Raw genomic sequence first — 271,141 nt, 5'->3', positions numbered from 1 at the left:
GATTCTTGTGGGGAAATACATAAATTAAAAATAAGCTAGTAAATAAATACACAATTTGTGCCACATACTGTTATGAGACTGGGGATACAATTTTGTGAACAAGTTAGTTAGATATGGTCCTCGTCCTGGAGGTGGACGACAGGCAAACAGGTGAAGTCGATACCATCATTGATGCTGTGGAAGGGGAAATGGGCATGCTGTGGGGATGAAAGGAGGGGGTGTCTGACCTGATCGTGGGGGATCAGGGAAAGCTTCCTGTGGAAGGAAGTTCAAGCTGACAGCTGAAGGTCGAGGTGGGAGTTAGCTGGAATAAAGGGGAGCTTTCCAGAAAGAAGCCATCGCAGGCTGGAAAGCCTCAAGGAGGAGGGGTGGTGGGTGAACCGACAGACGCAGCGGCTGGATGACCGACTGAGTCATTCTAAGAACCGGGTCTGGAGAGTCTGGTGCTTAGAGTTTGAGTGTAGGCATAGCAATGAGAGGAGAGAAATTGGAGAAGTAAACAGGGGCAGACCGTGAAACCATGTTAAGGACTGTTTGCACTTGACCCTAAGTGACCTCTCAAAGATCAAGAATAATTCAAGGGATCAATAAATGGGCTAGCCCGAGTATGTTCCTGTTTAGGAGGAAAACATTTTTAAAATAATGATGTTGTTAAAATCAATTTCTGAAGAATATTTAACCACAAGGGAGTATGTTTAGTCTGTGCAGTATTTTTTTTTTTTAAGTAGGCTACAAAACAAAGTATAGCATTATGGAAAAAAATATTTTTTGTTTTCCTGTCTTTCTGCTTTTCTGTATTACCCAAAATTTCTGCAAGGAATGTGTATCATTTTTATGATCAGAAAAAAATATTTAAATTCATAAGAAGTGTGGTTTGGAGATAGACGGCAGTATCTTAAGGGTCAGAGGTCTCCCAGCATCCTAATGATGTGAAAGGGGCAGAGGCAGTGGGAAAAACTCAGATTCAATACTGAGACCTGCATGGGACTCAAAGGCCCGTGAAATTTTACTTTAATTTTTTTTTATAACAATTTAAATTGACTCTGAGCAGCACTGAAGGAAGCTCTGTTTATCTTTTGACAATACTACATGAATTTCTCTATTGGCAGATAAATTTCACCTATACAACTACTGTATATGCACATATTTTTTTTGCATGGCTAATAATGTCATTTGTATATAATTTAAAACCATAAGTCATGTTTGTAAGAATTCTGAGCCACACACTGGTTGTTCTCAACAAGAAAGGCTGAAGGGGCAAAACCCACAAAGGGACCAGCAAGACCTTCCATTGCCTTCTTGCTTTTGCGCTTCTGTAAAACGGCTCGCTTCTAGGAAAACACTGATTCACTCTGTGTCAACTGGAGAAAAACGCACAACCTGAAAGTTGCGAGGTGAGTTTTATTTGGAGATTCTGCTGAGGACTAGAGCCCAGGAGACAGCCTCTCGGATAGCTTTGAGGATCTGTTCTGAGGAGATAAGGGAGGAGACAGTACATATAGGAATTTTTGCTAAAAAAAAAAAAAAAAAAAGTTTAACATCAAAAGATGATTGCTAATCACAAAAAAACAGACATCTCAGATTTAATGATTTTCATGCTTTTCTGTGTGTGGGAAGATGCAGGAGTCTGGCTCACTGAAATTATTCGTCAGATATGCATCTGAACTACTTAGGGCCAATATCTGCCACCGAACGTTTCCTGGTTTCCTGTTTTTTCTCCATCTTGAATTCCCCTGGGTGGGGGTGGGGGGCACCGTCGGCGGGGGTGGGGGTGGGCAGCTGCGGTGGCTGATGGCTTGGTGACCCGCCACATTCCTTGTTCACTGGAATAGCAGGCAACATTCCATTTCCACATCTGTCAGCTTCCATGACCACCACAAGCTGAAGAAAGCTTCCAGCCCTCCATCTGCACTCCTGCTGCACAGCTGCTTGTAAAAACAAATCTTCAAGTACAAGATCATGGGATTATTCTGCGAGCTAGAACTTTCTTTGGTTATTCATGAAACTATGTGAGTAAATGCCTTTTGTGTGTGATGACTGGAAGTGTAACATTAGCTACTGATACAAGATTTCCTCCCAGGGAGAGCGCGCCTTCATTAGGAAAATGCCCTTCTCGCCTGAAATAAAAGCTGACTCTGCAATGGTGGTTTTTTTTTTTTTTTTTTGTCTTTTTCTTCCACAAGGAGCTCCTGGGTGACTCTGGGAGACGGGTGAGGGGAGGAAGAGAGGAAAAAGGACAGAGACAAATTGAGAGGGGAGATGTTGGGTGCTGTGTCATGACTTGGGGTCCCCTGAATCTTCAGAAGATTTAAAAAAAAGAAAACCTCACAGAGATCTTGGTGTGATTGCATTTCTCGTGGAAACCCTTAGCGGGACTGGGGAGCCCACCAGCCCGCGCCCAGGGGGTCGCAGGGAGAAGAGGCCCTGCTGCTTGGGGGACCGGGTGGGGGCGGACAGAATCTGAGGTTCTGCAGCGCGAGTCCTCGGGAAGTGAGCTGAGGTGCTTAGTGAGAAGGTACATACAGAAGAGAAAAGGAATTGTCATGATGTTGAGGGAAGGCTTGAGGGAGAGAGCTGGTCCTGTCCAGCAGGGACACGGGGCCCAGTCCCTAAAGGAAAAAGAACCATCTGCCCAAGGCCTGTTCTGGAGCAGAATGCGTGCGTTCCCGGAAGCGGCCTCATCAGGTGGACTGCCACAGAACAGAGCCTCTTTCCCCCCTAGGGAAATTGTTATAGCAGAGTAGCTTCCTGACCAAGAAGTCGGCATTGCATAACCCATAAATACAGCCAACCACGTGTCAGGAAGGCAAAGATACGGATGAACTTACATAATCACTTAAAACTCTAATATTTTTCTTGAGTTCTTTCGAACAGGCACAAATGTAATATACACATAATTTTATAAGCGACTCCAATATGCTATTAAGCTTATGGCTGTAAAAAAACAACCAGTGTAACCAGTTTGACATGAATTATGTTCGTTATAATAAAAATTAAACAGTTAATAATGTTGTGTTTGCCTTCTTGGCCCTTATATGTAGCTTTATGCGATGGTGAGTATGAGCCTTGAAGGGGTTATTAAAGAAAGTTTGAGCTACTGCCTTCTTTTCTCTTGTTAAATGTCCCTGAATTAAGCACTACTGCTGGCAGTCAGTTAATCAGAAGTTCCTTGAGGAACATAGTCGACGCAGTGATTTTGTCTGGAAGGCTGTGTGTGTGCACCCAAGTGGCAGACTTGGGAAGGACCCTGGAATCCATGTGGTCTGTGCTTTTTCGGAGGCAGGTCGCCCCGTCTGCATCCCAGACTGCTGCCGTAAGGCGTATGTGTAGGAAGACCCGACTGACGGGGAGCCACGATTATTCAGGCAGCTCTAAAATTATACGAAAGCTCTTCCCTCTCTTGAGCTGAAATCCACTGTTTCATAGCTTCCTTTCACTGATTCTAGCTCAGTGGTTGGGAGTTTTATGGGTGTTAACTTCACCTTCCATGGGATAAATGTTTGAAGAAAGCCACTATGGTCCTGATTTATCTTTTTTCAGTTCCTTCTGTTATGCATCCTGGGGCATCTCTAGATCCTTCATCATCCTGCTCATCACCCTCCAAATGAAATCCAATTTGTCAAGGATCCTAGGAACCAGGTAACTTCAGAACCGGACACCATTCTATGAATAGGATATGAGTGGCTCACAGTAGGGCTACTTCCTCCTTTATTCTGGGTACTCAGTTAAAGTGGCCTTAACTTGCGTTAACAACCTCATCCCAGTGTTCCATCTTGAGCTTGTTGGTCAGTGGAAGCCGTGACTCTCCCCGGAGCACAGTCATTTGGCCGGGTCATGTTCTCGCATCTGCAGCCAGTCACCTCAGGTGTACACAGAAGCATTCAAGTAAGTGGACATGCCACACCAGCTTGCTCTGTGGCTGTCAAAACAAGAACTCAGTCTCAGCGAGGTGCATTCATTGTGCAGTTTCCTGTTCCAGGCACCGTGCCAGCAACTTTATGTCTGTAATTTCCTTCTATCTGAACAAAGATCCTCTGGGAACAGTCATCATCGAGTTTTACAAATGAAGAGCAGGCTTACAGATGCTGAAGAGTCTGCTTTCGATCACACACAAAGGAAACAGAGAAGCGGGGAATTCAGATCCAGGTCTCAGAATTCAAAGCCTTTGCTCTTAGCTCCAATTCTGTTCTGCCTCTTTATGCTAAGCACACAGAAAACCAGAAAAGGATTTAAACGGTGGCTCTTCCTGCAGTTTTACAATAACCAATGAGAGAAAGGGAGGCAGAATAAGAGAATGGGGCTGAAGCTCTGGTTTGGTTAGTGTCTAACAAAGACCCTCTGGTCGTAAGATCTCATAGCCCTTTACCCTCTGGGGGTCAGAGTGAAAGTCGTATACAGAGTTAAAGAAGTACTGAAAATGTCAGTTTAATGAGTGTCCCTAGCACCTGGCCTTGCTGTGCTCATATGATACAAAGTAGCTGAAAAGGATACATAGAATGACACCCCAAAATTGATTAAACTGTTGGGAATCAAAATTCATGCAAGCATTGGCTACAATTATTCAGAGCCGGTTTGAGAAAGGTTCAACAGTGACGTAAGGGGAATAATAGCTTTTTTTTTTTTTTCCTGCTTTATCAGTTCTGTCCTTCAGCTCTGCACAACCAGAGTGGCTGCAAAAGGAAGCTGCCAACGTGAAACGCGATCAGAGTAATAGCTGACCTCCCCCAAGGAGGGCTGGCCGTTGGTTTTGGCTTTGTGTTCTGAGCTTGGTCTCTCCCTCTTCTAGGTAACGATCCTCTGAAATTGTGTGTAATGATGGCTTTGAGAAAGGCTCCAGAAAATGAGAAATGTTCAGGGGATGGAACCACATTTAGCTGGCTAAGACAAAACAAAAAACAAAACAAAACAAAACAAACAAACAAAAACACAACCCCCCCCCCAAATCTTGCTCTGGTTGCTGCAATGAGGAAGCACAAAAATATGAAGTAGATGGAATCCAGAACTTAGCTTTTTGTTTCTGTTTTTTTGTTTTTTGGGTTTTTTTGTTTTGTTTTGTTTTTTGTTTTTTTGCTTTGAAACTATATGCTTGAAGGGGAGTTCTCTCAGTCAGGTGAAGATTTTGTGGGATTATTTTTTTTCTGCTTCCATCACTTAAAAGAATAAATGTAAGGTACACACTAGAAAAGTAAGAGCATAACTATTAAAAAGGACAAGTATTGTGTAAACAAAAAATAGGGAGAAACACACCCACGTGTAAAGACACATACACGTGGAAAACCATCTCGTGTAATCTTGCTTAATACACTCTTAAAGTAAAAGGAACTCTAAGAAAATCTAAGAGAATAAAGTTCACTGTTTTTGAAACTAGATTGCCTTTTGCTGAAGGTTGAAAGTTGCCACATTAAGATATATAACACAGAGTATTAACATACAATATAGCGAGCCACGTTTCACAGCAGGATGCACCACATATCACGGCATATGAGGAAAACAGCAGTGGCATCCCATTTAGGGTGTTTATAAACGAGGCACTGCATACTCTGGATAGCGGTTTGATTTTTTTTTAAACATTTAAATATAAAAATGTATTTTATTAAAATAAAAGGTGAAGATTCCATAATCATTAGATTTTTAATTAGTTTTTCCCCCCTAAGGCATGTCATGTTTTGTGATTTTCTCCCTTTTATTTCTATTTTTAGCATTCGATTCCCAAACCCGGGTTTACAAAAACCTCAGCATCACGTATAGAGTGTTCTCCACCAGCTGAGATGCACTAACGGGAGGGACATGAGAAGCGAGGAGCTGTGACAAGGTCGCGAAGCGTGTGCGGGGCGAGGCAGAGCGGGCCCCCGGCCCTGCAGTCGGGGAGCGCCCCGCGCGGGGAAGCGGTGCGGAGAGCGCTGCGTGCGCTCTACCGCCACCTGCTGTCCCCGTGGCGTCACCACACAGAGCAAAGTCGTCAGGTCTTCACAGCTTTGAGACACTTAGGAAACAGTCTTGTTTATTAAGATACATCCCCTCACTTTATATAGTAAACAGAGTATGAAAGGTCATTTGCTCCACTTCCTTACCCGCAGTAGGTACTTTAAGGTTTTAAATTTTAGCCATTTCGGTGGTTTGGTCGTCAGGGGTATCTCGGTTTTATTTTGCTTTCTCATGGTGACTAAGGTTGAGCACCTGTCACACGTGATTACTGGGAGCTTGGACACCCTCTTGTGAGAGGTGCATACTTCAGTTTTTGCCCTACTTCCGTTTTTCCTGTTGGGCTGTCTTCTCTTTTTCTTACTGATTTGATGAGTCCTTTATTCTGGATGGAAGTTCTTTGTCAGCTACACGTTTTAAAATACTTGTTCTCATACTGAAGTCTGTCTTTTCATTCTTATAATGGTAGGTTTAAATGAACAGGGCTCCTAATTTCAATGTAAATTGCAAATTTACACTTACTCTAAAATACGCACAATTGTACATTTAATGTAAATTGTAAAGTCAAGCTGACCAATGTTTTCCTTTATGGTTGGCCTTTTCTTGGGTCTTAAGAAATCTTGGCCTACACCAACGTTAGGAACATGTTCTCCAGTGTTACCTTCAGAGGCTTTATCATTTAACCTTTCATATTTAGATCTACCTGAAACTGATTTTTCTGTTAAGTGTGACATAGGGGTAAAGATTCTTTTATTTTTTCCGTCGTGATATTCACATTGACCACTGAAAAACCACTCTTTCCTCACTGCACGTCACCCTTGTCATAAATCACGTGACTCAGTATCTGTGGCTCTGTTTCTAGTCTCCATTCCACTGGCCATGCGTTTCTTCTGCAATAATAACTATAACAGAAGCAGTTACTGTTTTAAAGCCCACAGGGCCTTTTGTCTACTGTTACTTCTAGCATTCCTAGCAATGTGACAGCGTCTTCAAAAAAAAATCCTCTTTTTAAAAAAATTATTTTTATTTATTTATTTTGGGGGGTGGTTAATTAAGTTTATTTATTTATTTAAATAGCGGTACTGGGGTTTGAACCCAGGACCTCCTGCTTGCTAAGTGTGCACTCTGCCACTGAGCTATACCTACCCCTGACAGCATCTTAATACAGGTTTCTGAGGGGCCAATCTGGGTCTTTCTTCCACAATTAAATATTAATGGGACTTACTATTACTACCACCACCACCACCAGCTAGCTGACACCCACGTAGGACTTTCTATGTGTCAGGTACTCTTCTAAGCACCATACACACAGTAACTCATTTAATCTTCCCGATAACTCAGTGAAATAGGTACTATTATTTCCTTTTATGGATGAGGAAGACACAGCAACTGACCCAGCTAAGTGGGGGCGCCAGGACGCGGATCCAGGCCGCCTGGTTCCAGAGTCTGCGTTCTCAGCCACTACCCTTTCCTGCCTCACTGCCTCTCTTATAGGCAATGTACTTCCTTGTGAACCATGACACGCGGCCGGGCAACAGGGGGCAGGAGCACGTCTCCTAGCCCGCAGGCCATCAGTCACAGCAGGGCAGTTTGACTGTGGAAGGTCCCCTCTGTTCATTCACTCGCTCTTTGGGGCACTGAGTACTCCTTTGAAGACAGGCTGGGAAACCTAGGTTGCTTAAACTCTCCCTACACTGGGGCTGGATGTAAAACCTTTGATGAAATGGCTCCTGTTTTCCTTTCCAACCATCTCCCTCCAAACCCCTCTAATACACTGTTCTGTGTTCTTTACGGGATAGTCAGTCAGGTTTGGCCACAAGAGGAGACACAGGAGAGGCTCAGGAAAACAAAGTTTATTATCCTCCTGGGTCTGAGAAACAGGAGGCACCCATGCCACACAGAGCCACCTCGGGGAGCACCGGTGCTGGTCAGGAGGCAAAGGGACAGGAACCAGGGGAGAGCCTAGACCTGGCCTTTATTAGATTCCGCATTTCTGCAGGAAAGGCAGGCAGGGCGAGGTACAGCTTAGGACTGGCTAGCTTAAACAATTACAGCGGGCTCCAAGCTACAGGAGTGCTCCCTGGTTGCCTGGTACCTGGTCCTCGCATGATTAAGGCAGAGGAATACTGTCCCCTGAGAAGCAGGGGCCAGATCATACAGATACGGCTCCAGACTGGTGAGTCTGCACGCGAGGCCGGCTCCTGGGTAACAGCTGGGTAGTCTTAGCAGGGCAGTCTCTCCCCAGCCAGAAAAAATTTCACGTTAAGACATCGTAATAGATAGAAAATCTTAAAGAACATAAACAATACATGTGTTCTGTATTGAAACTATGTGTAGTACCCAAAGGCCATGTGCTTCATCTCAGCATATATTGTTCCCTGCTTGGATGGCACTTGTCTTGTTTCTCTTTAAATCTTGGATCAAATACCACTTTTCTCAGGTCAAAGCCCTCATGACCACAGATGCGCAGCTAAGAGCTTTCCCCACATCACACCCTGGTGGCTGTCGCACTTTCCAGACCACTGTAATTACTGGTTAAGTTACTGTTCCCTCTACTATTGCAAGACCCTTCTGAGGGACTCGGGAGTGGAAAGAGGTAGAAATGCAGTTTGAATGAAAGTATAAATGAAGGAGCAAATGAAAGAAACTCTCCCTTCCGGAGACAACATTCCACTCTTGACTCCTTTTTTCCTCATCTGTACCATGAACCACATACACAACATGGTGTCACAGCTCCTTCTTTCACTAAAGGCTGTGACATCTACCGAGAGTTCTTCCCTGTGTGAGGCTGGGGTGGCTGAGGCAGGAGGAAGGCCCAGGGTTTTTATCGGTTAGTGATTGAAATCAGTAATCTCAGTGTTAATATCAGGAAATGAATTAGCAAAATAGAAAATACATTTGAAGGCACATATTTCCAACTAAAATATATAAAAATTCCAATGTTCAAAGTTTACTCACTATTGTAAGTCTATCTTCTTAATGAATTAATCCTTACAACGAGTGGTAAACAAAGGGTATTATTTCCATTGTAAGGATGTGGAATGAAGCTCAGAGATGCCAAATGACTTGGTGAAAAGTCCCAAAGCTAGTAAGTGAAAAAGGTAAAATTCTAATTCAAATCTATGGCTTCTGTTACTAAATTTGGAGCACTTTCCATTAGGCCCTTACTTACTGCTCTTCAACTTACATTTATTTCCCCTCACCTTTTCTTGCCAATATTGTAAAGAACTTCTTATAAATATTATAAAGGACTTCTAGGTAAACCTAGAGTGGTTTCATTATGAAATGATGAAACATTTATCAAATATTTCTAGGTAAAATTAGGGACATAAGATACAAAGTACAATGAGTCAGTCTTACAGAAATGGACAAAAGATTATGGGTCCAGTAGAAAATTAGGTACCTGATCACAAAGTTTAATTCGTGGCGGTATAAACATAGGAGTCAACAGCGTATGAAAACTTGAAAACATTTTTATGAACCTAACCAAAATAAAAATAATGTACAAGCCTAGTTTAAAATGGTTTTTTCAAACGTCTTTTCTCTGTCTTAATTTATCAGCAGGTGAGCAACCTGACCCTATTTAAAAAATTTCCATTTAAAAACATTCACATAAATATTAACATCTCATACGTGGTAAGAGAGCTGTATTTCTTTCATAAGCTTCTGAATAGGTGGTTTAAAAACCCCCCTGGTACACTTACTTACCTCTGCGGCTTACATTTATAAAGGCATTTCTGTCCTGGGACCCTTAAGAAACTGGAGTTTAAAGTAATGGACATATTAGCCTTCCCTCCTCCTCCTCAGCCATCCTCAAGATTCAGGGAAATGTAAAGGAGTCAACTCTGACAATGGCTGGGGAACCTGGCCCCAGCAGTGTTATTTTCCTAAATGTTATTTTATGAAATAAACATTAATCCAACAGGAAAGAGAAACATCAAGTGTTTTATTCCATATTTTCAATTCAGAAATATAAACAATATCTACATAGAATTACATTTAGGTATTTATACAGCATTAACATAGAAGAAAGTAAGAAATGTAGGTTTGGGGGTTAATGACCATTACACTTGAAACAAGGTGACTTTCAAGTTCATGGTACACAACAAAAGGGATTATTAAAGAGTATATTGAAGAAAAAGAATTTCATAAAAAATTGTTAGCCACATGGCTCAGGATTTACATTAATTATATTTTGACTCCTAATATTTCTTATTAAAAAAAATACAAGCCTATTTACTAACTATGAAGCCTAAATTTGCTTTCAATAAACCTTGTTAGCATAACATGATATTTTACAGTTTATTTTTTATAAAGTCTAAACATAATTGAAGAGCAAAACTTTGGGAGTGCTCTAAAAATGTTAAGTAATAAAAAGGTATATTGAAAATTATATTGGGGAAAATGTCACACATTACAGTTTAATAAATGTAAATGATATCAGAGACATGAATGTACTTCACGGAAGAGTGTATTGGCCTGATAATACGGGCACACAAAGGAATGGACATGCACCACTGCACGGGATGCCTCTTAATCTAACAGGACAGTCTACTGCCAAGCAGGGTGAGCAGCTAGAATGAGACAAAGTGAGCTGGCCCAAATACAATTTCAAATTGCTAAGTAAACTTGAAAATAACTTCAACATTTATTTAACTATAAAATACATAAAACAAGAAAATACTGAATTGAAAACTAGGCTCAAAGTTGGAATCAAAAATTTTTTTCAATTGAGAAAACGTAGGCAAACCTAGTTTATGAAATAATCTACAGAGACAAATGATGGGTATTGTTTTGATTATCATTAAAAAAGTGTTTTGCTGAAAGCAACATTCATGTTTTCCATTATATCACATTACACAGCCACAAAGCAAGTTACATATCCACAAGTTATAAAAATAAATCTTTCTGTAGATTAAAGAACAAAAATAGAATAATTTGTATTACAAAATTTTAAAAAATATGGCAAACTAATCTGATAATCATGACTTTTTTTGCCATGATTATAATTGAGTCTTTATCTAGTCAATAAATTAAATCAGAAATCTCTGATCCACCAATGTTTTGGATGCCAAATTCTTCTGTCCTACTGTATTACGGATAAATCTAAAAATCTAAAAAAGAGGTAAAACAATTCAGAATAAAAAATATATAAATGAAATTAAATACACACATCAATTAAAATATGTAAATTAAACTAGCTAATAACTCAATTATTTATTTTCATGTATTTGACATCTGAATTCCATGATGATATATAAAATTATTTCAAGACTATTGTCATCTTTCATAATATTGAAACACTGTATGTCCTTACTTAGAATATATTTTTATAAATAATAATACAAATCCTCTCATGTTCACAGGAATATACTTTTAAATATTTGGCAAGGCAAGTTTCTTCTAGCTCTAAAAATTATGGAAATAGCAAAAGACCTGTTAGGAACAGAATTTCTTCATATTCCTAGGTCTCTATCAGGAACTAATAAAATTTATCTTATTACCTCATGTACTTCCTTGACATAGTGGAGAATATTTGGGTGATATTAATACTAACATTTCTAGAACAAATTTGGCTTTTCTTGAAGTCTCCATTTCAGGCTCCACACCCATCCACACAGTTGTTTTTCACCCAAGCAGGAAGGGAACATGTGACAGTGACGAGGTAAAGTGGCTGACCCTGAGCTAGATCTCCAGTGTTCGCCTTTTTGTTACATTAACCTCTGGTGCAGAGGGTGAATGGGACTTTAACTACTGCTCACTTCTGGCCTCTAGGAGACTGGCAATTTAAATGTCTTCCTGCTGGATTCCTTTCACATTTGCTCAAGCAACTTATGCCCTCCACAGGAGCCCAGTATTTCACTGACCCTGAAGGACAGCGTAGAACGAACTTGGTTGAAATGTTTTTGTGTTTTTTTGGCAGGGTTAATCATATTCTAAATGTTTATAAACTCCTAGTAAAAGTAGACATTTACTCTCTGCTATAAAAATAAACAGTTACTTCTAACATATTTCTTTTAAAAGAAATCCAGAAAAAATTTTAACATTTACCTCTTGTTGTAGGTATGTAAGGCAGGCTGCTAAAATAAAATTTTGGCAAGCCAAATCCACAACACAGAAGAACAGCAGATCATAAATAAGAAGAGTGGCTTCATTTCCATAATACAGAACACTGCTGAAAGAATAGCCTTCATCTATTAAAAAAAAGCAATTTATAAGATATAAATTAAAAATTTTAAATAAAATAAACTTGTGATAAAGTTCTGGTGATAAAGTTTGGATATTTAAAAACAGCACAATAGAATCTAGTTACTGTAATACTTCATGGCTATTGTATGTCAGTTATAGGAGTTACATTTGAGACAAAGAGATTCTAACATCATTCAAGGTTCCCACCTCCTCTAGGTTCTACCTTCTGCACAAATGTCTTTGCCTGTCTTTCTTGGACCCTCCTGCTTGGCAACAGCAACTTATTTTTAAGACCCAGTTCAAACTTTTCAGTGTGGCCTGTATGGCTTCACCCTGGGTCTGGTTAATTTTCTACGTTCCTTCCTGCACCCAGTGTAACCTGTGTCTGCACGGATTTCTATCCCAGCATCACTCCAGTCTCCCATCACACGCCTACTTCCATAGTCTACTAAGCAAGATGCCCAAGGGAGGGACCGCTGGCTGTGCATCCCAGGACTGGAACAGCTTGTGGCACTCAGTAACACACGGGCGAGTGACATCAGTTAGAGCATTTCCACTCTTCCCAAGCCACACAAGAGGTTACACCGGTCACACTGAAAGTGACACACATAGTGCCTTTTTACTGACAAAGTGCCAGCTTGGTCACTATTCCTGTCACAGATATTTGCAACTTTTAAGAATCTGGATAAAGTGAAACATTAAATGTTAAAGCCAAATCGCAAACATTATTCTCTTTACGTGTCTCCTATGTGTGCCACCGAAGGAACATTCCAATAAAAGCTAAACTTCACGTATTTGTTTTACTCTCTCCTATGTGTACGACTGATTTTAAAATTCAGCTCTTTTACTTTCTTGTAGAAAAATTATCTTTTACATATTTGTTTTTTGCTACATGAATAATAAAATGGGACACAGAAAACTACTGTTAATTCCTTGAAATTAGCTAAAGTCATTAGGTTTCCTATATACATTTATAAAATCAAGACAATGACCACAAGAGCATTTTTTTTCAAACTTGGAAAATAATTATCAAGTTCAGCAAAGGCATTCAAAAGATACCATTGTAAAAGATGCTTTTTTCCATTGGTTCCATGAATTCCATTCCAAGAATTCTTTCAAGAAGCAATTTATCTTTTATAAAGTAGTCCATTTCCTTATGAACCTAAAACAAAAAGCAAAAGTCATTTCAAAAACAGCAGTGAAACAAAGCATCCCAATTTGTATAAAATCAGAAGGAGAGAAAAAGAAAAATGAACAGTACACAAAGGAAACCTGTTCTTCAAAAAGACAATTCACTGCACCAGGTTTTATAACAAAGTTCTCTCTGGGAACGTTTTAAAATTTAAATGCCCTTAGTAATATTTAGGGTTAGATATACTGAAAATTAATTTATAACAAGCTTTTCAGGAATAGAACCATGGTAAAACATGTTTCTATAATAAATAATATAACATTTTGGAAACTAACAAAATTCCAGTATTGCCATATTTTGAAGTAATCATCTTCTAAGAGACATGTAAAAAATCTCATTTTACTTTTATATAAGCTAACTCTAAGCCACAGTATTAATTTTTAAAGCAAAAACAAACAAACAAAAACCCCACAAGGGTTCTAAGTCCACCGACTTGGTTTACTGAAGAAATAATTGACATTCCTGGTTAACTTTTAAAAAATTGCTGATTCTAGCTTAGAAATAAATGCTGACATACATACATGATCGATGAAAGAGCCAAGAAATTTATTCATAGTATGATATGCTTTTATACTCTGCTCAAAAGTACTTGCTGGTGAACTCAACAGCCTAGCAGGGCCATTTCTCTGATGTGAAAAAGAGACAAGGATAAATGTAGCATGCCTTACATTCCTGGTATTTAAATAACATGAAATACTGACAAAATATACCTGAATTGAACTTTATACAAACCCTTGTTAGTGTCTCATGAATTCTGTCATAGTGTTGTCTCATCTGGCTAGAAATTGCAATCTGAAAAGTCTGACCATCTGTATTGGGTACCAAACCTCTCTGGCTACACAGATTTTCCTGGAAAGTTAAATAAGTTTAAATTAAAATCAAGATTATGAAAATTGTGACTATCTGAAAAAGAAAATGTAATATTTAATATTATAAGATTCGAAAGCCAATTGAAATTGTCCTAGAACTATATTCGAGGACAAAGAGACTCTAATATTATCCAAAGTTCCCACCTGCCCCTCTAGGTTCCACTAATTTCTACTTTGTCATACCCCCTTGCAGGTCTTTATAGCATCTCCTTCACTCTGCCCTACTTTAAAGAAACCTCATACTAAGTTCACTGTATACGGACATTCCTAGTGTTCTTTATGATTAATTTATTGCTCTTCTAATGCATGCCAGAAAGTCTAGTCTTAGAACTAACTACTTTTATAAATGGTCTTTCTCATTTTCTAAACACTTTAAAAACACTTCCTTAATTAGTTCCAATAAAAAGGCAGCAATACTTGACCCAGTGGTTAATGTTATGGACCAGATATCTATCTATTTCAAGTCTCTTTGGCACGACTTGAATGCTGAGAACCACATACGGGTAACATTTTGCACTGCACCCCACCTGGCCAGCTCTCATAGATGCAGCAAGGTTCAGCTCAGGTATTCTTGCTTCCATCCTCTTGACTTTGCCTACTCTAGAGCTTAACATTCTTCTCCTTTGTCTAAACCTTATCTGCAGATAGAACAGTTGGTTTGCCACTTTCTACTTAAAAGCAGTCTATGTGTAGTGAACTTCTCTATTTAAAAAATTTTCCCCCAGATTGAAAAAACACACACTACTATAAAGAATTTATAAAATATGGAGAGATACAAAAAAGAAAAAAAAAACCACCTATAATCTCAACAGCAAGAGATACAGGTACTTTAAGATAATTCATTTCCAGTCACTGTCTAGGTACATACATAAAGATGGCATTAGCTGGGATCACACTGATTTCTCTTGCACTTAGTGTTATATCCTGAGCAACTCTCCACACAATTCAATGTTCGATAAAACATGATTTTTAATGTCTACCTAAGATTTCACTGTATAGGTAAACCAATTTACTTAATATTCTCATTTTTCCATATTTTTTCCCTTATAAATAACCCCCCTGAAGAAAATTCTGAATCTAATTAGTTATCCAAGTTGCTAATTACTTCCTTGAGTTAGATTCACAGAATTAGGGAGTCAAAGATAGTGAACTCTTAAAAAGCTCTTGGTATATACATATCACCAAACGCTTTCCAGCAGGTTTGTAAAATTCACCCTGAGACCAGCAGTTTAATGGCTGCCCATTTCACCATGTCCTTGATGTTACGAAGTGTTAGTTTTTTTTTTTAAAGTTTGGTAATTTGAAGGGAGCAAAAATGTTATTTTTACATTTATTTATTTCATGATTTATGAGCTGAATATTTTTAGAAGTTTATTAGTCTCTTCTATTTATTTACATATTACAAAATTTTGTCATTTTTCCATTGAGGTTTTAACCTAGTGTTTGCTTATGGATTTATATGACTTTGAATATTGTTATCAACATCTTTGCCATATTTACCACAAGAATTTTACCCTGTGCCTTTTATTTATATAATTGTTGGATATATAAATGTCCTACATTAATAAAGTAAAATTAGTAAATATTCCTTTTTTTGATGCTTTCTATTTTTTATGCTTAGATTGTCACCTCTCAGTCTGAAATAGTCTTTTCTAAGTTTTTATAGTTTCATTTTTCAACATTTAACTTTTCATTCCAGGTGTAATTTCTAATATTAACCAACTAATCCAACTCAATGTATCAAATAAATTGTTCCTTTCTGAGATGTTATTATCATGTATTAGATTCCTACAAGTCCGAGTTACAGTCCCTTAACCAACAAATCCCCTTGGTTTTTCCTCTTAAGCATATAGTTTTCTTTTTAAATTTTCTTATGGAAGTTTTCTAATGTGTATAGTAGAGAGAACAGTAAACTGTCCATCACCCAACTTCAACAATCACCAGCATTTTACCAATTTTGTTTCATCTGTCCTCCCAACTTTTTTCTTTCTAAAAAACCCCCAGATACTAGGTCATTTCATCTGTAAATACTTCTTAAGTATTTGTAACCAGTAAGATCTTTTTAAAAAAATGCCATTTTCACACCTAATAAAATTAATCTTTCTTTAATGTAATTTAATATTTAGCCTATTGAATCTCCTAGATTTTTTCCAAAGATTTATTTTTTTATAGTCCATTTGTTTGAATCAGCATCCAAAGCCCACACATTGTATTCGACTGTTATTTTCTTTAATTTCTCTATCTCACCACCACCACCACCACCACCTCTCTTTTTCTTTCTGTGCCTTGGATTTGCTGGAGACACTAGGTCATCTGTCCCGTAAGATATCCCCCATCCTGGATCTGGCTAACTGCTTCCTGTGGTATCACTTATTGTCCCTCTATTCCCCTCTATTTCCTGTAAACTGGTGGTTCGATCTAGAAGCTTCATCATATTTGGCTTTAACTTTCTTAGGCAAGAATACCTCATGGGTGATATTCTGTACTTCCTTACTGCATCGTAACAGGAAGTGCATAATGGCAGTTTTCTTAATTGTTACTTGTAGTAGGATTGAGCCAGTGTGTTCAGATTATGTCAACCTGATTCCTCATTAGAAAGTTCCCTGTCATCCTTCATTTATTTGTTTTAGCAAGCACTGATGATTGTGGCCTGTATGCATTAATCCATCAGTCATTACAAAATGGTGATTTTCTAACTTAGAATCCCTTTTACTGTCTATCTTCCATCAGGAGGAATTTCCTCATGAATTATTTCATTTCTTTGAAATACAGTTCATAAAGGAACTGCAGGATGAAATTTGATTCATCCTCTTTCAATATTCAGGGTAATGAGTTGCTTTCCAAAGTAATCAATGAGGATTTAAAAAAATATTACAAATCCTAGATTAAGAGAACCCATCTCTAAACTTAAAAAACAAAAAGATGTAAAATACATTCATACCGCTTCTCTCTTAAGATTCATATTCATTTCTTCCATATTAGTGTCGGCGTGCCCGTGTACTGATCTACCATGGATGTAATACCCAAAACATTTGTGGGATAACAGAAACACTGATATCTATCAAAAGAGAAGGAGGAGCAATTAGCAACTCATCTGCAAAGCAATAAAAATTAAGTTTTTCTTAAAATTGCTTCCTTTCCCTGAAAATAATAAGCGCTAAATTCTTGGAAAACATACAAAGAGGATAATAAGGTAATAAAGGATAATGAGGTTATTTACAAAAGTAGATGGAAAAGAGACTGAAGATACGTCCACGGAAGGAAGAAACAGGGTTGATATACGAAAACTTTTCAGGGACTTTGGGCTGAGTCAACTATTTGGTAACATAAGGAATTCATAATTAAGAAACTGCAAATAAAGAAGGAAAAATGAAGGCAGTAAATATTAGCTTGCAGCTCATTATAGCCATCTCTGGAATTAACCACCAATGGAAATTAGACTAAAAATCCAATCACAGCAAATCACTTTTAAAGCTTCTCTGAACATACTCATGACCTTTAAAAAGGGAAAAATAACAGGTGCAAGAGAAAGTCAGAAAGTACTTACATTACTCATGCAGCATAAATCAACAAACTGTCGAATTTTATCTTCTATAAATCTCTCATAAAAGACAACAAAGAACACGATCTGAAACATTAAGCCAAGTTCATGATGATTAGCGTTTAGGATTTAATTTGCTTTTATAGCCACAGTGTAGTATCTTAAGAAAAAAGAAGTTCCAACCAAGAACACAGTGGCCAATAACGGTTCCTGTGGGATAAAATCCTACTTATCATTTCTGATTCTTCCATCAAAAGAATGTTTTGGAATGTGCTAAGATTCATTGAGGGGGCTTATTCTGAATTTAAAAACCTTTCCTGTGTCATTAAAATAAGACAGGACAAACACAGGGGGAGGAAGTAAGGGGCTTTAAAAACTGTAGGACAAACCAATGCATTAAATGGCCAGATCTACATTTGGTTCTGCGATTCTGCTCATCTCCTAAATTCCAAAATCCGTTAAAAAAGGATTTTGCTGTTTTTCAAATTAATCTTCTCTGATAGAGCAGCACTTGAAAAGCAGATGTTAAGTATTCTGTTTCAGCTACAGATAAGGTGTTAAATATTCAAGTGGAATGGTTTCAAAGGTTTTCTTACATAGATTTAATAACAGTACTACAAAGGGAAGCTTTATAAATCAAAAGAGAAAAGTATGCATTGTAGATCTTCTTAGATATGCTTCAGAGAAGGATAACATTTCCTTGCCACCCAGTGTAAAGCTGGCCCCCGCTGTCCCCACTGCTAACTTCCACTCCCCTTCCCTCCATGTGCTCGCTATCTCATCTCCCCACATGCACCCTGCAGAGCACTGGTCACAGTCTGTCCCTTGTTCTTGTTACCTTGTATCTGAGTTCAGCACAGAGCCTAGTACATAAAATGTTCTCAGATATGGGAGGGAATAAAGAAAGGAGTCTACAGCTGCTGAATGCTGAGAACACTTTCCTAAATATTCTGTGTACGTATTTTAAAAACTCCTCTAAAGGACATGAAAAACAGCAACACTAAAGTCTAAAAACTAAAGGCTACCATTTAAAAATTGAAGAAGCTGGGTTTAGAGAAATATAAGGAGTGAACAAGAAAGCCTAACATGAGAATCAAGAAGAGTTTGTAAAAATAGATAAACAACAAGTTTTTTCTGTATAGCAGAGGGAATTATATTCAATATCTTGTAGTAACCCATGATGAAAAAGAATATAAAAATGAATATATGTATGACTGAAACACTATGCCATATAAAAAAAAAAAAGAAGAGTTTGTAGAGACAAATTTATGGAACTGTAACAGACTACAGGAACTCTTAAGGATACCTGAGGAAGCAACACTGATAATCTGAGAATGTGATCGTGTAGAGAAATACTTTCTTATCAAATGACAGAGTGAGAAACAAAGAACGAGGTTAGATGGTGACGCCCGAGAGGTTAGATGGTGACGCCCGAGATGGCCAGCTGTGTCTCAACAATCCTTCCCCCTTCTCCTTAGTGACAGGCCCCCCACCCCTTCTCTGAGAGGGAACACTGCTGCCCAGCTGAGAGATGCCAGTGCAGGAGGTGTGGCCATGTGACCAGGTTCTGGCAAAGGCGATGTGGAAGATACTTCTCAAAAGACTCGCAGAAGAGGAGAGGGTGAGCCGCCATCGTACTCCCCCCCCTTGGCAGGCCTACCAATCTGCACGCAGGACCAGGCCCGGCCCCTTGGTCCCTGAGTTGGGGCCGCTCTTTCCCTGCGGGCCCCCTCCTGTCAGTCATGCCGGAGCATCTGGGCTCGCTGCCCACACAAGTGCATTACAGTGACCAGAGCAAGCTGAACAGACGTTTCAGGGCATTATTCTTTTCTCTGCAATGCTTGGATCCATCTGTGGGTATGTGGCTAAACAGCTCGGGTGGACTGTCTACAGGGTGAAGGCCAGATTTGCTTTTTTGTGTTTGCTGACACTTCCTGCATGGCTCATTATTGCCAGCACCCCCTCAAGCAGTCACCTGCTCAAGACTCCAGCACACAAGACAAGAAACCAGGGGAAAGAAAAATTAAGAGGCATGCTAACAACAACTGACTGGGGTTTTCATGATTCAGCTCTAGTGCTGCCCCTGCTTTTGTTTCATGTGAGATGAGACAAACTGTTTCATGCTTCGTACCTAAAACATGAGCTAAACACCACCTGTGCTAAGCTGTAGGTAGATTTTGTTCTCTTTATATTTTACTTCTCTTTGCTGGGTTTTGATTTATAAAAATTTTAGCCTTTCTCTTCATAATCTTCCTCCAAAATGGAGAACAGAAAACACAAGTGTGCAGAGTGTCTTGCGGGTCTACAAAATCATGAAGAATGCCTCATAAATGATAATATGACTTAACTATTAAAGTTTTGTAATTCATTATGCGTAGATTACCGTACACCAGAAAGTACCACAACACTGTAAATCAACTATACTTCAATCAAAAAGAAAAACAAACAAACAAAAAATTCACAGTGGGAAAGAAAAGAAGAGGAGAGGGTGGAGCCTTCTTCCCCGGCCGCCCCTGCAACTCCATCAGCCACTAAGGACCATGAGGTGACCTCAGAGATGAAGTCCTGAGGGGCAGAGCAGAAACAAGCCTCTGGGCCTGACGGCAGCCCCCGTGCTGGCCTGCGCTGCCCCATCTGCTCTTCTCTCCCGTGGCAGGGAGACAACAGTCCCCCCATTTCAGCCACTGCTATTTGGCTCTTTGCTGTTGTTGAACTCAACCAAATATGAAAAGCTCCAGATGGTCTTCCTTTCAGTTCTCTACATCCAGGTGAATCTGATCTATCCACAAAAAGTTACATTGGTATATGTACAAAATAAGTATTTTCTTACTATTATACTGATGATAAACATCAAACCCCACAGTACGGTGACAGCCAGTAGCCAGACTTATCATGGTGATCATTTTGAAATGTACAGAAACATCAAATCACTCTGCTGTGTTTCAGGAACTAGTATCAAATCACTATGAAGGTCAGTTATACTCCAAAAAGACAGATAAACGAACAAATACTTAGAAAAAGCGATCAGATTTCTGGTTACCAGAGGTGGACGCTGGAGGCAGAGGTGGAAGGAATTAGATGAAGGCAGTCTAAAGGCACGCATTTCCAGTTATAAGATAAATAAGTACTAGAGATGTAATGCGCACCATGATAAATATAACACTGCTGTATGTTATACGTGAAAACTGTTAAGAGACTAAATCCTAAGAGTCCTCATCACAAGGTAAAAATATGTTTCTTTTTATTTCTTTAATTTTGTATCTATATGAGATGATAGATGTTCACTACACTTATCATGGTAATCACTTCCCGGTGTTACGCAAGTCAAATCATTATGCTATACACCTTATGCTTATACAGTGCTACGTGTCAATTAGAGCTCAATAAAACTGGAAGAGAAAAAAAATCAAGCCCCGTATCGTTTTGATCCTATCTTATTTCAAATTCTAATTTCTGTTTGTCTATCTTTCTGTCAAAGTATCCCTCATTAGCTCTATCCTATAGCTTCAAGTTTGAACAAGTCTCACCAATCTAAAATAAATGCAATTTTAAAGCCCATTCTTAGGTTACAGGATGACTCCTGGATTGAATTCTGTAGGAATTTCGGGATTTCAATCCCAAAAGATCTTTTAAAACAGCCTTTAAGGCAAATATTTGCTCGCCAGGTTACAGTAAGTTTCACCTTTCTTTCTAGAGGTCTCACCTTCATTTGTTTATTTAAAAGTTAAAGAAATTTTAATCAAAAAAGGCTCTTTCCACTCATGGGAGTGTCTGTAAACAAGAGAAAGAAAATAGAAATGCAGATACTAGAGCTAAGCGCTTTAGCTGTTGCTTCTTTCTTTTCTTCCTTTCATTCTTTTTTTTAAACTTTAATAAGATAAGGGAAGCAAGCATAGAAAAGATCCTCTGCTAAAGCCATGGGACCTGAGAAGATATATTTTAGTTTCAGGTATTTCAATAAATATTTCCAAAAAAAATTCCAGAAGGAGTAACTGGCAATTTGAGTGAGATTTGATGATACATAAATAAATGTAAGTAAGTTGCATTTCAAAAAAGAAAAAAATATCAAGGGTGGCTTAGCAATTCCTAGCGTTACATATAAACTAAACAAGGAGCCCTTCCCATGACAGGAAAGCTGCAGACTCTGAGAGACCCTTCAGGCCCCACTGCTGATAAAAAATGAACTCTGGAATCAAATTCCAGTTCTGCCATTTTCTCACTGCATGACTTTAGGCAAATATTTAACCTTTCTGTGCCTCAGCGTAAAATGAGGACACTAAAAGAATCTCCGGGGGCTACTATAAACATTAAGTAAGTTGTAACACAATTCTTTAACACAGAGCCTAGACTGTAACACTACATAAGAATTAGCTATTAGCTAGTATTATTGTTGCTCTTGTTACCTTCTTTATGCTACAGAAATCAGGTTGTGGTCAATATCTGAGGATAACTGGCAGGTAAACAGAGTTGAAATACAGAGGGGTGACGCTGCTTAAGTACAACCTGTCATTACCTGCATAAGGGCAATGACTAGCCATGCAGCAGCAGATACCGCGTATCTCAGAATACGGCTGTAAGGGGCTATGTAGCTAGACTGGCTTCTGGAGAGACTGGAGGATGAGTCCATTAATGCTAAGTTCTTGAATCCCACAACCTGAAATAAAAAGAAAAAGAAACAATTTAAACAGACATGGATAAAGAAAACTCTAGTCTGAAAATGAAACACCACTCCCTACTCCTTACCTTGAAAAACTAAAACATATAAGTTTGTACAAATGGTAGAAAATCTAGATAAAAATAATCATCCAGTATTTTAACTGCAAAGCATTTAATACAAATATTTAGCTATTTCATTTGGTATTCTCTTCAATACGACTAAAGGCCAAATGCAACCTTATTATTACATATATTGACAAAGCTCAAAAATTCCTGTCAAAAGAATAAAGCTTTCTTCAGTAAACTACCAATGAATAACCAGCACTTCATGAGTTTTTAACATATGCCAAGCCCTGTGCAAAATACTTCTTATACTTTAAAACAGTATTTTCCAAAATGTCTTTTGAGGAAGATACATTCTTTGATAAAAGAAAGCCATGGTTAAATGAGTTTAGTCTGTATATTACACGCACCTCCATGTCTTCCACCCTCGTAGAATAAAAGCTCTGGGAAGTTTTACGGCAAAGGAAGCCACACAACTTCACTGAATCAAGTGTTTTCCAAACTTAACCTGACTAAACAACTTTCTTCTCATGCAGCACCTTTTAAAGCTTTAAGCAGCTAATTCTTGAGAAAACCTGTTACTCATATAGTTTCTGTATTTCAGTCTCATATGCAGTACCGAATACTTCCTCTGATAATTCTACACAGACCCATGAAATAACTGTAAAGGGATCATCAGCATGTGCCCATTCAGTGTCTCTTGTCCAGCTGGCACCCCAGCTCTTGACACAGAGCACAGTTCACGGTAGGTGTTCAATGATAATTTGTTAGAAAATTCCAACCTTTTATTGGCGGGTCTAATACAGGAGTGAGAGTACGTATGAATCATGAGAGGGGGTCCTTCCTGAAATACAGACACCTGGGCTCACCTCAGGGCCACCAAATCAAACCTAACCTCTAGGGGTGAGGTGCGGGGAGGCACAGGTATTTTGCAAAAGCTCCCCAGGGGAGTCTGCTACAAACCAGTGGTTTAAAAGCCACTCCTTACCTAGAGTAGTCAAATTCAAACAGACAGAAAGTAGAATGGTGGTCGCCAGGGGCTGCAGAGAGGGGAGGAGAGGGACTTGCTGTTTAATGGGCACACAGTTTCAGTTTTGTAAGATGGAAAGAGTTCTGGGGATTGGCTGCACAACAATGGGAATGTACTTAACAGCGCTGAACTGCACGCTTCAAAATGGTTAAGATGGTAAATTTCATGGTATGTGTATTTTTTAACGGCTTGATAACCATATGTTAACTTTAAGAGAACTCTTCCACTGATATGAAAACTCAGCTGGAATTATGTTAAATGACCATGTAAGAGATACTCATAAGTTGCATACAATTACATCAGTTTATACCTCCAAAAAGAAGAGGACAGTAAGTACTTGAAAGAGTGGGTTAATCTTTCTCACAGTCTGAATTTCGTTCCATTCATTTGCTACAAAATATGTTCTCCATATGCTGACGGGAACGGTAGCATTCCGGACGCCACCCTCACCTGGTTGGGGAGACAAAGTGAGTAAAACAGTTTCACTTTCTCTGCTCTGCAAGGGTGGCAAAAAACTCTTGGTACAAATGGTTATTTGCATTACCTTCAACAGCTTTAAGAACCTTTCCTTTGGGCCGCTCCCAATCGATAAAGAATATGTCTATGGTAATCTGGGAGATGAGCTTATGCAAAAATTGAAGAGCCTGAGAATGACAAGCAAAACACCTGAAAGTATCTGCATCAAGCCTGCTTATGAAATCAACACTAATTCTTTAAGAAACAAACATACTGTGATCACAAGAATATATAACTTTCACAAGTGACAAAGGTGCACAGCATGAGGGGAGCACCAGAAGCTCATCGAGTAACATGGAATCATCACATTCACAGAAAGTTTACACACACATTAACCCGCCTTCCCTTCTGCCTTTCATCAAAATAGGGATACGAAAGGGGACGTACCACCTCCTCCTGACACTCTTGCATAAATGACTCTTCCTCAAGGTTCCCCAAAGCGTATTTCATTCTCTAGATCATGCAACTTCTTTATAAGTAAAGGCATTTTCAACTGTAATTTGCTTATACTAATTAAAGTTTTAAAATGCTCTCACTTTTTTCTCTATTTCTGGCACTGAGATTTCAGATTAAAAAAATATTTTTCATTTACAGAATATGTTTAAATGAAGGCATCTTCCTAGTAGGTGCATTATTGATCAAACAAAGGATAAAAATCTAAGTATGGGGTGATGCCTGTCTTCACGGAGCTCACAGATCAGTGGGAACAGCAGACCCTTAATAACCCCAACAAGTGGGATGAGATCTACCCCAGAGGCATGTAAAGAGCTTCCCGTCCACGCAGAGGACAACGAAGCAGGGGGCAGGGCTGCCACCGGACGAGGGGGAAAGGAACATGGAGGCAGAGGGAACAAATGCTAAGAGTTCAGCACTTTATCCACTTTAATTGGTGCCTTTTACTCTAAATTAACAGATTAAATTAAAAATTATTTAAGGTGGATTTTTAGAATGAAATGTCTCTCACAAATAACAGGAGACTTCCTAGTAAAATAGAATAATTCATGCATTCTTCCAAAATTGAACTAAATTGTACATCGAAGAATTTGAAAGCAATGTCATTTTAAAGACTTACACGTTTATTAGCAGGTCTTTTAAATTCAGTAACCTGTGCTCTGAAACTTACCTTCAGAGCAAAAGCACATCCCACAAAAGTAACAAAACGTTCTTCCTGGGCCGGCACTGGTAGCAAAACAGAGACAGACTTCTGTGCCTGTGATAAAAGTATGCCCTTAAATATGACAACACGAGGTGTTTACTAAACACAAGGTAAAACTGAAGGAAAGCATGAAAGAAGAAGGTGGTGATGCACTCAGTCAACACAGCACACTCAGAGAATGGCGAGCTTAGGACTTGCCTCAACGTTCTTGATCAGAAATACCGTCAATAAAAGCAGTTCCTTTATAAAGACCGCTGACCAGTCACTCAGGCATTGGCATCTAGGCTGACTCAGAAGTCACTTACTTTGAAGAAAATAAGCCAGTAAAGACCCGTCCCCACGGTGATGATAAAGAAAACATTGGCCAGGTCGCCAGCATAGTACACCAAGAACTTCACAACTGTCTGCAATTTAAAGAGAGAATTACAGCTGTTACAGACTCAGTCTATTTATACTTTTACTTTAAAAAACACTGTCTGCTCAGTTTCTCAGGCTTGAAGCCTTCGTTCACGTGCCCGTGGATCAGCAAGAAAGACCAGCTGCGGCCACTTCCCAGGTGTCTTTTGGGTTCTAACGTTTTGATTTATTCTCAACAGCCTGTCTTCTTCAACACTTTTCATCTTTCACCATCCAAGAAATTCAGAACTGCTTCCTGCTTCCTAATTCTCTTCTAGTCCGGACCCCTTCTCTTCAGGCTATCCTCCATACTACCACCAGAGCTGGCTCTCTAAGATGTAAATTAAACTGTGTCCCTCTCCTTCTTGAATGTGTAGTTGACTCCTCACTAAAGTATAGACTCCTGACCCACAAGGCCCCTCACAACCTAGACCAAAATTAAATTTTCAGCCTCATGTGCCAGTTCCAACCACTCACTCAATAATTAACCACTCCACACTTTCATCCCAAATGTTTTGGGGAATGAAATGGGCATTGTTTCATCAAATACTCTTCCCTTCTCTCTGGCAAACTCTCGTGAGCTCTGAGGGCAGAGACCACGCCTGCCTTTGCTCAGCAACACCCCCCCAACCCCTGCGCCTGGCAGAGGGCCCAGCGCTCGGGGAGCAGGCCCTCAGGGACTGTTTGTGAAGCGCAGATAACCCGCTTACAGTCCACTCCTCTGGGAAGCCTCTCCTGACTCTGCTGAACAGTGACTCGAGCCCTGCTCCTCTTGGCACACTGGCTTTGGAGTCAGGAAGACATTCCGGCCAAACAAGTTCATCACGTTGCCTTTCTCACGTTCTTAATCAGCTAAATAGAAATACCACCTAAGACTTAGTTGCTATAAAAATGAAATGAATAGGAAATTTTTTTAACCTCTGCCACAATTTCATCATGTATAAAGTGAGAGTGATAATAACACCTAATTTCACAGAGCTATTGTGAGGACTAAATGAATTTCACATGTAAAACTTAGAAAGCTTTTAAGCTTTTATCTAAATGACAGATAAAAATAAAAGAAAAACAAAAATATAAAAACAGATTAAATGAAGTGAAACTATGAAGTTAATAGAATAAAACATGGGAGAATATCTTTTTGATCTTGAGATAGGGGAGGCTTTCCCAAACAAGATCCTAAAAGCACACGCCGTAATAGGAAAACCTATTCAGATGTGACAGCATCAAAACCAAGAGTTTCTGTTAAACAAAGGAACACACAGATAAAATAACAGGTGGGTCACCCTCAGAGTGGAAACTTCAACGTCAAAAACCAAAAGGGGATTCGTATTGAGAAAATAAAAAGAACTCCTTTAAATAAATAAAATACAAAAAATTTGCTTAAATAAACAAGAAAAACTGGAAACTTAACAGAAAAGTGGGCAACGAATATAAACAGGAAGTTCACAGAAGGGGAAACACGATTAATAAAGCATAGGAAGAGTAATCAGAGAAATGAAAATTAAATCAACAGTCACACCACTCTTCCTACCAGATTGGCAAAAATGGAAAGGCTGGGAGGACAGCAAGCGCTGGCGAGGACGTGGGGAAACAAGACCAGCACTGCCGTGGTGCGGAATGGCCCACAGCAACGTGGGGGCGAGCACACCCCTCTCCTAGTTACACACCCCGGAGAACCCAAGGCAACTTTTTACTCACCCTCTGGTTGTGTCTTACTAGAAGAATATAAAACAATCAAAAGATAAAAATATACTTAAAAAATTCCTGAGATCATACCTGCAAATCAATCATGGGACTGCCAACGCGCCTCTTCCAACCCGCTGTCTTCAAAAGAGACGATAAAACCGCTAGTCCACCCAACACACCCAAAGCAATCTAAATGGAACAAAGAACATTTTGGAGTTTATGTTAATTTCCCTCATCAGTGTTCAAAGATACTGTAAACAGAAAGTAAGGAAATACTCAAAAAACGGTGGTGGAAGGTATGCTAAGAGGACATAGAAGCCAAACTGAAGGTGCTCCCAATGGCCAAATCTGGGAAAATTTGAGCAAGAAAGTAGATAGTAATGAATCAAAATTGCTAGGATAAATAAATATTCATGATTTAAATAAATAATTGAATAAATAAACCAATGTGGACAAAGGGATAGCTCCTCCGTACAGTTAACAAACGTAGAAGAAATGACAGAAGTACAAAATCACCCTCAGACAAATATCACCATAGTACTTTTTATCAGCAAGAATTATCAATGGATGCTTTCTAATTAGAGGGCAAAAGAATAACGAGAAGCAGGATGCATAATCTCAAGTAACTCCCCACAATAAACTTGTTAATTATAAGTGGAAAAATACAGTGGACAACTCTGCACACACCATCTTAGCCACATGATCAAAGCTGACATCAGTGTCACTAAGTCATGCTGACACCAAGTATCTTCTGATACGAGTCACTGAGAAAGGGACCACATCTTTCCTGGGGCATTTGTGCTAAAACCACATCTAATCATGGGAAAATGCCAGATAACCCCAACTGAGGGCCAAAATACTAGAGTCAGAGTCAGTCATGAAAGACATAGAACGACTGAGGAAATGTCACAGATCTAAGGGGACCAGAAGCCATCTGCGACCCTGGACTGGGTCCTGAAACAGAAAAAGGACAGTGAAAACTCTGTAAAACCCAAAGAGTGTTCAGATTACTTCTAGGAGTACACAAGTATTAATTCCCTGATTATCATCACTGTTCTATGGTCATGTAAGATGTTCACGTTAGGGGAGGCTGGCTAACGGATATATGGCAAATCTTTTATTTCAACAACTTCCCTGTACATATAAAAATTTTTTTTAAAAAATTTAAAAATATACTGTAAATATTAACAGTTCAAAATAAACTCACATCTGTCTGGACGTGTGCTTCACCTTGATCCATTTCATATCTGACTGAGAAAGAAACCTGATATTTAAAAGAAAGCAAATTAGCCACACTGAAATTAAATAACACAAACCTACTTTTACTATAAGAATACATCTGTAGCTGGATTTTATGATAAATGCCATACTTTTAAATTATCAGTATTACTTGAGTTGACCTTTATTTATACATAAATGGATACACTTTGGGGAATTATTCATGTTGCTTTATTTTTAATTGTATTATTTATTTTATCTTGGCAAGGGACAGGTAATTAGGTTTATTTATGTTTAGAGGAGGTACTGGGGATTGAACCCGGGAGCTCATGCATGCTAAGCACGCACTCTACCGTTTGAGCTATATGCCCTTACCCCTATTCATGTTGCTTTAAACGTCCCTTTTGAACACATATTAAAGGAGGAGGGGTTCATCAGGAGGTAGGTTAGGTTAGCTAGGTTAACAGCAGTCAAGCCAAACCAATCATACATTTTTTTCTGATAGGTTTCTGTAACTGAAGAATGTGACTGATATTATGCACCAAGAATTAGCAAATGGCTAAACAATCACACCTTAAGGAGGCAGATTAACAACAGTTTTAGGGACATGACTGTATTGAGACAGGAGGAAGAGAAACCAGTAAAGGGTTAAGAGAAGCAGGGGCATGAGACGTAGGAGAGGAAAGACACCTAAGTCTTCCCAAGGTCACAGAACAGGGGGTTTTAAGAAGGACGAGGTCAACAGTGTAGTCAAATGTTGTACAGCTCAACCCCTTGAATAACTCAGGGGTTTGGGGTGCTCAACCCCGGGCAGCTGAAAATCCAGACAGAACTTTACAGTTGGCTCCCTGCATCTGTGATTCAACCAACTTCGCACAGCGCTGCGGAATGTATTTAATTAAAAAATCCAGGTCTAGGCGGACCAGTGCTGCTCAAACCCGTGTTGTTCCAGAGTCAACTGGGTAAATGTCAAGTTAAAGAAATAAAGCCAGTGAATGCGGAATTCATTGCTAACTTCATGAAAGAGGTTTCCAGAGAAGCAAAATGGGAAAAGCCAGACTGCAAATGATGGAAGAGGAGATGGCTGGGAAGTCAAGGCAAGATGCAGGAGAGCAAGCGGAAGAGCTGGCAGAACTGAGGGGAGATTTTATTGTTTGGCTGTTTTCGCTGATTTTTAAGATGGGACAACCCAAAGGGTGTTATAAGCAAAGGAAGGGGCCGGCAGAGAAGCTGCCCGAAGAGAGGGTTTGGGGGTGAGACAGGATATTGGAGAAGTACCATCAGTAAGTACAGGCTGAAGATTTGCTTAACAAAGGGTGAAGGGTCCTTATTTCTTAGAAATAAGAACAAGAGCCGGAAAAGATAAGGAACACAGGTCCTGAAGTATTAAAGGGAAATCTGAGGGAATTCATACTGGATGGTTTTGAGCTGCTAAGCACAATAGGAAAGGCAGGTTATTTGCGACTGGTAGAGAGCAGAGATAGAGCTGGATGCTTAAAATTAATATAGAACTTTTGCAATAGCTGCCATGAGAAATTAAGAAATGGTAAAAGAACTGTACATTCTGCAACTAGAATGAATTTGAGGTGGGCTTCATCTGTATAGTTTAATGATTCAACTCTTTTTCTATCATTTTCCAATTTGTCAAGACTTTTAGCTTAGAATATTTTGGACAAGAAAAATATTCAAAGAGAGCACCCAGAAGTGTTTTATATTAAAATAAATATACCCTTGGTTACTCAAGAACGATCATTCCAAGAATATTTAAACCAGGCAGTCTTCTGTTGTTACTAAGTGTGTTCCTGGATTTTCTTCTCTCATTACAGAGGATACAAGTTCAGGCAACAGGAACTAACTTCAACATCAGATCAGGCAATACAAATGAGGATGTGAAATCTTTCAGGGAAGAGTTATGTTATGTGCCTATTTTCTGCTTAATGAAAGCCTGAATCCAACAGTAGCTGAGTACAAGTCCAAGGAGAATAGAGAGGCCAGAGCACTGGCTGAAGAACCAGAACAGCAAAATCCAGAAAAGTAAAACAGTAGAAATTAAAAGCTATTAGTGAGTCCTGGAGGTAAGTGAGGAACACTCCCCCTGGCAATTCTCATGTTTCTGGGGAGGGAAGGGAGCAAGGAAAAAGCATAGGAGGATTAGTTCTGGTTTTATCTTAAGCCTCTCATTTACCCCTCCTCAAAGCAGGATGCTTCAGCTGCCTGGGGGGGCTGTCTGTAAATGGTTCAGCCTTTCCCAGGTTCATTCTCTTTGGTGTAGCCTGTTTTCAGCATGTATATGGTCCTGCTTCCATATACAGGCCCTTCCAGGCAGAGGAGGACTTCAGTTTCGTGGTTCAGTTTAGTTGAGTCGGGGAAACAGTCAGAAGACTAATTAGCTGCAGGTCCAAACCATGTTCTCTAGTTCCTTTAGTGCTCTTAGTTATAAAGCTTATAGTAATCTGCCTGTTGAAGTGTGTCTCCATCAAGTGGGCAAGGCGGGCGAGAAGACGGACACTCATGCCCATTTAGTTGGAGTTCCTGTTTAGTTGGGCAAGGAGACAAAAGCTTAACAGAAGGCAGATGACCACAGAGGAGGGGAACAGACACTGCATGACTCACTGCACCCCAGGGTCCTGAACAGGGATGCCCAGGCGCTGGTGACACTGTCTACTCCAACACTTCATTCTTGTTTTTTTACACTCATAATCCATAAGAACTCACCTCTTACCATTGTTAGTAAAAAAAAAAAAAAAAAAAAAAAATTAAGTCCTGACTACATAAAGTGCAGTGTTTATTTAAAACTTTAAAAAGGACTAATTGTCCTTTGACCATAACACAAACTGTATCAGTATTATATGAACACACAGAGGGGCACTGATCAGGGCGGGACTCACCTCCACAGACTGGCTGGTGGGGTCTCTGACGTCAACGTCACTATAGGCAATGGTAATTAGGGGAGGGTAGATGTTTCCATTCTTTGTGTTGGGTACAAGGTGGATGCTGTTGAAAAGAAAATTCATTTCTAGTTATAAATACATCTAGGCCCTTAAACAGACATTAAACTCATCGTTTTTTTCTGAATTTGATATGGATAGTCTTGGTGATCCAGAACCAACCGGTTACTAAAAACCAGGGAAGGTCAGACATAAACCAATGGTAACAAGGCAGGCTATCTGAAGTGGTCAAAATTTTGTATTCAAATATACCCTTTGAGACAAATTAGAAACTTTTCTTTTTCTAGATCGTATGAAGTTTACAAATGAAGTCACTGAAGTAATGTGAACCACTTTTGGGGACTGCTCAAAAGAGGTGTTACATGAAGCCTAGAGAAAGACAAATACTAGCCTGATTTTCAAAAAAGGTGAATTCTTAACAAAATAAGACGTGCCATATCTAGTACTGCTTACAGCACATAGTGGGGTACATTTTGGTGAATTCAATGCATTAGTAATGTACACTTTGTCAACTCACAAAGGGCAAGTGCCAAGCCCAGTGGCCAGCATGGTTTCAGCAAGATCAGGTCAGGCCTGACTAGTTTCAATTTTGTTTTCACTAGGGTTAGATGCTACATTAGCAGACTGAGGGGATGCTGAAAACAGTACTGCTGGATTTCAGCAAGGTATGTGACAAGGCTTCTGTCTACTGCCTATCTCATAAGATTATTATGAAAATCAAAACGAAAAGACAGTGAAAAAATAACGTCTGTTTGAGCACCAGAAAGATGATGGTGTTGACTTGCATCAGTGTATTCAAGGGGCACATCATAAAATACTGGAGTGGGAACACCAATGAAGGTCTTAGAGACAGGATTCTCACACTGTAAAAGACACACAAGGGCTGCCGGGCCCTAAGGTAGGGTCATCAGTAAGTGTCCTGGAAGAGGGAGGCGTTGGTAACAGACGAGGGCCAACACGGAAGAGCAGCTGTTAAAGGCGAGGGAGCCAGAGGAGGCCTGCCTGCTGCGATGGCCTGGCAGGCTCTTTCTAACACACCCATTTCAGCCCAAGATCTCCCCCTTCCATCTCCACCGTTCTAATTCAGTAGGTCTAGAGTCGGGCCTAAATGTGAATTTTGGCAAAACTCCTCAAGCTCTTCTGACATAACTCTCCCCTCAGCTCCTCCCCTCTAGTAACATACACCAACCTACACGGACAGTTAAGGACACATTGTGTATCGGCCCAGTTCGGGGGCTCTTACTGTTTTCATCTGATAATTACTAGTAAACGCTTTTACTACAACATTTTCCCACATACTCCAAGCCTCATTTGGTACACCTGGACGTCTGTTTACCTCAGTGATATTTGGGTAGCAACTCGAACTAATCTTGGCTGACTTTCTAAGTCATTTTCTCGTCCACTTAGTGTGTCCACCAAGAAAATGCGCCGAGTCAGAAGCCACTTGCCAGAGCTACTGTCTTTTATCATTAAAAAAAAAAAAAAAAAAAGATGGCATTTAAAAAAATACCTTCAATTGTTCAAGATGGCTCTCAAGAGGTTTACTGAACAAATTTAAAACATAAAATTAGTACATTTTGTTTTAGGTAAAATGGTTGCAAAAACAGCTACTGCTGTAAGAAATCCCTGGCAACAGCCCTCCCCACCTCACTTGAATGTCTTCTGATTGTTTGGACTGATCAGTTTGGAAGGATTTTCCTGGCAAATTATCTAAATAAACAGGATTTTACAAGAAACAACAAAAATAATAAAAGATGCTAATTTGTCCAAAAAGCAGCTCAAGGACAGCTTTAAGAAGCCCCGATTTGACAGTTCTACTAATTTTTCTCACAATACACTTTTAGCAATCATACAATTTCTTAACAATAAGTCTGACACATTCAGCAAAAATTTCTAAATATGCCAGCAACCTTACTGTTTTACTTTTTGGCATGCTATATAAAACCTTATAACCTATGGCTTATTAAATTATTATGTTGGTTGACTTATTTATTAGTTTCACCTCAGAGCAAGTGTAGTGTGAATGGATGTCTTACCTTGGTTCACAAATATTTTATTGTGCTGAAGGTTTAAGTTTAACACAGGCACGGCCCAAATATATCGGTGCTGATTTTCATCAGTATATTCAAGGTACACATCATAAAATATAGGGGTGGGAAAGTCAGTTAAGAGCTTAGAGACAGGAATCTCACACTGAAAAATAAATAAATAAATAAATAAATAAATAAATAAATAAATAAATAAATAAATAGTATCCCAATTGAAAATGTAAAGATTTAAGAGTGTTTTTAATTATAAAATATCTTCAAGCTATCTTGTTTATATACATTTCCATGTGCCTTTCAAAACATGCATACTATAAATATGATCTGTTTATAAGAGAAAAAAAACCCAGCAGTAAAGAACCGCTTGGGTCTCGTCCTGCAACCCAGCTGGAGAGGGGATGCATTCATTCTCAACAGTAAGTACAACACAGTGAAGAGGTTTAAAAACGCTTACCCTACAGGCTGAGGCCCTAACTCTTCCTCGTGGGGTGCAGCGCCGTTTATGATTTCGCTCCCCTTAGCAGAGCTGGGCTTGTCTCCCACTGCGTCCTGCCCGTCTCTGGCCCTTTCACACTCACCTGCCTGCAGTCTGTAAACATGCTCTGCTACTGCATCTGTCTCTCTGACACTCCAAATGTTGCTTCTGCCTGACCTTCCCCTTCGCCACTGTGCTTGCCTGGCAAACTCACGTTCACTGTACAAGCCCAGGTATCACTCTGTGAAGCCCTTCTGTGTTCCCCCACGAGCTGCTGATGCCCCTTCTTTGTACCAACATGGCACCTTGTTCACACCTACAGAGCAACACATCACATTCTTTGCAATCTTTTGTGTTATATGGTTGTTTTCTCTACTAGGCTGTGAACTATTTGAGAGGCAACCAGAGGAAAAACTACGGTTTTTAAGCCTAATTGAACATTTACTTGATGCAAGACCTTGAGTAAGTTATGTAATCTTACTGAGCACCATTTTTTAATCTGTAAAACACAAATAATATGTATTTCACATAAGTTATTTCACAGATCAGATGAGATAAAAATGATAAAATGCTGAGCACACGGCAGTGGACATTTAACAAGTGCTGATTCTCCTGGCCCAAGATAGACACACAATAACATTTTTTTAAATAATGTATAAGACAATTCTGATAATAAAAGAAAATTCACATTCATGATAGAAAATTTGGAAAAAAAAAAAAAAAAAAGAAAATGCATGCAATCCCACTAGCCAGAGATACACACTGTTACAAATGTTTATCTTCTTCCAATCTGTTTTCCATGATGGTCTTTTTCATTGTGGTTTTAACAAAACTGGGATCACAGAAAAATTTGTTCTGTGGTGTGTGTACATGCATTTTATCAAGAAGTATTTTTGTAGACTAGCGAATTTCTTTCAAATGTTTAATGACTCATAGTATTCCTTTGTACCATACTATAGTTTTAATATGCCTTAACGAAGGAAGGAAGGTCAGGGAGAGAGGGAGGGAAGTATGGAGGGAGAGAAAAAGAAGCATTTTAATTTGTTACTGGAGGGTAGAGGGAGCAGGTAGTAAAGGCACTTTACTAGTCACTAAAAATAAAGTAATATTTTTACCTTATTCTAAAATGCTCAGAGGTAGACATTATTTTTAAGATCTATATGCCTAGAAGCAAACAGTTGATTATAATATTTAAGACTCTATAGATGACAAGGTACTTTTTTCATGCTGATTAAATTAATAAGAATTCTATCAGTGAAATTATTCATTACTACAAAAGATTTCCAGTTGCAAAAATTCAAAGGTTATTCCAATTATTGCTGATGTGAAAAATGAGGCTAAAATACAGACTGTCTAAAATAGCTCAGACTTACACTCTGTTGATAGGTTGTTCCAAAAGAATACGCAGCATTGAGTCTGGTCTCTGTGTCGGGACAAAGCTACGGCAAAAGAGCACAACCGGTAAGGATCTCACACATGTCTTCTTTGCTCATAGTCAAGCGTTCTCAACACCCAACACGGACACATGCTGTTTATAATACTTCTTTAATGTATCAAGGGTATGAAAAGTTAAGGGAGCATCTTTAAGTCATAACAGTTTTAAGAAATTCTAACTTAAAGCACAAAAAGAAAACAACTCTAGCAAGCGACTGATGCTCTATTCAAGCGATGATCTAGTCTTGGCCTCACCTCTGCCTCAGTCAAAGGTAAGGCAAGCTAGTCATTCTCTAGTTAGAACCATACTCACCTGCAAAACACCTCCTTCTAAAGTTTGCCACTTGAGAAAGTTTCCTCTTACATCATAGGAGGCAGCAACAAACTTCAGTTTTGTGTTCTGATGAAAGGAAAGCAAGAATGAAGCGATCCCACATGCTGAGAGTCTACCAACACTTTAATGTACTCTATAGAATAGTCTATAACAACCTTCAGAGGACAGACCTCCAGAGTGTACAGCTAGTCTACCACAATGTTTTCCTTGTTGACTGACCTTTCTTTTTCTGGAGATCATATACTGAATTCAACTAACTCTACTTGGTAGCAAAATTAATCTAAGTATCTCTCAGATTAAACACACCTAACTAAATGGACTGGATTTTTGCACAAAAGCTATTATTTCAGAATTGAGAGGCAGTGCTAGTGACATAACCTCCTCTCAAACCTGGCTACTGTGTGTGCGTGTGGACGGGGCTGAGCAGGGGAGAGAATAATCTATTCTTTCATTGTAAAATGGCAAAAAGTTGAAGGTCAGAATTTGGACCTGTGAAGTCCTGAGGAAAGGCACAGAATCCCAGCCAGTCTTTGGAAGCCCTTCTTAAAAATGCAGGGACTGCTCTGCATCCGCTGATGGGAACCAGCCCTCCCAGCCCCACAAGTGTACTACTTGCTGCCACAGCCAGAACCCAGAGGTTTCCGCGTACTCAGGTACGACAGCTAACCTCTATGGTGTTCAGTTCCTCAGCAGCTGATTTAATTTGGTAATTAAAAAATTTAAAAACCAGTAATTATGACTAGTAACATTCTTGTTAGCTTTTTAATTAAAAAAAATCTTTTTGATTTACAATGTTGTGCTAACTTCCGGTGTAAGAACAAAGTGATTCAGTTATACATATATATATATATATTCGTGTTACGCTTTAAAATTATAAATCATAATGTAGTTTTCTTTCGGTAATATAGTGACTTGTACCTGGTTTTGCCCTTTAAAACTGAAATTTGTAGGAAGAGGTGTAGTACTGAGTACTTGAGGTGCTAATCCCAGCTGGTCTCCATAGAACAGCCATGGAAGATTCTGTCTCCTATAAACAATTACGATTGTTTAATAATAGTGAACAGTTCTTAGTATGTATTTGTGAAAGTAATTGCACTGAATTAGGTCAAAATGACGGTTCTGTAGTTAGACTATCCTTACCAAAATGAAAAAGAATGAACAGTGCGCAGTCCAGCAGTGTTTTCAAAGATAAACTGAAACAGTCGACACGCATCAAAAGTGGAAGACTCGTAAGAATTCATGTTCATCACACACATATTTCCGAGAGCTTGGCAAGATGTTAGGTTGGCATAAACCTACATGAGAACAATGGCAAAGAAACAGAACGTGGACTTTAATACCCTAAGCAAAAGGTGATAGAAAAATGATGCTTGGTTTTAACTTGACCTATTCTATGAATTCTCTTTGGGGGTATTCCTGTGCTCTAATTTAAATAGAAAAGCACTTTCCACATGTGTATGATTTTAATTGTAAATTTTATGTGAGAATATAAAGACAAACAATTGAAAGAAGACTAAAAACCTACAGCATGACTTTAAAAAAACAATTAAGTGGAATAATTATATTTGAAAAGAATAATAATTTGTTCCTATAGTAGATATTTTATATATATATATAACTCTAATCAATTTTGTTTAAATAATTTGTTTTATGAACAACAAAATAAGATCATTTGTTGAGTTTGCCCCTCAAACTTCTTTCTCAGTTTTCGCTATAAGGAAAAGGCCACTCTGTTTTTACAGTTATTCAAATAAAAAACGTTGCAGTAAACATCTTTCGCTCCCTTCCCGTATCTAAGTCATCAGTACATCCTGTTGGCTCAATCTTCAAAGCATATCCAGAAGCTAAACACATCTCTCATTTCCATGGCACCACCCTTGTCTGCGGGTCCACTTTTTCCCACCTGGATTACTCTAATACTCTCGTGACAATTGGTCCCCCTGCCTCCGTCCTTGCCCAAACAAAATCTGCTCTCCATGTCAGAGTGATCCTTTCAAAACCTGAAGCTCGACCACGTCCTCCTTTGCACAAAATCTGTCCACATCCCTTACTGTAAACTCCAGGTCCTTATCATGGTCATTCCCCTCATCCCTGGACTCACCTTGCACCTGCCCTGCTCACTCTGCTCTAGCCACTCCGGCCTCCCTCTGGTTTCCTAAGCACGAGCACGCCAGAGAACCCCTGCTTCGGGACCTCTGAACTTGCTGGGGTCTCTGCTTAGAATACTCTTTCCCCAAATATTTACATGGCTCACTTCCACTTCTGAAGGTCTTTGCTCAGATGTCAGCCTCTCAGAATGGCCTGTCTTGACCGCCCTCTATAAACCTGCACTGCCTTCCGCTCTCCATGCTCTTTATTCTGATTTGTCTTCAGAGCACTTAGCACCACCTGACGTTTACTTAGAATATAATTCCATGAGAGACTTTTCTCTGTCTTTTCCTGAAAAAGGTGACTTGATTTGAGAACAGGGCCTGGCACATCGTAGATCATCAATAAACACTTACTAAATGTCAGTATGAATCAGTTTTCCCTGACACTCAGTCTCAGCTGAGTAAGTCTGGACACGTTCAATCTGTGTAAAATGAAATGTGAAATGAATAACGTTTTCTTTAGTATTCTCTTTTAGTCCACTAGAAAGGGTTTGATTTTCTTACAGCATAAGACCAAGGAGATATCTCTACATAGAAAAGTTTTATTAACTGGGGGAAAAAATTGTAGGACAATTCTTCAAAATGAAATGAAATAAAATTATTTTCTCAAAATTCAAACATACCCAACAAGCAGCTGCTGATGACTGCAAATACTTTGCAAACCATTCTGAGGTTAAAGACACGCCCTGGAAACAAAAAGATGAATTTTAGTTTTAAGCTCAAATAGATAGAAATTCTTAAACTTTACACTGTTAAGAAGACACTAATATGCATCTTGTTGAATGGGAAGAAACATTACTCTGTTATCAGAAAAATAGATTCTAAAGGGAATATAAGAATTAATTCTAACCAATGTCAGTAATTACAAATAGGACTACATTACAAAGTCACACCACTCAGGCAAAAGATATAAGGAAATAAAGTATATCTGTAATACAAAAAACTATTTGTTCATTTCACTCAAAAAAAAAAACAAAAATCAAAGTGGCAAAAAAAAAAAAAAAGAAAAACTAGATCCTGACTTAGTACTGGTTAACATTCGCTTATTTAGGGTTATTATACTTTATTAAATTGGCAAGTAATAAAAAAGGAATATTTGTGAATTATTTTTAAGCAACAGGAGACTGTGGATACGCAGAATAATTAACATTTAAAATCCTCCAAATGGTGATTCTCAAAAAATGATGGGTGTCAGAATCAACTGTGGAACTTCCTAAATACAGAAAATGTCTGGCTTCATTCCAAACCAAATGAATCAGAATCTCCAGGATGAGACCAAGGCATACGTGTGCTTTAAAAGCTGCAGACACAAGCCTCTGGCTAAGAACCACTGCTGTAAGGCTTATCTGCATATCTTGCTAAAAAAATGAGGCATTGTGGAGCACCATTCGGAGTGAAATTCTCTGGATACAGACAAAGGAAATAAATCCAAATTTATATGAAATGTGGCACCACAGCTGCCAAGAAAATCCAAAATAAAATTATGAACCACTATTTTCATCTCCTGCACGAGCAAAAATGTTCATTTTGTAAGAAATATACATATGCATAGACAGTTGAATAACACACCAAAAAACTAATAAAAATGGAAAGCAATGACACCAGTGTGGTAAATAAAAGCAAAATGAAGCCACAGACAATGCCAGTGACGGTGTTAAAGTTGCACGATCCTTTATAAAACAGTATCCACACACTTTAACCCAGGAATTTGAAAATGCTTAGGAAATCTGTCTTAAGGCAATTATCTCCCCAAAAGGAAAAACACACCTGTGGTTGACAGCAGTACTATCATTTTGGGGGGGGGAAGGTAATTAGATTCATTTATTTATTTTTAGAGGAGGTACTGGGGATTGAACCCAGGACCTTGTGCATGCTAAGCATGCGCTGTACCACTTGAGCTATACCCTCCCTGCCTTGATAGCAATACTATTAATAACAGAAAATCTAAATATTCAATGGATGTACAATTATATAAATTTCAGTGAATAAACTAGTGTATTATGTGACAATTTAAAAGTTATAATTTACATAGTCTCAAAGTAAAATCTCAGCCTAACTTATTAGTCATGGTACCTTTACAATGGAGAGAAGTGGCAGACAGCACCATGACCAGGCAATCATATTTAGTATCACCAATAACTGGAAATCCTGACATTATGTGCTCCTTGTTATTGCAATGGGCTGTACACAACACCTATATCATATTCTTGCAAAAAGATGTTTCACTGAGTCTAGCCATGAGAAACAATGAGAAAAATCCAGATTGTGGGCCACTACAAGGAAGCTGGACTCGACTCTGCAAAAGTCAATGCCATAAAAGCCAAAAAAGCAAAAACAGAAAAACCACAAAAGCAAAACAGAGCAAGGGCCTCTGTTCTAAACTAAAGGAGACTAAAAGATTAGTTGCAATGTGTGAGTAGTCAGGAGTGAAATGTATGTTTACAACTTACTTTCAAGTGGCTCAGAAAAAAAAAAATTAGTGTGCATGTGCGTGTATGTATGCGTTTACATATGCAGACCAAAATACGGCAAATGTGGCCAAACATTAATGACTGCTTAACCTAGTAAAATACAGACACACAGTCATTGTCTTACTTTTCCAACTTTTCTGCAACTTTGAAAATTTTCCAAATTAAAGTTGGGAAAAATAAAAAAGATGTGAGATCATAATCTTTAGGGAATGGGAAGACACTGACCCATATATCTAGAAATTCTTTATTGATTGTCAGGTATATTCCTAGACAAGAACTGGATGCTTTTCTTATAAAACCACACAAAACTAATTACATTTTCAATTGTGCATCACCCAAGAAAATATGATCTGTGATTTTCTAAGTACACTTTTTAGTTAGGAATAGTGTATGTTATCGGGTCAATTCAAGTATTTTAGTCTAGTTGGCAATTACAGTCTCAACATAAACTAATGAATACGCATTCTGGTTTATTAATCTTAATCTCTTGTGAGTTTAAATACTTTGAACTGGTCCCTTAGATCCTGACTGACCTACAAATGCCCTGATAAAACTGAGTTCTTATATCTTCCAAGCTGAGGACTGGGCCAAGATACACCATCTTAACTACATCTTGTTGACATGTTTCATACCCTGGCTACACACAAGCAGTCTGAACACCAGTTATAAAATGACTTAAAAGTCAGGGATTCCAAACTTTACCTCAGGAAAGCATCAGTGTTAAGACTGGAATGTTTAAATGAAATACATTAACTGAATCAGATTAACTTTAACCTTTCCCTGCCTACCTTCCCCTCCCTGCAGAGAAGCCTGCAATGGATCTATTCCATAGCAGTATGGAGGGAGGGAGGATGTGGAGGTGGTGTGGAAGACAGCTGCGTTACACTGAGCAGGTGAGTAAGTTGAGGACAAGATCCAGATTTCTCCCTATTAGAGAAGAAACTGTCGAGAAAGGAAGGACTAAAACGAACTGAGGTATTGCTTTGGAATTGAAAGTATCAGTATCAACTCACTGATTTTAATACACATAAAAATAAATACAGAAATAGTTATAGATGTATGTATGTGTGCATATATTTTCTAGCTATGTCTGCTAAGCATGATAACCTTGGTTTCTAAATATTATCCTCAAGAGCTTCTTAGAGAAATGGCTGATTCCAGGGCTGGGGCAGAAAAAGGACAAGATGAGCCTGGAAATCTTGTTTTGTCTGAAAGTAAGGAAATGCTCAAAGAATGATTGAGATATGTCAAAAAGACATAGCAACCAACTTGAAGGGGCTTCTAATGGCCAAATCTAGGACACTTTGAGCATCAAAACAAATAATACACATACTGGATTATAAAAATTGAATAAAATAGGAACCCACAAATCCATACTGTCCTTAATGAACAAATAAACATACAAATGAGAAGGGAAAATTCTTATTACAGTAGAATGTTAATAATGTGGCAGGAATGATGGAAACCTTTGGCAACCATCACAGTAGTGGCTGATAAAGGCAAGTATCATCAGTGGAGACTAAAGCTATTTAGTCAAGATTTAGTGAAGAAGAAAAAGTGTAATACTGGAAATCCTCTGCAGAAATACTAGCCAAAGGGAAAATGGTAGCTTTAAAGCAGACATGGTGAGTTCATGGCAGGTCACCAAGGTTAACATCACCACTGGTGAACAGTGGACATCCTGTGCCCTGGCGTGACGCAATGCACTGAGAACACAACATCTCTCTTTGGGTTTCCTGACAAGCATGTCCTGATTGTGAAGGAAGACTGGATAGGCCAAGATTAGGGGTCACCCTCTGGATTGTAAGGCCTGTAATCTTCAAAACTGCCAAGTCCAAGAAAGGCAGGAGAAGACTGAGGACCTGTTCCAGACTGGAGGACACTGAAAGCAACACGACCTCTAAATGACTGGTAATCTGAGACTAAGTATGACAAAGAGACATCACTGGAATTTTTAGCAAAAAAACTTATTTTGAAAAGGAAAAAATGAAAATTACTTCAAAAAGACACTTGCACCCCAATGTTCATAGCAGCACTAGACACGGAAACAGCCTGAATGTCCATCAACAGGTGACTGGACTAAGAGGTGGTATATTTATACAATGGAATACTATTCAGCCATAAAAATGACAACATAACGCCATTTGCAGCAACATGGATGTTCCTGGAGAATGTCATTCTAAGTGAAGTAAGCCAGAAAGAGAAAGAAAAATACCATATGAGATCGCTCATATGTGGAATCTAAAAAAAAAACAAAAAACAAAAAAAAGAACATAAATACAAAACAGAAACAGACTCATAGACATAGAATACAAACTTGTGGTTGCCAAGGGGGTGGGGAAGGGATAGACTGGGAGTTCAAAATCTGTAGATACTGACAGGCATATGCAGAAGAGATAAACAAGATTATACTGTCTAGAACAGGGAAATATATACAAGACCTTGTGGTAGCTCACAGCAAAAAAAAAATGTGACAATGAATATATGTATGTTCATGTATAACTGAAAAATTGTGCTCTACACTGAAATTTGACACAACATTGTAAAATGACTACAACTCAATAAAACAATGTTTAAAAAGATGAAAATCAAAGGCCTGCAAATTTGACAATGGTATACAGAAGTTCACTATAATCTAAGACTGGAGAAGAATCCCCAGAAGACATGCATATTATTACAAATGAGCCAATTTCTGGATGATCTTAAGCTCCCTATGTATACCCCTATTTTTAGCATTTATTTTATTGTTTCACAAATATTTATTACTTGCCTGTCACCCCGCAAGACTAGAGGAGAGGAATTTTTGCTTTATTCACTAGGATCCCTTATCATGGTTACTTTTATAGCCCTCCTAGTCATCCTATTAATTCAATGAAGGTTGTAGCAACCAGTCCTAGCCTGTGCACCCAAGCTCTGCTCATTAACTAACTCCTAGTTAGTCATCGACCTCCCATCCTGTTGGGTTGGTGACCTCTTCAGTTCCAATTCATCCACTTCCCATTTTACATCCCAAACCTTGTCATCACCAGCTTCTGTGGCAAAAGCTCTATGTCATCATGTTCTCACCTATAAATAAGGAACTTGGATACAAATAATCCTGAAATCTCGGTGACTACCACATATACGCACTGCGATGGCGGTGTCATCATGCCCAATTTAGAGACAGTTAAGACTGAAGTTTAGAAGGTCCAAACATATAAAAGTAATGACTGGTAAATTCAGGCTTCAACTTTAGAATCTCTGGTGCACTTATCTATACTATACTGCATTCTTTATAGGATCTATAAAGGACCTTTCCAGTTTAAACATTCTGAAATTCACAGAAAAAGAAACAAGCTAAGGTAAAAAAGAGAGTAACTGTACTTATAAATTATAATGCTGAGTTGTTAGTCTAATGTTTCTTATTGACTGATAATTTCTGTTTTAAAGCGATTTACATATAAATGTTTCTCATTTTAGCCCCAAATTAATTACTGAAGGAAGAAATGTGGAAAGATCCTTAACAATGGAACAAAAAAACTGAACCATACTCACAAGCTCTCCGTAGCGTGCAGCTGAAGTCATACGTGGAGGAAAATTCCCTGTGCTGCTGAAACATAATCCCCCTGTCTTCATAAACAAATAAGGACAAAAAAAGTTTATGGAAGAATATAAGGAATTTAATTAAAAGATATATACATTATCAATTTGATTAGTCTTACTAAAATGTTAGGTTCAGAACATGTACAGGACCTGCTGGTATTAATGAATGTTGGTTCACATCGGACACACCTGTCAACACAACAAAAATAATTTTTAAAATGTTAATGAATTATACAAACCCTAATTTAATTGAGAACTGCTTCTTAAACACTGGATTAGAATAGATTCAGTCAGCTAAGCAAGTACTTGTAATAAAGTGTTATATTAAAAATATTAACACTAATTTGAATAGTTTTATACTACTCTTTGTATTACAAGGCAAGGTATAAATAGATAAAATTAACCAAAAACAGGAGAATATCCTTTTGAAATCCCATGTAATATAAAACAAATAATATTGAATAGCAAAGATGGTTAAGTCACTCAATTAACAAGGAAGCCCAACAAACTCATATAAATAAAACTCAATCTTTTTTTGTAAGTAGTTATATCGAATATACCTTCCTTATTTTTCTACCATAAAGCAAAAAGGTAATATATGCTCATCAAACCTACAACCAAAACTTTTTTTTTTTGAGTGAAGGTAGATTTATTCAGAGAGATACATTGAAAGACAAGAGGAAGGCCACCAGGTGTGGGGGCTGGGTGCTCAGATTAAAAGTAGGTTCACACTCCATAGACAGAGCGCGGGCCATCTTCGAAGAGGGAGAGAGGGGCGGCCGCCTCGCCATGTTGCTGGTTTTTATGGGCTTGGTGGCTTCATATGCTAATAAGTAGAAGGACCAGTGTAAGGGGAAGTGGCTGGGATTCCCAGAAAGTTGGCCATTTCCCACTCTTTGACCTTTCGTGGCTAGCCTTGGGACTGCTATGGTGCCCAACCAACACTTTTAAAGTCTTTCCATCATCTCTGCTTATTTTAGGAAAACCCTTTATATTTTTCATTAATGAATGATATAGGAGGGAGGGAGGGCACTGGACCAGTGGGGACTCTGATGCGTCTATATGGCTACTCATTACTTGCAAGACAGAACAGGTAGGAGGAGGAGCTGGGGCATGGGACACAACTCAACCTAGGTGTGGGGAGGCCCGGGAGGGGAGCAACAGGGGATCAGCCCCGCACTCTGCATTCGGATGCCACAACCTAGGTCAGCCTGAGAGAAATGATGATCTAACACTAAGGATCCCGAGAAGCTGTTCAAGGATTTTCTACCTTAAACTTGGGAACTGGAAAGGAAACTGTGTTTAGAGGGAAGTCAGCATGTAGGCCTCTAAAAAAATTGAGGAAGCTGGAATAGGGATAATTGAGTTAGAGAGAGAGGGTGTGTGGGGGGGTGCAGGTATGCACGCATAAAGGGGGAACAGGGAATGACAGAGAATAGGGCTATAAAGCAGGGACACTGGGTTACAATTATCATTACATTTATTAATATATTTATATGTAATATAATACATAAAGATAGTGCCCGGTAGACAATAAGCATGCTGCAAATAAACGTTACTATTATATATCATAGATTATGTACAAATTACATAACACCATACAAAAATAGCTACCTTTTACTGAGCACTAACTCTGTAGAACTCTACATATTTATTTCTGAGCTGTAAAAACAGCCTATGAAGTGGGTGGTGTACCCCCATGCTAAAGAAAAGGAGACTGACTTACTGAGCTTTTGAAGGTCCAACAACTAAAAAGAGACTGAAACAAGATTTAAACCCTAATCTGTCTCATTCTCTGGGCCTCAGCTTCTTCACTGGTTAATATCTGCCTTCCTTGGGTCATTTGTGAGAAGCAAGTAACATGATAGGGAAATACTTTGAAAAGGCACAGATTCAACATAAATATAAGACGATATTAATGAAGTCAGCACCCAGCACACTGCTTACCTGTTTCCTAAAGCATTTGCTACCATAAAAGAGTTTTCACTTCCATCACAGAGTTTACAAGTTGCTTGAGACAACAAGGTTCCATTAACATCTCTTTCCACTAAATAATTTAGAAACAATTAAGATGTAACTCATAGTCAACATATAAGCTTCTATACACTTAGTAAAATCCACTTATAATTATTATTGTAATAATTCTCAAAACACCTTATTTGCAAAAAAGGCATGTCAAGCACTTCTATAATAAAAGTACTGAAAAGTAATACTTAGTCCCAAACAAAAAATACAGAAGAAACTAATTTCCAAATCATCATCATCATCATCCTCATGATAAATTATTATATTTTCCTCAAAAATTTTCTTATCTCTTACCTGTATGTTCCTGTTATGCTGGGTATGGGGAACAAGTATTTTCATAGACTGCTGGTAAGTTTCTGGGCTTTTGGTGATAACTATTAAAATTGTAAATTCACATATTCTACAATACCACAATTTCATTTCCAGAAACCTAACCTACAGAAACACTTGTTACCTGTGTATAAGAATATTTATCAAAGTAATATTTGTTAGAAAACAATCTGAATATTTAAAATAACAAAATGCTACGAAATATTATGGAGTGGATTAAAAAGAACGAGGTAGGTCTGTCTAATGGATCACACTATTAACTAAAAAAAGTACATTGTAGAATAGTATTTTTGGTATGAAACATTTACCACTTGCATTTCCTGGGGCATATCTGTATGTCAAAAACAGGTTAAAAAAAAGATGCTAGAAGCTCAGACACAGACATCAAAATGGCAGCAATTACTTTGGGGCTGAGGGAGTAACAGAGAATCAGCACTGGGGAAAAATGGCTCAAGACCATTAGTCTCAATCATAACATTATTCAAAGTATTTTATCCACGTGATCTAAGCTTTTCCAAGGTGATAAAAATAATTTTAACAAAAGTAAAATTGAACAACTTGTTCTTCCTACAGCCTATAGCCCTATGAATTGTTATTTTTAATGATATGTACTTTCTGGGTTAATAATTTTTAAAAACTTATCTACCTGACTACCTGCGCATTTCCTTCTTATATCAGAAATGGGGGAGTGGTATAGCTCAGGTGGTAGAGCAATGCTTAGCATGCAGGAGGTCCTGGGTTCAATCCCCAGTATCTCTACTTAGAAAAGAAGAGAAATAGGAAGAGTTGGGAGGAGCTGTGCAAGAAGTAAAATGTACCCTCCTCTGTCCACTCTCCCATCCTTCCCAATCCTTACTGCAAACCCACAGAAAAAATTAACAGCAAAAGTTCAGGGTGGTGCTAAGGAACTCATACCATGAAGGATTTTAAATATGTAACAGTAGCCTCTAAAACAGTGAAATACTATTTTCACAGCTGCCACCCAACCTGAAGGGATCACAAGTGCCAGAGTCACTGTTTGGGCCCCCTAGCATCTAGCCTTCACTCTCAGCAACTTTAGCACCAGGGATTTCAGACTGTCAAAAGTAATCTCAGTAACTCAGCCCACACTCAGCTCTCCACAGCATTTAAATCTATGTATCATCATTGCTTTCACCCCACTTAGAAATCCCAGAGACAGTTCTGACTTTTCTCTTTTCCTCATTCCCATGTTCCTTCACTCACCTAGGTCTATCATCAACCTTTTAATGCTTCTACCATCTACTCCTTTGTGTACGATTTACCCTAATTTTGGTTCAGGTCCTCATATCCTCATGCGTACAGCACTGCAATAGCCTCATCACCGTTCTACTTCTGGTCTTCTGTAGCTTAAATGTAAACTTTAGGAAGGCAGGGACTTTGTCCCTGTTCACTGTGTTCACTGCCTTACTCTTCATGCCCCTGGACAATGCCCAGCACACAGGAGTTTAATAAATATTTGCTGAATGAACAAATGCAACAGATGGCTGCCAGATTAATCTTAATCACGCCCCTGTTCAAAACTTTCAAGAAATGCCTATGCCCACGGAACATCCTATCATATCAGTCAAGGCTTTCCACAGCCTGGACCAACGCACCTTTAAACTCAACAAACTGTTATTCTCATAATCCCTTCACACTCAAATCTGGATGTTTACACTTGTAATGATACCTTTGCGCACACTGTTCCTTCTGCCTGGACTGTTTTCTTTCTCGCTACCTTCTGAAATCCCATTACTCCTTCACGGTCCACCTGTTTCACTGCTCCCCACGGCAGCTTTCCCAAACAGCCCTGGTAGAAGTGGGTTCTTCCTCCTAGAGCATTGACTGCCCATAGTGATCATTTGATGATTTAATATATGTGCCCCTTGTGAAAATATTTTATTGCTATCTTGCTCTGCAAACTACTGTTCCATATGCATCTCCTACCTTCTAATTAGATTTTAAATAAATTGATGGCAGGGATTTTCATCCCTCTAAAAAATTATTTTTGAATAGGTAATGCATAAATATAAATATAAAAACAAAAGGCACAGAAGAATTTAAAGTGAAAATTAAGTCTCTTTTCTACCCCTTTCCTTCAGACACCCAGTTTTCCACCTTGGAGGCAACACTGTTACCAGTTTCTTTTGAATTCTTCCAGAAATAGGCTATGCATATACAAGCATATATGCACATATAATCTTTTTTAGAAACCATACATGGTAGCATACCAAATACACAAAACAGTGCTGATCAAATAGCAGGTAATCAATAAAAATTTGCTGATTAAAAAAAAAATCAACATTTCTATACTTTGCTATTTTACTTATTATATGTTGGATTTCCTTCCACAGCAATACTTATACAACTGTATTATTTTTCTATAGCTAAACCCTATACCATTGTATGGATATATCAGAGTTTATGTGACCAATACTCTCTTGACAGATTTTACACTGTTTATAAGCTTTTGTCTCAGGAATGTTACAATAAAAAACTATGCATACACTTCTTCAGACATATTTACCTGTACTGGGGCAAGAAATTCCTACATGGGGGCTGCTGGACAATGATCTACATTTTCAAAATGCTGTCAAGTTGCTCTCCAGAGAGGTTGTACTAATTTATACTCCTCCAATAATATGTGAACAACTGTCTCCCTGTATCCTTATAAATACACTGTCCAAGTTCAAAAAGGTTGGTAATATAATCTGGTAGGTTAAAAACAAAATTTATGTCTAAATTAAAATTTTAGTATTATTCTTACTGGGAAGGTTGAATATTTTTTTAATATTTAAATATTTTTTCTCTGTGAACTATGTTCATGATTTTTGGCCATTTAAAAAAGTTATTCATCTTGCTCTTATTTATTTGTGGAAGCTTTACATATTTTGTAGAATTTAGCTCTCTGTTGCATGCATTATAAACTTTTCTCGAGTTTGTAGTGTTTTTTCTGGTACTATTTTTATGTAGTCAAATTTACCAATTTTTCTTCTATAGCTTGTGTTTTTTCTCATACTTAGAAAGGCCTATTCCACACCAAGACTATTAAATTTTTTTTCCTAATTTTTAATTTACATTCATAGATTCATACTTAATATTTAAATATTTGACTGACCTGAAACAACTTATTTTTTAAGGAATAAGGTAAAAACCCAACTTAGTATTTTCCCAGTTTCCCCAACACCAATTTATTAATCAGTCTTTTCTCCCCTAATATGAAATGCCACTTTTAGCACATACCACATCACTACTTGAATTGAATCTACTTTAATTGTTTTAAGTTCCATCCATCAGCCTGTGTTACCCACTTGCCAGCCATACATGTTATTACAGTAGCTATAAAATGTGCATAGTATCTGATGGGGAAGTTTCCTCTTTCTTTTTTCAGAATTTTCTTGGCCTTTCACATACTGTTTCAGATAAACTTTAGAATTAAAGAATTAGTTTGGATAGTCCCTAAAACACAAACAAAATCCTAGTTGAGTTTATTAGAGTTCCTTTAAATGTAGAGATATTATTGGGAGAGCTGACATCTTAGTATAATATTTAAATTTTCTCATCCAAGAACAACGTATGTATTTCATTTATTAAAGCCTATCTTTGTGTCTCTCAGCAGCATTCTAAGGTTTCTTCAATTAATTTACATTGTTCATTTTTTCTAAAGTTTATGCCTAGGATTTTTTTCTTTCTTTTTTGTTGCTATGCAGATGAGATCTTTTCTTTCTTCACATTTGCTAAAAGATTGTTCTTTCGATAGAGGGTGGCTACTAACTGATTCTTACTTTCTCCTATTTAATTACTATACAACCTATTTCTTTCACTTACCTAAGTGAGCTTTATCCAGGTACTAACGTTAGTAAGAATGCTTAAAAATTTTCCCTATTAAGCATCATTTTGGCTTTTGAGTTGAAACACATATTTTATCATGTTACGTTAAGGAAGTATCTATCTAATTCTACAGTATTAACAATTTTTTATTTTTAGATCAGGTAGGGCTTTTTATTCTCTTCCCAATTCCTGCTGCTGTATTAAACATCACTGAATTTTGGACAACAGTAATACAAAAAAATTCTATTAAGAAATCACCAAGCTATTTCAATTAATGTCTTTATCAAAAACAAACACAAATGAAGATTCATCACTATTATTTTGCAAAGAATCTACTTCTTACCTAAAATATGGCCAGTGGGACAGTGGCATTTTCCTTCTGCAGTTAAACCAGCAGGGCAAGAAATACAGTTCCAGCCATCTTCAGTAACACCTTTCTTAAAAAAAAAAAAGAAAAAAAAAGAAAAAAATTATTTTCCCTTTCTTAATTAACTTTCTTCTTCTTAACTGGTCATGTAGTTCAAAAAGCCACAACAGTATATAACTTGCAGTCAATATTCAAATAAATTATATACATATCAACTGCATAAAAATTTCCTGGATCGCCAATTTGTGCTTATATTAAAAAATGAACCTATACATTATTACTATGTATTGACTATTATTAATTTTTGGCAATAGTTCTTTCTTCTTCATGATTTCCAGTTCAAATGAGTTCTTTCATAATTAATACTGTCATTCAGTTTTTCCATTTACAAACATAAAACAATAAAATTCAACAGGATTTAATCAACAGATAGCCAACTAACAGTTTAGTCTTACCTGTCCTAAAATAATTATTCTAATTTTTAAAAATTCAAATATATTAGCTTTTAAAAATTAAGTTATGATTCAGAATGGGTGAATTTTATGGTTCAAAAATACTTCAAGTTGTTTAAATTATAAGGATATTTCCTTCCATCCATTAATAGTTTGTACTAGTAAAGGTTTCTGATAAAATATGGTATCATCCAAAATTGGGCTTGTAATATTATATGGTTTAGGAAAAACCTGGGGTAAAAATACAGTAATTTTCTTACAAACATGGATGTAATGAAAATTAACAGAGAACAATGGTAATAACAAAGTAATACCACAGATTATTGCAAATTTTAGCTGAAAAGACTGGCTATACGAGAAATGCTCCTATATTTATCAGTACATTTATACATATAGGACTATTTAAAAATTATGATAGCTTAGTAATATCACTGAAAAATAAATCTGCTTTGGTACCATTTCCTATCAGCAGCTTTTAATCACTGATAATTCAGGTAGGATCAATGTTTCTAAAAATATGAAGTATCAAAATGATCATCAAACGTTTAAGTACCAGCCATCAACTAGGATAACTGTTAAAAGACTATTAAATTCCCAAATTCAACTGTTTTTTTAATACAGATAATGAGAAGAAACATTACGATAAAAGTCAGAACTGTCACACTAAGACTCTTAATTATCCAAAATGACTGAAAGATGTATTTCTGTTAATTAAGAATTGTCACATGTAGTTAATATTAATTTACTAATTTTTCAAAAATTATGATATAATGAAATTAACAAAACAGCAACAGATATTATTTAACCTATCTAGTGATGAATTAGCATTTCATGAACTTACTTACACCTTAGATATCATTATGAACATGAATTATATAAAACTGTTGACACAATAAGCCTAAGATGCTGAGCTCAATCTGCACCACAGGAGACACATATTCCAAACTTCGCTATGTATGTATCACTCATCTATTTTCCTTTATAACTCAGTTACTCTATGAGGAAAAATAAAGACACACAAATTTTCACAGCTTTGTGATGTTTTTGGATTCCAGATTTTAAAATTTTAAAATTTAAAAAGCAATACCTTTCTGTTTTTTCCAAGTTTACGAAATTTCACTGATCTTCCAAAATTTACTCTAGTAAAAACAAAGTTAACTTAACAATTTTAAAGTCTGTGGGAAAATTATTAGAGTACAGCATTATATTGTAGTTTAAAAAATAAAGACATTTATTATTTTCTACAGTAATTTTTTTTTTAAATAAACACTCCATACCATGTTTTCTGGGCACTTTTTACAAATGATATTAGGTCCTCCATTATTAGAGATCATCTGAAATCCTGGTAGACACACACATGAAGTTCCTAGAAAGAAAAGAGCCAATTTTGACCTTGGAAAACAAAAGCAAAACTCAGAGATACGAAAACTTTAATAATTCTTAAGATATTGAGAAGCAGTAGCCCAGAGCAAGACAGTGGTGCCAGTCCTGCCTAGGTTCTAACCTTGATTTGCTACTTAAGTCCTGGGACCCTGAGCAAGGCACTGAATTGCTCTGTGCCTTGGCTTCTAATTCTGTAAAATGGGGGCAACAGTATCTACCTCTTGGAGTTAACTGAGTATTAAATTAGTTATTATATGTAAAGGTCTTAGAATGTGTCTTGTGCACAGTGGATATTGTCTGTTACCATTTTAAGTGTGAGAATAAATAAACTATTAACTTATAACTATTAAACTAATAATCAAACTGTTGATTAACTGCTATGGGAAATTTTACATTTCTGTTTCACCTAACCATATGCATATATTCAACGAATTCATATTTACCTTTCAAAGCAAAACCCTATTAGGAAAGTTAACCTTGATTAAAAAAAAAAACTGTTTTCCTCTGGAAAGACAGCAAACATTACAAGACAATCACTAGCCAACTTGCTGAATAGGTAAGGACAGCATTCTCTAAGAAGGCATTAAGTGGACAGAGCACCCATAGGAATCCATGTAGTAGGATATCAGGGTTCATAACTATAAAACTAACACCTTACACTTCAGAGTCTGTGAGATGCTTTCTCATTCATATTTCCTCACCTGAGAAGCCTGACCTGCCCTATACGATGATTTAAATAAGGATACATCAGATTTGAAGATGGAAGAAATTTAAAACAATGGGTGACCAAATCGAGATTAAGAAATCCGAGACTTCAAAATATGGGAAGTATCTTATTCTGAGCAGTTTCAGTGAGGAGAACTAGGACCAAGTGATGAACGTTTCAAGAAAAAAAGTTAATTTTAATTTAAAGGGATTTTAAGGGCAATTAGTAATATTCAACAATAAAAGGGCTGAGTCCTAAGGAAATCTATATTACGGACATACAATATAGTGGGAATACACAGGTGGAGACTGAGGGCAAAGAGACAGCAGTTCTTCTAGTCTCCAATTTAGGCGACAAATAAGACATTACGACCTCATCTCGGCTTCCGTTTCCTCACCTGTAAAACGAGAAGACTAGACCTGATTATGGTTAAGGTCCCTTCCAGCTCTAAATTTCTGGGATTTGAAAAGCAAGATAACAAGTTTACAAGCGTTAACCTGCATTCCCTCCCCAAGCCGTCCTGTCACCTGCTCCTCTGCACCTCAGATCATTTCTCTATTTTTCCTTACTTCGGTAGTCAGCTTTCCAGGTACCTCCCTAAAGAGCCCCCAGATGAAGACCGGGGGGCTGGAGCCGAGAAACTGATTATGGCGACGGCCTACGGGGTAGCAGACTCAGGTTTTCCCTAACCTCATGTGTTGTGTGCAAGCTGAGTTCTCCAAGAAAACCCCACTCTCAGGCGTGGGCGGTTAACCGTTCAGAAGCATTCTTTCCGCAAAAGAAAAGGTGTTTCAGCGATGCCGGGGTCTGGCAGCCTCAAAGCCAGAATATTACTTTGGTCAGGGCCCAACCCGAACCGTCTCACCTCGGGCATCCTGCCTCTGGTTGGCCCCACACGGGACACAGGAGAGCGCGGAGATATCGAAGTACTCGTTGTGGCCACACGTCTCCGGCTGCCGGAAGGGGAAGAAGAAGACCTGAGCCTGTGAAACTCGAGAGAGGACCAACAGGAGGAATACAGTCGCAGTCGCGATGGAGAAAGCGAACCAAGCCGCCATTGCTACCCACGCCCCGCGGCAGCCAGTCACCATGGTGCAGACGCCAGCGGGCACGCAGTCTCCAGCGCCCCATCAGCCTCCGCGGGGAACCTGCAGAGCTGATTGGACACCGGCGGGCCAGGGTTCCGGAAGTGTCGGCCTGCGCTACCTGGTTGCTAGGTTACTAAAGCCGCGGGAAGCTGGCTGGTCAAGGCCAGGGTGCGTTAGGCCCGAGCTAACTGGATCGTGGCAGCCGCGACCGGCTATTTAAACATTTGCATCTACTCTGGGACACGACCCATTAGCGGGACGTGAAATCAGTTTAAAAGGTCGCGAAATAGAATACTACAGAGAAAAAATTACCTGATTTTATCATCCAAATCAAGAGTAAGTATTGTTTCATTGAACTGTTAAATATTTACATCAGAATTTTTGTAGACTCGGTCATTTTCGTGTTAAAGGAGACATCTCAAAAATGTATTTGTCAAGATACATTGGTTTAAAAAAGAAGAAAAAACACTGATTTGAAATATGCAATTTTAGAAGATTGGCTCAAGCACTAAAAAAGGATCTTTCCTGGCAGACTTTTCTTTGTGTTTCTATGTTCTTCGTTTTGAGCATAGGAAATCTTGGATATAAACTGAGATCGTCTTTATCCCAGTTGTGAGTAAAACAGAAACCTATTTTTAAGTCAAATTTACACATATAGAACGTTGTCTCTCAAAATATGCACCCTTGGAGGCTATTAGTCCCGAAACATTTTAGAATTACCTTCAAAGCCAGTTTCTGGGTCATAAAAGAAAAAAATTATTTCTTAATAGTTAAATTTCACTTTGCTTTTGTTGCATTTTATTTGTTTTATTGTTATATTTTTTTCCTCCTCCTGCCCCCCAAAAAATCTGGCATATTTTGAAGCCACCTTATTCATCACTGGTAGCTTTAAATGACTTTTGGCTTTCTCAAAAAAGCACAAACTTTGTAAGAAAAATGATGATTTATCACTATTAAGGAAAAACCACACACATATAATATTCTCAATATGTGTGGAAAAATGCATCTAAGGAAGTTAGATAACTTTATTAGCCACCATTAGACCTAGTATTTGTCATGTGACCATCCCCAAAAGACCAGCATTCACTCTGTCACTAATATCTATGACAAAGAAGGTCATGTGTATGTTCTGAGAAAACTTCCTTAAAGAGGAATTCTAAAAAATATTTTTGAGTAATTACCATATTGTTGGAGTGTCTAATTTGAAGTAGAAATCACTTATCTGAATATCATTTTTGAAAAACATATGACTGTATAAATATTAATGGGGTCTCAAAAAGGGTATGGACAGAATAGTTGAGATTAATCTGCAAAAGCTTCCTATGGATGAATTTTAACTCTAGTCTTCCTTAACAAAGTACATACTGTTATATGCTCTGTGAGAGGGATCAGGGCAATAATATTTACTCGTTGTCTACTGTGTAATAGCAATAAAAGAGCAGATTTTTTGTGTTCCACACTGTGCACTGTGCTAGGCACTTGATAGCATTAACCTTAACTCTTCATAACAGTCCTTTGAGGGAACACTATCTCTTTTTTGGTATCCTTTTACAAAAAAAGAAACTGAGGATCAAAAAAGTTACACTTTAGGAAGTGGTGAAGCTAGAATTTATCTCCATCTCTTTTCCTTTCAGAGGATGGCAAAAGAAAGGACTGAGCTAAAATAATTTTATTTTTTAGGATAAGGAGAATATGTCTATAAGTGGAGAGGAAAAAAATAAAGAGAGGAATAACTGACTCTCTCCTGAGCTCCTGGGAAGGGGTCAAGGACTAGGTTGTAAGAGTGGGAGAAGGACCATCTAAGGGGAGGAGAGTCATTCTTTCTCAGGTTGGAAGAAGAAAGAAAGATGATTTAAGCCATCAAGAAATCCTGGGCTGGGGAGCAGAGAAGTTGAGCAAAATCAGTATTCTAACAGTAAAAAACACAGGTAAAAGTAAGAAATCTTTTGAAAAAGGTAGAGTGGATAACTGGGTAAGAGAAATCATTAGGGTTGACAACTGGCAGCAAGTCTAGATCTTGCCTGCAGGGCTAGATCTTGGTGGAGTGGGAGCAGGTATAGGATAGGCTAGCGAAGACCTAGGGTCAAGGTGAGCAGTGTGTGGAGAAGATGAGTATAGCTTGGTTATGCTGAGCATGAACTGCCTACACAGGTAGAGAGGTATAGCAGAAAGGGATGTGCATGTTGAGGACTTGGCCAAGAGGTTGGACTTGGAAATGGGAATCACCTTGAGTGCTCCAAAGACTATTGTGATTTTGAATCCCTAAACTGAGTTAAGAGAGCATGATCACCAGGAAGGAGAGTCCTAGGTGAGAAGTCAGAAGATAGCTCTTCTTTGGTGGGGAGTTCAACGATTTTTCAAACATTTATTGAGCACTTCTGTGAGTAGACACTTGTTAGGGACAAGAATCCATCCCTGGTGCTTTCCCTCAGGGGCCTCATAATCTAGTAGAGAAGAAGACATAGAAACAAATTATTAACATATTTTGAGAGAACTGCTCTCATTGAGACTGTGGAACCTGAAGATGGGATTAACCCTCCCTTGGTGGAAGGGAGGGAGATCAATGAAGAAATCACAGAGGAGGAGACACTGTAGGACAGGATAGGTAGAGGGACCAGCAGAACAGACCCAGAGGCATGAGTGAGTGAGCAGGCACACTGGAGAATGACATGTATCTCAGTATCCCTGAGGTGTATGATATGTATGGTCAGTGGCAGGAGATGAGGTTAAAAAAGTAGGAAGAAATAAAAAATGAAGGTTCTTGCATGCCTGTATTTGCCTCCTATTGTTTTAAGCTTTTTGAGGCTTTAAGCTAGGGAGTAACATGATCAGATTTGCATTTTAGAAAAAGTCTTAGGAAAGAGGTATATGGAAACCCTCTAGAGGGAGAGATCACTTGGGAGGCTAAAGCAGAAATCCAGGATCTAAACTGGGGCAAAGGAAGAAGGGAGAGGCAGGAGAGATGAATGAAAAGCCTGTTTAGGAGGAAGAATTGTGAGAATTTTATGACTTGGACAGAAGAAGTAAAGAAGCAGAAACAAGGTTCACTTTCAGGTTTCTGATTTGGGTGACTGGGTGGACTGTGACATTAAAGGAACATAAAAATACTGGGGGGCAATAAAGCCTTCTTATTGAATAGAGAAAAAAAAGTAAAGGTAGAAATTAAACTTACAGGAATTATCTAATATGTTGGCGGGAGTTAGGACCATGGATAAAACTGGAAATAATTGATACTAATTGCTTGCTTTCAATGTGTCAGGCATTGCAGTACCTCATTTGATCCTAAATTGGGACCTAAATTATCATCACCTTTACTTTACAGATGAGAAAACCAAGGCTTAGAAAGCACATATGACTTTCTAGGGTCACACTCAGATCATGATTTTCACCCTAGAATTTGACACAAGAGCCCATACTTTTATCTCCAATTCATTACTGCTGTTCCTGAATCCCTGGGTGTGCCTTCCTGGGCATTAATAAAGAAAAGGGGAAGGCAAGTGAGTCCGTGAGGGGATTAATGAATTAAAACATCACACAGAATGTGAAGGACAAATTCAGAGTGCGGAAGTGGAGGTTGTGGTCAGAAGGGGAATTAATGAGATCAAGGTCTTACAGTTGGGGCACTTTGTGTGGTGAGCCTTGCACTCTTTCCCAGACTCCAGGCTCGTAGTGCCAGTACCTTTTAGTATAAACAACTGCCACATCGTATTCGGTATGTTCCAAATTGAACTTGGTTTCCGTAATGGAACACTCTTCTGGTTTTCCTTCAGGTTATTCCTGCTCTCTGTCCTTTGTAGGCTCAGCCTCCTTTACTTGGCTATTAAATGTGGAGTCCCTGAGGGACTTCTGTGCTAGACTTCTGTCTTCCCTTTCTTTGGTTTTCCTCCTAGGTGATGTCAACCATGTCCATGACCTTCAATGACCACTTTTGCTGGATGACTCACACAATTACATATATCCAGGCCAAATAACTTTTCTGAGCTCTGAATCAGCATTTCTGCTGTTTTCTTGAAAACTCCATTTAGGTGGAATGAAGCATCTTTAAGTCCAGGTGTCCAAAAACAGGGGATCTCGATCCCTTCCCCCACCCCCAAACTTGTTCTCTTCTAGCGTCCTCTGTCTTAGTTAATGGCAACATCATCCAACCTGTAATATAGGCTAGAAATCTAGGAGTCACTTTTGATGCTTTCCTCTCCTTCATCTTCCCATTTTAGTCCATTGGCAAGACTTCTTGATTTTTATCTTGTAAATATCTCTTGAATTTATTGCCCAAATATCCCTTTAATTCTCTTTAATTCTTTTACTTTTCTTAACCTCTACCATCACAACCATCCTAAAATAGAACCTCTCCCCATCTAAATTACTGCAATGGCCTCTTTTAAACTTAATTTTTCAGCTTTAGGCATTATCAATTGACTGCCTGCTATGGAAGATGAAGATTTGCTTTCTACCACATTCTCTGAACCCCTACATCTTTCTAATATATTTATTTAAAATTTCAATTAGAGTAGTAATCACTTTTACATTATTATGACTACTTAAATGCTGTTCACACTGGAGTCATATACCATACCACAATTTTTATCTTTCTTAAGTGCTTTCTTGCTTCTTTAGTTACCATGTGCTATCATTAAAAAAATCCTCAATTCTTCCTCGGAACTGTAAATCTCCTTTCAATATGTTTAATATATTTACTGTGTGCCAGGCTTTCCTCCAAGTGGTTTTAATCCTTATAATAGCCCTTTGAAGTAGGTACTGTTATCCCCAATTGATAGACGAGAAAATTTAGGAAAAGAGAGATCTAATAAGAACTGGTATTAGGATCCAGGCATCTATGTTCTTTTTCTTTTTTAAGGAAAATATTTTATTTTATTTACTTCTTTTTATTGAAGTGTAATTGACATGTAACATTATATTAGTTTCAGGTGTACAACATGATTCAACATTTGTATATATTTTAAAATGATCACCACAGTAAGTCTAGTTATCATCTGTTACCACACATAGTTACAAATTTTTTTTTCTTGTGATGAAAACTTTTAAGATCTCTCTTAGGAACTTTCAGATATACAGTATACTGTACACAATGCTGTACCTTCCATCCCCATGACTTATTTATAACTGGAAGTTGGTAGCTTTTGACCCCCTTCACCCATTTTACCCACCCCCTGCCCCTGGCAACCACCAGTCTGTTCTCTGTATCTACGAGCTTGTTTTGTTTTATTTTGTTTAGATCGCACATACAAGTGAAATGATGATCATATGTATTTGTCTTTCTCTGTCTGAATTATCACTTAGCCTAATGCCCTAAAAGTCCATCCATGTTACTGCAAATGGCAAGATTTCATTCTTTTTTGGTGGCTAAATAATATACCTATATATATGTATATCATATATTATCATTATATTATATAGATATATGTATCTCTCTCACACCTTTATCCATTCATCCATTGATGGACACTTAGGTTGTTTTTCCATCTTGGCTATTGTAAATAATGCTACAGTGAACATGGAGGTGCATACATCTTTTTGAGTTTGTGTTTCATTTTCTTCAGATAAATACCCAGAAGTGAAATTGCTGGATTATATGGTAGTTCGATTTTTAATTTTTTAGGAACTTCCATACTGTTTTCCATTCCATTGGTGGCTCACCAATTCACATTCCCACCAACAGTGCATAAGCGTTCCCTTTTCTCCATGTGCTGGCTAACACTTATTCCTTGCCTTTTTGAGAATAACCATTGTAACACGTGTGAGGTGTTATCTCACTGTGGTTTTGATTTGCATTTCCTGAGTGGTTAGCGATGTTGAGCTCCTTTCCACGTGCTTCTTGGTCATCTGTATGTCTTCTCTGGAAAAATGTCTATTCAGATTTTATGCCCATTTTTAAATCAGATTATTTGGTTTGTTTTGCAGTTGAACTGTATGAATTGTTTATATAGCTCAGATAGTTTCCTCTTATCAGATACATGATTTGCAAATATTTTCTCCCATTTGGTAGGTTGCCTTTTCATTTTATTGATGATTTCCTTTGCTGTGCAGAAGACTTTTTAGTTTGATGTAGTCCCAATGGTTTATTTTTGCTTTTGATGCCTCAGGCATCTATGTTCTTAACCACTGTGTTATGTGATCTCTCCTCGAGGCAGTAAGCCAAGACTGAAGATAATACGCAATCTGTTAAGCTGGGAGAGGAAGACAGGGTTGTGTTAAGGAGAGATCTCAGGCTTAATGGATTGTATATCCTCCTCTTTTCTTGGTTTACTTCTTTGTGTGGGTAGAACGCATAGTTTAGCAGCTTTCTGAAAGGGTGCATAAGATGTAAATTTTTGAGACCTTGTGTATCTGAAAATGCCTTTATTCTTCCCTCACACTTACTCAGTGGTTTACTTGGGTATGTGATTCCTAGTTTGGAAATAAGTTCCCCTCAGAATTTTGAAGACACTGCTCCTTTTCCTTTTGGTTTCTAACACTGCTGTTGAACAATCTGCTGCCATTTTGATTCTTAATCTTTTGTGTGTAATTTGTTTTTTACCCTTTGGAAGGCTTTAGGCTGTCCCTCTGTCCTCATTTTTCTTAATTTTACAGTGATGTGTCTCGGGGTGTTTCATAGTCTTCTTTTGTGTTGAGCACTTCGTGGACCTTACTTATTCTTTTGAAGACCTCTTCTCCTTTTCTCCTATTCTCTCTTACTGGGATACCCAATTTTTTTAGATATTAGACCTGCTGGACTGTTTCTCTAACTTTCTTATATTATCTCTTCCATTTTACATTTTATTTTGTTTTGCACCATTTTCTGTGAGATTGTCTAAGTTTTCCCTGTCAGATATCCCCTTGAAATTTTCATTTCTACTATTATTAATTCAATTTCTAGGAGATCTTTTTTGCTGATTACATCTTATTTATAACATCCTAGTATTCTTTCATGGATGCAATATTTTATCTCTTTGAGGACATCACTGATAGTGTTTTAAAGGTTTCTTTTGCCTAATTTCTTCAAAATTATGTTTTGTGTTAGAGGATTTCCTTAGAAACCTGGTGGCCCTTGGCTGCCGATGTATATTGTATGTAGATGTGTAATATCTATGTAACGTGTGGAGTACACCAGAAAGCTCCTTGGTGGGGCTTCTCGACTGGGCTGCACGGGGTAGCTGATTTGCCCGGGCTGAACCACATAGCATCCCCCCATGCTGGTATTTTTCTCCCTAGCCCTCTACGTTGTGCTGATCAGATTCCCCAGAAATAATCTTCTCCCTGAAGGATTTAAGCCTGGCTGCCAGGTTCAGTTGGGAGAGAGAATTTCATCATTCAGTTTCATCACTGACATAATGCTCATCTTTTATAGATAGAGCCCCTGATCTCATATGTACCCCTCGTCCCCTAGTCACACTCTCTCCAGAGAACAAACTTCCAGTCTTCTGCTGTAACTGGGGAGAGACAGGTTTCTTGTCCTGGAAGGAAGGAGTCTTGAGTGCATGTCCTCAGGGCTTTATAAATCGATGTTCAACTAACTCTGTTTTCACCTTCTTCCCCAGCAGATGATACTGAGGCCTCCTAAGCCTTTGTGGATCTATTTGGTGCATATCAGGTTGCTTCTTAGCTTTTTCCACTGTCAATGTAGAATTTCGCCCTCTTGGGTTCATAGAAGAAATAATCTGTCTCCTGCTTGCAAAGTTTTATGGCCAATGCCTCCTACTTTATCATTTTCATTCTTGCCGGTGTTTGCTTTTTCTGAAAATTCCTTTTCTGATATTTTATTAGGATTTCTGAAAGGAATGGAAGTAAATACAGTTCAAACTGTCACCTTAAACTGGAAGTCACAATAACCTGGTAACCTGCCTTCATGTGCGTACTCTTGCCGCCCTCTAATCCATTCTCCATGCCTCAGCTGGAGTCATCTTTTGAACTGTGAGTCTAATAGGTCACCTCTCTGCTTAAAACAGCTCAGTGGTTTTCCAGGGGAAAGCTCAAAGTCTTTAACGCGAACCGTAACCCCAGCAGGGTCTGACTTCTTCCTGTGGCCTCTCATTGTCCCGCGCACTCCTGTGCACTCTGCTCACACTGGTCTTCTTTCAGTTCTCTAAATGCCACTGAGCCTGGCACTTCTCTGCCTGGACCACCCTTCCTTCCTCCCCTTCCCAGCAATTTCCCCTTACCTTATTAACTCTTCCCTTCCTTCCAGCTCCTCCATCATTTCTCTTCCTGTCTTTCATGACCAGGCCAGGCCTCCTATGAAATACTCTCTGGGCAACATGCATTTCCCTTTACAACTCGTATCTTTGTTGTAAATTTACATTTAACTGAACAGTTCTTTCTATTAATATTTCTCTCCTCTCCTGGACTGCAAGCTTCAAGGGAACAAAGACCATGTCTGTTTTTGTTCACCATTATCTTCTTAGCACCTGGAGTTGTGTGTAATACATTATAAGTGTTTAATACACATTTGTTGCAATGGGAAAGAATAAATCAAAACTTGCTCCATTCCCTCATTCTCCAGTTTATTGTCATCTTTCAACTCTAAGGGGAGCTCAATGCTGTCTCCCCTCACCTCACCCCTGGGAAGTAGGTAAAGGACCAATGGATTACGAGGCCTCTGGCCGTAGTCCTTAGGGACAGAAATTTTTTGTGTCCACGTGGCATGGTGTCAAGCACTGGTTACTGAAACCGGGGGAATACTCCAAACACTTTTGCCCATCATGTCTTGGTGCTGGAGTTGCAAAAAAAAAAACAAAGACAAAAACAAAACAAAAAAATACCCCCCAAAACAAAAACAAAAACAAAACACAGTCAAGCACTGGATAGGATAACACTTTACTTACACAGAGAAGAGACAAAGCAAGATCAGCTTCAGTAGTAGGCAACGGTCCCCCATAGCCATTGGGTCTCGCCCTGCTGCTGACAGAAGGTAATTGGCTCAGGCACTGCACCCCATTCATGCCGCAGAAAGGAACCTTGTCCCCTCCCCTTAGAGGACAGATACAACAATGGGGTTGGTCAGGTGCCATACAATGCACGTGCTTTAAGCAGAGACAAAAGAGTGCTCGTTGAGCCTGAAACAAGGAAAGATACCCCCACAGAAGTGTGGGCTTTAGCCCTCGCCAAGGAAATATTCCAGATGCAGGGCCCGTTCTCATGTGGCCGAGTAAGGGCTGCATGAGACTGCCTTTCCCAATGCAAGTCTTCTGGATTCTCTTTGTTTTCTCTGTATGGTCTCTCTTTGGAATGTCTCTGTAGATCCTTAGGTCGTCGTCTTCTTCCTTTTGTTATACGTGCCTGGGACCGGATGGAACCCAAGGAAAGGAAGCCTTAACAGAAGGAGACACCCTGTTTCACCAGGATCCTGCCTGTTCACTAGAAACAGGTCCTGCAGTGAGGTTTGGGGGCAGAACTTCATCGGTGAAACTCAGGGCTTTGATCCAGTCCCTTTTCTGCTGCCTCCTTTTCAGTAACCTATAGCATCCATAGAATGTTCAGGATCTCAGTCTCCTCCATATTTCGTCATGGAGACAAGACTCTCATCTACACCAGGCAAGAGGTTATCCAAGTTAGAATGCTGGGGTCCTGTTCAGTTCTGATTTACCACACATCATTCACTTGCTGATTCTGTTAAGTCTCTTAGATCTGACTTCTTTCACACACAACTGAACAAACTCCTTTATTTAATCAGTAGTGTCCAGATAGTGCTCTACTGATTCATAGAGCTTTTGTACATGTGCCCCTGAGGACCACTGCAGGGGATAAAAATTGGAAAGAAGCATGCAGGCCACCAGAGCAGCATGTAAGATTTCATGTTATATGCTCTCCTGGTGCTTTACTATGTGCCTTTAATGTTTATATATATAATATCATTCTATCTACACAACAACTCTACTATTGTCATCTTCATTTGATGGATGAAGAAACTGAGGCAGAGAGGTTCAGCAGCTGACGTGGATACAGCTAGCAGGTGGCAGAGTTTGGGTTGGAAGTATAGTGTTCTGATTTCTGAGCCTGCCTTCTTGATTTCTAAGTCATACACTTGGCCCTTTGTATCCATGGGTCCCACATGCATGAATTCAACCAACTGTGGATTGAAAATATTTGGGAAAAAATTCCAGAAAGTCCTGAAAAGCAAAACTAGAATTTGCCACATACTGGCAACAATTTACATGGCATTTATACTGTATTAGGTATCATAAGAGATCTAGAGATGATTTAAAGTGTACAGGAGGATGTACATAGGTTACATGCAAATACTACACCATTTTATATAAGGAATTTGAATATCCCTCTATTTTGGTATCTGAAGAAGTCCTGGAAATAATTGCCTGAGGTTACTGAGGGACAACTGTATTGGAGTTTAATGTGTGTTAGGGACTGTTCTAAGTGCTTTATATGCATCATTTCATTTAGTCCTCATAATGGCCCACCATGCAGTGTCACCTTCACTCTACAAATGGAGAAGTTGAAGGACAAGGAATTTGTCCCTTGTCATGAAGTGGCAGAGCTGGGATTTATACTTGGATCTGCTCTGCCTGATCTGAGAGCCCACTGTCTTAATCCCTGTGCTCTACACGTCCTCTTGTATGTGATGACTGGCTGCATGTGTGCGCTGTAGTGTGAGTTTCTTGAGGAAAGAGGACTGTGAGTTCTTCACCTTTGTCTTTCAGGAGCTTTAGCAAGGTTCTCGACACACAGTTCATGCTCAGTAAATATCAGCTGAATTGAATGGAAGTCAGGGTGTGCAAGAAGGTCCTTGGAGTTGAGAAGATCGAGGGAGTCTGAGACCAAGTGATGAAAGGCTGTTTTTGTGGATGTTGAAGAGCTAGGAAGGGCAGCTGAAAACTGTCTGATGCCAAAATCATTCAGGAGGGGAGGCTGTGCTGGAGTTGTGGTAACATGCTTAGCAAGGCTGACTAATTGCCCAGGCAGAGTCACAGAGTGGCCATGGCTCCGTGTGGTTACCGTGTTTCCTAGTACAGTCTTCTGTTTTGCTGTTCTGGAAATCTTCTCTCTGTTCTCTAAAGTAATTAGGTTTTCATATTGACACACTCAAGGCTCAAGAAGCTATTCAGTACCCAGAATACCATATAGATAAATCCAGTTACCTTGACTGGAATTTTCTGTTTTTGATCGTAATGCTATAGTCATCAGAACAAGGCAGAAGGCAAACTAGAAAAGGCAGGTGTTCATTGTTCTGTTGTTTGGAGAAAATCTGTGTGAACAGAATGAGGATGGTCATCTCTGAACAACAAAGGTGACTGGCAATACCTGTCTAGACGTGTCCAAGGAAGGGAGTTTGATCTAAGCATTCTTGTTCAGATGAACTTTATAGTAAGTGCTTATTAAATGATAGCTGTTATTTTTGTTAAGACCGGTAAAATGGGGTTCTCAGGTACCCTTAACTGAAAAACACTTTTTGAGATTAGGTGACTCCTCATGTTCTGTTTTCATGCTTAGCAAACAACTCTCTCATCATTTGACTTCATATGGAGTGTTTACAGCCAATGAAGTATTGGTCAGCTTGAGCTGATCTTAGGTTTACTTTACTAGTGTTTCTTCTTGTAATTAATATTGACAATATCGCCATTTTTGGAGCATTGCTTCTGGGTACTCGTTTAAAGGGAGGCTGCCTCAGAAGACAGAATCCTCTCCCCGTGTACTACAAAGGAGTGTCCTGGAAGCAAAACACTAGGGTTCAATTCCTGGCTGGTACTATCTCTGTCATCTTGAGCATGCTATGCAATCCTTTATGCCTCAGTTTCTCTTACTTGTAAAATAGGAATAATAACAGTACCTACCTCCAAAAGTAGTTCTAAGAATGAAACGAAATAATGCACAGGGACTGGTACATAATTAACCCTCAATAAATGTTAGCGTTTAAGTTCTAGCTCTTGAGCTTGCTAGGCCAGGATCAAACCCTGAAGTGCGGGGAATCATCAAGGTAAATGCTACCTAGTCACTGAGCCTGGCTCCCCACAGTGACATATTCTGCTTGTGTATAGAATCACTTTGACATTCGAAACAAGTCACTATTACTTATATAGCCTCATACATTTACTCATTCAAATTTCCCACAACCCTAAGAGGCAGGTACTAATATTATCCCTATTTTACAGATGAGGAAACGGAGGCATAGACAGGCTAAGTAGCTTGCGTAAGTGAATAAATGGTGGCTGTCACTTAGGGAACCACTTTTTATTTACTCGTTAAACCACCTCTTCTTTCTCAAAGAGAATGGGTATTTTTCAGTGAGAGTTTGAAAACTCATTTAGTTCCTCTCATCTGTAACAATGTTTTAAAGATACAGTTTCCGTTTTCTTAGTGAGCTTTGAATCCACCCATAAATGCATTATGTAGTTATACAACTGGGCTGCTTTGTTACTTGCGAATAAAATAAAACAAAACACAAAGTTGTTCGCCACCTTTTACATAGCAGGCACCACAGAACACGCCTATAATTGTGTTTTTCTCTCAAGATTGGCCTGTGTTTTCATGTTTCATAAAAAGCCAGAAGGTAGGAACAACAGTTGTATAACGGCACTTTCTTCATACATTTTTATAAAGTTGAATAAACATGCACTTGTTAAGCTCCTTGGGTGTTGATAATGTACCTGGAACATCTAAAGCATTAACGCATTTGTCAGGCCTTTCAGTGTTTACAAATAGCCTTTCATAAGATGCTTACAACATATATATATATTATATACATATATCTGCGGCGCTTAAAAGAATTCTCAAACATTTCTCTGCTTTTGCATCTCTTAACTTCTGGGAATCACGAACGTTTGTCCAGTGTACTTCCGCTGTTAGTTCCTGAAGCTTCTCATCACAGCAGCGGGTTGATCCCGAACTTTGTCTCAGACCCTGTCTGGTCCCTGGTGGAGACTCCGGGCTTGGCTGGAGTCTGAGCATGCGCAGGAGTGCGCCATCCCCAGCGCGAGCTCGCGCGCTCGCGGGCGCCACCTCCCTGACGACAGGAAGCGGGTGAGCGTCGGGGCGCGTGCGCAGACGTGGGCCGGGCGCCGGGGCGGTGGGTGACGCCTGGAGAGCGCATGGGCAGACAAACTGTACGTCCGTTTGTCCGGAGCAGAGGGGAGAGTGGGCGCCATCTTCTAGGCTCTCTGAGAGCTCTACCTGTGCTGGGGAGGCTGCTGCGACGAGGAGCGCCCCCCGCCCCAGCCTCGCGGCTCCGACTCCGCAGCAGTGGTGTGTGTTTATTGCCAAGTGCGAAGCAGTTACCCTGGGGGCGTCGGGGGCGGGGGGGGGGGGGCTTGGCGACCGGGACGGAAGAACAGGGAAAGGCGGGGACGCGCCAGGAACTAGCGTAGCTTCTGCCGTTAGTGCACCTCTTTCCCTGCTAAGCACCGACTCCCCCGTCAGCCTCCATGCGGTGTCGTGTGTGCACTTTCCCAGTCTGCTTGAGAGTGAAGATCTCGAGGGATTTCATAGGTATTTTTTTCTTTGCTATGTCATCGTAGTCAGTGGTGGCAGAAAAGCGCTGAAGGCCCGGCTCGTTAGGCTTGAGAGGGGCCAAAGTGTTTCATTTAGATTTGGGGGCAGTTCACCCTGTGGCGAGTTAGGGTGAAATGTTTGCCCTTGGGACGGTGTAACGGAAAGGCACGGAGGTTGGGCGGTCCAGGTTAATTTGAAGGCTGATTTTGGCTGAAGGTCTGGCGACAGCATCGGATCCCACGTAGCAACTTTGGCCTGACGCGAAAGAAGGAAGCTCTGACCCCTGGGAGGATGGACAAAGGCTTTGGGTATAGAAGCGATGCCTTCGGATGATCCCCGTTTGAGGATGGATGGATGGATGTTATGGGAAATCCTGTGCCATGTGGATTCGTCTTCATTTACGGTTCCTACTGGGGACTTTGGCTCTGTGCCGTCATTGCTTTGGTTTTTATTTTAATCACCTGCATCAGAAAAGGATAAAAGGCACATCGTCATAAAGAATCCTTGTGGACTGGGGTAGATTATTTTCTTCAGGGAAAGACATGCGTTTAGAATTTGAATGTGCTTCATCAAAACTTTAGGTTTTTAAGAAATAGTCGCAGTGTTCTGTCCCTCAGTACGTCTGGCAAATGACTTACTGTTCTCTAGTTAAAATAGATGGATCTGAGATAATAACTATTTAAATTTAGCCTTCCTCCCATTTCCCTTTCAGGCTTGATTAGAAGATGCACATTACGTGTTGTTTTGTGATACTGTGATCAGCTGGGATTCAGTTGCATAAAATCACAATTATTTAAAATGAGCTTGCTAATTTAAGTTACTTCCCCTTAAATGAGCTTTTATAACCCACTTCCTTCTTTTCATAGGTTAGAAGTTCTAACAGATCACTGTCTTTAAATCAGCAATAGTCACAAAAATACTTTTGTTGCTGTCATAAGAAAAATTTTAAGTGCAGAGTACTTTAGAGTATTTTTGTGTTTTGCTTTTTGTGTAACGTTTTAAGAATAGACTTTCTGAGGAATTTGAGGAAATAACATGGAAACCGCAGGAAAGGTGCTCATTTTGAGAGCTGGTCTCTTAGAGGTGGTCTTCTAGGTGTGTTTTTGTAGGAGGACAAATGGTACATTACCCTACTATCTCAAGGGCAAAAAAGTTTAAGCAGTAGTTTTATTTCGCTGTGGCAAATAAGAAGAAAAATTTTATATAATCTACTTGAATTGGAATTCATAAATTTGTACTCGTGGAACTACTTAGCTAAAATATTGTTTTTAAATTAGGGAGGATAAATTACATCACATTTTTTGAATTTAACAATAATTACTCCTTGAAATGTCAGCGTTTCTTGTAGATTTATTTATGTTACCTTTTAAAGTTTTAGAAAAAGTTTAGGAGGGACAAAATAATGTTTATTACATTGCTTTCTAAAGTATTTTAAAAGTGAAAAATAGGCTAAGTCATTTTGCAAAGGAAGGAGTCTTGGAACGTTAATTTGGGTAACTATTCCAGAAGCCATTTACAGTGTTTGTTAAAATGTTGATGTGGGTGTTGGTTTGTTGAGGAAACTAAACTTACACTCTTTTTTTGGTACTGTGCAGATTTTCAAATAGACTGTTTTTTAGAACAGTATTTTAGGGTCACAGTAATACTGAGTGGAAGGTACAGAGATTTCCCATTTGCCCCCTGCCCCCACCCATACCATGCAAATATTTTAATAGTAACCCTCATTAATATTTTTAATATCAGTTTGGCATGGATAATTTAGATGTGTAAAATGTGCCAATTAATTTCTTGATATGTTTGTTAGTGTAGCTTGTAGTTTAAAAAGTTTAATCTGTGGACCTTTTTCAAAGGAAGATAAACTTTGCAGTGTTCAAAGAACATGTCTTCTGACACCACTTTGTAGAAGAGAGGGACTTTAAGTGTAAGTACTGAATTAGAACATTTATTTGCACATTAAAAGCATAAATTTATAACTAAGTTAAATCATTAACTTAGCAGACCTTAAAAACTTATTTCATAAGACTGCATTAAATATTTGAGTATCTCTAAAAGTATGAGATGTAAATTTCCTTAAGGAAATACTAAGTTGAGATTTTTCAGTAGTTAATACTGATATCCCCAAACATTTCAGATTAAGGTATTTTTTATTATATTTTTACCTTCCTACATTGTCATTTGGGTTTCCTCAGTAAAATGTAGAGTTGTTTGAAATGGAATAAATGGATTAGCATAAGATTCTGTGTTTATCTGAACATTTTCTATTTGGCTTAAGATGAATTTTAACTGTAATTGTTTTAGGAGTTTAGGATAAGGAGTAGTAGTTGAGATTTTTGATTTTAGGGATATTTTACTACTTGTCTTCATTATAGTGGAGTCGGGAATTTAGTTCCATCTTTGGAAGTGTGAGCTCCATATGTAGAACTTAAAATTGTATTCAAATGGTAGCCATTGGTTTGGATTTATTGCTTTAAAAATGGTTTTTGAATTTGAAACATGTGTTTTGTTCAATCGTATCATTAATTTGATTTGGTCTTATATTTTTGAAAGGGAAGAGATTTGCAGGAGAGTTGGACATAATGAGCTAGATGTTTGGTGTTCTCATGGGTAGAAGTGAGAAGTTTTTTTGAAAATTTTTGGTGTTCTTAAATTGTCATTTTTACTTGTAGAACAGTTGTCTTTTTTTTTTTTAAGTGGATATAAAATTTATGTACAGTGAAATGCACAGACCTTAAGGATGGAATTCATTTAGCCTTGATAAATGTATATACCATTGTAACCAACACTCTAATCAAAACATACAACATTTCTGTCACCTTTTTCCTTTGCCACTTCCAATCAAGGACTGATTTGCAGATATCTACTTGGAATTTGCACCTCTTTTTTTTTTTTGCTGAAGTATGATTAATTTCCCCTTGGAACAAAGATGACCATTTTGTGATGGTTTTAGTTTTGGTTCCTTATATTGCTTCACTTTTAATAAGTAATTCTGCCATGAATATCCTAATCTGGCGTTGTTTAAAGTCAATTGCAGGGTCCAAGGATTAATTATATTTCATTTTCTTTCCACAGTTAAGTTGCTTTTACAGAATTAACAGGTCTCCAAGAAATAAAAAAAAAAGGTAAGATATACAGAGTCTAAGGCTTTTCACAGAGGCTTGACAAAATAATGTAAAATAGAATAGTACATCTAGGTGCACATGACTTCTGTACTTTATGTCTGGCCAGTGATGCACTGGTGGTAGGCAATTTATTATCATGAGCAGAAATTATATACTGACCATAGATGGCTTTTCTAAGTATGTAAAATTCATTGTGGTTGGTAAAATTCTTTAATCCACAAAGCTCTCTCTTGATGTTTCAGTAGAAGATATGTCTGACAATAGTTTGGTCTTGTTGTGAAGTAGCACTTGGCTGACTTACAAAGAAGATTTGATATTTTTGATGCTCATACTGTATAGGATAGGTGATAGGAAATGTTTCTTCAGAGTAGCTGGTTTATTTGTATGTTTAGCTGGGAGGAAGTTTATTCCTTGTTTTTCTTTTTTTAAAGAATTAGATACAATCAATATCTTTGTGAACTCATATCTTGTTTTCATTTATAAATGCTCAGAAGGTAGGAACCAAATAATTACTAAGCTTAGTTTGGGATAAGGTACTTCAAAAGTAAGACTTGCTATTATGTGTACCTTTCTGTCTGCAGGTCATTATTGCTGTGGTTTGAGCTCAGCATGGCTGTAGTCATCCGTTTACTGGGGCTTCCTTTTATTGCGGGGCCTGTGGATATTCGTCACTTCTTCACGGGATTGACTATTCCTGATGGAGGAGTGCATATAATTGGAGGGGAAGTTGGGGAGGCTTTTATTATTTTTGCAACAGATGAAGATGCAAGACGTGCCATAAGTCGTTCAGGAGGGCTTATCAAGGATTCATCTGTAGAGCTGTTTCTTAGTAGTAAGGCAGAAATGCAGAAGACTATAGAAATGAAAAGAACTGATCGCATGGGAAGAGAGCGACCAGGATCTGGGGCATCAGGGGTTGGCAGCTTATCTAATTTTGTTGAGGCTGTTAAAGAAGAAGCAAGTAATTCTGGATATGGCTCTCCAATTAATCAAGACGCTGGGTTTCATACTAATGGTACAGGACATGGTGATTTAAGGCCAAGAAAGACACGGCCATTGAAGGCTGAGAATCCTTACTTGTTTCTGCGAGGTTTGCCTTACTTAGTAAACGAAGATGATGTACGTGTTTTTTTCTCTGGTTTGTGTGTGGATGGAGTAATTTTCTTAAAGCATCATGATGGCCGAAATAATGGTGATGCCATAGTAAAATTTGCTTCATGTATTGATGCTTCAGGAGGTCTTAAATGTCATAGAAGTTTTATGGGCTCAAGATTTATAGAAGTAATGCAAGGCTCAGAACAACAGTGGATTGAGTTTGGAGGTAATGCAATTAAGGAGGGTGACATTCCTATGAGGACTGAAGAACATTCTCCACCAAGGGGAATTAATGATAGACATTTTTGGAAACGATCGCATTCAAAATCTCCCAGAAGAACACGCTCTCGTTCTCCTCTTGGATTTTATGTTCACTTAAAAAATCTGTCCCTAAGTATTAACAAAAGAGATTTAAGGAATTTCTTTAGAGATACTGATCTGACTAATGAACAGATTAGGTTTTTATATAAAGATGAAAGAAGAACAAGATACGCCTTTGTGATGTTCAAGACTCTGAAAGACTATAACACTGCTCTGGGTTTGCATAAGACTGTTTTACAGTACCGTCCAGTTCATGTTGATCCAGTTTCTAGAAAACAAATGCTGAAGTTCATTGAATGTTACGAAAAGAAAAGACCAGCATCAGCAGAGAAAGAAAGGCTTGTACACGTTTCACAAAAACACTCTCAAGAAGGCTACTCTGGCCAGAAACTGTGCATATATATAAGAAATTTTCCATTTGATGTTACGAAAGTTGAAGTGCAGAAGTTCTTTGCAGACTTTAATCTTGCTGAGGATGACATTTACTTGCTTTATGATGACAAAGGAGTTGGTCTGGGAGAAGCATTGGTGAAATTCAAATCAGAAGAACAGGCCATGAAAGCTGAACGTTTAAACCGGCGAAGATTCTTGGGGACAGAGGTATTGTTGAGGCTCATATCTGAGGTACAAATGCAGGAGTTTGGTGTAAATTTTTCTTCAATGTCCAGTGAGAGAATGCATGACCATACACAGTCATGTGATAGAGATGATTATCCTCATTTATTTGACTCAGATGATCTACCAGTATACTCAGCTGGCCCTTCTGAAAACTTTAGGCATCAGCAAGAGGACTTGAGGCAACTGGACAATTTTAAGCATCTCCAGGGAGATTTCCGACCGCCTGATAGGCGGCCTCCTGAAGATTTTAGGCATTCCCCGGAGGACTTCAGGCGCTCCCCGGAAGACTTCAGGCACCTTCGGGAGGAACACTTCAGGGGGCCTCCTGAGGAGGACTTAAGGCGCCCTTGGGAAGAGGAGGATTTCAGGTACCCTCGGGAGGAGGACTGGAGGCGGCCACCTGAAGATGATTTCAGGCGGCCTCCCAAGGAAGACTTCAGGAGACCCCCCGAGGAGGACTGGCGAAGGCCCCCAGAGGGAGACTTCCGGCGGCCACCAGAGGAGGATTGGAGGCGGCTTCCTGAGGAGGACTTCAGACGGCTTCCCCCTGGGGAATGGAGGCGACCACCTGAGGAAGGCTTCAGGCGGCCCCATGAGGAGGACTTCAGGCGACTTCCAGAGGAAGACTTCCAGCGACCACCTGAAGAGGACTTAAGGCGGCCCCACGAGGAGGACTTCAGGCATTCTCCTGAGGAGGATTTCAGGCGTTCTCCTGAGGAGGACTTTAGGAGGCCACCCCCGGAGCACTTTCGGCGGCCACCCCCGGAGCACTTCCGGCGGCCACCCCCGGAGCATTTCCGGCGGCCTCCCTCGGAGCACTTCCGGCGGCCACCCCCGGAGCATTTCCGTCGGCCGCCCCAGGAACATTTCCGTCGGCCGCCCCAGGAACACTTCCGGCGGCCGCCTCAGGAGCATTTCAGGCGGCCTCCCCAGGAGCATTTCAGGCGCCCACGAGAGGAAGATTTTAGGCATTCGCTGGATGAAGATTTCAGGGGCCCTCCGGATGAAGAGTTTAGGCACCCTCCTGATGAGGACTTCAGGAGTCCTCAGGAGGATGATTTCCGATGCCCTTCTGATGAGGACTTCAGGCGGCTCCCAGAGGAAGACCTCAGGGAAGCTCCGGAGGAGGACCCTAGACTTCCTGACAATTTTAGACTTCCTGGTGAGGAGTTGAGGAGCCCCCCTGATGATTTTAGAGGTCATCGCCCTTTTGTGAATTTTGGTCGCCCAGAAGGAGGCAAGTTTGATTTTGGAAAGCGTAATATGGGAAGTTTTCCTGAGGGGAGATTTATGCCTGATCCAAAATTAAATTGTAATTCAGGTAGAGTAACACCTATTAAAATAATGAATCTTCCATTTAAGGCTAATGTTAATGAAATTCTAGACTTTTTCCATGGTTATAGAATCATACCTGAATCCGTTTCAATACAGTATAATGATCAAGGATTACCTACAGGGGAAGCCATTGTTGCCATGATAAACTATAACGAAGCTATGGCTGCTATTAAAGATCTGAACGATAGACCAGTTGGCCCCCGCAAAGTTAAGTTAATTTTGCTCTAGAGAGCATTTCTACCTTCAGTTACCTCCCCACAGTATTGATGCAGTAAAATGCAATTTTTAAGTGTTTATTTTTAATTATCTAATGAAAAACATTTTAATTTTGATCTGTGAATAGAACAAATGTAAATACTAGACTGTGAATCTGGTTTTCTTTTGCTTGCAAATTGCCGTTCATTTTTTCTAATTTAAAATCATATGGTTTTTTGTTTTTTGGTTTTTTTTGACTGGAGGAGAGAACTATTTCTCTGAGTGCATTTCTGTTGATGTCATGGGTAAACCTCAAGACTTGTATAAAGTAGAACTGTATTTGGGGAAGGTAAATTTTATATTCACTTTTGTTTCCATTTTGTAGTCTGCATCATTTTACTCAGACTGTGTAAGGAAATGGTCAGTGACTGATTGTTCAGGGTTAGCATGTTCATTGCTAACTGCCTGCATAATTAATGCCCTCTTCCTTGTCTTGAGTTATTACTGTGTTAAGCCTCCCATTAATCATAAGTAGTTCAAAATGGACAGACTGTGAACTTGAAGTTTACTTATGTAAAAAGTTTAGGAGATTCTTAAAGTTTCCATGTTCAATACTTTCAAAGTTTTATAAAAATAAAAAAATTGCAACCAAATAGACCAACTAATTAACTTGTATTTGTATGTAAAGAAAAAAATTACAGCTGCTTTTGTGAAGGTTTCCAGTAGCTACATTCAACAATATGATAGGAGGGACCAAACATTATGTGATAATAGTGTAGAGTGCTATGTATAGTTCTGTGGTTTCTTCCAACATCTCATCAACCAAACTAATAAGATTTACTGAAAATACTTAAAAGATGAAAGTAATTATAGGTACAAGGGGCCTTTCAGGCTTATGCTGGGAAGAATCTGATAAATGGATATATTGTGTTTCTAGGAGAATTTATTGATGATTCATATAACTTGTATTTTTAATGAGGTTCTTAATTTCAAAACTTTTTATCCAAAGACTCAGTAACTAAATATAATAACTTGTGAGATTGAATTTTGACTTCTTTGATATTCAGCATTTATTGTAGACATTTTACAAAATACTGGTTTGATTTTTCTATACCATGCTGATAGTAACGCTAACATTGGGCATTTATTATGTGCTAGGCAGTAGAAGTGTTTTACATGCATAATCTCAATCTTAGTATTCCCTAAGAAGCATAGACTATTTACCTTTATTTTACAAATGAGATAATGAAATATATATAGTTTTAAGTAACATCCCTAAAGTCATGGCTAGTAAATCGGAGCCAGTTTCAACCCAGAGAGACTACTGACTCTTCTTAATACTTTTGCCTACTAACTTTGTTAAATGGTATTTTAAATTTTAGTAAAACCATGTTAAAAATACTTTCAAGAGTAAAGGATATTTTCTTACCTCCATTGTTGCTTTAAAAATAGCATTAAAAATATAAAATCAGTATGCTTACATTGTTACTAAAAGACAAAGTAACTTTTAAAAGTTCTCATATATCCAGGTTTCTCTGGGATACTAACATTATATATTGGCTTCTAATTTGAAAGTTCATTTTATCAAACATGATTTGACTTTGGTTGGCCTTTTATAGTTTACATAAAACAAAGTTAATTTTCCTCAGTTCTGTGATTTAGGTATTTCCCACACTGAGCAAATAAAAAAAAAAGTTGAGTTTATATAGTTTAGTCATTTAATGTAGTAATAGGGTCTTGCAGAGGTGGAATACTTTGTTAGTACTTAGCCAGTTTGTACAGTAAGTATTTTGGAATAATCTCCAGTGATTTAAAGAAGTCTAAAAAAAGCCACCTGAAGTTTCTGTGTTTGTTTTTAATTATATCCTGCTTGCTAGTAGAATGAATAAACTGGTAAATTTGGTTTAAAAAAACACATCATTATGGCTCTTGAAACTAGTAAGCTTATAAGCAGCTAGGGGAATGAGAAATTCTTAACATCTGAACGAAGCGCAAGGAACAAAACAGGAAGAAATTATATTTTAAAATGCTCAGAAATTATATAGATGGTTTATTTGATTAGTTTTCTTAAGGAATGTGTTGGAAGACAAAAACGCTTCTCAAATACATATCAATAAAAGCTAACATGAAGCTTATAGTGTATCAGTTAATACGGAACTACTCAGTTTAGGCTGGGGTGGGAATGGTGGTGGTAGATAAGAGGCTAACACAATAGTAAACACAGGACACAGGCTTTGTATTCTGATTGTAAAATTAATGGATTGATATGAATAGTTAATTTTACTCCATAATCTTCAGTTTAATATATATTTTAAAACTTTTTTTAAAATAAAAAGTTTATTATAGAACTCTGGCTTCCACTAGTTGGGAACCATTTTTGCACATCTCTTGCCAACTCTGCCTGCAGTGGTATGTTGATGACTTAAACTGGACATGGTAGGAGTATTTATACCATGAAAATTGGTAAATACAGCAAATCCAGGCATTTTCCACCTCAGAAAGCCAGTTTACCAGCACACCACCAGTCTCCAACACATAAAAGAAAATGATGTACTAAATCCTTACATACCCATCGCCCAACTTCCAACAATTGTCATCTCGGCCAGATTGGTTTCTTACTAGATATGCTGGGTATTCTAGTGGCATATTGGTTCTCCAGTTTAAAACCCAGTGGCATTTTAATTCTCTTAAAGCCAAACATTTTTGTCTCACAGGTATCTGAAAAATAGAGATTATGTATAGAAAGTAAACTTAATCCCACAATCAAGAGATAGATAAGCATCATATTAGGAGTGCAGAGTTTATCACTTACTGAGAACATGCTCAAGAGCAGTGGCTCTTGGTACATATATCACCTATTAAGCAGTGACCCTCTCACCTCCATCTTTGTATTATTAGCTAATGTTTATTGAACTTTAATAGATCCTGTATGTTTATGATCTGTAATCGTATATAAACTAACTATATCATTTAGTCCCAATAACCGTAATAAACCTATTCTGGAGATAAGGAATGGAGGCAGTTAACTAGAGAGTCAAATAACTAGTCAAGTGGGTTGCCTTTTTTTTTTTTTTAAACAAGGAAGCTAAAAGAGGTTTTTACATTTTTAAAGATTACATAAGTAACTAATAGCTTTGATTGTCTCGACTCAAATTGTAAAAATGTTGACTGTAACCCTTTAAAAAGTGTGCCAACCTATGTCTGATCTAAAAGAAACAATTTTACACTGAAAGTATTACATATAATATTCTCGTCTTAGAATTTTTTTGACGTATGCAGACTGTACATTGTATATCAGAATTAATCTGCTGATTGCTTTATATATCAGGCACTGTTTTAACTTTACAATAGGGCAACTGATGCTCAAGAGAAGTTGAATTGTGATTGTAAGCAGCAAGAGAAATTACTGTAACCCTGTTTTTTTTCCCAGCAACAACACTAAGTTTAAATACTGCGAAAAGAACAATGCAGTGATATCCTCAGTTTCTTAAGAATACCAGCTTATTTACAGTTTTAAAATGTTACGAATTTCTTACTTAAAAAGTACTAAAGTATTTTACCACTTAGAACTATTTTTAGGAAGCAGTGCTTTAAGAACAGAACCACGAATAACAAAGTCATAAAAGCTTTCTAGAAAGTCTTTATTTTTCTGTTATGAATAATTGCTTTTTGTGGTTATCCCAAATAATTTTATAAATTTCCTAACTTTTATATGCCTCACTGGGATCCATAAAATAACAAAAGTACAGTTCCCCATCCCAAAGAAGTAAAAGCATCAGATGTGCTGAAAGGCTCTGATTAAATGTTCTATATTTTCAGGAGTAAGAGTGACTATATACTCTTCTGTTGACTAGATGGTAGTTTGGTAAAATTTGTATAGAATTTTTACTGATTTATGATTTTCCATGATGTTTTTTAGGGCAACAGTCCACCAGATTACAGCTTTCCAAAAGTTGTACTACCATGTATAATGCGTTAGTGCGACGACGGTTCGTTTTAAAACCAGAATCAGGCTGAATGTAGCTTTTTAAAGCTAAAATTTATGCTTTGAGCGTGTGTGTGTGTTAAACACTGACATCCTAGTGTCCCGTTACTGTTATTCAAGAGTGATTACACTTTTGTCGAAAAGTAAATTTACGTATCAAATAATGAAAATTTAGGTTGTAGTAAAAGTGACAAGAAAGGTGAAAAAAAAAAGGAAACTTGTCTTTTTGATTAAAGCTTTATGGAATAGAATTTGTATTTAATCAGAACAACTGTCTAGGACCCTTTTCTGGTGATGAAAGCATGGTGTCAACCTAAAAGGAACAAGTGGAATTGTTAGACCTTTTGTTTTTTTAATCTACCTAACTATTGCAACCTCAACTAGGTAGAGTGTATTAATAAATAATTTTTAAATACATAACATTTTTTTTAATGAAACCTATACAAAAAGATCACATGCTGCTAGACAGTATGTTGAAATGACTGTAATGTTTTTAAAAAACCTTCATTTTTGGTCAGCATAAATTTCCTTTAATTATTTTTCCATTTCCAGTAGGATTTCATTTTGAGGTTAAATGTATCAAGCCAGTATAAAGTTTTACAGTTTAGTAATTCTGGATTCCGTATCATTTAAGATGAAAATGGAAATGCAAAGTTTACTTAAGAAAATTAATTTTCTTCTTCTGTAACATCTAAGTCTTCATCCTCTTCATCATCATCATCTGTTTGTTGATCCCTCCTTAGTCGACAGGTGGATACCTGTTAAAAGTTAACATATTTTAAAAAAATACTAACTTAAAAATATTTTTACATGTTTGGTATCTTTTTAATATGCCCTGATAGAGAAGGGCATATACAACAAATAGTTCAGAAAAATGTCCATAAATAATAATTTTTAGTAATGAAAATTCCTGATGAATTTAAGGTTTGAAATAGTCACAAAGTTTTTTGCATTTATTTATCATGTTATTTTTTTGAATAAAAACGTGAAATTAGCCACTTGATCCAGTTAGTCATTTGGATACCAGTAACATAAAATACTTTCTGAGAAAAGTATATTCTAAGTATATTATGAAGGTCAAAAATATTTGAGGTTAAACAATTCTTAGTTCACAAAAAAAAGAATTTGGGAATCATGAAAAAAGGATGGCAAAGACACGAGAATATTTCAACTAGGCAGCTGAAATACTAAACTTTAAAAATAGTATGATTTAAATGGAATGAATTGTGAATCTGAATTCAACACTTGGCTTTAAGTCTTGACTGCTGCCACTGCTGAAAAGTCTTCAAACTTTTACCTCCTAGGGCACATTTGGCAGTGTTTGGAGATGCTGTTGATTGTCACAGCTGGGTGTGTGTGTGTTTGTTACTGGCATCCTGTGAGTAGACGCTAGGGTTGCAGCTGAATATCTTTACTGTGCACAGAACGGTACTACTGCTCCCCACATCCTCCCTTGCCAAATCATCTGTCTCAAAGTCAAAAGTGCTGAGGTCAAGAAGCCCTGGGATTATGTGTTCTAAAATGCTACATAGATCTTGGCTAACTTAGGTGACATTATTAGCTCTAAACAGTCAATTTTTTACGTGCTTTATTTAATACACAAATTTGTGGAATTTATGTGCAAGGCACTTAGTGCTAGAATAATAAAAATGTAATTTGGTTAGAGAGAGAGATGCATAAATAAAAAGCAGCAAATAAATGTTTAGAGGAGAATCAAATGAAAATAGAAGGTATTGGGTCAAATTTACCTAAAAGTTGTATTTGGAAAATACTTTGCTCAATTTTAAATTCTGAAGGCTAGATACGAAAAAGGCCATAGCTCTCTGAAGCAGGAATTGGCAAGCTATAGCCCAGTTTGTCTCCTGTTTTTGGAAATAAAATTTTATTACAACCCACTTTGATTTGTTACTGTTTTGTTTATGGCTGCTCTTAGTTGGGGCAGACACCAACTGGCCCGCAAAACCTGGTATTTTCTCTGGCCCCTTAAAAAGGTGGTTGACCCCTCCCTGTTCTAGATAGCAGGTAACTCAGGCTTTCTGGATATGGAAGAAAAGAGAAAATTGACTCTTTATCTAAAGATATGTGCTTCTGGATCTATGATAGTGTTCAGCAAAAGATAATTTCTAGTAAGCTGTGATTGGGGGATTTAAACGCAAAGTGGTTTGATTTTAGAATCTGTGCTCTTTATATTATACCAGAGGACAAATCTTGATTAGCATTCTGTCCTTTCCACCTCTGCTCCCAAATGTTCTGCTTTAGAGAGTAGTATTTGCTACAGATAATACAAGAAATAACAGATCCGCAGCTACTGTAATCTGTTCTTTTACACGAGAGGGTAAGTTATATGAAGTCGTATGGCTTAAGGGAAACACTCTTAGTACGGAACAGTTCCAAAGGCAACAGCTCAAATTCCTTTAAATTACGGTTTCTAGCTCACCTGTCCTGTTCCAGATACACACTTAGCGGACAGTGATCTCTGAAGAGGTGACTTTGAATTTGCTCTCACAATATCTAAACGAGATGAATAATCTGGTGGATACAGAGAATTTCGGAAAACCTGTTGCAATGATACAACAACATTATAAAATGGATACTAAACAATGGAAATCTGGACAGTTCCCCTTATTTAAGAATTTTTTAAAGCAACCCCCTGACAAAGTTTTACTTAATTGTAAATTTAGAACAAATCAAACAAATACAAAAATGTTTTAAGTTGAAAGATGAAAGTTAAGAAGTTCTGTTAAGCCAGGTAGGATGATGACGGGTCTTGGAACAATCACTTGAGAGCTTTTGTTGGGGAAACATCAAAAGTTCCTGCCTTCAAAGAGTAACCCAATGCGGAGACTAAGTCACACCTTTGATTCTTTCTGTTCTGCCTAGCCTCAGCTCTTTTTTATCAGTTTAACTTCATTGCAGTACTTTCACAGAACATCACAGGAGAGTAAACTGGTGCCACTATAATTTATTGGATTCCAGTCTCAGAATCTAGAATGCCATTGCTGGTCAGTTTCCTCTTTTGAGCAGTAGTTCTGAATCTTAGCACGCTCTTCACCTTCCCTGTCTGTGTCTTTCCCTGTCCCACCATTTATGTAACACACAGACTAGAAGGTAAGTCTGTCAGGTGTGAATTTCTTCACATTCCCTCCCTTTTTCCTCAGTTCTTCATGGCATTCTTTTCCTTTTTTAAAGCAAATGTCATTACTCTCTCCAAGGTGCATTTTCCCTTTAGCCAAAACTTCAACGAACAAATTTTCTTCCTCCACAGATTTTCTCCTCCAGAAAACTAGCTCAAGATCCATTAAAAAAAAAAACCTACTTCAAGGTATAACTTTACTTTTTAAGAAACTTCTCAAGCACTCCGCTTCATCTCATTTGTCAGCAAACCACTATTAGGCTTTCCCCTGCCACCGAAATTGCTCTTGCCATAAACCACCGAAGTCATCTTTTTGTCTTCATTGTAACTGACCTCGTCCTGAAACTTCTTCCCCTTGCGCGCCATCACTCAACTCTTTGCACGTCCTAGCTGCCCTTTTTCTTCACAGCTCCTTTTCTACTTACACCTGAAACATGTTTAAAGGGTTTCCCTTAGGCCGCTCTCCCATTTTTGACACCCTTCCCTCAAGATCTCTCTATCTTATCACAGTGTTTAATGGCTCCCCTTACACCAATTCCCTGTCGACTCTGACAGCAATGTGCATGCTCCCCACTACCTTCTGTTCAAGACCTGCACTATCCAGTATAATTATTTTGAGATGGTGGAAATGCTCGCTGTTCTGTGCTGTCCAAAAAGGCCACATGTGGCTACTGGGCCCTTGAAATGTGGTTTATATGACTGAAGAACCACATTTTTAATTACAGTTTAACCTTAAATAGTCACATGTTTCTAGTGGCTACTGTATTGGATGGTGTAGCTCCAGATCCACCTTCACAATGAAAGACATCACCACACACTTGGACCCAGCTAGAAGCCTGGTCTCCAGTCAGTGCCTCCGTCTGTTCATACTCCCAGTACAGCTTTTATCTCACTGTTCCGTAACTGCGTATCTGTCTCCACAACTAGTTTTAAGTTCCTCTAGAGCAAGGAGCCTTGTTTTATCTTTGCAACTCCTTCCAGCTTAAGACAGTGATCTGGTAAATGAATGATGTTAACATGACCTTAATCCTGGTGTTTTGAGAAAAGGAGACCCAAACGAGGGGATGTCTACACATTTCTTTAAACCTTAATGAAATGCAGGACACAGAAGGAATCAAGGGATGAAGTGTAACACAAGAGGTGAGGCTTGTGTTTTAGGGCAAGTCAGGCATGCCAGTCAGGTCTTAATAGGTTACTGAGGACCCGATTATATTCTGGCGCAGACGTGGAGCCTGGCTTACTGGTACGATGCCAAGACTGGGTGACTCAGTTCACTGGTATCTGGAAGAAATATATGTTCGTTGGAACGAGGTTTGTTTTTTAGCTTTTCTAGCAAAGATAGAGTGGGAAATGTAAAATGATATATGAGCCTTGGGATAAAAGTCTAAACCAGTTAAAATTAATCTCTTATTGCCAAATTATAGGCTTACAGGAATATTCGTTTATTGGCAATAATGCATTTTCCAATATGGTCCAAGATCTCTTCTAGGAGTGAGTCTCAAGATCTGAATACGCTCTGAAGTGAATGCACAGAGGTGATTTTTTGAAGGGTAAAGTGGGCTTGACAATACTTTTTATGTGAAGAACAAATCAGGTAAGATGGATGGTTTCCTGATATAACTAGATGCACACAGTCAGCTGCCGCCAAAATTATCAGCTCTCAGAGAGCAAGGGCTGCTCCCTAAGAACAGCAAGCTATTTCTCTGTCTTCTGCATATTTGCTCTACTTGTTTCCAAGGAACTTAAAGGATCCTTCCTCTTCTTGGTACCTGTTTGATGTAATCACACCCTGCTGGTCGTGTACAGCTCTCCCCAGGCTGCTCTCCTCTCCTTTTCACAGTTTCTGTGTAGCATCACAGTGATAGCTTCTGCCTGCAGTTCACTTGGGCCTCAGGACCTTTGTATAATCTATTTATTTATCTGCATTTTCTGCCTGAAAGTTGTTGCCAGGTATCCTACTCATCCCTCAGACTTCTGATTAAGAAATCTTTCTCTGATTCCCCAGGCTGCTGAGAACCCTCCATCACATACACTCACAGCACACGTTTTTTCTATATGGGACTGGTCGCATTATAAAATCTAAAGGGTTACACAGTATTTTTCTTTTTCTCTTAATGTCTGAACTCCTTTTAGGTTTCTGCTTTTTGACAACTTGGACCAATTCTTAACATATAATGCTAAATCCTCAGCGCTTACAGTGGTCCCTGGCATGTAACAAGTGCTCAACAAACAGCTGCTAAATGTACATTTTATGAGGTAAACACCGTTAAGTCTCTTCATTTTAGAGATGAGGAAGCTGAAGCATGAAGAAGGTAACTTGCTCAACTGCCCCATTAGAAAGTGCCCCATCAAAAACCCACCTCCCACACCGCCCTGATACCTTGTGTTTTTAATGAATCCTACAAGCTGCCTAGCTAGCTGATGAAGAACGGTGGTAAGAGAAGTGATAAAGGAAGTGGGGTGACAAAAAGGATATCTAGGACCTCTGGAATGAGACGGAAAATCTTGGGGTCCAAAGGGCTTGAAGGAACTTTTAGTGAGAAATGTACTGGGTCAAGGGTATTAGGAAAAGGAGAATTAAAATACTTGTAAAGGGGACTCCAGTCTTGCACAAAAGTGGGGGCTCAGTTTTGAACCTGCCATTCAATGAAGTGTTGTTTTTTGCAGGAAACAGTTCATGGCACTCACCCAGAACCCGACGTCTGGCAGTGCAGTGTAAAGAGGGCAGAAACACTATGTCTCTGGTCAGACTTCGGGGTGTGGCTCCCAGCTGTTACCTATCGGCCATGGGATCCTCTGGGAAGTGCCTTAGCCTTACTGTGCCTCAGTTTTCTCATCCATAGAAATGAGGGCAGTAAGTACTTTTATTAAAAAGTTGATGGGAGGATTAAAATAATAGAATTAAAATGCATAGATCAGCAGGTGGTTCAAAGCAATCACAATATAAACATTTGCTATTTTATTTTACAAATGACCAATAGAAACCCTTGATAATCTATATTTTTAAAAAATAAGGTATAGAAAGGAGTGAAAATTAAGAAACCTGAGCTTTAGTATTTCAAGGGAATAGACACATAGGAAGCCATCTACTGACAAACAGTAAATAGAAATGATCCTGTATGTGTAACGGATGTAAAACTGAGACCTGATTTTGGTACAGGAAAACATACCCACACACCAAAAGATGTACCTCCCTTCACTGTAGCCAAGCTATAATCTGGTTTTACTGAATTCAAGTTTCTTGGAACCAGTGGAGTAGTGGGAAGAGAATGCCCAGGGGATCTCTTTATAGATATTTAAGTTAGTTAAAAAAAAAATAAAGCAAAAGAAAAGCCGGGAGAGTCTTCAAAATTATCAAATGACAGACACTCAAATTCAAGTATCGTGAGTACATGTCCTTTCTCACTCCTAGAGATACATGTAGAGATAAATGGACAAAATACGTCTTGAATATTTTATCTGTTTCAGCAAAAACACTTTGCCTTTCTTTCTGTCTTTTCGGAGGTGAGACTGTAGGACATTTACCCTTCAGATGAGCTCACTGAAGCCAGTCTTTGATATTTAATTGCTCTAATGTTAGTTGGCCAGTCAGATTTGTTTGCATTTAACTATCAGCATGACACAGGCTTACTTACCAACCTACATTTATTTCATCACTTGCTGATTAAGTCACACAAAACTAATTAGAAGCCAGATTCTGCTATTTACTAGCTAAGTGGCCGTGGGCAAGTTAAGTTTCTAAAAGCCTTTAAACCTGTAAAAGGAGAGTAACAGTACCTACCTCACAGGACTGTGCAGGGGTGAGTGAGAAAATGCATGCAGAGCCCTGGGTACTGTGCACGGCATAAACACTCAGATGTTCGCTCAAATCAATTAATGTTATTTTTAGCACCTTAAGTAACTTAGATCACTAGTCAAGATGATACATTATTTTGTGTAATGACTTTATTTCTCTTATATTTTACTAACTATTAATAAATTAACTGTTGGAACTTTACCATGGTTAATTTGAAAACTTAAATAGAAAATCATAAAATTTCAGCTATTTGGAACTGTATACAATAACATATAAACCACTGTAGTGTTCTAATTTAAAATATTTTTACCCAAACTCTAATGCTTTTTTAAACATTTCCATATCAGTAGAAGAACTGAGCTTAGACACACATAGTCCTACCTCTAAATCTTCTTCTTCATCAATCTTTTGTATATTTTGGTAGGCAGCAGTGTAGACCTCTAAAGCTTTGCCGTGAAATAACATCTCGATAGTGATAAATTCTGAAAATATAGTCTAAAAAAGTAAAGATTTGAATTTAAACAATCATATAAACAGCTTTGTGAATTTAGTGAATTTATTCCTTACTGTAGCCATCACATTTTATGAAATACAGAGGTATCTGTTTTTCCACAGGGCAAATGACGTACAAAAGATTAACTAGAATAAAAATAGTTGCAAAGATTTTTTGCAACAAAACCTTCAAGAGACACAAAATACTTCCTATTTCACCATTTACTTCCCTCTTATTTTTAGTCTCTTCTATCAGATATTTGTGATATAAAAAAATCTAAAATGAACGTCATTACGTATTGTTGCCGAGTACCTGTATTAGATAAAGCAAGCAGTTCAGTGCTGGAGCTGTCATTTTAGCAACTCCAAATGATGTTTAAAAGAACATTTTTAGACAAAAATTGTATTCCATCATATTTCTGCCTGTGTGTTACCTGTACTCTCCAATAACCACAAAGGGATCACTTGGTGGTAATGACACACCTACTGCTGATACCGGCACCTTCCATTTGCACAGAGCTTCCAGCTTACAGATAGATGCCGTGCCCACTGCTGCGGGCCGCTGGAATGCCAGGACTCGGGTCCGGTTCGGCAGGCTCACAGCGCTTACTCATGGGCCTGTGCTGCTCTTGCTGGAGCCAGCCGTCTCCTTCACAGACACACAGCGCAGGCAAACTGTGACCATGATGACAACCCATACAAGGAAGCCCATAAACAAAGAGAATGATCTAAGCAGGGGTGAGATCATTGGCAGGAAGGGGAAGTATACAAACCAGAGAAGTTGTTGATAAAATAGGATCTTATTCTTTTGTTAATTATCTTGTCCCTTATCAAGATAAAAAAACAAAACAAAACAAAACAAAAAAAAAAACCCAGAGCATTAATGTAGAGAGAAGCGGGCAGAATAAGAATAGGACAGAAAATACTCAAGCATTGTTCTTAAAGGGGGAAGACAGAAGACGTGGGTTAGGTGAGAAGGCGACAGTCAAATACCCATTTCCCTTCACTCCTGCTCTCCTGTGTTTAGCCACCCAGATAGGAGCGGTCCTGCACCTTGAAGATTGCTATACAGATATCCCTCAGTGTCCTGTGATCTTTTTTTCCCCTCTCTGATCTCTATTCTTAAGGATTAAAAAACACTTAAGGGAATACTGACAGGCTTCTGACTGCTACTCAATGGAAACAGATCTACAGTTGAAAGTATCCGTTCTGAGCTGCCAAGCACATACATCAGTCTAACTGCAAAACTGGTCTCTGGGATAAGAGACTTTTAACTGTGACTGACAGTGACCTTTACTGTCACTTCATACAGGTCACAGAGGGCTCTGGTATACTGGACTGGCAACTGACTTGTAACTCTGGACTTCTAACTTCTAATTCTCACCAAGAATCTCCAGATACCCAGAAACACCTTAGAGGTAGAATGGCTTCTGACTGGGGCTGGGACTTCTCTTACTTGTCATTGTCAGCCTTCCTAAGATAGCTGGGCTAGCCAGAAAGTGAGGGATTAAACTTAAATAACTTGAATGAGTTGGGTATTATTCCTATTTTTAAGTAATTTTACAAATGGACTTTCTAAATCTTTAATAGACTGTCACATTATTTATAACTAGTGAAATCCAAACATTTACAGCCTTATTATACCTAGATCAGTAGGTTTAGGCTTAATTCAAATCTATTCCACTGTGGTAAATTTGAGGAATATGCAAAAAAACTCAAAATAATTTAAAATATTTTTCAAAAATTTGAATATAGTTATTCCTGATGGCCAAAATCTCTGAATGTGATGTTATTCCTGAACTAACATAATTTTTAAGTGGCATTTGTAGGAGTTACATTCCCTTTAGCTCATAAGTAAGCCCTGAAAAACATGTAGATGCCTGTCACTGAAGAACAATGTATTATTTCTGCTTATCCACATTCTGTGATAAGAGAATCTACTGTGCTCTTACTTCAAAAGACAGTGATCAACCTTAAGTCTGTTAGCATTTTCTAGGCTCACAGTTCAGTTTCAATTAATGATAAAAAGCATTTTATGAAGTATCTTTAATGAATAAATGGCTACTATTTACTATTTGGAAGGTGAGGGGAAATCACTCTCAAGCTTTGTGATACTTTGGTTTAATCCTTTATGGTCTGACCTTGTATTTCTTGACAAAACCTATATTATACACCTGTATAAGATGGGAAAGGCCTTGTTAACTTTTTATACTGTTGATCACAGTGATGGAAAATCAGTGGCATTGCTAAGCTAGTATCCTAGACTTGGAATTTTTGACTCAAGAGCCTGCAGATTATTACAGAGGAGTGTTATATCCCTGAATATAGTGACGAGGGAAAACTATCAGTTATATTCTTTTTTTTTCCCAGTAGAATTTCATAAAACATTGGAAAATAGGCAAAAAGGAAGATAGCAAGGAACAGAAGAGTTAGATGACAAGTGGTATAAGAAAGAACATGAAAAGCATATGTTTTTGAAATAAAATAGTTTCAGTGAGTCACCAGAGGGTGGTAGAACTTTCTAGGACCCAATCATGTTTAGAAATAATTTTTCTCAAATAAATACAGCTTTCAATGATCTCATGTAATCTTATCTGAAATGAGTCAGTTTGGTCATGAACAGAGGCATCAATGAGTTACTTTTTATTTCCCCTTTTCAATTTTATTTTGTGTGACCAGAAGGCCATTTGGGTGCATACTTAATTTTTACTGGTGAGGGGTGGAGGAGCTAACGTGAAATCCTCTACCATCCGCAAGTGTTCTGCAAAGCAGGACAGCACAGTCGTTAAGAATATGGGCTCTGGATTAAGGTAAACCTGGGTTCACATCATGAGTGAAACAAATAAACTGTGTAATATTAAGCAGTTTATCTGTTCTTTCCCCTTATTTTCCTCATCTGTACAATGGGGAAGACAACAGTATCAACGTCATGAATTTCAGGATTAAATGCAATCCAAGAAAGCTATATAGCATGGTCACTGACTGGCTTAAGTAACTGCTCAACCCAAGTTAGCTGTTTTTACTGTTCAAGAAGTAAACCAGCTAAGTTAGAAATTGCTCCTATCCCAACGTTAAAGCCTCCATCTGGTTTAATTAGCAAGCAGGATATATAACAAAGTCATAAAAGGTCTTGTTAACATTTCTGGCAAATAAAGGGGAAATGACAGCTCTCCGGAGTAGTGGCTATTCCATAAATGATGTAGGAGAACTTTCTATCCATTTGAAAACAGTAGTTATTATCTTTAGACATCTACCTCATCCCATATGCAAAATACAACTGCATAAAAGAACATATTTAACATATTTTAAAAAGTCATATAAATACTGGAAGAAAATACAAGCAAACAATTATATAATCTTGGGGATGAAAACACCTTCCTAAGCATGACACCAAGGCAGAGATCAAAACGGAGAAGACCAACAGACCTGGCAGCAAAAATGAGTCTTTAAAGTGGCAAAAATTTTGGTAATAAGCAACAAAATGGGAAAATACATTTGTAACATTTTTCCTTCAGTATAATGGGTTAACTTTTCTCAGTATAAAGAACTTTTACAAATTAATAAGAAAAATGCCAATAGTTAATAAAAATGTAGGCTAAGGACAAGTGTAATTTAGTAAAGAAATAAAATGTGTCAGTAAATATGTAACAAAGCACTCTGCCTCGACAGGAGTAATTGCAAATTAAGATGATACTGAATTTTTTACCTGTCAGATTTGCTATTATGAAAAATACTGCTACTTATCATTGTTACATGGGGGTGCTCATGTTAAGGCTTTGTAGAAATAAACTGTTAAAGTTTTGTGGGCAGAAGTTTAAAAACAGCTATCCAAATTTGAAGTGCGTAAGTTCTTTGAATCAGAAATGCCACTTCTAGTAATTTATCCCCAAAGAAAAACTGGACCAGCAAAAAGGCTGATGTTTAATGATTCAATGAAATCTGTAATTGAAAAATAATCTAGATGTCCATCAATAAGGGCTGGTTAAATAAACTAATATATTTATATAGCAAAATACTATGAGGATAGCAAACAGGACAACATGTATCTTTGTTTTTTAGCACAAATATGTCCATGATATATTAAATTTTGGAAAGAGATGCTAAATATAGTATCCCATTTAAACATAACTGTATAGGGGTAATAACATACTACCTTTCTCAGGATGTTGTGAGGAGGAAATGAGTTAATCCATATAAAATGTTTAGAATGTGTAACACAGTTAATGTCTAAGAAATACTTGTTGTTATTACCATATATCTTGTGTACATTTCATAGAGAAAAGTAGGAGGATACAAAACAAAACGCTAATTATTTCTGAATAGTGGCATTACTACATTTTCCTCAATTTTATGAAAAAAATTCATGATGATTTTATATTTATTTATAAGAAAAATAAAGCTCTAAAAATTAAGTTTTGGAAATGTTTCTTGCTCATGGCAGCTTTGCCACCACTACTGAATTCCTGTTCCTGTTTGTCTCAGGAATGACCTCTGGTTATGGTCCTTTTCTTAAGTCTAGAATTCCCTTGATGCCGTGTAACTGGTAACTTTTCCTATTACACGGGAAACAAATAGGACTGTGATTTTTTTCTTCCACGTTCTATACAATAAGTTCATACCAACCTTCCTCAGAAAGACAAATTCTTTGCCTATGAAATCTATGGAGACTTGAAAAGTCTCTTCCTGACAACTGTGCTGCCTTGCTAATTAAAGCTGCTGCCAAAATTCAGATGGACTTGTTGATCAAACCCCACCTTGAACACAATTACTACAGCGCCGAGCAGTACTCACTACTGCTTATCATGTCTGCCCGCAGGGAGGTGAGAGGAGGAGCCTGGGGTCTAACCTTATCTGAAGCAGTAGCGATAGCAGGTGACAATGAGAATGTTCTATGTCTGTTTCTCCCACAATCTGAGTGGCATCAATAATTTTGACTTTCTAAGAATTTGTTTACTTTGAAAATTAAACATGGCAATATCTGAATATTGTTTTTATTAGAAATAAGGGGGCAGTAATGTAACCCTTTTTGATTGATTTTTGAGGCTTTTGGTATGGGATTTATGCCTGTCTCTTAAACAAAAGATCTCAAGTAAGGCCTAACTTGGAAGAGGAACAATTTGACGGTAAGGAGAAAAGACATACAGAATGGAGAGTCAGAACCCTAACAGATTCTGGTGCTGATCTCTGGAACTCATATTACTGGGAGTTCGCTAGACTTGTGTGCATCTGTATTAAAAATGCACATTTTCACAGATGATATGATCTTGTATGTAGAAAATCTTAAGGAATCTGCAAAAAACTATCAGAGCTAATAAATGAATTCTGCAAGGTTGCAAGACAGAAGATCAGTATGTAAAAATCAATTACATTTCTGTGCTTTTGCAATGAACAATCTGAGATGAAATTAAATAAACAATTTCATTTACGATAGCATCAATAATTATAAAATACTTAGCAAAACTTATTCTCTGAAAATTACAAACATTGTCAAAAGAAATTAAGGATGATTTAAGTAAACGGAAAAACATCCCATGTTCATGGATTGGAAGAATAATCTTAAGATGGCATTACTCCCCAAACTGATCTATAGATTTGATGCAATCCCTATCAGAGTCCCAGCTGACTTACAGAAACTAACAAGTTGGTTCTAAAATCTGTACTGAATTGAAACAGTGACAATAGCCAAAACAGTCTAAAAAAAGAACAAAGTAGAACGCTCACACCCTGATTTTAAAACTTAACTACAAAGCACTCTTAATTAATTGAGACAGCCTGGTACTGGCATCAGGTTAGACATATAGATCAGTAAAAGAGAAGCAAAACCATGTTAACTGATTTTCAACAAGGGTGTGAAGAATATGGGGAAAGAACAATCCTTTCCACAAACGGTGCTGGAACAACTGGGTAGTCACATGCAAAAGAGTGAAGTTTAACCTTCAGTTAACATGATAACACAAAAATTAAATGGAACTATAAAAGTATCACTGTGAGAAGAGAACAATGATAAACCTTTATGATCTCAGATTTGGCAATGGATTCTTAGATATGACACTAAAAGCACAAACAATGGAAGAAAAAATAAACTTGACATCATCAAAATTAAAAAGTTTTGTGCCTCAAGGGACACCATCAAAATAGTGAAAAGAACTCACAGAATATAAGAAAATAACTGCAAAACATGTATCTGATAAGGGATTTGTATCCAGACTATATAAAGAACTCTTATAACACCAATAAGAAAAAGACAACCCAATTGAAGTAAAAGCTGAGGATCTGAACAGACATTTTTTCAAGGAAGATAAACATATGGCCAATAAGCACCAGCAGGGAAATGCAAATCAAAACAACAGTGATACCACTCTACACCCACTAAGATGGGTCTGATGAAAAAGTCTGATGAACAAGTATTGGTGAGGGTGCAGAGAAACTGGAACCCTCATATACTGCTGGTGGGAATGCACAATGGTGCAGCCACTTGGAAAACAGTCTGGCAGTTTCTCACATAATTAAAGATAGAGTTACTGTATGAACCAGCAGTTCAACTAGGTATACGGTTGAACTGAAATTAAAAGAAATATCCAAGAGAATTGAAAATATATCTATGCAAAAACTTACATGAATATTTACATTAATCATAATAGCCAAAAGGTAGAAACGGTCCCAAAGTCCATCAACTGATGAAAAGATAAAATGTGTTACTATCCATACAATGGGACATTATTCAGCCACAAAAAGGAGTGAGATACCGATACATCCTGCAATAGATAAACCTTGAAAGCATGCTAAGTGAAATAAGCCAGTTACAAAACAACATGTATTTGATGATTCCATTCATGTGAAATGTATGTTCAGAACAGCCAAATTCAGAGACATGAGTTTAGTGATACTTGTTTAGGCCTGGGGTGTGGGCTGGGGAGCAGGGAGACAAAAGTTAACGTGTACAAGGGCTCACTCTGATGTCATAAAAGTGTTCTAAAATCGACTGATGATGGCTGCACATACCTGAACACACAAAAAACCACTGATCTGTACATTTTAAAAGGATGAATTGTACGGTATATGAATTATCTTTCTCCATTTTTTAAAAAGTAGGTTTTTTCTTGTCTCCCTTTTTTGGTGTCACCACAGAACTTCCCTCTTCCAGGGGCATGATACAGTGGGCAAAGAGGAAAGCTTGGAAGCCCTTTCGTCTCTGTGCACCGTGCAGTCCCTTCCTTCATGTCCTACTGCTTCAGGAAATCCCAGGTAGCAGGAATCGCAGCTGGGAATTCTACACTCACCGTCTCTGCCCCAGTTTTGTAACTGGTGATGCTCATGGCAGAGTTGGCCAGCATGCAGGTGGAACACTGAACTGAGCCCAAAGATCAGAGATATGGATTGCCACGTGAAAAAGAGGAGACCGCAGGCATGAGGAATGGTGGTAGAGCAAGGACTCAGACCCCTAGTCACTAAAGAAGCAATGAATCGGGCATCCCCCACAAGTCTACAATCTCATTTTTCAGATTAAAGCTAATGATCTAAATCTTCCTTTCTCCCGCAGTTTAAGAGAGGATGTCAGCAACTGTAACACATGATGCTGTCCCACCTCAGTAGAAGGGTTTGTCTCAGGGCAGCCTCCTGAGGAGCGCTGTGTGTAGCGATCTACCACTACACAGCAGAGTGCGGACTGAATTGAGAGGCTTAACATTTTTTTTGATCTTCAGGACCAAACTAGACCTTTGAGCCTGGCTGTCAGAAAAATCAAAAGTTCTGAAGTCCTTTGAAATTATGATAGGAAATTTTAAAAAAAAGGGCAAATGAAGGCTGTTTCATGGATTACAGAGAGGAATGATTAAGTGGCAGAAAATGCTTATTTTACTGATAAGAACCTAACTTTTGAAAGCAGGATGTTTTCTTTGTTACTAGTTGTAAAGTGACAAAAAAGTTTTCTTTAAAGGTTGTTCCAGGAAAATTTGCAGTGGGCCAAAAAGGCACCTTAGGGGACTTGTATTAAAGAATACAACATGGTCACAAGCAATCTTCCAAATCTTTCCAGGATGCCTAGGTCACTGAAGACCTGCTCAAGGGCCTGATTCTGAGGTTTCAGATGTACTGATATGTTGCAATAAGGCAGTTCTCCTTGTGACACTGCATCGTGGTGGCTGCAAGTTTATGTGGTCAGCTACTCTTACACTGTTCATTTATTTGATAATATGTAGGTATTAGAAAGTTTTATGATATAAAATTAATGATAGTGTATTATGACGGAAAACACAGATTTTTAAAATACATAATTGGTTCACTGTTCAGACTTTGGGCTATGACACTTAAGGTAAGTTACTTAATATCTCTGTTTAACTTTTTTACGTAATATATGGATACCACCACCTCGCTTTCATGGGACTAAAAGATAATTTACGTAAAGTGACTAGAACGGTGCCTGCTACATAAAAACATAATAAATGTTAATTTCCTTCAATTAAATAATATTTGTGATGACATTTGAGTATCTGGCCTCTGGTTGGGGATGTAGCCCCTTTCATATCCCATTGTTTCCGTAAGAAAATAACATATATTTTTGTTTATATCTTTTTCAAACAAACTATGGCCCCCCAAAATCAGTAATTTAAATTGTCATAAATTTAAATTAAAAAAAATTAGAAAATATATTTTGAACCTTAACAGTTACTTTGTTACCTTTATATCCTTTATTTTCTGCTTTTCAAAATTGTCAATCGTTTCCTCTAGATGCCGGGTCGTTCGGGTAGCATCCATCGTAGCTCTCTGTAATTCGGTTTCTGCCTATAAAAGTATCCCCCAACCAAAGATACAAAACAAATCAAGTCAGAATCCATTCAACTGAGTACAATGGTAATGTTACCAGTGCAGTATTGGCTTTCTGCCATAAATCACTCAAAAATATATTTTACCACATAAAATAATATGATCTATATGATAAGCACATGCAGAATAAAGAACTTAAAATCTATTTGGTGACATGATTCATGATCTCAAACAAAAGAAAACAAAATTCCTTCCCTTTCTTCATACAAAACCATTTTTTCCCCTATATCACCCTTGGATGATTTAGTGTAAAACAGTTTTCTGTATTTTCCACTGCTTTCACCTGTTTCACTGTCTCTGCCATTTATTATACTCTGCTTTTCCTTCTCACTGTCTCGTTCCCCTTTAACCCTTTCTCCCCCAAAAGACCTGTGACTTAAGTATTTTCAGTGTTCTAGTTCTTCAAATGCATGAAATGTTTCTAGTTCTGTAATATTCTAATCATGTAGAATATATACTATGAATGTTTATTTCAGCATGGGGTTTCTATTTGTGTATTATTCTTACAAGTTAACAATATTATAGTGTTACTATTTCGTTAGTCCTTATTACAAAAAATAAATATACATATATACAGATAACTAGTAAGTTAGATGACAGGTCTAATGCTTTCCTTCAAAGTACTCATACTATCTAGATCTGTCAGCAATGACTGCCACTATCCACATGTAGCTATCTGCATTTAAATTAATTAAAATTAAATGAAAATTTAAAAACTGGTTACTCTAGTTGCATTTCAAGAGCTCAACAGCCATGTATATAGCTAGCGGCTCCCGAACTTAAAGTGCAGAACACTTCCAGTCTAATCATGTATTTCTCTTTAAAAAAGCATCTCTTAAGGACAACAGTTGCCCAAAAATATTTTTAAATGTTTTGTTAAACAGTAACGAAGACATTTTAAAAAACATGGCCCAATTTTCTAATTAAATTATTTCTAATAATTTTTTATTTCCTACGCTTGTATTATGTTTCCTCAAAAGTGTCACATCATCATTTAGTTAATCCATGGGAAAAATCTGCAGCGGTAACCAAAGTTTTGTCGCGCATAATGTTATGACATTTAAGCCCTTGCTATCCTTTTCAAGAAAATGCATAAATTGAAAATAAGTAAAAGGGTTTTACTATAGGGATCCATCTCTTGACACATCACTTTATTACCCACCTGTGACTGAAGTTTTTCATAAAGGAAAAAATACATTTCAAAGAGAATAATTTCCTCCAATAAATTAAAATCATATGCTCTTATAGAGTTCTATACTTGCAATTATATTGTACTTTTATTATAACTATATTGAGTATAATATAGAGTAAATATAATATAGAGTAAATAACTCTTACAACTAGGTTATTTCAGATACACAGTCTCAAGAAACTCAGCATTTAAAACCTTCACATACACCTCTGTGTGTGTATATCTGCTACATACACTGTACAGTTTTTTAAAAACCATGCAAACTTAACTTTTAATCATAACCAGTAATCAAAAATAATTCTCTATATTACTGGTATTGGGATTTTTAAAAGTGCAGCTTCATCACAGGAAATTCTAAAGTAAAACAGAGCTCCTCTGAAAGTTTATTAGTATGAAAACATTTCCAGCAGTTATTTGATGTGCGTTAACCTTTTTCTAATGAGAATTGTCATGCAAACTGTTTTTCTAATATTGTTTATTACATATGACTCATGAAATTCTTTACTGTAACTACTTACTTTTGACTCCTGTCTTTTCCCTCCCCATTTATTGACAGTTTCATTTTAAAATGTAGAAGGATAGGTTGAGTTGGCCAAGCTAGGAAAGAGTAGGGAGGCAGAAGTCACAGCTGGGACGTGAGCCTCTTCATCTACCACCCGCCAGCAAGTACTGTTCGTTTCTTAAAGTCTCAAATCCTTTCACTCCGCATAGCAATTTCCCCTCTGTGAGCACACAGACCTACTTCATCTGTGGTATAAGACTGCCTCCTCCACAGCAGAGCATCGAAGTCAGAAACATCTCTGTCTTAGGAACAGATTCATTTCTGCTTCGAGAGTCCATACTAATACCCCTGAATCAATTGTACCAACCGCTCAGGACTGCAGATGTGACATTTTTTTCTGCCTTTATGTACTCTACTCTTCCAAACAAAACAAAACAAAATTTTGACCTCTGGCTTGATTCTGAAAAACTGATGCTATCCCCTAGCCCCTGCCTCGGTCCACGGCTGTCAGTTTTCCAGCATTCTCTGGTCTGTCCGACCTGCTTAAAACCCAGACTCTCTCACCTCCAGTTTGTAGACCTTAGGCTTCAACTACTGTCCAGATGTTCTGTCCCAGCCTCTGGTGGGCAGTCCCAGCCCTGTGGCTGTCCATTTTTGTTACAAGGTTGGGCATATGTACCTTTGGTACAGAGGAAGGAGGACCAGGCTACTGGCATAGCCCCAAATCACTGCTCAAGAGATTCCCCTCAGAAATGGTGGTGGTCTGGAACCTCACATGTCCCCAAAGAGCCACTCCCATGTGGTTTCTGGCCAAGGTGGGTAGGAAAAACCTTAAGGAAGTAGGAAGGAGACATTCAAGAAGGAATAAGAAAAAGAGGCAGCGGGCTAAGTTACACAATTGCACCCATCCCAGTTGCCGGCAATCAGCCAGGCAGTATTTTCTATTCTTTTGTTTAGTTATGAACAAAGCACATTCTAGTTTAAGAAATGATCATTCTTAATAGAAGAACCTTGTTACAGCAGACACTCCTATCTAGATCTCTTTATGTCTAGCTGTTGACCCAAATTATACCCTTGAATCTCCTGGAGAACTTTGGCTGGAAGTGTTGCTGAAGATGAAAGGAATTTTACCAGGGAAAAAAATTATTTTTCCTTCTTTTTATTAAACGCAGGGCTGACAGGGCATTGATATATTAGGATTAATGATAGATCTTTAATTTTATAATTAATATTTAGCTATCATGTGAAAAATCTTAGAATTTTGTATGTATTGTTTATAAAAACATCTGCATTTGTGAATTTTATTTTTTGAATATCTATCATGGAAAACAACATAAGGCCTGAATTAGGCTGTGTATGCTCTTTAAAATGAGCTAATTTCCATTGTAAGAAGTTGTAAATGCATGTGCTTCTTTTCAAGCTTTCTATTCACATTCTTTGCACATTTAAAAGCAGAAATGCATAATTTCTATGCATATTTATTTTTATACTGCATACCCTACAACATATTTTTTAAAGACCAAAACTCAAAGGATACAATAACGTGCCGATCAGATGGGTTTCGCTGACGTGTTCTTTCTAACTGAGTTAACTGTTTTGCTTCTCGATTCCTTGCTGTTAATGTTGCTTTGAGGTCATCCTGCAAAGAGGCATTTTTTTTTTGTTAGTGAAAATCTCTGATTTAAGAGATAAAACACATACTTCTCTGTTTTAAGAATGGAAGAATGCTCCTTGTTTGATCCAGACATCACTACCACAGGAACATGACTACTGCATGATCAGCGTGTTTGTGTCCTAGACTGTGTAAGTGTGTGTGTTTAGTATTCTTTTAAATAATGACACAATTTCAGTGGAAAACTATAAATAAATACACACACAGCTTTGATTGTGGTGGTAGTTACATGTGCACATACCTTTGTTAAAACTCAATGAACTCAGTGAAAAAATTCAAATGAAAACAAGAATTTCATTACATGTAAATTATACCTCAATAAAGTTGATTTAAAACACAGAATTTTGGTAACATAATGTACACCATGCTGACTAGAATTAGTAACACTACTGCATTCTGGAAGTTGCTGCAAGAGTAGACCTTAAAAGTTCTCATCACAAGAAAAACATTTTTGTGACTATGTATTATGACAGATGTTAATCAGACTTACTGTGATCATTTCACAATATTTACAAATAATTGAAGTTATGTTGTACACGTGAAGCTAATATAATGTTATGTCAATTATACCTCAAAAGAATGAAATTTTGTCACACTTATTTTATTGCCCGCTTTAAAACAAAAGTACACTTACATTAAGTTAGTAAAATAATTTGTGTCCATGACTATAAATATTAAATATTTTAAAGTTTCCATAATAAACCAAATGATGCTTTATGATGCTACAGTAGTATACTTAGTAAGTGCAATAAAAATACTTCATTATTCTCAAAGTTCTAAGAAGTAACACTTTAGAGCATGTAAAAAGCATGACTAAACACAATTCTGTAGCTTTTATTAAAAGGATAGTTACTGGAAACCTCGTATGTTTTGCCAGAATAGCTAATAATAGTAGGGAAAAAAAAGAATTTACTTACTCGTTTCATTCTTACAATGGTTCCATAAGCTTTCAAAGGTTCAACTACTTTGGCTTCAAGTCTTTCAACCTATTGAAAATTATTATAAAATATAACTGAAAAGAAACACAGACATATCAAAGTTTAAATTCTGAAATAAAACTTGTGCTTTCTAACTTGAACATAGTGCACAGATTACTATATAGATTAACATTTAAAAATTTTTAAATTAAAATGTCACAGTTACCTTTATAAATGAAGGAATAGTCACCAGAGATTGATGACCCAGAATCTGAACTCAAACAGTAAAAACTGTTAAGCTGTCCAGTAACAATAAAAGCTTTTGGGCAAGTTTTAAGACATCTCAGATTTTATTACAACTACCACTTTCAGTGTGTTTAGCAGAGTGATGGGTGTTTTACACGCATTATATCTGAAATGTAACAGCCCAACTTTCCAGGTAAGAAAATTGAAGCTGAAAAATATAGCATACTGGAAACATTTAAAGCAATACAATCCTCAAAAGCAAAAAGGCCTAGAGACTACCACGGTATTAGCTGCATTTCTTTTTTTTTTTTTATGGGAAGCCATTTGTAAATTATCAAATCTTAGAGAACAAGATAAATGATCTCAGTGTTGCTGAGCTGTCACACTGTATGGTTGATCTCTCTTTTATTTAGAATTAAAATCTTAAGCATTGCAATTTTTATCACATTTTGAGTAATTCGTCCTTTTCTTACAGCATTAGCAGAAGGCACTAAAGAAATGGATTTTTTTAAAGGCGAGTATATAAACACAGCATAAGAGAAATGACTGCTGGACATTAAAATTGTCTTTTTCAGGGTAGGTAATACAAGATGACATGTATTTAATTGTTTAAAATGAACATGTGTTACTTTCATAACAGGGAAAAGGCTTCTGCTGACGATTCATGTCTATACAATGAGTGAGTATGTATCACTTCATACTGATTTTTGTTTAGTTTCAATAAACAAATATGAGGGTTTCATTTTTAAAGATTTTAGGAAAATGAAGATCAAGTTCTCATTGAGCATTTAAATATCAGGAATCCTGAAATCAAAACCATGAATATTCAGGGTAATTTATACCATTTCAAATAATCCATACAGTGATTACTCAGTGTAAGGATTATCCAAGTCTTTTTTTCTGTTCTCCTGTTTGGAGCCTACCTTCTTGTTCACTGTTCATTACCACCTCCACCATTTGGTAAGCAAGGGAAATAAAAAGGAGGACAATTGTAAATCAGTTCACTTTGCTATTTGATAAATAGCATAAAGGTATTCTAGAAAAGGGCACTGAAATCATTACCTAATGTGAGATTTTAGGATTATCTGTGAGTATAAATTATTTTTGAAACAGTAAGTTCCCAGTTGTGTATAACTGATAGACTGCTTGTTCATTATAGAAGAAACATCATATGACAAGAACTCAACATTTCCCCCTCAAAGCACCCCTAAATGTAATTACTATGCAAATTTCTGTATGATCAGCAGTTACAGGTTCAAAAAGATCATTATCTTCTTTTTGTTTTTGAGGGTTCTTTTTTTTTTTTTGGATAACTGAAATTTATGTTTTAAGGCTTTTAAAAAAAGACCAAAAGCACTGATGAGGAAAGTACAGGGGAAGCAATGCAGCTCTAACTTGGCAATTTCTGACAAGTTAAACCTGCGTTTTGAATCCTAATAATATAATAAATATATAATAATAAATATAAGTGAAAGTGCTTATGACGTATTAAAGTAAATGGGTTTTCAGCGGGAGAACAATCACACCACCTTCTTCCCTCCCCGGCCTCAAAACAAAAAACTACAAAATTTCACTACTAGTTTGATGCATAATATAAATCAGTGCTCTTTTTTTTCCCCCTTTCAATGAAACACTGGCCAACCTTCCAGAGCATGAAAGCTGTAGCAAAGCTCTCTTGTCCATTTATTACTTATTCACTCGCTTACCACTCCCAACATCTTCCATCTCCAGACATACTTTAAAATATTCTTACCTGCGCACGAGACACAAGTCATGTTCCTTTTCTTCCCAAGGTTACTAGTTTACTATGCCCTGTAAATAGCCACCCCTTGGCCAAAAGTTGGCAAATGAAGTGGGGAAATTCAGGACTTCAAGACTCCCTAGAGTTTAGTTTGAAAACAGCAAAATCACAGGAAGCTTCCCTTTAATAGACTCACAGAAACGTTACCGACATGAAAATGTACGTTTATGTGTGTTCGCCGCTGCAGCTGGGCAGATTACACGTCTTCACGGCTCCTTCATCCACTACGTCAGGGCCCATTCCTAACAACGACGCGGACCTCACTCCCTACCTCTGCTTGGCGGTAATCCTGAAGTTTGGCAAACTCGTCAGCAAAGTTTTTCAGGCCCTGCTTTAAATGTGGGGTCTCTGTGGAGGCATACACGTTGATTTCATTCACCAGGAGGTCTGCTTTGTCTCGCAGTCTGGCAGTTTTCCGCACATAAGCAGCAAAGATTTGGCACAGCTCTCCAAAATGCTTCTCCACGTTTGTGACAGCATCTTGCAGTTGTCTGGTTTGAGCGTCCCTAGAGAAAAAGGTGACACAAAAAGCAAATCATTCTCCTCTGGGATGTGATGGCTTCATCTTTTCGTTCATTTGGTATGCCAACATTCCCGGCCACTTCTCCAGCTTTGAAGGCGCAACCCTTCAAAGATCCCGCCACCTCCCAAGGCGGATGCCCCTGCTCTAGGTCCCCATTCCCGGCCTGGCCCCTGCATCCCACGGTGCAGGCGCATGAAGAGGCCCGTCTCTGGCCCGCGGTGGCGCTGCGCTGGGGCTGCTGGGGGCTGCGCGGCCTGGACGCCCGGCTGCCCCCAGGAGTCTGCGCCGCCCGCGGCAGGGCGGCGGCCGGAGCCCGGGCAGCGTGGAGGGGCGGCCTCTGGGGTCCGCCGCAGCCCATGGGGTGGGCCCCAGAGCGCGGCGGGGCCGGTGCAGGCCCCCGGCCCAGGGCCGGAATTCGGCGCAGAGGCCCCACGGAGAGAGGCTCCACAACCCCCCGCCGGGGCCCCGGAACTGTTACCGGTTTTCCAAGCTGCGCCTCAACATCTTGCCTCGCGCGCGGCCGGAGACCCCTGGGCAGAGGCCCAACGAGGGGGGCTCCGAGGCGCCCTGGCGAGCGCTGGGGGCGCGAGCCGCCGCCGGGAGCCCGAGCGCCCGAGAGCCCGCCCCGCGCGCCGCCGCGCAGGCCCCGGCGTTTCCACGGCAACGCGGCGCGCGCCCCCGCGCTCGGGGCCCGCGTCCGGGAGCGCGGCGAGGGCGCGGCGGCGAGGGCGAGCAGGGGGACCCCGGCGCCGACCCGCTGGGGGTCCAGCCGTGCGCCGCCGCCCGCTGCGAGGGTCTGGAGAGTGGCGGAGGCGGGGCCGCTGCGGGGCCTTCCCTTCCGCCGCAGAGCCCCGCTCCCAAAGTCCTGTGCCCGGCCTCACACACCGGACGGCGAGCAAAGCGGGGAAAGCCAGTAGGCCAGCAACTGGGAGGGAAACTAAGCCGGGCGCCGGCGGGCTCCAGCCTCTGCTTCTGCCGCGGTGAGTCCTGGCGCACATGCCCAGCCTCTGTGTTGAGTCTGAGAATGTGGGCTCTTGGAAGAGCAGTGCTTTCTGCCTCATTTGTAGCTTTTCACTTATTCAGCAAATACCGAATCTCCCTTTGTGGAAAAGATAATGTTAGACACTGAGAATGATGCAAAGATAAACACCCACCACCCCCTACCACCCTCAGAGTGGAGGGCCTTAGAGTTTGATGCGGCGACAGGCACTGAAGACGGAAGGGCATACCCCGAGATCAATAACAAACAGGAGACTGCGCTTCGTTTGCCTCTGAAAACCCACGTCATTGGCCTTTGCTTGTGCTCCTCTTACAAGTAAACACCATTAGGGCTACATCTACGCTTTATTCCTCTCAAGCACCCTCTTGTAAAAGGGAACCCTCCTACCCTGTTCGTGGGAATCTAATTTGGTGCAGCCACTATGGAAAACAGTATGGAGGTTCCTTTAAAAACTAAACAGGGTTTCTCTATGACCCAGCAATCCCACTCCTGCACATACATCTGGAGAAAGCTCTAATTCAAAAAGATACATGCACCCAATGTTCATAGCAGCACTGCTTACAATATCCAAGACAAGGAAGCAACCTAAATGTCCATCAACAGATGAGTGGATAAAGAAGATGTGGAATGGAATACTACTCAGCCATTAAAAAGAATGAAATAATGCCTTTTGCAGCAACCTGGCTTCACCCAGAGATTACTATACTAAGTTAAGTAAATCAAACAGAGAAAGACAAATATCATATGATATCACTTACATGAGGAATATTAACAAAATGATACAAATGAACTTATTTACAAAACAAAAATAGGCCAGCTGACATAGAAAACAAATTTATGGTTACCAAAGAAGAAAGGGGGTTGGGGTGGGATAAATTAGGAGTTTGGGATGAACAGATGGACAGTACTATATATAAAACAGATAAACAACAAGGACCTACTGTATAGCACAGGGAACTATATTCAATATCTTGTAATAACCTATGACGTGTAATGGAAAAGAATCTATATATATATATACACACGTATAAAACAGAATCACTTTGCTGTACAACTGAAACTAATACAACATTGTGAATCAACTATACCAATAAAAAAGAACCCTCTCGTGACAACTTCTACACTCCCCCCTTCCATACAGCTGTTAGAGCCCCTTCCTCTGTAGTATATTCTGTTAATTTTGTACTGTCTCCTGTAGGCTAGACTTTGAGCCCTTGGACACAGAGGAAATGTAGTTTTATCAGTACAAGCGGCTGTATCCCTCAGCCCCTTGTACTGATAAAAGTTTGTTTGGACCAATGGATGTCCCCAGTCCTTCGTTACCTCTCCTGCAGACCTCTAATACTTCCATGTTGCAATGTATACCTCTCTCCTCCCCTCACATTCATTCAGCACGTTATCTATTGAATGTCCGGTGTCTGGTGAGAGCACAGGTCTCCTCTGAGGGATAGACACTAGTGAGACAAATGCATGTTGAATTGCTACTGAAGTAGGTGTTACTGTATCAGTTTTCGCTGATACACAAACCACACAAAACCTAGTGGCTTACTACACTCCTTTAGCTAACTCAGGATTCTGTTAAGTGGGCTGGGTGATTTTTCTGCTCTGGGTCTGCTCAGTGGGAACCTTTCATACCTTTCTGGTCAGCTGACAGGTCTGCTGGTGGCGGAATGAGCTAGGGTGATCTCACTCACAAGTCTAGGGGTGGGAAGGCGGTCAGCAGGGGCAACATGTGAGTGGCCACTTTTGCAACGTAACGCAAGTACTAAGGAAAAGCACATATTGAAAACAGAAGTTTGGTTTGACTAGTTTGTCAGGGGACTTCATTGCAAAAGAGACATTTGAGCTGAGATCCAAAGATTGGGAAAAGGTTAACTAGGTGAAGGGGAAGGGAAAAACAGCCCAGAGAGAGGGACAATATAGGCAAATTGCTCTCTCCTCAAACCCAGTCCCATCTCTACCCTAGCTTCCATGTCTCAGGAAATGGTATCACCCTCCAGCTGATTGTTCAAGTCAGAACCCAGCAGTTACCGTGTCTTTTCCCCAGGCACACTAGCAGTTCCCATCTGTTCTACCTCCAAAACATATCTGAATCTTTCCTTCTTTGGTTCTTCTACATCACCATAATCCAGGCTACTACCATCATTCACCTTTACGGCAAAGCCTCCTTACTGGTCTCTCTATGTCCGTAGTTACACACTGCAATGCAAAATCAAAAATGTGGATCAGATCATGCCAATCTTGCAAAGCCTAGATGGGTCAGAATGTTTGTGTCTCCCCAGAATTCATCTGTTGAACTGCCCCGTCAGGTGATGGTATTAGGGGGTGGGGCCTTCGGTAGGTGCTAGGGCATGTGGGCTCTGCCCTCGTGAATGGGATTTGTGCTCTTATAAGAGACCCCGGAGATCTCCCCAGCTCCTTGTGCCGTGCTACACTGAGAAGACAGCTGAGACACTGAGAAGGAAGAGACTCTCACCAGCACCTAACCTGCCGGTGCCTAGATCTTGGTCATCTCAGCCTCTAGAATTGTGAGAAAGAAATTTCTGCTTTTTATATGCTACCCAGCTTGTGCTGTTTTTGTCATAGCAGCTCAAATGGACTAAAAGGGATTCCCCATGTGCTTAAAATAAAATTGTCAATCCTTACTCTAGCTACTAAGACTGCATCTCCTTCTTGCCTGTCCATCCACCGTCCCTAACTGCCCCAACTGATCTATCACTGCAGTATCTGTCTCTGCTCCTAGAACACATCCATTTCAGAGTCAGTTTTGTGTTTGCTCTTTTCTCTGGTTAGAACACACCTTCCTCAGATCTTCACGTGGCCGGCCTCTTTTCATCATATGGAATTCTACTTCCAGGGCGCCCACAGAGCGAGGCTTTCTCTGATCACCGAATTATCACCATGTCGCCCTGTTTCATTTCCTTTGAAGCGCATGTCACACTCTGAAATTAACCTGTTTTTTTATATGCTATTTGTCTCCAGGACTAGAATGTATTCTCCATGAAACTAGGCACTTTGGTAGCGTGTTTATATTTATCATGTTCATATTATATACAGTATATATTATATTTCCCATACCACCACAGTTCTTGACTCATAGTAGGAACTCAATAATTAGTTGAGTTTATTGATGAATAAATAAGTGAGTGAGTGAAAACCCCACGACAGAGGAAACAATGTGTGTTGAGGAGATGGAAGAAAACCAGTGAGTCTGGAGTAGAGGAGGTGGACGTGATGATATATATGAGTTGGATTTAGAGGGATGGGTAGGGGCCAGGTCCTGTAGGCATTTTGACCATGCTAAGGGGTTTGGTCCTTGTATTAGGCAGGGTTCTCCACAGAAAACCATATATATGGTTTTATTATAAAGAATGGGCTCATGTGACTGTGGAAGCTAAGTCCCAAGCCACGCAGTCAGCAAGCTGGGGACCCAGGAGAGCTGATGGTATAATTTCCAGTCCGAGAGCTGGCAGGCTCAAGATCCAAGAAAGGCTGATGTTTCTGGAAAAGCCACAGATCCTAGCTGGAACAGTCAGGCAGGAGGAATCCCCTCTTCGGCGGCCTTTTTGCCCTAGTCTGCTCTTTGATTGGATGAGGACCATCTGTATTAGAGGGTGCAGTCTGTTTAACTCAGTCCACTGACTCAAGTGTTAATCCCATCCAGAAACACCATTACAGACACACCTAGAGGAATGTTTGGCCACATGTCTGGGCAGCCTGTGGCCTGGTCCAGGTGACACAAATTAACCACCACAAACTTTGTTTCGGTGTCCATGTGAAGGTGCTGATGGGCCACAGCCAGCACCCTCTCTTATTACCCTGTAACCCTTCAGTCTGTTAGCAGGTGCCACGCAGATACTGTAGTAACTGTTGAACAAGTGTACACTGACTTGCCCTCTTTCAGTCTCCACCCAATATAGGGGATGAATGTGTTCTAGGAACGCTTCTCCCAAGATACCTGTTTTTTTTTTTATCTTACTCTCCCATCAACAGACTTTTCAAAACATGCGTCAGCACAATTGCTCTCGTCTTTTCACTTTCTTGCTTGTAGGCCACACTTTCTCCTCAATCCCGTCTCATAGCAGAGGAGCTGGGGACCTGGGGAGGCCAAGTGCTTCGGCCAAGATCACGTAATGAGGCAGCAGGAGCTGGAGTGAAGCCCTTCGTCTTCCCTCCCTCTCAAATGTTCTTTCCCCTGTACCAGGATCTCTCCTCCATCCCCAACTCCATTTTGCATTTTTTTTTTTACAAAGTTCTTAAACAAATGTAAACATACATAGATTACTGGGGGTAGTCAATGGATGTCATTTCATATTTGGAGTGAGGAGAGTGTGTGTCAGTGATCAGTCCATCATTGGTTTCAAAGTCTCTCGGGATTATTGCTACAGGTTACAGGCAGTATAATCTGACTTTTCAGTGGCTTCTCTTAAACTACTACAGGATTATTTGTATACTTACTGTGAAAACAGCACAATCTTATTTCGTGTAACATCAAATGAACTCCAATTTAGGATAGTTTAAGAAAGTTCCAGTGGAGGCAAAGAGTTACATTAACTTCATCCACTCATTTATTCAGCACTAATTGCTGAGAATTTATTGTGTGCCAAGTGCTAGACTCACCAATCTTTAACCCAAGTGCTCTGAGTAATGTTAAAAGACACAGCTGTACACATAACTGGGTCTTAAAAATTTTTTTTCCAGTCTTATTTTTTTGAACTTTAGAGATGATAATATAGTTTCAGTTCGATTATTTTATTTAAATTATGGTAGTATTTTATAATGTTAGTGTCACTCTCTACCCATTTGTCTCATTTTAGAAATGGAGAAAAAAGTTAAGTACCCAACTATGGTCTATTGTATTTAATTGCTAGTGTTTATGCCCAACAGTATAACTTCGAATACAGTTGTTCCATGTTAAGAAGCTGAAGCAAATTGTTTTAATGCTGATACACAGAAATAAAACCTCTCTCCGGGTAAAATTTTAGTTTCCTTGTTTGTTTTAAGAATGTTCATAGCAGCTTTATCCATCATAACCAAACACGGGAAACAACCCAAATGTCCATCAACAGAGGAATGTATAAACAGAGTGTTTATACAGCCATACTGTTTGTTTGGTTTTGTTTATTTTTGCTTTAAAGATTCAGTATTTGAGGGGATACAGGACGCCCTCTAGTGGTGAATTTAGTACTTAAAATTACTTGGTCAAGCGCTAAAAGCCAAAGGGACAGAATGAAACTAAACCAGAATCCTATCTCATTTGAGACCAGATTTTAAGTAGAAATCAGCTATAACTGGTTTTATTCTTAGTGTATTAAAGAGGGAGTATTATTAAGAAGGAAAGCACATGGGCTTTGATGTGCTCTGAGGTCTCACTGGCACGGAATTCTGGTTCCATCATTCTCTCGAGGGTTAGCATGCCTGAGAATCAGCCGCTTCCGAGGCCCCACCCTAGAGTTTCTGATTCTGGTTTTTGAAGGGAAAAAAAAAGTGAATGAAGGGCTGCAAATGGCAAAATATCCCTCTTTTATGGGTGAGTTGTATTCCATTACATACATACGCTTGCTGCATCTTCTTTATCCATTCATCTACTGCTGTGCACTTGGGATGCTTCCATATCTTGGCAATTACAAATAATGTTTCTGTTAATAGCAGGGTGTGTGTATCTTTTTGAATTAATTCTTATTTTGTTGTTGCCTTTATTCCTTTGATAACTATGTAAGTTTAAAAAGCTATATCTCTAAACGTTCTTAGAAACAATGAACAGTACGTATATGTAAATTAAAAAATACATGTGCAGTAAAAAAAAATGAGCTATCAAGCCACAAAAGGCATGGAAGAAACTTAAAAGACATATTATTAAATGAAAGAAGCCAGTCTGAAAAGGCTACAAACTGTATGATTCCAACCAAATGACATTCTGGAAAAGGCACAGCTACAGAAACAATAAAAAGATTGTGGTTTCCAGGGGTTTGGGGAGAGGGAGGGAGGGAGGAATGAACAGATGGAGCACAAGGGATTTTTAGGGCAGTGAAATTACTCTGTATGGTACTATAGTGGTGGCTACATGTCATTATGCATTTGTCAAAACCCATAGAATGTACAACATCAAGAGTGAACCCTAATGTGAACTATGGACTTTGGTTGATAATCATGTGCCCGTGTTGGTTCATTGATTGTATTAAATGTGCCACACTGATGAGGGATGTTGAGGGTAGGGGAGTCTATATGTGTGGGTGGGGAGGGCTCTGTGCAAACTGTCTGTATTTCTGCTCAGTTCTGCTGTGAACCTGAAACTGCTCTAAAAAAGTTAAGTCTATTAATAAAATAAATAAATAAATAGAAGAAAAGAGAAAAGAAAAACAATCAATGTTTTATGAGAAAATGTTCTGTTACTATTAGGTGAACTCTTTTCTAGATTGATCGGTCTGATAAGCAGTGGCGCATACATATATACACACACACATATAGACAGATGTGCATAGTAGGCACAAAGACAAGCAGTCTTATAAAAGTAGGGTCTTTGTGTGCATTTTAAAATTTTGGACATTATTTGATTAAAAAATTGTTATGAAATAGATCAAACATACAGAAAATAATTAACTGACCCCTATAGTATATTTACTGGGCAGATTTTACTGTATTTGCCTAAGTTATTTTAAATGGGCAAAAGTTCCAGAGACGTTGAAGCCCTGCCCCTTCACCTTGTCCCCTCCGTCCCTCTTTCCTCGTAATAATCACTGCCTTCAAGGTAGTGTGTGATCTTTCCATTCCTGTTTGTGTATTTCTCCATCACCTGTATGTATTCATTAATGCTGTGGTATTTTTATGTTTTTAAACTTTGTATAACTCATATTATATTTTACATACTTTTTTGAAATGCACTTTTTAACACAGTATTCTATTTTAGACATTTATCCATGTTGTTACGTTTAGTGTTGCAGAGAGTTCTACCGTAGCAATAAATGATGGTGTTTGCATTCTTCTGGTAAATATCAATTGTTTCCAATGTTTCCTACTTACAAAATATGCTGCAGTGTGTATGCACTTTATTTTCTCTAGAGTAGCTATCCATATAGAAGTGGCTTGTCTTTTCACGTTTGTTTTAACTTTGGCAGAGCAGAAGTTTTTAATATTAGGTCTTTAGTTGGAATTTATTTTTGTATATATTCTGGGATAAGGATCTAATTTTATCTTCTTTCTTGTGGATAACCACTTATGCCAGATTAATTTATTGAATTATTCATTCATCAACCTCCCCTCCCCCACCACATCCCAACTGACTTTTTTTTACTAATTCTTTCATATGCCAAGTTACCATCAATAGGTTAGCCCGTGTCTAGGCAGTCTATTCTGTTGGTCTGTTTGTTTATAGCTGGGCCAATTCTAAACCATTTGAGTTATGGATATTCTGCATGGATCTAATCACGTGAAACAAGAGAAACTTGTTTGTAGATTTGTAAGATAAATCAAGTTGGCCTTAAGGTGAAAAAAACCTTTTTAATGGATGTAATCACAATTTGTTTTCCTAATTTACTTTTTTGGGATATAATTTGAGATATAACTTACATACCACACAGTTCAATTATTTAATGTGTGCAATTCAATCATTTTTAGTGTATTCACAGAAGTGTACAACCATCACCGCAATCCATTTTAGAACATTTTTATCACCCCAGAAAGAAACTCCACACACATTAGCAGTCACTCTTTATTTCTCCTCAATCCTCCCAGCCCTAGGAAATCAGTCATCTGCTTTCTGTCTCTATAGTTTGCCTGTTTGGGACATTTCATATAAGTGAAATCATATAATATGTGCTCTTTTGTGATTGACCTTTTTCATTTAACATGTTTTTTTTTTTAACATAATGTTTTGAGGGTTCATTCATCTTGTAGTACGTATTAGAACTTTGTTCTGTTTATTGCTGGGTAATATTTCATTGTATGGATGCATCAATTTGACTTATCCATACATCTGTTGATAGGCATTTGGGATATTTCCACTTTTTGGCTACTACAAATAATGCTGCTATGAACATTTGTGTACAACTTTTTGTGTGGACATATGTTTGCATCTCTCTTGAGTATATACCAAGGAGTAGAATTGCCAGGTCATTTAATAATGCTATGTTTAAGCTTTGAGGAACTTACCCACAGTCTTGCAAGTGGCTGAACCATTTTACATTTCCACTAGCCTCGCATGAGAGTTCAGGTTTCTCCATATCCTCATCAACACTTGTTATTTTCTGACTTTATTAGTTCTAGCCATCCTAGTGGGTATGAAGTGATATCTCACTGTGGTTTTGATTTCCATTTTCTTGACAGCTATATTGTTGAACATCTTTTCATGTTCTTATTGGCTATTTGTATATCTTCTTTGGAGAAGTGTCTATTTAGATCTTTTACCTATTGTTAAAATGGGTTATTTGTCTTTTTTGATACTTTCTTATAAGTGTTCTTTATGTATTCTAGATACTTTTCCTTCCCTTGCCTGAGGAGACTGATCCAAAAAATATTGCTAAGACAGAAGCCAAAGAGTGTTCTTATGCATTCTTCTGGAAGTTTTATGTGCTCAGGTCTAACATTTAAGTCTTTAATCACTTTGAGTTTATTTTTGTGCATGATGTGAGACAACAGCCCAGTTTGATTCTTTTGGGCTCTATTCTGTTCCATGATCCATGTATCTGTTTTTGTGTCAATACCATACTGTTTTGATTACTGTGGTTTGCAGTATAGTTTGAAACCAGAGAGCACGATACCTCCAGCTTTGTTCTTTTTTTCTTAAGATTGTTTTGACTATTTGGTGTTATTTGTGTTTCCATACACATTTTAAAATTGTTTGTTTCAGTTCAGTGAAAAATGCCTTTGATATTTTGATAGTGATTATATTAAATCTATAGATTGCCTTGGGTGATATGGTTATTTTAACAATATTAATTCTTCCTATCCATAAGCATGGTGTATCTTTCCATCTGTTTGTGTTGTCCTCAATTTCTTTCATCAGTGTCTTATAGTTTTTCAAGTATAGTTCTTTTACATCCCTAGGTAGGTTTATTTCTAAATATGTTATTCTTTTTGGTATAATTGTAAATGAGTTTGTTTCCTTAATTTCTCTTTCTGGTAGTTCATTGTTATTGTATAGAAATGCAACAGATTTCTGCATATTAATTTTGTATCCTGCAACTTTACTGAATTCATTTATTAGTTCTAATAGTTTTGTGTGTGTGTGTGTGAGACTTTGGGGTTTCCTATGTATAGTATTATGTCATCTGCAAACAGTGACAGTTTTACTTCTTCCTTTCCAATTTAGATTCCTTTTATTTTTTTTCTTGTTTGATTTCTGTGGCTAGGACTTCCAATATTTTGTTGAATAAAAGTGGCAATAGTGAGCCTCCTTGTCTTGTTCCTGATCTTAGAGGAAATGCTTGCAACTTTTCACTGTTGAGTGTGATGTTAGCTGTGGATTTGCCATCTATGGCTTTGTTATGTTCAGGTATGTCCCCTCTGTGCCTACTTTGTTTTCATCATGACCGAGTGTTGAGTTTTGTCAAGAGCTTTTTCACTGAGATGATCATGTGATTTTTATCCTTCCTTTTGTTAGTGTGGTGTATCGCATTGATTGATTTGTGAATATTGAACCATCCTTACATCCATGAAATAAAGCCAACTTAATCATGGGGTGTGAACTTCTTTATATGTTGTTGAATTTAGTTTGCTAATATTTTGTTGAGAATTTTTGCATTTATATTCATTAGGAGTATTGGTCTGTAATTTTCTTTTTTGTAGTGTCTTTGTCTGGTTTTGATACCAGAGTAAATGTGGTCTCATAGGATGAATTTGGGAGTTTTCCCTCTTCTTCAGTTTTTTTAGAATAGTTTGAGAAGAGTAGGTATTAACTATTCTTTACATCTTTGGTAGAATTCCCCTATGAAGCTGTTTGGTTCTGAATTTGTATTTTTGGGGAGTTTTTGTATTACTGATTCAGTTTCAATACTATTAAGTGATCTTTTCAGATTTATCTATTTCTTCCTGCTTTAGTCTTGGGAGATTATATATTTCTAGGAATTTATCCATTTCTTCTAGTTCGTCCAGTTTGTTGACATACAATTTTCATAGTATTCTCTTATGATTATTTGTATTTCTGTGATAGCAATTGTAACTTCTCCTTTTTTATTTGTTATTTTATTTATTTGGGTCCTTTCTCTTGTTTTTCTTAATGAGCCTGGCTAATATCTTATCAAGTTTATTTATCTTTTCAAAAAACCAGCTCTTGGTTTCATTTTTTTCTTTTCTTTCTTTCTTTCCTTCTTTTCTTTTCTTTTTTTTTTGATCTCTAGTTTATTTATTTCCTCTCTGATCTTTATTATTTCTTTTCTTCTGCTGACTTTGGTCTTTGTTTGCTCTTCTTTTTCTGACACCTTTAGATGTAAGGTCATGTTGTTTGAGATTTTTCTTGTTTCTTGGCCTAAACTGGCATGAACTTCTCTGTTAGAACTAGTCTTGAGGTACCCATAGATTTTGGAAGGTTATGTTTTAATTTTAATTGGTTTCAAAGTATTTTCTGATTTCTTCATTGACCCATTGATTTTTTAAATTAGCATATTGTTTAGTCTCCTTGTGATTGTGTTTTTCCCATTTTTCTCCTGTAATTGCTGTTTAGTTTCATACCATTTTGGTCTAAAAGATGCTTGATATAATTTCTATCTTTTAAAATGTGTTAAAAAAAAAGAAATATATATATTCTCTTAATACAAAACAAAAATGACATAAATTTTATTTTTTTAATGGGATTGTATTATATAGGCTGTTTTGTACATTGTTTAAAAATATTGACAATTTACTTGGAAATCTTCCTGTTACAGAAGATACATCTATCTCATTCTATTTTGTTGCTATGTAGTACTCCATAGTATGAATGTTTCATTGTGTATTAACCATTAACCTACTGTTGAATATTTAGGTTATCTACTGTTTTTTGCTGTTATAAACAATACTGAAGTGACCATCTTATCCATATGTACAAGTGTGTGCAACCTTTAGGAAAAATCCCAGAAGGTGAGCTTCTGGGTTAAAAGATTTAAAGTGTAGATTGATAGTGCCAAGCTGTCCTCTAAAAATGATTTGTCAATTTCTATTCCCTTCAACAGTGTGTGAGAAAAGTATTAGTTTCTCTAAACCCACACTTTTACTAAATGTTGTCTATCCTTTACATTTTTACCAGTAGTGAATAATGATCTCTCATTGTTTCAATTTGCATTTCTTTGAAGAGTAGTGAACTTGAGCACCTTTTAATATTTGTATATATTTTGTCCTTTTAAAAACGTTTCATTTGGAAATGAGTTCAAGACTGCAAATATAAAAATAGCACAAGGAACATACGCACACACCCTTTACCCAATTCATCTATTGCTAACATTTGACCCCATTTGCTTTATCATTTTCTCTCTTTGCACATGTTTACATGGGTGTGCATGTGTGCATGTGTGTGTGTGTGCATAATTTTTTACTGACCTATTTGAAGGTTGCATATATAATTTTTTAACTTTACTTTTAAATATCTTTATGTATATTTCCTAAAAATAGAAATACTTTTTTACATAATCATAGTCAAGTTATCAAATTCATAAATTAATAATGATATAGTCTATCATTCATATCCAAGTTTTTTCCATTGACCTAATACTGTCCTTGATAGCAATTTTTCCACTTCAGTAAAAGATCCAGTCTAGGGTGAGGTATTGCATTTAATTGTCATGTCCCTTCAGCCTTCTTTAAGATGGAACATTTCTACAGCCTTTCTTTGCCTTTTCTGACATTGGTATTTTGTAAAAATGTAATCCCCCACACCCCACTTTCTTAGTAGAATGTTCATCATTTTGCCTAATGTTTCCTTGTTACAGACCGAGATTATGCATTCTTGGCAAAAACACTGTGTAGCTGATGGTGTGTTCTTCCGAGGGTATCACATCCAGGGCACAGGTTGTCCACCTCTTCCCCATTGGTTGTGGTAATAGTCACACATCAAGCCTTAGGCGTGCGTCTCTTATATGCTAAGTACTGGGTTCAAAGATGAATAAGATAACTCCTTCATCGAGGGGATTGCAGTCTAGGGAGGAAGCAGAAATGCAAACAGAAAAGGACAGTCACATGTTTAATGCTGTAACAGAGGCATGAACAATGGACTCACTAAATCTACCTTCAGGAGTAACTCTGGCCAGGGAAGCTGGGGACTTTTCACAGAGATAATTTATTTGGGAACAGGGATGGTCCTCAGGGATGTTTGTGTCTTGTGTAGCATCTTGCTGTATATTTATTACATAAGTATTGAGTAGACTGAATGAAAGAACTCTACATGCCTCAAAATAAAACTGTCAAAATATGGTACAGAATATTATTTCATCTCTCTTTTTAGCTCACTATTGATGACATGATTGAATGTTTTAGACATTAAGGAAATGTATTTTCATGCTGAGAGAAATGTTCACAGTAAATTATGTACAAAAGTGTGGTTTATAAATTTATGATATCAACTTTCCTAATGTAGTTTTATATCCAGTTAGAGACCTTGATTACAAAATTGAAATATACACTGCATCATACGTCTTGATGCAGAGAAGAATTTCAAGAGTTCATTCATTCCAATCTCTTCTCTTCAGGCAAGGCCAGTTATACAGATGAAGCCACAGGGCTCAGAGAAGTTTAATGTTTCGACAAGGTCAAAGTTCCCGAATGCCAAGCAGGTTCCTGGCAATAATTGGTGTTTAATCCATATTTGCAGAATGAATAACGTCCTTTCTTCCTAGTGCACTGTGTTATCTGCTGTTCATGCTGAACCTTTAGGAATCCTTATGATTGCTGTTTCTATCTGAAGTCTTCACAAGTCACAGCTAATCCTTCAATTCGTACCCTAAAGTCACAAGTTCTGTTGCTATGAACTAACCCCACTGTCCAATAGAAATTGAAAATGAGCCATGTTTATAATTGTAAGTCTTATAGTAGCTCATTAAAAAAGTAAAAAGAAAGAATAAAGTTAATTTTCATAATGTATTTTACTTAATGACTATATCCAAAGTTTTAGCATTTCACTATGTAAACAATATAAAAATGATTGAGATATTTTACATTCTTGTTTCATAATTTCTTAGAAATTCAGTGTGTAATTTGCAGCCCAATCTCATTTTGGACTGTCTACATTTCCAGTGCCCCATAGCCACATGTGGCTAGTGGCTTCTGTACAGTCCAGTACCACCAGTGTGGTGTCTGTGTGTTGGGCAATGCAGATCTAGCATGACCTTCCGTAATCTATCTTTATGCTTTGGATGCTCAATGCCAGCTGCTAAAGGACGCATGTCCGAATGAAGGGTTTCTTCTCCCACCAGACCTGACTTTTACATGGTCTCAGGGTTGTGCGTGCAGATCTTGATACAGTTCTTTCATAGAACTGAACCATTTTAGAAGGGAACAAGACAGTGTAGTGGTACTTTAATAAAAACATGCATTCGCTACCACTTGCTTCTGATAAATACATGATCCCCGATCTAGTTCTTACGGTTTCAACAGCTAGTTGTGACGTTTTCAGAACTAGATCATGGATAACGCATTTATCTAAATTGATCTCCGTGTTCTTTTTGTAGATCGACACATCAGAGCATCAGGATAAAACTGCTTACTCTTAGATCTGAGGGGAAGGAGAGAAAGTAGCTTTGATGAAAATTTGACATTCAGAGTTTAAGTTCGTTATTTCATATGTTGATAGTGAACACTTTACTTCGCTGTTATTAAAGGCAGTCTTTGTAAAAGATACCATTTCAAATTAGTAAAGATAATGTAAATACATGACCTCAGGACAACTGAGCACACATTTGTGGAACTGTACACCGATACAATGCCGTATGAGACACTTTGTCTCCTATGCTGTTGGTGGAGAGCAAAATTAGAGGGCCATTTGGCAATCTCAATTTAAACTGTATGTTTCCACCTCTAGGAATGTATCTAACGTATACATTCACACATGTGCACAAATAAGTATGTAAAATGTAATTCACTTCCTTAATTATTTATAATCACAAAAAATTAGAAAACAACCAAAATGTGAATCAATATAGGATTGGCTAAATAAATTTTGATACATCCATATAGTAGCTTATTATATAGTTCTTTAAAAATGAGATCTCACTAATGTCCTGGTATAAAATTTACTCTAAGATATATGGTAAAGAGAGAAAAAGAAGATACAGAATTGTGTATAGATCAGGGGTCAGTAAACAATCCAACTTAACTACGTTTTTTTGTAAATAAAGTTTTCTGGGAACACAGTCTCTCCCGTTTGCATTATATCTTGTCTGTGGCTATTTTTGTGGTACGATGGCAGAGTCGAGGAGTTGTTACAGAGACTGTGTGGACTGAAAAGCAGGAAATATTTACTATCTGCCCTTTAGAAAAAATATCTAGCAGAGCCATGTATGCTACTGTTTGTGTTACACAACTTTTACTCGTTCAAAAAGAATATGAAATAATTGGAAATTACCCCACCTCTAGCATACCTAGCATCTCACACTGTAAACCTGAAAATGTTCTCAATGGCATGTTTGTCGAAATTCCCTGCCTTTAAGGAGGCTGCAATAAAAGTCATCAAGGATACATTTCTGTGATTTTTTAATGTGATCAGTCCATGGCAGGAAAGTCCATTTCCCTGTGATGAGCTCTCTACTGTGCCAAGAAAAGCAACTGAAAAGGTGGAAAAATTCAATCAATAATTCATTTTGTGTACAGAGCAATTGCTTTGAAGGGTATCTTGGTTTTTATTTCCCTTCCTTCCTGAACTCACTGTAACAACTGCCTTGCCTCCGGGCAAGGCGGCAGAGTAGTGTGAATTACCAGCTAGCCATGTAACAAACACCACAAACTCTCAGGGCGAGAAGACTGGACACAAAGATCCATGAAGCCTAATGCCAAGCTAGCAATTTTTCAGTGCATAAATTCCAGCCCTCTGGTATACCAAGTCAGCACGCTTGCCTCCTGGACGCACTGCCTGGCCTTCAGGGAATGGTGCTCCCAGGCAAGGATAATCTGTTTAGACAGCCTTCTGCGCCTGATTTGCCTCTCTGGTCACTAGGGTGGTGGCTGCAATGCTAGCTGGGGGTCACTGAGTTCAGGTTTCCCTTCTTAATACCAGGAGAGACTGTTTAACTTGAGATTTCAGAGACATCAAAAGAACTTATTGAGAAGACTTGTGTCCACACAGTGGAATGCATTATACTAGGTAATCAGGGAACTTAAATATTTAAAAAATATGGTAAGTTTGTAATAATATCCAGGCATAACAATACAGTGACTCTGGGTTAATTAAAAAAATTATTTCTTTCTTTATTTTGGAGGGAGGTAATTAGGTTTATTAATTAATTAATTTATTTAATGGCGGTACTTGGGATTGAACCCAAGACCTGGTGCATGCTAAGCACGCACACTACTACTGAGCTACGCCCTCCCCTCCTGGGTTAACGTTGAATCTTCCTCTTCCCAGCTGTTCTGGAGAGGCCACTGAGCTGGGTCCTCTTCTGGCCTAAGACTGAGCACTTTTCTTCTTTAGCTGTCCCACTTCTGGCCAGCCTCTCCCCATCGCTACTGCTGGTCGTTTTGACACATTGATCCTTAAAACTTTTCTTTTTAACTTAATGAAACACTTTTGTAATACTTTGAAGCCTCATGCAGAACAGAGCCATTGTCACCTTCTTGACCTCTTTCCCATCATTTCCTCTGACTCGTTTGTTTATATTTCCTGGTTCCTTTATTGCTCCAACCTTATCCACCTGCAGCAGTCTGGCTTGCCTACCTATAGCAACCTGGCCTCTGCCAGCCTGGTCCCCACCCCTCATTGGTCCTTCTTCTGTCAGCTTGTAGCCTTGCCTGGTTCAACCGAACCCAAAACTCTGTTAACACCCATAATCATAAACACGGCCCTGGCACAGCTGAGGGCGTCTCAGCCAGCAACCACGGCAGTCAGCCTCCTTCCCCGTCCTCAGCGCCCTGCGCTTCTCCATGTCCCCCAGGTCCACGGTGCTGCTTCCCGGCTCTGCTTCAGGCTGTGCCTGTGCTGGAGCACACCCTGTGCTCTCTGCCTGGAGCACGCCTCTCACCCCAGCTCAGGTGCCTCTGACTCCCCTGGAGAGATGTACACTGTCTCATTTTCAGTTCTCAGCATTCTGTTCTTGATTATGTTCCTGTGTAGACACTGTACGGCGGGCTTCTCTTAGTGCTTATTTGCTCCTTGCCCACAAGTCGTGCCACAGTCGTTCCGTACATCCTGCCTCTTGAACAACATCAGTGACAGAGGAAGTCTGCAGCAAAAGGCTGGTGGATGAGTGCGCTGTTCTTGAGGACTCCTGGCAACCTTGAGAGTCTAAGGTTCAGTGGATATAAACAAAATTATGGCAGCAAGTTCATTCAACAGCTAATACTTATTAAGTACCTACTGTGTACCAGACTCTGATACGGTGTTTGGTGTGCATCAGAGAGCAAAACAAACATCCTGTGCCCTTGGAGTTTGCTTAGTGGTGAGATGCTGGCAAAGAATAATAGGTGTCATAAAGAATCTGGTTCTGTAGTATGTGAGAAGGCAGTAAGCGCTACAACAAGAGGGACAAGTAGAGCAGGGTCAGATCGGTTAGCAGGGTGTCAGGGTGGACGGCCTCCAGCCCTCACTGGTGCTGGCACCTACTAGTATTCAACATTTGAGCCACACGGTTGAAGTTCTTTATGAGCTCACTTGATTCTCACACTAACTACATGAGGTAGGCATGATTATTCTCCAAAGCTCCATTAATGTGGACCAGGAACCTTCGGAGAGATGCTCCGTCACTGGACTAAGGTCACACAGCTGGTACCTGGCAGGCAGTCTGATCTAAAATTCCAGGTTCTTAATCAGCATTAGTTAGTGTCCTGAAATCTGTGGGAGGTGACACGTTTTCCACATTCTCCACTCCACTTTTTCAATATATGGTAGTTTTTTCTTTTAAAGACAGTAGTTTTAAGCGAAGATAAGGAATCTCTTTACAGCCAGGGGGCAGCAAATGACTGCTTTTGAGTTATGGAAGAGGCAAATAAAAACCTACAGATAGCTTTTAAAACTACTGAATTGTAGTTAGTAAACCCCAAAGTAAGAAAGTGGAAGTCTTCTCTTGGCTTGTCTATGCTTTTAGAATAAAATGAATTACTTTAATGCTAGAAGTAACATTTAAGAATACTACTTTAAAATAATAAATCTACAGAAAGAACATCACTGTCTTGATCTGACTCTTGATCTAAATGTGAGCATCCCTAATACTTTTCCACTTTGATTTTATAATATTTTAAAATGCAGTATATATGTATTCATCACAAATATTTTAATTGCTCATTTCACAAGAGGATGGAATACAATGGGTATTTATGCTCACATACTCTTAATTAGAGATGCAACTTAAAATTTATGTATATAAAATCTTTTTTAAAAATTCAAAAAGTGAAGCTAGTGTGGGGAGAAATGACCACCAACTTACATGTTAGTTTAGGTTTTCTGAGTCGTAAAAAGTTATGATTGTTAGATACTGAATGTGAAGAGCTGGGGGTGCTTTTGGATCATTTTCAAGGGATAATAAATAGACTAGCAGAATGGGGCATTTGCCGATAAATAACAACTCAATAATAATTCTTAGATAACCTAATAGGAACTGAGATGTACGTCTTATTTCTCCAAATCAAATGGACAGGATTGGAACTGGGAGACAGGAGTCTTAACATTCTGGTGGACATGAGTTCTAATGCTGAGGGAATTCATAATTCTCTACTAACCATCAGGCAGAGACCAATCCAAAGTGAGGAATGCAAGCACACCGCTTGGAGCAGGGCAGGGTGACTGCAGGGTGGGAAGAAAGGAGGCAGGACGGCCAGTGCCAAGGTGGGGGTCAAGGTACAACGCGAGGTGAATTTTGCTCCCTAGGTGGCTGGGTCCTGCATCAGATCTTCCTCGGGCTGGGCTACCTGCAGCGAGGCCTGAAACCCCCAGCCTGACCACTGAGAAGAGGGGTCCAAAGACCCTGCTCCACTGGCCCCTCTCAGCAGGCCTCCACCCAGGTCAGTTTCTTTTATTTGGAACAACCTCTTTGAAAATAGTAAATATACTTGAAAGAAGACACCTTATACTGTTACCAGACTCAGGTCTGGCTGCTCGTGGCTTGAAAGCCAAAGCCCAAGAGGCAGCTGTTGGTAGAAAGGAAAGTTTGCTTCATTTCAGAGGCTGGCCACGGGGGGAGAGGGCAGACTCATGTCCAAAGGCCAGCTCCCCACCATCAATGTGGGCAAGAGCTTTTAAAGGGGGGTTTTAGAGGTGTATTAGCAGAGGAAGGGGCTACATGCAGAACAACACAGTCGGCTCTGACAGTCATCTTGAAATCAGCATCTGATCAGCACCATCTTGATAGTTTTAAGTTCAGTTAATCTTTAGTTTCAGGGTCGGTTTGTTCCCATTTCTTTGAGGCCAGTTCTCTGAATGGTGGCCGCTCATGTCATGGCTCCAGCCTGGTCAGCATGCAGTTAACTTCTTCCACCCGGTGGGGGCTTCAGTATTTACAAACCAGATCAAAGGATAAGGCTCAGAATATTATCCATAGCTCTTGAGGGGGAACTAAGGACTTTGTTCAGTGCTCAACTATTATTATTTGGTCTTGTTTGTTTTCCTTTGCTTCTGCGTTTTCTCACTTCTCCAGTTACCTTTATTTTTTGGCTAAAGTTTTTCTAGAGATGAAAGGCAGGTGGAGGACATGGTGGGGGAGGGGGCTTTGTCCTGGGAAGGCCCCCCAGGGTCCTGCTCTGTTTCAGCACTACGAGTCATTGCCGCGTTTGGTTAACTGTCTTCCTTGGCTAATTTCTTCAGAATCAGGAGCAGGATTTAGTGTTTCTCCCAGTGCTCAGCATCCGGTCTCGGTTTATGAACCCCTTCCTCGACACTGAGGCCAAGGACCCTGTCCCTCTTGTATGAGTCCTTCCGACCCCAGCACTGGCCGGGCACTGACTCAGTCGTCCCAAGAAAGGGGGAGGGAGCTGGGCGTGCAGGCAGGAAGATGTTGGCAGCCAGGGCCTGTGCTGAGCCTGCCAGGCTTAGGCTCCCAGAGTGAGAAGGGGGCCTGTGGTCACCACAGAGCCTACATTTGGAGGGTAGGGGGTCGTGAAGGAAACTTTACATTTCATGATATTTCTAAATGGTTATCATTTGCCGAAGTGAGAAAAAATAATTACCTGGACTCTTGGATTCTAAATTAACGCTGGGTACCGCCTCCTCCCACCTCCGTCATAGGGCTTTATATTTGACAAAGAACTCTCCACTTCTTTTTTCCCAAATAACAAACATAAGAAAAGGCCCTTTTGACATATACTTTTGAGAAACCAAGGAAAGTTCTATGCGCAGGGAAGTGTGATGCATTTAGTATACGTCCAAACATATTTGATGTATAACATACATCTTGTGTAATATTTATAAACTTACATTGTATACATAACCATATACTGACATGTCTACATAATGTTTATATTTTCTCCCCGCTGTGGTCCTTGCTCTGGCTGGCCCCGGGCTGCTACTTCACCGACCCACATCTTTTGTACTGACTCTTTTCCGACTTGAGCTCCTCCATGGACCGCACCTCACCCTGCCTGCCAGGCTGTCCCAGTGCTGTTACTGCCGTGGACTCGGAGCTGCTCTGGAATCACATTTGCATCTTTCTCCCAACTCTGAAAACAGACTACTTAATATTACTTTTAATTAGTCCATTTGTATTCTAAGTGCCCTTACATGCTTTTAAGTTCTTTGAGCTTTCTCATCTTTATAGCCTCTGCAGTGCTTAGTAAGGCAGGTAACAGTGTTCCTGCCTCAGGGCCTTTGCACTGGCTGTCCCCTTTGCCGAGAGTGTCCTTCACCCAGATATCGTCACGACTAGCTCCTTTACTTCCTTGAGATCTTGACTCAAACACACCCTGCCAGTGCCTAAAAGCCTCCTACCCCACAGCATTTTGCAGCTCCCTTTCCTGCTTTATTTTTTCTCCTTGGTAAAAAATTCACCTCGTATTCTATATATTTTACTCATTAATCTGGTTCCTTTTCTGTCTAGATTACATGTTCCACGAGGGCAGAGATTTTTGTCTGTTTTGTTTAGAACTGGATCCCTGATGCTTGGCACACAGTAGATGTCCACTAAGTATTTAACAAAAAAGGAATAAATAAATAGCAGCATTACATAAATGCAGGAGAAATGAATCAGAGTACACAGGCATTGGATCTAAGCCTAGATCTGATGTCAAGGGAAATGAATGATTCTTTGCAACATGTGTAGAAGGGCACTAGCTAAATTAATTCATGTTTACCTGGATCTGTTCAGTTTACGAAATGCCAACTAATTGTTTCATTAATGTTTCATGTATATGAATAAATATAATTTTTAAAAATGATGAGTGGGTATATAAAGATCTCCAACCTGTTTGCACAGACCAAAGGGAAACCTAGGTCTTTGCCCCTTGGATTGTCAGAGAAATGATTCTACTTCTAAGACATCTGTTCAGCTCATCATTTTTGTTTCCTCCTGTGGTTTATACAATTGAGCCCATTGGTACATATTTGTTTACATAATATGGCATATGGTATTGGTCAGTTCTGACCATAGAAGTGTCTTGAAGATTTGCGGTAGCCTTGGGGCTTACAATGTATGGTTTTGTCATGGAATAATTAGATTTTTCTTCTGGCGAAAAAATGAGTACTGAACATTTTGACAAGAATTTTGGATAAAGATGTTTAGCTTTCTCACCTTATTGTAAAATAGTGAATTGCAAGATTTATGAGCTAATATTAAATAAGTAGTTTTTTCTCTCTGCAAAGGTAAGCTTGGATCTGGGCAAATTTGGGGAACTTGATATTCCAGAACTTAGAAAATACTGGGACTTTTAATAGAATTTGTGAAGGAAAAAAAAAAAAAAACCAAAACCCTCACTCTTCATTTGAGTGCAAGTATTATTCAGAAAGCACTGTCCGTGAAGTTTTGAAATTTTATCTTGGAGCAAAGAAAAAAAAAAAAAAAGAAGAAAAATATGGTTACCCTTATGAACGTGACGTGATTTTGCTTCTAGAGCAAGAAGGCTTTGTCTTATAATCCTGATCTGTTTTATTTGGTCAGTTTCTCTCAGCTTTAATTAGACTTCTTGGTTTTGTAAAATTAAAAACAGACTTAGTAAGGAGAGACTTTATTTGAAAGGGTTATTGCAAAGGAGGAAAGGGGCTATTACAACGTTGTGAGGCTATCACATTACAGTTGCCTTAGAAAGAGCCCCGTGACCTTAGGAATGCAGGCGTGAGTTCGGCAAGAGGGCGTTCCTTTTATAGGAGGGGTGGACAAAGCTCGCGAGAACCGGGTGTGGGGAAGTGGGATGGAAGGATGGCACCCAGGACAGCAGATCAGCGGACGCTTTCCCCTGAGAGCACTGTCTTCTCCAGGAGGGCCCCATAAACAGCGGCCGTATGCGCTCGCAGGCTGAGAGTGGGCTACAATTCAGGGACCTGAAAATGGAGAGGAGTTTAACCAAACTTTGGTTCACAATCATTTTGTTCTGATTGGTCAGCGGAGACGAGGGGTTGAACTAATCATCGTTGAGGCAAAGCCTTACCATAGGTAACCAAGGGGGGCATCTCTGAGTCTTGTCTAAGTTGAGTCCCATGGGAAGGGTGGTTCTTTGCTGTGGGCTGTTTTCCGGAACACAGAAGACTGAGAGACCTCCGGGAACCTTCGCTGGTGGCCAGGAGCACAGGGCTCAGGTAAAGTCCAACACTGTCCGCCTCTCTACCTAGAATGATTTTGGCCAATACTCAGACCTTGATCTGTTTTTTTTTTCCCCCCTCATTTTTTAAATTGAAGTATAGTTGATTTGCAATATTGTGTCAGTTTCTGGTGTACAGCATAGTGATTCAGTTATACATATACATACATACTCTTTTTCATCACAGATTACTACAAGCCATCGAATATAGTTCCCTGTGCCATACAGTAGGACCTTGTTGTTTATCTATTCTGTACATAGTAGTTTGTATCTGCCAGTTCCAAACTCCCAATGTATCCCTGCCTCCTCCCCTCCCCTCCTGGTAACCATTAGTTTGTTTTCTTCATCTGGGAGTCTCTTTCTATTTTGTAAATAAGTTCATTTGTGTCATTTTGTTTTCTTTATAAAAAGATTACAGTGAAAACAATCCAATGGTTACTAATTTTGACATTTAAAATTTCCCCTCCAAGGTGTTCCTGGGGGGCAAAATGTGAACGTGTGAAATATCTCATTAAAAGAAAAGGTGCGTCTGAAGATTTTTTCTTGCAGATAAAGTACGTATTAAAGGATGAGGTTTTCTGGTTTCTATGCAACTGACTTGCAGAGGCATCGCATGTTTAATTGTTGCAAATGAGAAGTGTACGAGAAAATAAATCTTCTTTAAAACATGGATTCATCAAATTTAACATTGAAAACTCTACAGTAAAGTCACCTTAAGCTACTTGTTTTACAAAAAAAGTAGAGACTACTTCTCAACCCTCTAGGAAGTTTCATTCTGCGATGAGTGACACAGTTGTGGCAGAAAGTTGCATGAAGATAGAAAGAATTAAAGATAAAATGCTAGGTGTTTCATTTGGTTGTATTGTGTTTAAAAAGACCATCAAGACAAAAAATTTATACTTAAACCTCTTTCTTTTCAGAAACAGTGCATTGGATACATCAACTTAGAGATAACTGCCCATTTTATTTTCTCTTGTAGCTGTGTATTTATATTGAATTCTGATTTTCCTCAAAATAGCTCAAAGAACATGAGGAAAATTTATAATTTCATTAAGCCTCTGAAATGCCAAACATAAACAAAACAAATAAAAATAGGCTGGAGGTAGGAAAACTTTTGAGGAACATGTGCAGGTATGGCTGCCTTGCAGGAAAATTTATTCCTACTGGGCCCAGTCCAGGAGGGGAGCTCGCATCAAGTCTGAGTTCTGTCACTCACCAGCAGGGTGCCTCCAAGGTCACCTAACTTCTAGCTTTAGTTTCCTCATCTGTTAAATGCAGGCTAGACGGTCTGTAAAGATATGCCTAGTCTTAAAAGTTTATTGTATTATCTTCAAGCCAGAAATTCCTTAATTTATGAAGCAATTTTTCAAATCTTGGATCATCAGTAAATTTCCAGCCCTAAAAGATCTGTAGAAGATGCAGTTAGGGAAGAGGGAAAGGAAGAAAGAGAAAAAAGAAAGATATATACAGTAAAAAGCACAGGAGAGAGATGAAGAGGGCTGGGTGATCAGGGAGAAACAATCCTGATGGCTGGTCACACTTTCCCCAGGATCCCGCATTCCTCCTCTCTAACAGAGACTCATCCTGGCCAGCTATCCTTTCAAGGTCACCGTGGATGCCAAAGCAGCTCCCCTCTTTCTGTTTTTCTTCTCTTCCTTCTCCGTGGTCTCTGCAGAATACGCATCCTCCTAGCAGCAGAGATTCGTCCTGGTTTCCAGAATTAACTGCCCCTGTGACGGCCTGGCCATTTTCCCCCAGAGCTCACCACATACCATGCATAAAATGACTTTTGTTGCTGTTTCCACTTTCAGACAGTAGATGTCGCTGGTTTACTATTTAAAGAGGTCCTCCTGGTTGTCCTCCGTCCTGTTTCCAGGTCTCCGATAGCAAGTTATGCATTGAACCACCTTAGAGTTAGAAATGTTTGATTATCACTTGTTTGTAATCATATCTTCCAGGAAGTGATTTTACAAGTTCATGTAAAATTCGAAAACATTCCTTCTTCGTTTTGGATATTTCTATAGACATTAGTTACTTTCTCACTGCGTTGCCGATGGGTGGGAAAAGTAGCTCCTCATCTTAGACATCTCATTAAATCACGCCATCCTCCGTGAGGTGTTGAGATGTAGTTTGCTTGGAAAAGGGATTTTTAAAAAAACTTGTATAATTGACAATATCTTCCAGCTAAATCTGTGAAGTTCTAATTCTAATTAAAAAAAAAAACTTTTCAAGTCGTATCACTCATTGGATTTTTATGCCTTTTGTATATTTTCCTTTCTCTCCAAGCCATAGACATTCTTTGGTCTTAAAGGATGCATGCAGTTCAGAAGCGGTTTTCTGGAGACAGTTTGCCATTTTCTTTCAATGCTCTGCCAACAAGCTAAAGGGAGCCTTACAGGGCAGATAGACAAATCTCCATGACAGACAAATCTCCATGACAGACAACCAAAATATGCTTCCTTCAGAAAGATCTGCCTACCATTTGTAAAAATCTCAAAATACCTTCACAGGAGATGTCTTAAGAATTTTCATGGAAAGCAAAATTATGGAGAACCTGAAGAAAATTTATCTTATCATTAATAAATTTATAATTTTTGTAACTAATGTTCCTAGCATACAATTCCACTTATTTCACTGAATGGATGTTTAAAAATATAAGTTCTTTCTTCCTTTTTTTTCTCTTGGTATTTGACCAAATGCCACATAAAACCAAAAGCCTAAATGCATAAATCAAAATAAAGAGGGTTTTAACTTTCATTAAAAAGGTCTCTAACTCATAGATTTTCACAAATCTTGATTCACATTGGCTTTTCTGGAAAATGTCTTTTTAATTAAAAAAGTTAACTAGTTCTTGGTGCCGTTGTTTCAGAGGGTAACCTCAACATATTTTAGGAGATAAATTGAATTTTTGATGAGCTCTGTGATTAGCATTAAAAACACTTAAAGATCTCCTGTATACTCTCAAACATGGTGAATTTGGACAGTTTATAGTCTAAAAACAATCTCTGGTATCTCTTCCAACAGCGGGCTCCTGTCATTTTACTGTTTCCCTCTTACTGTCCAATTACCTGAATGTCTATACGCTGAACACTGCCCTTGTCTGACTTGGTGATGTGATGGCTTTGTGTGGCTGTCAGATTGATTGCTTAGTTTGGGAATGAGCTGTTTCACCAGCACATGCCCAGCAGATCTCTCAGAACTAGCAAAAACTGCACATCTGAAGCCAAATATTAGTCTGTACCTCACATTCCTGTAATTCTGAGATTACGTAGATTTTTTTTTTTCCTGAATAAAGCTAGACATTCAAAACGACAACAAAAATGTCTTAACTTCCCCCTACCTCTGTGAACAGCCATGGCCAAAGCCAAGATTTAAATTTCAAACTTAGTAATTGGAGAAATCACCTTCGAGAGCCAGAACCCACAAAGCAGCAGTTGCAACAGTATCCTTCTACAACACACGTTAGAAAGAACATCACAGGCACGTTGGCAAAATTATGAATTTTCTAGAAGAAGAGCACATGAAAGAAATGTTCTTGCAGAACTAATACAGGACATGCCTTGAAAGTTGCTTTAACCAGCAATGAGGTATAGTTGTTGGAAGTCTATGTTCAAGACATCGGAATTCTTGTTAATGCAAACTTAAACTGTTTCATTAACTAAACGTACTTGAGGAAACCAAATATCTTTAAAAGCTGAAGTTCTGAGGACTTGAAAGATATTCTGGGACCCAGTCCCAGTTCTTTATAACAAAGAATGAAAAAAGCAAAGGTAAGGATGCAGATTTTGCTTCTTTCTCCTTCCTCTTAACCAATCCTGATTTGATAAAATAATTTCACTCAGATGGTCCGTCCTCAAGTTCAATATCCCAACCAGCCTTTATCTCTTCCAAACTGTAGTATTTTTAATCCCCTTTTGTCTGTCTCCTCCTTCAGGTTCAAAAACCAGTGACCTGCTGGGATCTTTTTCCCTTTCCTGTTCCTCTTCTAAACCCTGTGGCCACTGGGCCCTTCCTTGGAAACGTTTCCTCTTTTCAATTATTTAAATGTTTTCACTCTCTTCACATCTAGATTTGACAGGTTAGAATTCAAATTAGTCTATTTACAAATTTTTTTTTTTTATGTTTTTCTCCCATTTTCCCTAGAACTTAAGAGTTTAGACTGTGCTGCTGGTAAGAGCAAATACAGACTCTGCCGGCAGATTAAAAAGAAACAAACAAACACCAACCTGACTGGTATGACCCTGGTCACAGCCCACAGTGATGGCGCCTCTTCCCCGCCTCTTGCCGTGGTCATGCCGCCGCTTGGCCTTTGCTCTGCCTTTTCAGGTTCCGTGTGTTTTCCATCCCAGTCGTGGAGCACATCTGGGATGCCGCGTTGTTTCCCGGAAGAGCACCCACGTGGCCCTTGCCCTGCTGGACGTTGTCTGCTGGCATGTCTAAGGCGCAGCCTGTGAGTTTCCTGTGTTCTTACTGTGGCCTCGTGACCACCGCTATGTCCCAAGAATGGTTCACATTCCTGAGGCTGAGATATTGATTATCTTTTTTCAGACTGTCCGCCGTGTTCTTTCTGTTGGTGGTGGTGGCACTTTGTTGTTGCCTTCAGGATTCTGATGATTGCTCCTCAAGTGACCTTCATCTGTGAGACCGTGGTTGTTGTTCAGTTAGAAATCTCTCCCTTCTTCAAAGAGAGAGGATTGGTGTGTGATTTCAAATGCTGCTTCCTCTTTTGGCTTTTAAAAAAAAAATCTTTATTTAGATATAATTTACATACCATAAAGTGCACCTGTTTTAAGTGTACAAGCCAATGAATTTTAGTATATCTACAGAGCCATGTAACTTCCACTACAGTCTAACTTTAGAATATTTTGATCACCTCCGAAAGAAACCTGGTACCTTTTTCAGTCATTCCACTACTAGTTGGCATTCAACACACCAATGTTTTAGAATACTGAGAGCATTAGAACATCTCTATTCAAAGAATATGAAAAAGAATATATGTATGTACTGTGTGACTGAAACATTATGCTGTACACCAGAAAGTGTCACAACAGTGTAAGCTGAGTATACTTCAATTAAAAAATGAATATCTCTATTCAATAGTGTGGCTATTATCAAGGGAAAGCTATTAATTAATTTTTAAGCCTTTTTAAATTGAAGTATAGTTAATTTACAGTGTTGCATTAGTTTCAGGTGTACAGCAAAGCAATTCAGTTACACATATACATATATATATTTTTTCAGATTCTTTTCCATTCTAGGTTATTACTAAGTATTGAATATAGTTATCTGTGCTGTACAGTAGGACCTTGTTGTTTATCTATTTTATATATAGTAGTGTGTATATGTTAATCTCAAATTCCTAATTTATCCCTACCCCCCCAACACCTCCTTTCCCATTTGGTAACCATAAGTTTGTTTTCTATGTCTATGAGTCTATTTCTGTTTTGTAAATAAGTTCATTTGTATCATTTTTTTAGATTCCACATATAAGTGATGTCATATATTTGTCTTTCTCTGTCTGACTTACTCCACTTAGTATGATGATCTCCAGATCCATCCATGTTGCTGCAAATGACATTATTGCATTCTTTTTTATGGCTGGGTAGTATTCCATTGTATGTGATATATATGTATACCACATCTTCTTTATCCATTCACCTGTGGGTGGACATTTAGGTTGCTTCCATGTCTTGGCTTTTGTAAATAGTGCTGCTATGAACATTGGGGTGCATGTACCTTTTCAAATTAGAGTTCCCTCCATATATAATGCCCAGGAGTGGATTGGTGAATCATATGGCAACTTTGTTTTTAGTTTTTTAAGGAACTTCCATACTGTTTTCCATTGTTGCTGTACCAGTTTACATTCCCACCAACAATGTAGGATGGTTCCTTATATTAACTAATTTTTGATGGATTTTTAATCTATTATAAATTTTCTCATCACTCACTAATGCTTAAAGCTACCTTTATAGGCACTCCAGTTTAAAAATTTTGTTTGTGTTTTGATGCCTCAAACTCCAGTGCGTAAGAACATTTGGCTCTTGTGCAACAGCAGATCATTTCTTTTTTTAATGAGAAACTGTGTCAACAGGACAACTAATTCAACCATCTTGATTGAATTAATGAGTCAATTTAGTTTTTACAACACTGTTAAAAATGATTATTTGATCAAGAACATTTGCCATTTTATTCAAGTTTGTCAAATAATTTGAGTGTGTGGACATAGTCTTATACCTGCACAAATTAGTTTAAAAATCGGTAGCAAAGAAATAGGATCCAATGTAAAAAGAGTTTCAAGGGAGCGCCGCTCTGGAGTCTAGCGACGTGTCTAGCTCCAAAGCTCCACGTGCTGCTTAAAAACTGGTGAGAGAAATTTAAATTATTTTATTAAACAGCTGTGCCTGGTGTAGTGCGTGAAGACAACACTGATTTATAGAAGGCAAATCAGGGGCTGCGGTTACCGTAGGTCCCTTAGGTACTTGGGACTGCTTCTGGTATTTGGAAACCATTAGTCAGGCTGACCTTTTGATATTTCCTTATTTTTAATGATTTCTTCATGGTTCTATGTATAACCTATCAATTTTACCTTCTACATATTTCTTGAATCTATTTATAGCATCTCCCAGCTCAAGAACTTGATCTCTCTCTTGGATTTTCGCGGACAAGCCTAACGTGTACCTACTCCCACCCTCACGCCCTTCCCCTCTACCCCCATCCCCAAGCCTGTCTCTGCGCACTGCAGCCAGAGTGGCCCCTCAAGACCAAATCCACCCATGTTGGCCCCCTTTGCCGAGCCTCTATCCCAGGGAGAGCGGAGGGCAAGGCTCTTCCACAGCAGACAAGACTCTGCGCTCCCATGCTCTGCTCAGCCTCCTTAGCTGCCCGTCTCTCCGCACATTCCATGCTCTAATAATGTTTTCCTGCTGGGGGTTTTCTGCACACACCCTGGTGTTTCATGCTTCTCTTCATGCCCTTCTTTCTACCTGCAGTGGTTGCCCTTCCATTCTATACAGTAGGTCCTTGTTGTTTATCTATTTTATATATAGTAGTGTGTGTTTGCAAATCCCAAACTCCTAATTTATCTCTGCCCCCTCCCCCCGCCATTTCCTCTTTGTAACCATAAGTTTGTTTTCCATGTCTGTGAGTCTGTTTCCAGTTTGTAAATAAGTTCATTTGGATTTATTTTGAAAGACAGTTCAGCTGTCATCTTTTTTGGAAAGCATTTCTTTGACAACAGATTAGATGAAGGGACCTTCCTCTGTGCTCTCTTAAGACTCCTTGCCTACCTCCATCATTCCACTCATTTTATCATTTTTTGAAACAATTTGGTACCTGTCCCCCACTGGGGTGGAAATTCCTCGATGGTGGGAGCATGTTTTAATCATCTCTCTATTCCCAGTGTTCAGCAGGTAGTAGGTACCTTATAAAGGTTTGCTGGCCTGAAGTGATTTTTGTTGAATAAATGACTAAATTTCTTGGTTAACGGGTCACTTCTTCTTTTTTGGTGCCTTCTTTCTAAACGTGTTCATCTCAGTATTGTCACTCTAATTTACAACCAGTGTTTTTCTAGAAATGTATGGGGGCAAAACACTTTTTCATAATATCTTTGGGAATGGATCAAGCCTGATCTTAGGATGAAAAATGTAAAGCTTCTCAAACACTATGCTATATTAACTCTTCGTATGTTTGCATTATTTGTTGATCAGACATTTTTGAAACTGAAAGTTAGATTTAAAATATTAAGTATTGTTATTGCTACCGTCTTCTTTCATCAGGTACTTATTATATGTCAGCTTCTGTTAAAGCCTCTTCACAATATGCTTATTATACTTAGATATCCTAACAACAAATGCAGCAGAAATTATCGTTCCCATTTTACATCCTGGGAGACTGGGTCTCAGAGAGGTTAAGTAAGTAGCCCAAAGTCACACAGCTGTAAGTTGTACAGCTAGGAGTCAGACCTGGAGGAGTTAGCTCCAAAGTCTATGTCTTTTTCACTTAGTCTCAATGGCTCTTGGAAAGGCACTTTCTGGAAGAATGAGCCACAAAGTTGGTAAATTATGGTAATAAGAAGGTAGAGAGCAGGCAGCAGTCAGACCCCACGTGGAGAGGGTAAGCATTGAAGTAATAGATCATGACCAAAGTTGAGCTGATGTCCCTGTGGGGAGAAAGGCAGGCCTCTCCCATCTGTGCTGAGGACGTGGAAAGGGAGGAGAGGGTCTGGCAAAGACATAGCGTGTCCAAGCTCCCATTTTCGAGTGACGTCCTTGGTAGGAAATGCTTTGGCACTTACTATTAATCACATGAACTAGAAGAACTGTGAATGAAGGACTCCTTCCCCTGCTCCGAAGTTCCCTTCTTTCTTCCTCTTAGATTTTAGAAAGAAATGAAAAAGAGGAACAAGAAATTAATGTGCAAAGAGAAAAGTATGTGTAAATTGGTAAAGAAATAAAGTGATAGGGTTAAGAAATAAATATAACAGAACTGGGATTGGTCACCAGCTAGTTTTCTATGCAAACATCAGACCCTCAGAGAAATTTCTTTCTTTCTTTTGGGAGCTGAAATTATATGTGCCACAGATTATTTTTCAAGAAAATCCATTTGGCTTGATTTTAACTTCAATATTTATAAGACCTGCAATCATCATTCTTTTTCACACTTTATGATTCTTTTGAGGTCCAGTTGGCTCAGCATTTGACCAAATTATTGAAACAGAAATGGAAAGACCTGGATTTCTTCCAAATGGTGAAAACATAGCTTCATAATTTTGTTACTGTGTAGAGGTGACAGAATGCTCCTTTATAATTTTGTCTGCAAACTGAGCATGGGCATTCAGTTTCAAAGTGAACGTCATTTGTGAAAGGTGTTACATCACTTGCTTCTAGAATTTTCACAATAGATCAGTTTCTTCTCTCGTCTTGGTATTAGTGAAAACTTTCTGGTAGGTGAGCTTCTTCACAATAAGAAGGCAGATTTGAATTAACAATCTTTGAAATTGAAAAAATGGCAAGTGTATTGATAAATTATGTGATAGGAGGTTGTGCAGAAACCATTGGCATTGCACGTGGATTAAAATTTAAAATAAGACTTAATTTTCATATATAGGTTTGCATAATATTCATTCTTATACATTAGACTCAATCATGTGGCTTTGCTTTTAGCTACGTATCTGTAAAAAATAGTACATTTAAAAATAGTTTACCTTAAAATGAGACAAAATTTTAAAAAATTCGACGCAGAGGGAAATTGAACAATGGGGAGAGTGAACTTCCTTTGACCTGGGATAAATGAAAAAGTGATTTCAACCAAAAATAACGTTTTCTCCCTGCAGAGCAGGAGGGTAATATATGGAGATACCTTTGCAGCATCCAGACGTGTGCTTCCAGGATGCTGCCAGATGTTATATGTGCTCCAGGAGACCTCACAGGATTGGGTAGGAAGCATGGAATTTGCATCCTGAGCCACACGCGAGGAGGACCGTGGGCGGATAAAGAAACATTACTGCCTAACCCCGGGCACCGAGGGCTTCCGGGGGAGGGGCTCAGGCGCACCCAGGAGCCTGCCCTGATTTACCCCCGTCAAACAGAGGGCAAGGTTGGTTGAAGTGGGGAGAACCTGATCCCAGTCTTACTCCTAATCCCTTTCCTCGTCCTCTTCCCCTGAGATGTGGGAGGAAAGGGTACGTAAGGAAACTTCACATTATGCAGCGTTCGCTTCACTTTAGATTCCAGGCCATAATGACATGACTGCAGTGGTTGGACCTACCTTTTGTGCATGTTCTCTGTGTTAGCCTTTGTTACAAATGGCAAGGGGGAGGGTAGATAGCTCAGTGGTAGAGCAGATGATTAACATGCACAAGGTCCTGGGTTCGGTCCCCAGTACCTCCATTAAAAAAATATAAAGTGTTACAAATGGGCTGATTTGTTCATTTATTTCCTCATTTCTTGTTTCCTTCCTTCATTTAGCTATCAGGCATTAATTGCATTATCATTTTGCTAAAAGGTGAAATAAGGCAGGGGCACAGTTCACAAAGAACCTGTGAATGGGTGTTAATACCAACTGCTCATGGAATTCAGTCCAGTGGGGGTATGGTCATTACATTAGTAAATTGAATACATAACTTGACCACTGCACATCATGAGGGCTGCTGTAAAAGGAATGAACAGGAGGGTACAATGACAGAAAACATTACTGGGGAGAAAACTACTTAGATAGGGTGGTGAGGGACAGCTTCTGTGAAGAGGGAACTTGGAGGCTCAAACTGAAGATGAAGAAGCACCAGCCCTGTGAAGAGCAGGAATAGCATGTGCAAAGGCCCTGAGGTTTGCACTCCTTGAGGTGAAAAGGAGCTTGGTATTTTCAAGGCACCAAAGGAAAAGTATTTTCTTCCACAACTGCCACTTTTGTGAGTAAGGGAGAGAGTGACATGAACTGGAGGAAGGTAGGTATAGGCCAGGTCATGCAGTCTTTTAAGGCAAACGAGGAAATTAAAATTTTTTTAGTGGAATTCAGAGCCATCAAAAGGGCTTAGGCAGGGGAGAATTACAAACTTGTTTATGTTTCATTAAGAATGCTGGGGCCACCTGTGACAAACAGGTGGCGGTGGGCAGGAGAGGAAACAAGGAAAGCTGTAAAGAGGCTTCTGTGCTGGTCTGGGTGAAAGGGGAGCGGCTGGCATCCGCTGGTGACAGGTGAGCGGACGGGGGTGGGGCAGGTGGACAGGTAGGGTCCTCAGGGCTGCCTGTGGGAGATCGTCCCCGTGGCTCTGGGAACACAAGTTTGAAAATCACTAATCCCTATGGTGGAAAAAGGAGTTTGGCTGACCTTTTCAGACATGTCAAAATGACTTAACTAAACCAACCAGATTCCCTTGCGGTTGGACCTACGCTTACACTACAGCTAAGACTCTAGTTTGTTGTAGTTGAAAGTTACAAGACAGCTTTTGATGGTGTAAATATGTTTGTTGAGGTCTAAAAACACTGTTTACCACACATGGTTTCTTCCCAATGTTCTTTGCGGGGAAGCATTTCTAAATCCTTGGCTTTCAGTCTTAAGATTGAAATCTCGTGATTGAAAGTCAGGATCGAGGGGGCAGCGTCAACAAGGGATGATCAGGAGGAAGAAAGAGCAAAGATGAATTGAGCCAGTGATTTAATGGCACACACACACCAAATCAGACTAAGTCACGGTGCTGTGCTCAGTCTCAGTTTTTTAAAACGATACCCCTTCTTTCAGTGAACAGCGTTTGGAAGGTTAAGACAATGGTTTTGTGCTTCGCACGCCTTAGGCGGGCTGTGCTCCTGTATTTAATTTTGCAGCAGTAACACATGCCCTGACGGAGCTCCGGCTTGATTATTGTAATTCCCTTTTAGTAGGACTTCCTGCAGGGCACCGCTGTCACTCGCTGCTCACGCGGGGGCAGCAGCACATCTGCCAGCTGATTTGAGACGGGCAATCCTGTTACCCCGGCCTGGGTGACTTCATTGGCGTGGGCCACTGAGGACTCCGGCAATGCTTCTTTGTTTCTCGCTCTCTTTCACTCTTTTTTTTTTTTTTAAAGGATGAAAATTACATTCCTCTGTCTCCACGCCTATCTATTTTCACAATCATTTATCTTCTCTTGGGGAGAATTGTGTGACATTTTACCGACACTCAAGTCACATGTCATTTTAGGCTAAAGGTATCCATGCTGTTTGTAACATGAATGACAAGGAAAAAAAAAAAACCTATGGGGTACGATTATGAGGCACTGTTTTAATAGATTTTATTTCTACTGAATCAGAGAGGCGTATGTCCCATGGAAGGATGAAGAGCTACTTCTGTTCTATTCTGTTCTATTCATTCCATTCTATTCCGTTTCATTCCCTTCCAATCCATTCTTCTACTCACCAGTCCCGAAGCCTGGCAGCCCCTGGAAGAGAGAGCCAATTGCTGCTGACTTTGCAGCTTTGTCTGCGGTTGGTGATGTAGCTTTTGACCCACATGGTTAGTAAATGCTGGAAAAGCTGTTGGTGCACAGGTCAAGTTGGGAATCATGACACTGCGGGCTTCTCTGGACTGCCAGGTGCCTCTGTTTATTGTCCGATGAGCATCCTAGCTTAAGGTTGTTCAGAATGGTGGGGAATTGGACCGTCAGTTTGTGTGCACAGCTCTGGGCTCCTGCCCGGAGGGGAAATGAAAACAAGGCACACAGGTAGGGAACATGCACCCTGCATTTGAGGCCAGATGGGCGTTGGTCTGTCTTCCTTCCTTCCTTCCTTCCTTCCTTCCTTCCTTCCTTCCTTCCTTCCTTCCAACAAGTAGTCAAAGCAGATGGACACACAGACATTCTTTTCTAATTGGTGTAAAGACCAATTAGGGATTATGTGGCTATAGTAAATGAATCAAGATCCACGAGAAAGCCATTCACTTTAATACTGTTTTGTCTTTTAAAATGTAGAGTACTGTATCTGAAGACTGATTTTCTACAAATACAGCACGTAAGAGATGAAAGCATACTTCATCAGAGTGAGGGCTAAGAAAAGCCAAAGAAGAAGGGATCTAACCAACAGGCATTTTAATAGCTGGATGGCCCCACTGAGATCACAGAGCGGTCTGTAGAAAGCAGTCGGATGGCTATAATTAGTCCTGGATGCAAATGGTTAAAGCAAGGAAGTCTTCTTTTATACAGCAGGGAAAGCCATCCTTGCTGTGAAATATCGCTTGTGCTGAAGCAAAGTGTCAGTCTCAGGCTGGTGACTGGAGAACCTAATTTTTGTGACACTTCTCAACCAAGGAGTACTGAGGCTCTTGAGATAGTGTGAATGTTCATGGCTGCCCTTGGCTTTACACACTTGCAATGGTATATTGCTGGGCTCTGTTAAATGATAGAATTGGTTACTGGCTTTCAGTTTAAATTTGGAATCTCTAAGCCAAGAGTGGGACCTTTTTTCTATTGTCCATTATAAAATAAAAAAGGTTTTCAGAGAAGCCACCTCCTCTGTCAGAACCTAAGGGGCAGGGAGCCCATCAGAGCCTAAGGTATTGTGTCTTGTGGATGAAGGGTAGGTAACAATAGGATGCTACTTTACAGCATTTTAAAAAACACTTAGTGTAACAGAGAAGAACAAATCTGACCCCATATTAGATCTGTCTCTTTAGCTCTAACCCTGTGCTCTGTTTCCTGTGCTTGGTCATGCTGGTTATGCATCTTTTGTAAAAGAATGTTGCCTATAGCCTGAAATACACAGGGTAGCCATTCTCAAGGCTCTGACCTTTAAGGTTATAACACTTTCCCATCATATAGAGGTAAAAAGTTGCAGAACAGAGAATAACATAACAAAGGATTTCAACACCAAGAAGTTTGCAGCAACCAACCACATCCCCTCCCCTTTTTAATATAAAAGGAGCCTGAATTCTGAGTTGGGGAAGAAGGTTCCCTGGGACATTAGTTCCTCATCTTCTCAATCTGCTGGCTTTCCAAATAAAGTCATTATTCCTTGCCCCAATACCTTGTCTCCCAATTTATTGGCCTGTTGTGCCAATTGGTGAGCAGAACAAGTTTGGACTCGGTAACAATAGGTGTAATTCCCTATGATTTATACGTGGAAGTAACCAATTAAATATTTTGGGTGCATATCCTTGAATCAGTCACTTTGTGTATTCTAATACGGGTGTGAAAAAAGAGTTGTGCTGTGTTCCAGCCTGTGGCTTCTGCAGGACGGGCCCATGGGGGAGTCTGACAGACACTGATGTATCTGAAGGAGACATTTTCTAAAGCCAATTGTGAAGGCAGAAGACAGAAAGCAAGTAATGGTAGGACTTGAGGAAAATGCTTTCTCTTTGTAATCTGGAAAGGAGGTGCCAGGGAAGATAGGGCGCAAGGCTTGGAAAGAAGGAGGGGGAGCCAAGAGGCAGCCAGAATGAGTTTTCAAATTGTTTGGTTAACATGCTCCCCACTTTTTTTCATAAGAACACTTCTGAGGATCCCTGAGGGGACCCCCTGAAGGGAATTTATGTGTGTCACATTAAAATATGCCTATAAAATCATCTTCCAACTTGTGGTATCCTAGGTGGGTCAAATCCACAAGACTTTTCAAGTGATCGGTTTAACCTCATAGAAACAGAGACTCATAGGGAATTTGGGTTTTGAGATTTAATGAGTATTTTAATAAATGTGTGTGGTTAACTTTATTTCTTTCAGAAGTTATAAAAAGTGTGTATGTGTGTATTTTCTTTTAGGGAAATGGCCAAAAACTTTATTGAACAAAAGAGTACAAGATGGTTCCTACCTTCCTGTGACCAAGGGCACCTCACTTCACTTCTCCGATGCTCAGCTACTTTGTTCATAAAATGAGAGAACTGATGGAAGTTCTTGGATTTGTTTAGTTACTTATAACAGACATGATGCTGCTTGTGTGCAAATACTTTTTTTAATGTACATGGACTGCTGCTTATCTTTTTCACTGACCACTGTGAGGTGGACGCTTACCTGGAGGAGCGGAGTAGGAGTGTGGAGCAGGGACGGGGGTGCCGCTGACACAGGAGAGGGCGTGTTGCATGGACTGACGGTGGTGTACCATGTGCTGAGCGGTGCACCCGTGGCCCCCAAATTAAAGCAAAAAAGAGGGAGCTGGACATGCGGGCAGTTCCTAATCTGTTTCATCTCATCAGCTAGCAATATTTCAAAAACAATGTTTGGGGATTGACACATCATATTTTGTAAGGACATTAGAAAATCGAGTATGATGTATGACCTTCATTTTATCAATAAATGACATTCACATCTGTAAGATAAAGGAAGCGTATATTATCAGAAAAAAAAAAAAAAAAAAGCCCAGTTCTTTAAATTCGACAAATTTATCTTTCAGAAAACTCATGCTGGGGTCTTTCTTTTTCTCATTTTCCCTTGGACTGGTAAAAAATGCCACCTTAATGGTTGCAGGTCCTAGGACTGGCATTTAGAAACCAGTGAGTCCTTTCTAGAATTCATTCTAAAATTCCTGTTTGTGTTTTCTGGGAGAGAGAACTATGAGATGAGTGCTTTCCTAGGCTTGTCTAAAATCCTGGAGTCTAGTGTTTAGCGGTGCTCGGGGTTCAGGGACTGGAAGGGAAGAGCAACTCTTTGTCTGCCGCCTTCTTGGGGGACCGGCAAGCTGCTCTGTGTTGGGGGCGGGGGTGCAGGACCACACATGCCTGTGGAAACAGTGGGGAGCGCTGAGATAGAACCTCTGTCCCCCTGCTGGGATGATCATCTTTAGATGGGGTTTTACAATTAGAATGGTATGAATAACATAAATAAGCTGATGGTGATTTACCTTGCTTTTTTATTTCATTTCCTGGAGTTTTATGACATGAGTTCTGTGAACATCTCCATGCTCAGTCCGCGGGTAGTCCACCCATCTAAAATTATTTATTGATTGTCTCAGAAAATAATTTTTCCCCAAGGAAGTCCAGCACTAGCATCGCCCTGATTTGATTGTTAAAACAATTCTGCGTGTTTTTCTGCAGCCTTTTGGCCACATGCAGCCGCGCCAAGGGTGCTCCTAGCACTGCAGTGGTGCTGCCCTGCCACGAAGTCTGCACGTGCTGGGACAGCCCACTTTCTGCGGACTCAGTTTCCCTTGTGTGTTGGGAGGATGATAACGAGACGGTCATCTCCTGGAGGCAGAGATAAGAGCATCCTTTGCCTTGTCATGACTCCCTGATGTAACTGGGTCACCATCAACGTGTGTTTAGACCGGGAGCTTCCTGCTACCTGAAGCCACAATTTCTCCTTGCAAAGTTGCAGGGCGCATAGGAGCAAATAATCCGCGTCTCTTAAGAGGAAACAAGAAGGCGCCTTGGATTACTTCTGTTAGTGTGCGGAGGTTCTCTGAGCGTTGGCTTTTTTCTGATTAGCCTGTCTGGCAGGCAGGAGGCCAAACTGAGCCTTGGCCCAGAGGCACACCGCGGTGCGGAGCGGGTGAGTAAGGGACCTGGCCCCCCCTTGTTTAGAGTCACACAGGGACTTGCAAAGACATCCCTCTGATGTTTACACAGGGTTGCTCTTTCCCTGAAAGACGGATGCTAAATTCATTCATCTCTAACGGAATGTTGTTTGTAACTGAACCTACTGTCTTTTTATCTTTTCAGTTCTTCTAATGAAGTAGCTTTGAAAACTAGCCTCTCTGTTTTGTGAAGACAGGGCCCTTTAAGGGGGGGAGAAACAAAGGAAGGGGGCTGTATTAGGTTGAAAAGGTAGCAGCCTGGGAAGCCACGTGTGCGGGACTGCCGTGGCGGGACTTCCGGTCCTGCTCCCCTTCCTGCGAATGCAATGCGCAGGCGCGGCCTCGCGGAGCCGGAACTCCGACCGTGAACCGCCTTCGTCTTCCGGTTCTGCGGGTCTCCGTCAATGAAACTAGGCTTTCAACGCTCCACAGTGAAAATTTTAACTTATTAAAAAAATTGATCAATGCTCTTGACTTTCCACATTCAGTCCTAGGTGAAGAAGGATTTTCCCTTAACTTCTCTTCAGAATGACTTAACCCAGGCCCCAGAGCTTCCTGCGTGGCCCTCCGCGCTTGCTTCCTTGAACTCAGCCTCTCAGCCCTTCTGGGCCGTTCTGTGTGCTTGTTCTGGGGCTCGTCTTTCCTCCACCCCACCCGCATCCTCGCCTTCCTAGTCTTAACCAGTGGGCGGTGCGTGGAGTCTCAGCCCCGCTGCTGGAGCGTCTCCCGGACTCATCCGCTCCACGTGCATCTGTTGAGCACCGACATGCGTCAGGCGTGGTGTGGCGACCTGGACTGAGGAAAGAGATACAGGCCTCCCTTTGAGGAGCTTCGGCTCTTGCTGTGGAGGGATTCATTAAGTGCAGGGGAAGTTCCGGACTCAGGCAAGGCATTGCAAAGGCGGGGACCTTGGAACGCTGGTGTGGAGGGAGTGGAAGTCATCGGACAAAAGGGAGTCCCAAGGCAAAGGAAGTGTGTGAAGAGAGATGAAAGGGCAGTGACCTGAGAGGCGGCGTGAATTCGGAAGTCAGCTCCGGATGACTGGAGGGTGGGTGTTGGCCAGTGTGGCTGCAAGTGAGACTTGGCAGGCAGGGAGGCGGCACGGGCTGCAGCCTGGCCCCTCTCTGTGTCCGCTCTCCCCAGTACAGCCTGAGCTCTGACCGGGCTCTTCTTGTACCTTTTCCCGCCCGGACCCTCACTCATGTGTCCTCCTCGCTTGGGACATAGCATTTCCCCAGATCTTTCTATATTTTAATAAAGTGCAATTATTGTGCCACGTGCTCTACGGAGACTTCCTGGTCTTCTTGGGCCCTCTTTACAGATTCTTCTGTTTCTAAACTTTTTTTTTTTTTTTTTTTTTTTTTGTGGTCAACGTCAGTAACATAAAATTAACCATTTTAACCATTTTTAAGTGTACAGTGTAGCATTTAGTACATTCACATTGTTGTGCAACCATCACCACCACTCATCTCCAGAACTTTTTCATCTTTCCCCAGTTGAAACTCTCTACCCCTTGAACACTGACTCCCTATACCCCATCCCTCCAGCCCCTGGAAGCCAACATGTTACTTTCTGTCTCCATAAATTTGACCACTCTAGGTGCCTCATGCAAGTGAATTCATACAGTATTTGCCCTTTTGTGACTGACTTCTTTCATGTAGCATAATGTGTTCGAGTGTCACCCATGCTGTAGCCTGTGTCAGACCTTTCTTCCTTTTTAAGACTGAGTCTTACTCCATTGTACATATGTACCATCTTTTGTTTATCTGTTCGTCCATCACTGGACACTTGAGTTCCTTCCAACTTTTGGCTGTTGTGAATAATGCTGCTGTTAACATGGGTGTATAATGTTTGAGTCTCTTCTGTGTTCACTTCTTTGGGAGTGTTTCTCTACTTTAAAAAATTATTTTAGTCTATGTTACACAATTTGGTATGAAATAATTTTTTTTGGTCTTGTTTGTTACTGATCTTATTTTATAGTCCTTTCAATACCTACTAAATGGTATGGAATGGGCACTTTGTGTATGGAAACAACCAGAGCCACTCACATTTATCGAGCACTTCGGACGTACCAGGCACTCTTCTGCATATTTTACATGTGCTGACACATTTAATCCTCAGAATAACTTCAGGAGAAGAACACCCATAATCCCCATTTTACAGACTGAAGAAATGGAGGTGCCAAGCAGTTATGTAACTTACCCCAGGGCAGATAGCAAGTAAGAGGTACATGTTACTGACTCTCACAGCAACTCAGAAAGTAGACAGTATCATCTTCATTTATTCAGATGAGAAAATTACTGTTCTGAGAATTTAAGTGTCATACCTAATACCACACAATTAAGAAGCAGCAGAGGTCAATTTACAAGCCTGGTTTACTTGACTCCGGTTCCCATGCTCTTTCCACTGCAGTGTTTTTATTTTATTTTATTTTACTTTATTTTATTTTATTCTATTTTATTATTTATCTTATTTTAAAACCAGATTGCATATTCTCGAGTGAAGAAAACACCCTGATTACTGCACATTTCTAAGTATGTAGTCAGTGATCACTAAATATTTGATTTCTCATCATTAGGTTAATGAGTAGATGAATGCACAGGATTTAAGACAAGGACATAGTAATTTTGAGTGGAGACTGGAGGAATTTGCAGACAGGGGAAAGGGAACAAATCATTTAAAACTATACTTTTAACAAAGAAATTAGGTATCAATAACCATTGTTTTCCTGAATCTGTAAGTGGGTTACGTGGTATGCAATGTTCCGCATGCTGCATTCCACGGGAAAAAAAGAAGTCACTGATGATTCACAGAGTTACACTGCTCTCGTGAATTATTAACATTTGCTAGTGAGGTGAGAAGCCCCAAACTCCCTGCAGGCTGCTGTTTGTGTGAAGAGGGGAGAGCTTGGGGGAAGCCAGGCTGGGAGGGGGCGGCTGCCAGGGAGAGTCAGGAGAGGATGGATGGCCCCAGTGGGAGGAGGGCACGCGTGAATTGAGAAGTAGGATCCATCCATTATATAAAAATAAACAATAAGCAACTTTGGAATCGTGGTGCTGTATTTCCTTCTGGGATTCGAATGACTACACAAACCACTTGAGCTTCGTTTTTATGGTTTATGAAGCTCAAGGGAATTATATGCTCATAATTTATAGTTGCTGGTTCCACGTAGTGTTTATGGCTCCGTATGTTCCGTGTGATGATACCGTGTTCATGCCTGTACACAGGGTTTAATTAATGACCTAGAGATTATCCTTGGCCTGGCTTATTGATGTCTCTGTGTTGGAAAACATGCTCACATGCTGAAAAGTAAGAGCAGTTCAGGGCCAAGAGCAGTAGCCCTGGAATCTGGAGTGAAATTTCACACCAGTCCATGGCTACACCAGCCGCAGCTTCAGTCTCTGGAATTCTGCATGTGTTGGCCACCGTTCCAGCTCATCCTCTAAGCTTCTACAATAAGTGAAGCAATTAAATGTTAAATTAGATTCTGAGTCCCTTTGAATCAGTTCTTTCCTATATTTTTTTTTGGAGAGTGCAATGGACGTAAAAGTTATGGTTAATTTTTTAAGTTACTCTTTCTCTGAGAAGCAGTGAAGCTTCTCCATTTCCTGCAGTTGGAGAGGATGGTTTTCCTGCAGTGGACTGGTGCAGAGATGTCTGTTGAGCCCCATGTGTAAAGAGAAGAGGGAAGGTCAGGGGTGCAGATTGCAATTTTATTAACTCTTTTGTAGCATAGTTCTGCTAAAACTAGGTTTCAGAGTGTTAAAGTGACTTCGTTAGATTGAGTTCAGTGGTTTTCAAGCTTTAAAAAACTCACATATAGATTCCTTCTTTAAAGAAAGGCATGTGTAGAAGGCAACAGATAAAACAATGAGTAGCTGCCCTGGTCCCTCTGGCAGGTGAGAGGCAGTGTGTGCGGCGGTTAAAAGTAGGAACTGTGGCATTAGATGGCTTGGGTTTAGGTCCCAAGTTGTCCCACTTACTTAGAAGGGCAAGTTCCTTAATCTCTTTGTGCCTCAGTTTCTCCATCTATTAAATGGATAAGAAGAATAAAACTTGTCTTGGGAGTGTTGTCAGGATTAAAGAAAGAAGTCGATACAAATGAAGCGCTTAGACAGTGCCTTACAGGGGGTCCGTTCTGTCAGCCCCTGCCATGACTGTTTCACCTACTCAAGGCTCAGTGAAGCAGCCTGGAAACCTGAGTTTCTCAAATGTGTTTTGAATCCTTATCATGTTCCAGGCACAGTCTAAGTGCTGGGGGATGGTGGTGAACAAAACAGAGTCTGTATGTATGTGTGTAACTGAATCAATCTGCTGTACACCTGAAACTAACATTGTAAATTGACTACACGTCAATAGAAAATAAGAATTAAAAACAAAACAAAACAAAACAGAGTCTCTTACACTCTGGTGGTCTAGCCCAGGGGTTGGCAGACTTTTTCTGTAAAGGGCCAGCTACGTACATGTTTTCAGCTCTGCAGACGTGTCGGCTCTGTCATCACTGCTCAGCCCGGCACTTGAGCAGCCATAGGCAGCACGTAAATGCATGGGCATGCCTGTGTTCTAATAAAGCTTTATTTACAAAAACAGGAAGTGGGGTGGATGTGGCCTGAGGGCAGAGTCTTGCCTCTCCCTGGTCTGACCAAGCCTCTCCTTTTCTCTAACCAAGACAGTCGAGGCTGAGTTCACATAGTTGCGACCAAATCAAAACTAGAATCATGTTGCAGACATCCCGTGCAGTGTTCTTCCATCCCGCCCTGCTGTCTGGCGGCGCTGGCTCTGTGAGGGCCCAGCCTTCCGCCCTCCTGCATTCTGTCCACCCGCACACTGGGCTGCACACTAGTGAAGAAGGGGGTGACCAGGGGTCGTACCAGCAGATCCTGTGATTTGCTTGCTTTTGTATCTGTCTTTAGACAGGTGTATTCACTCATTCAACAAATATTTATAAGGTGCTTATTGTGCTCTAGGTACTGTTCTAAGACACAGTGGCTAGTGGTCCGCAAAGGAGACGTATCCCTGCCCTCTTGGAGCATCCGTTCTGGAGGGCAGGAGGGAGACGGTAAACAAGACACAATACCCCAAACAAATAAGTAAATTATCAAATGATCAGGAGGATCGGGAGGGTGGGGGTAGGTTGTAAGTTCCCCGCAGTTGGTCAGACCAGGTGAAATTTGAGGAAAGCCTGGAGGGGGACTGGGACTTCAGCAGAGTGAAACTGGGGTCAGAGCCTTTCCGGCGGAGAGAAAAAGCCTGGATCCCTTCAAGGGTATTGGAAGAATGGCACGTAGGCCGGTGCAATGGGAAGGGAGGGTACGAAGGGCATAAGAGAAGTGGAGGCAGGGCGGAGCAGAGATCCCGCAGCCTCTGTGAGCTGGGCAGCAGCAGGGTGGGGGCATTGCAGCCTTCTGAGCAGAGGAGTGCCGTGCTCCCGGAGGGCGGGCTCCCTCTGGCTGCTCTGGAGAATGGAGCGCAGAAGCAGACAGCTTAGGTCTGCTGCATCTGTCCAGATGAGACGTGATGTTGACTCAGGCCACAGAAATAGTGACAGACAGAGGGGGCCAGAGGAGGTCAGATTCTGAGTACATATCTTAAATGTAGCATTGACAGGCACTTTGAACAGATTGACGGTGGAATATAAAGAATGAGAGGAATTAAAGATGACCTTCTGCTTACAGTATTCATAGGATTCCTGGGCTGATGACACAGTCCAGGAACCTTCCTTTATGTCTGGGAGAACTGAGGTACAGAGAGGAGGGCCTTTCCCTGGGTCCCAGCTGCAGGGCGGGCAGTCCTGTCTCCCTTTTCTATTCACCTTCACTTGTCTTCTTGTGTTTATCTTCTTCCTTCTCCCCTGGTGCCACAGAGTCCGGTGTCCCTTCTCCATCCTTTCCCTGTCATTCTGTTTGTACTTACCCCTGTCATGAAATGTCTCTCTCTGTTTACTGGTTCCCCCTGTAGAGTAGCTCTTTGACGTGCTGGTGCCTGACACACAGTAGGTACATAGTTAATGTCTGTTGTATTGGTACCCCAAAAGGGGGAAGGACAAAGCCTCCATTCTTGTCTTGCTCAAAGGAGAATTCAGACGGGAGATGAAAGCATTGTGTAGTGAAAGATTTTAAAGGTTTCCTTTAGCAAAGGGAAGCACACCTCCAAGACTGGAAGGTGGGCTGATCCAAGGGCGGAGCGCAGGGCTCTTTGTCCCTCCTCTTACATCCTCACTCACAGGGGGTTTCTTGATTGATTGACAGCTCTCACCCTGGAGCGCTAAGTCAGGCTTGTCCCCTTTTGCGCATGTCCTTACCCAGGACGCACACAGAAAAGCCCAGGGTAGGGGCTTAAACCGCCATGCTAATTACATTACAATGAGCACTGGGTCATGTCCGGTTAGGTCCTTGTGGCCACCACGCAGTTGCGGCTGTTGGGTTCTAACCTGCTTCCTGCTGGCACTCATTTTAGAGGAGGTAAGGCCCCTTATGCTGCAGACGGGCATCCCGGCATCTTCTGGACCATTCTCCGTTTCCTCCACCTTATCTGCCCGGTGCCCCTTCTTATCTAACTCCCTAACAGTATGAAGAAATAAACAGATTCTTTCAAATAGTCTCTGCCGAATTTCCAGCCGTTCATAAGTCTCGTAGTTGTCCCTTTATAGCTTTTGTTCTTTCACCAACTTTCCCTTCAGTTTTCTTTCTTTCCTTTTTCCTTCCTTCTTTTCTTTCTTTCTTTTTCTCTCGTGGAATCTTTACTTGGATCTGCTTCATATTTTCTATTTTAAGAGTCTCCCTAGAGCCTGTCACATTGAGACGAAAAGCCCTTTGATTTTCATTTTAAATCACGTCCGTTAAACATAACACATCAGGTAGTAGGGCATTTGATATTTTAAATCTCTCTTTTTACTTTCTTCTGGTCTCTCGGGGGGCATTCAAGCTCAGAGCGTCCTGAAATCCTGCCAGGAGTGTGGCACGGTTGCTGCCGTGTGTATAATACTTGAGGGTGCGAAGTGCAGCTGGGGACGCAGAGTTTACTCACGCCCAGAGTGCGGTGCATCTGTCTGCACCCGGTCCTCTCCTTTGCCGTTCCTCTTAGCTGAGCGTGTGCTATAAAAACCACCAGGTGTCGGCAGTCTAGGCAGCCAAGCCCCGACTAAACCTTCTCGGGATGAAGGTGCACCTGTTGGAAGCATCTTCCAGAACTGCTAGTCAGTGAAACTGCAAATTCACATAACCCTTTGCTTTTAGCTAAATCATTCCTGCAAGTTCTGCAGCCCCAAAAAAGACAACATCATGGGTAAAATGCCTACGACTTACAGAGACTTGGAAGATATTTTTATTCTTTTGCATATTGTTTTTTGAGGGGTATGTGAGTCTTTTGATTGTTTTAAAGGGCTGGGAGCCAGCAATAGATTGTTGGTTGTCATATGTTGCCTTTATGACCTATTGATCATAGCCTCATTCTTTTGAGTTCAGTGATAAACTAATAGATAATATTTACAGCCTGGCACTGTGCTGAGTGTCGTACGTGCATTCTTTATTCCTCGCAGCCCTAAGGTCGGTGCGATTATTCTTCCCGTTTTACATTTGAGGAATGAAGTTAAGTGACTGACCCCGTGATGGTATCTGTGGAGCTTAAGAAATACTTGTTTTCACCAAATGATATTTGCCTATCTGCAGGCTCTGTGGTAGCGTGCTGGTTTGTGATCACTTTTTTCTACTACATTTTTTAAATTATGATCCTTTTGGGGATACAGAGTATATGTTAAGCCTTGAAGTTAATTTGTGTTTCATTTGGTGTATTCTATTTTATAAAAATTTGCAGTATTTATATACTACTATAGCATTTACAGAATGCTTTTTACAAATAATATCTCCCTTAATTTCCCCTAATTCTAGTGTTCTGTGGACACTTATTCTTTTCTTATCAGAGTCATATTGATTATCTTCAGTGTAGAGAAAAGCTCCCCTGGCCCTCCTTCCCCTTTTTAATCCCCCCAGCTCCCACCTCTCCTCACATCTGTTGCTTCACAGTATTCAGAATAATTTCATATCTCTTACCCTACTTAATCCTCAAACCAGTTGTCTGAAATAGATGTTGTTTTCCCCATTTTTCTGTTGAAGAAATTGAGTTCTAGAGAAGTGACCTGACTGTCAGAGAGACAAGGCAGAAGGGAAATCAGAGATTCAAAGTCTGGGAAGGACTTGACCCGCCCCTGCTGGCTTTGAAGACGAAAGGCCACAAGCCTGGAAGATGCCAACCTAGAAGCTGAGAATAGCCGCTGGCCAGCAGCTGGCAAGGAGACGGGGCCCTCAGTCCTGCAACCCCAGGGACCTGAATCCTCCCCTCGTGCCTCCAGAGAGGAACGCAGCCCTGCAGACACCTTGAATTCAAGCTCGTGAGACACTCAGAGCTCCCTGAGCCATGCTGTGCCTGGTTTTCTGACTCACGGCGATCAGGAGACAATAAACACTTTGTTTTAAGTTGCTAGATTTGTGGTAATCAGTTACAGTGACAAGAGAATACAGATACGTCACAGAAGCTGTTTGGTGGTGACTCAGGGGATCCCCAGTTCCGTACCATTTCTACTGGCTGCCCAGGACAGCACCCAGAACCGTGGTCTCTAAAAGTGGGAGGGCCTTTCGCCCCAGTGTGCACCAGATGATCTAGTTAGGTAAAGAAAAAAAAATCTCAAATTTTAAATTTATAGTTTTGTGTGGGGTTTTTAATGTAATTAATATGTTAGCATAGCGGCATATTTATAATGCGTATATTGTGTTGTCTGCTCAACTGTTTTTCACTGATACAGCTGCACGATCAAACAGGCGTGTTGAACAGTGACCTAGTGGATGGGGGAGCAGAGTGTCGAGTCAGTATGCTCTAGTGGAAAGCTCACTGTATTTGGAGTTGGAGCGATCAATTTTATTTCCACCTCTGATGGAAATGAGCCCAGTGGCTTTGGCTAAGCCACCTCGCACCTGTGGCTCACATTTCCCCGTGGAACCTGAGGGAGATTCCTTGAGCTTCCTTGAGAATATAGTGATGCCACGTTGACGTCCAAATCAGTAACTACCATCTCTGAACCATGTCTTTGTTCTGATTGAGGAAAAAAGAAACTTAGACAAAAAGAAAAAAAAAAGAAAAACAGGTTTTACCGAGTTGGCTGGTTGTTTGGACAAACTAATTACTGTGTTTGAGTTGACTTAATACAGTTAGCTACTTTTTAAACAGGTCTTTTTCTTTAAAAAAATTGTTTTTCCCCCTTAACAGAGGCACAGGGGATTGAACCCAGGACCTTGTGCACATCAGGCATGCACTCTGCCACTGAGCAACCCCCACCCCGACCCTGGACAGGTAGCTTTCTGATTCACTTTTTAAATCTTCCAATCTATAATCTGGTACTTTGCACCAGATTAATAATAAGATTCTTCTGGAATCAATGGATGGACTCAATTAGGTAAAATACACATGTTAAGTTAAAAAGAAGCATTAACAACATAAATTAGAGTGATAGCTCTTATTTATCACCAGGGCCCAGGTTGCCTGAGCACTTCCGTTACATCACAGGGTCTCAAGAAGCCTGGCAGTAAAACTGATGCCTCTAGGGATCCAACAAGACAGTCAGAATAATGCAGCTGTGTGTATGAGGTATGTAGCACGTGCCAGGTGTAATTCTAGTGCTTTCTATGTGTTAACTCACTTAATGTTCACTATAGCAATATTGGCTTTGTACCAATATTACTCCTTTATTACAAGTGAGTAAAGCAGGGCACAGAGAGGTTGACTAACCTGCCACTGGCCACACCACTGGCATTTGGCAGGGCAGGGATGGCTTCAGAAACCATCCCCACTAGGCTCTGCTGCTTCTCTAGGGTAGGGGGTGGTGAGGCACTCCCCTTTAGGGGGACCCTGTTCCTTACTTCTTTAAGCATCGGTATTTCTTAAACTCCTAACCCACCAGGAGAAATGAGGCCCACTTCCCTTCTCCAAGGACTCAGAGCATGGGCCCAGAATGGGAGAGCCCAGGGTGGGGTGTCCAGTATTGCTGTGGGTTGGAGTAGCGGGGAGATCACAACACAAAGAGCTCTCTGGCCTCAGGAAAATTAATTAAGCCAAAGGTTTGTCATATGTCAGCATGGAGCTGAGGCAGTTGTGAGGATGAGATGAAAAGATGTGTGTGTTGCACAATGTTTCATGTGTGAAGCACAGCAGGTGCTTAATGCATCTTTGTTGAACTGCCCTGAACCCCTGGTCTGAGTGGAGCCCAGGAGATGTTAGTTAACACACAGGAAAGAGGATATGTCCTGTTGCCCGTGGCACAGCTTTGCCTACACAGAGCTCAAGTGCGCCATGTCCCAAGCCTACCCCGTGATCGCCTTTCCTCCATCCTGACCTGCCCGTCTTCCATGCTCTGACCTCTCTTCATGACTTCAGCATCCCCCCAGCATCCTAGCTTGGAAACCTCGCCCATATCCTGCAACTTCAGACCTTTATTGAGTCTACCTCTCTCAAGTCAGTAGGGTTCATCTTCCTCTTTGCTTCCTTCTGGCTGAGGGTTTAGCTCAGGCCCTCGTCAGCAGGCTTGGATTATAGGTGCAGCCTTTTAACCCATCTCCCCCTCTCCAAGTCTCCACACAACCACTGGCTATCTGTCCAACACACAAGCCAACATATTGCTTTCTTTAAAAAATTGAACAAAAAAAAATACCTTTATGTAAACTATTAATGGATATGTTTTAAAATTGAATATGTTTTTAAAAAAATGTTTTAAAATACAATGTTTTTCAAAATGAAATCATGAATATAGAGTTGTATTTACACAGTAAACTAATCAGGAGTCATTTTCACCTTTGTAGTTGTCTTAGCGAGGCCGTCTGTGATCTGGTCCTTCTCACGCTCACATCCTGTCCAGGAACAAGACGTGCTCTCTCTGGAGTATGTGAGTGTGATGGTGGTGCCTGGATGGGTGCACCAGCAGCTGGGTGAGTGGGCTGCCGACACTGGGGTTGCCTGGAATAACTAGTCAGAGAGAGAGTGTGGCTAGCCACAGTCCTCTCCAGGGCCACTGAATTTTCCTTCCCTTGCACTTTCCACCTCTTAAACACTTCAGTTGCCATCAAGTATACCTAAGTATATCTAAGTAACCCACGTATATCTAAGAAGAACAAAAACAAGCCTTTGAGAATTTGCAAAAACCTGGGAAGGGCTCTGGAGACAATCTCCATGTCCAGAATTGGGAAGATACCGTGTATATAAACTTTGGTTTCTAAATACACAATTTGTAGGCCTGAGATCTTTTTGGCCACTAAGCTCTAATTAAATGCATTTACAAGGAATGTATTCATATTACCTTTGTGACCTCTAAACCACAGATGCCATGATCTTCATTACTATTTTATCTACCACCAAAAAAATGCATTTAAATGTTCATTTATTATTATTTTTTTCATTAGGAGAATCTAATCTTGTTATTCCCTGCTAATTTCTTCCCATTGCTTGGGCAAAAGACCAAAACTTTACTTATTTGTTAAATTTAAAACTTTCCCATAATATTAATTGTGTGTTATTTATTGTTCTAAGTAAGAACTTTACAAATCATAATTCGTTAAAACTCTTTGAGGTAGGTATTATTATCATCATCCCCATTTTGCATATGATTAAAATGAGGCCCAAGAGGGTTAAATAATTGTCCGCTGTAACACAGCTATAAGCCTTTGTGATTTGTCTCCTGCCTGTCTCCCTGACCTCATCTTATTGTTCCCTCTCACTCTTTCTGGTCATCTTTGTGTGATGCGCATATAATGGACCCAGAATGCATTCTCTGTTCTTCATTCAGTTAATTCCCAGTGATAGAAATATTATATTATGAATGTACTTGAAAGTAGCAGAACTCTAATAGCTACAATTCCCTTGGTAGTGGGAACTGATGAACCTCAATCCAAAGGTCTAGCATGGTTTTTGTTTACCTCCCTCACATTTCTGCTTCCCTGAGTTGTCCTCATCTCTGCTGGGAGGACCCCATTCATCCTTCCATTCTCTTTCCCTCACTTGTGTTTAAAAGATCACTGTTCATCTGTGTGTGTTCTTTTCCCTGTATCTGTTGGGAGGATCACCACTTATCTTTGTGTTCAGACTTCCGCATCTGTGTATGGAGGACCATCTTCCATCCTTGTGTTTTCTCTTTCCCATCTCTGTTGGGAGGACCCCCACATATGCAAGTGTTGAGGCTTACCACCCGGAGTCTTCTGTGACTTCTCTCTTGCTCCCTCACCCCACATCCCAGCCCTCAGTAGGTCCTACCAGCTCTGGCTTCATAACCTGTCCCGAACATAACCACTTGTCTTCTCTTCCACCACTACCGGATCAATCTGCATCGCGATGCCCTCTTGGGGCCTCTCACTTGGACACTCTGTGCTTCCTGGCTGTTCCCTCTGGAGCACCCTTTCCCCAGATCTGCCCCTGGCTGCTCCTTCTTACTCGTCATGTCTTTGCTCAAACTTCATCTCCCCAGAAAGGCCTTTCTGTTTCTGTTGCTCTGTCTTCCCTAACCCTGTTGATTTTCCTTCATGGCACCTAGCTTTTTTCTTTCTTTCTTTTTTTTCACTACGTATCTATTTGCTTTTCTGTTCTCTATCTAGGATGTACAGGGATTCAGCACCTGGAAAAATACCTGGCACATATTAAAAGTTTGTTACATATTTAGAATAAATGGATGGATGGGTTATGGCAGAATTAAAAATGAGTATGGGAGTAGAGAGAGTTGGATATTTCCTGAAAGATTTCTGCCGAGAGCAGCGGGGAGCTGGAAAGCAATCAACCTGGGGGAGGTCCCCTCCCCTGGAGAGCGAGAGGGAATTTAACTGCTCGGGGAGTGAGGCGAGTCCGTGTGGAGGGAGCCCTCCCCATCAGTCTCTGTTTTATACACCTGTTGGCTGCCCGTGGGGCCCCCAGCTTGCTGGTTGGAGGCTTAGGGACGAGCATCTGACTGGCCATCACCGAGCAGAGCAGCTGTGCTGTTCCCCCTTCCCCTGTGCGTGGGGTCTCGCTGGAAACGGGCCTGCGGAAGCTCGGTGAGCGCGATGCTGTTCCCTCCCGGATGCTTGGGGAGCTACCCAGAACCTATCTGTCCACCTGGGAGTAAAGGTCCTGGAGGTGAAGCTTGGTAGTTTGGCTGAATAGCAGAGACTTTCTCAGCAAAACTCTCCGAGGAGCTTCTGCTCGGGCCTCCCAGGGTAGAGCAGTGATTTGTAGCAGTTTCAGTCCTCTTTGTATTCCAGTTTCATCTCTCCCTATTGATTTTGCCATTTGCGGCTTATAATGGCAATGAGGATGGCTGGTGCAGATGGAGCAGTTACCAGACGCCTGACCCCGTTCTGCAGCCGGGCACTCTTGGGGAATCAGCTGTGCGGGGGTTTGTTTCCTTAACTCTTCTCTGCGTTTCACCAAGTCGGGGTCACCTGAAAGATGTCATCAATTTTATGGACTGGTTCATATTATACAGCGTGAAAAGAGATGGAAGAATTAGGACCACCTCCAGCATAAAAGCTTAAAGGACGACATAAGTATATAAGTTGTGACCATTTATACTAATTTTATGAACACGTTTCTTTGCTAAAGCAAGATGGAGAATACACTGCATTTGAACAGCTTCCCTCTCTCCAGCTCTTAGGGGGCAATGAAGTGTTCATTTTGCTGCAGCTTGATCGTGATGCTGGCATCGTAAAGAAGGCTGGTATTTATTTTGCTTTAAGAACACTCAAGCTGTAAATGGGGATATATCGTGTATACAGAGGGCAGTCTGGAACACAGCTCTGACCCAAAGAAGTAAGTGGGAGAGGCCTTGAAGATACGAAGCAGGAGACTCATGTCCCTGCACAAAAGCCGGGCCCCTCAGAACTTCTTATTTTTGATTCCCACACAGCATTCAAGCGTCAACATTTTCAGGTGTCTTTTGTCCTCAGCCCAGAGCAGCTAAGCAGCAGCAAACTGGACGAGGGCAGAGGAGGTTGCAAGTCAAAATCATACTAATGGAAGAGAGAAGTGACAGCTGACAGCAAAGCTCAACTAGCAATGCTGGACTGCTGTAGACTAGCTCGGAATTGCTGGCTTTTGTCAGCGAGTCCAGGGCAGACCCAGTGGGGACTGCCTTCAGGCATGACGTGCAGGAAGGGGACATTGGAGGGAATGGCTCCAACTAAGATGATGTGAATCTCTGAATGTTGTTCATAAATTTGCCGAGTTCAAGAGTCCTGCCTGGGGAGGGAGCTGGAATAGGAAACTGGGCAGATGTGGCTTGGCTCAGCATAGATGCTGGAGGACCAATGGGTGGTTTCCAAGGTAGTTGGGCATGAGTGCTCAAGAGAAGAGCACTGAAGTCCAGGTAGGGGGTCAAGTTGATTCAGAAACTAAATTAGAAGAGTTTGGATTTTGGTGGCTGAGTTCCTTTTTTATAACCAGACTGGTACTTTTAAGATGTACACTCTAGGGAGGGACCATAATGATCTTAACGGAAGTGATATACAGAGTATATAATGCCTTTTTATCTAAATTCGGAAAGATATTAAGCTTTAGTTAAACAAAGGTTGACAGTGGCATTCGTGTGACACATAAATAAATAGACATATTTTGGGGGTGTACTCAAATCAAGAACAAGATGGAAAGTGTTTGAAAATGACTAGTCTACAGAATAATACCGCTCTGCTAAGCAGTCTGCAGGAATTCTTTCAATTTCCTGCCCCCACCTGCATCTGCACACTTACTTGTGTCCATATCCTTATTTCACTCCTTTTGTCACGAAAGAGCGATCTCTCGATGGAAGAGATGGCCGCCCTTCCTTCTTCCTGAAGGTGATTCCTCCTCCTCATCTAGGATCCTAGTTCCACCAGTTAACCTTGAATCTTTACTCCTTAAATCTGTTCTCTCTTTCTTACTCACATATCTAACATTTTTCTGCTCAACTTACGAACAGTCTCACACCTCTCCCATTGTTAGAGACTCTTCCCACCTCCGCACCCTGAGTCTGCTGTCCTTCCTCCCCAGCACACCTCATCCTTGCCAAGCTTTTGCAGGAGGAACCCATGCTGTCTGCATGTGCTCTCTCTCTCCCTTTGACTTTTCTCCCTCTGAAAACTCAGTTCTGCCCCACATGCCATGGAAGCTGCCCTGGCTCTTACGCTGTGGCTTTAATCACCAATAATTGCTTAATGCCAAACCCAATGTGCACTTTTACTGCTCATTGCTGTTAACTGCTCTTTGACATTTTGACCATTCCTTCTGTTTTGAGTGTCCTCTTTTAGTCCACCTCCACTTGTTAACATTTGTGACCCACCACTTTGGAAACCATTTCTTTCAGGTCAAAAGTGGTAAACATTATCTTTGGTCTAAGCTGGTTCTTCCACCTGTATTTTGCTTTCTTGATGAATGCCAACACTGTCTGCTCTGTCTCCTGAGACTGGGCTTCAGCTCCCTCTACTGATGAGCCGGTCAAAGACATTCTTCATTTCTATTAATGTGTTTATGACTTCTAGCATTTCCTTTTGGTTCTTTCTTTGAGTTTTCAACTCCTGGCTTATGTTGCCCGTCTTTTCTTGCATATTGCCTACCAACTTTTTTCATTAGAGCCCTTTAAATATTAATTATAGTTATTTTAAATTCCCCGTATAATTCCAACATCTGTGTCATATTTGAGTGTGTTCTAATGGTGGTGTTTCTCTCTACAGACTACTTTTTCTTGCCTTTTGTCACACCCTGTAGTTTGTTCTTGAAAGCTGGGCATGTTGTATTGGGAAACAGGAACTGAGAGAAATAGGTCTCACTTAATGGAAGGATTTATGTTAATCTGGCTTGGAGTTGGGCTGTGTTTAATCTTTACTTTAGTTGCAGGTGCCACAGGCTTCAGTTTCCTCTGGTCCTTGTTTTTGTTCTCTCTTTTGGCTTTGAGGCTTCAAAGAGAGTTTGCATCCTGCACCTCCTTTAACTGCAATCAGGCATTATTACACTGGAGCCCGTTGGTGCAGTGGTAGGGTGTGGGGGAGGGGGGGTGTTCTATAATCTGCTTAAGTCTCAGTCATAGGCTCGTAGGGAGCCTATGTCTCAAGGCTGTGGCTTCACAAGGGTTTCTGTCCCTCCCCCATTGGTAGTTTTTTGCCCCCTTGCCCCATTCCCAGGCTACAGTTTTCCCAATCTATTTCATTGAAGCCTGGCTCTTTGATGAACACAGGATTTTTTCCCCCCTTAAGTGTAGCAGGAAGACTTGAGGAGGCTGAATGGGGAAGGAATTACTTTCCCTGGGTGAGAAAAGATTCAAAATTATGCTCAAGTGAAGTCCTTTCCTCTGGAGAGCAGGCCTTTGTTATGGAGATGTCTCAGGGTGAGTTTCACAGGGTTACCCTTCTCTTCCCCCTGCCAGGGCCAGGAGGGGGAGAGGGTCTTTCTCAGATTCTCACTGTGAGAACCTGGTGAGGTTCCTGGAGGGAAAGCTCAGGAAGGGCTCTTCCTCGCACGACGATGGCTCTCCAGAAACTACGCTCTTACCCTAGTCCGCGCCAAGCCTCCAGCACTTTGTCAGTTAAGTGTTCCTACCAGTTTATGGCTCTTGTGGCTTCTGCTCCAGGGAAACAGATCTTGGTTGTTGTATTGCTTGGGGTGCGCCTTTTTTTTTTTTTTTTTTTTTTTTTTAGATTTCAGGAAGGCCATTTGCCCTGCCATCTCTGTTCTATGGTGCATCTTAGAAAAGTAACTGATTTTCAGCTTGTCCATCTTTTTCTCTTTAAGGATGAGACTGATGACTTCCAAGATTTTTTTAGGTCAGAGCTAAAACCAAAGTCTGCCTCATTCCTAGACCCTTATTGTCCATATCCAAGTCCTGTTACTTCTCTTTCCAAAATATCTCTGGAAGCAGTCTCAGCATTAGTCAAGGCATCGTGATCTCTGGATCACTGTGATGGCTTCCTGACCATTCTCATCTCCAGTAATGCAGTCGTTCAGTGGATCCTTTCAGTGTCATTTTAGGACTGTCCTTACTAATGTATTCTGATGGTCTATCCACCTTAGTATAGAATAGAGTGTCCCTTTGTGGCCCCTTCCCTCTAGTTCCTTACAATTTAGTAGAAAAGATGAATGGTTCAAGGTCTGGACACAGGGAGATAGATGCATTTTATAAGAATTTGGAAATTATTCTTTTAATTTCTGTTGCTTTAATTAAATGAGCCCTTTAAAATGGGACATGTTCATAGAAATAAGAAACTAGATCAAAGAGGAATAAAGGTCAGATAGAACAAATTTTAGTAAATGGCCTATTTATTGATACAAATTATGTTTCTTTGTAATCACACTAACATACCCGTGTTTGTACTAGTACAGTGGAAGGGACTGGCTAGAAACGTCTTTTATTTCGGCCACAACTGCAGTGGAGTTCTGTCAGAACACACATAAGCCTGGACACAGGTAAGATGAGGGCCCCCAGCACAAGCAAGTGACCTATTTTCAACCTCGGGCGCCCTTAATTCACTTCCAAAGACCAAATGAAGTGATAACTGCAATGCGCCAACATTCTAGAATTTAGCTGGCCCCGGAGACATTGCATTAGTGTCCTATGGGTGAGGTCTAAATTAGATGGCAGTCAGGTATGTACACAGGAGTGGTCATTACTGCGGGCAGATGTGCGCGTTGATGGCTAGCTGTGGAGATGGCTGCAGGGGGAATTCCTTGATAAAAATGAGTTAAAATGAGACAATGGATTATCCAGAAGGGTGCTTTTCTACAGACTACAATTTTATTGGTGAAGGCAATCAAAGGAAAAAAAATCCAGCCGTTAAAAATGAAAGCCACCATAATGTATTTATTTAATATCATCTGTGGAGCACACAACTGTATGCATATATATGACGTTTTTCCCTTTCAGTCTGAGTAAACTAAAAGAAATACTGCTTTTGTTTTTTTTATTTTCCCCCCCAAATAAATGGCAATGGGAGGCTGGTCCATTAAGGCAATGTAGGAACCTAAGGTCTAGGGGCGGAGGGACGACTTGCAGAAGAGCTACATCTTCATCCATGTAAGCCAAACTGCCCATGATCTCATTACGCTGCAGAGAGCTTGCAAGCATTGCTCCCCAATCACAAAGAAAAATCAGCGTGCAAGTGACCTGTGTGTTAGCATCTCTGCAAATTGCAGGCAGGAGCTGAGATTTATATACGCTTTATACACCCCTGAGGAAATACCCATTTTATGCCATCGAGAGGCCAGATGTATTTTCCTCTGTGAAATGTGATCAGGATGTAATTAGAAGAAAATACACTGTGTATTCAAAAACAAATACACAATTTTCTTTAAAACTCCACGCTAATTTACAACAGTCAGCGATATCAAATCAGAGGCACTGTATGGAGAGGCTGTTACCGTGTGATTGGACCAGTGCAGTCGTATTTGTGACCTGATTTAGTTCTACAGCCATTGAGCTGAATTTGAAATTTCCCATGTCCAAAAAAACTTGTCCGAATATGATTACTAATGTGATAAAATATCTCCCATTCAGGTCATGTGATTCCTTGAAAATGACACTGAGGATTGGAGTCTTCCCCCAACCCCAACCAAATTTACATGGAAGGCAAAAGATGAAGATGGCTTTGGGGGAAAAATACACACATTTCTAATAAAACTTGCTAGCGCAATCACACAGACTGCTATTATTCTGCGGCATCTGTGCGTTTTACTGTAACAAAGTGATTAATATGCTTCACGTTTTGAACTTACGGACTCAACTATTTTAGTGTCACATCATCAAAATACACAAAACCCTGACACATCTAATTTCTGTGTAATCCCAAGCAGTATAAAATTATATGTGTATTTATAATGTTTAGGCATTTGAATGGGTTGTGTGACATAAGCGTGGACAATTATACACAGGAACATGAATAAAACATGTCCAAATGCATAAACAAGGCAGACAGCAGCCAAAAGAACTGTATATGTGCATGATGAATTAGGATGAAAATGCGTCCTTTAAATCTCTTCTAGACTCTGGATCACAATATTTTATATAAGACTGAATACTTTATAGGAAATATCTGGGGAGGGGGAAGCATAATTTGTAAGCTGTGTACTACAAGGGTTTTAATCCTTAGTTTTATGTGAACCAAAAAGGTGAATAAAACATTGTTTGTGTTCCTAAACTTCTCTGGAGAGGTCCAAAGAGTGGATGGGTTAGTGGCGTTGGATTTAAAGACGGGATTGACAGGCGTTGCTTCTGAATTGAAGATATTAGAAACCGATTTTACAAAGGAGAATATTCTCATAAGCAGATCCAGGGACTATTGATGGGTTCCGAGGAGCCAGCAACCCCTAGCCTTGTTCAGAGATGCCAGTGATTAGTGGTGGGGGCAGGGACTGACACTGAAACAAACAGGTATGCAATCTCTGAGTGGTGGCCGAGAGGGGGCACTCGTCAGGACACGCAGCCAAAGCACGAAGATCCTTGAGCGGTCCTTGCAGGCTGAGCACTAGCCAGTTGGGTGGATGTGGGAGGCCTTGATGGGAAGGCCATCTGGGCAGAGGGAACAGCACGAGGGCAGGTTACAGGGGCAGGGGAGAACAAGGCACGTCCGTGCAGCGGCTGGTAGACTGGCGATGCTGGAGGCAAGGGTTAGTGGGCTACGGCAGGGAACAAAAGCGCCGCTGGCAACAGGATAAGTCGTGAAGGACTGGACCGGGTTTGATTAGGTCTGAACTTCGTCTTTAGGGAAATAGGGGCATCCTAGGTATGTCTCAGCTGATAAAAATTTCGAATCGGTTCTGAAGGGGAGGCTTGGGTATAAGTGGGAGTGTTTGGGAGGTCACACTGGGTGGCACCTCTGACATTCAGTGGGGACAGGAGTGGTGCTGGGTCCTGCAGTGCCTGAGAGGACCCCACACACACTGCCGGGGGTGCTCCAGTTGGGGAACACAGTGCGTAATAACACTAACCAAAAACTGGAAGGAAGGCACCCATGTATTTACAGGGTTCAGGTGGTGAATAATTTTGTTCTGCTGATAAGGAGAGGAAATGTTTCTCCCGACCCTCCTGGAGTGCCACACTTGCAGGGAACAATTTACTGAAGCGCTGATTGCACAGGAAACTAAAAGAGCAGTATTTCCACTTTGGGACCTGAATCCAAGGATGTTTTAATCTTTTAGCTCTTAATAAAGTATATTTATTTCTTCACATGGTCATTCATTTAGTCAGCAAATATTTATTGAATACGCTTTTATGGGCAAAGCACTGTTCTAGGCTTAGGAGATACAGCATGAAGAAAGCAGGCAAGGACTGCCCTCGTGCACGTGGGAGTTTACCACCCCCAGAGCTCCAACAGGGGATGAAACATGAGAGAGATGATTCAATTGCTTCTTTTGCAGCCAAGAATTATTTATGTGGGACCTCTGAAAATATAACTAGGGCCACATTTCTTTATAACTAGACAAGCTTGTAACCCCAAGGGTGTATGCACTGCCCGCACCTTGTAGGAGAGGTAGATGGGGACTGTGTCATTAAAACCAATTGCTAACCCATACCCAGTGCTGCTCAGGGACCAAGAGAATTGAGGATTGATTTAAAGCTGGGAGAACAGAAGAACTGGCACCTGTAGGGAACCTTGCCAGTGCAGCTATGTTAACTGTCATAAATATTTCAGGAAAATCAGTGGTTAAGAGATATCAGCTTTGACCTAATTGGTTGCAAATAAGGCAAAATCCGAAGACTGCCAAGGATCCTTTTAGAGCAAAAGTGGGTGACAAAGTGGGTGCTAATCGTCCTCCTCCTCCTCATTTTATTTAATTTTTTGCAGTGGTATTTCAGATAATGCTCTTAATTTTTTTTAACATTTTTATTGATTTATAATCATTTTACAATGTGTCAAATTCCAGTGTTCAGCACAATTTTTCAGTCATTCATGGACATATACACACTCATTGTCACATTTTTTTCTCTGTGAGTTATCATAACATTTTGTGTATGTTTCCCTGTGCTATACAGTGTAATCTTGTTTATCTATTCTACAATTTTGAAATCCCAGGCTATCCCTTCCCACCCTCCACCCCCCGGTAACCACAAGTCTGTATTCTCTGTCTGTGACTCTATTTCTGTCCTGTATTTACGCTTTGTTTTTGTTTGTTTGTTTTTGTTTTTGTTTTTGTTTTTGTTTTTGTTTTTTAGATTCCACATATGAGCGATCTCATATGGTATTTTTCTTTCTCTTTCTGGCTTACTTCACTTAGGATGACATTCTCCAGGAGCATCCATGTTGCTGCAAATGGCATTATGTTGTCGGTTTTTATGGCTGAGTAGTATTCCATTGTATAAATATACCACCACTTCTTTATCCAGTCACCTGTTGATGGACATTTAGGCTGTTTCCATGTTTTGGCTATTGTAAATAGTGCTGCTATGAACATTGGGGTGCAGGTGTCATCCTGAATAGATTTCCTTCTGGATACAAGCCCAGGAGTGGGATTCCTGGGTCATATGGTAAGTCTATTCCTAGTCTTTTGAGGAATCTCCACACTGTTTTCCATAGTGGCTGCACCAAACCTCATTCCCACCAGCAGTGTAGGAGGGTTCCCTTTTCTCCACAGCCTCTCCAGCATTTGTCATTTGTGGATTTTTGAATGACGGCCATTCTGACTGGTGTGAGGTGATACCTCATTGTACTTTTGATTTGCATTTCTCTGATAATTAGTGATATTGAGCATTTTTTCATGTGCTTTTTGATCTGCTCTTAATTTGATGGACTGGAAAAAAGAAAGCTAAGATGGTTTCTGTTCCTCTAGTTCAATGTAATTGAGGGAGAGACCAAGAGAAATATTTCCTACCTACACCTGAAGCCAAAGATACAAAAAAGGGGTAAAGAGAGGCTACTGGTAGACTGAGTGAACAGAACCGCAATTAACCACACGGAGCGGTTACTGCCACGGCAGGGTCCTTTATTGAGACGTGAGCTGTGTCTGGCTTTTCTTGTGCAAGAGGAGAAGGTGGCCACTCCTTGGGTTCACTTACCTTGGGGGGAGTTTGGCCCAGAAGGGAACTTCTCTTCCTGTCTTTGGTGAAAGCCTAAACTTGTTGACGTGCCCTGGAGATCAGGAGAAAGAGGTAGGAAGAGAGAAAAGAGAAGGAAGAACAGGAGACAAAAGAGATCCTCTGAGACGGGCAAGGTCTCGGTGTAGAGGAGACCGGCCTACCCCATGTTCTCTCACAGTGGAGCCTCAGGGGGGCATGGCAATACAAAGGCTGGACCCTAGGGCAGGGTTTGCTCATCAAGGCAAAGATTCCATGGTCTATTTTGACTCAGGACCATTGGGGGCTGTGTCTCTCTCTGGACAGATTGAGCCTGGGCCATAAAGCACCTGCTGTGACCATATGGATGAGCAACTGAAGGTCTGCCTCTGTGTTCTGGGCACTATATAAGCCTCCCAGGCTTCTGTGAGACTTTAGAGAGTGAAGGATTCTAAGAACTGTGAAGGGTCTGAGAGCGGATCCTACTTGCAAGCTGGTAACTTATTACTGTTTCCTGGATGCTGGCAGAAGACATTAAATTCCTGGATCAGAGATGAAGGGTAGTTTATTACTCACAGCAATCCTAGTGGCTGGAGTATCGCCATTTTTGCATTGACTCCTGTAGGGTGAAGCGAGGAGGGCCAGATGATACCTGCTCAGGCAGTGGGTTATATTACAGGACAGGAAATCTGACCTTGGGGAATGCCAGTCTTGTGTAATGGGCAGTAAGCATGCCCACCCTCTGCTCTGGAGGGAGATACTCCCTCCGTGTTTCAGGGCTGTTTGCTATAGAAATATCTTTGAAAAGATGATCTGGAACAAAGGGCACTTAGTAGCTCTGCTAAACACAAAAGACACACAGAGGGGGAGGGTGTAGCTCAAGTGGTAGCGACCATGTTTAACATACACGCGGTCCTAGGTTCAATCCCCAGTACCTCCTCTTAAAATAAAGAAAGAAATAAACCCAATTACCCCCCAAACCCCCAAATAACAGAATAAACCTAAAGAAATTTATTTAAAAAAAAAAGACCCATAGAGACTTGTCTCACAACAACAGAGGGGACACCCCATTCCATGATGACCTGTGGAATAGGGACTTGAAGTCAGATTTAATTTAGTTAAAAGAAAATAAAGAAATATAATTTTTTAAAAATTTTGTTTTTTATCGAAGTATAATTAATTTACAATGTTAGTTTCAGGTGTACAGCAAAGCAATTCAGTTACACATATACATATATATATTATATCAGATTCTTTTCTGTTCTATGTTATTACAAGAAATTGAATATAGTTCCCTGTGCTGTACAGTAGGTCCTTGTTGTTTATTTCATATATAGAAGTGCATATCTGTTAATTCCAAACTCCTAATTTACCCTTCCCCTTCCCTTTCCCCTTTGGTAACTATAGTTTGTTTTCTATGTTTGTAAGTCTATTTTTGGTTTGTAAATAAGATTTGTATCATTTTTTAAGATTCCATATATAAGTGATATCATATCATATTTGTCTTTCTCTGTCTGACTTACTTCACTTAATATGGTATTCTGTAGGTCCATCCAAGTTGCTGCAAATGTCAGTATTTCATTCCTTTTTATGGTTGAGTAATATTCCATTGTATGTATATACCACACTTCTTTATCCAGTCATCTGTCAATGGTATGATATTTCTCAAAAAGAGTCTTTGGAATAAGTTTTATATCCATTATACTACAATATGTCAGGCACAATGCTGATGCTTTATGTGATTTATCTCACTTAAGAGCAAGGATTTTGGAGTCAGACAGATCTGAGTTCAAATTCTGGTCAGTACTTCCTGGGGAAGTTATTTAATCTTCAGCCTCAGTTTGCTCACCTGTGAAATGGGGATAATTTCTTCCTCAAAGATGATGTGAGGAATCAACGTGATGATGCCTGGAAAGAGTTTAGCCCATTGCCTGGCATAGAGTAGGTGCCAAATGGGAGCTACTAATTATTTAAAGGTACACAATGTAATAATACTAAATGTATGTGGGAAACAGGGTAATGGAAAGTAGGAAAAAAGAGAGGAGGCTTGTTTTTCAAGCCTTCTGCCTTATCTCTGGGGTTCTCATTCTTTTGAGCTGGAAGGCTTTTTGAATGGGCAACTTAGATTAGAGTAAAATTCAAGTTTCCATACTTGCATCCCTCATACCTTTGTTTGAGCTGATGCACAACATAGAAACATTATTACTTTACAGAGAAAATCAAGACTAAAGGATAGGAAAGCCTGACAGTCCAAGTTCACCCAAAGACAAACTATTAGAACCCTGGACCCAGGGGCCAGCTAGCCCATTAAGAACAGGCTGTCCAAAGACTAGGCATGCAGGCTGGCCATAAATGGATTATCAGTGTGCCCAAATACTGGTCCCCTCAATGGGAATGTGGCTGGGGAAGGGTCTGGGGTGCCTGGAGGACCCTCCCTGGGCCAGTTACCTCTGACTAAGAACAAATCTTGTATATACAGTCAGTGATTATAGTTAATAATACTGTACTTTATATCTGAAAGTCACTGAGGAGAAGATCTTCCAAGTTTCATCACAAGAAAAAAAATTGCTGTAACTAAGTGAGGTGATGGATGTTAACCAGACTCACTGTGCTGATCATTTCACAAAATATATAAATATCAAATCATTATGTTGTGCATCTGAAACTAATAGAAAGTTATATGTCAAATACATCTTGAAAAAGACCAGATTTTATTTTTTTATGTGTGCCAGGACATAAAAAATTTGGGAAGCCCTGATGTAAGGGTTGAGCACTTTCGGTCCACATGGGGAGAATTGTCTGTAGAGGGAGGAAGAGATGGCATAAAGTATCATTAAAAGGCTCAAACTGAATTCAGGATTTATCAAACCCAAGCAAGGACGGGATAGGTGAATTCCAGAGTTGCCAAGGCAGAGTCATGCAACGCAGGGGATCCCACATGGGGATCGAGCTGTCACGTCATAAGAATCCTGGCGTTTGCAGGTGGAAATCTGCCAGTGAGGTTGGGAGCTGGGACTTCTCTGCAGGGCAAGATACTTCCACTTGGTTACAAAGCAGAAGCCTACTTGTCTGGGAGCAAGGGTTCCAGCGCCAGAATGGACCTGGAAACCAGAATAAAGACTATTGGCTTAAGGCTTCTGCACTTCCTCAACTTGCGGCAAGCGGGCAAGCTTGTAGCCTGAGTCTGGAGCAGGGCCAGATTTTAAAGTAAAGGCTTAAATGGATTTAAATTTGAATGTTAGGAAGGAAGCCAGACAAGGAGCCAAGCAGGCCACAAAACCACCCTCCCCGTGGGTTCCTGTGGCTGTTGCTGTCAAGTCTAGAATCTGCCAGCTGACCACCCCACCCCCGTAGCAGAGAATAGCTTTATTCCTGCTGAAGTTGAACGTTTCGGATCTGTCCTGCCGTATCAGAGCACAGGATTTTTTTTTAATTGAGTGGGTTAAGTAATAAGCTGAGATAATCATGCTCAGCCCTTGCAACAGTGTTTGAGTCATTTATTAATGCAGGGACATTAATCTGCTCTATTATAAATACAGGATAATTACCCAGATGATGGGTGAAGCTCTTCTTAAATTTCTTTTCTTTATTTAGTCCGATGTAAGAGCTAACATATGGCGCCTTCGCCATTGGTACATGTGGATGAGGTCAGTTACAAAGAGCAAAAACTAAGTCCGTGTGGTTTCGAGAATCAGTCAGTCAGTAAAGACGTTAAAGGCTTTTATAACTGGGAGTAGGTATTGAGGGCACAGGGTCAAAAAACTAAGAACCGTAGGCATGTGCCCCAGAGGGTTTCTAATCTAGCAGGGGAAGGGAGGCTGAACTATAGAAGTTAACTGGGGACCCTGGGTGGTGGGACGCTCTGTTGTGGAGGAGCTCGGAAGTGTCAATCACACGTTGCAGGAAGGTAGACACGTCCAAGGCAATAGTTCACAGCTCTGATTTGCATCTTCAGTTTAAGGCAAGGAAGGTTCTTTAAGAAAATAAAGAGTTCAACCCAGCGTAGGATGCGTGACTGTGGAAAGAGGCAATCCTTTAGAAAGTCAATAGCAAGAAGGAAAGTAGGACAAATCTCTGGTTAACTGGGCTTTGATGCAATTTGAGAAAGAGGGTCGGAATGATACATCTAGAATCCATGCTAAGAAATTTGTAACATTTCTTACCCTTTAAACTTCCTGTGTTAAAATTTTTTTTTTTGAGTTTTTTTCCTCCATGGTGATTAGCAGCGTGCTTGGGGAAGGAGAACAAATTTCAGGAGGTTGGAGCTGGTGGAATGTTAGTAATGGGAATTGTTAATAATAAGCATTCAGGTGTTTGCTGTGTAGATTGTACGAAGTTCCTTTGTCGCTCTTCAATCTCTGCCTTACACCCTTGTTCAGGGGTGATCATTGGTGGGAGACTGAACAGGAAAAGGTGCCACATCCCACGCTGGCGTGGATGTGGGCTGGAGAGGAGAGAGTGACTGGCGGAGGGAAGACACAATGCAGAGGTGTGGAGAACTCACTGGAAGCAGGCAATCAAAGCAAAGGGAAGCCGGGGAGACAGAATCCTTTTGCCATTCCCGAGATACCGGGTGATGTTCACTCATGCTTGAGCATTTTTTCAAATCAATGCTGAGACCATCCCTCTATCTTTGCCCTTTAGTTCAGCAAAGTTTTGTTTTAAGAGGACATCAGGCAGCTGACATCTGTGCTGTAAAGGCCCCTGTGATCTCGGTGGGAATAAGGAAGGCGTGGGTTTGGCCGAGACTGTGTCCAACTCCAGAACCAACCTCAAGAAGGTGGTGCGGAGGGGCAGGAGGGGAGCAGCAGAGAAGGAAAGGAAGCCTGCCGTGGCTTAAGAAATGGTCCTGGACACTCCTGTAGCTTCTACAGAGAGCAATGGCCCCCCTGTGCTGTCTGCCCCCAGGAAAGCTGTCAGCTGGCGATGCATACGCTCTAAGTCCAAAAGAGGGGGTACGTGGAGCAGCAGAAACTTTTATTTTAGGTTTACTTATTTTTATTTATTTATTTTAATGGGGGTCCTGGGGATTGAACCCAGGACCTCGTGCAGGCTAAGCACACCCTCTCACTGAGCTATCCCCTCTCCCCCAGCAGAAGCTTTTTGGATGACATCGATCTTCAGTTTGATTCTAAAGAGTGGCCAGGCAAAGAAGAGACATAATTACACGACGGCGCCCACCTCTGTGCGTTTCCCGTGGGCCAGGGCTGTGCTGTGTTACATGTGCTGTTTCATCTCCTCCTTGGAAGGCGGATTTAACAAGCGAGCAAAATGAGGTTTAGAGGGATGAATTCGTGTGCTGGTCAGCGGTGGGGCTGAGTTTCGTATCTAAGAACCCCTGGTGCCACGGAGTTTTCTCGGTCACTAGCATCTGTGGTCTCAGGAGGGCAGACCGTGTGGTTTTAAACTCATAGCTCCTCTTCTGAGAAACACCGGAGGGAGAGAACACACGTGTAGTGGATAAGGCGGTGGGACGTGGGGGCTGCCAGCAGCAGGGCCCCTGAGAGGGACTCAATGGAGACTTGTCTCCCCAGGGCGTAGGCTCAGACTAGGGAGGAAAGGTTGTTTGCGTCTCAGACATTCAGAGTCCTTCCCACTTTTTCTGGTTGTCCCCTTAGCCTGGCTTTTTTTTTCCCCCCCGCATAGTCATTCTTATCCTTCAGGTCTTGGAGGAAATATGATCCCCTCAAGTAGGTCTTCTCAAACCACTGCCCCATTTATTTCATCATCCTCGGATCAGTTCTGTAACAAATATCTAACCAATTGCCCCAAACTCAGCAGCTTAAAACAAGACTTATAGTCTGTCTCCCGTTTTCTGTGTGTTAAGAATCCAGAAGCTAGTGGCCTGGTTCGAGATCACTCATGAGGTGGCCGGGGCTACAGTCGTCTGGAGGGCTGGAGGACCCACTTCTAAGACTCTCCACTCATTGCTGGCAGTTTCATTGTCCTCTTGAGGACGCTCAGCTGCCACACGGGACTCCCTGTAGGCTGTGTGAGCGTCCTTAATGCATTACAGTTGGCTTCTCCCCCAGAGTGAGCCGGAGCAGGAGAGGGTGACCAGAGCAGAAGCCACGGTGTCTGTCATAACTTCATCGTGGAAGTGACATGCCATCACCTCTTCCGCACTGCACTGGTCAGTCAGCTCCGTACAAGGAGAAGGGGACTTCCCACGCGCGTGACCGTCAGGAGGCTGGATCGTCGGGGACCCTCTTGGAGGCTGGTAACAACAGGCTCGTTTATTTTCTTCACTGCATGTGTCTCAATCTCAGATTTTCTTGTTTGTTGGCTTACCTGTGGATTGTTGATTTCATTCTCACTGAAACAGAAGAGGTACTAGGGCAGAGACACTTACCTGGCTCACTCCTGGATCCCCAGCCCTGAGAAGAGCGTCTGACATTATCAGTATTGTTGAATGAATGACTATGTGATTGAACCACAGGGTAAAGTGTAGGAAGTCACTAAGGAACCTCCATTTCTTTTGTCTGACTTTGTTTTTCATCACACTAGTTTGGCCTTATATTAAAGGCTGACTTACAAGATCACTGCCTGGACAAAGAGGCAGGAACGTAAGACAGATGCCAAGTCAAATTTTTTTTTTTACTTGATAAATGATTTAAAAGAAATAGGTAATACATTCTTAGCCTTTCTTTTGCCTTCTACCAAATACATGCTCTAATAATCAAAATAGTCTGGTATAGTGTCTCATAGTGTCAGCATTGCTCTGACATTCTAGACTTCATTTGCTGTTAACAATGCCACGTTTAAGTCGATAGAACTTATATTCACAGGTGAGGTATTGGAGGTTTGGAGAAGTCAGTGACTTACCAACGGGGATATGCTTCGTGGTAACATGGGGACCTAAACAAAGCCTGGCTCCAAATTAAGGACACTGTCCCCACTGTCCCTGCGCCCAGACTACGTTTGTTTAATGCTTACAGAATACTTTTCTCATGGTAATTTTAGTTGTCTTACATAGAATGATCCTTTCAGAAGAGCTGTTCTCAGAATAATGTACTTTCCTTCATATGTGCGTGGACTGTTTCTCGCACACCAGGGTGATTGTGTTAACTTATCATTATGGCAAGGGCTCTGAATTGTTTATAATTTAATTTAGTTAGCATTTTTTGACTGCCTGTTGTGTGTACAGAACTGGGCTAGATGCTGCATATAAAAAAGATGACTAAGCTATGTGCTTTGACTTCAAAGAATGACATGTCTTGTATTTTCTTTTCCTAATTCTAAAAGCAACTTAGGTGTTTTTCAGAATTTTTGAAGAATATAGAGTTGTATAAAGAAGAAAAAAAATATTGCCTGTAAACCAACCTCCAAATGTTGGCTACCATTAACATTTTGGAGTATTTCCTTCTAGTGTTTCATGTACATGTCTGTCTGTCTATCTATCTAATGTGTATGTACTTCCCTATAATAGGTTTAATGCAAGAAAAAAAGTCACCTTAATTTTCTTTTTCCCATAGCTCATTAAATATTATTTAGCCCCTAACCTACCCAGTCTTAGATTGGCCAATGGCTCCCTTAAGGTTGTAAAAGACCCCAAAGGCTTACACAGCCTGGGGAACTAGGAAGGCTTCTGACCTTTAAGCTGTGGTCTCCGTCCTCACAGGCCATTCAGTGTTGGGGGCTCCTTGGTATCAGGGATCACAAGGGGCTGATGTTCTGGCCCCAGATCTCCAAGATCCACGCACACCTCTGGGGCACATGGAACAGAGCCTGGGAACAGAGACCCATGACTTGACTCCTCCATCTCCTAGTCTTTAGAATTCCAGCTCTCTCCCTGGGTCTGGGCCATCTTCTCTATTACCCTTAAGTCATCCCCTGTCCAAACACACACACATACCACACACACACACACACACACAAAGGGTCCAGCTTGCTTACTCTTGTGTGACTGAAATACCAAAGATGGTCAATCCATTTTGTAGTAAAAGAGTGTCCATCCTCACAGGCCTTGCTGTTCTTTGGTGAGAGGGAAGGGGAGAATGACATTTCCATCCTCTTGCTAATGATGACTCAGCAGCAAAAACAAAAACAAAAACAAAAACAGACAACATGCTAATCGGTTTATTAATTACAGATGCTACTTTCAGTACTTCTCTCTCCCTGTGTTTAAATTCAGACGACACATCCAAACATCGTTTTGTATCCTGCCTTTTAACCTGATGCCGTATCATGAGTGTGCCCCACATTATTAAATATTTTATAAGAAACAGGATTTTCCTGTTTTTTTTTTTTTGATGTTACAAAGTGTTCTGAAATCAACATTTTTGAGGATAAGTTTTTGTTTGATCACTTTTTTTTTAGAATAAATGATGGGTTTCTGCTCTCAAAGAGTTCACTTCTGGCTTGGGAATGAGAGTGGGGCAGGGAGACAGGAGAGAAACGACTTTCATGTAGGTGGTGGACTGGACAATGAAGGCAGAGCACTGGGTGCAAAGGCGGCAAAAATGGGGAAGGCGTCTTCAGTGGCGATAGGTTTGCCCAGATGTGTACAGACATGCTTCTTTAAGTCCTCTGACAGTCAGTGACATATGTTTTAGATGTAACCCTGCAAGAGTGATGTAGTCTAAGGCCTTACTCTGCTGAATGTGGCTCAGACCAGCAGTAAGAGTAACTAGGCAGTTGCTACAAATGCAGAATCCCTGACCCTACTCTAAACCTCGATAAATTGTAAACAGCATCACTGTCATCCCATCCTAGGTCTTTGTGCTCGAACCAGCTGATCAGCCGGCATTTCTAGCTTGCAGCCTAATTTCCTTTTCCATCAGCACGGAGCCCATGTTTGAAAATGCATGAGCGGTTATGGCTATTATGATGATGACTATTATTACTATTACCTTGATTTTTCAGTGTATATTTTCTTTTAAGAGCTGAAAAGGCTTAAGAAATATTATTTCACTAATCCTTACAATATCACTGTGAAATAGGCAGGTGGCAAAAATAAACAAGTATCAACATTATGCTAAATCACACTTAAGTATATAGTGTGAAGTCCTGAGCGATCTAATGAAAGCAGCATCCTTGTGCGGCTGGTGAAGGGTTTTATATTTACGTCTCTTATGTTATATCTCTAAGCGATGGGCCTTGGTGATCCATTATGTGTTTTCCACCTCTAATTTCGATAATGTTCCTCTTGCATTTACATGGAAAAACATAGGTATATTTTGAAAAAATTCTAGGCCCCAAAGGGATTTCATAAATGTGACCCTAGAAATATCCGTGTATAAATAAGGGAAACAGAGATACTTAGAATTACCAAGTGGAATGGAAATCAAAGGCTGTCGTTTAATACAATCAACTTCTATATTGAGGCGTTTCTGGGTTGAGTCCAACCTGTGTTTCCATCTTGCCAGCTACTTTGCCCAATTAGTTCTTTCCAAACTTTAGTTATTTTTTAAAATCACATTCACTAATTCTCTTATTTATCTTTAAAAACAACCAGTTAAATAAATCCAGAAAACATTTTTTTTTAACAGAGAACTTTTATGTAACACCACGAATAGAAGAATGGTAAGGTCTACTTGGTGTAAAATTTTCAGTAGTACTGAAAATAAACACCATGAAACTCTTTTATTAAATTCTGGTCTTTAGACTTGGAGCCTGAGGCTGGATCTCTCTTTGTTAAAAAGAGAGGTTTAGGAAGTACTGGCACGAAACTGACACTCTTCTCTTGAGACAATTAGGAGAATTAATAGAGTGACTCAGAGATTATTTTTCCGACTTTATAATTCAGTGTCACTTAATGCCTCCATGTGTACTGCTTAAAATCGTCTCCCTTCACTCCCATAGTTTTGAGCACTGATTCTCAGAAGTCACCGGAGTGGTCTTCCCACAGGTTCCCCCATTACTTCTCCTTCCCCCACTAAACACTTTCCGCTCTGAGCCTTTGCTACAAAGGCTTCTCCCGTCTGATAGGACTTCTCTTTTTCTCTGACTGTCTGAATCTTTTCAGCCTTTAAGACTGACTTAAAATTCTTCTGGGGGAGACTCCTTGATTTCCTGGGCTTGTGGAAACTTCAGCTTCTTTTAAATGCCTTTTGTAGTACTGGGTTCATATTTATCACACCCCAACTTAATGGGTGATTGAGAGTCTTCTTGTGGGAGAATCTGTCTTCATTGCTAGTGAGGTGCTAAGCCTTCTGAGGGCAGCATGGCACCGGATGCTCCTTCTCAGCGTGGTGCCTGACAAGGAGCAGGGGCTCAATGGGTAACCGTCGCTTATTTGAGACAAAATTTCTCTGACTCTGCTCCGTTTGTGGTTTGAAAATTGAGGGGCTAATGAGGGCTGTATCTACAGTAGCTCGATGGCCCTGAGGGTTCCTGACTGACCTCGTCACCCTGTCCAGTGCCGTCACAGCACAGGAGGAAGCTTTTGGTAGCTTTATTGTGGCTTTGACCTGCATGTTACAGTTTGTGCTATTTGTGACGTTCTTAGGGACCTTTGAAAAGCCCTGCTAACTCAGAGAAAGTAAATTAAGTCAGATAGAAACCCTGGGTTTGGAATCAGTCTAGTAACCCAATCAACTAGAATTCCTAGAAAAGCACCCCTGAAGAGGCCGAGGAAGCGTCTCAGACCGCCCGCCGCAGCTTTCATTATGCAAACCGTCAGATCGCCACTGCTTTCTTCAGCGTGCAGTCCTTTTCAGACTCTCCTTACCGTGATATGGCTTTCAATTTATTCCTTTCTTTGGGGCTCTGTTTGCCAGGCTAGTTCACTGCTTTTGTTTCCTATCCTGAAAGGTGATTGTTTCTAAGATTTGGATGCAAAATTCCCCCAAAGATCACCAAATATACAAACACACTGTGACTACTGAGATCTTGATATTTCACTCGCGTAAAATTGACAGTATCAAGACCATTATCTAAATACTGATAAACTTCCCCTGTCTGAAGTCTTTCCATTGTGTAAGGTTACAACTGATATAACTTTTAAGATATCTGGTGGTTATAAGAACTGTCTCCAGGAACCTACGCTTTCTACTGAGGCCTCGTTTTCATTGAGAAGCTTTTCAAAATTTCTTTTCAGAAACAGCTAGAGTACATTTTAAACAACACAGAAAATTATGTTAAAAGACTAGATCTCACGTAGGAACCAGAGATGTCAAATTCAACCAAGCACACCCATAGTGTCTTCTTATTTTTGGTTAGAGGTGTTAAGATTGTACTTTCATGGCCTTTATAAAATTGCCTGTATCTGTAGGAATATTAAAGGGTTAATCTGTTCCGTTTACTTAAATATTCCAAACCACGAGGAAAACATTTTTGCACCTAAGAGGAAAGATTGTGGGTGAAAAACTGAAGATACATGATTTATCACTCCCCTCACAAATAAAATTTATTCATTGCATCCACCAGCCATCACACAGATGGTCAGAAAATTGGCTTTGTGTAGGGATGTGGATTCAGGCATGAATATTAATACGAGACAGATGTAAACGCATATTAATATGCATTTGCTTTGCATGGACTTACATTACAATATTTTCATTAAAGAAACTGCATTTGAAAAGAAAGTATAGGTCACCTTTTACAAAGCATAAAATTGTATGGCGGAATATATTTGTGGGCGCTGGAAAACTGCTGTTGATAAGAAATGGAAAAAATTAATATTGAATCTGTGGTCGGTTGTTTACGACATGACAATAGAAGCATCAGAAAGATTCTGCTCCTCTGATTACAATTAAACTCTATTTCCGAACTTTAACTGGACAGGGTACCAGCTGGACAGGGTACCAGCTGCCCCTTGAGCAGTCCTGGAAGCCAAGCCCCGTTTGGATATGATACATGGACGAGTATAAATTATGAGGAGTCTAAGACAAGCTAAACTATCTAGAAAGATCCATTCACATTCTAAGACACAAATTTTCCGTGTGTGGTTGCCATAATGGCAGTGATTCATAAAAACGTAAGATTTATGCAGGCGTGGTACTTTGGGGATTTTTTTTCCTGATGCGGGACTGCGTTTATGCTCGCATCAGCGCCAGCGTCTGCGCTGTCAGTATCTGCTTATGGCGGCATTGTGCCTCCTTCCAAGTGGAAGGGGAGAACGTGACATTGTAAAAAGCTATTCACATGCTTGCTGTTTTGTAGTCACAAACCGTTCACAGGGTGTTTTGCCACTAAAATATTGCTTACTGGAGGGAACAGCAGCTTTCTCCTGCTTGTGAATCCCTTTAAAACTGCTGTGTTGGCTCTTCAGGCAAACAGGACTCCACCCCAGCCCAGGAACGTGCAAGTTAATCATTAGAAATGATCTGTTATTGATTATTTTCACTCCAGTGACTTCACGAATCCTTACAAAACCTCCATGAAGCTTCCGAGTTCCATTCTCCTGTGCTCCGATTGCCCCCTGAATTCCTCATGCCTTTCCAACTGCCCATTCAAAAAAGTCATCTGGGGGGTCCAGCTGTGCGTCTGGAAGTGGAGCTGCCACCTTCTCCCACACCACCCGGAAGAGCGGGGTGAGCGTGAATCCCAGCCTGGGGTCAGGGAGCTTTGGGTTCAGTTCCTGGCTCTGCCTCTCGCTGGCCACAGGACCCAGGCAGGTAACTGAACTTTTCTGAGCCCCAGTTTCTCATGGGTCAACAAAGGGGTAGTTTTGCCAATTTCTGTATGAAGTTATTTTCTTATGATTGTTTGGTGTGTCTCATGTGAGAACTGGGGCAGCTGCCCAGATGGGCACGTAGTAGTTTCTCGGGTCTGCTTTCATCATTTTGTTTCTGTCCCTGGCCCCGTCATTTCCCCCAGTCTCTCTGTCTCTTTACTCAGTTATTGCTCATCCTGTCTCCTACCCACCTTCGCTGTCGCCATCCTGCTTTGGCCTTGCTTACACTTCTGGTGTAGAACCATTTATTAGACAAAGGTTTCATAGCTGGTGTCCCTGTCTCCTCGTGTGAATCAAGGGATGAGTTGATTTTTCTAAGTACAGCACCGGCCACATTTCGCCTTTGTTCAGCATCCTTCAGGGGTTAGCATTACGTATCAAGTAAGACCCAAACCCTTCGCTGGTAGCAGGGCCTTTTTTGGCTGACCCTGTGATCTGTCCCCACAGGCCAGTCTCTGTCTTCTTGTGGCTCATCTCCAGGCCTGCTTGTCCCTAAACCGGCTCTCACCTCCCTGCCTTGCCCTGGCTTGCATTTCATCTGGAAGAGCACCTCTTGGTGTCACCACCTGGTAGGGTCCTTACCCATTCAAATAACTTTGTTTCTCAAGAATGCTTTCCTCTGAACACCCATAGCTTTTGGTTTGAGTCCAATAAATGTTTGCTGGAAAGTTTATTTGACAAACACTTACTTATTTAACCTCCATTACAACTTGTATCACGTGTCCATTCTACAGATGAGGCAATGGAGGCGTGCAGAGTTGGGTAACTCCCTTGATCACAGAGCTGTTAAGTAGCAGATTTGGGTTCCAACCCAGGTGGCCTGGCATTGGAAGGTGTGTAACTTACCACACGTATTCTATTCCACGCACCTTCTCAACTTCAAAAATGTTAATATTTCATTGTCTTTTTTTTTAACCAGTCCTATTCTTATTAATATACTATTGTAGTTCTCATTAATATACCATTGTAGTTCTCTACCAAGCCTTCTGTTAAAAAACCCAAGAGATCATTTGCCTGGATTATTGAATCTTCTAGCTTTTACTGCCATGTTTGAGCCAAAAGATTAAAACCTCTGGTTGTCCGAAAGAGCTCTGGATGAGTGTAGCCATTTGAGAGTGGATTTTGTCTCTCTCTCTGCATGTATCCTTCAGATGTTTCTTCATATACTTATGTATCCTGTTTCTTTTAGGGACAGATGTAAAACATTTTCACTCCGGTTCCATAACTCTCATGTATCATGTACACATGTTGTTCATACACCGAAGACTCTCAACAAGATGAGACGTCTTGCATTAAGCAGAGCATCACTTTGCCTCTCAGCCTCCGGTAGTTTCTAGGTGGAAAACTAGGTTGTTTAACTCCCTGTCTTATATCCAGTGCCTGGCAGGTTGTCTGGAATATGGCGAGGAAACAAACGCTCAGAGAACCATCCTATTTCCTCATGTTGTTCTAAGTGCTCTTAGTAATAAGTTATTTATATGTTAATGTATTCCTCCATGTTTGTTATGATCACCCTCAGTGTGGTTCCTAAAGTTGCAATTCAGAGTTCCACATCTAGTCACTTGCAAAGAAACAAAGAAATAAATCTTTATTTCCCACTGGAGGGCGGCTGGGTGTCATAGCAAATAGATCCCAGGGTGAATATAGAATATATTTAATAGGTCCCCTGACCCAACTTCTCTTCACTCGTGCAGGCGTCCATTTTTTAAAAGCAGGGGTGCCTACTTAGGGGACACACACCCTTTAAGAGACCTGTGGATGGATTTTGGGGTCCATGAAATTGCTAAACTTGTGTATATAATTAGACATGATTTTTTTTTTCAGAAGAGGATGTATAGCTTTTAAAAAAATAATTTATCTTATTATATTATTCTAATTTGCCTTTTTAAATGATGAAAGTAATATGTTCACACAATAAAAAAATTCAAATTGTGCAGAAGAATATTAAGTAAAAAAATTCAACCAGCACAGAAACATATCAAGTAAAAAGTGTGAATTCATTTTTCACTACTTTTTCACTCTTTACATTCTCAGTCTCAGAAGGGGATCATACCACAATTCCATTTGATAACTGACTTTAATAATATAAAAGTCATATTTCCATGTCAGGACACAAAGACCTGCCTTTTCAAGAATATTTATTTTGAAATAATTATAGATTCACAGCAAGTTGCAAAAAAAAATATGTAGAAGGGTCCTGTGTTTCAGGACCAATAATGGTAACTTACACAGTGCACAACTAGAGTGCAAAATCAAACCCAGGAAACTGACATTGGTAACTGACTATCATGGTGGTGCAAATTCACCAGTTTTTCACGTACCTGTGTGTGTGTGTGTGTGTGTGTGTGTGTGTCGTTCTGTGTAGTTGTGCCGTGCGCAGGTTCACTTAACCACTCCATCATCAAGGGACGGAACTGTCCATAATCATAAGGATCCCCCCTGCTACCCCGTTTGCAGCCACATCTGCCTTTCCCCCTACTGTTCCTCGTCCCTGGCATCCACTCATCTGTTCTTCAGCTCAGTAATTTTGTTATTTCAAGAAAATTATATGAATGGAATCGTATGACTTGTAACTTTTTGAGATCTGATTTTCTTCCCCGCTCAGTATGAGTCCCTGCAGAGCCATCCAAGCTGTAGAGTGTACCAGTAGTTCACTCCTTTTTATTGCTGAGCGGTATGTAGTGCTGCAGGGTTGCACCCCAGTTTGTTCAGCTGTTTGCCCACTGAAAAACGTCTAAGTCGTTTCCAGATTTTGGCTCTTATGAATACAGCTGCTGTGAACTCGACTGTACAGGTGCAGTGTGGACAAGTTTTCATTTCTTTGGAATAAACGTCCCACAGGGCAACTGCTGGCTCATGCGGTAAGTGCATGCAGTTTTACAAGATGCTTCAAAACTCTTCTGAGGTCCAGAGCTTTCCCACAGATTATTTAAGAGAACTCTGACCCTAAGAAGGTTGAACTAAATTGACAAGACCCACTCTGGCCTGAGGTCCAGTTATCCACTGCAAACTGTCGTGTAAGGAGACTTCTCTCCTTCTTTCTTCCACTGCTAATGGGTGTTTCAAACTGAAGCTTCAGCAGTAGTTCTTTGATGACACTTCCTTGTCATTCACAACCCTGGTCCTAGGACTCACCTAACTCCTATTCACTACAGTCTTTCCAGCACCCATTATCTGCAAGAGAAGTCAGCGGTCACTCTCACTCTCAAGGATTTTGACTGTGCTCGTCGCACCGTTCTTATTTATTCCCCTTGCTGACACTCCATCTGCTGAGTATTAGTGTCTGCTCTGTTCATTTTGCTTTATAGAAATGTAAGGTCTTTCTACTTCTGCACCGCATTCCCTATGTCCTCAGAGTACAGCTCATTGAAACCCTATTTTAGCTAACATCCCTTTTGCTGGAGGGAAAACCTGAAAGAAAATGGTTCTGCTTAAGCTGGTGGTGAGAGAGGAATTTTTTGAGGATAGAGAAGGATGATGATACAAGCTGATTAAAGCCAGGAAGATGCAGGTTTATAATATTTTTAAAGTGAAATCTTCACTAGTGTTTTTCCGTGACTGGTGCGTGGCTTGAAGTGAAAAATAGACACACAAAACAGCCACTTACAAATATAAACTTTAAAAAATTCCAGAGATAATGAGGCAGATAGTTTGGGCCTGAAAAGGCGGCCAGTGTTTAATGTTCCCAGTTACTCTCTTTTTTCCCTGATTATTAGTCTGTTTGATCCAGCATTTTATTTCAGCTTTTAAGTCTATACTGTTTCATCTGACTCTGGGATCCAAGGACCCAGTGATAACCTCTCATCAGAGCCAGACAACTTGTATTCTGGAAAGTACTTTCAGTTTGTGGCATCTGATTTATACCAGATCCTCTTCCTTGAGATCTGATTCCAGCATGACAGCAAGTCCTCACCATCTAGGCTCTTTTTGCTTGGTCTTGGTTGACACTTGACTAGAGACCAATGATTGTGAGCAAAAGAGCAGAAAGGGTTTTGTTATTTTCCTCTTTTGTTAGCCAATGTTCATCGAGAGCTAATGAAGTGCCAAGCGTTGGGCCAAGTATTTTGCATGCATTGCCTCACTTAATGTTTACAGGTACCTTGGGCACTTCACCCATGGCTGTTGTGTGTCAGGTTTTCCCTCTGTCTACCCCGTGGTGATGGGTGGTACAGCACACTGGATGCTCAAGGCCGCTGCGTTATTCTCCGGAGGGCTGAGTCCTTCAGCTGCCCTGAGCAGAAGGCTGGGTTTAGATGATCAGTTAGCTCGTTCCCAAACCTGCTTTTCAGATGCTTTTCTTGTTGGAATTATAATCACTGAGTAAATATTATATAAAATGGCGATATATAGATGGGAAAAAAGAGGTGTTGTTTTTATGAAAATGAAGTTGAATGTTTAGAAAGTCTTCATAAGGGAAGTTGCTGTTAAATTTAGGGTGGGGGGAAATCTAGAAGGATTTTGCACTTAGATTGTTTCACGAGTGTCTGTATGTTCTGTTCCTCTTTAAAGAAAGTAAAACTGGACATTGTCGATACATTCTGGGTGTGGTTTATGTAAGGAAAAGAAAATAAAAGGCTTTGGCACTACTTCTTAAACTTGATGAATGTTCATTTATATGTTTTAGGTTACTGTAAAATATTTAAGGTGTGTTTATATCATTTTAGGAGTCCCCTTTTAACTGACATTTTGCTTATAAAGATAATTCCAGGACTGAATGATGCAGGATAAGGAGGTGCAACAACACTGTGGTGTTTTACAGACGTAGGAACTGAAGCTTGGAGAGGTGATTTAACTAGTCTTCTTTTCCCAGACAATTCATGATGTCCCATGGGAGAGCGCAAAACTAGGGCTGGGTATACGCGTCTTTTATGTCAGGAAATTGTTTGATCCAATGTCAAGATTTTTTTTAAACTTCATATTGGTGCCTGAAACCATGTTTGATGATGATTGCAAATAAATCTAAAACATTGTAACATTATGATTAAAATCTTCTAGAATGTTCAGTGAAAAAAAGCAGGTTATGAATACTTCATATAATATAAATCCAATTTCGGCGAGAATTTTATATATATACATATGATGTATGTTTTAGGTTATCATCACCATCAAATGCATTTATCTCCACATAAAATAGACCAAAATAATTTATACCAAGTATTAATGGTTGTTTTTATTTCTGAGTAATAAGAGGAGAGGTTATTTCTTTATTTTGCTTTTCTATATTTGTCAGAATTGCCTCTATGCATACATCATATTTTTATGATCATTTAAAATATTCTAAAAACCAGTCATGGGATTGATTTTTTTCCTCCTCCCTTTGCCCTGAAAACACGCTGCTTGTCCTATTGTTACAGTCGTCTTCATACTGGAGGCACAGAGTCGAGAATCTTCAACAATATCTTCCCTTTGTCTGGCCTTCTGGACAAATTGCTTTAGAAAAACAGGCTTCTGTTCTGACCTGCTTTTCTCTGATACCTGACAGTTCATCTCAGAAGTTTCTCTCCTGGGTCTACCAGTGCCTTATCAGTGCTGCGTTCTGAAGAATTGAATGCAGTTTGGGTTGATTTAACAGAGCGTCTGTCATCCCAGACCTCTACTGTATGTAGGATTATAAGAAGTCTCCCATCTCGTAACCTGGAATGGCTCAGCTTGAATGAATAATTCACTGTACAGTCTTCTCCACACAACTATTTATGCTGCAACTTTTTTTTTTTTTTTAAGCAGGAGTTTTCTAACAAATGGAAAAAACCCTGGGTAAACACGTTTTCAGATTTCGTTTCTTCTGCACCTTTAGTAGGTGCCTAAGCTACAGAAATGCACAAATGAAGCTGCCTCCCCCTGTGCACCTGGCCTTTCTCTGTGCAATTCATTCAGTTAAGTCTCTGTCTTTTCTTTGATGTAACAATTGCTGATCGGGAGATCAACTGTCACGTTACTTGTCTGGAATCTGAATGCGTTGAAGTATGTCTGAAGAATACAGTGATCAAGGCGAGGGGGACATTTCTATGTGAAAAACATATTCTTTTTTTTTTTTTAAATTGGCATTGATGGAAAAATTGCCAGCCGGTACACAGAGCTTTTAGTTAAAAACAAACAAAAAGTCCAAAGTTACAGTTTTCTCTGGGAACATGATAATAATTCATTAAACTCTAACAATTTAATCTGGAGTCAGTGGTGGTGGGGGGTCTCCATGGGAAACAGTGGGAAAAAAAAATTTCTCTGAGGTTTGATGCAATTTTCTTACTTTTAATCTGGCGCTCAGGGTGTTTCCAATCATCCTGGCTTCACAGTTGGGAGTTTTTTCTTGGTGTTCTCCGAGATTGTAGAAGGAATGCTCAAACAGCTGTTAGCAGGCTGTGTGAGAATCCATCTCTTCCCTCGTCGCAATAGGAGGGTGAGGTACAGATGTTATTTTATAAAGGACTTAAGAGACAAGGTCAGCCTGTCCAGCCTGGATGAACACAGGGCTGTAATTGCTCAAGTGAGGGACACATGTTGTCCCCAAAGAGGATTCCCTTTGACTTCTCTGGCTTTCCTGCGTGAGTCCTTGGAGAGGTGAGCATAATGATGTCCGCTGAAATATACGGATGTATGTCTAGGTAAACAGGGAGGGTGGCAGATGGCAGATTTGAAGGTCACAAAATATTTTATGAACTTTTCCTTTGTCTTCTAAATTTAAGACACTTCTGGCATAAGAAGAGCCCTGAGGGTCAAGTCTTTGACTTTTCTTGAACAATTCAATACTCACTGCTAATCCACCTGCCAATCAACAACTGGGAGGCAAATGCAAAATACATGGGGAGGATCCAATACCTTATTCAGTATGAAGTTTTCATGATGAAGTTTCATTAATGAAGGTCGGAAGTAATGAAGATTCAATATGAGCAGAGAACAAGAGGGAGTTCACTCAAATGATCTCTCTGGACAGGATCCGAAAAATTCTGCCAACAATAAACAGATCTACAGAGACCCGATTCTACTCTTGGTCGAGTAGGTGATGAACTACAGTGGGTCTAGTAGGGATAGGGTTCCTGCCCACTGAAAAGCAGGGCCTGATCTTCCAGTGATTACACCCCTGTTGCTCTTTGGAGAGCAAACCAGTCACACACTAGTGTAACGAGAGCTCTAATGAAAAGAGTCTCAGAGGATGAGAAAGCTTCGTTTTTGTAACGTATTATCACTTTTGCCTATCTTTTCAATGTAAAAGTAAAATATACTCATTAACGCTTCCCTTCAGGATTTCTATCTTTGGTGTAATTCCTAGCTCAAGATTTAAAAGAAAAGAAAACATTGAAGAAATAAAAGAGAAGTAAAGTATCTTTGAGTTGTAATCCCAGCACCTGAAGATAATTACTATTAACATCTTGGTGTTTTGTCTACATTGTTTCTTATGCATGTGTAAACTACCCTCTACACATACACTTTAATTTTTTAATATTGTAATGGAACCATCACATTCATGTTGTTTAATAATCTGCTACTTTCACTTGAATACCATGGTCATATTTTGTGCCCATACATTAAGCCTGTGCCATAGTTTTAAGTAGCCACGTAGTAACCAATTGTATGGATTTATCACTAGTTATTAAGCTGATTCCCTACAGATGGACGTTTAGTTTATTTCCACTATTCTGCTATTATAACACACTCTATGCTGAATACCTTTGCAATCCCTTTTTTCCCTCACATGTTTGACAAATCATGTTAGGAAATGGAATTTCTGGGGAAAAAATTGATAGCTATAGCCAAACTGTCACCTAAAGATATTAAACCAATTTACATTCATGCCAATACTGTGTGAGAATGCCTGTGTTCCCTCAGACCCTCAGTTCCCTCAAATGTGTTTTTAAAAAAACTACATTAATCTGTTAAATTAAAAACACCATTAGTTCATTGTCCCGATTTGAATTTATTTTATTACTAACAAGAGAGGGTATCTTTTATGTGCTTGAAAGACGTTTGTATTCTTTCTTTTATGATGTATCTCTTCATAACTTTTGCCCATTTTTTTCCCTGTTGGGCTGTTTATAGTTTCCTAATTGAATTTTTAAGTTCATTATATATTAAGTATATTATTTATTTTGTCATATATTCTCTCTGCTGATCTCGCATTTGTCACCTGACTTTTAAAGAACTTTGTTAATAGTGTTTTGTGTCAAACAGAAACTTTAAAAATAATTATGATCAAAACTATCCATCGCTTCCCTTCATGATTTCTATCTTTGGTGTAATTCCTAGCCCAAGATTTTATTGATTTCATATATATTTTCTTCTAGTACTTTTATTATTGATCTGTTCCTATTTAAATCTTTAACTGGAATGTTTCAGACATTCCCATACATAGCAAGGGTTAGAAACTTAACAACGTTTCCTACTTAAATGGTTAGCCAGGTTCTCCATCATTACTGAGTTTTCCGTTGTTTCATTGTTTTAAGATGCTTCATTAGAGTATAAATTCTTTTTTTTTAAGTGAAGTATAGTCAGTTCGCAATGTTGTGTCAATTTCTGGTGTACAGCCTAATATTTCAGTCATATAGAAATGTACATATATTCATTTTCATATTCTTTTTCATCATAGGTTACTACAAGATATTAAATATAGTTCCCTGTGCTATACAGTAGAAACTTGTTGTTTTATCTATTTTATGTATATTAGTTAGTGTCTGCAAATCTAAAACTCCCAATTAAAAAAATAAATTCTGATACATACGGAGTCTATTTCTGAATTTACCCTTCTCTGAAACCATCTATTCTTATACCAACATCATACCCTTTCAAAACCTGTAACAGAATACACTGAATAATTGGAGAGCGTATCTTTTTATCCGTTCAGCCATAACACTACACTGCCTTCCCTTAGCAGCACAGTCCCTGTGCTTAAATCCAACCCTGTTGCTTGCAAAGTAGGTAATCACAGGCCAATTATCCAACTCTCTCTTAAACAACTCATGCACTGACTTCTTCCTGTGTAAGATGAAGAAAATAATGCTTACCTCACAGCGCTGTTGGCGTAAAGCTCTCCGTGCGGGGCCTGGAATGCAGTGTGCTCACCAATAACAAAAAGACATTAAGGACATGGTCTCGCTCATGATTTTGCTTATGACTTAATTGGAGAGATTAAATATACACGTGAAAGAGGAGTTGAACTGATGACACGCCACAAAGCAAAGATGCACTTTCCAACCCTTCCTTCTAGCAGGAGGCAGACTCAAGGCCACTGTGGCAGGGACGGAGGTGTGAGGAGAGCAGCGCTGCTTGAGTCAGACATTTCAGGCTGGGAGGGGCTTGGTTTGGGCAATAATGTGTAGGAACTGGTTCTCAGTTTTGTGGACCAATTGATCTGGAGTCAGTTCAGATCAGTCAGTTCCAGAAGACCAAGGAACACCCACCAAATACAGGTTTTGATTGTTATCTGACCTGAGAAGTGCAGAAAGAAACAGGGCTAATTCTCAGGTCCTGTGACCTGTCCAGAAAGTATGGAGATCTGTCTTCTGTTGGCCATTTTCATAAGCACAGGACAGTCCCTTCCCTCATTTTTTCATGTCTACCAATCATGTGATGCCCAAGTTTCCCAAATCAGATGGGTGGCGTCCACTGCAAGTACTCAAAGGCAGTCATAACTTAAAGGCTTGACTTTAATACCTTACATGACGCTAAAACAACTTGATGAGACTTATGTTAACTTCTTAGACTCCTTTTCTAGTCCTTAGCCAGCTATATCTTACGCCAGCCTCTCACCCCCCGGTTAATTATCCCTGCGCCCTAAAGCAGAGCTCTTTTGGTAACAGAAATAGGTGTTTCTTAGTACAATGTTTGTTTCCTGTTCACTGCTGGATAAACACTGACAAATCCCCATTCACATTCCTCAGTCTTCCTTTTCCTTGATCACACATCTCTCTTCAGTTGATACTTCTCTTCTTTACAGATGAGATAAATATAGCTGGTTAGGTGGTAACTTTAATTCCTCACATTCTGGCCCTTAGCTGTTGGGCTTGGTGGGTTCCCAAGTCCATGAAGCCACACGTTTACACACCAAATCTTAGGACCACTAACAATGCTGCTCCGAGTGTGCTGACTTAGATCACCTCTTAGGTTTCAACAGGTGGTTGTTTCCTGATTGTCTCCAGATTCAGAGGGTGTGGATTCTTGAGGGCAGCCTCCGTGTGAGCAGTGACCACTCTTATGCTACTAAAAGGAAAGCGGGGCTCTCCTCCTAGCCCCCCTTCCCTTGGGTGTCAGAAGACAAGGGAGTTTCAGTCTTCACATCTAGTGCCGTCCCTCCCTGCCACGACAGCAGGCTTCACTGTTCTAACCTGCTGTTGGAAGAGAAGCCACTTCTAAGCCATCACCTGTGTATTTTTTACCCCCCACTATTCATTATAACGCCTTTGTGTTCTGGCAGCGCTGTCAGAGGCAGACAGAATTTATTAGGTATCTGCTGGATGCGTGACATTGTGGTAGGTGCTGCCAAGGGCACTTACTCAGAATGAAGTATTACAATGGAAGAGGGTGACAATTTCTCTCTACAGTCCCCTACTCGACCTTTCCCTGTGGTTTAGGCCACCAGGTTGGTCAAATGACACGTTGTGTTCCCTGGGCTCTGTTAGGACTTCCTAGAAATAACAGTGTGTCTGTCGTGTGTTTTAGATGGGCTCACTGCAGTATGGCCTTTGGGTACATTTGCTAATGTAATGAGAAAAGATAGGTATTTCTACTTTAACGCACAGTCAAAAGCAAGACATACTGTGATTTGGAAAACAGCAAAATTTTCTAAGAAAGGAGAAAGAAACTGTGTGTGTGTGTATGTCTCAATCTCAAGGGGCATAAGAACGTCTTTCATTTTAATATGTATGCTGTGGACCTGGGTTAACATAATATGAGACTTGCAAATATTTCTATGCCTATTTACTCAAATAAAGTTGCTTGTCCTGTTACGTATCATGTCCTGGTGACGCCTTAATGTTCTCGTCTGGGAGTAGTTTCTGACTTCTTGGCTTCTGATCCGTATAGCTTTTGAACTGATACTCTTAGTCTTTGGATTCATCAACCGTCTTAAGTCTTAGAGTGTAGCTGCAGCGTCAGTAATCACCCTGCTGGGCTAGCGGGCCTGAGGTCTCCGTCGCTTTTGGTGCACATGGTATGCCCTTTAATCCTCCACTCTCCTGGCCTCTGGAGTGTCTGTCGTTACATTGTGGAGTCCTGCTAGATATAAGTGACAAATCAACAAGACCTTTTTGAAATTTCGGATGCCTTTTTTATTATGAGATGGATGAAGACTTTGGTTACAACCTATTTCTTGCCCTCTGCCCAGAGTTTCTTTGCAGAACTAGAACTATCCAGGTGTTGTGTACATACCAGCAGAGGGTTGCACAGTCTTTTCTTGTACTTGGAGAGAGACTTAACGTTGTATTGAACACAGAAGCAAGCTAAGTCACTGAACAAGACATTTCAGGGCAATGGAATCCACTTTGTATACAGGATAGTCATTATTATTATTAAAAATATTGATGAGAAATTCAGTGCATGCAGTGCCATCGTTTTACACAGCGTCCAGCTATTACTGGGCTTTAATCTGCATGATGTACATTTTCCACGTGTGTCCTTTTATTCAACATAGGCAGAAATGGATGCAATTGCTTTATTTGGGGAGACATCATGGGAAATTGGAGAACCAGACAGCCCCGGGGTTGGAGTTCACCTCAACTACTCTAATCAGCTCAGGAGTGAACGTGAGCAACTTACTCTCGTCTCTGAATTGAGGGTTGTATCACGTGGGTTCCAGTCAGAAGGCAGCAACCATACCAGTTATATTAACAGAGAGAATTTAATGTTAAGAATTGTTAACCTGGGATTGGAGAAATGAAAAGGTTATAAATGAACCTCCAGGGTATCATGGAGGTGATGATGCAGGAAGCTGCTACCACCCCTTGGCTGGGGAGACAAAAGGGAGAAGTGGGAATTATTAAAACTGAGAAGATGGGAGGAGGGGCCCTGGGAGCTTGGATGCAGACCTCGGAGGAGGCAGCGCTGGCTGGCGGGGCTGGGGGCACTGAAGGGCGGCATCAGGAGGCTGGTTCCACGAGTGTTAGAAGAACCACACACTTGAACCACTTTTGCTACTGGGAAGAAAGCTACCGTGGCAAGCTGGAATGAACTGCTGCCGCCAGGGCTAAGCAGTGCTGCTGAGACGACGCTGACAAGAACGGGGAAATAAAACCGGAAGCATCAAACCCTTCTTCCTCCCGCAGCCTCGCAGCCTCCCTCTGGCGCCCCCTATTGGCAGAGCCTCACAGGAGCGGCCAGCAAAGCAGAAATGAGATCTGCGGAGTCTGAGCCCCAGCGCGCCCAGCGCAGCACGGAAGGGTGGTTTGAAACTGAGAAACACGGGCTTAAAAACCAGGAGACGGGTGATGTTGCCCACGCCGTAGACTGGTTATCATTTTAACACTGTTACCAGGATTGAAACTTATGTAAAGAATCTAGTGTGGTGACTGCCTCACAGTAAGGGCTGAAACTCATCAGTTCTTCGCATTCCACTGGCTTTTCTGTATCTTCTGCCAGCAGATGGCCAGTTACATTTTGATACTCCACTCTGATTTTTCCATTTTGGCCCCATTCTCACCATAGTAGCATTTCTATGTACAAATGACTGGTGTTGGTTCCTGGAATCTGTTGGTTATTAGCCGTGAACTCTGGGGCAAGTTAACGAAGGTCTGTTAGCCTCAGTTTGCGTTATACGAGATAACACGTGAACTGTGCTTATTAACGCAAAGCCTGTCGAATAGGTGTCTAAACATATTAGATGCCATTATTGTCGTCATCATCATCACCATCATTCTCTTAATGAGTGTGGAGAAAAAGCTGCAAAACAACGTCAGCTTAAAATACTTTTAGGGAGCCAGTTTCCTCCAAAATCACAAATGATTACCTCGGTTCTCTGAAACCTGATCACTATTGCAAAAAGTCAACACGGTTCATTTTCCACTTTCACCGTCTCCTTCATTGTTGGTTCTTCAAAAGCTTCCCGTCTTTTCTAATCTTTTATCTGCTATTCAGAAAGACACCAATCTTTCCGAGTCTTTTTTTTTTGCATTAGGGGATATTGAGGCCTGAGGTCTCTGAGACTTTCCATGAGTCATGCATGTGTTTGTAAAAAGGCCCGGAAGGGATCTGAAAATCCATCCCGCTGCTATCAGAGACTCTTGAATGCTGAAGCATTCTTGGCTCCTGGTAGCTCAGGGATGTGGAGATTGTCACTAGAAATTCAGAGTGAGCGTTGTGCATGGTAATGTGGTACATCATGGCTAGGTCCTGAGGTGAGCGAGGACATCCTGGATCTGATGCATTATGCATGAGAGGGTGTAAGAAATAAAGGATCAATCATCTTCTCCCTCGGATAACATTGATCATTTGCTACACGTTATTTGGCTGGGTCCTGCGCAGATTTATTTTCTCCAATGAGAATGAGAAGCAGATTGCCTGTTTCCTTAATGAGCAGTGACATCAATTCAGCCAAATCTAGCCAATGCATTGGATGACACTCTCTCTCTTACTCACTCTCTCCCTCCCTCCCTTCCTGCCTCCCTGTCCCCCCCTCCCCAACCCCAGTCATAGTTAGAAGAAATAGGAACAGCTTCTGAAGAGGGTGCCAGCCCCTGGGAGGGTGGAGACGGAGTGGGAAAATTGAATCTAATTCAGGGTGATGAGAAATCTCTTTACATTTTTTTCCTTTTTAAATTTAAAGCAGTGTTTCCGCTCTCCCTTTTTCCAGATGGCATATTCTGAGGGGCTGCTCTGCAGAAAAGGCCAAGTGAAAAGTCATCCAATGACGAGGAAGGAGGAAGATGGCACGTCGAGTGCACGAGGAGGTTGTGCTGCTCCGATGCTGAGCAGGCTGGAATGGCACAATCACCGGGAAAAGTAGCAAACACCAATCAGAGAATGTCATGGCAGTGCTCCGTCAACGCTAATGACTTTTAATAACATTGGATCCAACATGTGGCTTTCCACGAGGCGATGGAGTTGAAGTTTGTCTTCGGTTGATACAGAATTCTCTCCCATATGGCAGCTAATGGGCAGTGAGAGGATGTTGGAGGTAATGTGTGATCAGGATTTGAGAGGAGAGTAAGATGTCTTGCTGGGGCACGTCCCGGCCTGTGATCAGACAAGTGTCCACTGAGCAGTGCAGGGACGGTGGGGCAATGATTTGCTGAAAATGGGCTAATGGGGAATTGGTGGAGCAGACCACCAATGGCGTGGCCGGGCTGGCATGAGATCCTGGCAGCATAGGCCCCACTGTAGGCTCCCTGTGCAGGGAAGCCCCTGTGCCTAAAGGAATGCAGAGATTGCAGGGCCCCGTCAAGAGGATCCCAAGAGGAGGGGTGTATGCTGACCGGTGGATGGAGCACCAGGGCGGGGTGACATCCAGGAGGTCCTGCCAACAAATGGCCATGGCTCAGGCCCTGGAAGGAAAAGTGGGGAGAAATAGGCAGGACGCCATCCAAGGCAAGGGCCAGAGGGGTGGTACGAGGCTCTGCGAGACAAAGTTGCCATTGCCTTGCAGGATACCCATCCCAGTGTGTCGAAGTCACAGAGAAAGAAACATTTTTGAAACTGTTGAAAGCGAAGTCATCATGAACCATGAGAACACGCAGATTCAGGGATGTCAATTGTGAAATAAAAGTTCTGGTTCTGTTTTCTCTCGCGGAAAGGAAAATACGGGAGGGTTTTCACCAAGGTAAAAATTAAGAACAGAGAAGACCTCGGGAGGGGCATTTCATGGGGCGTCTCTGCTCTATCGGGCTTGCTGCCCACCCTGAGGACGCCTGAAGCAGGTTATCAGAGCCGAGGCTCAGGAATAGGGCTTGGGGAGACCCAGCTACAAAAGCAGACACTCAGTGCAGAGCGGGAGGTGAGGATGCGAGTGTGTCGGAGGGCCAGCTGTAATAACTGTGCCGCGTGCTGGGCTGAGACTGGGATGTTCCCATAAAATTAGGTGTTATTAGCATCTTCTTTTCTGTTCTACTTCTTTCTTCCCTCCCTCCTTCCCTCCCTCCTTCCCTCCCTCCCTTTCTTTCTTTCTTTCTTTCTTTCTTTCTTTCTTTCTTTCTTTCTTCCTTCCTTCCTTCCTTCCTTCCTTCCTTCCTTCCTTCCTTCCTTCCTTCCTTCCTTCCTTCCTTCCTTTCTTTCTTTCAACAAATGAAGGACTCGTAACAGAGAAATAAACTAACTTTCCCAAGTTAGTGGCAAGTAGAGCTCTGATCTAGAATCTGCTGATTTGCGTCCACAAGCTGGTCTCGACCACTGCATCACATGACATCCCAGGGACCTGATCCTGGTGCCCCATCTGAGCCAGCCCTGCTCAGAGGCTGCCCTGAGCCAAACCATCATCTTGCTCCTTCGAGACAGTCATTTACCAGTTCCTCTAAAGATCAGCTTATGTTTGGGAAGTTCATGGTGTTGATGATGTTGTCTTGTGGACAGCTTCTAAACTTCCTTTAATTTTGGAACCAAATATAGGTGATTATATTGCAGATCTTATTTAAAATCATCTCTTTGTATTTAGTGCATTGCTGTCCCCTGTCAAGAGCTCTTTAAATCCTTATGGTAACAGCAACGTTTTGCTTTCCTTTGTCTCTCTCTCTTTTAATCCAACACAACACGGAAGGAGAGCCACAACTATCCCGAAACCCTCCTGTTTCCAGAAGCTTTGACACATTCAGCCAAAATCTATTCCTTGGTGTCTGTCTGTGCTGTGTTTATTTTCTGCCTTGCTGGTTTGGGGCGTGTAACTATACCCAAAGGTGCCTTTAGATGGCAAACTCTTCAGGGCAAGGGCTCTGCTCTTTGTTTTGGCAGGTACTGCCTATTATGGAGCTCAGTGCACACCTGGGGCTTCAGATAAATCATAACAATCCAGGAGTATTTCTCACTTCAAGAGCCGCACGAGCCTCTCAGGCAGCCTGTTAGCTTTCTCTAAAAAATATCCGAGTGACCGATTTCACCTTGACATTGGAGGTGCCCATCTCTCCACACCTGTTCCACCTGCTGCCAGCCTGGTACCTGCGTGTTTATCGTTTGCTGTTTCTGCTCTGCCCTTCGGAGCCATTCCCGAGCAGCAGCGTTTGGGCTCGCAGGTGATGCTCGCCTTTACAGATGTTTTGATTCTGACCCCAGCCAGGCAGCCTCTTCCTCCTCCCTCCCCACCGCACCCACCCCCAGGTTCCGTTTATGCTGAAGCTTGAATCCCGGATGATTTCCAGGGGACAGAAGCCAGAACAGGAGGAGGTAAAGAGGTGGGAGGGGACAGTTATTTGATTTTTGGCAGTAAAAACAACTAACCAAAGCCTGATTTTCACAGACTTTAGCCAAAGGTTCTTTGATTTTGGTTTCTTTCTCTGTTTTTCTCATGAGGGGGTGGGGTGGGGAGGAGTGGCAGCTTTCTTTTGTTAGCTTTGAAAAGAATAGTTTAAATATAGTTAACATACATATTATCACCTTCAAAATATAGAGGGAAAGAAACCCTGATTGGCTCCGGTGGATTTGGAAGCGAAATTGCCTGCTTTGGCTGCAGCCCGGTTGGATTACCGTAATTCTCTCAAGTGGCACTTTTGTCACAAAGTAAAGTGGATCTTAACGGAGGGGCCAGGTCTCAGTTGACAGGGAAGTGTCTTACATCCACGAACCATCTATATCTGTTCTCAGATTTTGAATCAGAAATCAACTTGAGTCGCTGTTGTACAAGGAGGGGTTAATCTTTAACAGACTGACAATTCAAACCCTTGAATTACCTGGCATGGTCTCATGCCTTCTGGGTCTTCTTGGCAAACCAAACTCTGTCATTAGACAGTGCTTCTGTTCTCTATCAAATTCTCCTTTTAATTCTTCTTCTTTTTTTTAAATCATGCACTCATCTCATTCACTCACTTCCAAAGTAGTCAGGCCCAAAATTGTGTGTCTGGGAAATTACTAGATCAGCCTGCGCTGTGTGGTATATATACATGTAATTGGTATTAACTCCATGGTCCTGCATTTTTGTTCCAAAGAGTAACTTTCTTTCTAAACTGACTTTCATTCCTGCCCTGAGTCTTCAGCTTGTTTTCAAGTAAAACCTCTCCAATACACAGATTTCTTGGTTAAGACCTAAGAAATGGACATAGTCCAGTTCATAGTTTGACTAGTTCAATATTTAACTGTTTCAAGAGTGTCTTTTCTGAGCAAAGTTTCTTCCTCTCCCTTTCTCCTCACCTAACTTCTCAGTGACACTTGGGGGAGGGGAAGTTACTCTCATGATGTGGATTGCAGAGAAGTTACCATGCATTTTCTGTCCTGCAAATATTCCTTTAGTCTATTATTCTGCTCTGGCCGACCCCTGGAGGATTCACACAGAAGCAACTGTCCATCCCTCTTCTCGCCCCACAGGTGGCTGCATTCTCCCCCTACTTCCCACTGAAGGGTCCGTCCCAGATGGGCCCCTAGGATTGCTCATTGCTGATGCCAATGAGGCGGGAGCACCTCTCGTGTCTGTGCCCAAGTGCCAACACACTCATGTTTCCTTCTAGTCTCCTGGCATTGCATAGGTTTGCAAAGACTGCTGCTCTCTACCTATATCTGAAAAATGTACTAGCAGTCTTTTTTTACCCCCAGACATTCCAAACATCACAGGAGAATGCCCTGGTACCCCATCAATCCTTTAGTTTGGCCAGAGGTGGAAAAGACTAAAAAAATCCCCACTGCTCCTTCTTTACATCTTTTAATCTCAGTTGGATTCTGCTCTCTCTCTGAGACATGCTTGAACCCGGTTGAAATGGCAGAGGGGAGTGGGCCGTGGGGTAGAGGGGCGAAGGTGGGGGGGAGGCAGGGTGAAAACCAGCTCGCCTGCTTTGCAAATAAGTACCAGTCTCCTCCTTCTTGCGCCTGAGGCCTTTTAAATCAAAGGCAGGACTTGGGCATTTCTTTTTATTGCTTCCCAGCTATAATCTATCAACTATATTTGTTTTCAGATTTAGAATAAAAAAATGAACTTTTCATCCCCTCCTTTGGGTTGATGTTGGGTTGATGGCGGGAACAACTCCTTCGCCACGGCAAGTGGTGACTCAGTGTCTCCTGGTCTGCATGTTGGTGTTGCAGGGGGCGTGAGTACCACGTGCTGCGTGAGGTCTCAGATTACTAGTGTGCCGCAAATCCTTCATATTTCTTCCTGCTACATGTGTGTGTATTTTGGCAACTAACGTAACCAAACTATTCCTACAAATAGAATTCTCTGGTAGAATGTTTAAAAAAAATATTAAAATGCCAGACATACATTAAGAATATTAACTATGAGGTCATCTCAAGAACCATATATAAGAATTAACATAATGTTTTTGTTCCTAGAAGAGAATACTCATGGGTCTATCGAAACAGAAACATAATGATTAAGTGTGTGCCTGACAAAACGTGTGTTTCATCGCCTGTGACACTCCAAAATGCTGAAAGTTCGGTAAGAAGCACCATTCAAGGGCACAAAATTGTCTCAGCTGTTCCCTTTTGAAGTCACAAAGTCAAGGTTGTATGCAGTATCAAGAACCCATCTCCAAACGTGGAGGTTTCTATTTGTGCTCTTAGTTAAAATAAAAGATTAAAGTTACGTATGTTTTATTGATGGATTGATTTTTATGACTCTTTGCCTTAATGGAGTTTTGGTCAAGCAACCAAAGACAGGTCCTGGCTGTACTGGATTTTATTTGGGGCCATAGCATATGAAAAAAGATGTGCCTTTAACCTTTATAATCAAACAGTGTAGGAGAGACGTGGTACCCAACTGGCTGGGGTCATAGCAGATTCCTCTCTTCCTCATCATGTTCATTTTATTTTATTTTTTATTTCTTAAATGTACAAGATTTTTTTTTTTTATAATGGAGGTGCTGGGGATTGAACCCAGGACCTTGTGCGTGTTCAGCATGTGCTCTGCCACTGAGCTGTATAGCCCTCCCTCGGGTTCACTTTAGAGTGATGCTCACTGGGAAGAATAGTTTAAACGAAGGTCCATAATTTAAATTTTTTCTCCCATGCGCATGTTTACTTTTATTCCCTCTCTTTTGCTGAGATCGCAGAGTTAACTTCACACTAATTAAGTGCGCATTTACACTGTTTTGTTATCTCCTTTTCACCGGTGAAGACATGAAGCTTAGAGCAGTTGAGAACCTTGTCCGCTTTGTGAAGCTTTCACAGCCAAGGAGAGCACTTTGAAAGCAAGCCCTGAGGCCTGTTCCGGCTTGCCCCCGGGGACAGGAGAGCCGTCTCCCTCCGCGTCTCCTATCCGTCATCACCCAACTGTGTGCTCAGGGCCCACACCTCGTAGTCATTCTTGATTTCATCGCCCCACCCCCAGCCCTGCTTTTTCTCACCCTCCATGCAGTAAGTGTTTGAAATCTATCCATTTCCTTAGTTTAAGGCACCGCTATCTCTCACATGGACAGTACAAATATGACAGCAAGTAGATGTGTGTGTGTGTGTGTGTAAAACACTTGCTATATACCAAGCACTTTACTTATATTAACTCGTATTTAATTCTCACAATTTCTCCATGAGGTAAGTGCCACTGTTTTCCTCATTAAAAAAATAGACAACGAAGACACACACCGATTAGAGGCAAAGCTGCCACACAGCATCCTACTTGCTTTTCCGGCCTTTGTTTTATTTTCTCCAGTTTACTTCCCACAACACAGCTAGAGTGAAAGCTCTAAAATGAAAATCTTACTGTGCTGCTCAAGGAATCAAAATCCTTTCCTCTCTTTCTGGCCTCTTGCTGCCATTTGGGGCCCATATTCTGTACCCCTTTCCACGAGGCCTTACCTATATGAGAATAGTGACTGATGGCAAATTAATGGTGGGAGTCGAGTACCCTGACTCGTTTGGGGGAGAGAACCTTCCTGGTGCCTTTGACAGACTGCGTGTTCCAAAGATGGCTATAAAAATTCTCTCTCCAACCACATGGCCTTCCTACAACGTGACCCTCTGAGCGTTAGGGCTTATGTTCTCTTCTCTTGAATCTGGGCGGGTTCACAGCTTTGGGAACTGTGACATTATGGGACTTCCAATGCTAGGTCGTAAAAGGTGATGCAGCTCCCGCGTGGATCACTGGAATAATCCTTCTGGACCTCTGAGCCCCTATGTAAGCAGCCAAAATGACTCGCGGCCACTGTGCTACGAGGAGGCCTGAAGGAGCTCAGGTGGAGAATCCCACGGAGAAGCCCCGATACTCCTGAGGACAGAGGTGCCTGGCTAGCCACCCGCTGTCCCAGCACCAGCCATCATTTGACTGTAACTGCATGAGACACCTGGAGCCAGAGTCAGCCAGCAAAGCCCTTCCCAAATAATGACCCCCCCAAAGATAGTAAAATGACGATTGCTGTTTTAGCTACTAAGGTTCAGGACAATTTGCCGTGCAGCAGAACATCGTGGGAACTGTGCCCTTCAGTTTATACCACTCGAGAGTGTCGCTGTATACGTGAGGAGGACACTCTTAGTGTTTTGACCCCCATTCCCTACCCTCCCTGACCACCATGTTGAGGATGGGGTGCTCAGTGCTGAGCTGCGACCTCCAAAAAGGGAGTGGCTGAGCGAATTCCGTGCCCTTGGATTGTGCTTCTTACTGAACTTTCAGCATCTTGGAGCGTCACAGGTGACGACACACATCTTGGCCGTTGATGACCCTGGCGGCTGCCCCTCGCTTCCATCGGGTGGCATGGCAGGGAGCTAGCTCATCAGATGGAGACAAAGTCACCAGATATGCTTGCCCTGACCCCCAGCCTAGACGTTCCCTTTTCCGGTAGTCCACAGGTGTTCTCTGCTCCTCTCCCAGAGTGGATTAGAAGGTGGTCATCCAGGTGAGAGATGCTGGTGGCCTCAGTGGGGATAGTGGTGTTGAGGATGGAAAAAAAAAGTGGATACAGTTTAAGATGCTTTTCAATATGACCTCAGAATGTTTTCCCACACTTACCTTCCATAATTTCCAGGCTCCCACCCCAAACGCCATGCTGCATCCTTAATCCTTAAATACATCATGCCTTCAGCAGGGCTGGGCACCTGGGCAGCTCTCCTTCCACAGGTTTCCCTGTCTGTAAGGCGTTCTTTCGTCTTCTGCATGTGGTAACTCTTATTCACCCTTCCAGACCCGTCTTCTCTCTGTCTTCCTTGACTTCCCCAGGAAATGTTATCATCTCCTCCTTGATACTTCAATAGATCTTTTTAAAAATTTGTATTAAAAAAAATTTTTTTTGAAGTATAGTCAGTTACAACGTGTCAATTTCTGGTTTATGGTATAATGTTTCAGTCATCCATATACACACAGATGTTCGTTTTCATACTCTTTTTCATTATAGGTCACTACAAGATATTGAATGTAGTTCCCTGTGCTGTACAGAAGAAACTTGTTGTTTACCTTTTTTACATATAGGAGTTAGTATCTGCAAATCAATAGCTCTTTATCCTCTCTTCTGTCGTATGTTCTGTATATTTCTGTTTCTACCTTCCCATCTCCTCTATCCATTCCTTCCACCCTGCTAGTTGCCTGAGAAGTCAGCCTGAGTGGGTACCATTTCTAGACCTCTGGCTTCTGATTAGGTTTGGCCATTGTCAGGAGAAGAGAGGGAAGAAAGAGAACACACTTGGGCTCTTTCCCCCCTAGTGTCCTCTCTGCGGAGTTACTCTGGGCTGATTGCTTCCCTCATCAGAGGTTGATATTCTGGTAACTGGTTAATAACCACCTTGGGAGTTTGGAGCGCTCTGATTCATAGTGTTTTCCCACTTCTGTGATGTAAATAGTCCTACCCTGGCCAATTTCAAGCAACCAATGTAAGTGTCAATCAATGTGGACTTGGAAAGAGATATACACGGTCAGTTCTGTGCCCCACTGTTGCATTCTTCCCTTCCAGGCAGTTGTATCTGCTCTTCCTCTAGCCCTTCAGGCCCAGGAGAGGGGCGGTGTCACACGGGTTTTAGCCCTGGGACACTGCAGTGTCTCCTGTGATTTTCCTCACCTTTCCCATACCTTTGTAAATAGTCCCTTTATTCGACCCTCTTCAAATTATCCAGTGTGAGGTTCCATCTGTTTCCTCATTAGACCCTAAGTGATTCACCAAGTTATACTGTGTGGAAATTAGTCACTTAGAAATCTTTTCTCCTACTATCATAAATACCTAGAGTGCAAACATGATGATGTATTAATTTTTGTACCGCTAACACCTAGCCAGTGAGGAACTAAGTTTTGTCGAGTATCTACTATGCACCAGACATTCTATCAGATACCTTAGAAATGTTTTCTCTTTCATCTTAACAAATAAAATTAATTGTAGGCACTATCATTCTGGACATTTACAGATAAGGAAATTGAGGCTGAGCGTGGTCAAATAACTTTTCCAAGGTTACACAGTTAGGAAGTAGCTGAACTAGGATTTGAACTTGAGTGTCTGGTTGTAAAACCTGTTCCTTTTGCACTATTGCCTCAATTTATTTTTAGAGAATGAATGGATTTTTTGTCACCAGAAAAAAAGAGTGAATGCCATCAGCGATGCCTGATAAGACGGATCTTCAAGTGGGAGAGAGAAGGGCGTCGGCTTCCTTCTGTTCCTAGCGGTCAGGTTTCTAGCACTCTAACAGCTTATGAAGTGTAAACCGTCCGTGTGTAAGCACTCCCTCTGAACAGGGTGTTTTAGGGAACATCAAGCAATCCATATATTAGTCATAAGTCTGGCAGGTATTTTCATTCGTGGTTTAACAATGTGATATTTTACAATAGTACTGGGCAGCTTCTAATCTCTTTAAGGTTTGAAATTAGCTTAATACTCTGGGAAAACCACGTCTGTTTAGTTTTGCCTTAAATGATGGGGGAAACTGCAAGCGTGATCACTTCAAGAGAAATTCTATAAAAGAAAATACTTGAATCATCCTAACCTCCCAAACTGTGTGCTCTAATCCTTCTATCTAGAAGATACTGGGGACTTTGGTCAAGACTTGGAAAGATCTGTGGGGGGTCTGCTTTAAAGAAACATCTGTAATAAATTTCTACTCTCTTAAAAGGACTTACAGTAGCTAGTATTTTGTTTTAATAATGAAGAACATTTGCTGGAAAAACTGATACTTGTTTTGGCAATTTCAGCTTAAGATACCATGAAGCGGAACACAGTAGGTCTCATGGACCCATTAAAAACCCGAGTGAGAACATTCAAGTCTTGTTCTGGCTTTGTCACTTGTCCAGTTCTGTAACTACAGCTAAACCTCTTACGTGTTCTGAGCCCGTCTCCTTAAAGGTGAAATGGGGAGTTAGACTAGACGCACGCTAAGCTGTCTTCCTAGCTCAAACAAGTTTATGAAACGATTAAGACAGTTTTTTCTTTTTAGTAAAGGCATTACAATTTTCTGCATTTATTAGCCATCTATTAATTCCAATTTTATTCTTATTTTTCTTTATAGTAATAATTTGGTTAGTTATCCCTCTTTATTGTCTATTATCTGTTTATCATCTGTCTATAATTACTAAGGGGAAAAACTGTTCAATGTCCAATGTGAGGGTTCAAAAGTAAAACAATCCCTGCATTACAGTGCTGTCTGGCCTTCTATTCCCTAGTGTATATTGTGTGTGTGTGTGTATACACACACACACACACACAGAGTTGTGTCCTGGTAAATGTTTATCAATCAGCTCTCTTAGAAAAAAGTTCTGATTTATAGGATTTGTCAATTTCTGTGGTGTAACTGTTCCCGCTATAGCCAATTTCAAGTTACCCATAGTAAGTTGCTGAATGTGGAGCTGCAAAGACGCACAAAACTGGCTCTTCCAAGTTGGCACAGGCTGGCTCCGGCACACCTCTGACTGTAAACAGTCTGTGGGATGCTAACCGCTCTCTCCCTAATATAACATATACTTTGAGAACAGAATGCTAAGCTTAAAACTAACCTATGTGAAGCATGTGTTTTCTATGTTATTTTTGTTCATTATGATCCTTACCTTAAATTATTCTCAGTAGCTCAGTCTCTCACCCTCATACTCTCATGCTCTTACAAACACATATATGCACATATACCCAAATTCTGTTCATTTTTGATGATGTCTATGCATTATGTAATAATGTATAATTAGACAATACTAAAATATGGTGCAATTTTTTTCTTCCCAAGTCATCTATCTTTTCAAATTTAAAATTAAAAGAGCTTCCTTAAAAAAACCTGTAAAAAATTGAATGGGTTCTAAACTTTTAAGTCCTTTCTCATGGGTGTCTGGATTTGTATCCAAGATTCTCATTGATTAGTTATTTCTTAAAGGAGTTGGGACTGGAAACACCCCAAAACTATTAGATTATCAAATCTGCGAATGATATAAATTTGATAAACTCAAAAATCCAAAAAGCTGCACATAGTAATTTGGTATTTAGTCAATCACAGGAAGGCTGCAATGCGTTGACTGTTGACTGAATGATAAGCATCAAACACAGAGTGTAATTAACACAGACAGAAGCTTACTGCCAACAACAGTTTGAAATAATTTTAGTCTTCTATTTCCTGCCAACTTTGATATGTAAAGAACCCTTCATAGCGTGATTGAGAAAATTTGTTTTTGCATGGGGAATTCAGTTTGCACCCCTAGAGCCTCCAGAATAGTGGCTTCCACAGGGTAGGAAGTTAATGGGTGTTTGCTGGATTGAACCGGATCTGTGTTTTTTAGAATTGGTCCTCGGACGCCACAATTCTTGTTAGTAAATTCTCATTGAGTTTCATGAACCAGTGGTAACATATTCTCCGTGTCTTTATGGAGTAAGTAAGCCTTTGCTAAGCTAGTGAACATTTTCCAAAGAAGAAAAAACAGTGATGGATACATATCTTATTCCATCCAAGGGAAACTTGTACAAAAAATTGTTATTGGGCATTTGAAGTGTGTGCTGATCCAAGAATTGATCTGTGCTGATCAAATGTGCAAGAAGGAATATCAGTTCCAAGTTATCTCTTAGCAGTTTGTCTGCTACAACTGGAACCATGTTTGCCTTGATGCACTGCTGAGTTGTGGGCAGTCAGCTTGAATTTCGAGCTGAGAGCTAGTCGGGACTGGACTTGGAAAACAGTATGTGGCAGGTATAGATGTGTGTGTGTGTGTGTGTGTGAGAGAGAGAGAGGTAGACAGAAAGACACGAAAAGAGAGGGAGATGTCAGACATTTAAAACTGTCTTATCATTTATCCACATCGATAGAGATAATTTCCAGAACATAACCGTTGTCTGTAGCCCTGATTGTCTTTATGCTGCAGTTCAGAGTCACGAGCTGCCTCACCTCTTGTCACTTCTTTCCTTCTCCCCACAGATCAGCTGTGCTGAATTGCTTGCTGCTCCTTGAAGCAGTCAAGCTTCCGACACCTCTGTGCCCTGCGGATGGCCCTTACTGCTTGGTAAACGCCTCCTCCCACCCGGACACCCTCCCCCAACCCCTGACTCAGCTTGTTTACTCCTCTAACTCATTCTTCTAAAGCCAATTCAGTTATCTTGTGTCCTCAGGACGTCACCCTAGTCTGCTCTGAGTGCCCATCTTCCAAAGTTGATTGCGAGCCGTGATACATTTATCCGTGTCTAGCACGTTGCTTGTCTGTCTCTCTTGCAGACTGTCTGTTCTTGAGGAAGAGACTGATTCTTATTTCCAGGAGCCAGCACAGCTTTGGCAAATAGAGAGTTCTTATTAATGTTGAGCATTTCAGTATACAAATAACTAAAATTAATAAACAAATGATTTACCAGTTGAGTTTTCATTGATTCAATCTTGGACTATTTTGTTAATCAGGATTTTTGTTGTCACAGAAATACAACTCAAAGTCACTTAAGGAAAAACAGGAACTTACCAGTTCAAATAATTGAGAGTCTAAAAAGTGGTGCTAGTTATGTGCATATTGGATTCAGGTCTCAGATGATGCCATTAGAAAGTTCTCTTTTTCCGTGTCTATTTCTTTTTTTTCCTCTGAGGTGTTTTATCTAGCGAGCTCCTCCATGTAATTGGAAAAGATCGTCCTCATAGCTCCAGGTTTACATAGTTTAATGCAGCTCACAGTTTCAGAAGTTTACTGAGTATCTACACCAATGCACTGAAAAGGACTACGCTTGGTTCTTTGGGTTCCACGTTTACCCTCGGACCAGCTGTTACTGAGACCTAGCCCTTAACTGTTATCCACGTGAAAGGCCAATAAATCAAGAGACAAGGTGTTGGGACACGGAATAGTGACTGTATTCAGAAAGCCAGAAGACTAAGAAGATGGTAGACTACTGTCCCAAAGAACCATCTTACTGGAGTTAGAATTCCGGCTTCTTTTACACTGAAAGGGGAGAAAGTGTGGCTGGTTGTTGCAAACTTCTTGGTGCTGGCCAGACCCTGGAGGGGATGTGATAACCCTTTGTTCTCATAGCTGTCCATGTAGGTTTGGTCATGATTTTCACGTAAACCTCCAACGAGACAAACGCTATTCTCTGTTCTGCAATTTTTTTATCTCTATATGAATGAAAAGTGTTATACCTTTAAAGGCCAAGCCTGGGAGGCAGAGCCTTGAGAAAGGGCTATTATGTATAATTCAGCCTATAGTCAACATTCTTTTACAAAGGTGCAGAGCCAGCATGACTCCACACAGGCAGCAGAGCACAAAGGTTAGAGCTAAAGGAGTAGATCCAATACGGAGTCAGGTTTGCTTTTCTCTGCTACAAAACCACGGTGCCCAGGGTGATAGGGCACTCTGATTGGTCAGGTGCTCAGGTCATATGCAAGCACCTGTGGAAGGTTGGACTCCTTGCAAAAGGAAGTGTTATGGGAAGTCAAAAATATAACAGGTGTCTATGCACTGTTGCTGACTTTGCAGTATGACCAACCAATATGTATTTTTAAAAGCCATCATGTGTCCAGGCCAATTTAACTACTTCATGCATCTTTTCTAACCCACTGAGAAGCACCAAGACTGATATAAAAGAAATATCTGAAGGATGCCCAGTTTTCAGGTACTTAGGTGCTGGTCTTCAGTGTATAATTCTACACCTGTACCTTGCTCCTTAATACTTCCTTTTATTTATTGCTTTTGAAAAATTTTTTTTAACATTTTTTATTGATTTCTAATAATTTTACAATGTTGTGTCAAATTTCCGTGTAGAGCACAATTCTTCAGTTATACATGAACATATATATAATTCATTGTCACATTTTTTTCTCTGTGAGCTACCATAAGATCTTGTACATATTTTCCTGTGCTATACAGTATAATCTTGTTTATCTATTCTATATTTTGAAATCCCAGTCTATCCCTTCCCACCCCCTGTCCCTTTGGCAACCAGAAGTTTGTATTCTATGTCTATGAGTCTGTTTCTGTTTCTGTTTCTTTTTTTTAAGTCTTGATCGCCAGAATATATAAACAGCTCATACAACTTAATAAGAAAAAAACAAACAACCCAATCCAAAAATGAGCAGAAGACCTAAACAAGCAATTCTCCAAGGAAGACATACAAATGATCAATAGGCACATGAGAAAATGTTCACTATCACTAATTATCAGAGAAATGCAAATCAAAACTACAGTGAGGTATCACCTCATACCAGTCAGAATGGCCATCATTCAAAAATCTGCAAATGACAAATGCTGGAGAGGCTGTGGAGAAAAGGGAACCCTCCTACACTGCTGGTGGGAATGCAGGTTGGTGCAGCCACTGTGGAAAACAGTATGGAGATTCCTCAAAAGACTAGGAATAGACATACTGTATGACCCAGGAATCCCGCTCCTGGGCATATATCCAGAAGGAACCCTACTTCAGGATGACACCTGCACCCCAATGTTCATAGCAGCACTATTTACAATAGCCAAGACATGGAAACAGCGTAAATGTCCATCAACAGATGACTGGATAAAGAAGATGTGGTATATTTATACAATGGAATACTATTCAGCCATTAAAAACCAACAACATAACACCATTTTCAGCAACATAGATGGACCTGGAGATTGTCATTCTAAGTCAAGTAAGCCAGAAGGAGAAAGAAAAATACCATATGAGATCGCTCATATGTGGAATCTAAAAAAAAACTTTTTATTTTAGAACAATTTTTGATTTACAGACAAGTTGCACAGAGTATAGGGAGTTCTCATCTACCCTGTTACCCAGGTTTCCCTGCTGCTAATGTCTTGCACACCCATCACAGCTAAGGAGCTGGCTTTGCAACTAGCTTTTCTCCAGTTTACTTGGATTTCACTGATTTTCCCTTAACGTACCTTTCTGTTCTGGGTACCATCCAAGGAACCACATAGTCCACATACCTTCTTGGCTTCCTCCTCCTTTGATAGTTTCTCAGGCATTCCTTGTTTCTGGTGACCTTGATAGTTTTGAGGAGCATTGGTCAGGTATTTTGTAAAGTGAGGGGCACTCAATTTGGGGTTTTCTCATATTTTTCTCATGGTCAAACTGTGGTGGTAGGATTTTGAGAGGAAGACCTCAGAGGTAAGGTGCCATTCTCCTCACATAATATCCAGGGTACATACTATGAACACGATTTATCACTGTGGTATTAATCTTGATCACCTGGCTGAGGGAATGTTTGCCAGGTTTCCCCACTGTAGAGTCATTTTCCGCCTCTTCTTATGCTCTGCCCTTTGGAAGCAGGTCACTCAATATAGGTCACACAAGGTGGCTGTTAAGCTTCACTATTTTGAAGGGAGGAGTCCCTACATAAATTACTCAGAATTCTTCTGTGTGGGAGATTTGTCTCTTCTCCATTTATATATTTATTGAGTCCTTTTTTAATGTTAGTGTGAACCCATGAATATTTTATGCTGTGGCTTATAAGCCGGTACTATATTCTTCCCTGTGTTCCTTCAACTGTTCCAGCTTTAGCAACTGGGAGTTCTTTCAGTTGGCTTCTCCGTCCCTTTGCTGTGCTCCTGTCCTTTTGTTTTCAAGCGCTTCTTTACTTTCTGGCTTTTCAAGATATTCCAGTCTCATTTTGTATATTCTGTCCCAGTCCTAGAATCACCCATTTTTCTAAGGACCCATGGTTCCTTTCATTGGACAGTGGTATGAATGACACCAAGATCTGGGAGTTGGTCCTGCTCATTGATGCTGGGTAGCACTCCTTCTAGGCCCTCTTGGTGGGTAGAGCTAGGAACCATATGCATGTACACTCACATCACTGCTTCTGTAGTTGCGAGGAACAAACCTGACTCCATACTGAGTTTGTTCCTCTGACTCCAGTCTTGTGCTCTGTTTCCTGTGCTTAGGCATGCTGGCTCTGTACCTTTTGTAAGAGGATGTTGCCTATAGTGTGAAATATACAGGAGAGCCCGTTCTCAAGGCTCTGACCTTTAAGGGTAGAACATTTTCTATTCACATAGAGATAAAAAAGCTGCAGAACAGAGAATAACATTTGTCTTGCTGGAAGTTTACAGCAACATGATGACCTGACCTACATGCACAGCTGCAAGAACAAAGGATTCCAATGCCAATAAGTTTGCAACAACCGATCACACCCCCTCCCCTTTTTTAGCGTAAAAGGAGCCTGATTCTGACTTGGGGGAGATGGCTCTCCAGGACGTTAGTCTGACATCTTCTCAGTCTGTTGGCTTTCCGAATAAAGTCGCTATTCCCTGCCCCAACACCCCGTCTCCTGATTTATTGGCCTGTCGTGTGGCAAGCAGAACAAGTTTGGACTCAGTAACACTTCTTTTTAGTTTCCGTTGTTATTGACTTTTTCTCTTTCATCTATGCATGCCTTCACCTCATCCTCCAGTTTGATGCATCATTTGTTTTCTCCTGGCTTCCAAATTTGGCTATTTCTTAATTACGCTTTGACTGAATTTTCTCCTTGATTCAGTGATTATAATGTAAGAAGTAATGTGCTCAGCTTGACCCAGCTCTTGAAATAGCTACTCCTCTGCTCTGTCCTTGCAGCCTCCATGTTCTGCTCAGGACTTTGGTGACACCCAGATGCTGTATAGGACATAGAGACAAGGTTTTCTTTTAGGACTCTGTTTTGAGAAGCTTATCATATAATTACATAACTCTGCTTGAAGAAAATACATATTCTGTCTAAATAACCATTTAAAATATGCAACAAAGTGATAAAGTAAATGTTTGGTTCTAGGAAGCTGGATCAAGTTGTAAAAATTTCTAGAGTTCTGCTCCTGCTAAGATAGGACATTCTTTGAAAATTATGGTACTATTGAGAAAGGTGATGACTTTTCTGAAGACAAGTATAAAGTAGACCACCTCAGAATTAGAAGTGGATGTAAGAAATCTTCTGATGACTCTTTTCATTTCCTTTTTTAAGTTGAATATACTTGACATGTGCTATTGTGTAAATTTAAGGTTTACCTTTTTGTTTTTTTTCCTTCCTTCATTTCTTTCTTTTTTTTTGTATATATATTTTTTCTTGAAGTATAGTCAGTTTATAATGTGTCAATTTCTGGTGTACAGCATAATGCTTCAGTCATACATGAACATACATATATTCATTTTCATATTCTTTTTCACCATAAGTTACTACAAAGTATTGAATATAGTTCCCTGTGCTATACAGTATGAACTTGTTTATCTATTATATATTATTTATATGTTAGCTAGTATCTGCAAATCTTGAACTCCCAGTTTATCCCTTCCAACCCTCTTCTCCCCTGGTAACCATAAATTTGTTTTCTATGTCTGTGAGTCTGTTTTTGTTTTATAAATAAGTTTGTTTGTCTTTTCTTTAGATTCCACATATAAGTGATATCGTATGGTATTTTTCTTTCTCTTTCTGCCTTACTTCACTTAGAATGACAATCTCCAGGTCCATCTATGTTGCTGCAAATGGCATTATTTTATTTTATTTTTTTTATGGCTGAGTAGCATTCCATTGTATAAATATACCCCAACTTCTTTATCCAGCCATCTGTCGATGACATTTAGGTTGTTTCCATGTCTTGGCTGTTGTAAATAGTGCTGCTATGAACATTGGGGTGCATGTATCTTTTTGAATTAAGGTTCCCTCTGGATATATGCCCAGGAGTGAGATTGCTGGATCATATGGTAAGTCTATTCCTAGTCTTTTGAGGGATCTCCATACTGTTTTCCACAGTGGCTGCACCAAACTACATTCCCACCAGCAGTGTAGGAGGGCTCCCATTTCTCCACACCCTCTCCTACATTTATTGTTTGTGGATTTTCTGACTGGTGTAAGGTGATACTTCATTTCTTTTTCTTCCTTTTTTTTTTTTTTTGTTATGAGTGGGAACGAATTTATGAAAGTCTTGAGGGGAATTCAAAACACCAAACCATTGTAAATAATTTGGGAGGAAAAAAGTGTAGTTTGTTCCCTGAGAAACTGGATAGAAGGTAAACTCTTGCTGCATGAAGGAGGGAAATGGATCCCCACACTCTTATAAAGTGCAAGCAGGCATCTTAAGACTGGGTACAGCCTCAGGTCCCTCAGGTTAGGCATCAGCAGAGCACATGTCACAAAAGGGCTCTGCTTGAAGAGAAGACTCAGGTAACATTTGCTACATAGGTCTGAAAGACACAGCTGGAATTAGAGCAAGTTGATCTGAATGATGTGAAATTTGGTGAGCAGATTATTCCCTTAAATTTCTGCATTTAAGAAACGATAAAAACTTGCTTCTTAAGTGTAAAATTAGTAAACGTTAGTATTTTATATTGATATTGTTATGATTCCTCAAAATTTATTTTGTTTTTAGAAAAAAATATAACAAGCTTATAATCTCTACTCTCATTTATGCTTCTTGGTGAAGGCTGGTTTACTTCAGACATTCATTAACTCACTCAGTCATCAATCATTTATTGAACACTAATGAGCCAGACATTATTCAAAGTCTTGAGGATACAATTTAAAATCAGTTACAGTCCTTATCAACCACTCTTTGAATCTAAATTTTGGGAAGCAATGTAAAGAATAAAGCGCTGTCGGCACTGTGGTAGCGGTGAGTGCGAGGCGCACGTTCGGGGAAGAGGGGAAAGGCGAATCAGTTCTGTTTTGCCGCCTCCCCCGCTGCAGGCACGCTGCCCGAGAAAGAAACCCGAAAGCTACTCTCACAAATCCTTCAAACCCAAACCCATAGAAACACGGGAAGAGGATGCTGGAGTGCTTTCTCCCCTTTGCACTCGCTCTCACCCTCCCTCCTCCACACTCATCCTGTTTCTTACCCTCAGAGCAGAGGTCAGGAGCTTCAAGTTTTGAAGTATTAACACAGCTGAGCACTTTATAAATTCTCAAGGGAGTGTCTTTCTATTTCATGATCAGGGAATAAAAACTGACCAGGACTCTAGGATTTAAGATGGGCCAGATGTGAGGGATGGGTGTCAGGCAGAGGTGCGCAGGAAAGCGAGCAACGACAAGGGCTGAGTCCGAAATGATCCAAAACACCAGGGCTGGTGAGTGGGAAGGAGTGAAGTCGGCAGACACAAGAGTCTAGCCGTCATTCAATGCAGGTGGTAATAGCCAGATGGCATGGGTCCAAATCCCTGCACAAGTTACTTAACCCTTTTGTACTTATGTTTCCTTATCTGTCAAATGGGGAGGGTAATAGTTGTGCCCCTTGTGAGAGGATTATATGAGTTAATGTGTATAAGATCCTTAGAACAGTGTGGGGCACACAGTCAATGCTATATAGTTAAGTGTTGGCACTTGTCAAATTTATATATTGAACATCTTACTAGGTGCACGATGCTCTACTAAATATCGGGAACCACAGAAGATCTTCCAACTGGGTTCCTTCCACAACCTTTATGAGCAGGTACTTCTAAATCTTCTCCACCCCAGCACTTTTTCATAATCTCATTTTTTGCTTTTAAGAAAATAATCTTTCTTTTCTCCATACACCTCTTCTTAGAGGTCAGCATTTTCTATTAGGCATCATGTCTGGCTGTTCAGTAAACAAGAAAGTGTATGTAACTATGTGAAAACATTGACTTGGAGTGGAAACATCATGCAAGGCGATAGTGCTTAGACAATGAAGAACCTGGTTTACTTTGCTCAGAAGGGAGTGAAGTATTTATATGCCTTTTTCCAATTGCAGTATCTTCCGATGCTCTGAGGGTCTTTAATTATGATTGCCATTTGTTATCAAAGCAAACATAAAAACAGCCATTTAGAATCTACTATAAACAAGCCAGTCACAATGTAGCATTAAAAAAAATTGAGCTATTTTATTTTATTTTATTAATTGTTTAAATTGAAGTAGAGTCAGTTACAATGTGTCAATTCCTGGTGTGCAGCACAATGTCCCAGTCACGCAGATACATACATATATTCATTTTCATGTTCTTTCTCATTAGAGGTTATTACAAGATATTGAACATAGTTTCCTGTGCTTTACAGAAGAAATTTGGTTTTTTTTTTTATCTTTTTTTATATATAGTGGTTAACGTTTGCAAATCTTAAACTCCCAGATGTATCCCTTTCCACCCCACTGAACATACCATCTGAAAATAATTGAAAAAAATGCTGACAATTTAGTGAAAAAAAGGGGATCACTATCCACTGCTTTGAATTTACAAACTGAGGTTCACAGGCCTAGTGTTCTGGCTGTGGGTCTGTGGGTCTATCAATTACTTTCTTTTTGTTTAGTGGTAAAGAATCAAAAAGGTAAAATTATCATGTTTCTACTCTTTAAAAATACTGTGAGGTTAAAGTAGAGAATCTTTTTGAACCTTAGGCCTCAATAGGTTTCAAAACAAAGCTAATATTTGAGTTAGTAACTAAAAATGTGCTCATTGCAATACTGACAACTATACACTTAGGACCTACATCGGTTAAAGGGAAAATCAAGCAAATATCTTTTAAGAGTTCAAAAATAGAAATTTTGACTGGTGATAATTCTAAAAGAGTAGCTAAAACGATATTTGGGGACCTAAATGGAATACAAGGAATGGTTTCATTTTAAAAGATTTTCTTGTTATCAAGAAGCTGCAAAAAAGAGAAACACCAACACAAAATCTTCTCCTGGCTCTCTTGATTTCACAAAAAGAAATCCAAAACATTTCCTTTTGTCGGGATTAGTTTTAAGGTACAATCTTTAATTAGGTGTAGGCACTAGGAAATTTCACTGACTTTTCCTATCCCTGAACTCTCCTTGCTCCTTAAAAAGATTTTCAATGGGGTTAACTTCTAAATTAATCCAGGCATTTGAGGGCAGTTGGGCTCTCTGTGCTTGAATAATTAAGTGAGTACTATTAGAGAAAGACTACACATTAGTAACGTGGAAGAACCAGAGTGGATGAACCACTTTTCAGAACCTGCATGACAATTTTGAAAATTAAACCCAGTTAATAGAAAAAAATGCTAAATCAATGGCCATAAAATTTAATGGGCTTAGAGCAGCCTTAACACAGTAGGACTGAATTATCACGTTAATTTAATTTCCATTTCTAAATGAACCAGAAGGCACAATAAAGGTCAATTAACCAGCTACCTTCCCTGTCTTCTTTTTCTTTTACTGCCGGGTTTAAATCACATTCAGCCCCAAAGCACTCACACTGCTTCTGGAAACTCATTAGTTTTTCTTGAAATTAAAACAAAAAAGAAAAAAAAAAAAAGAAGAAGGAACAAAAACTACCAACCAACCATGTGCTGAGAACAACCACGGAGAATGTGCTACAATTATGGGGATGTATGTATTCAATGAAAACTCTTTACTCTTGTCACATTGAGGCTGCTAACTTACTTACACCAACCCTAGGGAAACACACAAGTTGAAGGTCTTGGTTATCGCGTTACCAGGTGCTCATCTACAGTGAGAAAGCTGTGAATGCTACTCTTAACATTTATGAAGCGAGTAAGGAAGGGAACTCCATCTGTGTAATGTGGGTCTGTCGTCAGTACAGTGAGACCCTCAAGCTTTGCACAGCCTGCATTTCTCACACTAAAATATGTCACTTTATATTAATAGGCTTTTATTACTTTAAAAATAATAGAGAAAAAAGAAGTCAGTCCCTCCCCGACCCCTGCAACCTTAAGCCAGAAATTTCAGTCCTTGTTTGCGCTGTAGTTCGTTTATTATCACAGTGGATTGTCTGCAATTTGATACAATGTTTAGCAAAATCTTCAAATGTTCTGGTGTTTTCTAGTGATACAAAAAACCACCAAGGGCATTAGGTTGGTGAACAAAATATATTTTTATTTTGCAAAATTTATAATCACTAAAATTGGTTTCTAATTCCAATGTTTGAATAGTAATATGGAGATACTGCAAAATGATACTAATTTTGATTTCAAGGAACCACTTTAAAATTAAGTAAATAATGGTTGTAAAGTATCTAACACTAGGTATCAGGTAGCTGTCAATGAATGTTAACCTTTTTTCCCTTTCTGCTCTTCAGTACAAAGTAGAAAAATGAAATACTCATTATTGAAAGTTTAGTTTATTTGGAAATATTTCTTAGGATCATAGAACTTTAAGGAACAATGGCTTCAATACCTTTGTTTATCAAGTTCTTATAACAAACACCCATGGAAATAATCAATAAATCATCTATAGGAGGAGTAGAAAATAATTTTATTCAATCCAGATCGAGGACTGTAGCCTGGGAGACACAGATTCAAAAGCACTTGAATTGTGTTCAACCAGACTACAAAATGGGAAAGGTTTATATAGGCAAAAAGTACAAAGATACATGAGTTGTTTGTCAAGGATTAGGACTGGTGCTGGCAAGAACTAAGGGTGTTTATTAAGCAAGGATTGGTTGGGGTCCAATATGGTTGCATAGTTATAAGTGGAGACCTTGAGACCACAAGTTTGCAACTGGCAGCTGCCAGCAGATACTGTTTTGAAAATGGCTGGTGGTGTCCTTGAGTTTGATACAGTTCAGAAAATTCAAGTTCTCAGTGATGCAGGAATGTGCCTGAAACCATATCCACCATGGCCACTTGGCTCCATTTTGGATGCTTGATACTTGTAAGAACAAAGAACAAACATCAAACATGACAGGGGCACATTCCTCCAGGTTTTCAAAAGAGACAGATTAGCTCATGTACAGTGAGTCAGCATGACCTTGGTGTCGGGAAGGGAACCTCATCTTTGAAGGAGCTACTAGCCTTGGTGCCATAGGAGGGGGGGTATTTATCACTATCTTCGAAGTGGACATTCTAAACAATCTGGTAAATGCATTCTTTTTTAAAAATGATTAAAGCAGATGTATAACGTATGTTACATTGACTATAAGACAGGCTGTTCTAGTTAGCATAATGCTCAAGCCAAATCATATATAAGCCAAACCGATGTTCCCATACCTCAATATGTGCAGATTTCTTCCATCACAAAGATATTTTAAGTGTAATTTAGATCAGAAGTCTAAGGGTTTTTACTATATGACTAATATCTATCTTTTTTCCAAAGAAAAACATTTAGTTAAGCTTTCATTTAATAAAAATCTGCCCCTTTGCCTTTCCTTCATATTTATCTGTCTATCTCTATCCACCTCCACCACCTCTCTCTCCCTTTGTCTCTCTCTCTCTCTCTCTATCACATCTGGAAGCCATAAGTAGGAGTTAATGATCTCATGACAATTTCTTACTAAAGTAAAAAATGTATTGTGTGCAGGAATAGTAATGTAGGAGTATATATTTACAATGTACAGATTTGACGAATAAATATATCCTGTAGTTGTGACTGGTTTTGAGAGGCATCATTTTTCTCTGAAAACTTTTGTAGGCTAATGACAGAACCTAACCTTTCCTTAAATTGCAACTTCTTTAATCCATTTTAAAAAATCCTGTAATAGAACAGAGAAATTGAAATTTTGTGACTGAAATTCTTTAAACGTCAAATACATTTAAATGATTTTGTTAATTTCGTGTGTGTCATAAGCAGCGCTTTTATGGGATGGAGGAATTTGTGCTGTTTCACTCCCGGTCTTGCTTCAGATTGACATTGGGGTTGCACGCATAAAGCTCCCATTTTGTCACCTGGGCAAAGGAGCTCTGCAGCAAATGCTCGCCCTTCCCCTCCCCTCTCCCCCACCTCCCCGTCTCTCCGTCCCCTCGGGGCTCTCTGTGACCTCCAGAGTGTGACCTCGGGGCAAGTGTCAGCCAAGTGCCCACTGGGGCCTCTTGCTGCTGCTGTTTTCTACAACTGATGAGGCCACTGTATTACAGTGGATTCTCAAAAGTTACTGCTGACGAGCTGACTGGTATCATATCCCATGATGTAATGATCCTGCCCTCCTCCCCCTTTATTGAGACTGAAGAGGTCTTTTAAACATGAGGCCATTGTGTCATGAATTATGTCAGTGGACAGTAGATACGATTTAGTTGTTGGAGTCACTGAAGTCACTGCACTGTGACCAGTCACTGGACTGACCACGTGCAGACCAGGAGCAAAGACGGGCAGTGCAGGTACCTGGGAGGGTAAGAGGAGAAGAAAGAAGAAAAACGGTGGTGAGAGGAAGACCTGGGGCAAGACATGCCATTCATGACCACATCCATGGGGCAGAGCTGCCCACTCCCAGCTGTGCTGGTGCTCACACCACACACACACATGCACACGCACACACACAGACACTCTGCTCACTTACCCCTGCCAGCATCGCTGCTGGTGTCCACTTGCTATGTCATGGTCAGGTCCAAAGACTATTGAGTTTGGAACTTTCTGTCTTGAAGGTTTTAAGGAACTTTCTTCCACGTGTGAGGCAGACTGGCATCTCTCTCTACCCAATATTGCATAAGCCCATGTCTCCCAGGATTCGTCTTGCTAGAATACATGGGTGTGTTACAGCTCTTCTGCCAACCGGCCGTGTGGTTTTGGGAAGTCACTTCACTTTTCTGGGCCCTAGTTTCATCAGTGGTGAAAGGAGTTTGCCCTTTGATGAGGGAACTTCTGGCTCCAACACTCTGTGTCTCTCTGAGGCCCCATTTCATGTCCTGGGTGAGGATGAAAGGCAAGAGCAAAATGTCCCAGCTTTCCCCCTTTTCCTTCAGTCTATCCATCTTGAACAAATTAATTAATAAAATGAACTGGTTTTTTTTTCGAGGAAATTATGTGTGTGTGTATGAACACATACATATACATGTACATACACACCCATACATGTACATACGAATGTGCAGATATATATTCTCTACAGTGGTTTGAAATTTTAGTAATTCTGTTAAGTGCCTTAGAGGAGGAATTTGGATGTTGTCTAAATGAAAAGACAATAAAAGGAGAAAAAAAAACTGTTCTTTGACCTCTAAAATTTGGGGACTGTCAGTTGCATTCTGATTATTGGGATGGGTCTAGGGTACGTATAGATGTGTCTTTGTTTTTACTTTTAGCTTGTTAGGAAAACTGAAGAAAAATGGTCCTCACTGCTCACTAGGAAATATCTCCCCATTTGGGTAGTACAGTGTATATATGCTTTTAGTGATAGTATTTTATATTACTCCTGGGCTTCACTGAGAGAACCCAAGACACTGGGAGACAGAGTGTGATGCCTTGTATGAAACAGGCTGGGTGGCTGACTGGTAAAGGAAGACACAAAGTTGCTACATAGAGAGATTTATGTTATCTCATTAAAAATGTGTTTGCTAAGACTGTAGATTGGAAGGGAAATTCTTGGAATTGTTATGCTTTTTATATTTTGAAGGAATGAGTAAATATGTGATGTTAATCCAGATTGGGTGTCCCTCCCTCCTGTTACAGAGCTGTCAGGAGAAGATGCCAGTGCCTAAGGATGGGCCCGGCCGGCCAGCAGCAGCAGGGCCCTCCCCCTCGGGGAGGAGAGCCTTTCGGCTTGCTCTGGGCTCCCTCCTGTCCACGTGCGAGTAGGCGGGGAGTGGAAGGACACAGGCGACCTCTCTGGGCCTGAGGGCCCTCCCTCCATTTTTATTTCTCAGCTGGGGGTTGAATGTTCTCATTTTTATAGTCACTTGTCCTTTTCAACCCTGAGAAAAGAGATGGCTTCTCTCTCCCCCAACTCTATTACCTATATTTCTTGTTCCTTGTTCCAGAAAGAGAAGAAAAACAAAACACTAAGGTTATTTCTCTAAGGCGTTTCTTACATTCAGAAAACTTTGCATTTACATTCAGAAAAATGTAGCTGAGTGCTGTGTGAAGGGGTGTGGTCTGCCCCAGTCCTGCCCAGAGTTTGGAGAGGCTTCCAAGGATGGCTGCAGCTGGGTGTCAGGGAGGTAAGAAGACAGCTTAGGTAGGCACAGAAAAATGAGTGTGATGTGCTGGAGAAACAAGGAAATAACCCTGGAACCCTGTGGACACCACCGCCATTATAATCAATGAAAGAGTGGTGCTCCCATTCATCCATCCTCTCACTCATCTGTCCAAGGATCCACTGAATCAGTATGCACCAATGAGCTCTCCTCTGTGTCGGGCACACACGCACCACCAGTAAACTGGGATAAATCTACCAAGGGAAGACACTCACAGTAATGACAGCTCTGGTTCTGATATTTACAATTTGCCGGGCATTGTGTTAAGTACTGTATGTGCCTCATTTCATTTAATCTTCTTGGTGACCCCATTTTTCAGATTAGAAGAATGAGACTCTGAGACCCTAAGGGGCTTGCTCAAGATCACAAGCTTGTAAGTGACAGAGTCAGACGTGAATTTGGGACTGTCTTACTCTGGAACTTCATCTGAAGAGGTCATTGCTGTAGAAAGTGAGAAATGCAACGATGTGGCATGCGTGGGACGGAGGAATCAGGGAACAGGGATTTGACCCACCTTCGGGGGTCAGGAAGGGCGTTTTGGAGATAGTAGTTCTTGAGTTTAGCACTAAGCTATGGGCCTGAAAGGGCAAACTGAGGTAGTATTGGAGACTCTAGGCAGAAGGGACAGTTTGTAAAAACAAGTGTATGTGAGGAATTACAAGTGCTTTGGTGTTTCTGAAACTTCACATCCAAGGTGAGGAGTGGTGGGAGCGGAGCCTGGAGAGGTGGGGCGGGGCCAGATCATGACAGATCCTTTAGCGTCTACGCTAGACGGTGCCAAATGATGAGCCTGGATCTGTGCAGGCATCTGGGGGAAATGTGACTGGGGCTGGGCGTGGCAGGTGCAGTAGGATGGTGAGGAGGGAGGAGAGGGAAGACCTCATGACTGCTCGGATGGACGGAGGGCACGAGAGCGATGGAGAAGGTTAGGACGCCTCTCAGACGTCTAGCCTGGTGGCTGGGTGGATGGGGATGCCAGTGTTCGATACAGAGGATTCAGGAGGACGAGGTACAGAAGGAGGATGCTGAGCAGTTTTAGTCTTTACCAGTCTATAGTTGTAACCACATTTTATTATTACATTTTTCTATGTCAGGTTAAAATGATAATGCATAGATTTCATACTCACTATAATTTAAAGTTAATTATGAACAGTTATAATTTTATAAATAAGGAACCTCTTTCTTACTTGAATGAAATTAAATAACTTGCTATAATCTCAGAAAATAGAAGGGTTACGTCAGCCATTGTTTTGTGGATACTAATCACAATGACAACTACTTGTTTAGTATGACATATGGTCCAGCTGTTGATCTCTGGACTTAACTACATCGATTCCATTCATCTTGCCTCTGGAGATTTTAGTTTGAAACCCAAGTGACACCACCGTGGAGTTCATTCGTGTCCTGCTGTGGATGGAGTCCTCGTGGTGTGCGTCTGCCAGGGCTGAGTTTGAGCATGGCACAGTCCCCATGGCCCGGCAACCTAAAAACAGGAAGCAGCTTTGTGGAAAAAAAAAAAATCAGAGAAAGCGGTTTCACTATGAAATGCTCGAAAGGATAAGTTTATGGAGAAAGAAAGTAGATTAATGGCTCCTTGAGGCTAGGGGTGGGATGGATTAACTGTAAATGGGCATGAGGGATCTTGTTGGGATAAAAATGTTCTTAGACAAATTTATGGTAATGGTTGCAACCACTTGGTAAAGTTACTAAAAATCATTTAATTGTACATGTGAAAGGGATGAATTTTATAAAATGTAAAATATATTTCAATAGTGTTTTTTTTTTTTTCTTAAAGAAGCTATGTGAAACTTTGGTCAAGTCATTGAATACTTTTTTGTTTCGCTTCTTTACCTATAAAATGGGGTGGTGGATTTCTCGGTCCTTATTTAATCTCTGGCAGCATTTAACTCAGTTTATTACTCACTCCTCACCCCTACCTCCTGGCCCCATTCATTTGCTGGAACTGCTTTCTGCACTTGGGTTCCCTGGGTTCTTGGAGGCTGTGAAGCTGGCTCAGTCATTTGACTGTGCAGTTAATTATCTAGCTCGATGCCTGTGACGTGCATCCTCCCCCAGCCACTGCTGCTTCTGATGTGGGGATTGTTCAGGATTCTGCCTGAGGTGTCTTGGGGCTTCTTTGGGATATTTGTCTGACACCTGCATATCCCTTCAGTTCCTTAGTTCTATGGGGCAATTCAATCAATCCTTTCCCACCCATTTATTCCAGAAAGTCTTCCTGGTTCAGTTTTATCAGAGGCATCTCTCCTGATAACTCAAATTTGTTTGAATTCGCTACAAATTCATTTTAAAAACTGTTTTGCCTCTTATTTCAATAGGATTCTGTGAGGAAGGCTGTAGGAGATGCTATATGTGCTGTCAGGATCCCATTTAGGACTGGAGGGCTTATGCCTCCAGCTGTCCGAGACTGGTCCCCTTCCTAGGAGAGCCTTCAACCCATGACTCATCAATTCAAGGCTTAACGTTTTCACCCAACTTGCTGCAATTCAGAAGGACCACCCAGCTTCAGAGCTTCCTGTGGGGTAGGTAGAAGCCTTCTTTGAGAATCCACCCAGCCCAGCTTCTCCCTCTGTTTTTTCCTTCCCTTTCCTTCCCTTCCACAGGTGTTGACTCCAAGAGTATTCCCTAGAGAACCTTGTTCATGCTAACCTCCATCTCTGAGTCTGCGTCCCAGAAAGCCTGAATTGTGGCAGAAGAGATGTTAGTGCGTGTGTTTAGTTAGCCAGCTGGAAGGCTTTTTACAGTGCTTATTTTGAGATTGTGGGCTTTTTAAAATAAGATAATGAAATGTATGAATTCTTGCTATCCAGGAGGCACAGTTAACTTCCCTCTCCAATATGAACTCTCTCCTCTTGGCTTTCGATCAGAGACATCATTTGGCTCATTTGGGTTCCCAACTTCTCTCTCCCTCCTTCTCCCCGCAGCTGGTGCTATATGACCCTTACTTGTGAGCTCAGCCTCCCATTTTCCAGGGCCAACCCGGCTTCAGATAGAAAACTATTAACAGTTTGTCTTAAATCAGGTTTTCCTGAAGCAACCTTACAATGAGGGTCTGTATGTAAGTGCTTTATTAAGGAGGTGTCCTTGGAAGAAAGGGAGAAGGAGAAGAAGGGCAGAGCAGGGAAGGAGGCCAAGCAAGGTTGCTACCGAGTCCAGACTCGTTCTGCTCACCACGTGACAGGCCAATAGATCAAGAGATGAGGTGTTGGGGCAAGGAATAGCAACATTATTCAGAAAGCCAGCAGAATGAGAAGATGGGGGACTAATGTCCTAGAGAACCGTCTTACCCAAGTCAGAACTGAAGCTCTTTTATACTAAAAGGGGAGGGGGTGTGGTTGGTTGTTGCAAACTTCTTGGTGTAGGAATTCTTTGTTCTTACAGCTGTCCATGTAGGTCAGTTCAGGATGTTCCTGTAAACCTCCAACAAGATAAATGTTAATCTCTGTTCTGCAACTTTTTATCTCTGTGTGAACGGAAAGTTGTTCTAGGTCAGAGCCTTGAGAATGAGCTATCCTGTATATTTCAGGCTTTAGGCAACATTCTTTTACAAAAGATGCAGAACTGGTATGATAAAGCACAGGAAACAGAGCCCAGAGTTAGAGCTAAAGGGACAGATCTAATATGGAGTCAGATTTGTTCTTCCCCGTTACAAGGTTAGGCTCTCAGGAAGAGTCCTTCAGAGGTGGTGTGGTGGTTAATCTTATGTGGCAACTTGACTGGCCACAGTGGGCCCAGATAAAGCGTCATTTCTGGGTGTACCTGTGAGGTGGTTTCTGAATGAGATTATTGCTGGAATGGGTGGACTGAGCAAAGTACTTGCCCTCCCCAAGATTATGCAACTTGGGCATTGCCAGTCCATCGAGGGCCTGAATGGAACAAAAGGAAGAAGGAGGAGAAATTCATCTTTTCCTGCCTCACTGCTTGAGCTGGGATATCTCATCTCATCTTCTCTACTCTTGGACTGGGATTTATACCATCAGCTCTCCTGTTCTCAGGTCTTTAGACTCAGACTGAATTACAACACTGGATTTCCAGCTTGCAGATGGCAGACTGGGGCTTTTCAGCCTCCATAATTAAATGAGCCAAATCCTTATTATCTATAATCTATCTATCTATCTATCTATCTGTCTATCTATCTATCTATCCATCCATCCATCCAATTGGTTCTGTTTCTCTGGAGAATCCTGACTAACATGCGGCATTTAGAAATGGTGGGAAGGGTCTGAGGTTGCCTGGACGGAGCAATGACATTGTCTGTTGCATAATTCTATCCCCAGCACCCTCGTCAGTGTGGCCTTGGTGCCAAGCTCCGATTTGGATTGTATTCTGTCTCTGGTATAGTACGACTTGTAGAATGTTTAATTTTGTGTGGGACTGTATTCCAATGAGCCTGTTTGGATGAGTTAATTGTAAAATTCTCCATTAAATAATGAAATGAGTTAGTATTTTCATAGAGTTGCTCTGTATTTGGTATCAAGATGCTGAAGAGTGTTTGCCAAGCAGCAATCCTAGTGTTGGTCTAATTGATACTGAACTGTTCCTCATGGTAGTAATTGTCCAAAAAAGCTTAGTGGCTCCTTGAGGCCATTCACAAAATGATAATAGGACTATGTCATCAGCATAAAGGAAGTGGCTATGACAGGAGATCATGTAACCAGGTTAACAAAAAATTTATCAAATGATTTGGGTGAAAATTAAAGAGTAGGTGGTCTAGGTCATTTGTGCCATTTGGAGCTGAATCTGTTGTCAAGTGCCCATTTCCCATCCATTCTGATCCATCCTTTTTGATGTTACAGTAAAGGCTCTGATGAAGGACCATTAAAAGCCAGGGATCAATACTGAGATGATGCAACTGGACCCAAAAATGGTTCCTGACTATAAAATCAAAGCCTGACAATAGAGTAATCGATGACACAAGTCTCAAATTATTTTAGCCACTTTCTCTAACAGAAGAAACAGACCGTAGTAACGGTGCATAGTAGACAAGCTATCTCTAAGTGTTTGTGCTCTTTCCATAGGACATTATCTGAGACATCCAGACGTGTAGTATAAAAGGGCAAGGTAGTGTTTATTTTTGAAAGGTTATTCTGAAAATCGCTGGGTGGTAAGAAAAGATAGAAGGCTGTCTTTGTATTCTGACAGCAGACTATTCTTTTGGTCTATTTTATATAAATTATACTGTAAGTGATTAAGATTTTGCATGGATTGGCACCTACAATGTAGAACAGAATTTGTGATGGGAAAACTCTCAGCATATGACATAAAGGCATTATTTGAATAAAGTCTAATGAGTAGGGGCACTGGATTTGAGCTATAGATAGGTCTAGGGCTCTTATATCAGAGGGTGAAAGTAACAGCTTAAAAAAAAACAAGAAAGAAAGAGCATCAATTACTGAATTCCTTTAATGACAGGAGTACACCCAAGCAGGTAGCTACTGAGATCTGGGTGCTGTGGGCTAGAGAAACCTGACTAGGGAAAGGACCAGAGAGAGAGAGGTGTTTCTTAGAGAATGCTCAGGTAAAAAGGTGAAATCAGGGAAACTAGAAGGCAAGAACTAAGATCCAGACGGCTAAGAACTCCAGCATTATTACATCAACAGCTCAAAAAAAGGAAATCTTAGTACCTGTTGAACATCCATTTGCACTCCTTCCTACTAACTGTCCTTAATTAAGCTATACATAGACTACACTTCCTTAGAATGATGAAGAATCTCTGAAACCAATAGCCAAGATTATGTTTATAGGGGAAACACAAGGTTTTTTTCCCATCAAATTAAAAAAGTCAGAGAAGTCTATCTGCCATTAACGAACATGTGTCTGGAAGTTGGAGTCCACAAAGTCGAGAAAAACAAGGGAAATACAAATGTTGGGACTTGGATGATGCGGTGGCGTGGAGGTCTGCTGGGATCACCGTTGGGAGAAAACTCACGAGGCAGCTGCAGGAAGCGCAGGTAACTGACAATTCTCGGGCTCATAGCAACTTCAGGTTCACCTCAGCTCCCCAGACAGCCCCCCAGCCAAGGCCTGGCCCTGTCTGTCCCGGGCAGGACATTCCTCCCCCGGGAGCTCCTGCCTGGGCTGGCTGAGGCTTCATCAGGTGTCATACTTAGCCCTTCATGCCCACTTTTTCCTCCTCCCCTCTGTATCCCATACACTTATCTGCTCTGCTCTGACACTCTTACCTCCCTCTGGGTGTCTGCTTCCCAGAGGACCCAACTGATGTCAGTAGCAGGACTGGGGCAGGAAAGCAGGAGGTGAAGTGTGTTTTGGGGACTGGATCCAGTGAAAGTTGGGCAACAGATACTCTGGCACAAAGTGGCAGTCAAATTTCTAAAAGTTAGTGGAATTGTCTGGTTGGTACCAAGTTGCACTGATAACCTACAGATGCATAATGAAAAACCGAGGGCAGTTAACAAACAATTGAATATTGCCGGAAAGCCTGTGGTTTGCAAAGTCCCTTATTTCCTGCAGTGCAGGAGCAGAACAAGCTGAAGACCACACTCAGAATTTAATAGAGTTGCCAAGGTACCAAGATGACTGAAAATAAATGAAAGATCTGTTATACCAAGACGAGGGTTCTGGTTGGGAAAACCTGGGATGCTGACACATCAGATGAGGACATCTGGATTGATGCCCCCAAGGACTTTGACTCTCCATATCCCAGTGAACCCTCAGACTTGCAGAGGTGGCCCACGCCTTCCTATTAAGAGATGGTATTCTCCCCTGGTGGGAACACACTGTGGGGACTATCTTTTCTGCAAAGCAATAGGCCTCCCCCCTCAGGATCAGCCCTAACCTCTCCTCCTGACCACTGGTTTGATAACTAGGGTTAAGTTGCAGCAAAACCCAGCTGGGGACATGCTGGGCCTGATAAGGAAAGAGGAAAGGGAGCTGCAAGAATTAGCCAGCATTGACTGGTGGGAGCTGGGGAGTACCCAGGGGGCTGGATTTGAGGTTGTTTGATCAGGAGGTCTGGAACATAAGCCTGAATAAGAATGAGTTTATGAACTTGGGGACATTCTCCCCAAATGGATTTAATACCCTTGAAAAGACCCCCAAAGCCCACTGAAAACAATGTCCCTGAATTAGTATGGCAGATGAAGGAAGAAGGGCTTAAAATGCTCTGGGAGGTGGGTAGTCTGGACTAGATAGATTATGTAAGGCCAGAGAAACACATCTGAGAGGTGTGTTTCATAGAAAAGGCCAGGGATTACACCAAGCCCAGGTTAGAGCGACACCAGCACCACCAGGAAGCTCAGTGGTGGCTGAGGGACTGAATGTGCAAGTACTCACAACCACAGCCTCTGCCTCGGTTGACCCAGAATAGTCAGGACTTAGCCACTAATGGGCAGCTTCCTTATTTTTGCTTGATTCCAACTCAGGGCCAACCACCAAAGCCAAATATGCTCCCTAAAGCAGTCATGTCAGATGCCCTCCGAGGTAGCGTGCCCCCAGCTTCCCCACGCAGACAGCCTGCCATCAGAACACACCCAAAGTCTTCCCTTACTTTTCACTGTAAGGCTTTTCCGCTCCCCTGCCTGCCTTTGAGTCTGTGCCAAACATGAGTGATGGCGGCTGATTCCTTCGCTGGAGCGAGCTCTGGATAAACAGCCTCTGTTTCGTATTATTCAGGTGTTCTTCATCTATTTCCTCATGACTTTCTTCTGTAGGCAAAAGCTGATGGTAGGAGAGGCTGTCACAGGGCTTGGCTCATTGGTACTAACGAGGATTATGGAACTCCCACGTTGTAGAGGCCAGGTGGCTACACTTAACTGCCAGAAGCCAGGGGGGTTGCAATTTTTGGGACAACTGCCAGGATTGAGTGGCAGCCAAGGAGGCTTAACCTACAGAGAATTGCAGAGAGACAGTTAACAGAATATAAATAACACTGTTAGGAGCAACAGAGAAGAGGAGTCAAAGCTGATACTGCTCAATACATACATTTAATCACAGAAAACAATCATAAAAGAGCAGGAAACTGAGGGTGGTCACCCCAATAAAAAGTCACAATCCTGTTCCCAGTTTTCAGATCTGGAAACCAGTGCCTGAAGAGGTGGCTGGGTTCCGCTGGGAAGGATTCTGCAGCACCGTGGCAAGTAGTAAACATGATAATGATTCCTCCAGCCCTTCCACAGTGGGACCCATGGCTATTTATCTGAGTGGCTGTCCAATGGGGAAAGGGAAATATTAGGACATTTCAGGGATTGACAGGCGTAGGATCTGACCTGAAGCATCATTATGGTCCCACTGTTAGAGCTGTGGTATCAGAAGAGCATGTAATAAATGAATCCTGGCCAAAGCCCAGCTTGCCATGGATCCACGGGGTCTGTGGGCACACCAGGTGGCCTTCGTCTCAGTTCCTGGATATGTAATTGGAATTGGCAGACTTGGAAGTTTATCCTTAGCCTGTGGGGTAGGAGCTACGATAGTGGGGAGCGCCAAGAGGAAGTCTTTGAAACTGGCTACCCACATCCCCAGCCAGGACAGCAAATAAAAAGCAATATCAAATTATAAGAGTGAGAGTGAAGATTAGTGCCACTCTTAAGGATCTCAAGGGTGTAGTGGTGGTGGTGGTGGTCCCCCTCGTAGCTTCATTTAATTTACCAGTCTGGCCCCTGAAGAAACTGGGTGGATCTTGGAGAATGACCACGGCCTACTACCACATACTCAGTCGAGTAGTGGGCTTGGGTGCAGAGAGGATCTAGTTTGCTAGAGCAGATTAGCAGGGCCTTGTTACAGAATCTGCCGCTATTGATTTGATAATGGGGTTGTTTTCTTTCCCTTCAGGGAAGAAGTTAGAACTGGTTTACTTTCAGAGGGAGGGAAAACAATATAGATTTATAGTTTTGCCCCAGGACTGTGTTAAATCTTGGGCCTCTGCCATAATATAGTCAGAAAATATCAAGCCTGTTGGGATATCCTGCAGAATGTCAATTGATTTATTGCATTGTTGATATCATGCTGATTAGGCAGGATGTGCAAGAAGAATGAGCATGCTGGGGACCTTGGTCCTCAGTCTCCAGGGTGGAAGATAAATTCTACAAAGACTTTAGGACCTGCCACTTGGGCAAAGCTTTCAGGGATCCAATGGTCCAGGGGCCATGCTGGGACATCTCCAAAATTTAAGACAACTTGTCTCAACCTTCATCCACTATCACAAAAGAAGTCAGCACAATGCCCACAAGGCCTATTCAGGTACTGGAGGAACACATTCCGTATGTAGGAATACTGCTCCAGCCCATGTATCATGTGACACCAAAGGCCGTCAGCTTTGAGACGGTCCTGGAACAGGAGACGGCTCAGCAGTGGGTTCAGACTGTGGTGTGAGCAGCTCTGTCATTTGGGTCATACACTCTAGCAGATCTAAGTGTCCAGGCATCAGGAACTGCTTACTATGAGCTGGGTTCTATTAGACACATCAAGTTATAAAGTTGAGTGGACCCAGCAGTGATCCATTCTAAGATGGACATGGTCTAGCCAAGGCTGAGGACCAGGGGGCATGAGGGGCCTAGACCACCCCATGCCCTCCACAGTGGTTGCACCAGCACCTGTCCCTGCTCAAACCTGGCAGGAGGTTGAGATGGGGAGGGGGTCGCTACCACCAGCTGAAGGAGAAGGATAAACCTGAGGGTGGTTTATGGATGGGTGGGCTTGGTATATGGGTATATGGGGCAAGCCAAAAGTGAATGGCGGAAGCAGTACAATGACAAGCAGGGGTGGCCTTGAAAGGTAACACTAAGGAAAAAAATCTCCACATTACTACATGTGCAGTTCAAATTAATGTATGAATAACACGACAAATGATGACGTGTTCTGGAATTTTAGCATCGCTTTGAAGTGCTCAAAACCATAAATGTTATATTTGCCAAAGCTGAGGTTCTACTAGAATTAGCCGTGACTGCAAATTATTTTGATTAAATACTGGCCTTTTCAACTGTATACTGTTCCCTAGAATTGTGGTGATCTTCTAGCCCAGGTCTCCCATACATTACATTGGGGAGGATAATTTCCCATTCCTGCATTCAGGTCTCTTTTTTTATCCCTTTAAAGGATAAAACAAATATGTATAATGCAAATAACATCAAGTAGGGCAATGTATTTCATACATACACATGAATTTGATGGTGTAACATATGTATCTAAGGCAAGCTCGGTCTGTCTTATTAGGGAGCAGAACCATTTACTGTGTAAGAACAAGTCCTATCTCTAGTATTCGTTTGGACGCTGAAATTCTTAGAAATGCATCCTCACTTCCAAAATGATTGCCTTATTTTGGACCCAGCTGCATGTGAGTTATTATTAATCCCATATCAAAAGGAAACACTTCTCTTTACATATGTGGTTATTTGACTTGAAACAGATAGAATCAGCATCAGATGGCTTTTAAAGAGAATGATTATAATGTTAAGGCAATCTGGAAGCGTGTGATACTGCAAAGAGATATAAAGACTGTGTAAGGAAAATGATATATTAACTAGTTAAGTTAGTATTTTAAAGAAAGTAAAGAGGCTTGCCTTACCACTTACCTTTTAAAAATATATTGATTTCTTTATAAATTTTATTGAACAATCATAGTAAATTTTATTTATTATTCAATGCTATTTTCATTTGAGTTCTTAAAGAAATGAAACCTTTCAAAATTATACTATTACTCTGCAAAAGAAGACAGTCAGTGAAACAAAAAAAATTCCATAGATATATTTTCATATACAGAAAACATGAGTGAGAAGAAGGTTTAACATCAAATGCCAGTGAAGAACCACAGAGCCCTAGCTAAAGAAAGGTCGTAACACCCTCACGTGCTGAGGAGGCAAGAAGGAAGGAGATAATCTCATAGAGTATCAGTGGTGGCTAAAGAAATAAGAAACATTCCAAGGAGGCTGAGTAATCAGTTGTTCTCAGTCTTGAGATGGGGAGATGAATTTTCTATTGAGAACTGCTGCCTTTACAGGAGACTTTCTTGACAGAGAGGACCAGATGGCCCCAAAGAAATATCCTTACTCTAGAGAGTACAATCCATTTTCTGTAAGCTGACTAGCTGAGCACCGACTATGTGCTCCATACCCTGCTAGGTGTTGTGGAAATTACCAAGATAAATAAAGGGCAAACTAGCTTTTTTTCTGAGGTCCTACGTTGTGCCAAGAACTTTACAGGAATTCTGTGGATTGAGTATTATGGTACTATTTTTACACTTAGGGAAATAAGGATTTGAGAGAGTAAGCAGTATGCTCCTCTTACCAAACCTGGATTTGGATCTGCTTGCCTGACACACAGCAAAGCGAATCTGCTGACACTGGGTTGTGACAAAGGAAAGTACAGTGTTTATTGCAGGGTGCCAAGCGAGGAGAAGGGGAAGCTGGTGCTCAAAAAGTTCAGAACTCCCCAGTGGCTTTCAGGGAAGGGTTTTTAAAGGCAACATTGGGGCTGTGGGTTGCAGGGTGTCTGATCAGCTCATGGACAGTCTTCTGATTGGTTGGTGATAAGTCAACATCATCAACGTTTTGATCCCACCTGGCCTGGAGGCTACATGCTTGTGGCCAGCCATTTCCATCTGGTAGGAGCCTAGTTTCTGTAAAATCAGCTTGGGAATGTGCATCAGACATTATTATCTATGTCCTTCAAGGAGGTGCTAAAGGTCCTGTGACTCGCTATATGACTGATCTATTGTTTAAATTGTTTCTAGTTTCCCAGCCAAATAGCTATTCTTTGTTACTACCTGTTCACATTTTCCTAATCATTAACTCTTGAGCCCACCCTTTGGCTCAGGGGAGGCCTGAAACAAAGCTTTTTTACTTCACGAGATGAAGGACAGAGGGTGGGGACTTGTATACAGAGAGGGTCCCTAAGGGTCCTGCTCAGTTTCACTCCAAGTCACATAGATAGTGGATGATAACCATCATATCCTCTTTGCAGGATTGTTGTTAAGTTCTAAGTACAAACAAAGCAGAAGCTCAAAAAAAAAAAAAAAATCACGCTTCTGGGAGGATCATCTGTATGTATTTGGAAGTTATTTTTATCTTAATGCTGTTTTCAAACTCATCATTCAATTATCATCTGATTATAACACATGCAACTTAGTGATGTTCCAGAATATTTTCTTATGCATTAGTTTAGGCTGTTACAGCAATATGGAAGCTCATCTGAAGTCTGAGACCATGATTTATACCAACAAGGTAAACTTTCACTCATCCACCAAAATGCCTTCTTACTCACTGGATGCTGCTTAACGGAAACCTAGGTTTTGCTCTTTTGCTCAGAGCTCATCATTCAGTGAGTCCCATTGATGGCAGGGAGGATGAAGGATGAAGCCAAATCAGAATTTTACTTTGGATCAGTATGCTTTAAAGCAGTGACTTTCAAATTTCTGTCTAAAATCTACAATAAGAGATATATTTTCCATTAAGACTAGCATTGTGGACATGCTCTCACTCCAGTCAAAGGTTTCATGAAACAATACTAACCTTATGGATGGCAGATTTGGGGCTTTTTAAAAAATTTTTTAATGCTTTTTATTGGAAGGAAGGTAATTAGGTCTACTTATTTGTTAATTTTTTTTTTTAACAGAGGTACTGGGAATTGAACCCAGGACCTCATGCATGCTAGGCATGCACACTACCACTGAGCTATACACCCTTCCCCTTGGGTGGCGGACTCTGATACTTTCTATTCTATTCTATTCTATTCTATTCTATTCTATTCTATTCTATTCTATTCTACTTTATTCTGCTGTTCCATTCAACTCCATCCCATTAAAAATGCTGATCATAATCCACTAAATTGATTTAACAACCCACTAATGGGTCATGGTCCACATTTTGAAAATACATTTCTGTAAGATATTTAAAAGGTAAGGTACTATATCAATTCTGAACCTCCTACAGTGCCTATCATTGTACTAAAATAAGACTGGGTAATCTGATGCCGTAGATTACCAATTTGCTCCAATTCCTTACCCCTTCTGCCCCCATGTCCATGTGCTTTGCTGTGTAACTTTCTAGTGTACACCTATTTGATACTGGCCCGGGCCATGTGACTTATTTTAGCTGATGAGAGTTTAGTAAATATGATGCAATTAGAAGCTTGAAAATTGTATGGATGCTTGAAAAGTGCATTGTTTGCTCTTGCCCCTCTGTCTTGTTTATGAGAACATGCCCACCTGTCTGCTGGAGGAAGACACAACGACAGGATCAGAGATGTGGTCAGAGCTGACTTGCTCCAGATGCCCCAGCTGAGGCTTTCCTAGATTAGCTCCCAGACAGACAACACAAATATACGAACAAGCCCAGCCAAGAGAAGCAGAGGCATCTAGCCATCTAGCCAACCATTCCAGACATGCGAGCAGTGAACATTTATTGTTAAACACCGCTGAGGTCTTTCGGTTTGTTTCACATCATTACTGTGGCAACAGATAACGTGCACTTAGCTGTACCCATTGTGTACTGTTCATGTTTGAGTACATGAAGTCTATCTATATAATTTTAAACCTAGCAGAATGTATTAAAAACCACCCCATCCTGCCTCACTTCTGCTGTGGGTCAAAATACTACTCTCTCTTCAACCACCTAGTCACAGGGACAGCCCTTAGGATGTCTGGTTTCCTCAGGAGGTTGTTCACAACCTCTAAGAGACCCCACTTCGGCTTCTGGATATAAGGCCATTGATACCATTAACACTGAGGAAGATCGTAAAGGCATAATGTTAAAATAGAATGGCACACGTTAGATGGTGCTCAGAAATACTTTGATATTCAGTGTTAGGAATTTGACAGTTAATTTAAGGCATGGGAGCATGATAATCTACCCTTTCTTTTTGTTCTTTCTAATCTTCCAGGTCTTTGTCTTAGGACTTCTCTTCTAATTACTCTTGTCTCATTTTCTTTAGTATTTTATTACCTCTTGAGTAGGTACCAACATTCCCTGTTTGGTGATATATATGTGTGTGTGTGTGTGTGTGTGTGTGTGTGTGTGTGTGTGTGTGTGTGTATATGTAAAAGTTAGACAACTTGTGATCTACAAAAGAGATATTACTCATTGCTCTAGAAAATCTGAAATGGGTGGAAAGATCTGGGTATAATATTTGTCATCGATATCATCAAGAAAGTCTGACTGCTAAAGAGATGATTATTAAAAAAAATCAACCCCCACCTCTCACTCTGGTGTCAGAGTGACCGCTAAGCCTGGACCAGCTCTAAAACAAGCTGGGGCTGTCTCATTGCCTTCCACCATGAAAGCCTTGACAGAGCTGCTCTACTTATTACCAACCAGCTTGTGCTTTGTCTTTTCTAAATGAGCCTGGGACCCAAAAAAGAGGCCAGGCTCTCTAGAGGAAGGGGCCCTGGCTCCCTAGCAGAAATTTCTGGTTGCGCCATCTTCCAGATGCACTGAGCATCACCGTCTTGGCCAGACAGGTCCCAGTGACAGAACCAGATTTACTTTAATCTTCACATCTTTCTTATTTTCTCAGACTCTTGGGTATTAATGAGTTCTTTGGCTTGTGAACCCTTGGACCTCAGTAATTCCTTTAGCATAATAGTTTTCAATTTTAGTTGCACTTTAGATCAGCTCTGAAAAATCCAGATGCCTAGGCCACACCCAGATTAATTACATCAGAATCCCTAATGGTGGGTCTCAAGCATCAGGCCGTTTTTAGAGCTCTTGAAATAGTTTCACTGTGTAGCAAAGCAGAGAACCATTGCTCTAGTCAGTTTCTCACATCACATTCCAAGTTCCCTACTTTCAGTATTTTGGGATGTATTAAACTTTCATGCTTCTCTCATTTTGGGGTTGAAAGGACTAGATTATACATTGTGCCAATAAGAAGACTGTCCTCTCAAGATCTCTTTCTCTTTTCCACTTTTCCTGTTTGTGAAAAAAAAAAGTCTCATTTCTTCCCCTTCATGGCAGTTAGTCAAAGAGTAAAGTAGTTCTGCTTAAAATGCAAAGTATGTGGCTCATAGTCAAACCACTGCTATCCCAGCAGAAAATCCTTTCTGTTCTGGGAGGAAACTCTTAAGTCTTTTAAAGCCAGCATGTGGTGTGAAGTAAATACATAATTGTTAACTTAGATTGAAACATGATTCTTTTTCTTCACTCATAGCAAGTATACTATTCTATTGCATCTCTATATTTCTGAAATTCTCAGGTAAGTTTGTGAACTGCCAGGAACAAACAGGATCAGTCCTTCTTTCCAGACTGTCTGGTTCCAAATAAGGTCACCGTGGTGTTAAATCTTTTGTGAATTCTTAAATTCTAAAATATTGCAAGGTGAACACAGTGTTATTTTGGCAGGGAATTGTTCATGTGTACGTAGGTAGGGGGTGAAACTTGCTCCTATATATCTCTTTAACATGAAAGCTTGGTTTAGTTTGCTTCTATTTTATTCTCCTAGGATCCAGGAACAAAGCTCAAGAGAAAGAAGGATATTATTCCACCCTACAAGCTAGCAGTGACGGAAACTTGGAAATGAATGCAAGTATGTGCAGGTACATAGGTCACAAATTTTAGAAGTCTGAACTACCTCTGGTTTATTCATCTGAAATGAAAATATTCTTTGACCATCAAAATCATGTTTATGGCTTATTTGGGAAAATTTATCTTAAAACCAGATACAGGTTTTGGAAGGAAACCAGGAACCTGGACAGTACAATCCACTTGGGGTCAAAGGCAAAACTCCTGGGAGATTGAAGTTTTCCTTGTTAAGCCTGCAATATTAAGATTTGGGAAATGTAGAAGAAATAACTGAAAATATCTTCCTAGAAGTAACTGTATATCATCAGCTTTAGATGCAAAAACTAGGAACTGGCTTCATTCGAAGGAATAATTACTCAGCTCTCTAGAGTTTGCTTGAATGACTTGGTGGACCAAATTTATAGCTTATATCCTTTGTCCCCCCTACTATCTATTCAAGGTGGAATACTTATTAATTTCTGCTTTTCATTTGTTTCGCATGTGCTCATTGAGTGCTTACTATATGCTAGGTTCTGCTAAGTCCTGAAAATATGTGATGGATAAGATGGTCCCTTTCTCAGTGGAATTTACAGTTTAGCAAGAAAAATAGTCATTGAACAATATAGTTATTTAATTACATTTGTGGTAAGTGCAACATGACCAAAAGTACTGTGTGTAATGAAAGTCATTAATATGGAGACTGCCTTGTCTCAAGGGTTAGGGATGATTTTCCTTAGGAAATAATATTTTAGCCGGCATTAGTAGAATTCGTAGGCATTAGCTCACATGTACTGCATGGTACATTTTAATTGAATCATTGAAATCAGATGCTTATTTGTAGAAGAACCAATTCTACATGATCAGGTGTCCAGGAAGCTTATGTGAAATTTAATTTAGGAAATCAGTGCCTCTGTATATTCAGAGAAGCCAAAGGTTAACAGCCAAAGTGGCAGGAATGACTCAGATGGTCATATCCATTCACTCAACAAATATTTGCAAAAGGGAAACAGACAGAAATCCCTGCCCCCCGGCGCTTGCCCTGTAGTGGAACAGACAGTCACTAAAGAACGTACATTAGCAACACACAGAACATGTTAAGTTATTGATAACTGTAATGGAGGGAAATAAGGCAGAAAGGCATTAGAGAGTGTTGGGGGTTGCAAACTTACCTTAGCTTACTTTATACATAATGCCTTGGAAGGTAATGGACTCTGGTTCTACTCACAGACCAGACACTTGGGTTGCAGATGGCTGGAGTTGGTACCATATTTGAACATGACAGCGGTCATTCTTAAGAGCTGTCATCCCTAAGTTGTGTGTTATTTTCTACAAGGTGAATATTACTATCATTCCCATTTTACAAATGGCATTTCTCTCATCACTGTGATTGGCAGACTTCAGAGAGGGAAAGGTGCCGGTGTAGAAGTTTTTGACTGCAGTAAAGCGAGCGCCTTATTTTCTGGCCAAGAAACTTTGTTCAGAATCAAGATAGAAATTGCTTTACCATTCATATGCCTGGAAAATGAACCCACCCCTTTGATCCATGGCTTTCTTATTTGTAAAATACAGTCCTCCGTTTGTATCCATGGGAGGCTGGTTCCAGGGCTTTCTGCAGATACACAGATTGACAGATGCTCAAGTCTCTTGTATAAAGCAGCTTAGTACAGCCCTCAGTATCCGCAGATTCCGCGTCTGCAGATTCAGCCAACTGGGGATGGATATTCTCAGATTTTCTTGTGTTCCTATACTGTTTTTTTTTTTAACTGAAGTATAGTCAGTTTATAATGTTGTGTTGATTTCTGGTGTACAGCATAGTGATTCAGTTATACATGTATGTTTATATTCTTTTTCATATTCTTTTTCATTATAGGCTGTTACAAGGTATTGAATATAGTTCCCTGTGCTATATAGTAGGACCTTGTTATTTATCTATTTTATATGCAGTAGTTAGTATCTGTAAATCCCAAACTCTCGATTTATCCCTCTCCCCAGCGCTTTCCTCACCGGTGACTACAAGTTTGTTTTCTATGTCAGTGAGTCCTTTTCTGTTTTGTAAATAAATTCCCTTGTCTCATTTTTTTAGATTCCACAAATAAGTGATATCATATGGTATTTTTCTTTCTCCCTCTGGCTTACTTCACTTAGAATGAGAATCTCCAGGCCCATCCAGGTTGCTGCACATGGCATTATTTTATTCTTTTTATGGCTGAGTAATATTCATATATATATATATAAAACACATCTTTATCTGATCATCTGTCAATAGGCATTTAGATTGCTCCAGATACATGCCCAGGAATGGGATTGCTGGATCATATGGTAACTATAACACAGTTTTTAAAGGAATCTGCATATTATTTTCCATGATGGCTGCACCAAACTACATTTCCATCAGCTGTGTAGGAGGGTTCCCTTTTATCCACACCCTCTCCAGCATTTATTGTTTGTGGACTTTTTAATGATGGCCACTCTGACTGATGTGAGGTGATACCTCATTGCAGTTTTGATTTGCATTTCTCTAACAGTGATATTGAGCATTTTTTCATGTGCTTATTGGTCATTTGTATGTCTTCATTGGAGAAACAGCTTATATATATAACTCAATAACAAAAAAATAAAAAAAACCCAATGAAAAATGGGCAGAAATCTTAAACATTTCTCCAGTGAAGACATGCAAGTGTGCCCATAAATTTTGATCCCCCTTTGGTTGAATCCTTGGATGTGGAACCTGTAGATACGGAGGGCCAACTGTAAATGGCTTGGACCAGATCTGTAAAACTCTTACACCTAAAGACTTTCTTCTCTGAAAGGCTTTTCACCCTTTCTAGGGGCATTTTTATTTTCAGGGACACCTACTCCAGCCTTTGAAAGCACCCCTGTACAGTATTTCGCCTGTGTTGGCTAGTGGTCTTTCTGTCAAGCAAGTAAAGAACATATTGTGTTTGCATTAACATCATTTTAATAATAATAATAGTAAAAATTTGTGTGTTCCTAGCTGTGTGCCAGGTGCGTTGCTCAGCTTTTTACCTACAGTCCTCATGGCAGTTTTACAAGGTGAATATTATTATCATTCCCATTTTACAAATGGCAAATTCAGAAAGATTAAGTAACTTGTCCAAGGTCACACAGGAAGTAAGAGGCAGAATTAGGAATTAAGTGCAGGCAATCTATGTCAGTGGTCTCCAAACATTTTTTTGAACACACTTCCCATTAATAAAATAATTTTGAGGTTTCATCCCAATATATGTTTATTTATTGATTTAAAATTTTATGGGTATGAATCATAAAATGTCTATAAAAGAGAGAATAAAAATGAAAACTAAGAATGTAATATTTTAAAATTAATTCAATTTAATTTATTCACTTCTAAAATTAATTTTTTAGTTTTATTGATAGTACAAACTATTTTTGCTTTCATAAATGTGGTTGAATACATTCATTATTTCTGGCTTGAATCATGGCGTACACTTTGTGATTCAGCTATTCAAAGATCTTTTTCTAAGTTCTTAGCTGAAAAGGATGCCTCACAATCATACTTGGGTCCTTGTGGAGGAGGCACGTCATTAGCTGCCCTTAATTATAATGTGCATTTGTTAATCATCCATCCTTTGTACAAAGGCTTTTTTTTTAATTGTTATTGTTTCAGTTCTGCAAAAAAAATTCCTATCATTCCTGATTTAATCAGTTACATTTGCATACTCCTTGGAAGGAGGTGCATTTTTATATTCTAACAAATGGGATTAAAACCAACTGATATATTATTTTGAGGATGTTGAAACTGGTCATAATATTTTGTTTCTACTTTTTTTTTTTTTGGTGCAGGTAAGGGAGACTGTGAGGGGACATCCCACCTTAACCTGGGTTTGCCAGAAGGCAGAACCTGGGTTTTGTTTGGAATTGTACGATCCCAGGGAGCAGGAGGGAAGGGCAAGGAGAGGGAGAGCCTGTCAAGGATGTATTCTTGAGTTGGCTGCTGTCTTGTATGGAGCATGGCTGATTTTTGATATTGAGAGACGGTCTTCCCAAAGGCTGTGTAAATGACTGTTTCTCAGGACAGTCCCTCTGGGGAAAGAAAGGGTGGAAATGCATTGTCTAACTCCCATTCTCCATGGTTCAGAAGCTCACTTTGGTTCGCACTCACGTGAGTGCTCAGTGGGGTCTCGTAGCCTTTCAGCCTTCCAAGTCAACAGGAAAACCTGGGATGGGAAGCAAGAAAGAAGCAACCCAAGCAGATCCCAGCCCGGATGCTGTCAGTTCACGTCTCCTTGAAGAACGCTGGGGTCCGTGCGCCCAGCAGGGGCTGGACGGGAAGAGGTGGGCAGAGAGAGCTGGAGTGGGCAGAGAGAGCTGGAGTGACCAGAAAGGTGAAAGATAAACGAATTATGTCTTTAACCTATAACTATGCAAACATTTTCAAAGAACTAGTTTCCAAATGCTCTCCTAAGCAAAATTTTTAAAAAAGCATTTACTTTTTACTCATTGTTAAAACATCACCTGTGTCTACCTAGGTACAGTGAGCCACAAGATGCTGCAGCATATCAAAGGAAAAGAACAGGGAAGGCTCCGCTCTGCACCCCCTTCTTCCTCCAGGACACACACGTGCTGTATTTGAGTGCCCAGCAAACATGCTGACTCGGGCACCAGGCTCAACCTGTAGACTAAATATTGGTGTAACCATTTCTGATTTTTGATTGAAAACGAATAGAAAAAGATGTTCTAATATTTTCTAAAGAAGTTCTAATATTTCATTTACTCAAAACAGTGGATTACCTTGCCCCATACTTTGGAGGTCAGCAGTGTAGGTCTTCTAAGACATAAGGGAATGAGGCAGCTATGTTAATAAGCAGGGGTTTGCAGTCCAGAGTTTGAGAACATGGGCTTTACAGCTAGCAGGCTTGGGTCTCAATCCTGCCCTTCTACCTACTGCTTTGAGTCACCTTGGTTGAGTTACTTAATACTGTCCTCATCTGACAATGGAAATGGTAAAACCTGTCTCTGCCTGACGCGTACATGGTGCCCAGGGACAGCGAGCCGCCCTTGTGACAGCAGCAGCGGACAGTAACAGGAGGAGACCCAGCTGAGCAGCAGACTCTGCCAGGACTGCTCTCGTCCTAAAGCAAAGTTCACAAGGTGCCAGGGAAACGAGTTTTCTGTCACCTCCCACTCTTCCAAGGTTCCTTTCTAGCAGCATTACTGTTGCGGGGGGCAGTGGGCAAGCCGGCATGCCTGTGAAACCACGTGATGTGTTGTCCATGCTGAATTAACCCCGGGAGCTCTGGAATATGGAACTCAAATTCTTTTCCTTGCTGACCTCATTCTTTACCGCAAAATTCCTTCCAGAGTTCCTTCTTGGATCTCCCTTTAAGATGCTTAAAACCAGACCCTTTGGTTATTATTACTATTTTTTAAAGATGTTTATATTTTTTTCATTCTAATAATCTCACGAGCGGTAGAGGGGAAGGACCCTGCTTTCTGGGGAAATGGCTAGGGGAACAGGCCTCTTTGGAGAAGCTTAAACACTGATACTGACCAGCCTTAATTTCACGGTCACAAGAATGAAACATTTTTCACAGTTCTGCCTGTGGCTTTTCCCTAGTTTTTTGTCTTCTTTGATAAAGTCTCCCTGACCTATTTCAAATTTAAGTCATTTCATTTCTACTAATCATGGTTAACTTTACCCTTCTCATATCCAGTGAATTTTACCTTGACTTCCCCCTCTGATTGAGAGTCCATGCAGCAACAATGATTTCCAGAAGAAAGTTTTCTAAATAACAGAGAATTTCCTTATTAAATCATCATATATAGTATAGTGCAATTTAACATTTTGATTCCACTAATACAACAAAAAGTGATATTGAAATATAAGTGAGTGTTACACTTTCCAGTTTCATATGTACTTACCCAGTCTGGCTTGAAATCCCAGTTTTTTGTGCAAGCGAGCAAGCTGATGCTGTAGAGTGGGGTTTGTGTGAAAATGTGAGCGAAGAAGACATAGCTGAGTGTCCTCTGGTGACGGTTGGGACTAATGCTTCCTGTACTGTCAGCTGCCTCCAGGCAGCAACACTTCTCAAAACAATACAGCCTCCCCGTATTTCTGCCTGTTTGCCCCGTTGGGCTCTGACTTTTACCTGATGCAGAAAGAGACAGTAGTTGGAGCAGCCCAGCATCCGTGGAGAACCGGGAATGACAGCTTTTCTGGCAACGTGCTTATGACCGGTGTCTCCAGTAATTTTATGGCAGTGACTAATTGTCATTGTAATTGTGTGCGTGTGTGTGTGTGAGAGAGAGAGAGAGAGAGAGAGAGAGAGAGAGAGAGCGGTCTTTCAGGAGGCTAGGAGAGGCTGCAGCCCACCAGCAGTGGAGAAGCCCTTGGGGATGCCATTGAGTGGGTGTGGGGAGAAAGGCTGCCGTACATTTTTTTCTGACATTGACTGAATGGAGACTAACCCCCCTCTCCCTGGGAACTGTGTGAACCCTGGTTGAGAATGTCTTCCTTTTTTAAAAATTGCTTTTTTAATTTCTGAAAACCACTACATTTTTTTTTCTATTGAAGACATAAAACCTTCCTTCCATCTATACCAAAACTTGAGAAAGCAGCTCCTACAGGAAGCTTAAAGTTAAAATTCTTTGGATCTCATCACTTTTTTTTTCAGAAAGACCCTTTATAGTTAGTGTAGGCCCCCTGATGCCACAGCGCCATCACTCTTTATGTGCATGTTGTATTATATGCCTTTGCTACCAGCCTGTAAGCCCCTTGTTCACCTGTGTGCCCCGAGGCCGGCACCGCACTGGCCTGTAATCTGGATCCAGCAATCTGGATGTATATGAACGATGCTTTCATGTATTTGTTGACTGTTGAGGAAGTTCTTTATCCTTATTCGTCAAAAGATGCCCTCAAGTGTATTTCTTTTATTTAACAAGTTTGTCTTTAATATCATGCATCTATAAGAATGTGTGAAAATTTACCCAGGTCCACACTATACAGTCTTTACTTCCTGAACTGCTGTTTCAAGAAACATAAGAAGGTGTGCTGATTTTTATTTCTGCTGGGCTTCAGCCACACGCATTCCCACGTAGTTACAGACATTAACCACCGAGGCAGACACTGGAATTATAGTCTGGGGTTTTGGTGACAGCTTTGGTGTACATAGCTCATTCATCTTAGGACACGTGTCTCCATCTGCCAGGCTGGGTGCCTTTTTTTCCCGGGAAGCTGTCGAATACACTGCGAGCGTGTCTGGGTTCGTGGAGTTTGTGTGTCAGAGTAATGCTCCAAGCTGAAGCCTCAGTGACAAAGAGGGCTGAGCAGAGCTCTAAGGCAGATGCAGCAGGAGCAACAGGTTCTCAGGAGAGGAGCAGCGACACTATTAATGAAGGAAAACAAACTTCACACGTGCCTAGTCACTTCTCCCTAGAGAAACCCACAGCTTAGTAAGAGCCAAGAAGGGGTTGACGGTGGAGAGCCACGCTTGCTATGCTGTGGGAGTGGTCCAGGGTATCCTGTAGTGAGGACTCTTCCTGAATGTTCCATAGAATTTGAGCTTTTGCTGTCTCTTTCCTGGCACGGAGCCAGTTGTCTGGCCTGGTCGGATCTGAAAGCCACTGAGTGCCTTTCTCTGAGGATCGGCATTTGGCCACATGTGCGCTGGAGGACCACACGATATAATTGCTTCCGCTTTTCTTCATTCTTCCCTCTTAATTAACTATTTTCCTTTTCCTCCATCTGGTGAAGAGAAGGCCACAGGAAACAAAACTACCTTTTCCCCTTCGGTTTTAATTTGAGTTTAGTAGAAGAACAATCTGACAAATATAACCAATAATGTGTTAATGAAACCATTTGTTCAGTGGCTGGGGCCATATTTTGATGCCAACAAGAGATCAGAGCCAGAGAGTTCACTCAGCTTTCAAAGTGGTACAATTTTAAACTCAGAGAGAAAGCAACTTTATTAAAGTCCCCTTGCACGCTAGGCAAATGAATGATCTACTTTAAACTTGCTTGAAAGTTCACTGTTGTGGCTGGCTGCAGCACTGGTGGGAGGCCCGCCTTGGACTATTTGCACGCCAATATTTTAAGAGAATCAGAGCAGGGACGTCAGCCTGGAAAACTCATCCATGATGGAGGCTGAACACACACATCCTGCTCAGACCATTGCTTTGAGCCTCTGATTTGTTTGCACGAATCCTCTAAACTTAAGTCACCATGGAGGACACCAAAAGTATCTTGGAAAGTGACTTACATTCTTCAGCTTGAAACTGAACTATTATCTAATTTAACAGTTTTTTTTTATCTTTCATTCTTACAAACTTTTTATTGTGGTGAAATACTCATAACATAAATTATTATTATTTTTTTAACATTTTTTATTGATTTATAATCATTTTACAATGTTGTGTCAAATTCCAGTGTTCAGCACAATTTTTCAGTCATTCATGGACATATACACACTCGTCACATTTTTTTCTCTCGAGTTATCATAACATTTTGTGTATATTCCCCTGTGCTATACAGTGTAATCTTGTTTATCTATTCTACAATTTTGAAATCCCAGTCTATCCCTTCCCACCCTCCACCCCCCCTGGCAACCACAAGTCTGTATTCTCTGTCTGTGACTCTATTTCTGTCCTGTATTTACGCTTTGTTTTTGTTTGTTTGTTTGTTTTTGTTTTTGTTTTTTAGATTACACATATGAGCGATCTCATATGGTATTTTTCTTTCTCTTTCTGGCTTACTTCACTTAGAATGACATTCTCCAGGAGCATCCATGTTGCTGCAAATGGCATTATGTTGTCGGTTTTTATGGCTGAGTAGTACTCCATTGTATACATATACCACATCTTCTTTATCCAGTCACCTGTTGATGGACATTTAGGCTGTTTCCATGTGTTGGCTATTGTAAATAGTGCTGCTATGAACATTAGGGTGCAGGTGTCATCCTGAAGTAGATTTCCTTCTGGATACAAGCCCAGGAGTGGGATTCCTGGGTCATATGGTAAGTCTATTCCTAGTTTTTTGAGGAATCTCCACACTGTTTTCCATAGTGGCTGCACCAAACTGCATTCCCACCAGCAGTGTAGGAGGGTTCCCCTTTCTCCACAGCCTCTCCAGCATTTGTCATTTGTGGATTTTTGAATGACGGCCATTCTGACTGGTGTGAGGTGATACCTCATTGTAGTTTTGATTTGCATTTCTCTGATAATTAGTGATATTGAGCATTTTTTCATGTGCTTTTTGATCATTTGTATGTCTTCCTTGGAGAATTGCTTGTTTAGGTCTTCTGCCCATTTTTGGATTGGGTTGTTTATTTTTTTCTTATTGAGTTGTATGAGCTGTTTATATATTCTGGAGATCAAGCCTTTGTCGGTTTCACTTGCAAAAATTTTCTCCCATTCCATAGGTTTTCTTCTTGTTTTACTTCTGGTTTCCTTTGCTGTGCAGAAGCTTGTAAGTTTCATTAGGTCCCATTTGTTTATTCTTGCTTTTATTTCTTCTAGGAGAAAATTTTTGAAATGTATGTCAGATAATGTTTTGCCTATGTTTTCCTCTAGGAGGTTTATTGTATCTTGTCTTATGTTTAAGTCTTTAATCCATTTTGAGTTGATTTTTGTATATGGTGTAAGGGAGTGTTCTAGCTTCATTGTTTTACATGCTGCTGTCCAGTTTTCCCAACACCATTTGCTGAAGAGACTGTCTTTATTCCATTGTATATTCTTGCCTCCTTTGTCGAAGATGAGTTGACCAAAAGTTTGTGGGTTCATTTCTGGGCTCTCTATTCTGTTCCATTGGTCTATATGTCTGTTTTGGTACCAATACCATGCTGTCTTGATGACTGTAGCTCTATAGTATTGTCTGAAGTCTGGAAGAGTTATTCCTCTAGCCTCTTTCTTTCTCTTCAGTAATGCTTTGGCAATTCTAGGTCTTTGATGGTTCCATATAAATTTTATTATGATTTGTTCTAGTTCTGTGAAATATGTCCTGGGTAATTTGATAGGGATTGCATTAAATCTGTAGATTGTCTTGGGCAGTGTGACCATTTTAACAATATTGATTCTTCCAATCCAAGAGCATGGAATATCTTTCCATTTTTTAAAGTCTTCTTTAATTTCCTTCATCAATGGTTTATAGTTTTCTGTGTATAATTCTTTCACCTCCTTGGTTAGATTTATTCCCAGATATTTTATTACTTTGGGTGCTATTTTAAAGGGGATTGTTTCTTTACTTTCTTCTTCTGTTGATTTATCATTAGTGTAAAGAAATGCAACTGATTTTTGAACGTTAATTTTGTAACCTGCTACCTTGCTGAATTCTTCAATCAGCTCTAGTAGCTTTTGTGTGGACCTTTTAGGGTTTTCTATATATAGTAACATGTCATCAGCATTTTTTTTTACTTTTTTTAAATTGAGTTACATTCATTTTACAATGTTGTGTCAATTTCCAGTGTAGAGCACAATTTTTCAGTTATACATGAACATACATATATTCATTGTCACATTCTGTTTCGCTGTGAGCTACCAAAAGATCTTGTATATATTTCCCTGTGCTATGCGGTATAATCTTGTTTATCTATTCTACATATGCCTGTCAGTATCTACAAATTTCAAACTCCTAGTCTTAAGTGTGCAGGTCAGTGGTATTAAATACAGTAACGCAGTGCAGCCATCATCACCGTCCATCTGCATTATTCTTTCCATCTTATAACTGAAACTTGTTAAACAATAACTTCCTCTTCTCCATTGCCCCTACCTTGGCGAACACCATTCTATTTTCTGTCTCTAGTATAGGGACTAGGAAATCAATTCTATCCTAAACAGTATGATTAAGAAACTAGAGAAACAATGTAATACACAAAATTTGAAAGAATTGAACTTGGTATTTACTGAATTTTTGATCATGGAAACATTTGTTCTAGACTTTATCACCAACTACTGGGCAACTTACTTGTCCTTTAACATTGATTTGTGCTATGTACTTCAGTGTCCTCTTTAGTAAATCAGGGGATTGGGCAAGGAGACAAAGTGCTTTTTGGTTAGAAAACTCTGAATCTGGAGACATAATATGCAGGGCAAAGTGAAGAGATGATGTATTACCAAATGGAGCTGTGCTGTCAGTTTTCACTGATAGATGATCTTATAAAATATTGGGACATTAAATATTTGATAGTAGAACTATGGGTATTGGTTTTTTCCCCCCAGTTGTAAATGCTTTGCTTCTGAAGAACAGTAAGCATTGCAGAGTTGTTTATACCAGTAGATTGCGTCCCTGCAGAATGAATGTCAAACAGTGCATCTGGGTATTGTCTTGATAAATTACATGACTCAGTGATCACTGACCCACATTTTGTAATATGATTTTATAAAACCCGGGTGACAACGCTAATGGAGATAGATGCACTCTTAGTTCTTATACAGAAGAGGCCAACAATGCTCTTGGGGAAAAAAATGAAAATAAGAAATATAATCACAGATTTGCTATTATAAGATTTCATCTAAAGAAAGGATGTTAAGTGGGTGAATATTCTATGCAGGGAAGTTACTAGAATTTCAAGCAAATGTATTGCATCCAACCAATAATACTGCTTTGTCAAAGTGACTGTATTTCTTTGGCTCTAGAATCTGCACTGGCATAGCACCAGGTGTGGAATAATAGGCGTGCACCCCTGTGACGCTGCGGTGCACGATACTTTGGAGTGTGCAGTCTTGCTCTGAGATTTCCTTTTCATGACTTCATTTTCATGGTGGCAGCCTCCATCTGAGGGTTCACAGGGGAGACAAGATGCTGACCTTCTCAGTGAAGATTTTTGCCTCACCCGTGAGAAGGAAGAAGGGTGCCTCAGACAACAAATTCACCTGTGTTTACAGAAAAAAGCATTAGGAGAGTTTTAAAGATTTTTTTTTCTCTTGAAACCCAGCAGCTTGTATCGTTTTGTCATGTAAACTGCCCAGGTAGGAGGCATCCAGTGAGCTTCAGTGTGCGAGGCTTGTTCACAAGGTCCCTTTCTAAGCCGAGTATCTGAAGTCCCAGAGTTTTGCGTGTTTGTTCCAATTTGGACCCCAAATTTTTGCTTGTTGAAAAAAATCAGTTGTGAACAGGCAGCTGCATGTGATTAGAGCTACTCTGATAATTCCATTTCTTTTAATAATGGTAGAAATCTGAAGAAACACTGACTTGGATTTTGTGCATTTTTTGAAAATAAAGTTTCTAGTCTCCATTTGCTAAATTTTCTTAATATTCTATAATTTTGTGTCTTGGTCATTCATTGTCAGAATCAAAGGGGTGGCAGAAAGTTAAAGCCAAATAAGAAAACCAGACAATTTAGGTTTATAAAGGGACTTTTCCCCTCATTTTGTGTGTGTGTGTGTGTGTGTGTGTGTGTGTGTGTGTGTTTGTGTATGTGATGAGTTGGGGACAGGGAAAATGATGAGGTTAGTTTTGGTCAGTTTGAAGCCATAAGCCTATTGCATATGCAAGTGGAGATGTGAGCCTAGAGGTCACATGTCACCATCTGCAAGCGTCAGTTGAAGTTTGTATTTGGACGAGATTACCCATGGGAGAGCATGAGGAATGAGATAAGTAAAGGGCTGAGAGTAAAATCTTGGTGAAGATCAATTTTTAAGTGGCTGTTACAGAGAGACAAGGAGACCTAAAGAGAAGAATCAGTCAGTCAGGAGGAAAACCTTGAAGGTTAAGGCAGAAGAGAATTTTAAAAAGAAGGGAATGGTCAAAAAGGACAAATGCTGGAAAGAGATAAAAGTAACAACTGCACTGGAATGTGTCCATCCTATTTGTCAACCAGTAGGATGTTACTGACCATTGTAAGAGCCAGTTTAGTGGAATAATTCTGGCAGAAACCTAGACCGTGATAGACTGAGGGGTAAACAGGGAAAGAACAATTAGAGAAAATACTATTCTCCTTTTGAAGAAACTTGTTTTTCTTTGATGAAGATACAGTATTGCATGTGATGGAGGGGAGGGGTTGTATATTAAGATTACCAGGAGAAAGAAGGGTTTAAGTATGTTGTCATGATGGAATGAAAAGTCTGTTGTAATCTCTGTTGGGTCCAGTTTTTGGAATTTTATCAAGACAATACAATTTGACAGAACATGGTGTTGGGTAGATGCCATGCAGGATTATTCAGAAAACTTTCTTGGAAGAACCAGGAGTGCAAGCGAGTAAACGCAGGAGGAGAGAAAGGGGCTGGAGGCTGGACGGAGGTTATAGAGTGAAGCTGTTTAAAACCAGTGGTTGAAGATTGTAGTCTGTACCACAGTGGATACAAGGTCATAGTTATGGGGAGATTACCCTCAGAGCCCAAAGTGAAGTTTATCGGTAGTTTTGAGCCCTGAAAAATGTTCAAAGAAAGAGGACTCTGGAGGCAAGAGGCTATGGAAGTGGCATGAAAAGAGGTTGTGTGAAAAGTGTGCCCTGACAAAGGTATGGAGGGTACCAGTGCCTGGGCTGGAACTGATGCTCCAATGGGCAGGTCAGAGGTGACTGTGTTATAAACCTGTTTTTCAAAAAGTGTATGACACAGTGGCATGGTCCTTGTGGAGAGAAGTCCACTCGTGGTTCTTGACTGAGATGGACAAAGAGGAACTACTGGATCCTGTGTCAAAATTCCTTAGGAGAAACTCATCCCCAAGGCTTTGATGCCCTTGCTCATTTGTACCACAGTATCTGTGATAATGGACGTGCCCTGAGTTTTAAGAAAATAGAAAAAGTGATGAAGAGATGTTTGGGACCTTTTAAAAAGAATATCCAACAGAAGGAGGAATCATATCCTAAAATTGTAGGACAACTACTGAGTTGAAGAAGGCAGAGACGAAGGTAAAGTGGCAAAACTGGTCTAGGGCGTTACCCTCCTTCAGTCCCTTAGTGACACAGAGGTAGATAATGGCTATGATAAATGGCTTAACAGAGTCTCAAAGTGGGAAGAGTCCAACCTTGCTTCCAATTTAAAAATTCCCTTTCAAATATTCCCAGCAAACTGGGTGGACAGCTCCGATATCTCGGGTTCATTACTAGACATACTCATCTTTAATGAACACCTCTGAGAGATGGTGTAAACCTCTCCATTGATAGGAAGATCAGAAACCATAAGACTGCCCCTTCCATCTACAAATTCTAAATTTCCAGTCATCCAGTGCCCTACAACTCCCTCAATCTCCCATGTAATTTTTTCTAAAACTGTCTCCCTTATATAGAGATCTCACTCAGTAGCCCTGTTTTTCCTTTTTTCTTTTTAAAATTGAAGTATATTCAGTTTGCAATGTGTCAGTTTCTGGTGTACAGTATAATGCTTCAGTCATACATATATTCATTTTCATATTCTTTTCCATTTTATATTGCTACAAGATAATTGAATATAGTTCCCTGTACTATACAGAAGAAACTTATTGTTTATCTATTTTATATATAGTAGTTAATACTTGCAAATCTCTAACTCCCAATTTATCCCTTCCCATCCTCTTTCTCCCTAGTAACCATAAGTTTGTTTACTACGTCTGTGAGTCTGTTTCTGTTTTGTAGATGAGTTCATTAGTGTCTTCTTCTTTCTTTTTTTAGATTCCACATATGAGTGATATCACATGTTATTTTTCTTTCTCTTTCTGGCTGACTTCTCAGTGATCTTACTTTAATCTTCTGTAGTTACTCTTTTAAAAATTTAAGGGCCTCTGTACTTTTCACATGTATCTTTATACCATTTTTTACACCATATGGCTTCCAGGTCTTCAAATATCTTGACATTGGCCATCAGGTTCTAGAACTGGACACAGTTCTCTAAATGTGAGCTGGTGGCATTTAGTGGAGCCATTGCCCATCTTGATCCAGACACAATGGTATCACCAAGAGTCTTTTTTAAAAGAACCCTAGCAGGGGGGTCACCAGGCTCTCTCATATTACAGGCTTTTTTTGAACCTTAGAATTTATATTTTCACATGAAGTGCTATAAAATGGGGATTTGCCCATTTTGTTCTTCTTCAATAGATTATTTTTTAAACATAAATGCACTTTAAAATTTTGTCTTGCTGGGTGAGGTCCTTCATCCTGTCCTGCTGAAAGCTTCTGGCATCTTGATGATGTTGAACAATACATTTGCTGCCTTCTTAGCTCTGTGTCTTCTGTAAATAGATTTTGCCCCAGTTCTTGACACATTTCTTGATGAGACAGAATCAAGGAAAGAGTGCAGAAAAAGGCTAACAAAGCTCTCTCTCTCTCTCTCTCTGCTAACAATATTATGCATTGATGCTTTGTAGGACAGTTTTCCAAATGGTTACAAATTCACCTACTTCATCATCACCCAGACCATTGCTCTCCACTGTACCCACAATAACATTATGAGAGACTGTCAAATGTCTTGGTGAAATCAATGGGCATTAATTATTAATGGCTTAATACCTTTCAAAGTTTCTCCATGACTCTCAGAATAAAGCTTACACTCTTTAGTGATGGTTTTTGAATCTGACTCTTGTCTGTTTCTCCTCCCTTTCTCTCTTATGCCTCACTCTACACTTTGAATTCTATGTTCCAGTCTCCCTGAACTTCTGGAAGCTCCTTAAGCCAGGAGGCCGTCCATCAACCTGAAGCCATTCACCTCCTGCTTTCTTTGCCTGGCAGTTCTTGGCCCTCAGTCCCCAGTCCCCAGCTGTTCTGACCCGGTTCATTTCTCTTTGTCCTGATCGTCACTGAGATGCCAGTCACCTAGACTGCTTTCCCTCATCTAAGAACTTCCTTTCATCTTTCTTCATTGTACCCATGCTTTACCGCATGACGGTGGACCTTGTTTCCTTTTCTATCCCTCCCTCTAGACTGAAATCCCCTTGAAGGCAACAACTGTGATTTGCTGGGCATGTTATCCCCAAGGCCTGTGTGGTACCCAGCTCGTAGTAGGGACTCAATACAGTTTTTCTTTTTTTGAATCAATCATGATCGGGGTTTGAAGGAAATTTGCCTGATATTCTTTCCATCTACCCTCCTTCTACTACTGTAACCATATAAAGATGGCTGCACTGAATTATTTTTGGCAACCTCATTCTGGCCTCTGGAGATCACCTCTTTCCCTACTAAGTGCATAAAAATTACCTAGTGAAGAATATACTTTAGAATGTTGCAGGTGTGAAAGTCAAACTCACCTGGCTTTGGATTATGAAATCCTGCCTTCTGAAATCTGAGGCATTTGCTTAGCTGAGAGCTTCTGGCAGTTTTCCCATTCCCTCTGACTTTTTTTTTTTCCCAGGACACCAGCAGCTGTGATAACAGCTGCGAATTGTTTTAATTGTCTTAGATGTAATGCATCTGGACTTGAACACATTTTAAAGCTGCGAGGCTCTCTCTTACTATTTCCCCTACTCAGATTTGTGCTTCATCCATTGCAGCCTGAATATCATTCTCCTTCATGGAGGAAAAATGGAAGCAAACCAGAAAGATAATCATTCTGATTTCTTTCTTTCATCATCTTCATCAAGCAGTTAACTTTTCCATTCGTCTTATTATTAAAAATATAGCTTTAAAACACAACAACGTTCTTATTTTGCTCTCATCTAAGTTGAGATCTGGAAGGTTTTACCAGGCAGGTTGGTGAGGCAGAAGGAATATAAATGGATAAACAGGAAACAGCAATCATATATATGTCTCCAAGATCTGCTTGGTGCTAGACATTGTGGTAGATGGAGATCTTGCTATGAATACGACTTATTCTTTGTTCCTAAGGAGCTCATGGTAGAGAGTGTTAAAGATCATAGCATTGTATTTCAGTTAGCTGTGTGTCAACTATGGTGAAAAAAGAAGTTCTGATAATTATTTTGTATGATTTAGTTTTATATCCATCCATCCATCCATCCATCTATCCATTCATTCATCCATACATCTTTTAAGTCATGGTTCTCTACCATAGTTGTATGTTAGAATCACCCAGGGATTCGGGACTGGGTAGCAATAAAGTAGGTGGAGTTGTAACTATTTGGAAGCTTTTATAACACAACAAATCAACTCAATGAAGATCTCTGAGAGTTGAGAGCTAGACGGAAGTATCTACTAAATGCTGTCTTAGAGGGTCCGTATTCAGACAATTGAGAATCACTGTCTTAAACACTTAGCATATGTTTAGATAGTGCTTTGCTAGTTCTTGAGGAAGATCTCTACCACCTTACATAATATAAGTCATTGGCCTCAGAGAAGTAATTCTCCACTTGTGTGGACCAGGCATTCTCCTGGAGAAGAGCAAAGTGCAAATGCAAAGTCGTGTATTGCATGATTAAGAGTCAAAGTGAGAGGTAGCAGCAAAATAGTGCCACGGAAGTTGTAGGTAAAGGGAGAGAAACTGTGGGATAGAGAAGAGCTCGGGCAGGTGGGGTGAGGCTGGACTTTGAAGAAGGCATGGGCTTAACTAGGTTGTAGGACAGAGGCATGAGGTTTTGACAGGGAGTCCGTAAGTGAGCGAAGGCTTGACGTCAGGAACGAGCATGGAGTGCTCTGGGCATTTCAGGGACCAGATCAGACAAAACTGAGCAGACGTTATATTTTGATGAGCAGTCAGACTAAGGTTACAAAAGTGAGGCCAAATATGGAGACCTTTGTATGCTGCTTCGAGGCCTTTTTACTTCAATGTATAGGCAGCATTTTTGTTTTAGAGAACATAACCATAATCCATAAACATTTCTCAAATCTCTTATGAATGGGCAGATATTGTATGGAATTGATCAACCTCAGCTCTGCTAGTAACTGAGTTTAGAATCTACATGTAATCTTGGAAGCGGAGAGAGGAGGTTGGACTTCATGGCCCACGGGAAGCATTCTCTAATGCCCAGAGTCACATGAGCCAATGGTGCACTGCTAAGTGTCTGACAACCAGCTCTCTGAGGGAAACGAAGACCTGATGTGTACAATGGCTGCTGATTTCCATGATGTAAATACTGCCACTATGACCAATGTCAAGCTACCAATGGTTTAAAGTCAGTCTGCAAAATTCCTGACCATTTGATACTGGTTTTCACAAGCAGATACGAGCTGGTGTCAGCACACCACTGCTTGTGCATACCACGCGAAGTACCTCCTAATAATGGCTTGTCTCTGGAAGATTTGCCTTTGAAGAACAATATTCAGTTTAATTTAAATTTATGTAACTCATTTAAAAATGGGGAGGGGGTGGTGGAGAAAATTCCAAGCACTTTCAATATAGAAAGATTTAAAGAACTTTTGAACATCCATGTCTTAGAAAATAGGTTTCTAGAAGCATCGTCCCTGGCAGGCTCGGTGTCTGGGCCAGGCTCTTCTCAGCATAGTTTCGTTACCCCAAAAGGGGAAGTGAGAATATCCCAGTTCTTGTCATACTCAAAAGGCAAGAATTCAGACAGGAGACAGAAGTGTTGTGCAGTGAAAGATTTTAAAGGTTTTATTTAGCAAAGGGAAAGCACACCTCCAGGAATGGGAGGTGGGCTGATCCAAGGGCGGAGAGCAGTGGTCTTTGTTTGCCCTCTTCTCTTATACCCTCGCTTAGAGGTGGTCTTTTGATTGGTGGCTCTTGTCCCTGGAGTGCTTAGTCAGGCTTGTCCCCTTTTGCGCATGTCCTTACCCGTGATGCACACAGAAAAACCCATGATAGGGGCCTAAATCACCATGTTAATTATATTACAATGAGCACTGGGTCATGTTCAGTTAGGTCCTTGTTGCTGCCATTCAGTTGCGGCCGTTGGGTTCTAACCGGCTTCTTGCTGGCGCTCATTTAGAGGAAGTAAAGCCCTTTATGCTGCAGGTGGGCACACCAGCATCTTCTGGACCATCCTCCCTCTCCTCTACCTTATCTGCCCATTGTCCCCACTCATCTAACTGCCTAACAGTCCCATGGTGTCCCTAGCAGCGTAGATGAAGGTTTAGAAAGTAGGGGAGTGCAGGGGGAATATGTTGAATAAGTCAGATTTCTATGTGAGGGCGCTCTGTGTGTCCCTGGAGGACTGACAGGCAGTCGGACTCCCATGAAGTTCAGCTCCCGCTACACTGGATCCTTTCAGCTTTGGCTTCCAAGCCCCCTGGCCCCTTGGTTCCCAAATAACAGCACCTGCATTGACTGTGAAAACTCTTCGCCAGACTTCAAGTGCCATCAGATCTGGTCTGAATGCAGTTGCCTCTCCACCGCCCACCTCCCTCCCCCCAGTCATTCACAAAGCCAATTAGCCCTGGCCTCCGGTCCTTCCTCCCAGCTGCCCGAGAGGGAGAGCGCGGGTCCATCCCCTGCATCCAGATGCCACCTGAGGCCCACGCTCCGCCTATGTGAGCCCGACAGGGGCAGAGCCACCACAAAGCCCTGCTGTCCAATCCACATTTCCCTATTCTTCCCCGCCTTCAAAGACAACTGATGTGTGGGTAGTAAAGCCATTTAGTCAAAAATAAAGACTAAAATGTTTTTCCCTTCTGATAATGTTCCCGCTTCCTTCCATCGGCATTATGCTCCATAATTCGCCGCGTGCAGCCATTTTGCCATTGCTTTGGGTCATCCTTGCTCACAATTGGTTATTTACTCAGGGGCTTTGGAAATTATTGAGTTGACACATCTGTCAGACGGCAAAAGCAGAAATGCTAAAAGGTCACTTGGAGAGAAACCAGCTGCTCCAGACAAACCTTTCTGCCTCCAAATAGGACAGTCATTACAGCCTGGCAGCTGGGGCCTCTTCTCTCACTGCCGGCAGCGCCCCTTGCCTCCAGGTATTAGCGCCACCACCTCATCGCCAGGTCAGCCGGGCCCCCTTGCAATTACCCGCACAATAGGCATCTCTCTGCTTAAGAAAAACAGCTCCATTTTCTCTAAATGGAAACCAGCTTCCAGATTGGAGCTACCCAAGGCTTGCCACAAACTTTCCACTTAGCAGATTCGTTTTGACAGTGGTGAGGATGTTTCTAGGACTTCTGCAGCCTTCATTACAGCCAGAAACACGAGGCCCGGGCTGATTTAACCCTTGGGAGGGCTTCGGAGGGCCTCTGAGTAGATGGCCTTCAGGGTCTTGAGGGTAGGCCTAGGGTTCCCTTTCCCCACCACCTAATCCTTCCTCATCCTCACCCCGCTCACCTCTGTGAGCCCCTGAGGACGTGTTGGCAGGAACAGGGCGAAAGGTGATGCCTGTTTGTGCTGCTCCACGGGGGGGTTTCATGTAGATGAATTTCAGCCAGCCTGGCTTGCCTGAGGCTACAGAATCGGAAAAGTGTGTGTGTGTGTGTGTGTGTACATGTGCCTGTGTTTACGGCAGTGAGCAATAATGTCAAATAAATATTAAAAATAAAACCAAGCTGGCGTTACATCCCAACCACAGAGGGAGGAGAGTCAGTGTTCCATAGAGCAGTTTCTCACGAACTCCACCTTGGGGGACAGTTACTATGTCAAAAGCTCTAATAATGGCATCTTAACCTTTCAGAGCAAAACCAAATAGATGGATAAACATAAGGCTGTGTCTCTCAAACTTAGTGGCCATGGGGGTGGTGTTTAGAAACCCCAGTTTAACTGTGGCTCTCTTCCCTGAAGTAGCAATATTACCAGCAGTAAGGTAAACGTCTGCTCTCTGTCATTAGGGATATTTCAGTGGTTAAAATCTGAAAAATGTCACATTGAAGTACATGCCCAGGGCTGGAGGGAGAAGAGGGCATGGGAGCTCCTGCAGTGCAGTGAGAGTCCTCAGATCATCACGTGTTGAGTAGATCACTCGACCTCAATGTTCCCTTTCAGCCTATTGGGGCTTCCCACATAAATGAACGTGAACGGGGAGACTTCACTTGGGAAATGCTATCAGAGAGCTTCAAACAGAAAAACGATAACAAAAGCTTCAACAACACAGTGTCATGGCAACACACGATAGATGCCCGAAAAATCAGTAATTTTGCTTTAGTCTCCCCCGATATGCTACCTTGCCCATTAGTCTTCAATTTCCACCTTTGTATTCTTTCCATTCTTTCATTGTGGGGGTTAAACAGTGACTCTGTGGTGACTTGGCTTTAGGGTTTGTGGGCTCCAAGGGTAACTGCTATTAGCAGCAAAAAGGGGGGCTCTCTGGGCCATACCTCCACAGTCCTATGAGAATTTAAAATGTGTTCCACACCGTAGTGGAGTCTAGCTGTGGATCCGGAATTGGTGAGATGTTCAGAAGTGAGACACCCTGTGTCAGCGTGACCTAATTGTTCTAGGAAATTCTTCCTCAATAAGATAAAACTGTAAACCAGTACATAACTTTACTGCTTGCTTCAGGGAATCCTTGCAGATTACTTTATCTGGGCAAAGATTTTGGTCACATGGGCAAATGGTTCTATCAGGAAGATAGATTGCTCATTTAGGCAATAGTTCACTTATCAGATAATAGTTTATTCATCACTACTTGCTTCAAGACATGAGTGTTACTGTAGTCACCAGTCCTAAATTACTGTGTCGTAAAACTTGTCTAATCTCAATTAATTCTCCATCTTAAAAGACTCTCCCTTAAACCACATCCCCAATCATATAAATGTCCTCTTCTTATCTCCCTCTTGGAGATGTTACTAAGATGCTGTCAAGGAGTTCTGCACTACTGCAGTAGGTCTAACAATCTTAGCTTTGCTCAGTCAGTAGTTTTCCGTAGTGGTCTCTTTGGGGGGAGTTGAAAGTTAACAATGTGGACTGGTGTCCAGGCTTGAAACAAATCACTACAGGAAGAGAAAGCACCCTGCAGAGACCCCGGGAGTGTTCAGATACAGCAGTAAGTCAGATCGTAAGTGATGGGGGCAGGTCGCAAGATAGATTGGAGGGGTAAGTATTCTATGGGGGTCCCCAGAAGGTACATATGTGTTACCGAGTCCAAACTCATTCTGCGCACCACACGACAGGCCAATAAATTGGGAGACGAGGTGTTGCGACAAGGAGTAACGACTTTATTCAGAAAATCAGCAGACTGAGAGGATGGCAGACCAATGTCTTGGAAAACCATCCTGCTTGAGTCAGAATACAGGCTCCTTTCATACTAAAAAGTGGAGAGAGTGTGGTTGGTTGTTGCAAATTTCTTGTTGTAGGAATTCTTTGTTCTTGTAGCTGCCCATGTGGGTCAGGTCATGGTGCCCTGTAAAACCTCAAACAAAACAAATGTCATTTTCTATTCTAAAACTTGTTATCTTTATATAAGTGCAGAAGTGTTAATATCCTTAAAGGTCAGAGCCTTGAGAAGAGGCTCTCCTGTGTATTTCAGGCTAAAGGCAACATTGTTTTACAAAAGGCACAGAGTGAGCAAGACTGAGCCTAGAAAGCAGGGCACAGGGTTAAAGCCAAAGAAACAGATCTAATATGGAGTCAGATTTGTTCTCTTTTGTTACATATGGTAAGAAAATTGACTCCCTGTGATTCACAGGACAGGATTTGGAGTCATTATAATTTTGATATTAAAGAATAAATGATTTTACTTTGAGATCATGAGCTATTGAAACCTGAGGGATTCTTAGGCAGAAAAGACATATTCTGGAGTTTCAGAAGAGGGGGAACACCTAAGGCAGGAGAGGTGGGATCAGGAAAGACTTTATACACGAAGTAGTTAGCTTTTGGGGTTGTTCTTGTAAAATGGGTAGAATTTCTGTGCATACGCACGTGTATGTGTGTGTGGGGTTATGTGGAAGTGGGCGGTAAGGATATTTGGAAAGGAGCAAGGTGAAGGAGGTAGTGTAATGACGTGGTTAAGAGAATGTGCATATAATTCAGAGGCCTGTACTAGAAGCCGAATTCCACCACTTAAAAGTGTGTAGGTGATTGTGGGCAAGTTGCTTGTCTTCTCCAAGTCTCATCTATAAAGCAAAGATGTGATACCTGCTTTAGTAGGGTTGTTACAAGGATAAAGTGAGATAACGTATGTAAAATGGCTAGAAAATTCTGTGGGTCTAGATAAGACTCAATAGACGGTGGCTATTATTATTATTATTATTATTATTATTATTATTATTATTATTATTATTATCTAACACAACAGGGAAGAGAATGGAAAGAAAGCTCAGGGTACATCTGGGGAAATACGGAGCTTGGGCTATGCATACAAGAAGAGTAGAAAACAGTCTGGAAAAGCTGGGGCCAACTGTCAAAAATCTTGAATTTATTTTCAAAATATACTCAGGAGGCAGAGGGGAACCCATGAAGGATTTTTGAACAAGGGACTAACGTGATCAGAGCTGTGCTGGTAATTCACTGACTGAGTGAGAGGAGAGAAAAGATGACCGTTGCGGAGAATAACGAGCTGGTGAGTCATAACAAAGTCAGAAGGGCGGTGTTTCTACCACTAGAAAGAAAGAATGCATGCAAGAGAAAGCGTGAAAGAGTTGTGAGTTGAAATTTCCTTTTGTCCGTTCAGCTGAGGCTAAACAAGTCGGCAGAGGGCTTTAAACCTTTAATCTGAGACACATCAAGTGAACTTTAGTCACACGTTTAAAACTAGCTTATCATGCTGGTTTATACTCTGACCCTCCCTGCTGTCTGACACCATCCCAAGAACACAGGGCTTGTAAAATGAAGGCTTAAGAAAAGCAACGAGCTAATGCATCTGAACTCTATTCAGTTTCTATCTACATGGCCTAAGAAGTGAGTGTGGTGTGAGGGTCCTCTAAGTATAGAGTGTGTTGCTTAGTTTTACTTCAGTTCTACAAATTCCGACCTACTCTAACTTTTTATCATATGGGTAACCAAATCTGATGCCCTCCCTTTCCTTTTGAACTCATATCAATTTAGGAAGGAAGCATGAACGAACCCACTGAATGTAGTATTTTTTGAATCAATTCTTGCCATGCTTTATCTATTGGCATTCAAATTTATTTAATTAATAGGCTTTAATTTGTGCTAAACAGAAAAGCCAGGATTCAGAGCAAGCATCAGCGGACACTGATGTTAGCCTAATTGGTCGATCTGTGTTAATTATCAGGTAACTTGGCTAAATAATAAAGCCATTCACAGACAAGGACAAAATGATTTTCAAAGTCCCTCTTTAACAAGACTTCACTTCTCTAGAATAGTCTAGCAGCTTTCAGAGCCACAACTGTTATTTACAGTGGCTCTTGTTAGAGATTCTATTTTTAGACAGAGGATGAGAATTAAGGATTGGGATTTAAGGTCAGAAGATAAAATCAGAGTTAATGGAAGCCATGCAAGGGAGGGTGATCAGCTTCAAGGGTTTGGATGATGTTTAGAAAGGAAACAAAGAACACAATATGTTTTATTCATAAATAATGAATTAAGTCTTTGAAAAGTCCGACAACAATATAGACAAAATTCAAACTACCTTCAAAATTAATCAGCAACAGTTAACTCTACTTTCTGGATTGGGATCATATTGTGTATATGGGGTGGCTTTCTGATCATTTTACTTAACGTACTGTGAGCATTCTTTTTCATATGCTAATTATTCCTCAAAACACTTGTCTAACTTTACAATTACACTGGGTAAATCCTAGGTCATATTTTAACCTTTTTAAATGAGAAAGAAGATATGAGTTAGATCAGGGTGGAGAGGGTTTCTGCTGGGCCCAATGGTTAAGTGGAAAGAGGATGGGGCCCCTCTCTCCTTAGATCGTGCTGGGAAGTTAATATAAACAATGCTAGGAGGGGAAGGGATGAAGCCATACTAATCTCATTGTCTCTTGCTTGAATTTCTTAATCCACAAGAGAAACCTACATTTAGGTTTTAGGATTGTTAACACAGGAAAACAGCCTGTGGGCCAGATTTGTCCTCCTGCACATTTGTGGAGAGTCCATGAGCTAAAAATGTTTTTATGTTTTTAAATGCTTGTAAAATAGAAAAAGAAAAGTAATATTTTGTGACACATTAAAATTTATAAAATTTAAATTTCAATGTCCTTAAAGTTGTATTGGAATAGTCATTCCCCATTGTCAAGGAGTGACTCACAAATCGCTGACAACACAAACTTGTATCCACTTGCTACTTAGCATGTTTGTTTCAAATAATTAATCCTTACTAATAAGGACACTGCAGCCTAGACTAACTTTCCATGGCAGGGCTAACAATTTAGTCACCTGCCTCACTTCTAACTTGTCAAATCTACGTGTGTTACTGGAGAGTAGGTTCTTGTCTCCATTGCAAAAGAATTCAGAGATGAGACATGGAGGTCAAGAAAGTAAACTGAGGATTTACTAAATGATAGGACGCTCTCAAGGAGAAAGAAGGCAGACTCAGATGAGTAACTGCACTGAGTTTCTTCGGCAAGCTGGTTATATGGGGCATAAGAATGAGTGAGTGGAATATGTTTTGGAAAGGGAAGTGTTTGGGATTGTATTTCCTGATTTTCATCCCAGCTCCACCTTCCCAAGGGGAGGAGGGATTTTTGTCCTTATTTAGTCTTGATCGAAAGTGTCATGGCATCAGTACATGTTAGGTACTTCTTATCTGCAAGGCTAATATTATTATGATGAGCATTTAATGATACTTAAGGTCTACTGGAAGTTGAATCTTCCGCCATCTTGGACCTAGTTGATTCTAACCAGTTTATGTTCTAGCCTCAATGGCTGTGTCATTCTTTCAATGGTTGTGCCCTGCCCTCTACCCTCCTGTCCCACATATTATCACATAATCAGAATCATTAATTAAGGGAAAATACCTTTCATTAGTTATTTCATTAAGTTGAGAAAGAAGTTTTAAATAGTATGTTAACATAAAAAAATAGGATTTTAATGTCTTTGCAAAGCCTCTTGAAAGATCTTGGATGATAATGAGAACTGTATGTGTAGTGGGTAAAACTACACACCAGTCAGCTTTTTGTTCCAACACACATTCACACAATGAAATATAAAATTACCTGGAGTTTGTATCATATTCTCTGCCTCTCTCCCACATGCACACTCAACAGCTAATTGCAAACTGGCTGCTCTATAGAGGGTAGTGACTGTTGCCCATGCAATATAGTATGTATTTTCGTAATGAGTCAGATGAATTGTGACATACTTCAGATCTTGCCTTTATTGACTATTTATTAAATGTGGAGAGAGCTACAATTTCATGTTTAGCATGGAAAAAGCACTTAATAAAAGCTATCTGTTATTGTTATTGTTATTAGTCACTTGACCAACTTGAGTATGTCTCTAGATAATATTTTGGAGACCAGCTAATAGAATGCTTTTTCTGACTCTTAAAGACACAAGTGGAGAATATGCCAGAGATTAGAACTGACATTGTGATGATGTGTCTCCAATAAAGTTTGTCTGTATGTAAGTCCAAAAGCGAGGTGTTTTCATGGTTCATTTAGAGCAACAGAGATAACAGAGAAATAGAATGTGGAGTCTTGACAGAGGTTAGTTGCGGAGATGACAGACTTGGATCCCATTGTTGAATATGGCAAGTGATAGCTTTAATTAGCAAAAATAGTGCTGGTAAAAACTAAATTTGAATATTTTAAGGCAGGGCCCATACTCTTAGGTTTGCCAGGGTCTTTACTGCTCCCTAACAGTTAACATCTTGCCTGCCTTATCCCTAGAGGCATCTGAGCTTCAATACTTGATTAGAAACACTGTTGAGAAATCCATTAGAAAAGTGTTTTAAGAGGCTTGGATAATTTGCATATTTGTTTGTGTGTATGCATATATAGGTAAATAATTAGTTTCACTGCTGGGTTTCTGATTTCAAAATAATACAGTTAAATAAAGCATCCCCACTAAAAAGAAGTTAAGGCAAATTCTATAGTATATTTCTTGTGTTTGGAGTAAAAAAAAAAAATTCCCTCTGCTCCTTTTTCTAATAACATACTCTTCTTACTATTTACTTTTCTCAAAAATAAAAGTGAGAGGGCATCATCTCACAGAGATGGCACTCCTCTAAAAATGTGAGCATCTTTGGGTGACATGGATTTGCTCTTGTGATCTGAGGGTACTAAAATGCCCCTTAGGAAAAGAGCATCACATTTTCTTGTCCAGAGCAGCTTGAATGCTGGCCAGAGTAGGTGGACGTCCTCTGGCTGAATGAAGAGGCTCAGACATTACGTAGCCCCCTGTCCATTAAGTACTTGTTAGACACAGTCCTTTTGCTCTCTAGTGGCTGTGAGTCTGATTTCTTTCCCCGTCACCTGTTGTGGGACATTCTGAGAAAGCAGCTTTGTTGTCTTGGAGCTCCTAATGGTAAAGGAAGAAAATGTTGGATAGAGCTGGACCTGGTATTAAGGTTAGAAAGAGAATTTTTAAGAGTTTACATAATAGTTTTTGTTTTTGTTTTTGGAAGGGGGATGTAATCAGGTTTATATATTTTTTAAATGGCGGTATTAGGGACTGAATGCAGGACCTTGTGCTTGCTAAGCATGTGCTCTACCACTGAGCTATACCCTCCCCCATAATGATTTTTATAGCCAGAGATCACAGGAGGGAAGGATGCTCAGGAGGGGAAAGAAGATATAAAAATGAAATGTGGACCCTGACGATGGTAGGGCAATTCAGGAACACGTCTGCCCTTTGTGGGGACATGGCCCCTCTATGACAAGATGCTTCTCACTAGAAGTTAATGAATGCCACTTGCCTCCCGGTGTGGACTTGAACTTTTGATTCTAACCTTGGTTCAGCACCTGTCCACTTGCCTTCAGGTCTCCAACTTTATAAGCTTGTTGATATCTTTCTGCCTGTTCTTTTTTCTGATTGGCTCGCCTTTGCCCAGTCTGGCCTCCTTCCTCTCCACCCTCTGTAGCAAAGAAACGACTTTAGATCACACGCTCTGCTGAGGTTTGAGACAGCTAAAAGGCTAACAGTTGTTACTTTTTCGAGGTTTATAGTGAAAGAGAGAGAGCCACGTGTAGGTACTAACACAGAGATGAACGCAAAGAGAAATGAGAAAATGAAGGAGGACTTTGCCCTGATATTTTCAGAGCACAATGTATTCACAAATCATATCTTGCTTAATCTCACCTTTCTCCTGTGATGCAGGAACTATTTTCTCTCCTTGGAAGGTGAGGAGGTGAAGGTTAGAAGTGAAAGAAGAAACGATGTGTGGAATGGTGGAAAAGCCCCAAAGGCACTAAGATTGAGGGGGAAAAATGTCTAAAGAAAACAAAAAAAGATTCCCTTTTACGTTTGGAACAAAAGAGAGAATAAATAGGCCTATTACTGGAGGAATTTAGTGTTAAAATGATAGAGGGAAATAGAAATGATTGGAGTCCTATTTGGCTTCTGAATTCTCTAAAAAAGAATAAAATCCATCAGCTATTAAAATTTCCTGAAAAGACACCTTCAGTAAAACAAAGCAGTAAGGAAAACAACTGTTTTAGCAGAAAGAAGGTAAAAGAGGGATGTTTATGAGGGTCTTAGGGCTCTGAGTTAAGAACAGGTCTTTGAACATGGGGGCCTGACTGGGCCCAGGCAAAGTTCACGGTGTAATTGTTCAGGATTGATGGCCAGGTGGATTTTGAAGGAGAAACGGTCCTGCAGTGCGTCTGGTTGGGAGGCCTGTTGTCTGGGGAAGGGGTTATTAACTGATGAGGGTAGTAGTTGTTCATTACTTGGAAGAGATGGATTTTCAGAATGTCTTGAAACAAAAAACACAGCAACTTCATTTTCTTGGAAAACTTCCTGGCAGAATTGTCGTGGAACTTAAAATCATATTAATGCAGACGGGTGAATAGTAAAGTCATATTAACCTAGACAGTGTTGCAGATGGCTTCCATTCTCAGCGCAAGCAGGAAAAGCAAAAAGTACTGCTAAGAGTAAACAGAAGTTCAAGGTAAGTAAGGAACACAGAATGAAATTACCTACATTTAAAAGGAATTCCATTCCTGATAATGCAGAGGAATTATATGTACAAATGTTTTCTTGGAGACACGTAAACTTGTAGATGTTTAGATGTTTTCTCAGATTTGCTGTCCAAGAGAAATTAAAGAAAATGTGACGAAGATGGCAGAGTGCCAGAAATAGGCAAAAGTTGCCTGGATTTTTAAAAAGACAGCATGGCTCGGTAAGGCTGATAATGACCTCATACTAAATTCTAGACGGCACAGAGCACTTACCCGCCACTTACCTGTGCGAGGCATTGGGAATTCCATGGTGAACAAGGAGGACAGGATCTTTTCTCACAAATCTGTTGGTTCTTTCTTGAAAAATAAATTCCAAATCTGAACATGATTTAAAAAAAAACCAACTCATTTCCACTTTGTTATTTTGGCTCAAGCCATTAGCCCTTGTCTAGATCACAGCACCCTTCCCCTCACTGGTGTCCCTGCATTTACCCTTGTCCCCCATGGTCCCGTCTCACTCCAGATTTCAGAGTAATCCTTTTAAGTACTTTTGGGAAACCCCAAATCAGGTCCTGTCACTCAACTCTTCAAAACTTTTCAAAGGTGCCATCTCAGAGCAAAATTCAAAATCTTTACACTGACCTACAAGGTTCTCCAATTGAGCCTACATGATCTGGCTCCCTGCTACCCCACTGACCTCATTTCCTGACATTTTCTACCTTGCTGACTCCCTCCAGCTGTACTGGTGTCTCAGTGCTTCTGCAAATGTCAAGCAATGTCCTGCCTCAGGACCTTTGCACTTGATGTCTTTGTGCCTGGAATACTTCCTTTAGGTCTGTTCAAATATCACTTTCTAAATGAGTCCTTTCCTAATAACCGGATGTTAAAAGATAGTTTCCCTTCTTAGGAAATAGGGTGCTATTTCTTATCCGTTTTGTCCTGGGTATCATATTGTGAGAGCCTTGTTAATATTCTACTTTGGCTTTTACTCCAAATGAAATGAGGAGCCACTGCAGGATTTTGATTAGAGGAATGCTGTATTAACCGATGCTTTAACAGGAATCCCTAAGGCTGCTGTGGTAAAAACAAACTGTAAGGGGTGGGAACCATTGTAGAAATAGAATCCATTTATGAGGCTACTGTAGTAATCCAGGCAGTAGGTGATGGTGGCTCACATCAGGATGATAGCAGTGGAAAGTGACTGGACTTGGATATATTTTAAGGTAAAGCCAACAAGATTTTTTGATGGATTCAATGTTGTATGTGAGAGAACAAGGGACGTTAAAGATAATTTCAAGAACTCTGACTTCAGCAACTTTAAACAGAAAGGAGCTATGCACTGAGATGAGAAGGCTATGAGTGGAGAAAATTTGGGAGAAAAAGATCAGGAATTTAATTTTGGTCCTACTGAGTTTACGACATCTATTAGACATCTAAACGGTGATGTTGAGTAGCAGAAGATTATACAGCTCTGTAGTTTTTGAGAGAGAGAGGTGTGGATTTTAGATATAAATTTGAATGTCGTTGGCATATAGGTGGTGTCTTAGCCTTGGTTTCCCAGAGAGCAGGGCCTGATGCTAGGAGATGTTATCATGAAGCACAGAAATGAGGGCCAGAGAGAGTGAGGTGGGGAAGGGTTGAGAGCTAAAATGATGTGTGTTATCAATCTGGTTGCCTCTTGATGGGACCGACTGCTTGAGCACATGGTTGTCGTGTAAGAAGTTGTATAAAGTACATTTTAGCACAATTTCCTTGGGGGCTGTATTAGCCATCTAGGGCTGCCATAACAAAATATCATAGACTGGGTGGTATAAGCAACAGAAATTTATTTTCTCCTAGTTCTGGAGGCTGGACGTCCAAGACCAAGTGCCAACATGGATTGGATTCTGGTGAGAGTTCCCTGGTCGCCTTCTTGCTGCGTCCTCACATGGCAGAGAGGAAACTCTGGTGCCTCTTCCTTTTCTGAAAAGGATATTAGTCCCATTGGGTTAGGGCTCCACCCCTATGACCTTATTTAACCTTAATTACCTCTTTACAGGCTCTGTCTCCAAATACAGTCACGTTGGGGATGTGTCAACATATGATTTTTAGGGGGACACAATCCACTCCGTAGCATTCTGCCCTGCCCACCCCCCCCCAGTTCATGCTCTTCTTACTTGCAAAATACATTTATTCTATCCCAACAGCCCCCAAGTCTGAACTCATTCCAGCATCAACTCTGAAGGCTGAAGTCCAAAGTCGCATCTAATTATCATCTAAGTCACATTGGGTGAGACTCGAGGTATGACTCATCCTGGGCAAAACCCCACAGCAAAGACAGAAGGGGGAGAAGGAGTTATCCACCGGCTCTAATCTCTCTTTGTCTGAAGTTTTACCCCCAGGTTATAAACTGTTCCCAGTTTTCTGATTGTGCATTCCTGGATGCCCAGTAGAGCCTGCCGGCATCTCGAGGAAAGCCGGGAATGTGAGGTGAGAGGCCCACCGTGTGACGTGAGGCAAGGCTCTGTCGGGTTATTCTTGCATGAAGGTGTTTGGAGCCCAGTTGTAGCTGGAATAGGGGACCATAAGCTAAAGGGATCTCAAATCATGCATAATAGGGAAGGATTGGTTAAGAGAGAGACTTCTCCCATTGTCTCCCTCATCCCTTAGCCAACCTAAAAGGCCTATGTTTAAAAATATTTCTGAATATTTGCTTATGATGCTGAAATTTATTTTAATGTGGAAAGAAACATTTTAGTCCACAATTAGAAGTAAAATTTTGAAATGTATACTGATACTTAAGAAACTACATTGTCCCCAAATCGTCACACTGAAGAGTAATCAAGCAGTTATGGTACAGTTATCTGAGATCAGAGCCTTTCCTCATCTGATGGAAAGAAAGGGAAGTTAAAAGACATGAACACTGGGAAAAAAGAAGGAACTTCACCAAAGAAGATACAAGGTAGAAAAGAGAAGAAATTAAATCAGCAGGTATTGGTTGCTCTGTGTTTGTCAGGCATGCTCCAGGACACTGGTGTGCCACAGGTTACAAAACAAAGTTCTATCTCTAGGGTCATGGTTAGAGGAAGGAATGGACATTAAAGCAAACAATCATATAAAAAGACATGTCAGTGGGGATAAACCTTAAATATAAAACAGGATAAAAATAAAGAGTAACAGAACAGGGCATAATTTAGATAGTTGAACAAGGAATCTTCTAAAATGAGATGAGGTTTTAGTGAAGGTATAAAGAAATTGAGGGAGGATGTCATACCAGGCTGGACAAAGGGGCTTCTGCATGGAGAGAATGGCTTCTGCAAAGGCCCTGAGTCAGGGGCAGGCGTATCAGGTTCAAGGAACAAGAAGGCCAACTTATTTGAAATGAAGTGGGGCAGGAAGAGGAAAATGGAGGCAATGAATTAGGGGACTGCTTTGTGATGGAGTGAAAAAGGACAGTTTTTTTTTTTTTTTGCAGGCTGATTAATTTTCTGAACATAATCCCTGTTGACTTCACTTGTGTATAGACACATAGGAGGTATGAGGCTTTGTACACTCCCAGTTTCATGGGCCATCACCCTGAAGCACCATGCGCGTCTTTGCTGATAATATTTCCTGAGGTCCTGCCTTGTGCCTTTCACACTCTGCAGGTGGTGGAAACTTCTATTTCAGGGAGAAGAGAGTCGAACATGCCTGTCACCCAGCACCCATGGCTCAACTACATCTGCTCTACTGAATCCTCCTTTATTTTTCAAGTCAAGCTCTGTCCTTCCTCCTGCCAGTCTGGGCTCTGGGGCCCATCCTCTGAGTGCCCTTGTTTGTAAATCATTGCCCTCTCTTTCCATTGTAAACGTCACTTCTTCCGTTGGTACTCTGCCTTCTTCTTTTAGAAAGTCTCAAGTGTTGCTCCTCTCAAAACAACTCCCCCGGCAGCTGATGACAAACTCTAGCCATCACAATGTCTTTCTTATTCTCAGCCCTGGCTTAGAGTTGTCTCTAATGCTTTATCTTTTTCCTATCACTTTTGATCTTCACCCCCTTCAAATCTTGATTCCACACCACCTCTCCACAGAACCCCTTTCTCTCAGTTCATCAGTGACTTACTCTTTGCCAAAACTGGTTCAGATGTCTCAGTTTTCATTTTATCCAACCTCTCTGAAGTTCCTTTTAAACAACTCTTTCTTCTTCTGGCCTCCACGATGACATTTGTTCCAATTTCCTTCCTTTGTGGTTACTCCTCAGTTTCCTTTGTCCTTTTCCAGTTTCCTAAGTGTGTTTATTCTGTTGGACTGAGCTCCCCAGTCAGCATGAAGTAGAAATGCCCTCAGTCCCTGCAATGGCCAGAGCCCATAGGCTGGTTGCCTGCAGTCCTGCGCTGCCTTGTTTTCTGAGTCCAGTGAGCTGCACAAATGTCTATGTGTCCTGACATGAAAAAGTCTGGAAAGCATTGCCCTGGGATTCCATCCTCAGCCCTCCCCATTTTATATTCCAGATACTTTTAGTGGTCTCATTCATTCCGCTGTTCCCTGTACGGAGATGGACTCTAAATCTCTATCTCTAGCTGTCATTTCTCTGTTGAATTCTAGATCAATACAATCTAACCAATCACCTCTTCTTAAATGATCCTCAAACTAAATATGTTAAATATTAATCATTTTTTTCTCCAACTCTGTTCTTCTCAGTGAATGAGATCACTAACTACAAACGTGGAAATGATTCTTCCTTTAACTTCATTACTTTCACATCTCATCAATTGCCAATTTTTTCTTGGTTTTAGTTTTCTTCTGTCATATCTAGTCTTTTCTTGTCACCCATCTGGCGCCACTTCAGTTCAAGTCTTTGTAACGCCTCACCTGAAATACTGCGGTAGATCCTTCCTTCCTATGGGAGGACCAAGCAGCCCTGCCTCGATGGATTCAGATGAGATGGTCTGGGATTTGCTTTGGCTGAAGAAATGTGAATGCAAGTTACTCGGGTTCAGCCAAAGTGAAAAATTTGAGGGCACAGTCCTCCGGGCTGCCGATTCTGCCTGAAACTTCTGACATCAACTACAAAGTTAGAGGCAGACAAGACCATTCTCACTTCTGACACCTGATGCAAGTTCAGGGCTTCCCCAAACCACTCTCAGTTTTGATATTGGCTAGAAAGACTCACAGAACTCATGGAAAGCTATTATATTCATGGTTATAGCTTATTACAGGAAAAATATGCAGATGAAAAAATCAGCCAAAAGAAGACATGCGTAGAGCAGAGCCTGGAAGGCTTCCATTGTGCTCAGGCTGTGTCACCCTCCGAGCATCAGTGGGAGACAATGTGCATAGAGTACTGCCAACCAGGGTAGTTCACCTGAGCTTTTCAAAGTTTTTACTGGGGCTCCATTACATAGGCATGATTTACTGATGAATTGCCCAGTTGGTTGACCCAAAGCAACTACATAACATGGTTGATTTTTCTGGCATGGCCAGCTTAAGACTATCCATCCCCTCTTTAAGGTTCATATAGCCAGCCTCTGCCTTAATTGAAGACATTTCTATGAGGCAGGGCAGATTATCTCCCAGAAATAAGGCAAAGGTGAGATTGCTCTTTGGGCAAGTCCAGATTCTTTACTACACAGAAGTGTAGTGGATCACTTCTGAGCAGCAGCCTTAAACACTAGAATGGGATTTGCTTTGTCTCTTTCCTCTCCGCCATCTGGCTGGCAGTGCCCCAAATAAATTAACCTGGTCCAGGTGTTAAGATGGTATGGAGTTGAGTTGCAGCTGACTCAACAGGCCATGGGACATGGGCAAGAAGTAATCCATGGTGTTTGTAAGCCCCTGAGATTTTGGGATTGTTTGTTTCTACAGTATAATTTCTAGGACAGGATCAGCTAGTGGATGAAATACTTAGCATCTCCCTCTCCTTTTTTGATCTGCTGGACTTGCTGGAGCCCAGGCATCATGGAAGACTGTGTCTCCACTCTCCAGTGATAAACAGACCAAGAAGCACACATTTCCACCAGGCCTGACCAGAACTCTGCTGGCTTGGTTCCAGCTTCTCCCCTGGCCACAGGCTGCTTAATTCAGGGCCAGTTAGGACCCAGTTTTCAGGGAGAGATGACAGAAGCCTTGCCACATTCTCCTATCCAGCTTTCAAAACAGTAAGTCAGGGATTCTGATAGCTCTCTGGCTGCTCATGTCTGCTCTCAAAGAGTTAAGGACCCAGACAGGGAAAGATGACTGCTTATCAACCCCAAAGCCCAATGCTGGGCACCAGGGAAGGCTCAGTCTTCTGACTTTAGTACTTGCTGGTGGGCAGGACTGGGACAGGTAGGAATTGATAGTTCGAGTAGATCTCATTGTTAATCCATTTTGAATACAGAAGACGATTCCAAGAACAGAAAATGGACAAAAATCTGCTTGCTATTAAGGCAGGCAAGAAGGAGCTAGTGTGGTGTTCCAGGAAAGAATAAACATTTTGGTTTAATCAATCTGGTTCATCTTCTAGGAGGGAATCAGTTAATGGACGAGGCGGTTGGCATTTTCAGTGAGTCTGAGGCTGTCACGTGCACAGGCAGGACCGCCAGCAAGTGGCTGATGCGCTGGTCACAGCACAGCATGTCAAGAGGGCAGGAGAGCCCCTGAGAGAGGAGCTAGAGTGGTGGGTGGCTCTGAAGAGGAAGCCAAGTGTCTCTATTTGATCTAGGAGGTAAAGGGACAAAGTGGTAGAAGCGGTTGACGGAAGAATTAATTTCCAGGGGAACAGGATACTTAGTAAATTGTCTCTTTGCCTGAATTGACAGATATGATAAGAACCATAGTGATACATCTCCAAGGATGAACAGTTTATTCCCAAGGGTACTTTATTTACTGAAAAGTAAATCTCACTGAGAACCCGGCTGGAAACATCTTTTCACTTACTATGCTCTCTGCCTGCCTTGCCTTTAATAGAAAACAAGCCAAGAATGTTCTCAAATAAAACTGAAGATCATACGGCCACTAGTGAGTTCCAGAGGAACATTTATAACAATAATTGCAGACGGGAGATCATTCTTTCAAGGATCTTGGTTCCCAGACCTCCTCGCTGAACAACACTGCAACACTGGGGTCGCTGCTTCCTATAAAGTTCAGAGATGGTCACCTGGCATCCTGGGGAGGGGAAATATGGACAGAAAGAAAAGATCCAGGAGAAGGGCTTTTTTTTCTTTAAAGTGTAAGAGGACTGTATATACTTCCTGTAAGCAATTTATTAGCTCATAAATATCTTCAATTTTCTTCTCTAATTTTTCTTCTTTTCCTGCTTCTTTGGCACCAAATCCTCCCCTGCTTCTGTCTCCACAAGTTGAAGAGCCCCGGTAACAATCCCTGGGCAGAGACCCAAAGAAACTGCCTCTAGGCACAGAGGCAGTCACTGATGTAGCGTTGTAAAACCCGCAGAGGCATGGCAGTGACGAAGGCAGGGCAGCCCCAGTGAAATGACCATGTGCACAGAGGGGCTGTCTTCCCTCCAGGCAGTGAGCTTCATTGACATGTCCTGGTCTTGGTGTAGAAGATAGACTTCCCTTCTTTTTTCACCGACAGGCAGGGAGAGCAGCTCCTAAGATGGTTGTGGTGGGTTTGAAGCTATCAAATGGCTCACCTGCTTCAAAATATCTCCTTTCCAGATCTCAGAATCTGAAAGATGCTTCCCTTAACTCTAAAATGGTTTCTTGGGTGCCTGCTGAAGAGGTGCATCTTTGACTAAGCCACGCTGGGGGGCCGTGGCCTCGTCTGGAGGGAGCCAAGTCATGTGTTGAGTACCACGCAGTTGGGATGGAATACTTCCTTCTCCCCTTTGGCATCATTCCTGAGAGGACAGCAGCCCCGGCGAAGTGGAGCATGGGGGTGGGCGGGGGTAGAGTTTTATAGGCAAGCCAAGGTCTGGAATATCGATGGACTCCTGTCAGAAGGATGGTAGAAGGCTCTGGTCGAGCACAGGGCTGCATGAGGACACAGTGTGTGTGCTGGCAACACAGAAAGCGGGTGGAGAGTGATAAACAGAAAGTGTGAGTTTGTGAGATGGATATTTTCTGCTGCACAATTTTTAATTTCTCACCTGGAAGTACCATTTATTTCTTGACTGTACCATCTTAATTTATGGGCTTTTGCTCTAGGAAGAATCTGTATATCTTAAACTAGTAGACTTTATTTTTTTAAATTTTTTCCAGTTTTATTATGTAGAATTATTACAGTTCGACTGCACACACACATTATATTGCATGTAAATACATATACACAGGATACTGCACATTTTTTAGTTTTCATATGTGTACTAATTATTCTTTCTTAGGATAGATTAGATCTTCAGCTTTTTAAACTTACATAGTTATCAAAGGAATAAAGCCAACTACAAAATAAGAATCAACAGAATGCGGTAATCCAATCCTAAAGGACAGTCAGATGTGCTGACACATATTCAAGAAGATCTGAAGACTGTCATTCAAAGTGAAGTGGGCTGGAAAGAGAAATAAAAATGCCATAGGACATCATTTTTATGAAGGATCTAAAAAATAATAACAATAATAATAAGGACACAAATGAACTAATTATTATTTTGATTTCTTGAATATGGTAGACTTAATTGTGTTATAACAGTTTTAAATGTTCAGAAAAATTGAGCAGGTAGTAGAGAGTCACACCCACCCCTTACAGAGCTCCCCGATTATTATCTTGTCTGTAAGGTACATTTGTTAGAATTCATAAACTGATATCAATCAATTATCAACTGAAGTCCATAACTTATATTAAGCTCCTCTCTGCAGTTTGTATATTTCTATGGATTCTGGCAAATACATAATGTCATGTATCCACCATTACCGTATCGTACAGAATAGTTTCACTGCCTGAAAAATCCCTGTGTTTCACTGATTCTTCTCTCCCCCAAGATTCATCCTTTAAGTGAATATGGTGACTAATGTAATAGTTAAATGCATGTGCATGTGATATATGAGAATGTAAGCGTGGAAGTATATGTGTATGTATACATAGCACATGAATTTGTATTTAAGTGACAGTTTCCTTCTGGCTGCTTTTAAACTCTCTCTAATGAAATAATAAAATGCATATAGGCTTCTACCTTGAGTCTGAAGTTTTTTTTTTTTTTTTTGATGGGACAATATTATCACCATCATTAAACTCATGGAAAGTGACACTTACCACTTTGACATACCATCGTGATCCTTAAGACGTCCTTGTAAAGGCTGGATGCCATGGCAACCAGTGTCATATATCAGGATGCAGCCCTGCTGAACTCCTAATAAATCAAGCATAATTGGCACATACACATTATAATGAATTAAAAGTTATTCAAGTGGAATGATTTTATATCGTGCAATATTAAGTCATTAAATTTGCTTGTCCAGATCTTCCTTCAGTGTCGGTATTTTTGTTTCACTTCAAAAAAAAAAAAAAGGTTACATTTTACTACCGAGTGCTTTAAAAGTAGATATTTAAAATGACATATCACGAAATAGCTCAAGGCACTATTTATTTATTTTTCGCTTTTGACGATTAAAGTTGAATCCTGGAGGACTTGGGTCAGAGAAGAACGAGTACCAAGACTGTCCTTCCCTCCTTCCGTGGACTGAAGGTGCTTTCACGGCACATCAAGGCACCTGAGCTCTGTGTGGCCAGTCAAGGCGCTGGTTAGTTGTGAGGGAAGGTAACTCAGGGGCTGAGTGCATCAGCCAGAAATGACACACCCACCCGCTGCGCTCTACTGTTATCTTCTTGGTTGGCTCCAAATCTGGGGAGGCACCAAGAAGAACTAGTTGTGCAAAGCCTGAAGCCATGGCAAAGTTTAGGAAGAGTGGATGGCTCAGTGCCTGGCTACTCAAAGAGGAATCGAAGGGCAAGCAGGCCCCTATTCTGGGAACTGGTGAGAAATGTGGACTCTCAGGCCCCTCCCAAGGTCAACTAAATCAAGATCTGCTTTTAATCACAATCCCTAGATGATTCGTGTGTGCAGTAAGTCTGAGAGGCACTGGCTTAGCACAAGAACATGCATTTGGGAGCAGGAAGCCATGGACCCGAATTGCAGCTTCACTATTTTTAAGGGGTAGTAATTGGGCACGTTTCAGTTTTTGTTTCTTTTCTTTTTTATTGAAGTATAGTCAACTTACAGTGTTGTGTCAACTTCTGGTATGTAGCATAGTGATTCATTTATACACACACACATATATATATATTTATTTTCATATTCTTCTTCTCTACAGGCCATTACAAGATATGATTATAGCTCCCTGTGCTAGACAGTAGGAACTTTTTTTTCTATCTATTTTATATATAGTAGTGTGTATTTACAAATCTCAAACTCCCAATTTATCCCTCCTCATCCCCTTACCCCCAACCACAAGTTTGTCTTCTATGTCTGTGAGTCTGTCTCTCCTTTGTAAATGAGATCATTTATGTACTTTTTTTTTAGATTGCACATATAAGTGATATTGTATGGTATTTTTCTTTCTCTTTATAGCTTACTTCACTTAGTATGATGATCTCCAGGTCCATCCATGTTGCAACAAATGGCATTATTTTATTCTTTTTTATGGCTGGGTAGTATTCTATTGTATATATATACCACAACTTTATCCAGTCATCTGTCAATGGACATTTAAGTTGCTTCTGTGTCTCAGTTATTGTAAATAGTACTGCTATGAACACTGGGGTGCACGTATCTTTTTGAATTAGAGTTACCTCCAAATATATGACCAGGAGTGGGATTGCTGGATCATAGGGTAACTATTTTCAGTTTTTAAAGGAATCACCATCAGTTTTTGTTTCTTAATCCTTTAACATTGGAATCACAGTATCCTTACCTCTGGGGAGAAAATGACATAATAGATGTAAAGTGTCCGGAACAGCATCTCGTGCGTGGTGGTGCTTGTGTCAGCTGTGATGACAGCTGAGGGGAGAGCCCCTGTGACCAGGGATGGCAACATCAGTGAGAAGGAAGGAGCCCCAGCTGGAAAGCGTGAAAGGAAATCTGAGTCAAAATCAGTAAAGAAGGATGAACAACCTTAGAATGTAGGAGATGCTGAGAGAGAGAGGAGACAGTCTAACCAAGATCTATGCTGACTAATACAGCCAGGGTCCACCTTACTAGTACATTTTAGCTTCCCTAGTATGTGCAAAACATCCTGGGTGTTCAGGAATTCAGTACCATTGCCTCAGAAGGTTCTCAGAAAGTAGGAAGAAGGTGAATGAGCAGATGGGGAAAGAAGCATTTTCCGTTAGAATCACAGGAGGCCACGTCTGGGAGAGCCTGAAAGGTTATCCGGCCCAAACAAGAATTATAAACAAGTTATTCATGTTTGCAACTGCATCTATTGAAGCATCTACTTTGTTCTAGGCATCAGGTTAAGTGCTAGGGACAGAAATCTGAATAAGACACAGAGGTCATACATTTGTTGAGTTCATAGTTTAGATGAGTGATAGACATACAAACAATAATCATAATATAATGCAAAAAAGGCAATAATTATTTTCTTAATAATAAGAAAAGTGACATTCATCATGTTGGGGATTTGTTAAGATCATTTTTGAACTAGGTCTTGATTGTAGGCCATTAGTGTTTGCAGAATGAATACACAGGCATATGAATTGTCTGCGTGCATGTATTTTTGTGTGTGTGCTTGAAAGTGTGCATGTACTCCTGAACGGAACAGAGCAGGTGCCTAGTATCTTGCAGTCCTGAGATTGGCTCCTACTCTATCCCTTCTTTATGAGGTGATGTTGGAAATACCATTTCTCATCTATGAGTGTCAAGTCTAAACAAGGACAGTCCTAAGTGTTTTCTAATAAATAACTGCTTTGCAAATCCCGCTTCGACACATTCAATGTGTGACAATAGAGTCATAAAACATAAATAAGAGCATGATTTGACACAGAAAATCATTCTTCACTTTATAGAAGGATTTATTTTCATAGTGTTTATAATTTCTCTTTGGTGCATTTCTACTGTAATTTGACTTTGATTCTCCAAGATTTTTACTTAAAAAAAATTTTTTTTTCTTTTTACACTCCAGTATTTTGAATCTCTGTAAATGGTCCTGTGGTATGCTTACTTACTTTCAATGCAAATATTTTGTAATTCATTTGATGCATTTCACTATGTTTACCTAAGAAAAACTTCCAAATATTCAAACACTTATAAGGTTGTCTTTGGCCTTTTGGACATTGACTTAATACAAAACACCAGTTTGTTACAAAAGGTTTAAATGAGTTGGAATAGATTATATTTCTGTGAATAAGTATAATTAAGGGTTTAAAAACTTGGAGAAACATATGTGCTTCAAACCAATGGCTGAACAGTTAGTCTGGGAGGTGAGACTAACCTCAAATAGGTTAGGGTTCCCTTTCAAGTTCATCTCAGAGTGGTTTTGTGTTGTTTTGTTTTGTTTTCTGGTTACTCATGCATGTTTATCCACACATGGTTAGTGTTTGGTTAGTGTTTGTAGCTAATGTGGAACTGCCAAACAGAGTCAGGCTACCTGGCATATGCATGAAAGGAACTTTATGCCACTTCAACGTAGCTTAGACCTACCAAGTATAGCAGTCAGCAATCACTTATCATTTCTAGCTCCTAATTCTGCTGTAAATGTCCAAGTGTTGCATCCAGTAATTGATTCCTTTGCATCTCTGGAGTAGGTATTATTGAGTCCAGTCTAGAGTTTCTCTATTAGATAGGACCAAGAAGCTAAATTCCCAAATGGAGCTGATGTTTGATATCCAGAAGAGGGCAGTAGGACACAGATTAAATCCCAGTCAACCACACACTACAACAAACAATGGCTGCTAGAACTACTCAGTGTTAGAACAAATGCTTACCTTCCCTTTGGCACACCATGGGCAGCATGGTGCAGCTCAGAGAAGAACCTAACACTTTCTGCAAACCTACTATGTGTTGAGCACTAACTAGGCATTTTTCACATGTGTTAAATCATAACAATCCTGAGATGTAGGTAGTAAACTATTCCCCTTTATATTAATGAGAAAAATCAATGCTCAAAAGACTCAAGCAACTTGCCTGAGGTCACACAGCAAGTAATAGAAACAAAATTAAAATCCAGATTTGACCCCATAGGCATTCAACACATCAGAATTCGATTACTGATCCTACCATTCATAAACTTACTGACTT

At 40.4% G+C, this 271,141-nt stretch overlaps 3 protein-coding genes, 2 long non-coding RNA genes and 1 pseudogene across 18 annotated transcripts; 3 read left to right on the top strand and 3 right to left on the bottom strand.

The window, feature by feature from the left end:
• Nucleotides 1-9,847: 9,847 nt before the first annotated feature.
• On the bottom strand, nucleotides 9,848-54,099 carry TMEM67 (transmembrane protein 67). Of its 5 annotated transcripts, XM_010968395.3 has the most exons (28): nucleotides 53,833-54,099; nucleotides 52,156-52,244; nucleotides 50,403-50,496; nucleotides 45,821-45,920; nucleotides 43,993-44,062; nucleotides 43,826-43,900; nucleotides 38,444-38,506; nucleotides 36,811-36,965; nucleotides 36,589-36,697; nucleotides 35,650-35,736; nucleotides 35,276-35,341; nucleotides 33,419-33,575; nucleotides 32,719-32,842; nucleotides 31,323-31,428; nucleotides 28,424-28,480; nucleotides 27,307-27,405; nucleotides 25,440-25,538; nucleotides 25,102-25,188; nucleotides 24,007-24,106; nucleotides 23,773-23,912; nucleotides 22,227-22,367; nucleotides 17,720-17,800; nucleotides 17,114-17,230; nucleotides 14,036-14,152; nucleotides 13,825-13,929; nucleotides 13,171-13,273; nucleotides 11,974-12,116; nucleotides 9,848-11,036 (listed from the first exon to the last, which is right to left on the bottom strand). In XM_010968395.3, the coding sequence occupies exons 1-28, from the start codon at nucleotides 54,056-54,058 to the stop codon at nucleotides 10,956-10,958; spliced, it is 2,991 nt and encodes a 996-aa protein (XP_010966697.1). In that variant the 5' UTR covers nucleotides 54,059-54,099; the 3' UTR covers nucleotides 9,848-10,955. The 5 variants fall into 5 exon arrangements, with proteins under 5 accessions (XP_010966697.1, XP_045361401.1, XP_074209356.1 ...); XM_045505445.2 differs by lacking the exon at nucleotides 25,102-25,188; XM_074353255.1 differs by lacking the exons at nucleotides 50,403-50,496; nucleotides 52,156-52,244; nucleotides 53,833-54,099 and adding an exon at nucleotides 47,453-50,377.
• LOC141575064 (signal peptidase complex subunit 1 pseudogene) lies at nucleotides 19,456-19,762 on the top strand (annotated as a pseudogene).
• Nucleotides 54,100-67,104: 13,005 nt separating the features above from the next.
• RBM12B (RNA binding motif protein 12B) lies at nucleotides 67,105-80,052 on the top strand. Of its 5 annotated transcripts, none has more exons than XM_010968396.3 (3): nucleotides 67,105-67,243; nucleotides 70,559-70,608; nucleotides 71,190-80,052. In XM_010968396.3, exon 3 carries the CDS (start codon nucleotides 71,218-71,220, stop codon nucleotides 74,203-74,205), a length of 2,988 nt encoding a protein of 995 aa, XP_010966698.2. In that variant the 5' UTR covers nucleotides 67,105-67,243; nucleotides 70,559-70,608; nucleotides 71,190-71,217; the 3' UTR covers nucleotides 74,206-80,052. The 5 variants fall into 5 exon arrangements, with proteins under 5 accessions (XP_010966698.2, XP_074209019.1, XP_074209018.1 ...); XM_074352917.1 differs by lacking the exon at nucleotides 67,105-67,243 and adding an exon at nucleotides 67,245-67,261; XM_045505455.2 differs by lacking the exon at nucleotides 67,105-67,243 and adding an exon at nucleotides 67,276-67,486.
• On the bottom strand, nucleotides 77,793-102,111 carry CIBAR1 (CBY1 interacting BAR domain containing 1). Of its 2 annotated transcripts, XM_074352919.1 has the most exons (9): nucleotides 101,733-102,111; nucleotides 101,003-101,237; nucleotides 98,685-98,753; nucleotides 97,633-97,734; nucleotides 95,564-95,569; nucleotides 94,255-94,359; nucleotides 85,468-85,581; nucleotides 80,595-80,714; nucleotides 77,793-78,915 (listed from the first exon to the last, which is right to left on the bottom strand). In XM_074352919.1, the coding sequence occupies exons 1-9, from the start codon at nucleotides 101,756-101,758 to the stop codon at nucleotides 78,826-78,828; spliced, it is 867 nt and encodes a 288-aa protein (XP_074209020.1). In that variant the 5' UTR covers nucleotides 101,759-102,111; the 3' UTR covers nucleotides 77,793-78,825. The 2 variants fall into 2 exon arrangements, with proteins under 2 accessions (XP_074209020.1, XP_074209021.1); XM_074352920.1 differs by lacking the exon at nucleotides 85,468-85,581 and having other exon boundaries at nucleotides 101,733-101,891.
• Nucleotides 102,031-267,078, top strand: LOC123612296 (uncharacterized). 5 transcript variants are annotated; one of them, XR_012502200.1, is made up of 9 exons: nucleotides 102,031-102,234; nucleotides 188,453-193,162; nucleotides 200,014-200,098; nucleotides 229,261-229,344; nucleotides 259,850-259,899; nucleotides 260,197-260,291; nucleotides 260,380-260,479; nucleotides 264,916-265,177; nucleotides 265,629-267,078. It is a non-coding gene; the product is annotated as an uncharacterized LOC123612296 (long non-coding RNA). The 5 variants fall into 5 exon arrangements; XR_012502201.1 differs by having other exon boundaries at nucleotides 188,453-188,776; nucleotides 264,916-267,078; XR_012502199.1 differs by lacking the exon at nucleotides 259,850-259,899 and having other exon boundaries at nucleotides 264,916-267,078.
• LOC141574993 (uncharacterized) lies at nucleotides 123,977-139,383 on the bottom strand. Its single transcript, XR_012502202.1, has 3 exons — nucleotides 128,309-139,383; nucleotides 125,855-125,989; nucleotides 123,977-124,109 (listed from the first exon to the last, which is right to left on the bottom strand). It is a non-coding gene; the product is annotated as an uncharacterized LOC141574993 (long non-coding RNA).
• Nucleotides 267,079-271,141: the final 4,063 nt, after the last annotated feature.

The sequence above is a fragment of the Camelus bactrianus genome, chromosome 25 (assembly GCF_048773025.1).
Source record: "Camelus bactrianus isolate YW-2024 breed Bactrian camel chromosome 25, ASM4877302v1, whole genome shotgun sequence".
Taxonomy (NCBI): domain Eukaryota; kingdom Metazoa; phylum Chordata; class Mammalia; order Artiodactyla; family Camelidae; genus Camelus; species Camelus bactrianus.
Note: the sequence above shows the minus strand (reverse complement) of the source record. Positions and strands in the feature narration are given on the sequence as shown.

Coding starts and splice junctions, on each gene's coding strand:
- TMEM67 (XM_010968395.3), bottom strand. CDS start 54,058: ATGGTGACTGGCTGCCGCGGGGCGTGGGTAGCAATGGCGGCTTGGTTC. Junction 17,801..22,226: donor TAGTCATTGCCCTTATGCAG/GTAATGACAGGT, acceptor TTAATGTTTCAG/ATCGTGTTCTTTGTTGTCTT. Junction 11,037..11,973: donor TTACATACCTACAACAAGAG/GTAAATGTTAAA, acceptor CCTCTTTTTTAG/ATTTTTAGATTTATCCGTAA.
- RBM12B (XM_010968396.3), top strand. CDS start 71,218: ATGGCTGTAGTCATCCGTTTACTGGGGCTTCCTTTTATTGCGGGGCCT.
- CIBAR1 (XM_074352919.1), bottom strand. CDS start 101,758: ATGTTGAGGCGCAGCTTGGAAAACCG. Junction 85,582..94,254: donor AGAAAATAAAGGATATAAAG/GTAACAAAGTAA, acceptor TTACTTTTTTAG/ACTATATTTTCAGAATTTAT. Junction 80,715..85,467: donor ATGAAGAAGAAGATTTAGAG/GTAGGACTATGT, acceptor TCATTGCAACAG/GTTTTCCGAAATTCTCTGTA.